General features: G+C 50.4%; 1 long non-coding RNA gene across 3 annotated transcripts; it reads right to left on the bottom strand.

Moving 5' to 3' along the window:
* Window positions 1–182,084: 182,084 nt before the first annotated feature.
* On the bottom strand, window positions 182,085–286,925 carry LOC137374030 (uncharacterized). Of its 3 annotated transcripts, XR_010975754.1 has the most exons (7): window positions 286,881–286,925; window positions 286,242–286,328; window positions 253,024–253,163; window positions 252,403–252,534; window positions 237,425–237,507; window positions 235,090–235,273; window positions 182,085–182,674 (listed from the first exon to the last, which is right to left on the bottom strand). It is a non-coding gene; the product is annotated as an uncharacterized lncRNA (long non-coding RNA). The 3 variants fall into 3 exon arrangements; XR_010975753.1 differs by lacking the exon at window positions 182,085–182,674 and having other exon boundaries at window positions 234,739–235,273; XR_010975755.1 differs by lacking the exons at window positions 182,085–182,674; window positions 253,024–253,163 and having other exon boundaries at window positions 234,739–235,273.
* Window positions 286,926–288,358: the final 1,433 nt, after the last annotated feature.

The raw sequence follows: 288,358 nt of genomic DNA, 5'->3' as shown, positions 1-288,358 counted from the left end.
TCTCTGAGACCCCCTGTGGGGGTCTGTACTGACCTCACTCTGAGGCCCCCGGTGATAGACTGTACTGATTTCACTCTGAGACCCCCGGTGTTGGTCTCCACTGATCTCACTCTGAGAACCCCGGTGATGATCTGTACTGATCTCACTCTGAGACCCCCGCTGGTGGTCTGTACCGATCTCACTCTGAGACCCCCGGTGGTGGTCTGTACTGATCTCACGCTGAGACCCACGGTGATGATATCTACTGATGAAACTCTTAGACCGGTGGTGATGGTCTGTACTGATATCACTCTTAGACACCCTGTGGTGGTCTGTACTGATCTCTCTCCGTGTCCCCCGGTGGTGGTCTGTACTGACCTCACTCTGAGGCCCCCGGTGATAGACTGTACTGATCTCACTCTGAGACCCCCGGTGATGGTCTCCACTGATCTCACTCTGAGAACCCCGGTGATGATCTGTACTGATCTCACTTTTAGACACCCGGTAATGGTCTCTACTGATCTCACTCTCAGACCCCTGGTGATGGTCTGTACTGATCTCACTCTGAGACCGCCAGTGGTCGTCAGTACTGATCTCACTCTCAGTACCCCGATGATGGTCTGAACTGATCTCACTCTGAGACCCCCTGTGATGGTCTGTACTGATCTCACTGTTAGACCCATGGTGATGGTCTGTACTGATCTCACTCTCAGACCCCCGGTGGTGGTCTGTACTGATCTCACTCTGAGACACCCAGTGATGGTCTGTACTGATCTCGCTCTTAGACCCATGGTGATGGTCTGTACTGATCTCACTCTGAGACCCCCGGTGGTCGTCAGTACTGATCTCACTCCGAGACGCCCGGTGGTGGTCTGTACTGATCTCAATCTGAGACCCCCTGTGATGGTCTGCACTGATCTCACTCTTAGACCCATGGTGATGGTCTGTACTGATCTCACTCTGAGACCCCCGGTGATGGTCTGTACTGATCTCACTCTTAGATACAAGGTGATGGTCTGTACTGATCTCACTCTGAGACCCCCGGTGATGTTCTGTACTGATCTCACTCTGAGACGCCCGGTGATGATCTGTACCCCACGGTGAATGATCTGTACTGATCCCACTGTGAGACCGCGGTGATGGTCTGCACTGATCTCACTCTCTGACCCACGGTGATGATCTGTACCCCACGGTGATGATCTGTACTTATCTCACTCTGAGACCCCCGGTGGTGGGCTGTACTGATCTCACTGTGAGACCCCGGTGATGGTCTGCACTGATCTCACTGTGTGACCCCGGTGATGGTCTGTACTGATCTCACTCCGAGACCCCAAGTCGTGGTCTGTACGGATCTCACTCTGAGACCCCCGGTGATGGTCTGTACTGATCTCACTCGGAGACCCCCGGTGGTGGTCTGTACTGATCTCATTCTGAGACCCCGTCATTGTACGTACTGATCTCACGCTGAGTCCACCGGAATTTCTCTGTACTGTTCTCACTCTGAGACACCCGGTGGTGGTCTGTACTGATCTCACTCTGAGAACCCCGGTGGTGGTCTGTACTGATCTCACTCTGAGTCCATCGGTATTGCTCTGTACTGATCTTACTCTGAGACCCCCGGTGGTGGTCTGTACTGATCTCAATCTGAGACGCCCAGTGCTGGTCTGTACTGATCTCACTCTGAGATCCCCGGTGATGGTCTGTTCTGATCTCACTCTGAGACCCCCAGTGGTGGTCTGTACTGATCTCACTCTGAGACCCCCGGTGGTGGGCTGTACTGATCTCACTCTGAGACCCCTGGTGATGGTGTGCACTGATCTCACTCTGTGACCGCGGTGGTGGTCTGCACTGATCTCACTCCGAGTCCCCCGGTGGTGGTCTGTACTGATCTCACTCTGAGACCCATGGCGATGGTCTGTGCTGATCTCACTCTGAGACCCCCGGAGGTGGTCTGTACTGATCTCACTCCGAGTCCCCCGGTGATGGTCTGTACTGATCTCACTCCGAGACCCCAAGTGTATCTGTACTGATCTCATGCTGAGACCCCCGCTGGTGGTCTGTACCGATCTCACTCTGAGACCGCGGTGATGGTCTGCACTGATCTCACTCTCTGACCCACGGTGATGATCTGTACCCCACGGTGAGTGATCTGTACTGATCTCACTCTGAGACCCCCTGTGGTGGGCTGTACTGATCTCAATGTGAGACCCCGGTGATGGTCTGCACTGATCTCACTGTGTGACCCCGGTAATGGTCTGTACTGATCTCACTCCGAGACCCCAAGTGGTGGTCTGTACGGATCTCACTCTGAGACCCCCGGTGATGGTCTGTACTGATCTCACTCGGAGACCCCCGGTGGTGGTCTGTACTGATCTCCTTCTGAGACCCCGTCATTGTACGTACTGATCTCACGCTGAGTCCACCGGTATTTCTCTGTACTGATCTCACTCTGAGACCCCCGGTGGTGGTCTGTACTGATCTCACTCTGAGAACCCCGGTGGTGGTCTGTACTGATCTCACTCTGAGGCCATCGGTATTGCTCTGTACTGATCTTACTCTGAGACCCCCGGTGGTGGTATGTACTGATCTCAATCTGAGATGCCCAGTGCTGGTCTGTACTGATCTCACTCCCAGTCCCCCGGTGATGGTCTGTTCTGATCTCACTCTGAGACCCCCGGTGATGGTCTGTACTGATCTCACTCTGAGACCCCCGGTGATGTTCTGTACTGATCTCACTCTGAGACGCCCGGTGATGATCTGTACCCCACGGTGAATGATCTGTACTGATCCCACTGTGAGACCGCGGTGATGGTCTGCACTGATCTCACTCTCTGACCCACGGTGATGATCTGTACCCCACGGTGATGATCTGTACTTATCTCACTCTGAGACCCCCGGTGGTGGGCTGAACTGATCTCACTGTGAGACCCCGGTGATGGTCTGCACTGATCTCACTGTGTGACCCCGGTGATGGTCTGTACTGATCTCACTCCGAGACCCCAAGTCGTGGTCTGTACGGATCTCACTCTGAGACCCCCGGTGATGGTCTGTACTGATCTCACTCGGAGACCCCCGGTGGTGGTCTGTACTGATCTCATTCTGAGACCCCGTCATTGTACGTACTGATCTCACGCTGAGTCCACCGGAATTTCTCTGTACTGTTCTCACTCTGAGACACCCGGTGGTGGTCTGTACTGATCTCACTCTGAGAACCCCGGTGGTGGTCTGTACTGATCTCACTCTGAGTCCATCGGTATTGCTCTGTACTGATCTTACTCTGAGACCCCCGGTGGTGGTCTGTACTGATCTCAATCTGAGACGCCCAGTGCTGGTCTGTACTGATCTCACTCTGAGATCCCCGGTGATGGTCTGTTCTGATCTCACTCTGAGACCCCCAGTGGTGGTCTGTACTGATCTCACTCTGAGACCCCCGGTGGTGGGCTGTACTGATCTCACTCTGAGACCCCTGGTGATGGTGTGCACTGATCTCACTCTGTGACCGCGGTGGTGGTCTGCACTGATCTCACTCCGAGTCCCCCGGTGGTGGTCTGTACTGATCTCACTCTGAGACCCATGGCGATGGTCTGTGCTGATCTCACTCTGAGACCCCCGGAGGTGGTCTGTACTGATCTCACTCCGAGTCCCCCGGTGATGGTCTGTACTGATCTCACTCCGAGACCCCAAGTGTATCTGTACTGATCTCATGCTGAGACCCCCGCTGGTGGTCTGTACCGATCTCACTCTGAGACCGCGGTGATGGTCTGCACTGATCTCACTCTCTGACCCACGGTGATGATCTGTACCCCACGGTGAGTGATCTGTACTGATCTCACTCTGAGACCCCCTGTGGTGGGCTGTACTGATCTCAATGTGAGACCCCGGTGATGGTCTGCACTGATCTCACTGTGTGACCCCGGTGATGGTCTGTACTGATCTCACTCCGAGACCCCAAGTGGTGGTCTGTACGGATCTCACTCTGAGACCCCCGGTGATGGTCTGTACTGATCTCACTCGGAGACCCCCGGTGGTGGTCTGTACTGATCTCCTTCTGAGACCCCGTCATTGTACGTACTGATCTCACGCTGAGTCCACCGGTATTTCTCTGTACTGATCTCACTCTGAGACCCCCGGTGGTGGTCTGTACTGATCTCACTCTGAGAACCCCGGTGGTGGTCTGTACTGATCTCACTCTGAGGCCATCGGTATTGCTCTGTACTGATCTTACTCTGAGACCCCCGGTGGTGGTATGTACTGATCTCAATCTGAGATGCCCAGTGCTGGTCTGTACTGATCTCACTCCCAGTCCCCCGGTGATGGTCTGTTCTGATCTCACTCTGAGACCCCCGGTGATGGTCTGTTCTGATCTCACTCTGAGACCCCCGGTGATGGTCTGTACTGATCACACTCTGAGACCCCCGGTGAAGGGCTGTACTGATCTCACTCTGAGACCCCTGGTGATGGTGTGCACTGATCTCACTCTGAGATCCCCGGTGATGGTCTGTTCTGATCTCACTCTGAGACCCCCGGTGATGGTCTGTTCTGATCTCACTCTGAGACCCCCGGTGAAGTGCTGTACTGATCTCACTCTGAGACCCCTGGTGATGGTGTGCACTGATCTCACTCTGAGACCCCGGTGGTGTTCTGCACTGATCTCACTCTGTGACCCATGTTGATGGTCTGTACTGATCTCACTCCGAGACCCCAAGTGTATCTGTACTGATCTCACTCTGAGACCCCCGCTGGTGGTCTGTACCGATCTCACTCTGAGACCCCCGGTGGTGGTCTGTACTGATCTCACGCTGAGACCCCCGGTGATGATATCTCTTGATTAAACTCTTAGACCCCTGGTGATGGTCTGTACTGATATCATTCTTAGACACCCGGTGGTGGTCTGTACTGATCTCTCTCCGAGTCCCCGGTGGTGGTCTGTACTGACCTCACTCTGAGGCCCGCGGTGATAGACTGTACTGATCTCTCTCTGAGACCCCCGGTGATGGTCTCTACTGATCTCACTCTGAGAACCCCGGTGATGATCTGTACTGATCTCACTTTTAGACACCCTGTAATGGTCTGTACTGATCTCACTCTGAGACCCCCTGTGATGGTCTGTACTGATCTCACTCTTAGACCCATGGTGATGGTCTATACTGATCTCACTCTCAGACACCCAGTGATGGTCTGTACTGATCTCACTCTGAGGCCCATGGTGATGGTCTGTATTGATCTCACTCTGAGACCCCCGGTGGTCGTCAGTACTGATCTCACTCCGAGACGCCCGGTGGTGGTCTGTACTGATCTCACTCTGAGACCCCCTTTGATGGTCTGTACTGATCTCGCTCTGAGACCCGCGGTGATGGTCTGTACTGATCTCACTCTGAGACCCCCTGTGATGGTCTGTACTGATCTCACTCTTAGACCCAGGGTGATGGTCTGTACTGATCTCACTCTGAGACCCCCGGTGATGGTCTGTACTGATCTCACTCTGAGACGACCGGTGATGATCTGTACCCCACGGTGAATGATCTGTACTGATCCCACTGTGAGACCGCGATGATGGTCTGCACTGATCTCACTCTCTGACCCACGGTGATGATCTGTACCCCACGGTGAGTGATCTGTACTGATCTCACACTGAGACCCCCGGTGGTGGTCTGTACTGATCTCACTCTTAGACCCAGGGTGATGGTCTGTACTCATCTCACTCTGAGACCCCCGGTGATGGTCTGTACTGATCTCACTCTGTGACCCCAAGTGTATCTGTACTGATCTCACTCTGAGACCCCCAGTGGTGGGCTGTACTGATCTCAATGTGAGACCCCGGTGATGGTCTGCACTGATCTCACTGTGTGACCCCGATGATGGTCTGTACTGATCTCTCTCCGAGTCCCCGGTGGTGGTCTGTACTGACCTCACTCTGAGGCCCGCGGTGATAGACTGTACTGATCTCTCTCTGAGACCCCCGGTGATGGTCTCTACTGATCTCACTCTGAGAACCCCGGTGATGATCTGTACTGATCTCACTTTTAGACACCCTGTAATGGTCTGTACTGATCTCACTCTGAGACCCCCTGTGATGGTCTGTACTGATCTCACTCTTAGACCCATGGTGATGGTCTATACTGATCTCACTCTCAGACACCCAGTGATGGTCTGTACTGATCTCACTCTGAGGCCCATGGTGATGGTCTGTATTGATCTCACTCTGAGACCCCCGGTGGTCGTCTGTACTGATCTCACTCCGAGACGCCCGGTGGTGGTCTGTACTGATCTCACTCTGAGACCCCCTTTGATGGTCTGTACTGATCTCGCTCTGAGACCCCCGGTGATGGTCTGTACTGATCTCACTCTGAGACCCCCTGTGATGGTCTGTACTGATCTCACTCTTAGACCCAGGGTGATGGTCTGTACTGATCTCACTCTGAGACCCCCGGTGATGGTCTGTACTGATCTCACTCTGAGACGACCGGTGATGATCTGGACCCCACGGTGAATGATCTGTACTGATCCCACTGTGAGACCGCGGTGATGGTCTGCACTGATCTCACTCTCTGACCCACGGTGATGATCTGTACCCCACAGTGAGTGATCTGTACTGATCTCACACTGAGACCCCCGGTGGTGGTCTGTACTGATCTCACTCTTAGACCCAGGGTGATGGTCTGTACTCATCTCACTCTGAGACCCCCGGTGATGGTCTGTACTGATCTCACTCTGTGACCCCAAGTGTATCTGTACTGATCTCACTCTGAGACCCCCAGTGGTGGGCTGTACTGATCTCAATGTGAGACCCCGGTGATGGTCTGCACTGATCTCACTGTGTGACCCCGATGATGGTCTGTACTGATCTCACTCCGTGACCCCAAGTGGTGGTCTGTACGGATCTCACTCTGAGAACCCCGGTGATGGTCTGTACTGATCTCACTCGGAGACCCCCGGTGGTGGTCTGTACTGATCTCCTTCTGAGACCCCGTCATTGTACGTACTGATCTCACGCTGAGTCCACCGGTATTTCTCTGTACTGTTCTCACTCTGAGACCCCCGGTGGTGGTCTGTACTGATCTCACTCTGAGAACCCCGGTGGTGGTCTGTACTGATCTCACTCTGAGTCCATCGGTATTGCTCTGTACTGATCTTACTCTGAGAACCCCGCTGGTGGTCTGTACTGATCTCAATCTGAGATGCCCAGTGCTGGTCTGTACTGATCTCACTCTGAGAACCCCGGTGATGGTCTGTTCTGATCTCACTCTGAGACCCCCGGTGGTGGTCTGTACTGATCTCACTCTGAGACCCCCGGTGAAGGGCTGTACTAATCTCACTCTGAGACCCCTGGTGATGGTGTGCACTGATCTCACTCTGAGACCCCGGTGGTGGTCTGCACTGATCTCACTCCGAGTCCCCCGGTGGTGGTCTGTACTGATCTCACTCCGAGACCCCAAGTGTATCTGTACTGATCTCATTCTGAGACCCCCGCTGGTGGTCTGTACCGATCTCACTCTGAGACCCCCGGTGGTGGTCTGTACTGATCTCACTCCGAGACCCCAAGTGTATCTGTACTGATCTCATTCTGAGACCCACGCTGGTGGTCTGTACCGATCTCACTCTGAGACCCCCGGTGGTTGTCTGTACTGATCTCACGCTGAGAACCCCGGTGGTGGTCTGTACTGATCTCACTCTGAGAACCCCGGTGGTGGTCTGTACTGATCTCACTCTGAGTCCCCCGGTATTGCTCTGTACTGATCTTACTCTGAGATCCCCGGTGATGGTCTGTTCTGACCTCACTCTGAGACCCCCGGTGGTTGTCTGTACTGATCTCACTCTGAGACCCCCGGTGGTGGTCTGTACAGATCTCACTCTGAGATCCCCGGTGATGGTCTGTACTGATCTCACTCTGAGACCCCCGGTGGTGGGCTGTACTGATCTCACTCTGAGACCCCTGGTGATGGTCTGCACTGATCTCACTCTGAGTCCCCGGTGGTGGTCTGCACTGATCTCACTCCGAGTCCCCCTGTGGTGGTCTGTCCTGATCTCACTCCGACTCCCCCGGTGATGGTCTCTACTGATCTCACTCTGAGAACCCCGGTGATGATCTGTACTGATCTCACTTTTAGACACCCGGTAATGGTCTGTACTGATCTCACTCTGAGACCCCCTGTGATGGTCTGTACTGATCTCACTCTTAGACCCATGGTGATGGTCTATACTGATCTCACTCTCTGACACCCAGTGATGGTCTGTACTGATCTCACTCTTAGGCCCATGGTGATGGTCTGTATTGATCTCACTCTGAGACCCCCGGTGGTCGTCAGTACTGATCTCACTCCGAGACGCCCGGTGGTGGTCTGTACTGATCTCACTCTGAGACCCCCTTTGATGGTCTGTACTGATCTCGCTCTGAGACCCCCGGTGATGGTCTGTACTGATCTCACTCTGAGACCCCCTGTGATGGTCTGTACTGATCTCACTCTTAGACCCAGGGTGATGGTCTGTACTGATCTCACTCTGAGACCCCCGGTGATGGTCTGTACTGATCTCACTCTGAGACGACCGGTGATGATCTGTACCCCACGGTGAATGATCTGTACTGATCCCACTGTGAGACCGCGGTGATGGTCTGCACTGATCTCACTCTCTGACCCACGGTGATGATCTGTACCCCACGGTGAGTGATCTGTACTGATCTCACACTGAGACCCCCGGTGGTGGTCTGTACTGATCTCACTGTGAGATGCCGGTGATGGTCTGCACTGATCTCACTCCGAGACCCCAAGTGATGGTCTGTACGGATCTCACTCTGAGACCCCCGGTGATGGTCTGTACTGATCTCACTCTGAGACCCCCGGTGGTGGTCTGTACTGATCTCATTCTGAGAACCTGTCATTGTACATACTGATCTCATGCTGAGTCCACCGGTATTTCTCTGTACTGATCTCACTCTGAGACCCCCGGTGGTGGTCTGTACTGATCTCACTCTGAGAACCCCGGTGGTGGTCTGTACTGATCTCACTCTGAGAACCCCGGTGGTGGTCTGTACTGATCTCACTCTGAGTCCCCCGGTATTGCTCTGTACTGATCTTACTCTGAGATCCCCGGTGATGGTCTGTTCTGACCTCACTCTGAGACCCCCGGTGGTTGTCTGTACTGATCTCACTCTGAGACCCCCGGTGGTGGTCTGTACAGATCTCACTCTGAGATCCCCGGTGATGGTCTGTACTGATCTTACTCTGAGACCCCCTGTGGTTGTCTGTACTGATCTCACTCTGAGACCCCCGGTGGTGGGCTGTACTGATCTCACTCTGATACCCCTGGTGATGGTCTGCACTGATCTCACTCTGAGTCCCCGGTGGGGGTCTGCACTGATCTCACTCCGAGTCCCCCTGTGGTGGTCTGTCCTGATCTCACTCCGACTCCCCCGGTGATGGTCTCTACTGATCTCACTCTGAGAACCCCGGTGATGATCTGTACTGATCTCACTTTTAGACACCCGGTAATGGTCTGTACTGATCTCACTCTGAGACCCCCTGTGATGGTCTGTACTGATCTCACTCTTAGACCCATGGTGATGGTCTATACTGATCTCACTCTCTGACACCCAGTGATGGTCTGTACTGATCTCACTCTTAGGCCCATGGTGATGGTCTGTATTGATCTCACTCTGAGACCCCCGGTGGTCGTCAGTACTGATCTCACTCCGAGACGCCCGGTGGTGGTCTGTACTGATCTCACTCTGAGACCCCCGGTGGTGGTCTGTACTAATCTCACTGTGAGATGCCGGTGATGGTCTGCACTGATCTCACTCCGAGACCCCAAGTGGTGGTCTGTACGGATCTCACTCTGAGACCCCCGGTGATGGTCTGTACTGATCTCACTCTGAGACCCCCGGTGGTGGTCTGTACTGATCTCATTCTGAGAACCTGTCATTGTACATACTGATCTCATGCTGAGTCCACCGGTATTTCTCTGAACTGATCTCACTCTGAGACCTCCGGTGGTGGTCTGTACTGATCTCACTCTGAGAACCCCGGTGGTGGTCTGTACTGATCTTACTCTGAGAACCCCGGTGGTGGTCTGTACTGATCTCACTCTGAGTCCCCCGGTATTGCTCTGTACTGATCTTACTCTGAGATCCCCGGTGATGGTCTGTTCTGATCTCACTCTGAGACCCCCGGTGGTTGTCTGTACTGATCTCACTCTGAGACCCCCGGTGGTGGTCTGTACAGATCTCACTCTGAGATCCCCGGTGATGGTCTGTACTGATCTTACTCTGAGACCCCCTGTGGTTGTCTGTACTGATCTCACTCTGAGACCCCCGGTGGTGGGCTGTACTGATCTCACTCTGAGACCCCTGGTGATGGTCTGCACTGATCTCACTCTGAGTCCCCGGTGGGGGTCTGCACTGATCTCACTCCGAGTCCCCCGGTGGTGGTCTGTCCTGATCTCACTCCGACTCCCCCGGTGATGGTCTCTACTGATCTCACTCTGTGACCCAAGGTGATGTTCTGTACTGATCTCACTCTGAGACCCCCGATGGTGGTCTGTACTGATCTCAGTCTCAGACCTCCGGTGATGGCCTGTACTGATCTCAGTCCGAGACCCCAAGTGTATCAGTACTGATCTCATTCTGAGACCCCCGCTGGTGGTCTGTACCGATCTCACTCTGAGACCCCCGGTGGTGGTCTGTACTGATCTCATGCTGAGACCCCCGGTGATGATATCTACTGATTAAACTCTTAGACCCCTGGTGATGGTCTGTACTGATATCATTCTTAGACACCCTGTTGTGGTCTGTACTGATCTCACTCCGAGTCCCCCGGTGGTCGTCTGTACTGACCTCACTCTGAGGCCCGCGGTGATAGACTGTACTGATCTCACTCTGAGACCCCCGGTAATGGTCTGTACTGATCTCACTCTCAGACCCCTGGTGATGGTCTGTACTGATCTCACTCTGAGACCCCCGGTGGTCGTCTGTACTGAACTCACTCGGAGACCCCCTGTGATGGTCTGTACTGATCTCACTCTGAGACCCCCGGTGGTGGTCTCTACTGATCTCACTCTGTCACCCACGGTGATGATCGGTACCCCACGGTGAATGATCTGTACTGATCTCACTGTGAGACCGCGGTGATGGTCTGTACTGATCTCAATCTGTGACCCACGGTGATGATCTGTACCCCACGGTGAATGATCTGCACTGATCTCACTCTGAGACGCCCGGTGGTGGTCTGTACTGATCTCACTCTGAGACCCCGGTGATTGTCTGCACTGGTCTCACTGTGAGACCCCGGTGATGGTCTGTACTGAACTCACTCTGAGACCCCCGGTGATGGTCTGTACTTATCTCACTCTGAGACCCCTGGTGATGGTCTGTACTGATCTCACTCTGAGACCCCTGGTGATGGTATGTACTGATTAAACTCTTAGACCCCTGCTGATGTTCTGTACTGATATCACTCTTCGACCCCCGGTGGTGGTCTGTACTGATCTCACTCTGAGACCCCCAGTGATGGTCTGTACTGATCTCACTGTTAGACCCATGGTGATGGTCTGTACTGATCTCACTCTGAGACCCCTGGTGATGGTCTGTACTGATCTCACTCTTGGACCCATGGTGATGGTCTCTACTGATCTCACTCTGAGACCCCTGGTGATGGTATGTACTGATTAAACTCTTAGACCACTGCTGATGTTCTGTACTGATATCACTCTTCGACCCCCGGTGGTGGTCTGTACTGATCTCACTCTGAGACACCCGGTGGTGGTCTGTACTGATCTCACTCTGAGATCCCCGGTGGTGGTCTAAACTGATCTCACTCTGAGAAACCCGGAGGTGGTCTGTACTGATCTCACTCTGAGACGACCGGTGGTGCTCTGTACTGATCTCACTCTGAGACCCCCGTCATTGTCTGCATTGATCTCACTCTGAGACCCCCGGTGGTGGTCTGTACTGATCTTACTCTGAGACCCACGGTGGTGGTCTGTACTGATCTCACTCTGAGACCCCAGGTGGTGGTCTGTACTGATCTCACTCTGAGAACCACGGTGGTGGTCTGTACTGATCTCACTGTGAGACCCCCGGTGGTGGTCTGTACTGATCTCACTGTGAGACTCCCGGTGGTGGTCTGTACTGATCTCACTCCGAGTCCCCCTCTGGTGGTCTGTACAGATCTCACTCTGAGACCCACGGTGATGGTCTGTACTGATCTCACTCTGAGACCCCATGTGATCGTCTGTACTGATCTTACTATGAGACCCCCGGTGGTGGTCTGTCCTGATCTCACTCTGAGACCTCCGGTGATGGTCTCTACTGATCTCACTCTGTGACCCACGGTGATGGTCTGTACTGATCTCACTCTGAGACCCCCGGTGATGGTCTCTACTGATCTCACTCTCAGACCCCCGGTGATGGTCTCTACTGATCTCACTCTCAGACCCCCGGTGATGGTCTGTACTGATCTCACTCTGAGACCCCCAGTGATGGTCTGTACTGATCTCACTCTGAGACACCCGGTGATGGTCTGTACTGATCTCACTCTTAGACCCATGGTGATGGTCTCTACTGATCTCACAGAGACCCTTGGTGATCATCTGTACTGATCTCACTCCGAGACCCCAAGTGGTGGTCTGTACTGATCTTACTCTGACACCCCCGGTGATGGTCTGCTCTGACCTCACTCTGAGACCACCGGTGATGGTCTGTACTGTTCTCACACTGAGACCCTTGGAGATCATCTGTACTGATCTCACTCCGAGACCCCCGGCGGTGGTCTGTACTAATCTCATTCTGAGACCCCCGGTGATGGTCTGTACTGATCTCACTCTGAGACGACTGGTGCTGGTCTGTACTGATCTCACTCTGAGAACCCCGTAATTGTCTGCATTGATCTCACTTCGAGAACCCCGGTGGTGGTCTGTATTGATCTTACTCTGAGACCCACGGTGGTGGTCTGTTCTGATCTCACTCTGAGACCCCCGGTGATGGTCAGTACTGATCTCACTCTTAGACCCCTGGTGATGTTCTGTACTGATATCACTCTTCGACCCCCGGTGGTGGTCTGTACTGATCTCACTCTGAGACCCCCAGTGATGGTCTGTACTGATCTCACTGTTAGACCCATGGTGATGGTCTGTACTGATCTCACTCTGAGACCCCTGGTGATGGTCTGTACTGATCTCACTCTTGGACCCATGGTGATGGTCTCTACTGATCTCACTCTGAGACACCCGGTGGTGGTCTGTACTGATCTCACTCTGAGATCCCCGGTGGTGGTCTGTACTGATCTCACTCTGAGAGACCCGGTGGTGGTCTGTACTGATCTCACTCTGAGACACCCGGTGGTCCTCTGTACTGATCTCACTCTGAGACCCCCGTCATTGTCTGCATTGATCTCACTCTGAGACCCCCGGTGGTGGTCTGTACTGATCTTACTCTGAGACCCCAGGTGGTGGTCTGTACTGATCTCACTCTGAGAACCACGGTGGTGGTCTGTACTGATCTCACTGTGAGACCCCCGGTGGTGGTCTGTACTGATCTCACTGTGAGACTCCCGGTGGTGGTCTGTACTGATCTCACTCCGAGTCCCCCTCTGGTGGTCTGTACAGATCTCACTCTGAGACCCACGGTGATGGTCTGTACTGATCTCACTCTGAGACCCCATGTGGTCGTCTGTACTGATCATACTATGAGACCCCCGGTGGTGGTCTGTCCTGATCTCACTCTGAGACCTCCGGTGATGGTCTCTACTGATCTCACTCTGTGACCCACGGTGATGGTCTGTACTGATCTCACTCTGAGACCCCCGGTGATGGTCTCTACTGATCTCACTCTCAGACCCCCGGTGATGGTCTCTACTGATCTCACTCTCAGACCCCCGGTGATGGTCTGTACTGATCTCACTCTGAGACCCCCAGTGATGGTCTGTACTGATCTCACTCTGAGACACCCGGTGATGGTCTGTACTGATCTCACTCTTAGACCCATGGTGATGGTCTCTACTGATCTCACAGAGACCCTTGGTGATCATCTGTACTGATCTCACTCCGAGACCCCAAGTGGTGGTCTGTACTGATCTTACTCTGACACCCCCGGTGATGGTCTGCTCTGATCTCACTCTGAGACCACCGGTGATGGTCTGTACTGTTCTCACACTGAGACCCTTGGAGATCATCTGTACTGATCTCACTCCGAGACCCCCGGCGGTGGTCTGTACTAATCTCATTCTGAGACCCCCGGTGATGGTCTGTACTGATCTCACTCTGAGACGACTGGTGCTGGTCTGTACTGATCTCACTCTGAGAACCCCGTAATTGTCTGCATTGATCTCACTTCGAGAACCCCGGTGGTGGTCTGTATTGATCTTACTCTGAGACCCACGGTGGTGGTCTGTTCTGATCTCACTCTGAGACCCCCGGTGATGGTCAGTACTGATCTCACTCTTAGACCCCTGGTGATGTTCTGTACTGATATCACTCTTCGACCCCCGGTGGTGGTCTGTACTGATCTCACTCTGAGACCCCCAGTGATGGTCTGTACTGATCTCACTGTTAGACCCATGGTGATGGTCTGTACTGATCTCACTCTGAGACCCCTGGTGATGGTCTGTACTGATCTCACTCTTGGACCCATGGTGATGGTCTCTACTGATCTCACTCTGAGACACCCGGTGGTGGTCTGTACTGATCTCACTCTGAGATCCCCGGTGGTGGTCTGTACTGATCTCACTCTGAGAGACCCGGTGGTGGTCTGTACTGATCTCACTCTGAGACACCCGGTGGTCCTCTGTACTGATCTCACTCTGAGACCCCCGTCATTGTCTGCATTGATCTCACTCTGAGACCCCCGGTGGTGGTCTGTACTGATCTTACTCTGAGACCCCAGGTGGTGGTCTGTACTGATCTCACTCTGAGAACCACGGTGGTGGTCTGTACTGATCTCACTGTGAGACCCCCGGTGGTGGTCTGTACTGATCTCACTGTGAGACCCCCGGTGGTGGTCTGTACTGATCTCACTCCGAGTCCCCCTCTGGTGGTCTGTACAGATCTCACTCTGAGACCCACGGTGATAGTCTGTACTGATCTCACTCTGAGACCCCATGTGGTCGTCTGTACTGATCTTACTATGAGAACCACGGTGGTGGTCTGTCCTGATCTCACTCTGAGACCTCCGGTGATGGTCTGTACTGATCTCACTCTGAGACCCCTGGTGATGGTATGTACTGATTAAACTCTTAGACCCCTGCTGATGTTCTGTACTGATATCACTCTTCGACCCCCGGTGGTGGTCTGTACTGATCTCACTCTGAGTCCCCCAGTGATGGTCAGCACTGATCTTACTCTGAAACCCCTTGGTGGTGGTCTGTACTGATCTCACTCTGAGACACCCGGTGGTGGTCTGTTCTGATCTCACTCTGATTCCCCCGATGATGGTCTGGACTGATCTCACTCTGAGATCCCCGGTTGTGGTCTATACTGATCTCACTCTGAGAGACCCGGTGGTGGTCTGTACTGATCTCACTCTGAGACGACCGGTGGTGCTCTGTACTGATCTCACTCTGAGACCTCCGTCATTGTCTGCATTGATCTCACTCTGAGACCCCCGGTGGTGGTCTGTACTGATCTTACTCTGAGACCCACGGTGGTGATCTGTACTGATCTCACTCTGAGACGCCCGGTCGTGGTCTGTCCTGATCTCACTCTGAGACCCCAGGTGGTGTTCTGTACTGATCTCACTGAGAGATCCCCGGTGGTGGTCTGTACTGATCTCACTCTGAGACCCCCGTTGGTGTTCTGTACTGATCTCACTCTGAGACCCACGGTGGTGGTCTGTACTGATCTCACTGTGAGATCCCCGGTGGTGGTCTCTACTGATCTCACTGTGAGACCCCCGGTGGTGGTCTGTCCTGATCTCACTCCGAATCCCCCGGTGATGGTCTGTACAGATCTCACTCTGAGACCCACGGTGATGGTCTGTACTGATCTCACTCTGAGACACCATGTGGTCGTCTGTACTGATCTTACTATGAGACCCCCGGTGGTGGTCAGTCCTGATCTCACTCTGAGACCTCCGGTGATGGTCTCTATTGATCTCACTCTGTGACCTACTGTGATGGTCTGTACTGATCTCACTCTGAGACCCCCGGTGATGGTCTCTACTGATCTCACTCTGAGACCCCCGGTGATGGTCTGTACTGATCTCACTCTCAGACCCCCGGTGATGGTCTGTACTGATCTCACTCTGAGACCCCCAGTGATGGTCTGTACTGATCTCACTCTTGGACCCATGGTGATGGTCTGTACTGATCTCACTCTGAGACCCCCGGTGATGGTCTGTACTGATCTCACTCTTAGACCCATGGTGATGGTCTCTACTGATCTCACACTGAGACCCTTGTTGATCATCTGTACTGATCTCACTCCGAGACCCCAAGTGGTGGTCTGTACTGATCTCACTCTGAGACCCCCGGTGATGGTCTGCTCTGATCTCACTCTGAGACCACCGGTGATGGTCTGTACTGTTCTCACACTGAGACCCTTGGTGATCATCTGTACTGATCTCACTCCAAGACACCCGGCGGTGGTCTGTACTAATCTCACTCTGAGACCCCCGGTGATGGTCTGTACTGATCTCACTCTGAGACGACCGGTGGTGGTCTGTACTGATCTCACTCTGAGACCATCGGTGGTGGTCAGTACTGATCTCACTCTGAGACCCCCGGTGGTGGTCTGTACTGATCTCACTCTGAGACCCCCGTTGGTGTTCTGTACTGATCTCACTCTGAGACCACTGCTGGTGGTCTGTACTGATCTCACTCTGAGACGCATGGTGATGGTCTGTACTGATCTCACTCCGAGTCCCCCGGTAGTGGTCTGTACAGATCTCACTCTGAGACCCACGGTGATGGTCTGCACTGATCTCACTCTCAGACCCCCGGTGATGGTCTGTTCTGATCTCACTCTAAAACCCCCGGTAGATGCCTGTACTGATCTCACTCTGAGACCCCCGGGGGTGGTCTGTACTGATCTCACTCTGAGACGCCTGGGGATGGTCTGTACTGGTCTCACTCCGAGTCCCCCGGTGGTGGTCTGTACAGATCTCACCCTGAGACCCACGGTGATCATCTGTACTGATCTCACTCTGAGACCCCCGGAGGTGGTCTGTACTAATCTCACTCTGAGACCCCCGGTGATGGTCTGTACTGATCTCACTCTCATAACCCGGTGTTGGTCTGTACTTATCTCACTCTGAGACCCCTGGTGATGGTCTGTACTGATCTCACTCTGAGTCCCCTGGTGATGGTCTGTACTGATTAAACTCTTAGACCCCTGCTGATGTTTTGTACTGATATCACTCTTCGACCCCCGGTGGTGGTCTGTACTGATCTCACTCTGAGACCCCCAGTGATGGTCTCTACTGATCTCACACTGAGACCATTGGTGATCATCTGTACTGATCTCACTCTGAGACCCCAAGTGGTGTTCTGTACTGATCTCACTCTGAGACCCCCGGTGATGGTCTGCTCTGATCTCACTCTGAGACCACCGGTGATGGTCTGTACTGTTCTCACACTGAGACCATTGGTGATCATCTGTACTGATCTCATTCCGAGACCCCCGGCGGTGATCTGTACTAATCTCACTCTGAGACCCCCGGTGATGGTCTGTACTGATCTCACTTGAGACGACCGGTGCTGGTCTGTACTGATCTCACTGTGAGACCCCGGTGATTGTCTGCACTGGTCTCACTGTGAGACCCCGGTGATGGTCTGTACTGAACTCACTCTGAGACCCCCGGTGATGGTCTGTACTGATCTCACTCTCAGACCCCCGATGTTGGTCTGTACTTATCTCACTCTGAGACCCCTGGTGATGGTCTGTACTGATCTCGCTCTGAGACCCCTGGTGATGTTCTGTACTGATATCACTCTTCGACCCCCGGTGGTGGTCTGTACTGATCTCACTCTGAGACCCCCAGTGATGGTCTGTACTGATCTCACTGTTAGACCCATGGTGATGGTCTGTACTGATCTCACTCTGAGACCCCCGGTGATGGTCTGTACTGATCTCACTCTTGGACCCATGGTGATGGTCTCTACTGATCTCACACTGAGACCCCTGGTGATGGTCTGTACTGATCTCACTCTGAGACCCCTGGTGATGGTATGTACTGATTAAACTCTTAGACCCCTGCTGATGTTCTGTACTGATATCACTCTTCGACCCCCGGTGGTGGTCTGTACTGATCTCACTCTGAGACACCCGGTGGTGGTCTGTACTGATCTCACTCTGATTCCCCCGATGATGGTCTGTACTGATCTCACTCTGAGATCCCCGGTGGTGGTCTATACTGATCTCACTCTGAGAGACCCGGTGGTGGTCTGTACTGATCTCACTCTAAGACGACCGGTGGTGCTCTGTACTGATCTCACTCTGAGACCCCCGTCATTGTCTGCATTGATCTCACTCTGAGATCCACGGTGGTGGTCTGTACTGATCTCACTCTGAGAAGCCCGGTGGTGGTCTGTACTGGTCTCACTCCGAGTCCCCCAGTGGTGGTCTGTACAGATCTCACTCTGAGACCCACGGTGATCATCTGTACTGATCTCACTCTGAGACCCCCGGAGGTGGTCTGTACTAATCTCACTCTGAGACCCCCGGTGATGGTCTGTACTGATCTCACTCTCAAAACCCGGTGTTGGTCTATACTTATCTCACTCTGAGACCCCTGGTGATGGTCTGTACTGATCTCACTCTGAGACCCCTGGTGATGGTCTGTACTGACTAAACTCTTAGACCCCTGCTGATGTTCTGTACTGATCTCACTGTGAGACCCCCGGTGGTGATCTGTACTGATCTCACTCTGAGACCCCCAGTGATGGTCTCTACAGATCTCACACTGAGACCCTTGGTGATCATCTGTACTGATCTCACTCCGAGACCCCAAGTGGTGTTCTGTACTGATCTCACTCTGAGACCCCCGGTGATGGTCTGCTCAGATCTCACTCTGAGACCACCGGTGATGGTCTGTACTGATCTCACTCTGAGACGACCGGTGCTGGTATGTACTGATTAAACTCTTAGACCCCTGCTGATGTTCTGTACTGATATCACTCTTCGACCCCCGGTGGTGGTCTGTACTGATCTCACTCTGAGACACCCGGTGGTGGTCTGTACTGATCTCACTCTGATTCCCCCGATGATGGTCTGTACTAGTTCCAGAGATGTAGAGGAAAGGATAGCGAAGATGATTCTCGACAGGGGTGAGAGTAACAGGGTAGTTGTTATGGGGGACTTTAACTTTCCAAATATCGACTGGAAATACTATAGTTCGAGTACTTTAGATGGGTCAGTTTTTGTCCAGTGTGTGCAGGAGGGTTTTCTGACACAGTATGTAGACAGGCCAACCAGGGGCGATGCCACATTGGATTTGGTACTGGGAAATGAACCCGGCCAGGTGTTAGATTTAGATGTAGGTGAGCACTTTGGTGACAGTGATCACAATTCGGTTAGGTTTACCTTAGCGATGGGCAGGGACAGGTATATACCGCAGGGCAAGAATTATAACTGGGGGAAAGGAAATTATGATGCGATTAGGCAAGATTTAGGATGCATAGGATGGGGAAGGAAACTGCAGGGGATGGGAACAATCGAAATGTGGAGCTTATTCAAGGAGCAGCTACTGCGTGTCCTTGATAAGTATGTACCTGTGAGGCAGGGAGGAAGTTGTCGTGCGAGGGAGCCGTGGTTTACTAAAGAAGTTGAAGCACTTGTCAAGAGGAAGAAGAAGGCTTATGTTAGGATGAGACGTGAAGGCTCAGTTAGGGCGCTTGAGAGCTACAAGCTAGCCAGGAAGGATCTAAAGGGAGAGCTAAGAAGAGCAAGGAGAGGACACGAGAAGTCATTGGTGGATCGGATCAGGGAAAACCCTAAGGCTTTCTATAGGTATATCAGGAATAAAAGAATGACTAGAGTTAGATTAGGGCCAATCAAGGATAGTAGTGGGAAGTTGTGTGTGGAATCAGAGGAGATAGGGGAAGTGTTAAATGAATATTTTGCGTCAGTATTTACAGTAGAGAAAGAAAATGTTGTTGAGAATACTGAGATTCAGGCTACAAGGCTAGATGGGATTGAGGTTCACAAGGAGGAGGTGTTAGCAATTTTGGAAAGTGTGAAAATAGATAAGTCCCCTGGGCCAGATGGGATTTATCCTAGGATTCTCTGGGAAGCTAGGGAGGAGATTGCAGAGCCTTTGTCCTTGATCTTTATGTCGTCATTGTCGACAGGAATAGTGCCGGAAGACTGGAGGATTGCAAATGTTGTCCCCTTGTTCAAGAAGGGGAGTAGAGACAGCCCTGGTAATTATAGACCTGTGAGCCTCACTTCGGTTGTGGGTAAAATGTTGGAAAAGGTTATAAGAGACAGGATTTATAATCATCTTGAAAAGAATAAGTACATTAGAGATAGTCAGCACGGTTTTGTGACGGGTAGGTCGTGCCTCACAAACCTTATTGAGTTTTTCGAGAAGGTGACCAAACAGGTGGATGAGGGTAAAGCAGTGGATGTGGTGTATATGGATTTCAGTAAGGCGTTTGATAAGGTTCCCCACGGTAGACTATTGCAGAAAATACGGAAGTATGGGGTTGAAGGTGATTTAGAGCTTTGGATCAGAAACTGGCTAGCTGAAAGAAGACAGAGGGTGGTGGTTGATGGCTAATGTTCATCCTGGAGTTTATTTACTAGTGGTGTACCGCAAGGATCTGTTTTGGGGCCATTGCTGTTTGTCATTTTTATAAATGACCTGGAAGAGGGTGTAGAAGGGTGGGTTAGTAAATTTGCAGATGACACTAAGGTCGGTGGAGTTGTGGATAGTGCCGAAGGATGTTGTAGGGTACAGAGAGACATAGATAGGCTGCAGAGCTGGGCTGAGAGATGGCAAATGGAGTTTAATGCGGAAAAGTGCGAGGTGATTCACTTTGGAAGGAGTAACAGGAATGCAGAGTACTGGGCTAATGGGAAGATTCTTGTTAGTGTAGATGAGCAGAGAGATCTTGGTGTCCAGGTGCATAAATCCCTGAAGGTTGCTAACCAGGTTAATAGGGCTGTCAAGAAGGCATATGGTGTGTTAGCTTTTATTAGTAGGGGGGTCGAGTTTCGGAGCCACGAGGTCATGCTGCAGCTGTACAAGACTCTGGTGAGACCGCACCTGGAGTATTGCGTGCAGTTCTGGTCACCGCATTATAGGAAGGATGTGGAAGCTATGGAAAGGGTGCAGAGGAGATTTACTAGGATGTTGCCTGGTATGGAGTGAAGGTCTTACGAGGAAAGGCTGAGGGACTTGAGGTTGTTTTCGTTGGAGAGAAGGAGGAGGAGAGGTGACTTAATAGAGACATATAAGATAATCAGAGGGTTAGATAGGGTGGATAGTGAGCGTCTTTTTCCTCGGATGGTGATGGCAAACACGAGGGGACATAGCTTCAAGTTGAGGGGTGATAGATATAGGACAGATGTGAGAGGTAGTTTCTTTACTCAGAGAGTAGTAAGGGCGTGGAATGCCCTGCCTGCAGCAGTAGTAGATTCGCCAACATTAAGGGCATTTAAGTGGACATTGGATAGACACATGGATGAAATTGGAATAGTGTAGGTCAGATGGTTTCACAGCTCGGCGCAACATCGAGGGCCGAAGGGCCTGTACTGCGCTGTAATATTCTAATTCTAATCTCACTCTGAGACCCCCGGTGACGGTCTGTACTGATCTCACTCTGAGACCCCTGTAATTGTCTGCATTGATCTCACTTCGAGACACCCGGTGGTGGTCTGTATTGATCTTACTCTGAGACCCACGGTGGTGGTCTGTACTGATCTCACTCTGAGACCCCGGTGATTGTCTGCACTGGTCTCACTGTGAGACCCCGGTGATGGTCTGTACTGAACTCACTCTGAGACCCCCGGTGATGGTCTGTACTGATCTCACTCTCAGACCCCCGATGTTGGTCTGTACTTATCTCACTCTGAGACCCCTGGTGATGGTCTGTACTGATCTCACTCTGAGACCCCTGGTGATGTTCTGTACTGATATCACTCTGAGACCCCCGGTGGTGGTCTGTACTGATCTCACTCTGAGACCCCCAGTGATGGTCTGTACTGATCTCACTGTTAGACCCATGGTGATGGTCTGTACTGATCTCACTCTGAGACCCCCGGTGATGGTCTGTACTGATCTCACTCTTGGACCCATGGTGATGGACTCTACTGATCTCACACTGAGACCCCTGGTGATGGTCTGTACTGATCTCACTCTGAGACCCCTGGTGATGGTATGTACTGATTAAACTCTTAGACCCCTGCTGATGTTCTGTACTGATATCACTCTTCGACCCCCGGTGGTGGTCTGTACTGATCTCACTCTGAGACACCCGGTGGTGGTCTGTTCTGATCTCACTCTGATTCCCCCGATGATGGTCTGTACTGATCTCACTCTGAGATCCCCGGTGGTGGTCTATACTGATCTCACTCTGAGAGACCCGGTGGTGGTCTGTACTGATCTCACTCTAAGACGACCGGTGGTGCTCTGTACTGATCTCACTCTGAGACCCCCGTCATTGTCTGCATTGATCTCACTCTGAGACCCACGGTGGTGGTCTGTACTGATCTCACTCTGAGACGCCCGGTGGTGGTCTGTACTGATCTCACTCTGAGACCCCAGGTGGTGGTCTGTACTGATCTCACTCTGAGAACCACGGTAGTGTTCTGTACTGATCTCACTCTGAGACCCCAGGTGGTGGTCCGTACTGATCTCACTCTGAGACCATCGGTGGTGGTCTGTACTGATCTCACTGTGAGACCCCCGGTGGTGGTCTGTACTGATCTCACTCTGAGACCCCCGTTGGTGTTCTGTACTGTTCTCACTCTGAGACCACCGGTGGTGGTCTGTACTGATCTCACTGTGAGACCCCCGGTGGTGGTCTGTACTGATCTCACTGTGAGACCCCCGGTGGTGGTCTGTACTGATCTCACTCCGTGTCCCCCTCTGGTGGTCTGTACAGATCTCACTCTGAGACCCACGGTGATGGTCTGTACTGATCTCACTCTGAGACCCCATGTGGTCGTCTGTATTGATCTTACTCTGAGACCCCCGGTGGTGGTCTGTCCTGATCTCACTCTGAGACCTCCGGTGATGGTCTCTACTGATCTCACTCTGTGACCCACGGTGATGGTCTGTACTGATCTCACTCTGAGACCCCCGGTTGATGGTCTCTACTGATCTCACTCTCAGACCCCCGGTGATGGTCTCTACTGATCTCACTCTCAGACCCCCGGTGATGGTCTGTTCTGATCTCACTCTGAGACCCCCAGTGATGGTCTGTACTGATCTCACTCTGAGACCCCCGGTGATGGTCTGTACTGATCTCACTCTTAGACCTATGGTGATGGTCTCTACTGATCTCACAGAGACCCTTGGTGATCATCTGTACTGATCTCACTCCGAGACCCCAAGTGGTGGTCTGTACTGATCTTACTCTGAGACCCCCGGTGATGGTCTGCTCTGATCTCACTCTGAGAGCAACCCTGATGGTCTGTACTGTTCTCACACTGAGACCCTTGGTGATCATCTGTACTGATCTCACTGCGAGACCCCCGGCGGTGGTCTGTACTAATCTCATTCTGAGACCCCCGGTGATGGTCTGTACTGATCTCACTCTGAGACGACCGGTGGTGGTCTGTACTGATCTCACTCTGAGACCATCGTGGTGGTCTGTACTGATCTCACTCTGAGACCCCCGGTGGTGGTCTGTACTGATCTCACTCTGAGACCCCCGTTGGTGTTCTGTACTGATCTCACTCTGAGACGCATGGTGATGGTCTGTACTGATCTCACTCCGAGTCCCCCGGTAGTGGTCTGTACAGATCTCACTCTGAGACCCACGGTGATGGTCTGCACTGATCTCACTCTCAGACCCCCGGTGATGGTCTGTTCTGATCTCACTCTAAAACCCCCGGTAGATGCCTGTACTGATCTCACTCTGAGACCCCCGGGGGTGGTCTGTACTGATCTCACTCTGAGACGCCTGGGGATGGTCTGTACAGGTCTCACTCCGAGTCCCCCGGTGGTGGTCTGTACAGATCTCACCCTGAGACCCACGGTGATCATCTGTACTGATCTCACTCTGAGACCCCCGGAGGTGGTCTGTACTAATCTCACTCTGAGACCCCCGGTGATGGTCTGTACTGATCTCACTCTCATAACCCGGTGTTGGTCTGTACTTATCTCACTCTGAGACCCCTGGTGATGGTCTGTACTGATCTCACTCTGAGTCCCCTGGTGATGGTCTGTACTGATTAAACTCTTAGACCCCTGCTGATGTTCTGTACTGATATCACTCTTCGACCCCCGGTGGTGGTCTGCACTGATCTCACTCTGAGACCCCCAGTGATGGTCTCTACTGATCTCACACTGAGACCATTGGTGATCATCTGTACTGATCTCACTCTGAGACCCCAAGTGGTGTTCTGTACTGATCTCACTCTGAGACCACCGGTGATGGTCTGTACTGTTCTCACACTGAGACCCTTGGTGATCATCTGTACTGATCTCATTCCGAGACCCCCGGCGGTGGTCTGTACTAATCTCACTCTGAGACCCCCGGTGATGGTCTGTACTGATCTCACTCTGAGACCCCTGTAATTGTCTGCATTGATCTCACTTCGAGACACCCGGTGGTGGTCTGTATTGATCTTATTCTGAGACCCACGGTGGTGGTCTGTACTGATCTCACTCTGAGACCCCGGTGATTGTCTGCACTGGTCTCACTGTGAGACCCCGGTGATGGTCTGTACTGAACTCACTCTGAGACCCCCGGTGATGGTCTGTACTGATCTCACTCTCAGACCCCCGATGTTGGTCTGTACTTATCTCACTCTGAGACCCCTGGTGATGGTCTGTACTGATCTCACTCTGAGACCCTTGGTGATGTTCTGTACTGATATCACTCTTCGACCCCCGGTGGTGGTCTGTACTGATCTCACTCTGAGACCCCCAGTGATGGTCTGTACTGATCTCACTGTTAGACCCATGGTGATGGTCTGTATTGATCTCACTCTGAGACCCCCGGTGATGGTCTGTACTGATCTCACTCTTGGACCCATGGTGATGGTCTCTACTGATCTCACACTGAGACCCCTGGTGATGGTCTGTACTGATCTCACTCTGAGACCCCTGGTGATGGTATGTACTGATTAAACTCTTAGACCCCTGCTGATGTTCTGTACTGATATCACTCTTCGACCCCCGGTGGTGGTCTGTACTGATCTCACTCTGAGACACCCGGTGGTGGTCTGTTCTGATCTCACTCTGATTCCCCCGATGATGGTCTGTACTGATCTCACTCTGAGATCCCCGGTGGTGGTCTATACTGATCTCACTCTGAGAGACCCGGTGGTGGTCTGTACTGATCTCACTCTAAGACGACCGGTGGTGCTCTGTACTGATCTCACTCTGAGACCACAGTCATTGTCTGCATTGATCTCACTCTGAGATCCACGGTGGTGGTCTGTACTGATCTCACTCTGAGAAGCCCGGTGGTGGTCTGTACTGGTCTCACTCCGAGTCCCCCAGTGGTGGTCTGTACAGATCTCACCCTGAGACCCACGGTGATCATCTGTACTGATCTCACTCTGAGACCCCCGGAGGTGGTCTGTACTTATCTCACTCTGAGACCCCTGGTGATGGTCTGTACTGATCTCACTCTGAGACCCCTGGTGATGGTCTGTACTGATTAAACTCTTAGACCCCTGCTGATGTTCTGTACTGATCTCACTGTGAGACCCCCGGTGGTGATCTGTACTGATCTCACTCTGAGACCCCCAGTGATGGTCTCTACTGATCTCACACTGAGACCCTTGGTGATCATCTGTACTGATCTCACACTGAGACCCCAAGTGGTGTTCTGTACTGATCTCACTCTGAGACCCCCGGTGATGGTCTGCTCAGATCTCACTCTGAGACCACCGGTGATGGTCTGTACTGTTCTCACACTGAGACCCTTGGTGATCATCTGTACTGATCTCACTCTGAGACCCCCGGTGATGGTCTGTACTGATCTCACTCTGATTCCCCCGATGATGGTCTGTACTGATCTCACTCTGAGATCCCCGGTGGTGGTCTATACTGATCTCACTCTGAGAGACCCGGTGGTGGTCTGTACTGATCTCACTCTAAGACGACCGGTGGTGCTCTGTACTGATCTCACTCTGAGACCCCCGTCATTGTCTGCATTGATCTCACTCTGAGACCCACGGTGGTGGTCTGTACTGATCTCACTCTGAGACGCCCGGTGGTGGTCTGTACTGATCTCACTCTGAGACCCCAGGTGGTGGTCTGTACTGATCTCACTCTGAGAACCATGGTAGTGTTCTGTACTGATCTCACTCTGAGACCCCAGGTGGTGGTCCGTACTGATCTCACTCTGAGACCATCGGTGGTGGTCTGTACTGATCTCACTGTGAGACCCCCGGTGGTGGTCTGTACTGATCTCACTGTGAGACCCCCGGTGGTGGTCTGTACTGATCTCACTCCGTGTCCCCCTCTGGTGGTCTGTACAGATCTCACTCTGAGACCCACGGTGATGGTCTGTACTGATCTCACTCTGAGACCCCATGTGGTCGTCTGTATTGATCTTACTCTGAGACCCCCGGTGGTGGTCTGTCCTGATCTCACTCTGAGACCTCCGGTGATGGTCTCTACTGATCTCACTCTGTGACCCACGGTGATGGTCTGTACTGATCTCACTCTGAGACCCCCGGTGATGGTCTCTACTGCTCTCACTCTCAGACCCCCGGTGATGGTCTCTACTGATCTCACTCTCAGACCCCCGGTGATGGTCTGTTCTGATCTCACTCTGAGACCCCCAGTGATGGTCTGTACTGATCTCACTCTGAGACCCCCGGTGATGGTCTGTACTGATCTCACTCTTAGACCTATGGTGATGGTCTCTACTGATCTCACAGAGACCCTTGGTGATCATCTGTACTGATCTCACTCCGAGACCCCAAGTGGTGGTCTGCTCTGATCTCACTCTGAGAGCACCCCTGATGGTCTGTACTGTTCTCACACTGAGACCCTTGGTGATCATCTGTACTGATCTCACTCCGAGACCCCCGGCGGTGGTCTGCACTAATCTCATTCTGAGACCCCCGGTGATGGTCTGTACTGATCTCACTCTGAGACGACTGGTGCTGGTCTGTACGGATCTCACTCTGAGAACCCTGTAATTGTCTGCATTGATCTCACTTCGAGACCCCCGGTGGTGGTCTGTATTGATCTTACTCTGAGACCCACGGTGGTGGTCTGTTCTGATCTCACTCTGAGACCCCCGGTGATGGTCTGTACTGATCTCACTCTGAGACCCCTGGTGATGGTATGTACTGATTAAACTCTAAGACCCCTGCTGATGTTCTGTACTGATATCACTCTTCGACGCCCGGTGGTGGTCTGTACTGATCTCACTCTGAGACCCCCAGTGATGGTCAGCACTGATCTTACTCTGAAACCCCTTGGTGGTGGTCTGTACTGATCTCACTCTGAGACCCCTGGTGATGGTATGTACTGATTAAACTCTTAGACCCCTGCTGATGTTCTGTACTGATATCACTCTTCGACGCCCGGTGGTGGTCTGTATTGATCTTACTCTGAGACCCACGGTGGTGGTCTGTTCTGATCTCACTCTGATTCCCCCGATGATGGTCTGCACTGATCTCACTCTGAGATCCCCGGTTGTGGTCTATACTGATCTCACTCTGAGAGACCCGGTGGTGGTCTGTACTGATCTCACTCTGAGACGACCGGTGGTGCTCTGTACTGATCTCACTCTGAAACCGCTGTCATTGTCTGCATTGATCTCACTCTGAGACCCCCGGTGGTGGTCTGTACTGATCTCACTCTGAGACGCCCGGTGGTGGTCTGTACTGATCTCACTCTGAGACCCCAGGTTGTGGTCTGTACTGATCTCACTCTGAGACCCCCGTTGGTGGTCTGTACTGATCTCACTCTGAGACCACTGCTGGTGGTCTGTACTGATCTCACTGTGAGACCCCCGGTGGTGGTCTGTACTGATCTCACTCCGAGTCCGCCGGTGATGGTCTGTACAGATCTCACTCTGAGACCCACGGTGATGGTCTGTACTGATCTCACTCTGAGACAGCATGTGGTCGTCTGTAATGATCTTACTATGAGACCCCCGGTGGTGGTCAGTCCTGATCTCACTCTGAGACCTCCGGTGATGGTCTCTACTGATCTCACTCTGTGACCCACGGTGATGGTCTGTACTGATCTCACTCTGAGACCCCCGGAGATGGTCTCTACTGATCTCACTCTGAGACCCCCGGTGATGGTCTGTACTGATCTCACTCTCAGAACCCCGGAGATGCTCTGTACTGATCTCACTCTGAGACCCCCAGTGATGGTCTGTACTGATCTCACTGTTAGACCCATGGTGATGGTCTGTACTGATCTCACTCTGAGACCCCCGGTGATGGTCTGTACTGATCTCACTCTTAGACCCATGGTGATGGTCTCTACTGATCTCACACTGAGGCCCTTGGTGATCATCTGTACTGATCTCACTCCGAGACCCCAAGTGGTGGTCTGTACTGATCTCACTCTGAGACCCCCGGTGATGGTCTGCTCTGATCTCACTCTGAGATCACCGGTGATGGTCTGTACTGTTCTCACACTGAGACCCTTGGTGATCATCTGTACTGATCTCACTCCGAGACCCCCGGCGGTGGTCTGTACTATTCTCACTCTGAGACCCCCGGTGATGGTCTGTACTGATCTCACTCTGAGACGACCGGTGCTGGTCTGTACTGATCTCACTCTGAGACCATCGGTGGTGGTCTGTACTGATCTCACTCTGAGTCCCCCGTTGGTGTTCTGTACTGATCTCACTCTGAGACGCATGGTGATGGTCTGTACTGATCTCACTCCGAGTCCCCCGGTAGTGGTCTGTACAGATCTCACTCTGAGACCCACGGTGATGGTCTGCACTGATCTCACTCTCAGACCCCCAGTGATGGTTTGTGCTGATCTCTCTCTTAGACCCATGGTGATGGTCTGTCCTGATCTCACTCTAAAACCCCCGGTAGATGTCTGTACTGATCTCACTCTGAGACCCCCGGGGGTGGTCTGTACTGATCTCACTCTGAGACGCCTGGGGATGGTCTGTACTGGTCTCACTCCGAGTCCCCCGGTGGTGGTCTGTACAGATTTCACCCTGAGACCCACGGTGATCATCTGTACTGATCTCACTCTGAGACCCCCGGAGGTGGTCTGTACTAATCTCACTCTGAGACCCCCGGTGATGGTCTGTACTGATCTCACTCTCATAACCCGGTGTTGGTCTGTACTTATCTCACTCTGAGACCCCTGGTGATGGTCTGTACTGATCTCACTCTGAGACCCCTGGTGATGGTCTGTACGGATTAAACTCTTAGACCTCTGCTGATGTTCTGTACTGACATCACTCTTCGACCCCCGGTGGTGGTCTGTACTGATCTCACTCTGAGACCCCCAGTGATGGTCTGTACTTATCTCACTCTGAGACCCCCGGTGATGGTCTGTGCTGATCTCACTCTTCGACCCATGGTGATGGTCTCTACTGATCTCACACTGAGACCCTTGGTGATCTTCTGTACTGATCTCACTCCAAGACCCCAAGTGGTGGTCTGTACTGATCTCACTCTGAGACCCCCGGTGATGGTCTGCTCTGATCTCACTCTGAGACCACCGGTGATGGTATGTACTGTTCTCACACTGAGACCCTTGGAGATCATCTGTACTGATCTCACTCCGAGACCCCATGCGGTGGTCTGTACTAATCTCACTCTGAGACCCCCGGTGATGGTCTGTACTGATCTCACTCTGAGACGAACGGTGCTGGTCTGTACTGATCTCACTCTGAGACCCCCGTAATTGTCTGCATTGATCTCACTTCGAGACACCCGGTGGTGGTCTGTATTGATCTTACTCTGAGACCCACGGTGGTGGTCTGTACTGATCTCACCCTGAGACCCCGGTGATTGTCTGCACTGGTCTCACTGTGAGACCCCGGTGATGGTCTATACTGAACTCACTCTGAGACCCCCGGTGATGGTCTGTACTGATCTCACTCTCAGACCCCCGGTGTTGGTCTGTACTTATCTCACTCTGAGACCCCTGGTGATGGTCTGTACTGATCTCACTCTCAGACCCCTGGTGATGGTATGTACTGATTAAACTCTTAGACCTCTGCTGATGTTCTGTACTGATATCACTCTTCGACCCCCGGTGGTGGTCTGTACTGATCTCACTCTGAGACCCCCAGTGATGGTCTGTACTGATCTCACTGGTAGACCCATGGTGATGGTCTGTACTGATCTCACACTGAGACCCCTGGTGATGGTCTGTACTGATCTCACTCTGAGACCCCTGGTGATGGTATGTACTGATTTAACTCTTAGACCCCTGCTGATGTTATGTACTGATATCACACTTCGACCCCCGGTGGTGGTCTGTACTGATCTCACTGTTAGACCCATGGTGATGGTCTGTACTGATCTCACTCTGAGACCCCCGTTGATGGTCTGTACTGATCTCACTCTTGGACCCCTGGTGCTGGTCTCTACTGATCTCACACTGAGACCCCCGGTGGTGGTCTGTACTGATCTCACTCTGAGACACCCGGTGGTGGTCTGTTCTGATCTCATTCTGATTCCCCCGGTGGTGGTCTATACTGATCTCACTCTGAGAGACCCGGTGGTGGTCTGGACTGATCTCACTCTGAGACGACCGGTGGTGCTCTGTACTGATCTCACTTTGAGACCCCAGGTGGTTGTCTGTACTGATCTCACTCTGAGAACCACGGTAGTGTTCTGCACTGATCTCACTCTGAGACCCCAGGTGGTGGTCCGTACTGATCTCACTCTGAGACCATCGGTGGTGGTCTGTACTGATCTCACTGTGAGACCCCCGGTGGTGGTCTGTACTGATCTCACTCCGAGACCCCCGGCGGTGGTCTGTACTAATCTCACTCTGAGACCCCCGGTGGTGGTCTGTACTGATCTCACTCTGAGACAACCGGTGATGGTCTGTACTGTTCTCACACTGAGACCCTTGGTGATCATCTGTACTGATCTCACTCCGAGACCCCCGGCGGAGGTCTGTACTAATCTCACTCTGAGACCCCCGGTGAAGGTCTGTACTGATCTCACTCTGAGACGACCGGTGGTGGTCTGTACTGATCTCACTCTGAGACCATCGGTGGTGGTCTGTACTGATCTCACTCTCAGACCCCCGATGTTGGTCTGTACTTATCTCACTCTGAGACCCCTGGTGATGATCTGTACTGATCTCACTCTGAGACCCCTGGTGATGTTCTGTACTGATATCACTCTTCGACCCCCGGTGGTGGTCTGTACTGATCTCACTCTGAGACCCCCAGTGATGGTCTGTACTGATCTCACTGTTAGACCCATGGTGATGGTCTGTACTGATCTCACTCTGAGACCCCCGGTGATGGTCTGTACTGATCTCACTCTTGGACCCATGGTGATGGTCTCTACTGATCTCACACTGAGACCCCTGGTGATGGTCTGTACTGATCTCACTCTGAGACCCCTGGTGATGGTATGTACTGATTAAACTCTTAGACCCCTGCTGATGTTCTGTACTGATATCACTATTCGACCCCCGGTGGTGGTCTGTACTGATCTCACTCTGAGACACCCGGTGGTGGTCTGTTCTGATCTCACTCTGATTCCCCCGATGATGGTCTGTACTGATCTCACTCTGAGATCCCCGGTGGTGGTCTATACTGATCTCACTCTGAGAGACCCGGTGGTGGTCTGTACTGATCTCACTCTAAGACGACCGGTGGTGCTCTGTACTGATCTCACTCTGAGACCCCCGTCATTGTCTGCATTGATCTCACTCTGAGACCCACGGTGGTGGTCTGTACTGATCTCACTCTGAGACGCCCGGTGGTGGTCTGTACTGATCTCACTCTGAGACCCCAGGTGGTGGTCTGTACTGATCTCACTCTGAGAACCATGGTAGTGTTCTGTACTGATCTCACTCTGAGACCCCAGGTGGTGGTCCGTACTGATCTCACTCTGAGACCATCGGTGGTGGTCTGTACTGATCTCACTGTGAGACCCCCGGTGGTGGTCTGTACTGATCTCACTGTGAGACCCCCGGTGGTGGTCTGTACTGATCTCACTCCGTGTCCCCCTCTGGTGGTCTGTACAGATCTCACTCTGAGACCCACGGTGATGGTCTGTACTGATCTCACTCTGAGACCCCATGTGGTCGTCTGTATTGATCTTACTCTGAGACCCCCGGTGGTGGTCTGTCCTGATCTCACTCTGAGACCTCCGGTGATGGTCTCTACTGATCTCACTCTGTGACCCACGGTGATGGTCTGTACTGATCTCACTCTGAGACCCCCGGTGATGGTCTCTACTGATCTCACTCTCAGACCCCCGGTGATGGTCTCTACTGATCTCACTCTCAGACCCCCGGTGATGGTCTGTTCTGATCTCACTCTGAGACCCCCAGTGATGGTCTGTACTGATCTCACTCTGAGACCCCCGGTGATGGTCTGTACTGATCTCACTCTTAGACCTATGGTGATGGTCTCTACTGATCTCACAGAGACCCTTGGTGATCATCTGTACTGATCTCACTCCGAGACCCCAAGTGGTGGTCTGCTCTGATCTCACTCTGAGAGCACCCCTGATGGTCTGTACTGTTCTCACACTGAGACCCTTGGTGATCATCTGTACTGATCTCACTCCGAGACCCCCGGCGGTGGTCTGCACTAATCTCATTCTGAGACCCCCGGTGATGGTCTGTACTGATCTCACTCTGAGACGACTGGTGCTGGTCTGTACGGATCTCACTCTGAGAACCCTGTAATTGTCTGCATTGATCTCACTTCGAGACCCCCGGTGGTGGTCTGTATTGATCTTACTCTGAGACCCACGGTGGTGGTCTGTTCTGATCTCACTCTGAGACCCCCGGTGATGGTCTGTACTGATCTCACTCTGAGACCCCTGGTGATGGTATGTACTGATTAAACTCTAAGACCCCTGCTGATGTTCTGTACTGATATCACTCTTCGACGCCCGGTGGTGGTCTGTACTGATCTCACTCTGAGACCCCCAGTGATGGTCAGCACTGATCTTACTCTGAAACCCCTTGGTGGTGGTCTGTACTGATCTCACTCTGAGACCCCTGGTGATGGTATGTACTGATTAAACTCTTAGACCCCTGCTGATGTTCTGTACTGATATCACTCTTCGACGCCCGGTGGTGGTCTGTATTAATCTTACTCTGAGACCCACGGTGGTGGTCTGTTCTGATCTCACTCTGATTCCCCCGATGATGGTCTGCACTGATCTCACTCTGAGATCCCCGGTTGTGGTCTATACTGATCTCACTCTGAGAGACCCGGTGGTGGTCTGTACTGATCTCACTCTGAGACGACCGGTGGTGCTCTGTACTGATCTCACTCTGAAACCGCTGTCATTGTCTGCATTGATCTCACTCTGAGACCCCCGGTGGTGGTCTGTACTGATCTCACTCTGAGACGCCCGGTGGTGGTCTGTACTGATCTCACTCTGAGACCCCAGGTTGTGGTCTGTACTGATCTCACTCTGAGACCCCCGTTGGTGGTCTGTACTGATCTCACTCTGAGACCACTGCTGGTGGTCTGTACTGATCTCACTGTGAGACCCCCGGTGGTGGTCTGTACTGATCTCACTCCGAGTCCGCCGGTGATGGTCTGTACAGATCTCACTCTGAGACCCACGGTGATGGTCTGTACTGATCTCACTCTGAGACAGCATGTGGTCGTCTGTAATGATCTTACTATGAGACCCCCGGTGGTGGTCAGTCCTGATCTCACTCTGAGACCTCCGGTGATGGTCTCTACTGATCTCACTCTGTGACCCACGGTGATGGTCTGTACTGATCTCACTCTGAGACCCCCGGAGATGGTCTCTACTGATCTCACTCTGAGACCCCCGGTGATGGTCTGAACTGATCTCACTCTCAGAACCCCGGAGATGCTCTGTACTGATCTCACTCTGAGACCCCCAGTGATGGTCTGTACTGATCTCACTGTTAGACCCATGGTGATGGTCTGTACTGATCTCACTCTGAGACCCCCGGTGATGGTCTGTACTGATCTCACTCTTAGACCCATGGTGATGGTCTCTACTGATCTCACACTGAGGCCCTTGGTGATCATCTGTACTGATCTCACTCTGAGACCCCAAGTGGTGGTCTGTACTGATCTCACTCTGAGACCCCCGGTGATGGTCTGCTCTGATCTCACTCTGAGATCACCGGTGATGGTCTGTACTGTTCTCACACTGAGACCCTTGGTGATCATCTGTACTGATCTCACTCCGAGACCCCCGGCGGTGGTCTGTACTATTCTCACTCTGAGACCCCCGGTGATGGTCTGTACTGATCTCACTCTGAGACGACCGGTGCTGGTCTGTACTGATCTCACTCTGAGACCATCGGTGGTGGTCTGTACTGATCTCACTCTGAGTCCCCCGTTGGTGTTCTGTACTGATCTCACTCTGAGACGCATGGTGATGGTCTGTACTGATCTCACTCCGAGTCCCCCGGTAGTGGTCTGTACAGATCTCACTCTGAGACCCACGGTGATGGTCTGCACTGATCTCACTCTCAGACCCCCAGTGATGGTTTGTGCTGATCTCTCTCTTAGACCCATGGTGATGGTCTGTCCTGATCTCACTCTAAAACCCCCGGTAGATGTCTGTACTGATCTCACTCTGAGACCCCCGGGGGTGGTCTGTACTGATCTCACTCTGAGACGCCTGGGGATGGTCTGTACTGGTCTCACTCCGAGTCCCCCGGTGGTGGTCTGTACAGATTTCACCCTGAGACCCACGGTGATCATCTGTACTGATCTCACTCTGAGACCCCCGGAGGTGGTCTGTACTAATCTCACTCTGAGACCCCCGGTGATGGTCTGTACTGATCTCACTCTCATAACCCGGTGTTGGTCTGTACTTATCTCACTCTGAGACCCCTGGTGATGGTCTGTACTGATCTCACTCTGAGACCCCTGGTGATGGTCTGTACGGATTAAACTCTTAGACCTCTGCTGATGTTCTGTACTGACATCACTCTTCGACCCCCGGTGGTGGTCTGTACTGATCTCACTCTGAGACCCCCAGTGATGGTCTGTACTTATCTCACTCTGAGACCCCCGGTGATGGTCTGTGCTGATCTCACTCTTCGACCCATGGTGATGGTCTCTACTGATCTCACACTGAGACCCTTGGTGATCTTCTGTACTGATCTCACTCCAAGACCCCAAGTGGTGGTCTGTACTGATCTCACTCTGAGACCCCCGGTGATGGTCTGCTCTGATCTCACTCTGAGACCACCGGTGATGGTATGTACTGTTCTCACACTGAGACCCTTGGAGATCATCTGTACTGATCTCACTCCGAGACCCCATGCGGTGGTCTGTACTAATCTCACTCTGAGACCCCCGGTGATGGTCTGTACTGATCTCACTCTGAGACGAACGGTGCTGGTCTGTACTGATCTCACTCTGAGACCCCCGTAATTGTCTGCATTGATCTCACTTCGAGACACCCGGTGGTGGTCTGTATTGATCTTACTCTGAGACCCACGGTGGTGGTCTGTACTGATCTCACCCTGAGACCCCGGTGATTGTCTGCACTGGTCTCACTGTGAGACCCCGGTGATGGTCTATACTGAACTCACTCTGAGACCCCCGGTGATGGTCTGTACTGATCTCACTCTCAGACCCCCGGTGTTGGTCTGTACTTATCTCACTCTGAGACCCCTGGTGATGGTCTGTACTGATCTCACTCTCAGACCCCTGGTGATGGTATGTACTGATTAAACTCTTAGACCTCTGCTGATGTTCTGTACTGATATCACTCTTCGACCCCCGGTGGTGGTCTGTACTGATCTCACTCTGAGACCCCCAGTGATGGTCTGTACTGATCTCACTGTTAGACCCATGGTGATGGTCTGTACTGATCTCACACTGAGACCCCTGGTGATGGTCTGTACTGATCTCACTCTGAGACCCCTGGTGATGGTATGTACTGATTTAACTCTTAGACCCCTGCTGATGTTATGTACTGATATCACACTTCGACCCCCGGTGGTGGTCTGTACTGATCTCACTGTTAGACCCATGGTGATGGTCTGTACTGATCTCACTCTGAGACCCCCGTTGATGGTCTGTACTGATCTCACTCTTGGACCCCTGGTGCTGGTCTCTACTGATCTCACACTGAGACCCCCGGTGGTGGTCTGTACTGATCTCACTCTGAGACACCCGGTGGTGGTCTGTTCTGATCTCATTCTGATTCCCCCGGTGGTGGTCTATACTGATCTCACTCTGAGAGACCCGGTGGTGGTCTGGACTGATCTCACTCTGAGACGACCGGTGGTGCTCTGTACTGATCTCACTTTGAGACCCCAGGTGGTTGTCTGTACTGATCTCACTCTGAGAACCACGGTAGTGTTCTGCACTGATCTCACTCTGAGACCCCAGGTGGTGGTCCGTACTGATCTCACTCTGAGACCATCGGTGGTGGTCTGTACTGATCTCACTGTGAGACCCCCGGTGGTGGTCTGTACTGATCTCACTCCGAGACCCCCGGCGGTGGTCTGTACTAATCTCACTCTGAGACCCCCGGTGGTGGTCTGTACTGATCTCACTCTGAGACAACCGGTGATGGTCTGTACTGTTCTCACACTGAGACCCTTGGTGATCATCTGTACTGATCTCACTCCGAGACCCCCGGCGGAGGTCTGTACTAATCTCACTCTGAGACCCCCGGTGAAGGTCTGTACTGATCTCACTCTGAGACGACCGGTGGTGGTCTGTACTGATCTCACTCTGAGACCATCGGTGGTGGTCTGTACTGATCTCACTCTGAGACCCCCGGTGATGGTCTGTACTGATCTCACTCTGAGACCCCCGTTGGTGTTCTGCACTGATCTCACTCTGAGACGCATGGTGATGGTCTGTACTGATCTCACTCCGAGTCCCCCGGTGGTGGTCTGTACAGATCTCACTCTGAGACCCACGGTGATGGTCTGCACTGATCTCACTCTCAGACCCCCAGTGATGGTTTGTGCTGATCTCTCTCTTAGACCCATGGTGATGGTCTGTACTGATCTCACTCTCAGACCCCCGGTGATGGTCTGTCCTGATCTCACTCTAAAACCCCCGGTAGATGTCTGTACTGATCTCACTCTGAGACCCCCGGGGGTGGTCTGTACTGATCTCACTCTGAGACGCCTGGGGATGGTCTGTGCTGGTCTCACTCTGAGTCCCCCGGTGGTGGTCTGTACTTATCTCACTCTGAGACCCCTGGTGATGGTCTGTACTGATCTCACTCTGAGACCCCTGGTGATGGTCTGTACTGATTAAACTCTTAGACCCCTGCTGATGTTCTGTACTGATATCACTCTTCAACCCCCGGTGGTGGTCTGTACTGATCTCACTCTGTGACCCCCAGTGATGGTCTGTACTTATCTCACTCTGAGACCCCCGGTGATGGTCTGTACTGATCTCACTCTTCGACCCCCAGTGATGGTCTGTACTTATCTCACTCTGAGACCCGTGGTGATGGTCTCTACTGATCTCACACTTAGACCCTTGGTATTCATCTGTAATGATCGCACTCCGAGACCCCAAGTGGTGGTCTGTACTGATCTCACTCTGAGACCCCCGGTGATGGTCTGCTCTGATCTCACTCTGAGACCACCGGTGATGGTCTGTACTGTTCTCACACTGAGACCCTTGGTGATCATCTGTACTGATCTCACTCCGAGACCCCCGGCGGTGGTCTGTACTAATCTCACTCTGAGACCCCCGGTGATGGTCTGTTCTGATCTCACTCTGATTCCCCCGATGATGATCTGTACTGACCTCACTCTGAGATACCCGTCATGGTCTGTACTGATCTCACTCTGAGACCCCCGGTGGTGGCCTGTACTGAACTCAATCTGAGTCCCCAGATGGTGGTCTGTACTGATCTCACTCCGAATCCCCCAGTGGTGGTCTGTTCTGATCTCACTCTGAGACCCCCGGTGATGGTCTGTATTGATCTCACTCTGAGACCCACAGTGGTGGTCTGTACTGATCTTAATCTGAGACTCCCGGTGATGGTCTGTATTGATCTCACTCCGAGTCCCCCGGTGGTGGTCTGTACTGATCTCACTCTGAGACCCCCGGTGATGATCTGTACTGATCTCACTCTGTGAACCTCGGTGGTGGTCTGTACTGATCTCACATTGAGACCCCCCGGTGGTTGTCTGTACTGATCTGACTCTTAGACCCCCGGTGTTGTTCTATGTTGATCTCTCTCTGAGACCCCCGGTGATGGTCTCTACTAATCTCACTCCGAGTCCCCCGGTGATGGTCTGTCCTGATCTCACTCCGAGGCCCCCGGTGGTGGCCTGTACTGATCTCACTCTGAGACCCCCGGTGATGGTCTGTACTGATCTCACTCTGAGACCCCAGGTGGTGGTCTGTACTGATCTTACTCTGAGACCCTCGGTGATGGTCTGCACTGATCTCACTCAAAGTCCCCTTGAGGTGCTCTGTACTGATCTCACTGTGAGACTCCCGCTGGTGGTCTGTACTGATCTCAATCTGAGACCCCCGATGATGGTCTGCACTGATCTCACTCTGTGACCACCGCAGATGGTCTGTACTGATCTCACTCTGAGTCCCCCGTTGGTGTTCTGTACTGATCTCACTCTGAGACGCATGGTGATGGTCTGTACTGATCTCACTCCGAGTCCCCCGGTAGTGGTCTGTACAGATCTCACTCTGAGACCCACGGTGATGGTCTGCACTGATCTCACTCTCAGACCCCCAGTGATGGTTTGTGCTGATCTCTCTCTTAGACCCATGGTGATGGTCTGTCCTGATCTCACTCTAAAACCCCCGGTAGATGTCTGTACTGATCTCACTCTGAGACCCCCGGGGGTGGTCTGTACTGATCTCACTCTGAGACGCCTGGGGATGGTCTGTACTGGTCTCACTCCGAGTCCCCCGGTGGTGGTCTGTACAGATTTCACCCTGAGACCCACGGTGATCATCTGTACTGATCTCACTCTGAGACCCCCGGAGGTGGTCTGTACTAATCTCACTCTGAGACCCCCGGTGATGGTCTGTACTGATCTCACTCTCATAACCCGGTGTTGGTCTGTACTTATCTCACTCTGAGACCCCTGGTGATGGTCTGTACTGATCTCACTCTGAGACCCCTGGTGATGGTCTGTACGGATTAAACTCTTAGACCTCTGCTGATGTTCTGTACTGACATCACTCTTCGACCCCCGGTGGTGGTCTGTACTGATCTCACTCTGAGACCCCCAGTGATGGTCTGTACTTATCTCACTCTGAGACCCCCGGTGATGGTCTGTGCTGATCTCACTCTTCGACCCATGGTGATGGTCTCTACTGATCTCACACTGAGACCCTTGGTGATCTTCTGTACTGATCTCACTCCAAGACCCCAAGTGGTGGTCTGTACTGATCTCACTCTGAGACCCCCGGTGATGGTCTGCTCTGATCTCACTCTGAGACCACCGGTGATGGTATGTACTGTTCTCACACTGAGACCCTTGGAGATCATCTGTACTGATCTCACTCCGAGACCCCATGCGGTGGTCTGTACTAATCTCACTCTGAGACCCCCGGTGATGGTCTGTACTGATCTCACTCTGAGACGAACGGTGCTGGTCTGTACTGATCTCACTCTGAGACCCCCGTAATTGTCTGCATTGATCTCACTTCGAGACACCCGGTGGTGGTCTGTATTGATCTTACTCTGAGACCCACGGTGGTGGTCTGTACTGATCTCACCCTGAGACCCCGGTGATTGTCTGCACTGGTCTCACTGTGAGACCCCGGTGATGGTCTATACTGAACTCACTCTGAGACCCCCGGTGATGGTCTGTACTGATCTCACTCTCAGACCCCCGGTGTTGGTCTGTACTTATCTCACTCTGAGACCCCTGGTGATGGTCTGTACTGATCTCACTCTCAGACCCCTGGTGATGGTATGTACTGATTAAACTCTTAGACCTCTGCTGATGTTCTGTACTGATATCACTCTTCGACCCCCGGTGGTGGTCTGTACTGATCTCACTCTGAGACCCCCAGTGATGGTCTGTACTGATCTCACTGTTAGACCCATGGTGATGGTCTGTACTGATCTCACACTGAGACCCCTGGTGATGGTCTGTACTGATCTCACTCTGAGACCCCTGGTGATGGTATGTACTGATTTAACTCTTAGACCCCTGCTGATGTTATGTACTGATATCACACTTCGACCCCCGGTGGTGGTCTGTACTGATCTCACTGTTAGACCCATGGTGATGGTCTGTACTGATCTCACTCTGAGACCCCCGTTGATGGTCTGTACTGATCTCACTCTTGGACCCCTGGTGCTGGTCTCTACTGATCTCACACTGAGACCCCCGGTGGTGGTCTGTACTGATCTCACTCTGAGACACCCGGTGGTGGTCTGTTCTGATCTCATTCTGATTCCCCCGGTGGTGGTCTATACTGATCTCACTCTGAGAGACCCGGTGGTGGTCTGGACTGATCTCACTCTGAGACGACCGGTGGTGCTCTGTACTGATCTCACTTTGAGACCCCAGGTGGTTGTCTGTACTGATCTCACTCTGAGAACCACGGTAGTGTTCTGCACTGATCTCACTCTGAGACCCCAGGTGGTGGTCCGTACTGATCTCACTCTGAGACCATCGGTGGTGGTCTGTACTGATCTCACTGTGAGACCCCCGGTGGTGGTCTGTACTGATCTCACTCCGAGACCCCCGGCGGTGGTCTGTACTAATCTCACTCTGAGACCCCCGGTGGTGGTCTGTACTGATCTCACTCTGAGACAACCGGTGATGGTCTGTACTGTTCTCACACTGAGACCCTTGGTGATCATCTGTACTGATCTCACTCCGAGACCCCCGGCGGAGGTCTGTACTAATCTCACTCTGAGACCCCCGGTGAAGGTCTGTACTGATCTCACTCTGAGACGACTGGTGGTGGTCTGTACTGATCTCACTCTGAGACCATCGGTGGTGGTCTGTACTGATCTCACTCTGAGACCCACGGTGATGGTCTGTACTGATCTCACTCTGAGACCCCCGTTGGTGTTCTGCACTGATCTCACTCTGAGACGCATGGTGATGGTCTGTACTGATCTCACTCCGAGTCCCCCGGTGGTGGTCTGTACAGATCTCACTCTCAGACCCCCAGTGATGGTTTGTGCTGATCTCTCTCTTAGACCCATGGTGATGGTCTGTACTGATCTCACTCTCAGACCCCCGGTGATGGTCTGTCCTGATCTCACTCTAAAACCCCCGGTGGTGGTCTGTACTTATCTCACTCTGAGACCCCTGGTGATGGTCTGTACTGATCTCACTCTGAGACCCCTGGTGATGGTCTGTACTGATTAAACTCTTAGACCCCTGCTGATGTTCTGTACTGATATCACTCTTCAACCCCCGGTGGTGGTCTGTACTGATCTCACTCTGTGACCCCCAGTGATGGTCTGTACTTATCTCACTCTGAGACCCCCGGTGATGGTCTGTACTGATCTCACTCTTCGACCCCCAGTGATGGTCTGTACTTATCTCACACTGAGACCAGTGGTGATGGTCTCTACTGATCTCACACTTAGACCCTTGGTATTCATCTGTAATGATCGCACTCCGAGACCCCAAGTGGTGGTCTGTACTGATCTCACTCTGAGACCCCCGGTGATGGTCTGCTCTGATCTCACTCTGAGACCACCGGTGATGGTCTGTACTGTTCTCACACTGAGACCCTTGGTGATCATCTGTACTGATCTCACTCCGAGACCCCCGGCGGTGGTCTGTACTAATCTCACTCTGAGACCCCCGGTGATGGTCTGTTCTGATCTCACTCTGATTCCCCCGATGATGATCTGTACTGACCTCACTCTGAGATACCCGTCATGGTCTGTACTGATCTCACTCTGAGACCCCCGGTGGTGGCCTGTACTGAACTCAATCTGAGTCCCCAGATGGTGGTCTGTACTGATCTCACTCCGAATCCCCCAGTGGTGGTCTGTTCTGATCTCACTCTGAGACCCCCGGTGATGGTCTGTATTGATCTCACTCTGAGACCCACAGTGGTGGTCTGTACTGATCTTAATCTGAGACTCCCGGTGATGGTCTGTATTGATCTCACTCCGAGTCCCCCGGTGGTGGTCTGTACTGATCTCACTCTGAGACCCCCGGTGATGATCTGTACTGATCTCACTCTGGGAACCTCGGTGGTGGTCTGTACTGATCTCACATTGAGACCCCCCGGTGGTTGTCTGTACTGATCTGACTCTTAGACCCCCGGTGTTGTTCTATGTTGATCTCACTCTGAGACCCCCGGTGATGGTCTCTACTAATCTCACTCCGAGTCCCCCGGTGATGGTCTGTCCTGATCTCACTCCGAGGCCCCCGGTGGTGGCCTGTACTGATCTCACTCTGAGACCCCCGGTGATGGTCTGTACTGATCTCACTCTGAGACCCCAGGTGGTGGTCTGTACTGATCTTACTCTGAGACCCTCGGTGATGGTCTGCACTGATCTCACTCAAAGTCCCCTTGAGGTGCTCTGTACTGATCTCACTGTGAGACTCCCGCTGGTGGTCTGTACTGATCTCAATCTGAGACCCCCGATGATGGTCTGCACTGATCTCACTCTGTGACCACCGCAGATGGTCTGTACTGATCTCACACTGAGACCCCCGGTGATCATCTATACTGATTTCACTCTGAGACCCCAGGTGGTGGTCTGTACTGATCTCACTCTCAGACCCCCGGTGATGGTCTGTACTTATCTCACTCTGAGACCCCTGGTGATGGTCTGTACTGATCGCACTCTGAGACCCCAGGTGATGCTATGTACTGATTAATCTCTTAGACCCCTGTTGATGGTCTGCACTGATCTCACTCTGAGACCCCCGGTGATGGTCTGCACTGATCTTACTCTGAAACCCCCGGTGGTGGTCTGTTCTGATCTCACTCTGATTCCCCCGATGATGATCTGTACTGATCTCACTCTGAAACCCCCGGTGGTGGCCTGTACTGATCTCAATCTGAGTCCCCAGACGGTGGTCTGTACTGATCTCACTCCGAGTCCCCCAGTGGTGGTCTGTTCTGATCTCACTCTGAGACCCCCGGTGATGGTCTGTATTGATCTCACTCTGAGACCCCCGGTGATGGTCTCTACTGATCTCACTCTGTGACCCACGGTGATGGTCTGCACTGATCTCACTCTGTGACCCACGGTGATGGTCTGCACTGATCTTACTCTGAAACCCCCGGTGGTGGTCTGTACTGATCTCAATCTGAGACCCCCGGTGATGGTCTGCACTGATCTTACTCTGAAACCCCCGGTGGTGGTCTCTTCTGATCTCACTCTGATTCACCCGATGATGGCCTGCACTGATCTCACTGTGAGACCCCCGCTGGGGGTCTGTACTGATCTCAATCTGAGACCCCCGGTGATGGTCTGTACTGATCTCACTCTTCGACCCATGGTGATGGTCTGTACTGATCTCACTCTAAGACCCCCGGTAGTTGTCTGTACTGATCTCACTCTGAGAACCCCGGTGATCATCTGTACTGATCTCGCTCTGAGACCCACGGTGGTAGTCTGCACAGATTTCACTCTGAGACCCCCGGTGATGGTCTGTACTGATCTCACTCTCAGACCCCCGTTAATGGTCTGTACGTATCTCACTCTGTGACCCCTGGCGATGGTCTGTACTGATCTCACTCTCAGACCCCCGTTGATGGTCTGTACTGATCTCACTCTGAGACCCCCGGTGATGGGTTGTACTGATTTCACTCTCAATCCCCCGGTGATGGTCTGTACTGATCTCACTCTTAGACCCCCGGTGATGGTCTGGACTGATCTCACTCTGAGACCCCCGGTGATGGGTTGTACTGATTTCACTCTCAATCCCCCGGTGATGGTCTGTACTGATCTCACTCTGAGACCCCCGGTGAAGGTCTGCACTGATCCTACTCTGAAACCCCCGGTGGTGGTCTGCACTGATCTTACTCTGAAACCCCCGGTGGTGGTCTGTTCTGATCTCACTCTGATTCCCCCGATGATGATCTGTACTGATCTCACTCTCAGATACCCGTCATGGTCTGTACTGATCTCACTCTGAGACCCCCGGTGGTGGCCTGTACTGATCTCAATCTGATTCCCCCGATTGTGGTCTGTACTGATCTCACTCCGAGTCCCCCAGTGGTGGTCTGTTCTGATCTCACTCTGTGACCCCAGGTGATGGTCTGTACTGATCTCACTCTGGGAACCTCGGTGGTGGTCTGTACTGATCTGACTCTGAGACCCCCCGGTGGTTGTCTGTACTGATCTGACTCTGAGACCCCCGGTTTTGTTCTGTGCTGATCTCACTCTGAGACCCCCGGTGATGGTCTGTACTGACCTCACTCCGAGACCCCCGGTGATGGTCTGTACTGATCTCACGCTGAGACCCCCGGTGATGGTCTGTACTGATCTCACTCTTCGACCCATGGTGATGGTCTGTACTGATCTCACTCTAAGACCCCCGGTAGTTGTCTGTACTGATCTCACATTGAGACCCACGGTGGTGGTCTGTACTGATCTCACTCTCAGACCCCCGTTAATGGTCTGTACTTATCTCACTCTGTGACCCTTGGTGATGGTCTGTACTGATCTCACTCTGAGACACCCGTTGATGGTCTGTACTGATCTCACTCTGAGACCCCCGGTGATGGTCAGTACTGATCTCACTCTCAGACCCCCGCTGGTGGTCTGTACTGATCTCACTCTGATACCCCGGGTGATGGTCTGTTCTGATCTCACTCTGATTCCCCCGATGATGATCTGTACTGATCTCACTCTGAGATACCCGTCATTGTCTGTACTGATCTCACTCTGAGACCCCCGGTGGTGGCCTGTACTGATCTCAATCTGAGTCCCCAGATGGTGGTCTGTACTGATCTCACTCCGAATCCCCCAGTGGTGGTCTGTTCTGATCTCACTCTGAGAGCCCCGGTGATGGTCTGTATTGATCTCACTCTGAGACCCACAGTGGTGGTCTGTACTGATCTTAATCTGAGACCCCCGGTGATGGTCTGTATTGATCTCACTCCGAGTCCCCCGGTGGTGGTCTGTACTGATCTCACTCTGAGACCCCCGGTGATGATCTGTACTGATCTCACTCTGGGAACCTCGGTGGTGGTCTGTACTGATCTCACATTGAGACCCCCCGGAGGTTGTCTGTACTGATCTGACTCTTAGACCCCCGGTGTTGTTCTATGTTGATCTCACTCTGAGACCCCCGGTGATGGTCTCTACTAATCTCACTCCGAGTCCCCCGGTGATGGTCTGTCCTGATCTCACTCCGAGGCCCCCGGTGGTGGTCTGTACTGATCTCACTCTGAGACCCCCGGTGATGGTCTGTACTGATCTCACTCTGAGACCCCAGGTGGTGGTCTGTACTGATCTTACTCTGAGACCCTCGGTGATGGTCTGCACTGATCTCACTCAAAGTCCCCTTGAGGTGCTCTGTACTGATCTCACTGTGAGACCCCCGCTGGTGGTCTGTACAGATCTCAATCTGAGACCCCCCGGTGATGGTCTGCACAGATCTCACTCTGTGACCCCAGGTGGTGGTCTGTACTGATCTCACTCTCAGACCCCCGGTGATGGTCTGTACTTATCTCACTCTGAGACCCCTGGTGATGGTCTGTACTGATCGCACTCTGAGACCCCAGGTGATGCTATGTACTGATTAATCTCTTAGACCCCTGTTGATGGTCTGTACTGATCTCACTCTGAGACCCCCGGTGATGGTCTGCACTGATCTTACTCTGAAACCCCCGGTGGTGGTCTGTTCTGATCTCACTCTGATTCCCCCGATGATGATCTGTACTGATCTCACTCTGAGATACCCGTCATGGTCTGTACTGATCTCACTCTGAGACCCCCGGTGGTGGCCTGTACTGATCTCAATCTGAGTCCCCAGATGGTGGTCTGTACTGATCTCACTCCGAGTCCCCCAGTGGTGGTCTGTTCTGATCTCACTCTGAGACCCCCGGTGATGGTCTGTATTGATCTCACTCTGAGACCCCCGGTGATGGTCTCTACTGATCTCACTCTGTGACCCACGGTGATGGTCTGCACTGATCTCACTCTGTGACCCACGGTGATGGTCTGCACTGATCTTACTCTGAAACCCCCGGTGGTGGTCTGTACTGATCTCAATCTGAGACCCCCGGTGATGGTCTGCACTGATCTTACTCTGAAACCCCCGGTGGTGGTCTCTTCTGATCTCACTCTGATTCACCCGATGATGGCCTGCACTGATCTCACTGTGAGACCCCCGCTGGTGGTCTGTACTGATCTCAATCTGAGACTCCCGGTGATGGTCTGTACTGATCTCACTCTTCGACCCATGGTGATGGTCTGTACTGATCTCACTCTAAGACCCCCGGTAGTTGTCTGTACTGATCTCACTCTGAGAACCCCGGTGATCATCTGTACTGATCTCGCTCTGAGACCCACGGTGGTGGTCTGCACAGATTTCACTGAGACCCCCGGTGATGGTCTGTACTGATCTCACTCTCAGACCCCCGTTAATGGTCTGTACGTATCTCACTCTGAGACCCCCGTTGATGGTCTGTACTGATCTCACTCTGAGACCCCCGGTGATGGGTTGTACTGATTTCACTCTCAATCCCCCGGTGATGGTCTGTACTGATCTCACTCTGAGACCCCCGGTGAAGGTCTGCACTGATCCTACTCTGAAACCCCCGGTGGTGGTCTGCACTGATCTTACTCTGAAACCCCCGGTGGTGGTCTGTTCTGATCTCACTCTGATTCCCCCGATGATGATCTGTACTGATCTCACTCTCAGATACCCGTCATGGTCTGTACTGATCTCACTCTGAGACCCCGGGTGGTGGCCTGTACTGATCTCAATCTGAGTCCCCCGATGGTGGTCTGTACTGATCTCACTCCGAGTCCCCCAGTGGTGGTCTGTTCTGATCTCACTCTGTGACCCCAGGTGATGGTCTGTACTGATCTCACTCTGGGAACCTCGGTGGTGGTCTGTACTGATCTGACTCTGAGACCCCCCGGTGGTTGTCTGTACTGATCTGACTCTGAGACCCCCGGTTTTGTTCTGTGCTGATCTCACTCTGAGACCCCCGGTGATGGTCTCTGCTAATCTCACTCCGAGGCCCCCGGTGATGGTCTGTACTGATCTCACTCCGAGGCCCCCGGTGGTGGTCTGTACTGATCTTACTCTGAGACCCCAGGTGGTGGTCTGTACTGATCTTACTCTGAGACCCTCGGTGATGTTCTGTACTGATCTCACTCAAAGTCCCCTTGAGGTGCTCTGTACTGATCTCACTGTGAGACCCCCGCTGGTGGTCTGTACTGATCTCAATCTGAGACCCCCGGTGATGGTATGCACTGATCTCAATCTGTGACCACCGGAGATGGTCTGTACTGATCTCACACTGAGACCCCGGTGATCATCTGTACTGATTTCACTCTGAGACCCCCGGTGGTGGTCTGTACTGATCTCACTCTGAGAACCCCGGTGATGGTCTGTACTGATCTCACTCTGAGATCCCTTGTGATGGTCTGTACTGATCTTACTCTGAGACACCCGGTGGTGGTCTGTACTGATCTCAATCTGAGACTCCCAGTGCTGGTCTGTACTGATCTCACTCTGAGATCCCCGGTGGTGGGCTGTACTGATCTCACTCTGAGACCCCTGGTGATGGTCTGCACTGATCTCACTCTGAGTCCCAGGTGGTGGTCTGCACTGATCTCACTCCGAGTCCCCCGGTGGTGGTCTGCACTGATCTCACTCCGACTCCCCCGGTGATGGTCTGTACTGATCTCACTCTTTGACCCATGGTGATGGTCTGCACTGATCTCACTCTGAGTCCCAGGTGCTGGTCTGCACTGATCTCACTCTGAGTCCCAGGTGGTGGTCTGCACTGATCTCACTCCGAGTCCCCCGGTGGTGGTCTGCACTGATCTCACTCCGACTCCCCCGGTGATGGTCTGCACTGATCTCACTCTGAGTCCCCGGTGGTGTTCTGCACTGATCTCACTCCGAGTCCCCCGGTGGTGGTCTGCACTGATCTCACTCTGTGACCCATGGTGATGGTCTGCACTGATCTCACTCTGAGTCCCCGGTGGTGGTCTGTACTGATCTCAGTCTCAGACCTCCGGTGATGGTCTGTACTGATCTCACTCCAAGACCCCAAGTGTATCTGTACTGATCTCATTCTGAGTCCCCCGCTGGTGGTCTGTACTGATCTCACTCTGAGACCCCCGGTGGTGGTCTGTACTGATCTCATGCTGAGACCCCCGGTGATGATATCTACTGATTAAACTCTTAGACCCCTGGTGATGGTCTGTACTGATATCATTCTTAGACACCCTGTGGTGGTCTGTACTGATCTCTCTCCGAGTCCCCCAGTGGTGGGCTGTTCTGATCTCACTCTGTGACCCCAGGTGATGGTCTGTACTGATCTTACTCTGGGAACTTCGGTGGTGGTCTGTACTGATCTGACTCTGAGACCCCCCGGTGGTTGTCTGTACTGATCTGACTCTGAGACCCCCGGTTTTGTTCTGTGCTGATCTCACTCTGAGACCCCCGGTGATGGTCTCTGCTAATCTCACTCCGAGGCCCCCAGTGATGGTCTGTACTGATCTCACTCCGAGGCCCCCGGTGGTGGTCTGCACTGATCTCACTCTGAGACCCCCAGTGATGTTCTGTACTGATCTCACTCTGAGACCCCAGGTGGTGGTCTGTACTGATCTTACTCTGAGACCCTCGGTGATGTTCTGTACTGATCTCACTCAATGTCCCCTTGAGGTGCTCTGTACTGATCTCACTGTGAGACCCCCGCTGGTGGTCTGTACTGATCTCAATCTGAGACCCCCGGTGATGGTCTGCACTGATCTCAATCTGTGACCACCGGAGATGGTCTGTACTGATCTCACACTGAGACCCCGGTGATCATCTGTACTGATTTCACTCTGAGACCCCCGGTGGTGGTCTGTACTGATCTCACTCTGAGACCCCCGGTGATGGTCTGTACTGATCTCACTCTGAGATCCCTTGTGATGGTCTGTACTGATCTTACTCTGAGACACCCGGTGGTGGTCTGTACTGATCTCAATCTGAGACTCCCAGTGCTGGTCTGTACTGATCTCACTCTGAGACCCCCGGTGGTTGTCTGTACTGATCTCACTCTGAGACCCCCGGTGGTGGGCTGTACTGATCTCACTCTGAGACCCCTGGTGATGGTCTGCACTGATCTCACTCTGAGTCCCAGGTGGTGGTCTGCACTGATCTCACTCTGAGTCCCAGGTGGTGGTCTGCACTGATCTCTCTCCGAGTCCCCCGGTGGTGGTCTGCACTGATCTCACTCCGACTCCCCCGGTGATGGTCTGTACTGATCTCACTCTGTGACCCATGGTGATGGTCTGCACTGATCTCACTCTGAGTTCCAGGTGGTGGTCTGCACTGATCTCACTCTGAGTCCCAGGTGGTGGTCTGCACTGATCTCACTCCGAGTTCCCCGGTGGTGGTCTGCTCTGATCTCACTCCGACTCCCCCGGTGATGGTCTGCACTGATCTCACTCTGAGTCCCCGGTGGTGGTCTGCACTGATCTCACTCCGAGTCCCCCGGTGGTGGTCTGCACTGATCTCACTCTGTGACCCATGGTGATGGTCTGCACTGATCTCACTCTGAGTCCCCGGTGGTGGTCTGTACTGATCTCACTCTCAGACCTCCGGTGATGGTCTGTACTGATCTCACTCCAAGACCCCAAGTGTATCTGTACTGATCTCATTCTGAGACCCCCGGTGGTGGTCTGTACTGATCTCATGCTGAGACCCCCGGTGATGATATCTACTGATTAAACTCTTAGACCCCTGGTGATGGTCTGTACTGATATCATTCTTAGACACCCTGTGGTGGTCTGTACTGATCTCTCTCCGAGTACCCCGGTGGTGGTCTGTACTGACCTCACTCTGAGGCCCGTGGTGATAGACTGTACTGATCTCACTCTGAGACCCCCGGTAATGGTCTGTACTGATCTCACTCCAAGACCCCAGGTGTATCTGTACTGATCTCATTCTGAGACCCCCGCTGGTGGTCTGTACTGATCTCACTCTGAGACCCCCGGTGGTGGTCTGTACTGATCTCATGCTGAGACTCCCGGTGATGATATCTACTGATTAAACTCTTAGACCCCTGGTGATGGTCTGTACTGATATCATTCTTAGACACCCGGTGGTGGTCTGTACTGATCTCACTCTGAGACCCCCGGTAATGGTCTGTACTGATCTCACTCTCAGACCCCTGGTGATGGTCTGTACTGATCTCACTCTGAGACCCCCGGTGGTCGTCTGTACTGAGCTCACTCGGAGACCCACTGTGATGGTCTCTACTGATCTCACTCTGAGACCCCCGGTGGTGGTCTCTACTGATCTCACTCTGAGATCCCAGGTGATGGTCTGTACTGATCTCACTCTGAGACCCCTTTGATGGTATGTACTGATTAAACTCTTAGACCCCCGCTGATGTTCTGTACTGATATCACTCTTCGACCCCCGGTGGTGGTCTGTACTGATCTCACTCTGAGACCCCCAGTGATGGTCAGCACTGATCTTACTCTGAAACCCCTTGGTGGTGGTCTGTACTGATCTCACTCTGAGACACCCGGTGGTGGTCTGTTCTGATCTCACTCTGATTCCCCCGATGATGGTCTGTACTGATCTCACTCTGAGATCCCCGGTGGTGGTCCATACTGATCTCACTCTGAGAGACCCGGTGGTGGTCTGTGCTGATCTCACTCTGAGACGACCGGTGGTGCTCTGTACTGATCTCACTCTGAGACCCCCGTCATTGTCTGCATTGATCTAACTCTGAGACCCCCGGTGGTGGTCTGTACTGATCTTACACTGAGACCCACGGTGGTGGTCTGTACTGATCTCACTCTGAGACGCCCGGTGGTGGTCTGTACTGATCTCACTCTGAGACCCCAGGTGGTGGTCTGTACTGATCTCACTCTGAGACTCCCGTTGGTGTTCTGTACTGATCTCACTCTGAGACCCACGGTGGTGGTCTGTACTGATCTCACTGTGAGACCGCTGGTGGTGGTCTGTACTGATCTCACTGTGAGACCCCCGGTGGTGGTCTGTACTGATCTCACTCCGAGTCCCCCGGTAATGGTCTGTACAGATCTCACTCTGAGACCCACGGTGATGGTCTGTACTGATCTCACTCTGAGACACCATGTGGTCGTCTGTACTGATCTTACTATGAGACCCCCGGTGGTGGTCAGTCCTGATCTCACTCTGAGACCTCCGGTGATGGTCTCTACTCATCTCACTCAGTGACCCACGGTGATGGTCTGTACTGATCTCAATCTGAGACTCCCAGTGCTGGTCTGTACTGATCTCACTCTGAGATCCCCGGTGGTGGGCTGTACTGATCTCACTCTGAGACCCCTGGTGATGGTCTGCACTGATCTCACTCTGAGTCCCCCGGTGGTGGTCTGCACTGATCTCACTCCGACTCCCCCGGTGATGGTCTGTACTGATCTCACTCTTTGACCCATGGTGATGGTCTGCACTGATCTCACTCTGAGTCCCCCGGTGGTGGTCTGCACTGATCTCACTCCGACTCCCCCGGTGATGGTCTGCACTGATCTCACTCTGAGTCCCCGGTGGTGTTCTGCACTGATCTCACTCCGAGTCCCCCGGTGGTGGTCTGCACTGATCTCACTCTGTGACCCATGGTGATGGTCTGCACTGATCTCACTCTGAGTCCCCGGTGGTGGTCTGTACTGATCTCAGTCTCAGACCTCCGGTGATGGTCTGTACTGATCTCACTCCAAGACCCCAAGTGTATCTGTACTGATCTCATTCTGAGTCCCCCGCTGGTGGTCTGTACTGATCTCACTCTGAGTCCCAGATGGTGGTCTGCACTGATCTCACTCCGAGTCCCCCGGTGGTGGTCTGCACTGATCTCACTCCGACTTCCCCGGTGATGGTCTGCACTGATCTCACTCTGAGTCCCCGGTGGAGTTCTGCACTGATCTCACTCCGAGTCCCCCGGTGGTGGTCTGCACTGATCTCACTCTGTGACCCATGGTGATGGTCTGCACTGATCTCACTCTGAGTCCCCGGTGGTGGTCTGTACTGATCTCAGTCTCAGACCTCCGGTGATGGTCTGTACTGATCTCACTCCAAGACCCCAAGTGTATCTGTACTGATCTCATTCTGAGTCCCCCGCTGGTGGTCTGTACTGATCTCACTCTGAGACCCCCGGTGGTGGTCTGTACTGATCTCATGCTGAGACCCCCGGTGATGATATCTACTGATTAAACTCTTAGACCCCTGGTGATGGTCTGTACTGATATCATTCTTAGACACCCTGTGGTGGTCTGTACTGATCTCTCTCCGAGTCCCCCAGTGGTGGTCTGTTCTGATCTCACTCTGTGACCCCAGGTGATGGTCTGTACTGATCTCACTCTGGGAACCTCGGTGGTGGTCTGTACTGATCTGACTCTGAGACCCCCCGGTGGTTGTCTGTACTGATCTGACTCTGAGACCCCCGGTTTTGTTCTGTGCTGATCTCACTCTGAGACCCCCGGTGATGGTCTCTGCTAATCTCACTCCGAGGCCCCCGGTGATGGTCTGTACTGATCTCACTCCGAGGCCCCCGGTGGTGGTCTGCACTGATCTCACTCTGAGACCCCCAGTGATGTTCTGTACTGGTCTCACTCTGAGACCCCAGGTGGTGGTCTGTACTGATCTTACTCTGAGACCCTCGGTGATGTTCTGTACTGATCTCACTCAATGTCCCCTTGAGGTGCTCTGTACTGATCTCACTGTGAGACCCCCGCTGGTGGTCTGTACTGATCTCAATCTGAGACCCCCGGTGATGGTCTGCACTGATCTCAATCTGTGACCACCGGAGATGGTCTGTACTGATCTCACTCTGAGATCCCTTGTGATGGTCTGTACTGATCTTACTCTGAGACACCCGGTGGTGGTCTGTACTGATCTCAATCTGAGACTCCCAGTGCTGGTCTGTACTGATCTCACTCTGAGATCCCCGGTGATGGTCTGTTCTGATCTCACTCTGAGACCCCCGGTGGTTGTCTGTACTGATCTCACTCTGAGACCCCCGGTGGTGGGCTGTACTGATCTCACTCTGAGACCCCTGGTGATGGTCTGCACTGATCTCACTCTGAGTCCCAGGTGGTGGTCTGCACTGATCTCACTCTGAGTCCCAGGTGGTGGTCTGCACTGATCTCACTCCGAGTCCCCCGGTGGTGGTCTGCACTGATCTCACTCCGACTTCCCCGGCGATGGTCTGTACTGATCTCACTCTGTGACCCATGGTGATGGTCTGCACTGATCTCACTCTGAGTCCCAGGTGGTGGTCTGCACTGATCTCACTCTGAGTCCCAGGTGGTGGTCTGCACTGATCTCACTCCGAGTCCCCCGGTGGTGGTCTGCTCTGATCTCACTCCGACTCCCCCGGTGGTGGTCTGCACTGATCTCACTCTGAGTCCCCGGTGGTGGTCTGCACTGATCTCACTCCGAGTCCCCCGGTGGTGGTCTGCACTGATCTCACTCTGTGACCCATGGTGATGGTCTGCACTGATCTCACTCTGAGTCCCCGGTGGTGGTCTGTACTGATCTCAGTCTCAGACCTCCGGTGATGGTCTGTACTGATCTCACTCCAAGACCCCAAGTGTATCTGTACTGATCTCATTCTGAGACCCCCGGTGGTGGTCTGTACTGATCTCATGCTGAGACCCCCGGTGATAATATCTACTGATTAAACTCTTAGACCCCTGGTGATGGTCTGTACTGATATCATTCTTAGACACCCTGTGGTGGTCTGTACTGATCTCTCTCCGAGTCCCCCGGTGGTGGTCTGTACTGACCTCACTCTGAGGCCCGTGGTGATAGACTGTACTGATCTCACTCTGAGACCCCCGGTAATGGTCTGTACTGATCTCACTCTCAGACCCCTGGTGATGGTCTGTACTGATCTCACTCTGAGACCCCCGGTGGTCGTCTGTACTGAGCTCACTCGGAGACCCACTGTGATGGTCTCTACTGATCTCACTCTGAGACCCCCGGTGGTGGTCTCTACTGATCTCACTCTGAGACCCCAGGTGATGGTCTGTACTGATCTCACTCTGAGACCCCTTTGATGGTATGTACTGATTAAACTCTTAGACCCCTGCTGATGTTCTGTACTGATATCACTCTTCGACCCCCGGTGGTGGTCTGTACTGATCTCACTCTGAGACCCCCAGTGATGGTCAGCACTGATCTTACTCTGAAACCCCTTGGTGGTGGTCTGTACTGATCTCACTCTGAGACACCCGGTGGTGGTCTGTTCTGATCTCACTCTGATTCCCCCGATGATGGTCTGTACTGATCTCACTCTGAGACCCCAGGTGGTGGTCTGTACTGATCTTACTCTGAGACCCTCGGTGATGTTCTGTACTGATCTCACTCAATGTCCCCTTGAGGTGCTCTGTACTGATCTCACTGTGAGACCCCCGCTGGTGGTCTGTACTGATCTCAATCTGAGACCCCCGGTGATGGTCTGCACTGATCTCAATCTGTGACCACCGGAGATGGTCTGTACTGATCTCACACTGAGACCCCGGTGATCATCTGTACTGATTTCACTCTGAGACCCCCGGTGATGGTCTGTACTGATCTCACTCTGAGATCCCTTGTGATGGTCTGTACTGATCTTACTCTGAGACACCCGGTGGTGGTCTGTACTGATCTCAATCAGAGACTCCCAGTGCTGGTCTGTACTGATCTCACTCTGAGATCCCCGGTGATGGTCTGTTCTGATCTCACTCTGAGACCCCCGGTGGTTGTCTGTACTGATCTCACTCTGAGACCCCCGGTGGTGGGCTGTACTGATCTCACTCTGAGACCCCTGGTGATGGTCTGCACTGATCTCACTCTGAGTCCCAGGTGGTGGTCTGCACTGATCTCACTCTGAGTCCCAGGTGGTGGTCTGCACTGATCTCACTCCGAGTCCCCCGGTGGTGGTCTGCACTGATCTCACTCCGACTTCCCCGGCGATGGTCTGTACTGATCTCACTCTGTGACCCATGGTGATGGTCTGCACTGATCTCACTCTGAGTCCCAGGTGGTGGTCTGCACTGATCTCACTCTGAGTCCCAGGTGGTGGTCTGCACTGATCTCACTCCGAGTCCCCCGGTGGTGGTCTGCTCTGATCTCACTCCGACTCCCCCGGTGATGGTCTGCACTGATCTCACTCTGAGTCCCCGGTGGTGGTCTGCACTGATCTCACTCCGAGTCCCCCGGTGGTGGTCTGCACTGATCTCACTCTGTGACCCATGGTGATGGTCTGCACTGATCTCACTCTGAGTCCCCGGTGGTGGTCTGTACTGATCTCAGTCTCAGACCTCCGGTGATGGTCTGTACTGATCTCACTCCAAGACCCCAAGTGTATCTGTACTGATCTCATTCTGAGACCCCCGGTGGTGGTCTGTACTGATCTCATGCTGAGACCCCCGGTGATGATATCTACTGATTAAACTCTTAGACCCCTGGTGATGGTCTGTACTGATATCACTCTGAGACACCCGGTGGTGGTCTGTTCTGATCTCACTCTGATTCCCCCGATGATGGTCTGTACTGATCTCACTCTGAGATCCCCGGTGGTGGTCCATACTGATCTCACTCTGAGAGACCCGGTGGTGGTCTGTACTGATCTCACTCTGAGACGACCGGTGGTGCTCTGTACTGATCTCACTCTGAGACCCCCGTCATTGTCTGCATTGATCTCACTCTGAGACCCCCGGTGGTGGTCTGTACTGATCTTACACTGAGACCCACGGTGGTGGTCTGTACTGATCTCACTCTGAGACGCCCGGTGGTGGTCTGTACTGATCTCACTCTGAGACCCCAGGTGGTGGTCTGTACTGATCTCACTCTGAGACCCCCGTTGGTGTTCTGTACTGATCTCACTCTGAGACCCACGGTGGTGGTCTGTACTGATCTCACTCTGAGACCGCTGGTGGTGGTCTGTACTGATCTCACTGTGAGACCCCCGGTGGTGGTCTGTACTGATCTCACTCCGAGTCCCCCGGTGATGGTCTGTACAGATCTCACTCTGAGACCCACGGTGATGGTCTGTACTGATCTCACTCTGAGACACCATGTGATCGTCTGTACTGATCTTACTATGAGACCCCCGGTGGTGGTCAGTCCTGATCTCACTCTGAGACCTCCGGTGATGGTCTCTACTGATCTCACTCTGTGACCCACGGTGATGGTCTGTACTGATCTCACTCTGAGACCCCCGGTGATGGTCTCTACTGATCTCACTCTGAGGCCCCCGGTGATGGTCTGTACTGATCTCACTCTCAGACACCCGGTGATGCTCTGTACTGATCTCACTCTGAGACCCCCAGTGATGGTCTTTACTGATCTCATTCTTAGACCCATGGTGATGGTCTGTACTGATCTCACTCTGAGACCCCCGGTGATGGTCTGTACTGATCTCACTCTTAGACCCATGGTGATCATCTGTACTGATCTCACTCCGAGACCCCAAGTGGTGGTCTGTACTGATCTCACTCTGAGACCACCGGTGATGGTCTGTACTGTTCTCACACTGAGACCCTTGGTGATCATCTGTACTGATCTCACTCCGAGACCCCAAGTGGTGGTCTGCTCTGATCTCACTCTGAGACCACCGGTGATGGTCTGTACTGTTCTCACACTGAGACCCTTGGTGATCATCTGTACTGATCTCACTCCGAGACCCCCGGCGGAGGTCTGTACTAATCTCACTCTGAGACCCCCGGTGATGGTCTGTACTGATCTCACTCTGAGACGACCGGTGGTGGTCTGTACTGATCTCACTCTGAATCCCCCGGTGATGGTCTGTACTGACCTCACTCTGAGTCCCCCGGTGATGGTCTGTACTGACCTCACTCCGAGACCCCCGGTGATGGTCTGTACTGATCTCACTCTGAGTCCCCCGGTGATGGTCTGTACTGATCTCACTCTTCGACCCATGTATATGGTCTGTACTGATCTCACTCTAAGACCCCCGGTAGTTGTCTGTACTGATCTCACATTGAGACCCACGGTGGTGGACTGTACCGATCTCACTCTCGGACCCCCGTTAATGGTCTGTACTTATCTCACTCTGTGACCCTTGGTGATGGTCTGTACTGATCGCACTCTGAGACACCCGGTGATGGTCTGTACTGATCTCACTCTGAGACCCCCCGTGATGGTCAGTACTGATCTCACTCTCAGACCCCCGCTGGTGGTCTGTACTGATCTCACTCTGAGACCCCGGGTGATGGGTTGTACTGATCTCACTCTGAGACCCCCGGTGATGGGTTGTACTGATTTCACTCTCAAACCCCCGGTGATGGTCTGCACTGATCTTACTCTGAAACCCCCGGTGGTGGTCTGTTCTGATCTCACTCTGATTCCCCCGATGATGATCTGTACTGACCTCACTCTGAGACACCCGTCATGGTCTGTACTGATCTCACTCTGAGACCCCCGGTGGTGGCCTGTACTGATCTCAATCTGAGTCCCCAGATGGTGGTCTGTACTGATCTCACTCCGAGTCCCCCAGTGGTGGTCTGTTCTGATCTCACTCTGAGACCCCCGGTGATGGTCTGTATTGATCTCACTCTGAGACCCACAGTGGTGGTCTGTACTGATCTTAATCTGAGACCCCCGGTGATGGTCTGTATTGATCTCACTCCGAGTTCCCCGGTGGTGGTCTGTACTGATCTCACTCTGAGACCCCCGGTGATGATCTGTACTGATCTCACTCTGGGAACCTCGGTGGTGGTCTGTACTGATCTCACATTGAGACCCCCCGGTGGTTGACTGTACTGATCTGACTCTGAGACCCCCGGTGTTGTTCTATGTTGATCTCACTCTGAGACCCCCGGTGATGGTCTCTACTAATCTCACTCCGAGTCCCCCGGTGATGGTCTGTCCTGATCTCACTCCGAGGCCCCCGGTGGTGGTCTGTACTGATCTCACTCTGAGACCCCCGGTGATGGTCTGTACTGATCCCACTCAGAGACCCCAGGTGGTGGTCTGTCCTGATCTTACTCTGAGACCCTCGGTGATGGTCTGCACTGATCTCACTCAAAGTCCCCTTGAGGTGCTCTGTACTGATCTCACTGTGAGACCCCCGCTGGTGGTCTGTACTGATTTCAATCTGAGACCCCCGGTGATGGTCTGCACTGATCTCACTCTGTGACCACCGGAGATGGTCTGTACTGATCTCACACTGAGACCCCCGGTGATCATCTATACTGATTTCACTCTGAGACCCCAGGTGGTGGTCTGTACTGATCTCACTCTCAGACCCCCGGTGATGGTCTGTACTTATCTCACTCTGAGACCCCTGGTGATGGTCTGTACTGATCTTACTCTGAAACCCCCGGTGGTGGTCTGTTCTGATCTCACTCTGATTCCCCCGATGATGATCTGTACTGATCTCACTCTGAGATACCCGTCATGGTCTGTACTGATCTCACTCTGAGACCCCCGGTGGTGGCCTGTACTGATCTCAATCTGAGTCCCCAGATGGTGGTCTGTACTGATCTCACTCCGAGTCCCCCAGTGGTGGTCTGTTCTGATCTCACTCTGAGACCCCCGGTGATGGTCTGTATTGATCTCACTCTGAGACCCCCCGTGATGGTCGCTACTGATCTCACTCTGTGACCCACGGTGATGGTCTGCACTGATCTCACTCTGTGACCCACGGTGATGGTCTGCACTGATCTTACTCTGAAACCCCCGGTGGTGGTCTGTACTGATCTCAATCTGAGACCCCCGGTGATGGTCTGCACTGATCTTACTCTGAAACCCCCGGTGGTGGTCTCTTCTGATCTCACTCTGATTCACCCGATGATGGTCTGCACTGATCTCACTGTGAGACCCCCGCTGGTGGTCTGTACTGATCTCAATCTGAGACCCCCGGTGATGGTCTGTACTGATCTCACTCTTCGACCCATGGCGATGGTCTGTACTGATCTCACTCTAAGACCCCCGGTAGTTGTCTGTACTGATCTCACTCTGAGAACCCCGGTGATCATCTGTACTGATCTCGCTCGGAGACCCACTGTGGTGGTCTGCACAGATTTCACTCTGAGACCCCCGGTGATGGTCTGTACTGATCTCACTCTCAGACCCCCGTTAATGGTCTGTACTTATCTCACTCTGTGACCCCTGGCGATGGTCTGTACTGATCTCACTCTGAGACCCCCGTTGATGGTCTGTACTGATCTCACTCTGAGACCCCCGGTGATGGGTTGTACTGATTTCACTCTCAATCCCCCGGTGCTGGTCTGTACTGATCTAACTCTGAGACCCCCGTTGATGGTCTGTACTGATCTCACTCTGAGACCCCCGGTGATGGGTTGTACTGATTTCACTCTCAATCCCCCGGTGATGGTCTGTACTGATCTCACTCTGAGACCCCCGGTGAAGGTCTGCACTGATCCTACTCTGAAACCCCCGGTGGTGGTCTGCACTGATCTTACTCTGAAACCCCCGGTGGTGGTCTGTTCTGATCTCACTCTGATTCCCCCGATGATGATCTGTACTGATCTCACTCTCAGATACCCGTCATGGTCTGTACTGATCTCACTCTTAGACCCCCGGTGGTGGCCTGTACTGATCTCAATCTGAGTCCCCCGATGGTGGTCTGTACTGATCTCACTCCGAGTCCCCCAGTGGTGGTCTGTTCTGATCTCACTCTGGGAACCTCGGTGGTGGTCTGTACTGATCTGACTCTGAGACCCCCCGGTGGTTGTCTGTACTGATCTGACTCTGAGACCCCCGGTGTTGTTCTGTGCTGATCTCACTCTGAGACCCCCGGTGATGGTCTCTGCTAATCTCACTCCGAGTCCCCCGGTGATGGTCTGTACTGATCTCACTCCGAGGCCCCCGGTGGTGGTCTGCACTGATGTCACTCAAAGTCCCCTTGAGGTGCTCTGTACTGATCTCACTGTGAGACCCCCGCTGGTGGTCTGTACTGATCTCAATCTGAGACCCCCGGCGATGGTCTGCACTGATCTCAATCTGTGACCACCGGAGATGGTCTGTACTGATCTCACACTGAGACCCCGGTGATCATCTGTACTGATTTCACTCTGAGACCCCCGGTGGTGGTCTGTACTGATCTCACTCTGAGACCCCCGGTGATGGTCTGTACTGATCTCACTCTGAGATCCCTTGTGATGGTCTGTACTGATCTTACTCTGAGACACCCGGTGGTGGTCTGTACTGATCTCAATCTGAGACTCCCAGTGCTGGTCTGTACTGATCTCACTCTGAGATCCCCGGTGATGGTCTGTTCTGATCTCACTCTGAGACCCCCGGTGGTTGTCTGTACTGATCTCACTCTGAGACCCCCGGTGGTGGGCTGTACTGATCTCACTCTGAGACCCCTGGTGATGGTCTGCACTGATCTCACTCTGAGTCCCAGGTGGTGGTCTGCACTGATCTCACTCTGAGTCCCAGGTGGTGGTCTGCACTGATCTCACTCCGAGTCCCCCGGTGGTGGTCTGCACTGATCTCACTCCGACTCCCCCGGTGATGGTCTGTACTGATCTCACTCTGTGACCCATGGTGATGGTCTGCACTGATCTCACTCTGAGTCCCAGGTGGTGGTCTGCACTGATCTCACTCTGTGACCCATGGTGATGGTCTGCACTGATCTCACTCTGAGTCCCCGGTGGTGGTCTGTACTGATCTCAGTCTCAGACCTCCGGTGATGGTCTGTACTGATCTCACTCCAAGACCCCAGGTGTATCTGTACTGATCTCATTCTGAGACCCCCGCTGGTGGTCTGTACTGATCTCACTCTGAGACCCCCGGTGGTGGTCTGTACTGATCTCATGCTGAGACCCCCGGTGATGATATCTACTGATTAAACTCTTAGACCCCTGGTGATGGTCTGTACTGATATCATTCTTAGACACCCTGTGGTGGTCTGTACTGATCTCTCTCCGAGTCCCCCGGTGGTGGTCTGTACTGACCTCACTCTGAGGCCCGTGGTGATAGACTGCACTGATCTCACTCTGAGACCCCCGGTAATGGTCTGTACTGATCTCACTCTCAGACCCCTGGTGATGGTCTGTACTGATCTCACTCTGAGACCCCCGGTGGTCGTCTGTACTGAGCTCACTCGGAGACCCCCTGTGATGGTCTCTACTGATCTCACTCTGAGACCCCCGGTGGTGGTCTCTACTGATCTCACTCTGTCACCCACGGTGATGATCTGTACCCCACGGTGAATGATCTGTACTGATCTCACTGTCAGACCGCGGTGATGGTCTGTACTGATCTCAATCTGTGACCCACGGTGATGATCTGTACCCCACGGTGAATGATCTGCACTGATCTCACTCTGAGACCCCCGGTGGTGGTCTGTACTGATCTCACTCTGAGACCCCGGTGATTGTCTGCACTGGTCTCACTGTGAGACCCCGGTGATGGTCTGTACTGAACTCACTCTGAGACCCCCGGTGGTTGTCTGTACTGATCTCACTCTGAGATCCCTTGTGATGGTCTGTACTGATCTCACTCTGAGACCCCCGTGATGGTCAGCACTGATCTCACTCTGAGACCCCCGGTGGTCTGCACTGATCTCACTCTGAGACCCCCGGTGATGGTCTGTACTGATCTCACTCTGAGTCCCCCAGTGGTGGTCTGTACTGATCTCACTCTAAGTCCCCCGGTGATGGTCTGCACTGATCTCTCAGCGAGAACCCCAGTGGTGGTCTGTGTTGATCTCACTCTGAGACACCCGATGGTGGTCTGTATTGATCTCAGTCGAAGACCCACGGTGGTGGTCTCTACTGAACTCACTCTGAGACGCCCGTTGATGGTCTGTACTGATCTCACTCTGAGGCCACCGGAGATGGACTGTGCTGATCTCACTCTGAGGCCCCAGGTGATGGTCTGTACTGATCTTACTCTGAGATCCCTGGTGGGGGTCTGTACTGATCTCAAACCAAGACCCACGTGATGGTCTCTACTGATCTCACTCTGAGTCCCCCGGTGGTGGTCTGTACTGATATCTCTCTGAGACCCCCGGTGGTGGTCTGTACTGATATCTCTCTGAGAGCCCCGGTGATGGTCTGCACTGATCTCACTCTGAGTCCCCCGGTGGTGGTCTGTACTGATCTCACTCTGAGTCCCCCGGTGGTGGTCCGTATTGATCTCATTCTGAGTCACCCGGTGGTGGTCTGCACTGATCTCACGCTGAGACCCCCGGTGATGGTCTGTAATTATCTCACACTGAGACGCCATGTGATTGTCTGTACTGATCTCACTCTGAGACCCCCGGTGATGGTCTGTAATGATGTCACACTCAGTTGCCCGCTGGTGGTCTCTACTGATCTCACTCTGAGACCCCGGTGGTGGTCTGCACTGATCTCACTCTGTGACCCATGTTGATGGTCTGTACTGATCTCACTCCGAGACCCCAAGTGTATCTGTACTGATCTCATTCTGAGACCCCCGCTGGTGGTCTGTACCGATCTCACTCTGAGACCCCCGGTGGTGGTCTGTACTGATCTCACTCTCAGACCCCCGTTAATGGTCTGTACTTATCTCACTCTGTGACCCTTGGTGATTGTCTGTACTGATCGCACACTGAGACACCCGTTGATGGTCTGTACTGATCTCACTCTCAGACCCCCGGTGATGGTCAGTACTGATCTCACTCTCAGACCCCCGCTGGTGGTCTGTACTGATCTCACTCTGAGACCCCGGGTGATGGGTTGTACTGATCTCACTCTGAGACCCCCGGTGATGGGTTGTACTGATTTCACTCTCAAACCCCCGGTGATGGTCTGCACTGATCTTACTCTGAAACCCCCGGTGGTGTTCTGTTCTGATCTCACTCTGATTCCCCCGATGATGATCTGTACTGATCTCACTCTGAGATACCCGTCATGGTCTGTACTGATCTCACTCTCAGACCCCCGGTGGTGGCCTGTACTGATCTCAATCTGAGTCCCCCGATGGTGGTCTGCACTGATCTCACTCCGAGTCCCCCAGTGGTGGTCTGTTCTGATCTCACTCTGAGACCCCCGGTGATGGTCTGTATTGATCTCACCCTGAGACCCACAGTGGTGGTCTGTACTGATCTTTATCTGAGACCCCCGGTGATGGTCTGTATTGATCTCACTCCGAGTTCCCCGGTGGTGGTCTGTACTGATCTCACTCTGAGACCCCCGGTGATGATCTGTACTGATCTCACTCTGGGAACCTCGGTGGTGGTCTGTATTGATCTCACATTGAGACCCCCCGGTGGTTGTCTGTACTGATCTGACTCTTAGACCCCCGGTGTTGTTCTATGTTGATCTCACTCTGAGACCCCCGGTGATGGTCTCTACTAATCTCACTCCGAGTCCCCCGGTGATGGTCTGTCCTGATCTCTCTCCGAGGCCCCCGGTGGTGGTCTGTACTGATCTCACTCTGAGACCCCCGGTGATGGTCTCTACTGATCTCACTCCTAGTCCCCCAGTGATGGTCTGTGCTGATCTCACTCCGAGTCCCCCGGTGATGGTCTGCACTGATCTCACTCTGAGACCCTCGGTGATGGTCTGTACTGATCTCACTCTCAGAACCCCGGTGATGGTCTGTACTGATCTCACTGTGAGTCCCCCGGTGATGGTCTGTACTGATCTCACTCCGAGTCCCCCGGTGGTGGTCTGCGCTGATCTCACTCTGACACCCCCGGTGATGGTCTGTACTGATCTCCCTCTGAGACCCTCGGTGATGGTCTGCACTGATCTCACTCTCAGAATCCCGGTGATGGTCTGTACTGATCTCACTCTCAGACCCCCGGTGATGGTCTCCACTGATCTCTTTCTGTGACCCACGGTGATGGTCTGCAGTGATCTCAATCTGTGACCCCCGGTGATGGTCTGTACTGTTCTCACTCTGAGACCCCCAGTGATGATCTGTACTGATCTCACTCTGAGATCCCCAGTGATGATCTGTACTGATCTCACTCTTAGACCCATGGTGATGGTCTGTACTGATCTCACTCTGAGACCCCCGGTGGTGGTCTGTACTGATCTCACTCTGAGACCCCCGGTGATGGTCTGTACTGATCTCACTCTGAGACCCCCGTCAAAGTCTGTATTGTTCTCTCTCTGAGACCTCCGGTGGTGGTCTGTACTGATCTCACTCTGATACCCCCGGTGATGGTCTGTACTGATCTCATTCTGAGACCCCAGGTGATGGTCTGTACTGATCTCACTCTGGGACCCTCGGTTGTGGTCTGTACTGATCTCACTCTGAGACCCCCGGTGGTGGTCTGTACTGATCTCACTCCGAGTCCCCCGGTGGTGGTCTGTACTGATCTCACTCTGGGACCCTCGGTGGTGGTCTGTACTGATCTCACTCTGAGACCCCCGGTGATGGTCTGTACTGATCTCACTCAAAGTCCCCCGGGGGTGGTCGTACTGATCTCACTCTGAGACCCCCGGTGATGGTCTGTACTGATCTCACTCAAAGTCCCCCGGGGGTGGTCTGTACTGATCTCACTCTGAGACCCTCGGTGATGGTCTGCACTGATCTCACTCTCAGACCTCCGGTGATGGTCTGCACTGATCTCAATCTGTGTCCCCCGGTGATGGTCTGTACTGATCTCAATCTGTGTCCCCCGGTGATGGTCTGTACTGATCTCACTCAAAGTCCCCCGGGGGTGGTCTGTACTGATCTCACTCTGAGACCCTCGGTGATGGTCTGTACTGATCTCACTCTCAGACCCCCGGTGATGGTCTGCACTGATCTCACTCTGTGTCCCCCGGTGAAGGTCTGCACTGATCTCAATCTTTGTCCCCCGGTGAAGGTCTGCACTGATCTTACTTTGAAACCCTCGGTGGTGGTCTGTACTGATCTCAATGTGAGTACCCGGTGTTGGTCTGTACTGATCTCACTCTGAGACCCCCGTCATTCACTGTCCTGATCTCACTCAGAGTCCAGCAGTGATGGTCTGTACTGATCTCACACTGAATCACCCGGTGATGGTCTGTACTGATCTCACTCAGAGACACCCAGTGATGGTCTGTACTGATCTCACTCTAAGTCCCCCGGTGATGGTCTGTACTGATCTCAATCTAAGTCCCCCGGTGATGGTCTGTACTGATCTCACTCTGAGTCCCCCGGTGGTGGTCTGTACTGATCTCACTCTGAGACCGCCTTCATTGTCTGTATTGATCTCATTCTGAGACCCTCTGGGACTGTGAGACCAGGGAGAAATAAATCCAGACCAGGGTTGGGACTGGGAGACCAGAGAGAGGATATAAATACAGACCAGGGCTTGTGACTGGGAGACCAGGGAGATATAAATCCAGCCCAGGGTTTGGGACTGGGAGACCAGAGAGATATAAATCCAGCACAGGGCTTCGGACTGGGAGACCAGAGAGATCTAAATCCAGCCCAGGGCTTGCGACTGTGAGACCAGAGAGAGGACAAAAATCCAACTCAGGGTTTGGGACTGGGAGACCAGAGAGAGGATACAAATCCAGCCCAGGGTTTGGGACTGGGAGACCAGAGAGATATAAATCCAGACCAGGGTTTGCGACAGGGAGACCAGAGAGATATAAATCCAGACCAGGGTTTGGGAATGGGAGAGCAGAGAGATATAAATGCAGCACAGGGTTTGGTACTGGGAGACCAGAGAGATATAAATCCAGCCCAGCGTTTGGGGCTGGGAGACCAGAGAGATATAAATCCAGACCAGGGCTAGGGACCGGGAGACCAGGGAGAGGATATAATCCAGCCCAGGGCTTGGGACTGGGAGACCAGGGAGATATAAATCCAGACCAGGGCTAGGATGGGAAACCAGAGAGAGGATAAAAATCCAGCCCAGGGTTTGGGACTGGGAGACCAGGGAGATATAAATCCAGCCCAGGGTTTGGGACAGGTAGACGAGAGAGATATAAATCCAGCCCAGGGTTTGGGACTGGGAGACTAGGGAGATATAAATCCAGACCAGGGCTTGGGACTGTGAGACCAGAGAGATATAAATCCAGCCCAGGGCTTGGGACTGGGAGAACAGGGAGAGGATAACTCCAGCACAGGGTTTGGGACTGGGAGACCAGGGAGATATAAATCCAGCCCAGGGTTTGGGACAGGTAGACGAGAGAGATATAAATCCAGCCCAGGGTTTGGGACTGGGAGACTAGGGAGATATAAATCCAGACCAGGGCTTGGGACTGTGAGACCAGAGAGATATAAATCCAGCCCAGAGCTAGGGACTGGAAGACCAGGGAGAGGATATAAATCCTGCCCAGTGTTTGGGACTGGGAGACCAGGGAGATATAAATCCAGCCCAGGGCTAGAGACTGGAAGACCAGGGAGAGGATATAAATCCTGCCCAGTGTTTGGGACTGGGAGACCAGGGAGAGGATACAAATCCAGCCCAGGGTTTGGGACTGGGAGACCAGAGATATATAAATCCAGCCCAGGGCGAGGGACTGGGAGACCAGGGAGCGGATATAAATCCAGCCAGGGCTAAGGTCTGGGAGACCAGAGAGAGGATATAAATCCAGCCCAGGGTTTGGGACTGGGAGACAAGAGAGAGGATATAAATCCAGACCAGTTTTTGGGACTGGGTGACCAGGGAGATATAAATCCATAGCAGGGTTTGTGACTAGGAGATCAGGGAGATATAAATCCAGCCCAGGGCTTGGGACTGGGAGACCAGGGAGATATAAATACAGACCAGGGCTAGGGACTGGGAGACGAGAGAGAGGATATAAATCCAGACCCAGGTTTGTGACTGGGAGACCAGGGAGATATAAATCCAGACCAAGGAAAAGTGACTTGGAGACCAGGGAGATATAAATCCAGACAAGGGTTTGGGACAGGGAGACCAGGGAGATATAAATCCAGCCCAGGGTTTGGGACTGGGAGAACAGGGAGATAGAAATCCAGACCAGGGCTTGGGACTGGGAGACCAGAGAGATATAAATCCAGACAAGGGCTAGGAAATGGGAGACCAGAGAGCGGATATAAATCCAGCCCCGGGTTTGGGACTGGGAGAACAGAGAGATATAAATCCAGCCCAGGGCTTGGGAATGGGAGAACAGGGGGAGGATATAAATCCAGCACAGGGTTTGGGACTGGGAGACCAGAGAGATATAAATCCAGCCCAGGGTTTGCGACTGGGAGACCAGAGAGATATAAATCCCGCCCAGGGTTTGGGGCTGGGAGACCAGAGAGATATAAATCCAGACCAGGATTTGGGGCTGGGAGACCAGAGAGATATAAATCAAGCCCAGGGTTTGGTACTGGGAGACCAGAGAGATATAAATCCAGACCAGGGTTAGGTACTGGTAGACCAGGGAGATATAAATCCAGCCCAGGGCTTGGGACTGGGAGACCAGAGAGAGGATATAAATCCAGACAAGGGCTAGGAAATGGGAGACCAGAGAGCGGATATAAATGCAGCCCAGGGTTTGGGACTGGGAGACCAGAGAGAGGATACAAATCCAGCCCCGGGTTTGGGACTGGGAGACCAGAGAGAGGATATAAATCCAGCTGAGGGCTAGGGACTGGGAGACCAGGGAGATATAAATCCAGACCAGGGCTAGGGACTGGGAGACCAGAGAGAGGATATAAATCCAGACCAGGGTTTGGGACTGGGAGACCAGAGAGAGGATAAAAATCTAGCCAAGGGCTTGGGACTGGGAGACCAGGGAGAGGATACAAATCCAGCCCCGGGTTTGGAACTGGGAGCACAGGGAGATATAAATCCAGAGCAGGGTTTGGGACTGGGAGACATAAATCCAGACCAGGGTTTGGGACTGGGAGACGAGAGAAGATATAAATCCAGACCAGGGTTTGGGACTGGGAGACCAGACAGAATTAAATCCAGACCAGGGCTTGGGACTGGGAGACCAGAGAGAGGATATAAATCCAGACAAGGGCTAGGAAATGGGAGACCAGAGAGAGGATATAAATGCAGCCCAGGGCTAGGGACTGGGAGACCAGGGAGAGGATATAATTCCAGCCCAAGGTTTGGGACTGGGATACCAGAGAGATATAAATCCAGCCCAGGGCTAGGGACTGGGAGACCAGAGAGAGGATACAAATCCAGCCCCGGGTTTGGGACTGGGAGACCAGAGAGATATAAATCCATACCAGGGCAAGGGACTGGGACACCAGGGAGAGGATATAAATCCAGCCGAGGGCTAGGGACTGGGAGACCAGGGAGATATAAATCCAGACCAGGGCTAGGGACTGGGAGACCAGAGAGAGGATATAAATCCAGCCCAGGGTTTGGGACTGGGAGACCAGAGAGAGGATAAAAATCCAGCCAAGGGCTTGGGACTGGGAGACCAGGGAGATATAAATCCAGAGCAGGGTTTGGGATTGGGAGACATAAATCCAGACCAGGGTTTGGGACTGGGAGACGAGAGAGGATATAAATCCAGACCAGGGTTTGGGACTGGGAGACCAGACAGAATTAAATCCAGACCAGGGCTTGGGACTGGGAGACCAGAGAGAGGATATAAATCCAGACAAGGGCTAGGAAATGGGAGACCAGAGAGAGGATATAAATGCAGCCCAGTGCTAGGGACTGGGAGACCAGGGAGAGGATATAATTCCAGCCCAAGATTTGGGACTCGGATACCAGAGAGATATAAATCCAGCCCAGGGCTAGGGACTGGGAGACCAGGGAGAGGATATAAATGCAGACCAGGGTTTGGGACTGGGAGACCAGAGAGATATAAATCCAGCCCAGGGCTCGGGACTGGGAGACCAGAGAGAGGATATAAATCCAGCCCAGTGCTTGGGAATGGGAGACCAGAGAGAGGATATAAATCCAGCCCAGGAATAGGGACTCGGAGACCTGGGAGATATAATTGAAGCCCAGGGCTTGGGACTGGGTGACCAGGGAGAGGATATAAATCCAGCAGAGGGTTTGGGACTAGGAGACCAGGGAGAGGATATAACTCCTGCCCAGTGTTTGGGACTGGTAGACCAGGGAGAGGATATATATCCAGCCCAGGGTTTGGGACTGGGAGACCAGAGCGATATAAATCCAGCCCAGGGCGAGGGACTGGGAGACCAGGGAGATATAAATCCAGACCAGGGCTTGGGACTGGGAGACAAGAGAGATATAAATCCAGCCCAGGGCTTGGGACTGGGAGACCAGGGAGATATAAATCCAGCCCAGGGCTTCGGACTGGGAGACCAGAGAGATATAAATCCAGCCCAGGGATTGCGACTGTGAGACCAGAGAGAGGACACAAATCTAGCGCAGGGTTTGGGACTGGGAGACCAGAGAGAGGATACAAATCCAGCCCAGGGTTTGGGACTGGGAGACCAGAGAGATATAAATCCAGCCCAGGGTTTGCGACTGGGAGTCCAGAGAGATATAAATCCAGACCAGGGTTTGGGAATGGGAGACCAGAGAGATATAAATCCAGCCCAGGGTTTGGGGCTGGGAGACCAGAGAGATATAAATCCAGACCAGGGTTTGGGGCTGGGAGACCAGAGAGATATAAATCCAGCCCAGGGTTTGGGACTGGAGACCAGAGAGATATAAATCCAGCCCAGGGTTTGGGGCTGGGAGACCAGAGAGATATAAATCCCGACCAGGGCTAGGGACCGGGAGACCAGGGAGAGGATATAAATCCAGCCCAGGGCTTCGGACTGGGAGACCAGGGAGATATAAATCCAGACCAGGGCTAGGGAGTGGGAGACCTGAGAGATATAAATGCAGCCCAGGGCTTGGGAATGGGAGAACAGGGGGAGGATATAAATCCAGCACAGGGTTTGGGACTGGGAGACCAGAGAGATATAAATCCAGCCCAGGGTTTGCGACTGGGAGACGAGAGAGGATATAAATCCAGACCAGGGTTTGGGACAGGGAGACCAGGGAGATATAAATCCAGACCAGGGCTTGGGAATGGCAGACCAGAGAGATATAAATGCAGCCCAGGGCTTGGGAATGGGAGAACAGGGGGAGGATATAAATCCAGCACAGGGTTTGGGACTGGGAGACCAGAGAGATATAAATCCAGCCCAGGGTTTGCGACTGGGAGACCAGAGAGATATAAATCCCGCCCAGGGTTTGGGGCTGGGAGACCAGAGAGATATAAATCCAGACCAGGGTTTGGGGCTGGGAGACCAGAGAGATATAAATCAAGCCCAGGGTTTGGTACTGGGAGACCAGAGAGATATAAATCCAGACCAGGGTTAGGTACTGGTAGACCAGGGAGATATAAATCCAGCCCAGGGCTTGGGACTGGGAGACCAGAGAGAGGATATAAATCCAGACAAGGGCTAGGAAATGGGAGACCAGAGAGCGGATATAAATGCAGCCCAGGGTTTGGGACTGGGAGACCAGAGAGAGGATACAAATCCAGCCCCGGGTTTGGGACTGGGAGACCAGAGAGATATAAATCCATACCAGGGCAAGGGACTGGGAGACCAGGGAGAGGATATAAATCCAGCCGAGGGCTAGGGACTGGGAGACCAGGGAGATATAAATCCAGACCAGGGCGAGGGACTGGGAGACCAGAGAGAGGATATAAATCCAGCCCAGGGTTTGGGACTGGGAGACGAGAGAGGATATAAATCCAGACCAGCGTTTGGGACTGGGAGACCAGACAGAATTAAATCCAGCCCAGGGTGTGGGACTGGGAGACCAGGGAGATATAAATCCAGACCAGGGCTTGGGACTGGGAGACCAGAGAGAGGATATAAATCCAGACAAGTGCTAGGAAATGGGAGACCCGAGAGAGGATATAAATGCAGCCCAGGGCTAGGGACTGGGAGACCAGGGAGAGGATATAATTCCAGCCCAAGGTTTGGGACTGGGATACCAGAGAGATATAAATCCAGCCCAGGGCTAGGGACTGGGAGACCAGGGAGAGGATATAAATGCAGACCAGGTTTTGGGACTGGGAGACCAGAGAGATATAAATCCAGCCCAGGGCTCGGGACTGGGAGACCAGCGAGAGGATATAAATCCAGCCCAGTGCTTGGGAATGGGAGACCAGAGAGAGGATATAAATCAGGCCCAGGAATACGGACTCGGAAACCTGGGAGATATAATTCCAGCCCAGGGCTTGGGACTGGGTGACCAGGGAGAGGATATAAATCCAGCAGAGGGTTTGGGACTAGGAGACCAGGGAGAGGATATAACTCCTGCTCAGGGTTTGGGACTGGTAGACCAGGGAGAGGATATATATCCAGCCCAGGGTTTGGGACTGGGAGACCAGAGAGATATAAATCCAGCCCAGGGCGAGGGACTGGGAGACCAGGGAGATATAAATCCAGCCCAGGGCTTGGGACTGGGAGACAAGAGAGATATAAATCCAGCCCAGGGCTTGGGACTGGTAGACCAGGGAGAGGATATAAATCCAGCCAAGGGATTGGGACTGGGAGACCAGGGAGATATAAATCCAGCCCAGGGCTACGGACTGGGAGACCAGAGAGATATAAATCCAGCCCAGGGATTGCGACTGTGAGACCAGAGAGAGGACACAAATCTAGCGCAGGGTTTGGGACTGGGAGACCAGAGAGAGGATACAAATCCAGCCCAGGGTTTGGGACTGGGAGACCAGAGAGATATAAATCCAGCCCAGGGTTTGCGACTGGGAGTCCAGAGAGATATAAATCCAGACCAGGGTTTGGGAATGGGAGACCAGAGAGATATAAATCCAGCCCAGGGTTTGGGGCTGGGAGACCAGAGAGATATAAATCCAGACCAGGGTTTGGGGCTGGGAGACCAGAGATATAAATCAAGCCCAGGGTTTGGGACTGGAGACCAGAGAGATATAAATCCAGCCCAGGGTTTGGGGCTGGGAGACCAGAGAGATATAAATCCCGACCAGGGCTAGGGACCGGGAGACCAGGGAGAGGATATAAATCCAGCCCAGGGCTTCGGACTGGGAGACCAGGGAGATACAAATCCAGACCAGGGCTAGGGACTGGGAGACCTGAGAGAGGATATAAATCCAGCCCAGGGCTTGGGACTGGGAGACCTGAGAGAGGATATAAATCCAGACCAGGGTTTGGGACTGGGAGACCAGGGAGATATAAATCCAGACCAGGGTTTGGGACAGGGAGACCAGGGAGATATAAATCCAGACCAGGGCTTGGGAATGGCAGACCAGAGAGATATAAATGCAGCCCAGGGCTTGGGAATGGGAGAACAGGGGGAGGATATAAATCCAGCACAGGGTTTGGGACTGGGAGACCAGAGAGATATAAATCCAGCCCAGGGTTTGCGACTGGGAGACCAGAGAGAAATAAATCCCGCCCAGGGTTTGGGGCTGGGAGACCAGAGAGATATAAATCCAGACCAGGGTTTGGGGCTGGGAGACCAGAGAGATATAAATCCAGACCAGGGTTTGGTACTGGGAGACCAGAGAGATATAAATCCAGACCAGGGTTAGGTACTGGTAGACCAGGGAGATATAAATCCAGCCCAGGGCTTGGGACTGGGAGACCAGAGAGAGGATATAAATCCAGACAAGGGCTAGGAAATGGGAGACCAGAGAGCGGATATAAATGCAGCCCAGGGTTTGGGACTGGGAGACCAGAGAGAGGATACAAATCCAGCCCCGGGTTTGGGACTGGGAGACCAGAGAGATATAAATCCAAACCAGGGCAAGGGACTGGGAGACCAGGGAGAGGATATAAATCCAGCCGAGGGCTAGGGACTGGGAGACCAGGGAGATATAAATCCAGACCTATGCTAGGGACTGGGAGACCAGAGAGAGGATATAAATCCAGCCCAGGGTTTGGGACTGGGAGACCACAGAGAGGATAAAAATCCAGCCAAGGGCTTGGGACTGGGAGACCAGGGAGAGGATACAAATCCAGCCCCGGGTTTGGGACTGGGAGCACAGGGAGATATAAATCCAGAGCAGGGTTTGGGACAGGGAGACATAAATCCAGACCAGGGTTTGGGACTGGGACACCAGAGAGAGGATATAAATCCAGACAAGGGCTAGGAAATGGGAGACAAGAGAGAGGATATAAATGCAGCCCAGGGCTAGGGACTGGGAGACCAGGGAGAGGATATAATTCCAGCCCAAGGTTTGGGACTCGGATACCAGAGAGATATAAATCCAGCCCAGGGCTAGGGACTGGGAGACCAGGGAGAGGATATAAATCCAGCCAAGGGTTTGGGACTGGGAGACCAGAGAGATATAAATCCAGACCAGGGTTTGGGGCTGGGAGACCAGAGAGATATAAATCAAGCCCAGGGTTTGGTACTGGGAGACCAGAGAGATATAAATCCAGACCAGGGTTAGGTACTGGTAGACCAGGGAGATATAAATCCAGCCCAGGGCTTGGGACTGGGAGACCAGAGAGAGGATATAAATCCAGACAAGGGCTAGGAAATGGGAGACCAGAGAGCGGATATAAATGCAGCCCAGGGTTTGGGACTGGGAGACCAGAGAGAGGATACAAATCCAGCCCCGGGTTTGGGACTGGGAGACCAGAGAGATATAAATCCATACCAGGGCAAGGGACTGGGAGACCAGGGAGAGGATATAAATCCAGCCGAGGGCTAGGGACTGGGAGACCAGGGAGATATAAATCCAGACCAGGGCTAGGGACTGGGAGACCAGAGAGAGGATATAAATCCAGCCCAGGGTTTGGGACTGGGAGACCAGAGAGAGGATAAAAATCCAGACCAGGGCTTGGGACTGGGAGACGAGAGAGAGGATATAAATCCAGCCCAGGGTTTGGGACTGGGAGACCAGAGAGAGGATATAAATCCAGACCAGGGTTTGGGACTGGGAGACCAGGGAGATATAAATCCAGACCAGGGTTTGGGACAGGGTGACCAGGGAGATATAAATCCAGACCAGGGCTTGGGAATGGCAGAACAGGGGGAGGATATAAATCCAGCACAGGGTTTGGGACTGGGAGACCAGAGAGATATAAATCCAGCCCAGGGTTTGCGACTGGGAGACCAGAGAGAAATAAATCCCGCCCAGGGTTTGGGGCTGGGAGACCAGAGAGATATAAATCCAGACCAGGGTTTGGGGCTGGGAGACCAGAGAGATATAAATCAAGCCCAGGGTTTGGTACTGGGAGACCAGAGAGATATAAATCCAGACCAGGGTTAGGTACTGGTAGACCAGGGAGATATAAATCCAGCCCAGGGCTTGGGACTGGGAGACCAGAGAGAGGATATAAATCCAGACAAGGGCTAGGAAATGGGAGACCAGAGAGCGGATATAAATGCAGCCCAGGGTTTGGGACTGGGAGACCAGAGAGAGGATACAAATCCAGCCCCGGGTTTGGGACTGGGAGACCAGAGAGATATAAATCCAAACCAGGGCAAGGGACTGGGAGACCAGGGAGAGGATATAAATCCAGCCGAGGGCTAGGGACTGGGAGACCAGGGAGATATAAATCCAGACCAGGGCTAGGGACTGGGAGACCAGAGAGAGGATATAAATCCAGCCCAGGGTTTGGGACTGGGAGACCAGAGAGAGGATAAAAATCCAGCCAAGGGCTTGGGACTGGGAGACCAGGGAGAGGATACAAATCCAGCCCCGGGTTTGGGACTGGGAGCACAGGGAGATATAAATCCAGAGCAGGGTTTGGGACTGGGAGACATAAATCCAGACCAGGGTTTGGGACCGGGGGACGAGAGAGGATATAAATCCAGACCAGGGTTTGGGACTGGGAGACCAGACAGAATTAAATCCAGCCCAGGGTGTGGGACTGGGAGACCAGGGAGATATAAATCCAGACCAGGGCTTGGGACTGGGAGACCAGAGAGAGGATATAAATCCACACAAGGGCTAGGAAATGGGAGACCAGAGAGAGGATATAAATGCAGCCCAGGGCTAGGGACTGGGAGACCAGGGAGAGGATATAATTCCAGCCCAAGGTTTGGGACTCGGATACCAGAGAGATATAAATCCAGCCCAGGGCTAGGGACTGGGAGACCAGGGAGAGGATATAAATCCAGCCAAGGGTTTGGGACTGGGAGACCAGAGAGATATAAATCCAGACCAGGGTTTGGGGCTGGGAGACCAGAGAGATATAAATCAAGCCCAGGGTTTGGTACTGGGAGACCAGAGAGATATAAATCCAGACCAGGGCTTGGGACTGGGAGACCAGAGAGAGGATATAAATCCAGACAAGGGCTAGGAAATGGGAGACCAGAGAGAGGATATAAATGCAGCCCAGGGCTAGGGACTGGGAGACCAGGGAGAGGATATAAATCCAGCCCAGGGCTTGGGACTGGGAGACCAGAGAGAGGATATAAATCCAGACAAGGGCTAGGAAATGGGAGACCAGAGAGCGGATATAAATGCAGCCCAGGGTTTGGGACTGGGAGACCAGAGAGAGGATACAAATCCAGCCCCGGGTTTGGGACTGGGAGACCAGAGAGATATAAATCCATACCAGGGCAAGGGACTGGGAGACCAGGGAGAGGATATAAATCCAGCCGAGGGCTAGGGACTGGGAGACCAGGGAGATATAAATCCAGACCAGGGCTAGGGACTGGGAGACCAGAGAGAGGATATAAATCCAGCCCAGGGTTTGGGACTGGGAGACCAGAGAGAGGATAAAAATCCAGCCAAGGGCTTGGGACTGGGAGACCAGGGAGAGGATACAAATCCAGCCCCGGGTTTGGGACTGGGAGCACAGGGAGATATAAATCCAGAGCAGGGTTTGGGACTGGGAGACATAAATCCAGACCAGGGTTTGGGACTGGGGGACGAGAGAGGATATAAATCCAGACCAGGGTTTGGGACTGGGAGACCAGACAGAATTAAATCCAGCCCAGGGTGTGGGACTGGGAGACCAGGGAGATATAAATCCAGACTAGGGCTTGGGACTGGGAGACCAGAGAGAGGATATAAATCCAGACAAGGGCTAGGAAATGGGAGACCAGAGAGAGGATACAAATGCAGCCCAGGGCTAGGGACTGGGAGACCAGGGAGAGGATATAATTCCAGCCCAAGGTTTGGGACTGGGATACCAGAGAGATATAAATCCAGCCCAGGGCTAGGGACTGGGAGACCAGGGAGAGGATATAAATCCAGCCAAGGGTTTGGGACTGGGAGACCAGGGAGATATAAATCCAGCCCAGGGCTTCAGACTGGGAGACCAGAGAGATATAAATCCAGCCCAGGGATTGCGACTGTGAGACCAGAGAGAGGACACAAATCTAGCGCAGGGTTTGGGACTGGGAGAGCAGAGAGAGGATACAAATCCAGCCCAGGGTTTGGGACTGGGAGACCAGAGAGATATAAATCCAGCCCAGGGTTTGCGACTGGGAGTCCAGAGAGATATAAATCCAGACCAGGGTTTGGGAATGGGAGACCAGAGAGATATAAATCCAGCCCAGGGTTTGGGGCTGGGAGAACAGAGAGATATAAATCCAGACCAAGGTTTGGGGCTGGGAGACCAGAGAGATATAAATCAAGCCCAGGGTTTGGGACTGGGAGACCAGAGAGATATAAATCCAGCCCAGGGTTTGGGGCTGGGAGACCAGAGAGATATAAATCCCGACCAGGGCTAGGGACCGGGAGACCAGGGAGAGGATATAAATCCAGCCCAGGGCTTCGGACTGGGAGACCAGGGATATATAAATCCAGACCAGGGCTAGGGACTGGGAGACCAGAGAGAGGATATAAATCCAGCCCAGGGTTTGGGACTGGGAGACCAGAGAGAGGATAAAAATCCAGCCCAGGGCTTCAGACTGGGAGACCAGAGAGATATAAATCCAGCCCAGGGATTGCGACTGTGAGACCAGAGAGAGGACACAAATCTAGCGCAGGGTTTGGGACTGGGAGACCAGAGAGAGGATACAAATCCAGCCCAGGGTTTGGGACTGGGAGACCAGAGAGATATAAATCCAGCCCAGGGTTTGCGACTGGGAGTCCAGAGAGATATAAATCCAGACCAGGGTTTGGGAATGGGAGACCAGAGAGATATAAATCCAGCCCAGGGTTTGGGGCTGGGAGACCAGAGAGATATAAATCCAGACCAGGGTTTGGGGCTGGGAGACCAGAGAGATATAAATCAAGCCCAGGGTTTGGGACTGGGAGACCAGAGAGATATAAATCCAGCCCAGGGTTTGGGGCTGGGAGACCAGAGAGATATAAATCCCGACCAGGGCTAGGGACCGGGAGACCAGGGAGAGGATATAAATCCAGCCCAGGGCTTCGGACTGGGAGACCAGGGAGATATAAATCCAGACCAGGGCTAGGGACTGGGAGACCAGAGAGAGGATATAAATCCAGCCCAGGGTTTGGGACTGGGAGACCAGAGAGAGGATAAAAATCCAGCCAAGGGCTTGGGACTGGGAGACCAGGGAGAGGATACAAATCCAGCCCCGGGTTTGGGACTGGGAGCACAGGGAGATATAAATCCAGAGCAGGGTTTGGGACTGGGAGACATAAATCCAGACCAGGGTTTGGGACTGGGGGACGAGAGAGGATATAAATCCAGACCAGGGTTTGGGACTGGGAGGCCAGACAGAATTAAATCCAGCCCAGGGTGTGGGACTGGGAGACCAGGGAGATATAAATCCAGACCAGGGCTTGGGACTGGGAGACCAGAGAGAGGATATAAATCCAGACAAGGGCTAGGAAATGGGAGATCAGAGAGAGGATATAAATGCAGCCCAGGGCTAGGGACTGGGAGACCAGGGAGAGGATATAATTCCAGCCCAAGGTTTGGGACTGGGATACCAGAGAGATATAAATCCAGCCCAGGGCTAGGGACTGGGAGACCAGGGAGAGGATATAAATCCAGCCAAGGGTTTGGGACTGGGAGACCAGGGAGATTTAAATCCAGCCCAGGGCTTCAGACTGGGAGACCAGAGAGATATAAATCCAGCCCAGGGATTGCAACTGTGAGACCAGAGAGAGGACACAAATCTAGCGCAGGGTTTGGGACTGGGAGACCAGAGAGAGGATACAAATCCAGCCCAGGGTTTGGGACTGGGAGACCAGAGAGATATAAATCCAGCCCAGGGTTTGCGACTGGGAGTCCAGAGAGATATAAATCCAGACCAGGGTTTGGGAATGGGAGACCAGAGAGATATAAATCCAGCCCAGGGTTTGGGGCTGGGAGACCAGAGAGATATAAATCCAGACCGGGGTTTGGGGCTGGGAGACCAGAGAGATATAAATCAAGCCCAGGGTTTGGGACTGGGAGACCAGAGAGATATAAATCCAGCCCAGGGTTTGGGGCTGGGAGACCAGAGAGATATAAATCCAGACCAGGGCTTGGGACTGGGAGACCTGAGAGAGGATATAAATCCAGCCCAGGGCTTGGGACTGGGAGACGAGAGAGGATATAAATCCAGCCCAGGGTTTGGGACTGGGAGACCAGGGAGATATAAATCCAGACCAGGGTTTGGGACAGGGAGACCAGGGAGATATAAATCCAGACCAGGGCTTGGGACTGGCAGACCAGAGAGATATAAATGCAGCCCAGGGCTTGGGAATGGGAGAACAGGGGGAGGATATAAATCCAGCACAGGGTTTGGGACTGGGAGACCATAGAGATATAAATCCAGACCAGGGTTTGGTACTGGGAGACCAGAGAGATATAAATCCAGACCAGGGTTAGGTACTGGTAGACCAGGGAGATATAAATCCAGCCCAGGGCTTGGGACTGGGAGACCAGAGAGAGGATATAAATCCAGACAAGGGCTAGGAAATGGGAGACCAGAGAGCGGATATAAATGCAGCCCAGGATTTGGGACTGGGAGACCAGAGAGAGGATACAAATCCAGCCCCGGGTTTGGGACTGGGAGACCAGAGAGATATAAATCCATACCAGGGCAAGGGACTGGGAGACCAGGGAGAGGATATAAATCCAGCCGAGGGATAGGGACTGGGAGACCAGGGAGATATAAATCCAGACCAGGGCTAGGGACTGGGAGACCAGAGAGAGGATATAAATCCAGCCCAGGGTTTGGGACTGGGAGACCAGAGAGAGGATAAAAATCCAGCCAAGGGCTTGGGACTGGGAGACCAGGGAGAGGATACAAATCCAGCCCCGGGTTTGGGACTGGGAGCACAGGGAGATATAAATCCAGAGCAGGTTTTGGGACTGGGAGACATAAATCCAGACCAGGGTTTGGGACTGGGGGACGAGAGAAGATATAAATCCAGACCAGGGTTTGGGACTGGGAGACCAGACAGAATTAAATCCAGCCCAGGGTGTGGGACTGGGAGACCAGGGAGATATAAATCCAGACCAGGGCTTGGGACTGGGAGACCAGAGAGAGGATATAAATCCAGACAAGGGCTAGGAAATGGGAGACCAGAGAGAGGATATAAATGCAGCCCAGGGCTAGGGACTGGGAGACCAGGGAGAGGATATAATTCCAGCCCAAGGTTTGGGACTGGGATACCAGAGAGATATAAATCCAGCCCAGGGCTAGGGACTGGGAGACCAGGGAGAGGATATAAATCCAGCCCAGGGTTTGGGACTGGGAGACCAGGGAGATATAAATCCAGCCCAGGGCTTCAGACTGGGAGACCAGAGAGATGTAAATCCAGCCCAGGGATTGCGACTGTGAGACCAGAGAGATGACACAAATCTAGCGCAGGGTTTGGGACTGGGAGACCAGAGAGAGGATACAAATCCAGCCCAGGGTTTGGGACTGGGAGACCAGGGAGATATAAATCCAGCCCAGGGTTTGCGACTGGGAGTCCAGAGAGATATAAATCCAGACCAGGGTTTGGGAATGGGAGACCAGAGAGATATAAATCCAGCCCAGGGCTCGGGACTGGGAGACCAGAGAGAGGATATAAATCCAGCCCAGTGCTTGGGAATGGGAGACCAGAGAGAGGATATAAATCCAGCCCAGGACTAGGGACTCGGAGACCTGGGAGATATAATTCCAGCCCAAGGCTTGGGACTGGATGACCAGGGAGAGGATATAAATCCAGCAAAGGGTTTGGGACTAGGAGACCAGGGAGAGGATATAACTCCTGCCCAGGGTTTGGGACTGGTAGACCAGAGCATATAAATCCAGCCCAGGGCTAGGGACTGGGAGACCAGGGAGATATAAATCCAGCCCAGGGCTTGGGACTGGGAGACCAGAGAGATATAAATCCAGCCCAGGGCTTGGGACTGGTAGACCAGGGAGAGGATATAAATCCAGCCAAGGGTTTGGGACAGGGAGACCAGGGAATTATAAATCCAGCCCAGGGCTTCGGACTGGGAGACCAGAGAGATATAAATCCAGCCCAGGCATTGCGACTGTGAGACCAGAGAGAGGACACAAATCTAGCGCAGGGTTTGGGACTGGGAGTCCAGAGAGATATAAATCCAGACCAGGGTTTGGGAATGGGAGACCAGAGAGATATAAATCCAGCCCAGGGTTTGGGGCTGGGAGACCAGAGAGATATAAATCCAGACCAGGGTTTGGGGCTGGGAGACCAGAGAGATATAAATCCAGACCAGGGTTTGGGAATGGGAGACCAGAGAGATATAAATCCAGCCCAGGGTTTGGGGCTGGGAGACCAGAGAGATATAAATCCCGACCAGGGCTAGGGACCGGGAGACCAGGGAGAGGATATAAATCCAGCCCTGGCTTCGGACTGGGAGACCAGGGAGATATAAATCCAGACCAGGGCATGGGACTGGTAGACCTGAGAGAGTATATAAATCCAGCCCAGGGTTTGGGACTGGGAGACGAGAGAGGATATAAATCCAGACCAGGGATTGGGACAGGGAGACCAGCGAGATATAAATCCAGACCAGGGTTTGGGACAGGGAGACCAGGGAGATATAAATCCAGACCAGGGCTTGGGACTGGCAGACCAGAGAGATATAAATGCAGCCCAGGGCTTGGGAATGGGAGAACAGGGGGAGGATATAAATCCAGCACAGGATTTGGGACTGGTAGACCAGAGAGATATAAATCCAGACCAGGGTTTGCGACTGGGAGACCAGAGAGATATAAATCCCGCCCAGGGTTTGGGGCTGGGAGACCAGAGAGATATAAATCCAGACCAGGGTTTGGGGCTGGGAGACCAGAGAGATATAAATCAAGCCCAGGGTTTGGTACTGGGAGACCAGAGAGATATAAATCCAGCCCAGGGTTTGGGGCTGGGAGACCAGAGAGATATAAATCCCGACCAGGGCTAGGGACCGGGCGACCAGGGAGAGGATATAAATCCAGCCCAGGGTTTGGGACAGGGAGACCAGAGAGATATAATTCCAGCCCAGGGTTTGGGATTGGGAACCAGGGAGATATAAATCCAGACCAGGGCTTGGGACTGGGAGAACAGGGGGAGGATATAAATCCAGCACAGGGTTTGGGACTGGGAGACCGGAGAGAATTAAATCCAGCCCAGGGCTAGGGACTGGAAGACCAGGGAGAGGATATAAATCCTGCCCAGTGTTTGGGACTGGGAGACCAGGGAGAGGATACAAATCCAGCCCAGGGTTTGGGACCGGGAGACCAGAGAGATATAAATCCAGCCCAGGGCGAGGGAGTGGGAGACCAGGGAGAGGAAATAAATCCAGCCAGGGCTAAGGTCTGGGAGACCAGAGAGAGGATATAAATCCAGCCCAGGGTTTGGGACTGGGAGACAAGAGAGAGGATATAAATCCAGCCCAGGGCTTGGGACTGGGAGACCAGGGAGATATAAATCCAGACCAGGGCTAGCGACTGGGAGACGAGAGAGAGGATATAAATCCAACCCAGTGTTTGGCACTGGGAGACAAGAGAGAGGATATAAATCCAGCCCAGGGCTTGGGACTGGGAGACCAGGGAGAGGATACAAATCCAGCCCCAGGTTTGGGACTGGGAGACCAGAGAGATATAAATCCAGACCAGGGTTTGGGACTGGGAGACCAGGGAGATCTAAATCCAGACCAGGGTAAAGTGACTGGGAGACCAGGGAGATATAAATCCAGACCAGGGTTTGGGACTGGGAGACCAGGGAGATATAAATCCAGACCAGGGTAAAGTGACTGGGAGACCAGGGAGATATAAATCCAGACCAGGGTTTGGGACTGGGAGACCAGGGAGATCTAAATCCAGCCCAGGGTTTGGGACTGGGAGACCAGAGAGATATAAATCCAGCCCAAGGCTTGGGACTGGGAGACCAGGGAGATATAAATCCAGACCAGGGCTAGCGACTGGGAGACGAGAGAGAGGAAATAAATCCAACCCAGTGTTTGGCACTGGGAGACAAGAGAGAGGATATAAATCCAGCCCAGGGCTTGGGACTGGGAGACCAGGGAGAGGATACAAATCCAGCCCCAGGTTTGGGACTGGGAGACCAGAGAGATATAAATCCAGACCAGGGTTTGGGACTGGGAGTCCAGGGAGATCTAAATCCAGACCAGGGTAAAGTGACTGGGAGACCAGGGAGATATAAATCCAGACCAGGGTTTGGGACTGGGAGACCAGGGAGATATAAATCCAGCCCAGGGTTTGGGACTGGGAGACCAGGGAGATATAAATCCAGCCCAGGGCTTGGGACTGGGAGTCCAGAGAGAGGATATAAATACAGAGCAGGGTTAGGGACTGGGAGTCCAGAGAGATATAAATCCAGCCCAGAGCTAGGGACTGGAAGACCAGGGAGAGGATATAAATCCAGACCAGGGCTTGGGACTGGGAGATCAGAGAGATATAAATCCAGCACAGGGTTTGGGACTGGGAGACCAGAGAGATATAAATCCAGCACAGAGATTGGGACTGGGAGACCAGAGAGATATAAATCCAGAACAGGGTGTGGGACTGGGAGAACAGGGAGATATAAATCCAGACAAGGGCTTGGGACTGGGAGACCAGAGAGAGGATATAAATCCAGACAAGGGTTAGGAAATGGGAGACCAGAGAGAGGATATAAATCCAGACAAGGGCTAGGAAATGGGAGACCAGAGAGAGGATATAAATGCAGCACAGGGTTTGGGACTGGGAGACCAAAGAGAGGATACAAATCCATCCCCGGGTTTGGGACTGGGAGACCAGTGAGATAGAAATCCAGACCAGGGCAAGGGACTGGGAGACAAGAGAGAGGAAATAAATCCAGACTAGGGTTTGGGACTGGGAGACCAGAGAGAATTAAATCCAGCCCAGGGTGTGGGACTGGGAGACCAGGGATATATAAATCCAGACCAGGGCTTGGGACTGGGAGACCAGAGAGAGGATATAAATCCAGACAAGGGTTAGGAAATGGGAGTCCAGAGAGAGGATTTAAATGCAGCACAGGGTTTGGGACTGGGAGACCAGAGAGAGGATAAAAGTCCAGCCCCCGGTTTGGGACTGGGAGACCAGAGAGATATAAATCCAGCCCAGGGCATGCGGCTGGGAGACCAGAGAGATATAAATCCAGCCCAGGGCTAGGGACTAGGAGACCAGGGAGAGGATATAAATGCAGAACAGGGTTTGGGACAGGGAGACCAGGGAGATATAAATCCAGACCAGGGCTAGGGACTGGGAGACCTGAGAGAGGATATAAATCCAGACCAGGGTTTGGGACAGGGAGACCAGGGAGATATAAATCCAGCCCAGGGTTTGGGACTGGGAGACGAGAGAGGATATAAATCCAGACCATGGTTTGGGACTGGGAGACCAGAGAGATATAAATCCAGACCAGGGTTTGGGGCTGGGAGAACAGAGAGATATAAATCAAGCCCAGGGTTTGGGACTGGGAGACCAGAGAGATATAAATCCAGCACAGGGTTTGGTACTGGGAGACCAGAGAGATATAAATCCAGCCCAGGGTTTGGGGCTGGGAGACCAGAGAGATATAAATCCCGACCAGGGTTTGGGGCTGGGAGACCAGAGAGATATAAATCCCGACCAGGGCTAGGGACCGGGCGACCAGGGAGAGGATATAAATCCAGCCCAGGGCTTGGGACTGGGAGACCAGAGAGATATAAATCCAGACCAGGGCTTGGGACTGGGAGACCAGGGAGATATAAATCCAGACCAGGGCTTGGAACTGGGAGACCAGGGAGATATAAATCCAGACCAGGGTTTGGGACAGGGAGACCAGAGAGATATAAATCCAGCCCAGGGTTTGGGATTGGGAACCAGGGAGATATAAATCCAGACCAGGGCTTGGGACTGGGAGACCAGAGAGATATAAATCCAGCCCAGGGCTTGGGAATGGGAGAACAGGGGGAGGATATAAATCCAGCACAGGGTTTGGGACTGGGAGACCAGAGAGAATTAAATCCAGCCCAGGGCGAGGGACTGGAAGATCAGGGAGAGGATATAAATCCTGCCCAGTGTTTGGGACTGGGAGACCAGGGAGAGGATACAAATCCAGCCCAGGGTATGGGACTGGGAGACCAGAGAGATATAAATCCAGCCCAGGGTTTGGGACTGGGAGACAAGAGAGAGGATATAAATCCAGACCAGTGTTTGGGACTGGGAGACCAGAGAGATATAAATCCAGACCAGGGTTTGTGACTAGCAGATCAGAGAGATATAAATCCATACCAGGGCAAGGGACTGGGAGACCAGGGAGAGGATATAAATCCAGCCCAAGGCTTGGGACTGGGAGACCAGGGAGATATAAATCCAGACCAGGGCTAGCGACTGGGAGATGAGAGAGAGGATATAAATCCAACCCAGTGTTCGGCACTGGGAGACAAGAGAGAGGATATAAATCCAGCCCAGGGCTTGGGACTGGGAGACCAGGGAGAATTAAATCCAGCCCAGGGCTAGGGACTGGAAGACCAGGGAGAGGATATAAATCCTGCCCAGTGTTTGGGACTGGGAGACCAGGGAGAGGATACAAATCCAGCCCAGGATTTGGGACCGGGAGACCAGAGAGATATAAATCCAGCCCAGGGCGAGGGAGTGGGAGAGCAGGGAGAGGAAATAAATCCAGCCAGGGCTAAGGTCTGGGAGACCAGAGAGAGGATATAAATCCAGCCCAGGGTTTGGGACTGGGAGACAAGAGAGAGGATAGAAATCCAGACCAGTGTTTGGGACTGGGAGACCAGGGAGATATAAATCCAGACCAGGGTTTGTGACTAGCAGATCAGAGAGATATAAATCCAGCCCAGGGCTTGGGACTGGGAGACGAGAGAGAGGATATAAATCCAGCCCAGGGCTTGGGACTGGGAGACCAGGGAGAGGATACAAATCCAGCCCCAGGTTTGGGACTGGGAGACCAGAGAGATATAAATCCAGACCAGGGTTTGGGACTGGGAGACCAGGGAGATATAAATCCAGACCAGGGTTTGGGACTGGGAGACCAGGGAGATATAAATCCAGCCCAGGGTTTGGGACTGGGAGACCAGGGAGATCTAAATCCAGCCCAGGGTTTGGGACTGGGAGACCAGAGAGATATAAATCCAGCCCAGGGCTTGGGACTGGGAGACCAGGGAGATATAAATCCAGACCAGGGCTAGCGACTGGGAGACGAGAGAGAGGAAATAAATCCAACCCAGTGTTTGGCACTGGGAGACAAGAGAGAGGATATAAATCCAGCCCAGGGCTTGGGACTGGGAGACCAGGGAGAGGATACAAATCCAGCCCCAGGTTTGGGACTGGGAGACCAGAGAGATATAAATCCAGACCAGTGTTTCGGACTGGGAGACCAGAGAGATCTAAATCCAGACCAGGGTAAAGTGACTGGGAGACCAGGGAGATATAAATCCAGACCAGGGTTTGGGACTGGGAGACCAGGGAGATATAAATCCAGCCCAGGGTTTGGGACTGGGAGACCAGGGAGATATAAATCCAGCCCAGGGCTTGGGACTGGGAGTCCAGAGAGAGGATATAAATACAGAGCAGGGTTAGGGACTGGGAGTCCAGAGAGATATAAATCCAGCCCAGAGCTAGGGACTGGAAGACCAGGGAGAGGATATAAATCCTGCCCAGTGTTTGGGACTGGGAGACCAGGGAGATATAAATCCAGCCCAGGGCTAGGGACTGGCAGACCAGGGAGAGGATATAAATCCAGACCAGGGCTTGGGACTGGGAGATCAGAGAGATATAAATCCAGCACAGGGTTTGGGACTGGGAGACCAGAGAGATATAAATCCAGCACAGAGATTGGGACTGGGAGACCAGAGAGATATAAATCCAGAACAGGGTGTGGGACTGGGAGAACAGGGAGATATAAATCCAGACAAGGGCTTGGGACTGGGAGACCAGAGAGAGGATATAAATCCAGACAAGGGTTAGGAAATGGGAGACCAGAGAGAGGATATAAATCCAGACAAGGGCTAGGAAATGGGAGACCAGAGAGAGGATATAAATGCAGCACAGGGTTTGGGACTGGGAGACCAAAGAGAGGATACAAATCCATCCCCGGGTTTGGGACTGGGAGACCAGAGAGATATAAATCCAGACCAGGGCAAGGGACTGGGAGACAAGAGAGAGGAAATAAATCAAGACCAGGGTTTGGGACTGGGAGACCAGAGAGAATTAAATCCAGCCCAGGGTGTGGGACTGGGAGACCAGGGATATATAAATCCAGACCAGGGCTTGGGACTGGGAGACCAGAGAGAGGATATAAATCCAGACAAGGGTTAGGAAATGGGAGTCCAGAGAGAGGATTTAAATGCAGCACAGGGTTTGGGACTGGGAGACCAGAGAGAGGATAAAAGTCCAGCCCCCGGTTTGGGACTGGGAGACCAGAGAGATATAAATCCAGCCCAGGGCATGCGGCTGGGAGACCAGAGAGATATAAATCCAGCCCAGGGCTAGGGACTAGGAGACCAGGGAGAGGATATAAATGCAGAACAGGGTTTGGGACAGGGAGACCAGGGAGATATAAATCCAGACCAGGGCTAGGGACTGGGAGACCTGAGAGAGGATATAAATCCAGACCAGGGTTTGGGACAGGGAGACCAGGGAGATATAAATCCAGACCAGGGTTGGGGACAGGGAGACCAGGGAGATATAAATCCAGCCCAGGGTTTGGGACTGGGAGACGAGAGAGGATATAAATCCAGACCATGGTTTGGGACAGGGAGACCAGGGAGATATAAATCCAGACCAGGGTTTGGGGCTGGGAGACCAGAGAGATATAAATCCAGACCAGGGTTTGGGGCTGGGAGACCAGAGAGATATAAATCAAGCCCAGGGTTTGGGACTGGGAGACCAGAGAGATATAAATCCAGCACAGGGTTTGGTACTGGGAGACCAGAGAGATATAAATCCAGCCCAGGGTTTGGGGCTGGGAGACCAGAGAGATATAAATCCCGACCAGGGCTAGGGACCGGGCGACCAGGGAGAGGATATAAATCCAGCCCAGGGCTTGGGACTGGGAGACCAGGGAGATATAAATACAGACCAGGGCTTGGGACTGGGAGACCAGAGAGATATAAATCCAGACCAGGGCTTGGGACTGGGAGACCAGGGAGATATAAATCCAGACCAGGGCTTGGAACTGGGAGACCAGGGAGATATAAATCCAGACCAGGGTTTGGGACAGGGAGACCAGAGAGATATAAATCCAGCCCAGGGTTTGGGATTGGGAACCAGGGAGATATAAATCCAGACCAGGGCTTGGGACTGGGAGACCAGAGAGATATAAATCCAGCCCAGGGCTTGGGAATGGGAGAACAGGGGGAGGATATAAATCCAGCACTGGGTTTGGGACTGGGAGACCAGAGAGAATTAAATCCAGCCCAGGGCGAGGGACTGGAAGATCAGGGAGAGGATATAAATCCTGCCCAGTGTTCGGCACTGGGAGACAAGAGAGAGGATATAAATCCAGCCCAGGGCTTGGGACTGGGAGACCAGGGAGAATTAAATCCAGCCCAGGGCTAGGGACTGGAAGACCAGGGAGAGGATATAAATCCTGCCCAGTGTTTGGGACTGGGAGACCAGGGAGAGGATACAAATCCAGCCCAGGGTTTGGGACCGGGAGACCAGAGAGATATAAATCCAGCCCAGGGCGAGGGAGTGGGAGAGCAGGGAGAGGAAATAAATCCAGCCAGGGCTAAGGTCTGGGAGACCAGAGAGAGGATATAAATCCAGCCCAGGGTTTGGGACTGGGAGACAAGAGAGAGGATAGAAATCCAGACCAGTGTTTGGGACTGGGAGACCAGGGAGATATAAATCCAGACCAGGGTTTGTGACTAGCAGATCAGAGAGATATAAATCCAGCCCAGGTCTTGGGACTGGGAGACGAGAGAGAGGATATAAATCCAACCCAGTGTTTGGCACTGGGAGACAAGAGAGAGGATATAAATCCAGCCCAGGGCTTGGGACTGGGAGACCAGGGAGAGGATACAAATCCAGCCCCAGGTTTGGGACTGGGAGACCAGAGAGATATAAATCCAGACCAGGGTTTCGGACTGGGAGACCAGGGAGATCTAAATCCAGACCAGGGTAAAGTGACTGGGAGACCAGGGAGATATAAATCCAGACCAGGGTTTGGGACTGGGAGACCAGGGAGATATAAATCCAGCCCAGGGTTTGGGACTGGGAGACCAGAGAGATATAAATCCAGCCGAGGGCTTGGGACTGGGTGACCAGGGAGATATAAATCCAGACCAGGGCTAGCGACTGGGAGACGAGAGAGAGGATATAAATCCAACCCAGTGTTTGGCACTGGGAGACAAGAGAGAGGATATAAATCCAGACCAGGGCTTGGGACTGGGAGACCAGGGAGAGGATACAAATCCAGCCCCAGGTTTGGGACTGGGAGACCAGAGAGATATAAATCCAGCCCAGGGTTTGGGACAGGGAGACCAGAGAGAGGATATAAATCCAGCCCAGGGCTTGGGACTGGGAGAACAGAGAGATATAAATCCAGACCAGGGTTTGGGACTGGGAGACCAGGGAGATATAAATCCAGCCCAGGGTTTGGGACTGGGAGACCAGGGAGATATAAATCCAGCCCAGGGCTTGGGACTGGGAGTCCAGAGAGAGGATATAAATACAGAGCAGGGTTAGGGACTGGGAGTCCAGAGAGATATAAATCCAGCCCAGAGCTAGGGACTGGAAGACCAGGGAGAGGATATAAATCCTGCCCAGTGTTTGGGACTGGGAGACCAGGGAGATATAAATCCAGCCCAGGGCTAGGGACTAGCAGACCAGGGAGAGGATATAAATCCAGACCAGGGCTTGGGACTGGGAGATCAGAGAGATATAAATCCAGCACAGGGTTTGGGACTGGGAGACCAGAGAGATATAAATCCAGCACAGAGATTGGGACTGGGAGACCAGAGAGATATAAATCCAGAACAGGGTGTGGGACTGGGAGACCAGGGAGATATAAATCCAGACAAGGGCTTGGGACTGGGAGACCAGAGAGAGGATATAAATCCAGACAAGGGTTAGGAAATGGGAGACCAGAGAGAGGATATAAATCCAGACAAGGGCTAGGAAATGGGAGACCAGAGAGAGGATATAAATGCAGCACAGGGTTTGGGACTGGGAGACCAAAGAGAGGATACAAATCCATCCCCGGGTTTGGGACTGGGAGACCAGAGAGATATAAATCCAGACCAGGGCAAGGGACTGGGAGACAAGAGAGAGGAAATAAATCCAGACCAGGGTTTGGGACTGGGAGACCAGAGAGAATTAAATCCAGCCCAGGGTGTGGGACTGGGAGACCAGGGAGATATAAATCCAGACAAGGGCTTGGGGCTGGGAGACCAGAGAGATATAAATCAAGCCCAGGGCTTGGGACTGGGAGACCAGAGAGATATAAATCCAGCACAGGGTTTGGTACTGGGAGACCAGAGAGATATAAATCCAGCCGAGGGTTTGGGGCTGGGAGACCAGAGAGATATAAATCCCGACCAGGGCTAGGGACCGGGCGACCAGGGAGAGGATATAAATCCAGCCCAGGGCTTGGGACTGGGAGACCAGGGAGATATAAATCCAGACCAGGGCTTGGGACTGGGAGACCAGAGAGATATAAATCCAGACCAGGGCTTGGGACTGGGAGACCAGGGAGATATAAATCCAGACCAGGGTTTGGGACAGGGAGACCAGAGAGATATAAATCCAGCCCAGGGTTTGGGATTGGGAACCAGGGAGATATAAATCCAGACCAGGGCTTGGGACTGGGAGACCAGAGAGATATAAATCCAGCCCAGGGCTTGGGAATGGGAGAACAGGGGGAGGATATAAATCCAGCACAGGGTTTGGGACTGGGAGACCAGAGAGAATTAAATCCAGCCCAGGGCTAGGGACTGGAAGATCAGGGAGAGGATATAAATCCTGCCCAGTGTTTGGGACTGGGAGACCAGGGAGAGGATACAAATCCAGCCCAGGGTATGGGACTGGGAGACCAGAGAGATATAAATCCAGCCCAGGGCGAGGGAGTGGGAGACCAGGGAGAGGAAATAAATCCAGCCAGGGCTAAGGTCTGGGAGACCAGAGAGAGGATATAAATCCAGCCCAGGGTTTGGGACTGGGAGACAAGAGAGAGGATATAAATCCAGACCAGTGTTTGGGACTGGGAGACCAGAGAGATATAAATCCAGACCAGGGTTTGTGACTAGCAGATCAGAGAGATATAAATCCAGCCCAAGGCTTGGGACTGGGAGACCAGGGAGATATAAATCCAGACCAGGGCTAGCGACTGGGAGATGAGAGAGAGGATATAAATCCAACCCAGTGTTTGGCACTGGGAGACAAGAGAGAGGATATAAATCCAGCCCAGGGCTTGGGACTGGGAGACCAGGGAGAGGATACAAATCCAGCCCCAGGTTTGGGACTGGGAGACCAGAGAGATATAAATCCAGACCAGGGTTTGGGACTGGGAGACCAGGGAGATCTAAATCCAGACCAGGGTAAAGTGACTGGGAGACCAGGGAGATATAAATCCAGACCAGGGTTTGGGACTGGGAGACCAGGGAGATATAAATCCAGCCCAAGGTTTGGGACTGGGAGTCCAGAGAGAGGATATAAATACAGAGCAGGGTTAGGGACTGGGAGTCCAGAGAGATATAAATCCAGCCCAGAGCTAGGGACTGGAAGACCAGGGAGAGGATATAAATCCTGCCCAGTGTTTGGGACTGGGAGACCAGGGAGATATAAATCCAGCCCAGGGCTAGGGACTGGCAGACCAGGGAGAGGATATAAATCCAGACCAGGGCTTGGGACTGGGAGATCAGAGAGATATAAATCCAGCACAGGGTTTGGGACTGGGAGACCAGGGAGATCTAAATCCAGACCAGGGTAAAGTGACTGGGAGACCAGGGAGATATAAATCCAGACCAGGGTTTGGGACTGGGAGACCAGGGAGATATAAATCCAGCCCAAGGTTTGGGACTGGGAGTCCAGAGAGAGGATATAAATACAGAGCAGGGTTAGGGACTGGGAGTCCAGAGAGATATAAATCCAGCCCAGAGCTAGGGACTGGAAGACCAGGGAGAGGATATAAATCCTGCCCAGTGTTTGGGACTGGGAGACCAGGGAGATATAAATCCAGCCCAGGGCTAGGGACTGGCAGACCAGGGAGAGGATATAAATCCAGACCAGGGCTTGGGACTGGGAGATCAGAGAGATATAAATCCAGCACAGGGTTTGGGACTGGGAGACCAGAGAGATATAAATCCAGAACAGGGTGTGGGACTGGGAGACCAGGGAGATATAAATCCAGACAAGGGTTTGGGACTGGGAGACCAGAGAGAGGATATAAATCCAGACAAGGGCTAGGAAATGGGAGACCAGAGAGAGGATATAAATGCAGCACAGGGTTTGGGACTGGGAGACCAAAGAGAGGATACAAATCCAGCCCCGGGTTTGGGACTGGGAGACCAGAGAGATATAAATCCAGACCAGGGCAAGGGACTGGGAGACAAGAGAGAGGATATAAATCCAGACCAGGGTTTGGGACTGGGAGACCAGAGAGAATTAAATCCAGCCCAGGGTGTGGGACTGGGAGACCAGGGAGATATAAATCCAGACCAGGGCTTGGGACTGGGAGACCAGAGAGAGGATATAAATCCAGACAAGGGTTAGGAAATGGGAGTCCAGAGAGAGGATATAAATGCAGCACAGGGTTTGGGACTGGGAGACCAGAGAGAGGATAAATGTCCAGCCCCCGGTTTGGGACTGGGAGACCAGAGAGATATAAATCCAGCCCAGGGCATGCGGCTGGGAGACCAGAGAGATATAAATCCAGCCCAGGGCTAGGGACTAGGAGACCAGGGAGAGGATATAAATGCAGAACAGGGTTTGGGACAGGGAGACCACGGAGATATAAATACATCCCAGGGTTTGGGACTGGGAGACCAGGGAAATTTGAATCCAGCCCAGGGTTTGGGACTGGGAGAACAGAGAGATATAAATCCAGCCCAGGGCTTCGGACTGGCAGAACAGGGAGATATAAATCCAGACCAGGGCTTGGGACTGGGAGACCAGAGATATATAAATCCAGCCCAGGGCTTCGGACTGGCAGAACAGGGAGATATAAATCCAGACCAGGGCTTGGGACTGGGAGACCAGAGAGAGGATGTAAATCCAGACAAGGGCTAGGAACTGGGAGACCAGAGAGAGGATATAAATCCAGCCCAGGGTTTGGAACTGGGAGACCTGAGAGAGGATATAAATCCAGCCCCGGGTTTGGGACTGGGAGACCAGAGAGATATAAATCCAGCCCAGGGCTAGGGACTGGGAGACCAGGGAGAGGAAACAAATCGAGACCAGGGTTTGGGACTGGGAGACCAGAGAGATATACATCCTGCCCAGGGCTAGGGACTTGGAGACCAGAGAGACATAAATCCAGACTAGGGTTTGGGACTGGGAGACCAGGGAGTTATAATTCCAGCGCAAGGCTTGGTACTGGGAGACCAGGGAGATATAAATCCAGACCAGGGTTTGGGACTGGGAGACAAGGGAGATAGAAATCCAGACCAGGGTTTGGGACTGGGAGACCAGGGAGATATAAATCCAGACCAGGGTTTGGGACTGGGAGAACAGGGAGATTTAAATCCAGCCCAGGGTTTGGGACCTGGAGAACAGAGAGAGAGGATATAAATCCACACCAGGGTTTGGGAATGGGAGACCAGAGAGATTTAAATCCAGCCCAGGGCTTCGGACTGGGAGACCAGGGGGAGGATATAAATCCAGCCCAGGGCTAGGGTCTGGGAGACCAGAGAGATATAAATCCAACCCAGGGCTAGGGACTGGGAGACCAGGGAGATATAAATCCAGCCCAGGGCTAGGGACTGGCAGACCAGGGAGAGGATATAAATCCAGACCAGGGCTTGGAACTGGGAGATCAGAGAGATATAAATCCAGCACAGGGTTTGGGACTGGGAGACCAGAGAGATATAAATCCAGAACAGGGTGTGGGACTGGGAGACCAGGGAGATATAAATCCAGACAAGGGTTTGGGACTGGGAGACCAGAGAGAGGATATAAATCCAGACAAGGGCTAGGAAATGGGAGACCAGAGAAAGGATATAAATGCAGCACAGGGTTTGGGACTGGGAGACCAAAGAGAGGATACAAATCCAGCCCCGGGTTTGGGACTGGGAGACCAGAGAGATATAAATCCAGACCAGGGCAAGGGACTGGGAGACAAGAGAGAGGATATAAATCCAGACCAGGGTTTGGGACTGGGAGACCAGAGAGAATTAAATCCAGCCCAGGGTGTGGGACTGGGAGACCAGGGAGATATAAATCCAGACCAGGGCTTGGGACTGGGAGACCAGAGAGAGGATATAAATCCAGACAAGGGTTAGGAAATGGGAGTCCAGAGAGAGGATATAAATGCAGCACAGGGTTTGGGACTGGGAGACCAGAGAGAGGATAAAAGTCCAGCCCCCGGTTTGGGACTGGGAGACCAGAGAGATATAAATCCAGCCCAGGGCATGCGGCTGGGAGACCAGAGAGATATAAATCCAGCCCAGGGCTAGGGACTAGGAGACCAGGGAGAGGATATAAATGCAGAACAGGGTTTGGGACAGGGAGACCACGGAGATATAAATACATCCCAGGGTTTGGGACTGGGAGACCAGGGAAATTTGAATCCAGCCCAGGGTTTGGGACTGGGAGAACAGAGAGATATAAATCCAGCCCAGGGCTTCGGACTGGCAGAACAGGGAGATATAAATCCAGACCAGGGCTTGGGACTGGGAGACCAGAGATATATAAATCCAGCCCAGGGCTTCGGACTGGCAGAACAGGGAGATATAAATCCAGACCAGGGCTTGGGACTGGGAGACCAGAGAGAGGATGTAAATCCAGACAAGGTCTAGGAACTGGGAGACCAGAGAGAGGATATAAATCCAGCCCAGGGTTTGGAACTGGGAGACCTGAGAGAGGATATAAATCCAGCCCCGGGTTTGGGACTGGGAGACCAGAGAGATATAAATCCAGCCCAGGGCTAGGGACTGGGAGACCAGGGAGAGGAAACAAATCGAGACCAGGGTTTGGGACTGGGAGACCAGAGAGATATACATCCTGCCCAGGGCTAGGGACTTGGAGACCAGAGAGACATAAATCCAGACTAGGGTTTGGGACTGGGAGACCAGGGAGTTATAATTCCAGCCCAAGGCTTGGTACTGGGAGACCAGGGAGATATAAATCCAGACCAGGGTTTGGGACTGGGAGACAAGGGAGATAGAAATCCAGACCAGGGTTTGGGACTGGGAGACCAGGGAGATATAAATCCAGACCAGGGTTTGGGACTGGGAGAACAGGGAGATTTAAATCCAGCCCAGGGTTTGGGACCTGGAGAACAGAGAGAGAGGATATAAATCCACACCAGGGTTTGGGAATGGGAGACCAGAGAGATTTAAATCCAGCCCAGGGCTTCGGACTGGGAGACCAGGGGGAGGATATAAATCCAGCCCAGGGCTAGGGTCTGGGAGACCAGAGAGATATAAATCCAACCCAGGGCTAGGGACTGGGAGACCAGGGAGAGGATATAAATCCAGCCCAGGGCTAGGGCCTGGGAGACCAGGGAGAGGATATAAATCCAGCCCAGGGGTTGGGACTGGGAGACCAGAGAGATATAACTCCTTCCCATGGTTTGGGACGGTAGACCAGGGAGAGGATATAAATCCAGCTCAGGGTTTGGGACTGGGAGACCAGAGAGATATAAATCCAACCCAGGGCTAGGGACTGGGAGACCAGGGAGAGGATATAAATCCAGCCCAGGGCTAGGGTCTGGGAGACCAGGGAGAGGATATAAATCCAGCCCAGGGGTTGGGACTGGGAGACCAGAGAGATATAAATCCAGCCCATGGTTTGGGACTGGGAGACCAGGGAGATATAAATCAAGACCAGGGTTTGGGGCTGGGAGACCTGAGAGAAAAAATCAAGCCCAGGGTTTGGGACTGGGAGACCAGAGAGATATATAAATACAGACCAGGGCTTGGGACTGGGAAACCAGGGAAATATAAATCCAGCACAGGGTTTGGGACTGGGAGACCAGGGATATATAAATCCAGCCCAGTGTTTGGGACTGGGAGAACAGAGAGATATAAATACAGACCAGGGCTTGGGACTGGGAGACCAGGCAGATATAAATCCCGCCCAGGGCTTGGGACAGGAGACCAGAAAGAGGATATAAATCCAGCCCAGGGCTTGGGACTGGGAGACCAGAGAGATATAAATCCAGCCCAGGTCTTGGAACTGGGAGACCAGAGAGAGGATATAATTCCTGCCCAGGGCTTGGGACTGGGAGACCAGAGATATATAAATACAGCACAGGGTTTGGGACTGGGAGACCAGAGAGATATAAATCCAGCCCAGGGCTAGGGACTGGGAGACCAGGGAGAGGAAACAAATCGAGACCAGGGTTTGGGACTGGGAGACCAGAGAGATATACATCCTGCCCAGGGCTAGGGACTTGGAGACCAGAGAGACATAAATCCAGACTAGGGTTTGGGACTGGGAGACCAGGGAGTTATAATTCCAGCGCAAGGCTTGGTACTGGGAGACCAGGGAGATATAAATCCAGACCAGGGTTTGGGACTGGGAGACAAGGGAGATAGAAATCCAGACCAGGGTTTGGGACTGGGAGACCAGGGAGATATAAATCCAGACCAGGGTTTGGGACTGGGAGAACAGGGAGATTTAAATCCAGCCCAGGGTTTGGGACCTGGAGAACAGAGAGAGAGGATATAAATCCACACCAGGGTTTGGGAATGGGAGACCAGAGAGATTTAAATCCAGCCCAGGGCTTCGGACTGGGAGACCAGGGGGAGGATATAAATCCAGCCCAGGGCTAGGGTCTGGGAGACCAGAGAGATATAAATCCAACCCAGGGCTAGGGACTGGGAGACCAGGGAGATATAAATCCAGCCCAGGGCTAGGGACTGGCAGACCAGGGAGAGGATATAAATCCAGACCAGGGCTTGGAACTGGGAGATCAGAGAGATATAAATCCAGCACAGGGTTTGGGACTGGGAGACCAGAGAGATATAAATCCAGAACAGGGTGTGGGACTGGGAGACCAGGGAGATATAAATCCAGACAAGGGTTTGGGACTGGGAGACCAGAGAGAGGATATAAATCCAGACAAGGGCTAGGAAATGGGAGACCAGAGAAAGGATATAAATGCAGCACAGGGTTTGGGACTGGGAGACCAAAGAGAGGATACAAATCCAGCCCCGGGTTTGGGACTGGGAGACCAGAGAGATATAAATCCAGACCAGGGCAAGGGACTGGGAGACAAGAGAGAGGATATAAATCCAGACCAGGGTTTGGGACTGGGAGACCAGAGAGAATTAAATCCAGCCCAGGGTGTGGGACTGGGAGACCAGGGAGATATAAATCCAGACCAGGGCTTGGGACTGGGAGACCAGAGAGAGGATATAAATCCAGACAAGGGTTAGGAAATGGGAGTCCAGAGAGAGGATATAAATGCAGCACAGGGTTTGGGACTGGGAGACCAGAGAGAGGATAAAAGTCCAGCCCCCGGTTTGGGACTGGGAGACCAGAGAGATATAAATCCAGCCCAGGGCATGCGGCTGGGAGACCAGAGAGATATAAATCCAGCCCAGGGCTAGGGACTAGGAGACCAGGGAGAGGATATAAATGCAGAACAGGGTTTGGGACAGGGAGACCACGGAGATATAAATACATCCCAGGGTTTGGGACTGGGAGACCAGGGAAATTTGAATCCAGCCCAGGGTTTGGGACTGGGAGAACAGAGAGATATAAATCCAGCCCAGGGCTTCGGACTGGCAGAACAGGGAGATATAAATCCAGACCAGGGCTTGGGACTGGGAGACCAGAGATATATAAATCCAGCCCAGGGCTTCGGACTGGCAGAACAGGGAGATATAAATCCAGACCAGGGCTTGGGACTGGGAGACCAGAGAGAGGATGTAAATCCAGACAAGGGCTAGGAACTGGGAGACCAGAGAGAGGATATAAATCCAGCCCAGGGTTTGGAACTGGGAGACCTGAGAGAGGATATAAATCCAGCCCCGGGTTTGGGACTGGGAGACCAGAGAGATATAAATCCAGCCCAGGGCTAGGGACTGGGAGACCAGGGAGAGGAAACAAATCGAGACCAGGGTTTGGGACTGGGAGACCAGAGAGATATACATCCTGCCCAGGGCTAGGGACTTGGAGACCAGAGAGACATAAATCCAGACTAGGGTTTGGGACTGGGAGACCAGGGAGTTATAATTCCAGCCCAAGGCTTGGTACTGGGAGACCAGGGAGATATAAATCCAGACCAGGGTTTGGGACTGGGAGACAAGGGAGATAGAAATCCAGACCAGGGTTTGGGACTGGGAGACCAGGGAGATATAAATCCAGACCAGGGTTTGGGACTGGGAGAACAGGGAGATTTAAATCCAGCCCAGGGTTTGGGACCTGGAGAACAGAGAGAGAGGATATAAATCCACACCAGGGTTTGGGAATGGGAGACCAGAGAGATTTAAATCCAGCCCAGGGCTTCGGACTGGGAGACCAGGGGGAGGATATAAATCCAGCCCAGGGCTAGGGTCTGGGAGACCAGAGAGATATAAATCCAACCCAGGGCTAGGGACTGGGAGACCAGGGAGAGGATATAAATCCAGCCCAGGGCTAGGGCCTGGGAGACCAGGGAGAGGATATAAATCCAGCCCAGGGGTTGGGACTGGGAGACCAGAGAGATATAACTCCTTCCCATGGTTTGGGACGGTAGACCAGGGAGAGGATATAAATCCAGCTCAGGGTTTGGGACTGGGAGACCAGAGAGATATAAATCCAACCCAGGGCTAGGGACTGGGAGACCAGGGAGAGGATATAAATCCAGCCCAGGGCTAGGGTCTGGGAGACCAGGGAGAGGATATAAATCCAGCCCAGGGGTTGGGACTGGGAGACCAGAGAGATATAAATCCAGCCCATGGTTTGGGACTGGGAGACCAGGGAGATATAAATCAAGACCAGGGTTTGGGGCTGGGAGACCTGAGAGAAAAAATCAAGCCCAGGGTTTGGGACTGGGAGACCAGAGAGATATATAAATACAGACCAGGGCTTGGGACTGGGAAACCAGGGAAATATAAATCCAGCACAGGGTTTGGGACTGGGAGACCAGGGATATATAAATCCAGCCCAGTGTTTGGGACTGGGAGAACAGAGAGATATAAATACAGACCAGGGCTTGGGACTGGGAGACCAGGCAGATATAAATCCCGCCCAGGGCTTGGGACAGGAGACCAGAAAGAGGATATAAATCCAGCCCAGGGCTTGGGACTGGGAGACCAGAGAGATATAAATCCAGCCCAGGTCTTGGAACTGGGAGACCAGAGAGAGGATATAATTCCTGCCCAGGGCTTGGGACTGGGAGACCAGAGATATATAAATACAGCACAGGGTTTGGGACTGGGAGACCAGAGAGATATAAATCCAGCCCAGGGCTTGGGACTGGGAGACCAGAGATATATAAATCTAGCCCAGGGTTTGGGACTGGGAGACCAGAGAGATATAAATCCGGCCCAGGGCTTGGGACTGGGAGACCAGAGAGATATAAATCCAGCCCACGGCTTGGGACTGTGAGACCAGAGAGATATAAATCCAGATCAGTGTCTGGGACTGGGAGACAAGGGAGATGTAAATCCAACCCAGGGCTTGGGCCTGGGAGACCAGGGAGATAGAAATCCAGCACAGGCTTGGGACTGGGAGTCCAGGGAGATATAAATCCAGCCCAGGGCTTGGGGCTGGGAGACCGGGTAGATATAAATCCAGCCCAGGGCTTGGAGCTGGGAGAACAGGGAGATATAAATCCAGCCCAGAGCTTGGAGCTGGGAGACCAGAGAGAGGATATAAATCCAGCCCAGGGCTTGCGGCTGGGAGACCAGAGAGATGCAAATCCAGTCCAGGGTTTGGGACTGGGAGACCAGGGAGATATAAATACAGACCAGGTCGTGGGACTGGGAGACCTGGGATATATATATTCAGATCAGGGCTTGGGACTGGGAGGCCAGACCAGATATAAAACCAGCCCAGTGCTTGGGGCTGGGAGACCAGAGATATATAAATCCAGCGCAGGGCTTGGGACTGGGAGACCAGAGAGGTATAAATCCAGCCCAGGGCTTGGGACTGGGAGACAAGGGAGAGGTTATAAATCCAGCCCAGGGCTTGGGACTGGGAGACCAGAGAGATTTCAATCCAGCCCAGGGCTTGGGACTGGGAGACCAGAGAGAGGATATAAATCCACCAATGATTGCGGCTCGGAGACCAGAGTTATAAATCCAGACCAGGATTTGGGACTGGGAGACCAGAGAGATATAAATCCAGCCCAGGGCTTGGGACTGGGAGACCAGAGAGAGGATATAATTCCTGCCCAGGGCTTGGGACTGGGAGACCAGAGATATATAAATCCAGCACAGCGTTTGGGATTGGGAGACCAGAGAGAGGATAGAAATCCAGCCCAGTGCTTGGGACTGGGATACCAGGGAGATATAAATCCAGCCCAGGGTTTGGGACTGGGAGACCAGGGAGATATAAATGCAGACCAGTGCTTGGGACTGGGAGACCAGGGATATATAAATCCAGCCCAGGGCTTGGGACTGGGAGACCAGGGTGAGATAAATCCAGACCAGTGCTTGGGATTGGGAGACCAGAGAGATATAAATCCAGCCCAGGATTTGGGACTGGGAGACCAGAGAGATATAAATCCAGCCCAGGGCTTGGGACTGGGAGACCAGAGAGAGGATATAAATCCAGCCCAGGGCGTGTGGCTGGGAGACAAGAGAGTTATAAATCTAGACCAGGGCTTGGGACTGGAAGACCAGAGAGAGGATATAAATCCAGACCAGGGCTTGGGTCTGGGAGACAAGGGAGAGGAAATAAATCCAGACCAGGGCTTGGGAATGGGAGACCAGAGAGAGGATATAAATCCAGCCCAGGGCTTGGGACTGGGAGACCAGGGATATATAAATCCAGCCCAGGGTTTGGGACTGGGAGACCAGAGAGAGGATATAAATCCAGCCCAGGGCTTGGGACTGGGAGAACAGAGAGATATAAATCCAGCCCAGGGCTTGGGACTGGGAGACCAGAGAGAGGATATAAATCCAGCCCAGGGCTTGGAGCTGGGAGACCAGGGAGATATAAATCCAGCCCAGAGCTTGGAGCTGGGAGACCAGAGAGAGGATATAAATCCAGCCCAGGGCTTGGGACTGGGAGACCAGAGAGAGGATATAAATCCAGCCCAGGGCTTGGGACTGGGAGAACAGAGAGATATAAATCGTGCCCAGGGCTTGGGACTGGGAGACCAGAGAGATATAAATCCAGCCCAGGGCTTGGAACTGGGAGACCAGAGACAGGATATAAATCCGGACCAGGGCTTGGGACTGGGAGACCAGAGAGATATAAATCCAGCCCAGGGCTTGGGACTGGGAGACAAGGGAGATGTAAATCCAGCCCAGGGCTTGGGACTGGGAGACAAGGGAGAGGATATATTTCCAGGCCAGGGCTTGGGACTGGGAGACCAGAGAGAGGATATACATCCAGCCCAGGGCTTGTGGCTGGGAGACCAGAGAGATGTAAATCCAGCCCATGCTTTGGGACTGGGAGACCAGGGAGATATAAATCCAGCCCAGGGCATGGGGCTGGGAAAGGAGAGGATATAGATCCAGCCCAGGGTTTGGGTCAGGGAGACCAGGGAGATATAAATCTAGACCAGGGCTTGGGACTGGGAGACCAGGGAGATATAAATCCAGCCCAGGGTTTGGGACTGGGAGACGAGAGATATATAAATACAGACCAGGGCTTGGGACTGGGAAACCAGGGAAATATAAATCCAGCACAGGGTTTGGGATTGGGAGGCCAGGGATATATAAATCCAGCCCAGTGTTTGGGACTGGGCGAACAGAGAGATATAAATACAGACCAGGGCTTGGGACTGGGAGACCAGGCAGATATAAATCCAGCCCAGGGCTTGGGACAGGAGACCAGAAAGAGGATATAAATCCAGCCCAGGTCTTGGGACTGGGAGACCAGAGAGAGGATATAATTCCTGCCCAGGGCTTGGGACTGGGAGACCAGAGATATATAAATCCAGCACAGGGTTTGGGACTGGGAACCAGAGAGATATAAATCCAGCCCAGGATTTGGGACTGGGAGACCAGAGAGATATAAATCCAGCCCAGGGCTTGGGACTGGGAGACCAGAGATATATAAATCTAGCCCAGGGTTTGGGACTGGGAGATCAGAGAGATATAAATCCAGACACGGATTTGGGACTGGGAGACCAGAGAGATATAAATCCAGCCCAGGGCTTGGGACTGGGAGACCAGAGAGATATAAATCCAGCCCAGGGCTTGGGACTGGGAGACCAGAGAGATATAAATCCAGCCCAGGGCTTGGGACTGGGAGACCAGAGAGATATAAATCCAGCCCAGGGCTTGGGGCTGGGAGACCAGAGAGAGGATAGAAATCCAGACCAGTGCTTGGGACTGGGATACCAGGGATATATAAATCCAGCCCAGGGCTTGGGACTGGGAGACCAGGGTGAGATAAATCCAGACCAGTGCTTGGGATTGGGAGACCAGAGAGATATAAATCCAGCCCAGGGCGTGTGGCTGGGAGACAAGAGAGTTATAAATCTAGACCAGGGCTTGGGACTGGAAGACCAGGGTGATATAAATCCAGACCAGGGCTTGGGTCTGGGAGACAAGGGAGAGGAAATAAATCCAGCCCAGGGCTTGGGAATGGGAGACCAGAGAGAGGATATAAATCCAGCCCAGGGCTTGGGACTGGGAGACCAGGGATATATAAATCCAGCCCAGGGTTTGGGACAGGGAGACCAGAGAGAGGATATAAATCCAGCCCAGGGCTTGGGACTGGGAGACCAGGGAGATATAAATCCAGCCCAAAGTTTGGGGCTGGGAGATCAGAGAGTTATAAATCCAGCCCAGGGCTTGGGACTGGGAGACCAGGGAGATATAAATCCAGCCCAGGGCTTGGGACTGGGAGAACAGAGAGAGGATATAAATCCAGCCCAGGGCTTGGGACTGGGAGACCAGAGAGAGGATATAAATCCAGCCCAGGGCTTGGGACTGGGAGAACAGAGAGATATAAATCGTGCCCAGGGCTTGGGACTGGGAGACCAGAGAGATATAAATCCAGCCCAGGGCTTGGAACTGGGAGACCAGAGACAGGATATAAATCCGGACCAGGGCTTGGGACTGGGAGACCAGAGAGATATAAATCCAGCCCAGGGCTTGGGACTGGGAGACAAGGGAGATGTAAATCCAGCCCAGGGCTTGGGACTGGGAGACCAGAGAGAGGATATATTTCCAGGCCAGGGCTTGGGACTGGGAGACCAGAGAGAGGATATACATCCAGCCCAGGGCTTGTGGCTGGGAGACCAGAGAGATGTAAATCCAGCCCATGCTTTGGGACTGGGAGACCAGGGAGATATAAATCCAGCCCAGGGCATGGGGCTGGGAAAGGAGAGGATATAGATCCAGCCCAGGTTTTGGGTCAGGGAGACCAGGGAGATATAAATCTAGTCCAGGGCTTGGGACTGGGAGACCAGGGAGATATAAATCCAGCCCAGGGTTTGGGACTGGGAGACGAGAGATATATAAATACAGACCAGGGCTTGGGACTGGGAAACCAGGGAAATATAAATCCAGCACAGGGTTTGGGATTGGGAGGCCAGGGATATATAAATCCAGCCCAGTGTTTGGGACTGGGCGAACAGAGAGATATAAATACAGACCAGGGCTTGGGACTGGGAGACCAGGCAGATATAAATCCCGCCCAGGGCTTGGGACAGGAGACCAGAAAGAGGATATAAATCCAGCCCAGGGCTTGGGACAGGAGACCAGAAAGAGGATATAAATCCAGCCCAGGTCTTGGGACTGGGAGACCAGAGAGAGGATATAATTCCTGCCCAGGGCTTGGGACTGGGAGACCAGAGATATATAAATCCAGCACAGGGTTTGGGACTGGGAACCAGAGAGATATAAATCCAGCCCAGGATTTGGGACTGGGAGACCAGACAGATATAAATCCAGCCCAGGGCTTGGGACTGGGAGACCAGAGATATATAAATCTAGCCCAGGGTTTGGGACTGGGAGATCAGAGAGATATAAATCCAGACACGGATTTGGGACTGGGAGACCAGAGAGATATAAATCCAGCCCAGGGCTTGGGACTGGGAGACCAGAGAGATATAAATCCAGCCCAGGGCTTGGGACTGGGAGACCAGAGAGATATAAATCCAGCCCAGGGCTTGGGACTGGGAGACCAGAGAGATATAAATCCAGCCCAGGGCTTGGGGCTGGGAGACCAGGGAGATATAAATCCAGATCAGTGTCTGGGACTGGGAGACCAGGGAGATGTAAATCCAGCCCAGGGCTTGGGCCTGGGAGACCAGGGAGATAGAAATCCAGCACAGGGCTTGGGACTGGGAGACCAGAGAGAGGATATAAATCCAGCCCAGGGCTTGCGGCTGGGAGACCAGAGAGATGCAAATCCAGTCCAGGGTTTGGGACTGGGAGACCAGGGAGATATAAATACAGGCCAGGTCTTGGGACTGGGAGACCTGGGATATATATATCCAGATCAGGGCTTTGGACTGGGAGGCCAGAGAGATATAAAACCAGCCCAGTGCTTGGGACTGGGAGACCAGAGAGATATAAATCCAGCCCAGGGCTTGGGACTGGGAGACCAGAGAGTTATAAATCCAGCCCAGGGCTTGGGACTGGGAGATAAGGGAGAGGTTATAAATCCAGCCCAGGGCTTGGGACTGGGAGACCAGAGAGATTTCAATCCAGCCCAGGGCTTGGGACTGGGAGACCAGGGAGATATAAATCCAGCCCTGGGCTTGCGGCTGGGAGACCAGGGAGATATAAATCCAGCCCTGAGCCTGGGGCTGGGAGACCAGAGAGAAACAAATCCAGCCCAGGGTTTGGGACTGGGAGACCAGGGAGATATAAATCCCGCCCAGGGCTAGGGACTCGGAGACCATGGAGAGGATATAAATCCAACCAAGGGAAAGGGACTGGGAGAACAGGGAGATTATATAAATCCAGCCCATGTTTTGGGACTGGGAGACCAGGGAGATTATATAAATCCAGCCCACGGTTTGGGACTGGGAGACCAGAGAGATATAAATCCAGCCCAGGGCTAGGGTCTGGGAGACCAGGGAGAGAATATACATCCAGCCCAGGGTTTGGGACTGGGAGACCAGAGAGATATAAATCCAGCCCATGGCTTGGGGCTGGGAGACCAGAGAGATATAAATCCAGCCCTGGGTTTGGGACTGGGATACCAGGGAGATATAAATCCAGCCCAGGGTTTGGGACTGGGAGACATAAATGCAGACCAGGGCTTGGGACTGGAGACCAGGGATATATAAATCCAGCCCAGGGCTTGGGACTGGGAGACCAGGGTGAGATAGATCCAGACCAGGGCTTGGGACTGGGAGACCAGAGAGATATAAATCCAGCCCAGGGTTTGGGATTGGGAGACCAGAGAGTTATAAATCTAGACCAGGGCTTGGGACTGGAAGACCAGGGTGATATAAATCCAGACCAGGGCTTGGGTCTGGGAGACCAGAGAGGGGATATAAATCCAGCCCAGGGCTTGGGACTGGGAGACCAGGGATATATAAATCCAGCCCAGGGTTTGGGACAGGGAGACAAGGGAGAGGATATAAATCCAGCCCAGGGCCTGGGAATGGGAGACCAGCGAGATATAAATCCAGCCCAGGGCTTGGGACTGGGAGACAAGGGAGAGGATATAAATCCAGCACATAGCTTGGGTTTGGGAGAACAGAGGGATATAAATACAGCCCATTGCTTGGGACTGGGAGACCAGAGAGAGGATATAAATCCAGCCCAGGGCTTGGGACTGGGAGACCAGGGAGATATAAATCCAGCCCGAAGTTTGGGGCTGGGAGATCAGAGAGTTATAAATCCAGCCCAGGGCTTGGGACTGGGAGACCAGGGAGATATAAATCCAGCCCAGGGCTTGGGACTGGGAGAACAGAGGGATATAAATCCAGCCCAGGGCTTGGGACTGGGAGAACAGAGAGAGGATATAAATCCAGCCCAGGGCTTGGGACTGGGAGAACAGAGAGATATAAATCCAGACCAGGGCTTGGGACTGGGAGACCAGAGAGATATAAATCCAGCCCAAGGCTTGGAACTGGGAGACCAGAGAGAGGATATAAATCCGGACCAGGGCTTGGGACTGGGAGAACAGAGAGATATAAATCCAGCCCAGGGCTTGGGACTGGGAGACCAGAGAGAGGATATAAATCCAGCCCAGGGCTTGGGACTGGGAGACCAGAGATATATAAATCCAGCCCAGGGCTTGGGACTGGGAGACCAGAGAGATATAAATCCAGCCCAGGGCTTGGGACTGGGAGACAAGGGAGATGTAAATCCAGCCCAGGGCTTGGGACTGGGAGACCAGAGAGAGGATATATTTCCAGGCCAGGGCTTGGGACTGGGAGACCAGAGAGATATAAATCCAGCCCAGGGCATGGGGCTGGGAAAGGAGAGGATATAGATCCAGCCAAGGGTTTGGGTCTGGGAGACCAGGGAGATATAAATCCAGAACAGGGCTTGGGACTGGGAGACGAGAGATATATAAATACAGACCAGGGCTTGGGACTGGGAAACCAGGGAAATATAAATCCAGCACAGTGTTTGGGACTGGGAGACCAGGGATATATAAATCCAGCCAAGTGTTTGGGACTGGGAGAACAGAGAGATATAAATCCCGCCCAGGGCTTGGGACAGGAGACCAGAAAGAGGATATAAATCCAGCCCAGAGCTTGGGACTGGGAGACCAGAGAGATTTCAATCCAGCCCAGGGCTTGGGACTGGGAGACCAGAGAGAGGATATAAATCCACCAATGGCTTGCGGCTCGGAGACCAGAGAGTTATAAAACCAGCCCAGGGCTTGGGAGTGGGAGACCAGAGAGATATAAATCCAGCCCAGGGCTTGGGACTGGGAGACCAGAGAGATATAAATCCAGCGCAGGGCTTGGGACTGGGAGACCAGAGATACATAAATCCAGCCCAGCGTTTGGGTCTGGGAGACCAGAGAGATATAAATCCAGACCAGGATTTGGGACTGGGAGACCAGAGAGATATAAATCCAGCCCAGGGCTTGGGACTGGGAGACCAGAGAGAGGATATAATTCCTGCCCAGGGCTTGGGACTGGGAGACCAGAGATATATAAATCCAGCACAGGGTTTGGGACTGGGAGACAAGAGAGAGGATAGAAATCCAGCCCAGGGCTTGGGACTGGGATACCAGGGAGATATAAATCCAGCCCAGGGTTTGGGACTGGGAGACCAGGGAGATCTAAATGCAGACCAGGGCTTGGGACTGGGAGACCAGGGATATATAAATCCAGCCCAGGGCTTGGGACTGGGAGACCAGGGTGAGATAAATCCAGACCAGTGCTTGGGATTGGGAGACCAGAGAGATATAAATCCAGCCCAGGGCGTGTGGCTGGGAGACAAGAGAGTTATAAATCTCGACCAGGGCTTGGGACTGGAAGACCAGGGTGATATAAATCCAGACCAGGGCTTGGGTCTGGGAGACAAGGGAGAAGAAATAAATCCAGCCCAGGGCTTGGGAATGGGAGACCAGAGAGAGGATATAAATCCAGCCCAGGGCTTGGGACTGGGTGACCAGGGATATATAAATCCAGCCCAGGGTTTGGGACAGGGAGACAAGGGAGAGGATATAAATCCAGCCCAGGGCTTGGGAATGGGAGACCAGAGAGATATAAATCCAGCCCAGGGCTTGGGACTGGGAGACAACGGAGAGGATATAAATCCAGCACATAGCTTGGCTTTGGGAGAACAGAGGAATATAAATACAGCCCACTGCTTGGGACTGGGAGACCAGAGAGAGGATATAAATCCAGCCCAGGGCTTGGGACTGGGTGACCAGGGATATATAAATCCCGCCCAGGGCTTGGGACAGGAGACCAGAAAGAGGATATAAATCCAGCCCAGAGCTTGGGACTGGGAGACCAGAGAGATTTCAATCCAGCCCAGGGCTTGGGACTGGGAGACCAGAGAGAGGATATAAATCCACCAATGGCTTGCGGCTCGGAGACCAGAGAGTTATAAAACCAGCCCAGGGCTTGGGAGTGGGAGACCAGAGAGATATAAATCCAGCCCAGGGCTTGGGACTGGGAGACCAGAGAGATATAAATCCAGCGCAGGGCTTGGGACTGGGAGACCAGAGATACATAAATCCAGCCCAGCGTTTGGGACTGGGAGACCAGAGAGATATAAATCCAGACCAGGATTTGGGACTGGGAGACCAGAGAGATATAAATCCAGCCCAGGGCTTGGGACTGGGAGACCAGAGAGAGGATATAATTCCTGCCCAGGGCTTGGGACTGGGAGACCAGAGATATATAAATCCAGCACAGGGTTTGGGACTGGGAGACAAGAGAGAGGATAGAAATCCAGCCCAGGGCTTGGGACTGGGATACCAGGGAGATATAAATCCAGCCCAGGGTTTGGGACTGGGAGACCAGGGAGATCTAAATGCAGACCAGGGCTTGGGACTGGGAGACCAGGGATATATAAATCCAGCCCAGGGCTTGGGACTGGGAGACCAGGGTGAGATAAATCCAGACCAGTGCTTGGGATTGGGAGACCAGAGAGATATAAATCCAGCCCAGGGCGTGTGGCTGGGAGACAAGAGAGTTATAAATCTCGACCAGGGCTTGGGACTGGAAGACCAGGGTGATATAAATCCAGACCAGGGCTTGGGTCTGGGAGACAAGGGAGAAGAAATAAATCCAGCCCAGGGCTTGGGAATGGGAGACCAGAGAGAGGATATAAATCCAGCCCAGGGCTTGGGACTGGGTGACCAGGGATATATAAATCCAGCCCAGGGTTTGGGACAGGGAGACAAGGGAGAGGATATAAATCCAGCCCAGGGCTTGGGAATGGGAGACCAGAGAGATATAAATCCAGCCCAGGGCTTGGGACTGGGAGACAACGGAGAGGATATAAATCCAGCACATAGCTTGGCTTTGGGAGAACAGAGGAATATAAATACAGCCCACTGCTTGGGACTGGGAGACCAGAGAGAGGATATAAATCCAGCCCAGGGCTTGGGACTGGGTGACCAGGGATATATAAATCCAGCCCAGGGTTTGGGACAGGGAGACAAGGGAGAGGATATAAATCCAGCCCAGGGCTTGGGAATGGGAGACCAGAGAGATATAAATCCAGCCCAGGGCTTGGGACTGGGAGACAACGGAGAGGATATAAATACAGCACATAGCTTGGCTTTGGGAGAACAGAGGAATATAAATACAGCCCATTGCTTGGGACTGGGAGACCAGAGAGAGGATATAAATCCAGCCCAGAGCTTGGGACTGGGTGACCAGGGATATATAAATCCAGCCCAGGGTTTGGGACAGGGAGACAAGGGAGAGGATATAAATCCAGCCCAGGGCTTGGGAATGGGAGACCAGAGAGATATAAATCCAGCCCAGGGCTTGGGACTGGGAGACAACGGAGAGGATATAAATCCAGCACATAGCTTGGCTTTGGGAGAACAGAGGAATATAAATACAGCCCATTGCTTGGGACTGGGAGACCAGAGAGAGGATATAAATCCAGCCCAGGGCTTGGGACTGGGAGAACAGAGAGATATAAATCCTGCCCAGGGCTTGGGACTGGGAGACCAGGGAGATATAAATCCATCCCAAAGTTTGGGGCTGGGAGATCAGAGAGTTATAAATCCAGCCCAGGGCTTGGGACTGGGAGACCAGGGAGATATAAATCCAGCCCAGGGCTTGGGACTGGGAGAAAAGAGGGATATAAATCCAGCCCAGGGCTTGGGACTGGGAGAACAGACAGAGGAAATAAATCCAGCCCAGGGCTTGGGACTGGGAGACCAGAGAGAGGATATAAATCCAGCCCAGGGCTTGGGACTGAGAGAACAGAGAGATATAAATCCTGCCCAGGGCTTGGGACTGGGAGACCAGAGAGATATAAATCCAGCCCAGGGCTTGGGACTGGGAGACCAGAGAGTTATAAATCCAGCCCAGGGCTTGGGACTGGGAGACAAGGGAGAGGTTATAAATCCAGCCCAGGGCTTGGGACTGGGAGACCAGAGAGATTTCAATCCAGCCCAGGGCTTGGGATTGGGAGACCAGAGAGAGGATATAAATCCACCAATGGCTTGCGGCTCGGAGACCAGAGAGTTATAAAACCAGCCCAGGGCTTGGGAGTGGGAGACCAGAGAGATATAAATCCAGCCCAGGGCTTGGGACTGGGAGACCAGAGAGATATAAATCCAGCGCAGGGCTTGGGACTGGGAGACCAGAGATACATAAATCCAGCCCAGCGTTTGGGACTGGGAGACCAGAGAGGTATAAATCCAGACCAGGATTTGGGTCTGGGAGACCAGAGAGATATAAATCCAGCCCAGGGCTTGGGACTGGGAGACCAGAGAGAGGATATAATTCCTGCCCAGGGCTTGGGACTGGGATACCAGGGAGATATAAATCCAGCCCAGGGCTTGGGGCTGGGAGACCGGGTAGATATAAATCCAGCCCAGGGCTTGGAGCTGGGAGACCAGGGAGATATAAATCCAGCCCAGGGCTTGGGGCTCGGAGACCAGAGAGAGGATATAAATCCAGCCCAGGGCTTGCGGCTGGGAGACCAGAGAGATGCAAATCCAGTCCAGGGTTTGGGACTGGGTGACCAGGGAGATATAAATACAGACCAGGTCTTGGGACTGGGAGACCTGGGATATATATATCCAGATCAGGGCTTGGGACTGGGAGGCCAGAGAGATATAAAACCAGCCCAGTGCTTGGGACTGGGAGACCAGAGAGATATAAATCCAGCCCAGGGCTTGGGACTGGGAGACCAGGGAGAGGATATAATTCCTGCCCAGGGCTTGGGACTGGGAGACCAGAGATATATAAATCCAGCACAGGGTTTGGGACTGGGAGACCAGAGAGAGGATAGAAATCCAGCCCAGGGCTTGGGACTGGGATACCAGGGAGATATAAATCCAGCCCAGGGCTTGGGGCTGGGAGACCGGGTAGATATAAATCCAGCCCAGGGCTTGGAGCTGGGAGACCAGGGAGATATAAATCCAGCCCAGGGCTTGGGGCTCGGAGACCAGAGAGAGGATATAAATCCAGCCCAGGGCTTGCGGCTGGGAGACCAGAGAGATGCAAATCCAGTCCAGGGTTTGGGACTGGGTGACCAGGGAGATATAAATACAGACCAGGTCTTGGGACTGGGAGACCTGGGATATATATATCCAGATCAGGGCTTGGGACTGGGAGGCCAGAGAGATATAAAACCAGCCCAGTGCTTGGGACAGGGAGACCAGAGAGATATAAATCCAGCCCAGGGCTTGGGACTGGGAGACCAGAGAGTTATAAATCCAGCCCAGGGCTTGGGACTGGGAGACAAGGGAGAGGTAATAAATCCAGCCCAGGGCTTGGGACTGGGAGACCAGAGAGATTTCAATCCAGCCCAGGGCTTGGGATTGGGAGACCAGAGAGAGGATATAAATCCACCAATGGCTTGCGGCTCGGAGACCAGAGAGTTATAAATCCAGCCCAGGGCTTGGGACTGGGAGACCAGAGAGATATAAATCCAGCGCAGGGCTTGGGACTGGGAGACCAGAGATACATAAATCCAGCCCAGCGTTTGGGACTGGGAGACCAGAGAGATATAAATCCAGACCAGGATTTGGGTCTGGGAGACCAGAGAGATATAAATCCAGCCCAGGGCTTGGGACTGGGAGACCAGAGAGAGGATATAATTCCTGCCCAGGGCTTGGGACTGGGAGACCAGAGATATATAAATCCAGCACAGGGTTTGGGACTGGGAGACCAGAGAGAGGATAGAAATCCAGCCCAGGGCTTGGGACTGGGATACCAGGGAGATATAAATCCAGCCCAGGGATTGGGACTGGGAGACCAGAGAGATATAAATCCAGCCCAGGGCTTGGGACTGGGAGACCAGAGAGATATAAATCCAGCCCAGGGCTTCGGACTGGGAGACCAGAGAGATATAAATCCAGACCCGGATTTGGGACTGGGAGACCAGAGTGATATAAATCCAGCCCAGGGCTTGGGACTGGGAGACCAGAGAGATATAAATCTAGCCCAGGGCTTGGGACTGGGAGACCAGAGAGATATAAATCCAGCCCAGGGCTTGGGACTGAGAGACCCGAGATATAAATCCAGCCCAGGGCTTTGGACTGGGAGACCAGAGAGATATAAATCCAGCCCAGGGCTTGGGGCTGGGAGACCAGAGAGAGGATATAAATCCAGCCCAGGGCTTGCGGCTGGGAGACCAGAGAGATGCAAATCCAGTCCAGGGTTTGGGACTGGGAGACCAGGGAGATATAAATACAGACCAGGTCTTGGGACTGGGAGACCTGGGATATATATATCCAGATCAGGGCTTGGGACTGGGAGGCCAGACCAGATATAAAACCAGCCCAGTGCTTGGGGCTGGGAGACCAGAGAGATATAAATCCAGCCCAGGGCTTGGGACTGGGAGACCAGAGAGTTATAAATCCAGCGCAGGGCTTGGGACTGGGAGACATGGGAGAGGTTAAAAATCCAGCCCAGGGCTTGGGACTGGGAGACCAGAGAGATATAAATCCAGACCAGGTCTTGGGACTGGGAGACCTGGGATATATATATCCAGATCAGGGCTTGGGACTGGGAGGCCAGAGAGATATAAAACCAGCCCAGTGCTTGGGACTGGGAGACCAGAGAGATATAAATCCAGCCCAGGGCTTGGGACTGGGAGACCAGAGAGTTATAAATCCAGCCCAGGGCTTGGGACTGGGAGACAAGGGAGAGGTTATAAATCCAGCCCAGGGCTTGGGACTGGGAGACCAGAGAGATTTCAATCCAGCCCAGGGCTTGGGACTGGGAGACCAGAGAGAGGATATAAATCCACCAATGGCTTGCGGCTGGGAGACCAGAGAGATTTCAATCCAGCCCAGTGCTTGGGACTGGGAGACCAGAGAGATATAAATCCAGCCCAGGGCTTGGGACTGGGAGACCAGAGAGATATAAATCCAGCGCAGGGCTTGGGACTGGGAGACCAGAGAGATATAAATCCAGCGCAGGGCTTGGGACTGGGAGACCAAAGAGATATAAATCCAGCCCAGGGCTTGGGACTGGGAGACCAGAGAGAGGATATAATTCCTGCCCAGGGCTTGGGACTGGGAGACCAGAGATATATAAATCCAGCACAGGGTTTGGGACTGGGAGACAAGAGAGAGGATAGAAATCCAGCCCAGGGCTTGGGACTGGGATACCAGGGAGATATAAATCCAGCCCAGGGTTTGGGACTGGGAGACCAGGGAGATCTAAATGCAGACCAGGGCTTGGGACTGGGAGACCAGGGATATATAAATCCAGCCCAGGGCTTGGGACTGGGAGACCAGGGTGAGATAAATCCAGACCAGTGCTTGGGATTGGGAGACCAGAGAGATATAAATCCAGCCCAGGGCGTGTGGCTGGGAGACAAGAGAGTTATAAATCTCGACCAGGGCTTGGGACTGGAAGACCAGGGTGATATAAATCCAGACCAGGGCTTGGGTCTGGGAGACAAGGGAGAAGAAATAAATCCAGCCCAGGGCTTGGGAATGGGAGACCAGAGAGAGGATATAAATCCAGCCCAGGGCTTGGGACTGGGTGACCAGGGATATATAAATCCAGCCCAGGGTTTGGGACAGGGAGACAAGGGAGAGGATATAAATCCAGCCCAGGGCTTGGGAATGGGAGACCAGAGAGATATAAATCCAGCCCAGGGCTTGGGACTGGGAGACAACGGAGAGGATATAAATACAGCACATAGCTTGGCTTTGGGAGAACAGAGGAATATAAATACCGCCCATTGCTTGGGACTGGGAGACCAGAGAGAGGATATAAATCCAGCCCAGGGCTTGGGACTGGGAGAACAGAGAGATATAAATCCTGCCCAGGGCTTGGGACTGGCAGACCAGGGAGATATAAATCCATCCCAAAGTTTGGGGCTGGGAGATCAGAGAGTTATAAATCCAGCCCAGGGCTTGGGACTGGGAGACCAGGGAGATATAAATCCAGCCCATTGCTTGGGACTGGGAAACCAGAGAGAGGATATAAATCCAGCCCAGGGCTTGGGACTGGGAGAACAGAGAGATATAAATCCTGCCCAGGGCTTGGGACTGGGAGACCAGGGAGATATAAATCCATCCCAAAGTTTGGGGCTGGGAGATCAGAGAGTTATAAATCCAGCCCAGGGCTTGGGACTGGGAGACCAGGGAGATATAAATCCAGCCCAGGGCTTGGGACTGGGAGAAAAGAGGGATATAAATCCAGCCCAGGGCATGGGACTGGGAGAACAGAGAGAGGATATAAATCCAGCCCAGGGCTTGGGACTGGGAGACCAGAGAGAGGATATAAATCCAGCCCAGGGCTTGCGGCTGGGAGACCAGAGAGATGCAAATCCAGTCCAGGGTTTGGGACTGGGTGACCAGGGAGATATAAATACAGACCAGGTCTTGGGACTGGGAGACCTGGGATATATATATCCAAATCAGGGCTTGGGACTGGGAGGCCAGAGAGATATAAAACCAGCCCAGTGCTTGGGACTGGGAGACCAGAGAGATATAAATCCAGCCCAGGGCTTGGGACTGGGAGACCAGGGAGAGGATATAATTCCTGCCCAGGGCTTGGGACTGGGAGACCGGAGATATATAAATCCAGCACAGGGTTTGGGACTGGGAGACCAGAGAGAGGATAGAAATCCAGCCCAGGGCTTGGGACTGGGATACCAGGGAGATATAAATCCAGCCCAGGGCTTGGAGCTGGGAGACCAGGGAGATATAAATCCAGCCCAGGGCTTGGGGCTCGGAGACCAGAGAGAGGATATAAATCCAGCCCAGGGCTTGCAGCTGGGAGACCAGAGAGATGCAAATCCAGTCCAGGGTTTGGGACTGGGTGACCAGGGAGATATAAATACAGACCAGGTCTTGGGACTGGGAGACCTGGGATATATATATCCAGATCAGGGCTTGGGACTGGGAGGCCAGAGAGATATAAAACCAGCCCAGTGCTTGGGACTGGGAGACCAGAGATATATAAATCCAGCCCAGGGCTTGGGACTGGGAGACCAGAGAGTTATAAATCCAGCCCAGGGCTTGGGACTGGGAGACAAGGGAGAGGTTATAAATCCAGCCCAGGGCTTGGGACTGGGAGACCAGAGAGATTTCAATCCAGCCCAGGGCTTGGGATTGGGAGACCAGAGAGAGGATATAAATCCACCAATGGCTTGCGGCTCGGAGACCAGAGAGTTATAAATCCAGCCCAGGGCTTGGGACTGGGAGATCAGAGAGATATAAATCCAGCGCAGGGCTTGGGACTGGGAGACCAGAGATACATAAATCCAGCCCAGCGTTTGGGACTGGGAGACCAGAGAGATATAAATCCAGACCAGGATTTGGGTCTGGGAGACCAGAGAGATATAAATCCAGCCCAGGGCTTGGGACTGGGAGACCAGAGAGAGGATATAATTCCTGCCCAGGGCTTGGGACTGGGAGACCAGAGATATATAAATCCAGCACAGGGTTTGGGACTGGGAGACCAGAGAGAGGATAGAAATCCAGCCCAGGGCTTGGGACTGGGATACCAGGGAGATATAAATCCAGCCCAGGGATTGGGACTGGGAGACCAGAGAGATATAAATCCAGCCCAGGGCTTGGGACTGGGGGACCAGAGAGATATAAATCCAGCCCAGGGCTTCGGACTGGGAGACCAGAGAGATATAAATCCAGACCCGGATTTGGGACTGGGAGACCAGAGAGATATAAATCCAGCCCAGGGCTTGGGACTGGGAGACCAGAGAGATATTAATCTAGCCCAGGGCTTGGGACTGGGAGACCAGAGAGATATAAATCCAGCCCAGGGCTTGGGACTGGGAGACCAGGGAGATATAAATCCAGCCCAGGGCTTTGGACTGGGAGACCAGCAGATATAAATCCAGCCCAGGGCTTGGGGCTGGGAGACCAGAGAGAGGATATAAATCCAGCCCAGGGCTTGCGGCTGGGAGACCAGAGAGATGCAAATCCAGTCCAGGGTTTGGGACTGGGAGACCAGGGAGATATAAATACAGACCAGGTCTTGGGACTGGGAGACCTGGGATATATATATCCAGATCAGGGCTTGGGACTGGGAGGCCAGGGAGATATAAAACCAGCCCAGTGCTTGGGACTGGGAGACCAGAGAGATATAAATCCAGCGCAGGGCTTGGGACTGGGAGACCAGAGAGTTATAAATCCAGCCCAGGGCTTGGGACTGGGAGACAAGGGAGAGGTTATAAATCCAGCCCAGGGCTTGGGACTGGGAGACCAGAGAGATTTCAATCCAGCCCAGGGCTTGGGACTGGGAGACCAGAGAGAGGATATAAATCCACCAATGGCAAGCGGCTGGGAGACCAGAGAGATTTCAATCCAGCCCAGTGCTTGGGACTGGGAGACCAGAGAGATATAAATCCAGCCCAGGGCTTGGGACTGGGAGACCAGAGAGATATAAATCCAGCGCAGGGCTTGGGACTGGGAGACCAGAGAGATATAAATCCAGCGCAGGGCTTGGGACTGGGAGACCAGAGATACATAAATCCAGCCCAGCGTTTGGGACTGGGAGACCAGAGAGATATAAATCCAGACCAGGATTTGGAACTGGGAGACCAGAGAGATATAAATCCAGCCCAGGGCTTCGGACTGGGAGACCAGAGAGATATAAATCCAGCCCAGGGCTTGGGACTGGGAGACCAGAGAGATATAAATCCAGCCCAGGGCTTGGGACTGGGAGACCAGAGAGATAAATCCAGCCCAGGGTTTGGGACTGGGAGACCAGAGAGATATAAATCCAGCCCAGGGTTTGTGACTGGGAGACCGGAGAGAGGATATAAATCCAGCCCAGGGCTTGGCACTGGGAGACCAGGGAGATATAAATCCAGACCAGGGAGATATAAATCCAGCCCAGGGCGTGGGACTGGGAGACCAGGGTGATATAAATCCAGACCAGGGCTGGGAATGGGAGACCAGAGAGAGGATATAAATCCAGCCCAGGGCTTGGGACTGGGATACCAGGGAGATATAAATCCAGACCTCGGCTTGGGACTGGGAGACCAGGGAGATATAAATCCAGCCCAGGGATTTGGACTGGGAAAAGAGAGGACATAAATTGAGCCCAGGGTTTGGGTCTGGGAGACCAGGGAGATATAAATCCAGACCAGGGCGGGACTGGGAGACCAAGGAGATATAAATACAGACCAGGGCTTGGGACTGGGAGACCAGAGAGATATAAATCCAGCCCAGGGTTTGGGACTGGGAGACCAGGGATATATAAATCCAGCCCAGGGCTTGGGACTGGGAGACCAGAGAGATATAAATCCAGCCCAGGGTTTGGGACTGGCAGACCAGGGAGATATAAATCCAGCCCATGGTTTGGGACTGGGAGACCAGGGAGATGATATAAATCCAGCCCAGGGCTTGGGACTGGGAGACCAGGGAGATATAAATCCAGCCCAGGGTTTGGGACTGGGAGACCAGGGAGATGATATAAATCCAGACCAGGGCTTGGGACTGGGAGACCAGGGAGAGGATATAAATCCAGCCCCAGGCTTGGGACTGGGAGACCAGGGAGAGGATATAAATCCAGCCCAGGGTTTTGGACTGGGAGACCTGGGAGATATAAATCCAGCCCAGGGTTTGTGACTGGGAGACCGGAGAGCGGATATAAATCCAGCCCAGGGCTTGGCACTGGGAGACCAGGGAGATATAAATCCAGACCAGGGAGATATAAATCCAGACCAGGGCTTGGGAATGGGAGACCAGAGAGATATAAATCCAGCCCAGGGCGTGGGACTAGGAGACCAGGGTGATATAAATCCAGACCAGGGCTGGGAATGGGAGACCAGAGAGAGGATATAAATCCAGCCCAGGGCTTGGGACTGGGAGACCAGGGAGATATAAATCCAGACCTCGGCTTGGGACTGGGAGACCAGGGAGATATAAATCCAGCCCAGGGTTTTGGACTGGGAAAAGAGAGGACATAAATCCAGCGCAGGGTTTGGGTCTGGGAGACCAGGGAGATATAAATCCAGACCAGGGCGGGACTGGGAGACCAAGGAGATATAAATACAGACCAGGGCTTGGGACTGGGAGACCAGGGATATATAAATCCAGCCCAGGGCTTGGAACTGGGAGACCAGAGAGATATAAATCCAGCCCAGGGTTCGGGACTGGGAGACCAGGGAGATATAAATCCAGCCCAGGGTTTGGGACTGGGAGACCAGGGAGATGATATAAATCCAGCCCAGGGCTTGGGACTGGGAGACCAGGGAGAGGATACAAATCCAGCCCAGGGCTTGGGACTGGGAGACCAGGGAGATATAAATCCAGCCCAGGGCTTGGGACTGGCAGACCAGGGAGATATAAATCCAGCCCATGGTTTGGGACTGGGAGACCAGGGAGATATAAATCCAGCCCAGGGCTTGTGACTGGGAGACTAGGGAGATGATACAAATCCAGCCCAGGGCTTGGGACTGGGAGACCAGGGAGATATAAATCCAGCCCAGTGTTTGGGACTGGGAGACCAGGGAGATATAAATCCAGCCCAGGGTTTGGGACTGGGAGACCAGGGAGATGATATAAATCCAGCCCAGGGCTTGGGACTGGGAGACCAGGGAGAGGATATAAATCCAGCCCCAGGCTTGGGACTGGGAGACCAGGGAGAGGATATAAATCCAGCCCAGGGTTTTGGACTGGGAGACCTGGGAGATATAAATCCAGCCCAGGGTCTTGGACTGGGAGACCTGGGAGATATAAATCCAGCCCAGGGCTTGGGACTGGGAGACCAGGCAGATATAAATCCCGCCCAGGGCTTGGGACAGCAAACCAGAAAGAGGATATAAATCCAGCCCAGGGTTTGGGACTGGGAGACCAGAGAGAGGATATAAATCAGGCCCAGGTCTTGGGACTGGGAGACCAGAGAGAGGATATAATTCCTGCCCAGGGCTTGGGACTGGGAGACCAGAGATATATAAATCCAGCGCAGGGCTTGGGACTGGGAGACCAGAGAGATATAAATCCAGCCCAGGGCTTGGGACTGGGAGACCAGAGAGATATAAATCCAGCCCAGGGCTTGGGGCTGGGAGACCAGAGAGAGGATATAAATCCAGCCCAGGGCTTGCGGCTGGGAGACCAGAGAGATGCAAATCCAGTCCAGGGTTTGGGACTGGGAGACCAGGGAGATATAAATACAGACCAGGTCTTGGGACTGGGAGACCAGAGAGAGGATATAAATCCACCAATGGCTTGCGGCTGGGAGACCAGAGAGATTTCAATCCAGCCCTGTGCTTGGGACTGGGAGACCGGAGAGATATAAATCCAGCCCAGGGCTTGGGACAGGGAGACCAGAGAGATATAAATCCAGCGCAGGGCTTGGGACTGGGAGACCAGAGAGATATAAATCCAGTGCAGGGCTTGGGACTGGGAGACCAGAGATACATAAATCCAGCCCAGCGTTTGGGGCTGGGAGACCAGAGAGATATAAATCCAGCCCAGGGCTTCGGACTGGGAGACCAGAGAGATATAAATCCAGCCCAGGGCTTGGGACTGGGAGACCAGAGAGATATAAATCCAGCCCAGGGCTTGGGACTGGGAGACCAGAGAGATATAAATCCAGCCCAGGGTTTGTGACTGGGAGACCGGAGAGAGGATATAAATCCAGCCCAGGGCTTGGCACTGGGAGACCTGGGAGATATAAATCCAGACCAGGATTTGGAACTGGGAGACCAGAGAGATATAAATCCAGCCCAGGGCTTCGGACTGGGAGACCAGAGAGATATAAATCCAGCCCAGGGCTTGGGACTGGGAGACCAGAGAGATATAAATCCAGCCCAGGGTTTGTGACTGGGAGACCGGAGAGAGGATATAAATCCAGCCCAGGGCTTGGCACTGGGAGACCTGGGAGATATAAATCCAGACCAGGGCTTGGGACTCGGAGACAAGGGAGAGGTTATAAATCCAGCCCAGGGCTTGGGACTGGGAGAACAGAGAGATTTCAATCCAGCCCAGGGCTTGGGACTGGGAGACCAGAGAGAGGATATAAATCCACCAATGGCTTGCGGCTGGGAGACCAGAGAGATTTCAATCCAGCCCTGTGCTTGGGACTGGGAGACCGGAGTGATATAAATCCAGCGCAGGGCTTGGGACTGGGAGACCAGAGAGATATAAATCCAGCGCAGGGCTTGGGACTGGGAGACCAGAGAGATATAAATCCAGCGCAGGGCTTGGGACTGGGAGACCAGAGAGATATAAATCCAGCGCAGGGCTTGGGACTGGGAGACCAGAGATACATAAATCCAGCCCAGCGTTTGGGACTGGGAGACCAGAGAGATATAAATCCAGCCCAGGGCTTCGGACTGGGAGACCAGAGAGATATAAATCCAGCCCAGGGCTTGGGACTGGGAGACCAGAGAGATATAAATCCAGCCCAGGGCTTGGGACTGGGAGACCAGAGAGATAAGTCCAGCCCAGGGTTTGGGACTGGGAGACCAGAGAGATATAAATCCAGCCCAGGGTTTGTGACTGGGAGACCGGAGAGAGGATATAAATCCAGCCCAGGGCTTGGCACTGGGAGACCAGGGAGATATAAATCCAGACCAGGGAGATATAAATCCAGACCAGGGCTTGGGAATGGAAGACCAGAGAGATATAAATCCAGCCCAGGGCTTGGAACTGGGAGACCAGGGAGAGGATATAAATCCAGCCCCAGGCTTGGGACTGGGAGACCAGGGAGAGGATATAAATCCAGCCCAGGGTTTTGGACTGGGAGACCTGGGAGATATAAATCCAGACCAGGGTTTGGGACTGGGAGACCAGGGAGATATAAATCCAGCCCAGGGCTTGGGACTGGGAGACCAGGCAGATATAAATCCCGCCCAGGGCTGGGGACAGGAAACCAGAAAGAGGATATAAATCCAGCCCAGGGTTTGGGACTGGGAGACCAGAGAGAGGATATAAATCAGGCCCAGGTCTTGGGACTGGGAGACCAGAGAGAGGATATAATTACTGCCCAGAGCTTGGGACTGGGAGACCAGAGATATATAAATCCAGACCCGGATTTGGGACTGGGAGACCAGAGAGATATAAATCCAGCCCAGGGCTTGGGACTGGGAGACCAGAGAGATATAAATCTAGCCCAGGGCTTGGGACTGGGAGACCAGAGAGATACAAATCCAGCCCAGGGCTTGGGACTGGGAGACCAGAGAGATATAAATCTAGCCCAGGGCTTGGGACTGGGAGACCAGAGATATATAAATCCAGCTCAGGGTTTGGGACTGGGAGACCAGAGAGATATAAATCCAGCCCAGGGCTTGGGACTGGGAGACCAGAGAGATATAAATCTAGCCCAGGGCTTGGGACTGGGAGACCAGAGAGATATAAATCCAGCCCAGGGCTTGGGACTGGGAGACCAGAGAGATATAAATCCAGCCCAGGGCTTGGGACTGGGAGACCAGAGAGATATAAATCCAGCCCAGGGCTTGGGGCTGGGAGACCAGAGAGAGGATATAAATCCAGCCCAGGGCTTGCGGCTGGGAGACCAGAGAGATGCAAATCCTGTCCAGTGTTTGGGACTGGGAGACCAGGGAGATATAAATACAGACCAGGTCTTGGGACTGGGAGACCTGGGATATATATATCCAGATCAGGGCTTGGGACTGGGAGGCCAGAGAGATATAAAACCAGCCCAGTGCTTGGGACTGGGAGACCAGAGAGATATAAATCCAGCGCAGGGCTTGGGACTGGGAGTCCAGAGAGTTATAAATCCAGCCCAGGGCTTGGGACTGGGAGACAAGGGAGAGGTTATAAATCCAGCCCAGGGCTTGGGACTGGGAGACCAGAGAGATTTCAATCCAGCCCAGGGCTTGGGACTGGGAGACCAGAGAGAGGATATAAATCCACCAATGGCTTGCGGCTGGGAGACCAGAGAGATTTCAATCCAGCCCAGTGCTTGGGACTGCGAGACCAGAGAGATATAAATCCAGCCCAGGGCTTGGGACTGGGAGACCAGAGAGATATAAATCCAGCGCAGGGCTTGGGACTGGGAGACCAGAGATATATAAATCCAGCGCAGGGCTTGGGACTGGGAGACCAGAGATACATAAATCCAGCCCAGCGTTTGGGACTGGGAGACCAGAGAGATATAAATCCAGACCAGGATTTGGAACTGGGAGACCAGAGAGATATAAATCCAGCCCAGGGCTTCGGACTGGGAGACCAGAGAGATATAAATCCAGCCCAGGGCTTGGGACTGGGAGACCAGAGAGATATAAATCCAGCCCAGGGCTTGGGACTGGGAGACCAGAGAGATATAAATCCAGCCCAGGGCTTGGGACTGGGAGACCAGAGAGATATAAATCTAGCCCAGGGCTTGGGACTGGGAGACCAGAGAGATATAAATCCAGCCCAGGGCTTGGGACTGGGAGACCAGAGAGATATAAATCCAGCCCAGGGCTTGGGACTGCGAGACCAGAGAGATATAAATCCAGCCCAGGGCTTGCGGCTGGGAGACCAGAGAGATGCAAATCCAGTCCAGTGTTTGGGACTGGGAGACCAGGGAGATATAAATACAGACCAGGTCTTGGGACTGGGAGACCTGGGATATATATATCCAGATCAGGGCTTGGGACTGGGAGGCCAGAGAGATATAAAACCAGCCCAGTGCTTGGGACTGGGAGACCAGAGAGATATAAATCCAGCGCAGGGCTTGGGACTGGGAGTCCAGAGAGTTATAAATCCAGCCCAGGGCTTGGGACTGGGAGACAAGGGAGAGGTTATAAATCCAGCCCAGGGCTTGGGACTGGGAGACCAGAGAGATTTCAATCCAGCCCAGGGCTTGGGACTGGGAGACCAGAGAGAGGATATAAATCCACCAATGGCTTGCGGCTGGGAGACCAGAGAGATTTCAATCCAGCCCAGTGCTTGGGACTGCGAGACCAGAGAGATATAAATCCAGCCCAGGGCTTGGGACTGGGAGACCAGAGAGATATAAATCCAGCGCAGGGCTTGGGACTGGGAGACCAGAGAGATATAAATCCAGCCCAGGGCTTGGGACTGGGAGTCCAGAGAGTTATAAATCCAGCCCAGGGCTTGGGACTGGGAGACAAGGGAGAGGTTATAAATCCAGCCCAGGGCTTGGGACTGGGAGACCAGAGAGATGCAAATCCAGTCCAGTGTTTGGGACTGGGAGACCAGGGAGATATAAATACAGACCAGGTCTTGGGACTGGGAGACCTGGGATATATATATCCAGATCAGGGCTTGGGACTGGGAGGCCAGAGAGATATAAAACCAGCCCAGTGCTTGGGACTGGGAGACCAGAGAGATATAAATCCAGCGCAGGGCTTGGGACTGGGAGTCCAGAGAGTTATAAATCCAGCCCAGGGCTTGGGACTGGGAGACAAGGGAGAGGTTATAAATCCAGCCCAGGGCTTGGGACTGGGAGACCAGAGAGATTTCAATCCAGCCCAGGGCTTGGGACTGGGAGACCAGAGAGAGGATATAAATCCACCAATGGCTTGCGGCTGGGAGACCAGAGAGATTTCAATCCAGCCCAGTGCTTGGGACTGCGAGACCAGAGAGATATAAATCCAGCCCAGGGCTTGGGACTGGGAGACCAGAGAGATATAAATCCAGCGCAGGGCTTGGGACTGGGAGACCAGAGAGATATAAATCCAGCGCAGGGCTTGGGACTGGGAGACCAGAGATACATAAATCCAGCCCAGCGTTTGGGACTGGGAGACCAGAGAGATATAAATCCAGACCAGGATTTGGAACTGGGAGACCAGAGAGATATAAATCCAGCCCAGGGCTTCGGACTGGGAGACCAGAGAGATATAAATCCAGCCCAGGGCTTGGGACTGGGAGACCAGAGAGATATAAAGCCAGCCCAGGGCTTGGGACTGGGAGACCAGAGAGATATAAATCCAGCCCAGGGCTTGGGACTGGGAGACCAGAGAGATATAAATCTAGCCCAGGGCTTGGGACTGGGAGACCAGAGAGATACAAATCCAGCCCAGGGCTTGGGACTGGGAGACCAGAGAGATATAAATCTAGCCCAGGGCTTGGGACTGGGAGACCAGAGATATATAAATCCAGCTCAGGGTTTGGGACTGGGAGACCAGAGAGATATAAATCCAGCCCAGGGCTTGGGACTGGGAGACCAGAGAGATATAAATCTAGCCCAGGGCTTGGGACTGGGAGACCAGAGAGATATAAATCCAGCCCAGGGCTTGGGACTGGGAGACCAGAGAGATATAAATCCAGCCCAGGGCTTGGGACTGGGAGACCAGAGAGATATAAATCCAGCCCAGGGCTTGGGGCTGGGAGACCAGAGAGAGGATATAAATCCAGCCCAGGGCTTGCGGCTGGGAGACCAGAGAGATGCAAATCCAGTCCAGTGTTTGGGACTGGGAGACCAGGGAGATATAAATACAGACCAGGTCTTGGGACTGGGAGACCTGGGATATATATATCCAGATCAGGGCTTGGGACTGGGAGGCCAGAGAGATATAAAACCAGCCCAGTGCTTGGGACTGGGAGACCAGAGAGATATAAATCCAGCGCAGGGCTTGGGACTGGGAGTCCAGAGAGTTATAAATCCAGCCCAGGGCTTGGGACTGGGAGACAAGGGAGAGGATATAAATCCACCAATGGCTTGCGGTTGGGAGACCAGAGAGATTTCAATCCAGCCCAGTGCTTGGGACTGCGAGACCAGAGAGATATAAATCCAGCCCAGGGCTTGGGACTGGGAGACCAGAGAGATATAAATCCAGCGCAGGGCTTGGGACTGGGAGACCAGAGATACATAAATCCAGCCCAGCGTTTGGGACTGGGAGACCAGAGAGATATAAATCCAGACCAGGATTTGGAACTGGGAGACCAGAGAGATATAAATCCAGCCCAGGGCTTCGGACTGGGAGACCAGAGAGATATAAATCCAGCCCAGGGCTTGGGACTGGGAGACCAGAGAGATATAAAGCCAGCCCAGGGCTTGGGACTGGGAGACCAGAGAGATATAAATCCAGCCCAGGGCTTGGGACTGGGAGACCAGAGAGATATAAATCTAGCCCAGGGCTTGGGACTGGGAGACCAGAGAGATATAAATCTAGCCCAGGGCTTGGGACTGGGAGACCAGAGAGATATAAATCCAGCCCAGGGCTTGGGACTGGGAGACCAGAGAGATATAAATCCAGCCCAGGGCTTGGGACTGGGAGACCAGAGAGATATAAATCCAGCCCAGGGCTTGGGACTGGGAGACCAGAGAGATATAAATCTAGCCCAGGGCTTGGGACTGGGAGACCAGAGAGATATAAATCCAGCCCAGGGCTTGGGGCTGGGAGACCAGAGAGAGGATATAAATCCAGCCCAGGGCTTGCGGCTGGGAGACCAGAGAGATGCAAATCCAGTCCAGTGTTTGGGACTGGGAGACCAGGGAGATATAAATACAGACCAGGTCTTGGGACTGGGAGACCTGGGATATATATATCCAGATCAGGGCTTGGGACTGGGAGGCCAGAGAGATATAAAACCAGCCCAGTGCTTGGGACTGGGAGACCAGAGAGATATAAATCCAGCGCAGGGCTTGGGACTGGGAGTCCAGAGAGTTATAAATCCAGCCCAGGGCTTGGGACTGGGAGACAAGGGAGAGGTTATAAATCCAGCCCAGGGCTTGGGACTGGGAGACCAGAGAGATTTCAATCCAGCCCAGGGCTTGGGACTGGGAGACCAGAGAGAGGATATAAATCCACCAATGGCTTGCGGCTGGGAGACCAGAGAGATTTCAATCCAGCCCAGTGCTTGGGACTGCGAGACCAGAGAGATATAAATCCAGCCCAGGGCTTGGGACTGGGAGACCAGAGAGATATAAATCCAGCGCAGGGCTTGGGACTGGGAGACCAGAGAGATATAAATCCAGCGCAGGGCTTGGGACAGGGAGACCAGAGATACATAAATCCAGCCCAGCGTTTGGGACTGGGAGACCAGAGAGATATAAATCCAGACCAGGATTTGGAACTGGGAGACCAGAGAGATATAAATCCAGCCCAGGGCTTCGGACTGGGAGACCAGAGAGATATAAATCCAGCCCAGGGCTTGGGACTGGGAGACCAGAGAGATATAAAGCCAGCCCAGGGCTTGGGACTGGGAGACCAGAGAGATATAAATCCAGCCCAGGGCTTGGGACTGGGAGACCAGAGAGATATAAATCTAGCCCAGGGCTTGGGACTGGGAGACCAGAGAGATACAAATCCAGCCCAGGGCTTGGGACTGGGAGACCAGAGAGATATAAATCTAGCCCAGGGCTTGGGACTGGGAGACCAGAGATATATAAATCCAGCTCAGGGTTTGGGACTGGGAGACCAGAGAGATATAAATCCAGCCCAGGGCTTGGGACTGGGAGACCAGAGAGATATAAATCTAGCCCAGGGCTTGGGACTGGGAGACCAGAGAGATATAAATCCAGCCCAGGGCTTGGGACTGGGAGACCAGAGAGATATAAATCCAGCCCAGGGCTTGGGACTGGGAGACCAGAGAGATATAAATCCAGCCCAGGGCTTGGGGCTGGGAGACCAGAGAGAGGATATAAATCCAGCCCAGGGCTTGCGGCTGGGAGACCAGAGAGATGCAAATCCAGTCCAGTGTTTGGGACTGGGAGACCAGGGAGATATAAATACAGACCAGGTCTTGGGATATATATATCCAGATCAGGGCTTGGGACTGGGAGGCCAGAGAGATATAAAACCAGCCCAGTGCTTGGGACTGGGAGACCAGAGAGATATAAATCCAGCGCAGGGCTTGGGACTGGGAGTCCAGAGAGTTATAAATCCAGCCCAGGGCTTGGGACTGGGAGACAAGGGAGAGGTTATAAATCCAGCCCAGGGCTTGGGACTGGGAGACCAGAGAGATTTCAATCCAGCCCAGGGCTTGGGACTGGGAGACCAGAGAGAGGATATAAATCCACCAATGGCTTGCGGTTGGGAGACCAGAGAGATTTCAATCCAGCCCAGTGCTTGGGACTGCGAGACCAGAGAGATATAAATCCAGCCCAGGGCTTGGGACTGGGAGACCAGAGAGATATAAATCCAGCGCAGGGCTTGGGACTGGGAGACCAGAGATACATAAATCCAGCCCAGCGTTTGGGACTGGGAGACCAGAGAGATATAAATCCAGACCAGGATTTGGAACTGGGAGACCAGAGAGATATAAATCCAGCCCAGGGCTTCGGACTGGGAGACCAGAGAGATATAAATCCAGCCCAGGGCTTGGGACTGGGAGACCAGAGAGATATAAAGCCAGCCCAGGGCTTGGGACTGGGAGACCAGAGAGATATAAATCCAGCCCAGGGCTTGGGACTGGGAGACCAGAGAGATATAAATCTAGCCCAGGGCTTGGGACTGGGAGACCAGAGAGATATAAATCCAGCCCAGGGCTTGGGACTGGGAGACCAGAGAGATATAAATCCAGCCCAGGGCTTGGGACTGCGAGACCAGAGAGATATAAATCCAGCCAAGGGCTTGGGGCTGGGAGACCAGAGAGAGGATATAAATCCAGCCCAGGGCTTGCGGCTGGGAGACCAGAGAGATGCAAATCCAGTCCAGTGTTTGGGACTGGGAGACCAGGGAGATATAAATACAGACCAGGTCTTGGGACTGGGAGACCTGGGATATATATATCCAGATCAGGGCTTGGGACTGGGAGGCCAGAGAGATATAAAACCAGCCCAGTGCTTGGGACTGGGAGACCAGAGAGATATAAATCCAGTGCAGGGCTTGGGACTGGGAGTCCAGAGAGTTATAAATCCAGCCCAGGGCTTGGGACTGGGAGACAAGGGAGAGGTTATAAATCCAGCCCAGGGCTTGGGACTGGGAGACCAGAGAGATTTCAATCCAGCCCAGGGCTTGGGACTGGGAGACCAGAGAGAGGATATAAATCCATCAATGGCTTGCGGCTGGGAGACCAGAGAGATTTCAATCCAGCCCAGTGCTTGAGACTGCGAGACCAGAGGGATATAAATCCAGCCCAGGGCTTGGGACTGGGAGACCAGAGAGATATAAATCCAGCGCAGGGCTTGGGACTGGGAGACCAGAGAGATATAAATCCAGCGCAGGGCTTGGGACTGGGAGACCAGAGATACATAAATCCAGCCCAGCATTTGGGACTGGGAGACAAGAGAGATATAAATCCAGCCCAGGGCTTCGGACTGGGAGACCAGAGAGATATAAATCCAGCCCAGGGCTTGGGACTGGGAGACCAGAGAGATATAAAGCCAGCCCAGGGCTTGGGACTGGGAGACCAGAGAGATATAAATCCAGCCCAGGGCTTCGGACTGGGAGACCAGAGAGATATAAATCCAGCCCAGGGCTTGGGACTGGGAGACCAGAGAGATATTAAGCCAGCCCAGGGCTTGGGACTGGGAGACCAGAGAGATATAAATCCAGCCCAGGGCTTGGGACTGGGAGACCAGAGAGATATAAATCTAGCCCAGGGCTTGGGACTGGGAGACCAGAGAGATATAAATCCAGCCCAGGGCTTGGGACTGGGAGACCAGAGAGATATAAATCCAGCCCAGGGCTTGGGACTGGGAGACCAGAGAGATATAAATCCAGCCCAGGGCTTGGGGCTGGGAGACCAGAGAGAGGATATAAATCCAGCCCAGGGCTTGCGGCTGGGAGACCAGAGAGATGCAAATCCAGTCCAGTGTTTGGGACTGGGAGACCAGGGAGATATAAATACAGACCAGGTCTTGGGACTGCGAGACCTGGGATATATATATCCAGATCAGGGCTTGGGACTGGGAGGCCAGAGAGATATAAAACCAGCCCAGTGCTTGGGACTGGGAGACCAGAGAGATATAAATCCAGCGCAGGGCTTGGGACTGGGAGTCCAGAGAGTTATAAATCCAGCCCAGGGCTTGGGACTGGGAGACAAGGGAGAGGTTATAAATCCAGCCCAGGGCTTGGGACTGGGAGACCAGAGAGATTTCAATCCAGCCCAGGGCTTGGGACTGGGAGACCAGAGAGAGGATATAAATCCACCAATGGCTTGCGGCTGGGAGACCAGAGAGATTTCAATCCAGCCCAGTGCTTGGGACTGCGAGACCAGAGAGATATAAATCCAGCCCAGGGCTTGGGACTGGGAGACCAGAGAGATATAAATCCAGCGCAGGGCTTGGGACTGGGAGACCAGAGAGATATAAATCCAGCGCAGGGCTTGGGACTGGGAGACCAGAGATACATAAATCCAGCCCAGCGTTTGGGACTGGGAGACCAGAGAGATATAAATCCAGCCCAGGGCTTGGGACTGGGAGACCAGAGAGATATAAAGCCAGCCCAGGGCTTGGGACTGGGAGACCAGAGAGATAAATCCAGCCCAGGGTTTGGGACTGGGAGACCAGAGAGATATAAATCCAGACCAGGGTTTGTGACTGGGAGACCGGAGAGAGGATATAAATCCAGCCCAGGGCTTGGCACTGGGAGACCAGGGAGATATAAATCCAGACCAGGGAGATATAAATCCAGACCAGGGCTTGGGGATGGGAGACCAGAGAGATATAAATCCAGCCCAGGGCGTGGGACTGGGAGACCAGGGTGATATAAATCCAGACCAGGGCTGGGAATGGGAGACCAGAGAGAGGATATAAATCCAGCCCAGGGCTTGGGACTGGGAGACCAGGGAGATATAAATCCAGACCTCGGCTTGGGACAGGGAGACCAGAGAGATATAAATCCAGACCAGGATTTGGAACTGGGAGACCAGAGAGATATAAATCCAGCCCAGGGCTTCGGACTGGGAGACCAGAGAGATATAAATCCAGCCCAGGGCTTGGGACTGGGAGACCAGAGAGATATAAAGCCAGCCCAGGGCTTGGGACTGGGAGACCAGAGAGATAAATCCAGCCCAGGGTTTGGGACTGGGAGACCAGAGAGATATAAATCCAGACCAGGGTTTGTGACTGGGAGACCGGAGAGAGGATATAAATCCAGCCCAGGGCTTGGCACTGGGAGACCAGGGAGATATAAATCCAGACCAGGGAGATATAAATCCAGACCAGGGCTTGGGGATGGGAGACCAGAGAGATATAAATCCAGCCCAGGGCGTGGGACTGGGAGACCAGGGTGATATAAATCCAGACCAGGGCTGGGAATGGGAGACCAGAGAGAGGATATAAATCCAGCCCAGGGCTTGGGACTGGGAGACCAGGGAGATATAAATCCAGACCTCGGCTTGGGACAGGGAGACCAGGGAGATATAAATCCAGCCCAGGGTTTTGGACTGGGAAAAGAGAGGACATAAATCCAGCCCAGGGTTTGGGTCTGGGAGACCAGGGAGATATAAATCCAGACCAGGGCGGGACTGGGAGACCAAGGAGATATAAATCCAGACCAGGGCTTGGGACTGGGAGACCAGGGATATATAAATCCAGCCCAGGGCTTGGAACTGGGAGACCAGAGAGATATAAATCCAGCCCAGGGTTTGGGACTGGGAGACCAGGGAGATATAAATCCAGCCCAGGGCTTGGGACTGGCAGACCAGGGAGATATAAATCCAGCCCATGGTTTGGGACTGGGAGACCAGGGAGAGGATATAAATCCAGCCCAGGGCTTGGGACTGGGAGACCAGGGAGATATAAATCCAGCCCAGTGTTTGGGACTGGGAGACCAGGGAGATATAAATCCAGCCCAGGGTTTGGGACTGGGAGACCAGGGAGATGATATAAATCCAGCCAAGGGCTTGGGACTGGGAGACCAGGGAGAGGATATAAATCCAGCCCCAGGCTTGGGACTGGGAGACCAGGGAGAGGATATAAATCCAGCCCAGGGTTTTGGACTGGGAGACCTGGGAGATATAAATCCAGACCAGGGTTTGGGACTGGGAGACCAGGGAGATATAAATCCAGCCCAGGGCTTGGGACTGGGAGACCAGGCAGATATAAGTCCAGCCCAGGGCTTGGGACTGGGAGACCAGGGAGATATAAATCCAGACCAGGGTTTGGGACTGGGAGACCAGGGAGAGGATATAAATCCAGACCAGGGCTTGGGACTGGGAGACCAGGGAGAGGATATAAATCCAGACCAGGGCTTGGGACTGGGAGACCAGGGAGCTATAAATCCAGACCAGGTTTTGGGACTGGGATGCCAGGGAGATATCAATCCAGCCCAGGGTTTGAGACTGGGAGACCAGAGAGAGGATATAAATCCAGCCCAGGGCTTGGGACTGGGAGACGAGAGAGAGGATATAAATCCTGCCCAGGGCTTAGGACTGGGAGACCAGAGAGAGGATATAAATCCAGCCCAGGGCTTGGGACTGGGAGACCAGAGAGATATAAATCCAGCCCAGGGCTTGGGACTGGGAGACCAGAGAGATAAATCCAGCCCAGGGTTTGGGACTGGGAGACCAGAGAGATATAAATCCAGCCCCAGGCTTGGGACTGGGTGACCAGGGAGAGGATATAAATCCAGCCCAGGGTTTTGGACTGGGAGACCTGGGAGATATAAATCCAGACCAGGGTTTGGGACTGGGAGACCAGGGAGATATAAATCCAGCCCAGGGCTTGGGACTGGGAGACCAGGCAGATATAAATCCCGCCCAGGGCTTGGGACAGGAAACCAGAAAGAGGATATAAATCCAGCCCAGGGTTTGGGACTGGGAGACCAGAGAGAGGATATAAATCAGGCCCAGGTCTTGGGACTGGGAGACCAGAGAGAGGATATAATTCCTGCCCAGGGCTTGGGACTGGGAGACCAGAGATATATAAATCCAGCGCAGGGCTTGGGACTGGGAGACCAGAGAGATATAAATCCAGCGCAGGGCTTGGGACTGGGAGACCAGAGAGATATAAATCCAGCCCAGGGCTTGGGACTGGGAGACCAGAGAGATATAAATCCAGCCCAGGGCTTGGGGCTGGGAGACCAGAGAGAGGATATAAATCCAGCCCAGGGCTTGCGGCTGGGAGACCAGAGAGATGCAAATCCAGTCCAGGGTTTGGGACTGGGAGACCAGGGAGATATAAATACAGACCAGGTCTTGGGACTGGGAGACCTGGGATATATATATCCAGATCAGGGCTTGGGACTGGGAGGCCAGAGAGATATAAAACCAGCCCAGTGGTTGGGACTGGGAGACCAGAGAGATATAAATCCAGCGCAGGGCTTGGGACTGGGAGACCAGAGAGTTATAAATCCAGCCCAGGGCTTGGGACTGGGAGACAAGGGAGAGGTTATAAATCCAGCCCAGGGCTTGGGACTGGGAGACCAGAGAGATTTCAATCCAGCCCAGGGCTTGGGACTGGGAGACCAGAGAGAGGATATAAATCCACCAATGGCTTGCGGCTGGGAGACCAGAGAGATTTCAACCCAGCCCAGTGCTTGGGACTGGGAGACCAGAGAGATATAAATCCAGCCCAGGGCTTGGGACTGGGAGACCAGAGAGATATAAATCCAGCGCAGGGCTTGGGACTGGGAGACCAGAGAGATATAAATCCAGCGCAGGGCTTGGGACTGGGAAACCAGAGATACATAAATCCAGCCCAGCGTTTGGGACTGGGAGACCAGAGAGATATAAATCCAGACCAGGATTTGGAACTGGGAGACCAGAGAGAAATCCAGCCCAGGGCTTCGGACTGGGAGACCAGAGAGATATAAATCCAGCCGAGGGCTTGGGACTGGGAGACCAGAGAGATATAAATCCAGCCCAGGGCTTGGGACTGGGAGACCAGAGAGATAAATCCAGCCCAGGGTTTGGGACTGGGAGACCAGAGAGATATAAATCCAGACCAGGGAGATATAAATCCAGACCAGGGCTTGGGAATGGGAGACCAGAGAGATATAAATCCAGCCCAGGGCTTGGGACTGGGAGACCAGGGAGAGGATATAAATCCAGCCCCAGGCTTGGGACTGGGAGACCTGGGAGATATAAATCCAGACCAGGGTTTGGGACTGGGAGACCAGGGAGATATAAATCCAGCCCAGGGCTTGGGACTGGGAGACCAGGCAGATAAATCCAGCCCAGGGTTTGGGACTGGGAGACCAGAGAGATATAAATCCAGCCCAGGGTTTGTGACTGGGAGACCGGAGAGAGGATATAAATCCAGCCCAGGGCTTGGCACTGGGAGACCAGGGAGATATAAATCCAGACCAGGGAGATATAAATCCAGACCAGGGCTTGGGAATGGGAGACCAGAGAGATATAAATCCAGCCCAGGGCGTGGGACTGGGAGACCAGGGTGATATAAATCCAGACCAGGGCTGGGAATGGGAGACCAGAGAGAGGATATAAATCCAGCCCAGGGCTTGGGACTGGGAGACCAGGGAGATATAAATCCAGACCTCGGCTTGGGACTGGGAGACCAGGGAGATATAAATCCAGCCCTGGGTTTTGGACTGGGAAAAGAGAGGACATAAATCCAGCCCAGGGTTTGGGTCTGGGAGACCAGGGAGATATAAATCCAGACCAGGGCTTTGGACTGGGAGACCAGGGATATATAAATCCAGCCCAGGGCTTGGGACTGGCAGACCAGGAAGATATAAATCCAGCCCATGGTTTGGGACTGGGAGACCAGGGAGATATAAATCCAGCCCAGGGTTTGGGACTGGGAGACCAGGGAGATGATATAAATCCAGCCCAGGGCTTGGGACTGGGAGACCAGGGAGAGGATATAAATCCAGCCCCAGGCTTGGGACTGGGAGACCAGGGAGAGGATATAAATCCAGCCCAGGGTTTTGGACTGGGAGACCTGGGAGATATAAATCCAGACCAGGGTTTGGGACTGGGAGACCAGGGAGATATAAATCCAGACCAGGGTTTGGGACTGGGAGACCAGGGAGAGGATATAAATCCAGACCAGGGCTTGGGACTGGGAGACCAGGGAGAGGATATAAATCCAGACCAGGGCTTGGGACTGGGAGACCAGGTAGCTATAAATCCAGACCAGGTTTTGGGACTGGGATGCCAGGGAGATATCAATCCAGCCCAGGGTTTGAGACTGGGAGACCAGAGAGAGGATATAAATCCAGCCCAGGACTTGGGACTGGGAGACGAGAGAGAGGATATAAATCCTGCCCAGGGCTTAGGACTGGGAGACCAGAGAGAGGATATAAATCCAGCCCAGGGCTTGGGACTGGGAGACCAGAGAGAGGATATAAATCCAGACCAGGGCTTGGGACTGGGAGACCAGAGAGAGGATATAAATCCAGCCCAGGGCTTGGGACTGGGAGACCAGGGAGATATAAATCCAGCTCAGGGTTTGGAACTGGGAGACCAGGGAGATATAAATCCTGCCCAGTGCTTGGGACTGGGAGACCAGAGAGATATAAATCCAGCCCAGTGCTTGGGACTGGGAGACCAGAGAGATATAAATCCAGCTCAGGGTTTGGAACTGGGAGACCAGGGAGATATAAATCCAGCCCAGTGCTTGGGACTGGGAGACCAGAGAGATATAAATCCAGCCCAGTGCTTGGGACTGGGAGACCAGAGAGATATAAATCCAGCCCAGGGCTTGGGACTGGGAGACCAGGGAGAGGATATAAATCCAGCCCAGGGCTTGGGACTGGGAGACCAGAGAGATAATTCCAGCCCAGGGTTTGGGACTGGGAGACCAGAGAGATATAAATCCAGCCCAGGGTTTGTGACTGGGAGACCGGAGAGAGGATATAAATCCAGCCCAGGGCTTGGCACTGGGAGACCAGGGAGATATAAATCCAGACCAGGGAGATATAAATCCAGACCAGGGCTTGGGACTGGGAGACCAGAGAGTTATAAATCCAGCCCAGGGCTTGGGACTGGGAGACAAGGGAGAGGTTATAAATCCAGCCCAGGGCTTGGGACTGGGAGACCAGAGAGATTTCAATCCAGCCCAGGGCTTGGGACTGGGAGACCAGAGAGAGGATATAAATCCACCAATGGCTTGCGGCTGGGAGACCAGAGAGATTTCAATCCAGCCCAGTGCTTGGGACTGGGAGACCAGAGAGATATAAATCCAGCCCAGGGCTTGGGACTGGGAGACCAGAGAGATATAAATCCAGCGCAGGGCTTGGGACTGGGAGACCAGAGAGATATAAATCCAGCGCAGGGCTTGGGACTGGGAAACCAGAGATACATAAATCCAGCCCAGCGTTTGGGACTGGGAGACCAGAGAGATATAAATCCAGACCAGGATTTGGAACTGGGAGACCAGAGAGAAATCCAGCCCAGGGCTTCGGACTGGGAGACCAGAGAGATATAAATCCAGCCGAGGGCTTGGGACTGGGAGACCAGAGAGATATAAATCCAGCCCAGGGCTAGGGACTGGGAGACCAGAGAGATAAATCCAGCCCAGGGTTTGGGACTGGGAGACCAGGGAGATATAAATCCAGACCAGGGAGATATAAATCCAGACCAGGGCTTGGGAATGGGAGACCAGAGAGATATAAATCCAGCCCAGGGCTTGGGACTGGGAGACCAGGGAGAGGATATAAATCCAGCCCCAGGCTTGGGACTGGGAGACCAGGGAGAGGATATAAATCCAGCCCAGGGTTATGGTCAGGGAGACCTGGGAGATATAAATCCAGACCAGGGTTTGGGACTGGGAGACCAGGGAGATATAAATCCAGCCCAGGGCTTGGGACTGGGAGACCAGGCAGATAAATCCAGCCCAGGGTTTGGGACTGGGAGACCAGAGAGATATAAATCCAGCCCAGGGTTTGTGACTGGGAGACCGGAGAGAGGATATAAATCCAGCCCAGGGCTTGGCACTGGGAGACCAGGGAGATATAAATCCAGACCAGGGAGATATAAATCCAGACCAGGGCTTGGGAATGGGAGACCAGAGAGATATAAATCCAGCCCAGGGCGTGGGACTGGGAGACCAGGGTGATATAAATCCAGACCAGGGCTGGGAATGGGAGACCAGAGAGAGGATATAAATCCAGCCCAGGGCTTGGGACTGGGAGACCAGGGAGATATAAATCCAGACCTCGGCTTGGGACTGGGAGACCAGGGAGATATAAATCCAGCCCTGGGTTTTGGACTGGGAAAAGAGAGGACATAAATCCAGCCCAGGGTTTGGGTCTGGGAGACCAGGGAGATATAAATCCAGACCAGGGCGGGACTGGGAGACCAGAGAGATATAAATACAGACCAGGGCTTGGGACTGGGAGACCAGGGATATATAAATCCAGCCCAGGGTTTGGGTCTGGGAGACCAGGGAGATATAAATCCAGACCAGGGCGGGACTGGGAGACCAGAGAGATATAAATCCAGCCCATGGTTTGGGACTGGGAGACCAGGGAGAGGATATAAATCCAGCCCAGGGCTTGGGACTGGGAGACCAGGGAGATATAAATCCAGCCCATTGTTTGGGACTGGGAGACCAGGGAGATATAAATCCAGCCCAGGGTTTGGGACTGGGAGACCAGGGAGATGATATAAATCCAGCCCAGGGCTTGGGACTGGGAGACCAGGGAGAGGATATAAATCCAGCCCCAGGCTTGGGACTGGGAGACCAGGGAGAGGATATAAATCCAGCCCAGGGTTTTGGACTGGGAGACCTGGGAGATATAAATCCAGACCAGGGTTTGGGACTGGGAGACCAGGGAGATATAAATCCAGACCAGGGTTTGGGACTGGGAGACCAGGGAGAGGATATAAATCCAGACCAGGGCTTGGGACTGGGAGACCAGGGAGAGGATATAAATCCAGACCAGGGCTTGGGACTGGGAGACCAGGTAGCTATAAATCCAGACCAGGTTTTGGGACTGGGATGCCAGGGAGATATCAATCCAGCCCAGGGTTTGAGACTGGGAGACCAGAGAGAGGATATAAATCCAGCCCAGGACTTGGGACTGGGAGACGAGAGAGAGGATATAAATCCTGCCCAGGGCTTAGGACTGGGAGACCAGAGAGAGGATATAAATCCAGCCCAGGGCTTGGGACTGGGAGACCAGAGAGAGGATATAAATCCAGACCAGGGCTTGGGACTGGGAGACCAGAGAGAGGATATAAATCCAGCCCAGGGCTTGGGACTGGGAGACCAGGGAGATATAAATCCAGCTCAGGGTTTGGAACTGGGAGACCAGGGAGATATAAATCCAGCCCAGGGCTTGGGACTGGGAGACCAGAGAGATATAAATCCAGCCCAGTGCTTGGGACTGGGAGACCAGAGAGATATAAATCCAGCCCAGTGCTTGGGACTGGGAGACCAGAGAGATATAAATCCAGCCCAGGGCTTGGGACTGGGAGACCAGGGAGAGGATATAAATCCAGCCCAGGGCTTGGGACTGGGAGACCAGAGAGATAAATCCAGCCCAGGGTTTGGGACTGGGAGACCAGAGAGATATAAATCCAGCCCAGGGCTTGGCACTGGGAGACCAGGGAGATATAAATCCAGACCAGGGAGATATAAATCCAGACCAGGGCTTGGGAATGGGAGACCAGAGAGATATAAATCCAGCCCAGGGCTTGGGACTGGGAGACCAGGGAGAGGATATAAATCCAGCCCCAGGCTTGGGACTGGGAGACCAGGGAGAGGATATAAATCCAGCCCAGGGTTTTGGACTGGGAGACCAGGGAGATATAAATCCAGACCTCGGCTTGGGACTGGGAGACCAGGGAGATATAAATCCAGCCCAGGGTTTTGGACTGGGAAAAGAGAGGACATAAATCCAGCCCAGGGTTTGTGTCTGGGAGACCAGGGAGATATAAATCCAGACCAGGGCGGGACTGGGAGACCAAGGAGATATAAATACAGACCAGGGCTTGGGACTGGGAGACCAGGGATATATAAATCCAGCCCAGGGCTTGGGACTGGCAGACCAGGGAGATATAAATCCAGCCCATGGTTTGGGACTGGGAGACCAGGGAGAGGATATAAATCCAGCCCATGGTTTGGGACTGGGAGACCAGGGAGAGGATATAAATCCAGCCCAGTGTTTGGGACTGGGAGACCAGGGAGATATAAATCCAGCCCAGGGTTTGGGACTGGGAGACCAGGGAGATGATATAAATCCAGCCCAGGGCTTGGGACTGGGAGACCAGGGAGAGGATATAAATCCAGCCCCAGGCTTGGGACTGGGAGACCAGGGAGAGGATATAAATCCAGCCCAGGGTTTTGGACTGGGAGACCTGGGAGATATAAATCCAGCCCAGGGCTTGGGACTGGGAGACCAGGGAGATATAAATCCAGACCAGGGTTTGGGACTGGGAGACCAGGGAGAGGATATAAATCCAGACCAGGGCTTGGGACTGGGAGACCAGGGAGAGGATATAAATCCAGACCAGGGCTTGGGACTGGGAGACCAGCTAGCTATAAATCCAGACCAGGTTTTGGGACTGGGATGCCAGGGAGATATCAATCCAGCCCAGGGTTTGAGACTGGGAGACCAGAGAGAGGATATAAATCCAGCCCAGGGCTTGGGACTGGGAGACGAGAGAGAGGATATAAATCCTGCCCAGGGCTTAGGACTGGGAGACCAGAGAGAGGATATAAATCCAGCCCAGGGTTTGGGACTGGGAGACCAGAGAGAGGATATAAATCCAGACCAGGGCTTGGGACTGGGAGACCAGAGAGAGGATATAAATCCAGCCCAGGGCTTGGGACTGGGAGACCAGGGAGATATAATTCCAGCTCAGGGTTTGGAACTGGGAGACCAGGGAGATATAAATCCTGCCCAGTGCTTGGGACTGGGAGACCAGAGAGATATAAATCCAGCCCAGTGCTTGGGACTGGGAGACCAGAGAGATATAAATCCAGCCCAGGGCTTGGGACTGGGAGACCAGGGAGAGGATATAAATCCAGCCTAGGGTTTGGGACTGGGAGACCAGGGAGATATAAATCCAGCCCCGGGTTTGGGACTGGGAGACCAGGGAGATATAAATCCAGCCCAGGGCTTGGGACTGGGAGACCAGGGAGAGGATATAAATCCAGCCCAGGGCTTGGGACTGGGAGACCAGGGAGAGGATATAAATCCATCCGAGGGTTTGGGACTGGGAGACCAGAGAGAGGATTAAATCCAGCCCAGGGCTTGGGACTGGGAGACCAGGGAGATATAAATCCAGACCAGGGTTTGGAACTGGGAGACCAGGGAGAGGATATAAATCCAGACCAGGGCTTGGGACTGGGAGACCAGGGAGAGGATATAAATCCAGACCAGGGCTTGGGACTGGGAGACCAGGGAGCTATAAATCCAGACCAGGTTTTGGGACTGGGATGCCAGGGAGATATCAATCCAGCCCAGGGTTTGAGACTGGGAGACCAGAGAGAGGATATAAATCCAGCCCAGGGCTTGGGACTGGGAGACGAGAGAGAGGATATAAATCCTGCCCAGGGCTTAGGACTGGGAGACCAGAGAGAGGATATAAATCCAGCCCAGGGCTTGGGACTGGGAGACCAGAGAGAGGATATAAATCCAGACCAGGGCTTGGGACTGGGAGACCAGAGAGAGGATATAAATCCAGCCCAGGGCTTGGGACTGGGAGACCAGAGAGATATAAATCCAGCTCAGGGTTTGGAACTGGGAGACCAGGGAGATATAAATCCAGCCCAGGGTTTGGAACTGGGAGACCAGGGAGATATAAATCCAGCCCAGTGCTTGGGACTGGGAGACCAGAGAGATGTAAATCCAGCCCAGTGCTTGGGACTGGGAGACCAGAGAGATATAAATCCAGCCCAGGGCTTGGGACTGGGAGACCAGGGAGAGGATATAAATCCAGCCCAGGGTTTGGGACTGGGAGACCAGGGAGATATAAATCCAGCCCCGGGTTTGGGACTGGGAGACCAGGGAGATATAAATCCAGCCCAGGGTTTGGGACTGGGAGACCAGGGAGAGGATATAAATCCAGCCCAGGGCTTGGGACTGGGAGACCAGGGAGAGGATATAAATCCAGCCCAGGGTTTGGGACTGGGAGACCAGGGAGAGGATATAAATCCAGCCCCGGGTTTGGGACTGGGAGACCAGGGAGATATAAATCCAGCCCAGGGTTTGGGACTGGGAGACCAGGGAGAGGATATAAATCCAGCCCAGGGCTTGGGACTGGGAGACCAGGGAGAGGATATAAATCCAGCCCAGGGTTTGGGACTGGGAGACCAGAGAGAGGATTAAATCCAGCCCAGGGCTTGTGACTGGGAGACCAGGGAGATATAAATCCAGCCCAGCGTTTTGGACTGGGAGACCAGGGAGAGGATATAAATCCAGCCCAGAGCTTGGGACTGGGAGACCAGAGAGACAGCATATGTCCATTGCTGTTGCTGGAAGTTAGCATGCACGGTGTCTGAAGAAAGTGAAAAAAAATCTAACAGTGACATTGCAGGAAAGCTATGAGTTGTTTGGTTGGTGAGTAACTGCTTTTAGAATTTGTGTGTAAATAGCTGGAAAATTAGAAAAACATAAAATTTTCTATTTTCAAATAATCCTCAAGTAGCTACTGTATACACGACAAGATTTATTATTACTGAGGTTTAAATTAGTAACATAGGTGAGTTCAAAAATTAAAAATTATTTTCAGCATAGATAAATGAATGAGTTAATCAAATAGTTAATTAAACACAATAAGGTTAGCAGGACAGGTGTTGTGGCTGCAGTGTGTGGGAGTTCATAGACACCAATGTGATCCACGGCAAACCACATCTGCTGTAAGTGTCTGCAGCTCGAGGAGCTTCAGCTCAGAGTAGATATGCTGGAGGCTGAGCTTCAGACACTGCGATGCACCAGGGAGGGGGAGAGATACCTGGACACTTTCTTCCAGAAGGCAGTCACATCTCTTATGATCGAGTCGTCTGATTTGGTCAGTGGTCAGGGACAGGAGTCTGTAACTGTGAGAGAGGCAGGTAAGGGGATCGATAAGGAAGAAGTAGATTAGCAATTGTCCCTTGCAAGTGTCCAACAGGTTTGAGGTTCCTTCAGTTTGTATGGATGAGAGCAAGGGCTGCAGCGTGCATGGGCAAACTGATTATGGCACCATGGTACAGGAAGCCATTCGAGTGGGGCTAGTAAATGGGAATGTGGTGGTAGTATGGGACTATAGGGGGACAGACACAGTTCTGCACAGCCAACAGCATGTGTCCAGAAGGCTGTGTTGCCTGCCTAGTGCCAGGATTCAGGACATCTGCTCAGGGCTGGAGCGGAACTTGGAGTTGGAGAGGGAGGATCCAGTAGTTGTGACCCACGTGGGTACCAATGACATAGATAGGACTAAGAAAGAGTATGAGCAGCCAGAGGCTAAATTAAAAGCAGAACCTCAAAGGTAATAAGGTAATAATTGAAATAAAAGCAAAATACTGCAGATGCTGGAAATCTGACATAAAAACAAGAAATGCTGGAAATACTCAGCAGGTCCGGCAGCATCTGTGGAGAGAGAAGCAGAGTTAACGTTTCGGGTCAGTGACCCTTCTTCGGAACTGGTAATAATTGAGTTCTGAAGAAGAGTCACTGACCCGAAACGTTAACTCTGCTTCTCTTTCCACAGATGCTGCCAGACCTGCTGAGTGATTCCAGCATTTCTTGTTTTTATTTCAGATTTCCAGCATTCGCAGTATTTTGTTTTTATGCAAAAGTAATAAACTCTGCATTATTACCTGATTCATGAGCAAATTTGGAGTAGGATAAATAAGGTTAGAGAAATAAATGTGTGGTTCAAAGATTGGTGGAGGAGAAATGGGTTTTGATTGATGGGGCACTGGTAACAGTATTGGGGAAAGTGGGAGCTGCACCATTGGGATGATCTTCACTGAATAGTGCTGGCACCAGTGTTCAGGCGAGTCATATAACGAGGGCGGTAGAGAGGGCTTTAAACAAAATACTGGGGGCGAGGGATCAAGTGAGAGAAGATCTGATAATTTAAAGAGAGCGAAGAATGCAAGAGAGCAAGGTAGCAAGAAGGAATTGATAATCTGAGTGTGGCAGGAAGGGAAGATTGGAAGGTTGGTAAAACTGGCAACAGGAAGTAGAAAAGTAGTAAAGTGAAGGCAAGCATCATTTCAGATCCGAATACAGAATAATGTTAAAAAGACAAAATTAAGGTCACACAGTCTGAATGCACGCAGCATTCTCAACAAGGTAGATGATCTGAAGGCACAAATAGAGGTAAATGGATATGATTTAATTGCCATTACAGAGACGTGGTTACAGGATGGCCTAGACTGGGAACTGAATATTCAAGGTTATTTAGGAAGGATAGGCAAAAAGAAAAAGAAGGTGGGGAAGCACTCTTAATGAGGAATGAGATCAGTATATTAGTGAGATAGGATCTTAGATCAAAGGATCGAGATGTTGAATCAATTTGGGGGAAGCAAAGAAACAGCAAGGACAGAAAACATTGGTGGGAGTTGTTTATAGGCCACCAGATAGCAGTAATTATGTTGAACACAGTATAAATCAGGAAATTAGAGGTACCTGTAACCTGGGTAATACAGTAATAATGGGCAACTTCAATTTAAATGTAGATTGGTTGGACCGAATCAACATTAATCTTGTGGAGGATAAATTCCTGGAATATGTACGAGATGGCTTTATTTATTTAGAGATACAGCACTGAAACAGGCCCTTCGGCCCACCGAGTCTGTGCCGACCAACAACCACCCATTTATACTAACCCTACAGTAATCCCATATTCCCTATCACCTCCCTCAAACTCATGCAGCCCCTCAAACTCATGCAGCCCCTCAAACCAATGCAGCCCCTCAAACCAATGCAGCCCCTCAAACCAATGCAGCCCCTCAAACTATTAACGTCAGTCAAATTAATGCTTTCCCTCAAACTAATACAGACCCTCAAACTAATGCAGCTCAAACCCACGCGGCCCCTCAAACGAATAACGTCACTCAGACTGATGCAGCTTCGCAAACTAATGCAGCCCCTCCAACTAATACAGCCCCCACACTAATGCAAACAAAGAACAAAGAACAGCGCAGCACAGGAACAGGCCATTCGGCCCTACAAGCTTGCGCCGAACTTGATGCCTGCCGAAACTAGCATCTTCTGCGCTTCCGGGGCCCATATCCCTCTATTCCCTTCCTATTCATGTATTTGTCAAGATGCCTCTTAAACGTCGCTATCGTATCTGCTTCCACCACCTCCCCTGGCAGCATGTTCCAGGCACTCACCACCCTCTGTAAAAAAAACTTGCCTCGCACATCCCCTCTAAACATTGCCCCTCGCACCTTAAACCTATGTCCCCTAGTAACTGACTCTTCCACCCTGGGAAAAAGCTTCTGACTATCCACTCTGTCCATGCCGCTCATAACTTTGTAAACCTCTATCATGTCGTCCCTCCACCTCCATCGTTCCAATGAAAACAATCCGAGTTTTTCCAACCTCTCCTCATAGCTAATGCCCTCCAGACCAGGCAACATCCTGGTAAACCTCTTCTGTACCCTCTCCAAAGCCTCCACGTCCTTCTGGTAGTTTGGCGACCAGAATTGCACGCAATATTCTAAGTGTGGCCTAACTAAGGTTTTGTGCAGCTGCAACATGAATTGCCAATTTTTATACTCTATGCCCCGACCGATGAAGGCAAGCATGCTATATGCCTTCTTGACTACCTTATCCACCTGCGTTGCCACTTTCAGTGACCTGTGGACCTGTACGCCCAGATCTCTCTGCCTGTCAATACTCCTAAGGGTTCTGCCATTTACTGTATACCTCCCACCTGCATTAGACTTCCAAAATGCATTACCTCACATTTGTCCGGCTTAAACTCCATCTGCCATTTCTCCGCCCAAGTCTCCAACCGATCTATATCCTGCTGTATCCTCTGACAATCCTCATCACTGTCCGCAACTCCACCAACCTTTGTGTCGTCCGCAAACTTACGAATCAGACCAGGACATTTTCCTCCAAATCATTTATATATACGACAAACAGCAAAGGTCCCAGCACTGATCCCTGTGGAATACCACTAGTCACATCCCTCCATTCAGAAAAACACCCATCCACTGATACCCTCTGTCTTTTATGACCAAGCCAGTTCTGTATCCATCTTGCCAGCTCACCTCTGATGCTGTGTGACTTCACCTTTTGTACCAGTCTGCCATGCGGGACCTTGTCAAAGGCTTTACTGAAGTCCATATAGATAACATACACTGCCCTTCCTTCATCAATCATCTTCGTCACTTCCTCAAAAAACTCAATCAAATTAGTAAGACACGACCTCCCCTTCACAAAACCATGCTGTCTCTCGCTAATAAGTTCGTTTGTTTCCAAATGGGAGTAAATCCTGTCCCGAAGAATCCTCTCTAACAATTTCCCTACCACTGACGTAAGACTCACCGGCCTATAATTTCCTGGATTATCCTTGCCACCCTTCTTAAACAAAGGAACAACATTGGCTCAAACAAAAACAAGAAATGCTGGATTCACTCAGCAGGTCTGGCAGCATCTGTGGAAAGAGAAGCAGAGTTAACGTTTCGGGTCAGTGACCCTTCTTCGGAACTGACAAATATTAGAAAAGTCACAGATTATAAACAAGTGAGGTGGGGGTTGGGCAAGAGATGAACAAGGTAAAACAACATTGGCTGTTCTCCAGTCCTCTGGGACCTCACCTGTAGCCAATGAGGATGCAAAGATTTCTGTCAAGGCCCCAGCAATTTCTTCCCTTGCCTCCCTCAGTATTCTAGGGTAGATCCCATCAGGCCCTGGGGACTTATCTACCTTAATGCTTTGCAAGACACCCAACACCTCCTCCTTTTTGATAATGAGATGACTGAGACTATCTACACTCCCTTCCTTCGGCTCATCATCCACCAAGTCCTTCTCTTTGGTGAATACTGATGCAAAGTACTCATGTAGCACCTCGCCCATTTCCTCTGGCTCCACACATAGATTCCTATCTCTGTCCTTGAGTGGGCCAACCCTTTCCCTGGTTATCCTCTTGCTCTTTAAATATGTATAAAATGCCTTGGGATTTTCCTTAATCCTGTTTGCCAATGACTTTTCATGACCCCTTTTAGCCCTCCTAACTCCTTGCTTAAGTTCCTTCCTACTGTCTTTATATTCCTCAAGTGCTTCGTCTGTTCCTAGCCTTCCAGCCCTTACAAATGCTTCCTTTTTCTTTTTGACTAAGCTCACAATATCCTGCGTTATCCAAGCTTCCCGAAACTTGCCAAACTTGTCTTTCTTCCTCACAGGAACATGATGGTCCTGGATTCTAATCAGCTGACATTTGAAAGACTCCCACATGTCAGATGTTGATTTACCCTCAAACAGCCGCCCCCAATCTAAATTCTTCAGTTCCTGCCTAATATTGTTATAATTAGCCTTCCCCCAAGGACCACTCTTATCCTCATCCAGAAGTACCTTGAAACTTATGGAATTATGGTCACTGCTCCCGAAATGCTCCCCCACTGAAACTACAACCCCCTGGCCGGGCTCATTCTCCAACACCAGATCCAGTACTGCCCCATCCCTAGTTGGACTATCTTCTTGTTTCAAGAAGCCCTCCTGGACACTCCTTACAAATTCTGCCCCATCTCAGCCCCTAGCACTTAGTGAGTCCCAGTCAATATAGGGGAAGTTAAAATCATCCACCACTACAACCCTGTTTCCTTTACATCTTTCCAAAATCTGTCTACATATCTGCTCCTCTACCTCCCGCTGGCTGTTGGGAGGCCTGTAGAAAACCCCCAACATCGTGACTGCACCCTTCCTCTTCCGGAGCTCCACCCATATTGCCTCGCTGCATGACCCCTCTGAGGTGTCCTCCCGCAGTACAGCTGTGATATTCTCCTTAGCCAGTCATGCAACTCCCCCACCCCTTTTACATCCCCCTCTATCCCGCCTGAAGCTTCTAAAGCCTGGAACATTTAGCTGCCAATCCTGCCCTTCCCTCAACCAAGTCTCTGTAATAGCAACAACATCTTTTTTCCAAATACTAATCCAAGCTCTCAAACCAATTCAGCCCCTCAGACTCACGCAGCCCCTCAGACTCACGCAGCCCCTCAGACTCACGCAGCCCCTCAGACTCACGCAGCCCCTCAGACTCACGCAGCCCCTCAGACTCACGCAGCCCCTCAGACTCACGCAGCCCCTCAGACTCACGCAGACCCTCAGACTCACGCAGACCCTCAGACTCACGCAGACCCTCAGACTCACGCAGACCCTCAGACTCACGCAGACCCTCAGACTCACGCAGACCCTCAGACTCACGCAGACCCTCAGACTCACGCAGACCCTCAGACTCACGCAGACCCTCAGACTCACGCAGACCCTCAGACTCACGCAGACCCTCAGACTCACGCAGCCCCTCAAACTCACGCAGCCCCTCAAACTCACGCAGCCCCTCAAACTCACACAGCCCCTCAAACTCACACAGCCCCTCAAACTCACACAGCCCCTCAAACTCACACAGCCCCTCAAACTCACACAGCCCCTCAAACTCACACAGCCCCTCAAACTCACACAGCCCCTCAAACTCACACAGCCCCTCAAACTCACACAGCCCCTCAAACTCACACAGCCCCTCAAACTCACACAGCTCCTCAAACTCACACAGCTCCTCAAACTCACACAGCTCCTCAAACTCACACAGCTCCTCAAACTCACACAGCTCCTCAAACTCACACAGCTCCTCAAACTCACACAGCTCCTCAAACTAATACTGCCCCTCAAACTAATACAGTTCCTCAAACTCTCACTGCCCCTCAAACTAATACAGCCCCTCAAACTAACACAGCCCCTCAAACTAACACAGCCCCTCAAACGAATACAGTTCCTGAAACTCACACAGCTCCTCAAACTAATACTGCCCCTCAAACTAATACAGTTCCTCAAACTCTCACTGCCCCTCAAACTAATACAGCTCCTCAAACTAACACAGCCCCTCAAACTAACACAGCCCCTCAAACTAACACAGCCCCTCAAACGAATACAGTTCCTGAAACTCACACAGCTCCTCAAACTAATACAGTTCCTCAAACTCACACTGCCCCTCAAACTCACACAGCCCCTCAAACGAATACAGTTCCTGAAACTCACACAGCTCCTCAAACTAATACTGCCCCTCAAACTAATACAGTTCCTCAAACTCTCACTGCCCCTCAAACTAATACAGCTCCTCAAACTAACACAGCCCCTCAAACTAACACAGCCCCTCAAACTAACACAGCCCCTCAAACTAACACAGCCCCTCAAACGAATACAGTTCCTGAAACTCACACAGCTCCTCAAACTAATACAGTTCCTCAAACTCACACTGCCCCTCAAACTCACACAGCTCCTCAAACTCACACAGCTCCTCAAACTCACACAGCTCCTCAAACTCACACAGCTCCTCAAACTAACACAGCCCCTCAAACTCACACAGCTCCTCAAACTAATACTTCTCCACAAACTAATACAGCCCTTCAAACTCACACAGCTCCTCAAACTAATTCAGCTCCTCAAACTCACACAGCTCCTCAAACTCACACAGCTCCTCAAACTAACACAGCCCCTCAAACTAACACAGCCCCTCAAACTAACACAGCCCCTCAAACTAACACAGCCCCTCAAACTAACACAGCCCCTCAAACTAACACAGCCCCTCAAACTAACACAGCCCCTCAAACTCACACAGCCCCTCAAACTAACACAGCCCCTCAAACTAACACAGCCCCTCAAACTAACACAGCCCCTCAAACTCACACAGCTCCTCAAACTCACACAGCTCCTCAAACTCACACAGCTCCTCAAACTCACACAGCTCCTCAAACTCACACAGCTCCTCAAACTCACACAGCTCCTCAAACTCACACAGCTCCTCAAACTCACACAGCTCCTCAAACTCACACAGCTCCTCAAACTCACACAGCTCCTCAAACTAACACAGCTCCTCAAACTAACACAGCTCCTCAAACTCACACAGCTCCTCAAACTCACACAGCTCCTCAAACTCACACAGCTCCTCAAACTCACACAGCTCCTCAAACTCACACAGCTCCTCAAACTCACACAGCTCCTCAAACTCACACAGCTCCTCAAACTCACACAGCTCCTCAAACTCACACAGCTCCTCAAACTCACACAGCTCCTCAAACTCACACAGCTCCTCAAACTCACACAGCTCCTCAAACTCACACAGCTCCTCAAACTCACACAGCTCCTCAAACTCACACAGCTCCTCAAACTCACACAGCTCCTCAAACTCACACAGCTCCTCAAACTCACACAGCTCCTCAAACTCACACAGCTCCTCAAACTCACACAGCTCCTCAAACTCACACAGCTCCTCAAACTCACACAGCTCCTCAAACTCACACAGCTCCTCAAACTCACACAGCTCCTCAAACTCACACAGCTCCTCAAACTCACACAGCTCCTCAAACTCACACAGCTCCTCAAACTCACACAGCTCCTCAAACTCACACAGCTCCTCAAACTCACACAGCTCCTCAAACTCACACAGCTCCTCAAACTCACACAGCTCCTCAAACTCACACAGCTCCTCAAACTCACACAGCTCCTCAAACTCACACAGCTCCTCAAACTCACACAGCTCCTCAAACTCACACAGCCCCTCAAACTAACACAGCCCCTCAAACTAATACAGCTCCTCAAACTAACACAGCTCCTCAAACTAACACAGCTCCTCAAACTAACACAGCTCCTCAAACTAACACAGCCCCTCAAACTCACACAGCTCCTCAAACTCACACAGCTCCTCAAACTCACACAGCTCCTCAAACTCACACAGCTCCTCAAACTCACACAGCTCCTCAAACTCACACAGCTCCTCAAACTCACACAGCTCCTCAAACTCACACAGCTCCTCAAACTCACACAGCTCCTCAAACTAATACTGCCCCTCAAACTAATACAGTTCCTCAAACTCTCACTGCCCCTCAAACTAATACAGCCCCTCAAACTAACACAGCCCCTCAAACTCACACAGCTCCTCAAACTCACACAGCTCCTCAAACTCACACAGCTCCTCAAACTCACACAGCTCCTCAAACTCACACAGCTCCTCAAACTCACACAGCTCCTCAAACTCACACAGCTCCTCAAACTCACACAGCTCCTCAAACTCACACAGCTCCTCAAACTCACACAGCTCCTCAAACTCACACAGCTCCTCAAACTCACACAGCTCCTCAAACTCACACAGCTCCTCAAACTCACACAGCTCCTCAAACTCACACAGCTCCTCAAACTCACACAGCTCCTCAAACTCACACAGCTCCTCAAACTCACACAGCTCCTCAAACTCACACAGCTCCTCAAACTCACACAGCTCCTCAAACTCACACAGCTCCTCAAACTCACACAGCTCCTCAAACTCACACAGCTCCTCAAACTCACACAGCTCCTCAAACTCACACAGCTCCTCAAACTCACACAGCTCCTCAAACTAATACAGCTCCTCAAACTAAAACAGCTCCTCAAACTCACAGCCCCTCAAACTCACACAGCCCCTCAAACTCACACAGCCCCTCAAACTCACACAGCCCCTCAAACTCACACAGCCCCTCAAACTCACACAGCTCCTCAAACTCACACAGCTCCTCAAACTCACACAGCTCCTCAAACTCACACAGCTCCTCAAACTCACACAGCTCCTCAAACTCACACAGCTCCTCAAACTCACACAGCTCCTCAAACTCACACAGCTCCTCAAACTCACACAGCCCCTCAAACTAACACAGCCCCTCAAACTAATACAGCTCCTCAAACTAACACAGCTCCTCAAACTAACACAGCTCCTCAAACTAACACAGCTCCTCAAACTAACACAGCTCCTCAAACTAACACAGCTCCTCAAACTAACACAGCCCCTCAAACTCACACAGCTCCTCAAACTCACACAGCTCCTCAAACTCACACAGCTCCTCAAACTCACACAGCTCCTCAAACTCACACAGCTCCTCAAACTAATACAGTTCCTCAAACTCACACAGCTCCTCAAACTAATACTGCCCCTCAAACTAATACAGTTCCTCAAACTCTCACTGCCCCTCAAACTAATACAGCTCCTCAAACTAACACAGCCCCTCAAACTCACACAGCTCCTCAAACTCACACAGCTCCTCAAACTCACACAGCTCCTCAAACTCACACAGCTCCTCAAACTCACACAGCTCCTCAAACTCACACAGCTCCTCAAACTCACACAGCTCCTCAAACTCACACAGCTCCTCAAACTCACACAGCTCCTCAAACTCACACAGCTCCTCAAACTCACACAGCTCCTCAAACTCACACAGCTCCTCAAACTCACACAGCTCCTCAAACTAAAACAGCTCCTCAAACTCACACAGCCCCTCAAACTCACACAGCCCCTCAAACTCACACAGCCCCTCAAACTCACACAGCTCCTCAAACTCACACAGCTCCTCAAACTCACACAGCTCCTCAAACTCACACAGCTCCTCAAACTCACACAGCTCCTCAAACTAATACAGCTCCTCAAACTCACACAGCTCCTCAAACTCACACAGCTCCTCAAACTCACACAGCTCCTCAAACTCACACAGCTCCTCAAACTCACACAGCCCCTCAAACTAATACAGCTCCTCAAACTCACACAGCCCCTCAAACTCACACAGCCCCTCAAACTCACACAGCCCCTCAAACTCACACAGCCCCTCAAACTAACACAACTCCTCAAACTCACACAGCCCCTCAAACTAATACAGCTCCTCAAACTCACACAGCCCCTCAAACTCACACAGCCCCTCAAACTAACACAACTCCTCAAACTAACACAACTCCTCAAACTAACACAGCCCCTCAAACTCACACAGCTCCTCAAACTCACACAGCTCCTCAAACTAACACAGCCCCTCAAACTCACACAGCTCCTCAAACTAATACTTCTCCACAAACTAATACAGCCCCTCAAACTCACACAGCTCCTCAAACTAATTCAGCTCCTCAAACTCACACAGCTCCTCAAACTAACACAGCTCCTGAAACTAATACAGCTCCTCAAACTCACACAGCTCCTCAAACTAATACAGCCCCTCAAACTAATACAGCTCCTCAAACTCACACAGCTCCTCAAACTCACACAGCTCCTCAAACTCACACAGCTCCTCAAACTCACACAGCTCCTCAAACTCACACAGCTCCTCAAACTCACACAGCTCCTCAAACTCACACAGCTCCTCAAACTCACACAGCTCCTCAAACTCACACAGCTCCTCAAACTCACACAGCTCCTCAAACTCACACAGCTCCTCAAACTCACACAGCTCCTCAAACTCACACAGCTCCTCAAACTAATACTTCTCCACAAACTAATACAGCCCTTCAAACTCACACAGCTCCTCAAACTAATTCAGCTCCTCAAACTCACACAGCTCCTCAAACTCACACAGCTCCTGAAACTAATACAGCCCCTCAAACTCACACAGCTCCTCAAACTAATACAGCCCCTCAAACTCACACAGCCCCTCAAACTCACACAGCCCCTCAAACTAACACAGCTCCTCAAACTAACACAGCTCCTCAAACTAACACAGCTCCTCAAACTAACACAGCTCCTCAAACTAACACAGCCCCTCAAACTAACACAGCCCCTCAAACTAACACAGCCCCTCAAACTAACACAGCCCCTCAAACTAACACAGCCCCTCAAACTAACACAGCCCCTCAAACTCACACAGCTCCTCAAACTCACACAGCTCCTCAAACTCACACAGCTCCTCAAACTAATACAGCTCCTCAAACTCACACAGCTCCTCAAACTCACACAGCTCCTCAAACTAATACAGCTCCTCAAACTCACACAGCTCCTCAAACTCACACAGCTCCTCAAACTCACACAGCTCCTCAAACTCACACAGCTCCTCAAACTCACACAGCTCCTCAAACTCACACAGCTCCTCAAACTCACACAGCTCCTCAAACTCACACAGCTCCTCAAACTCACACAGCTCCTCAAACTCACACAGCTCCTCAAACTCACACAGCTCCTCAAACTCACACAGCTCCTCAAACTCACACAGCTCCTCAAACTAACACAGCTCCTCAAACTAACACAGCTCCTCAAACTAACACAGCTCCTCAAACTCACACAGCTCCTCAAACTCACACAGCTCCTCAAACTCACACAGCTCCTCAAACTCACACAGCTCCTCAAACTCACACAGCTCCTCAAACTCACACAGCTCCTCAAACTCACACAGCTCCTCAAACTCACACAGCTCCTCAAACTCACACAGCTCCTCAAACTCACACAGCTCCTCAAACTCACACAGCTCCTCAAACTCACACAGCTCCTCAAACTCACACAGCTCCTCAAACTCACACAGCTCCTCAAACTCACACAGCTCCTCAAACTCACACAGCTCCTCAAACTCACACAGCTCCTCAAACTCACACAGCTCCTCAAACTCACACAGCTCCTCAAACTCACACAGCTCCTCAAACTCACACAGCTCCTCAAACTCACACAGCCCCTCAAACTAATACAGCCCCTCAAACTAATACAGCTCCTCAAACTAACACAGCTCCTCAAACTAACACAGCTCCTCAAACTAACACAGCCCCTCAAACTAACACAGCCCCTCAAACTCACACAGCTCCTCAAACTCACACAGCTCCTCAAACTCACACAGCTCCTCAAACTCACACAGCTCCTCAAACTCACACAGCTCCTCAAACTCACACAGCTCCTCAAACTCACACAGCTCCTCAAACTCACACAGCTCCTCAAACTCACACAGCTCCTCAAACTAATACAGTTCCTCAAACTCACACAGCTCCTCAAACTAATACTGCCCCTCAAACTAATACAGTTCCTCAAACTCTCACTGCCCCTCAAACTAATACAGCTCCTCAAACTAACACAGCCCCTCAAACTCACACAGCTCCTCAAACTCACACAGCTCCTCAAACTCACACAGCTCCTCAAACTCACACAGCTCCTCAAACTCACACAGCTCCTCAAACTCACACAGCTCCTCAAACTCACACAGCTCCTCAAACTCACACAGCTCCTCAAACTAATACAGCTCCTCAAACTAATACAGCTCCTCAAACTAATACAGCTCCTCAAACTAAAACAGCTCCTCAAACTAAAACAGCTCCTCAAACTCACAGCCCCTCAAACTCACACAGCCCCTCAAACTCACACAGCCCCTCAAACTCACACAGCCCCTCAAACTCACACAGCTCCTCAAACTCACACAGCTCCTCAAACTCACACAGCTCCTCAAACTCACACAGCTCCTCAAACTCACACAGCTCCTCAAACTCACACAGCTCCTCAAACTAATACAGCTCCTCAAACTAATACAGCTCCTCAAACTCACACAGCTCCTCAAACTCACACAGCTCCTCAAACTCACACAGCTCCTCAAACTCACACAGCCCCTCAAACTAATACAGCTCCTCAAACTCACACAGCCCCTCAAACTAACACAACTCCTCAAACTCACACAGCCCCTCAAACTAATACAGCTCCTCAAACTCACACAGCCCCTCAAACTCACACAGCCCCTCAAACTAACACAACTCCTCAAACTAACACAACTCCTCAAACTAACACAGCCCCTCAAACTCACACAGCTCCTCAAACTCACACAGCTCCTCAAACTCACACAGCTCCTCAAACTAATACAGCTCCTCAAACTAATACAGCTCCTCAAACTCACACAGCTCCTCAAACTCACACAGCTCCTCAAACTCACACAGCTCCTCAAACTCACACAGCTCCTCAAACTCACACAGCTCCTCAAACTCACACAGCTCCTCAAACTCACACAGCTCCTCAAACTCACACAGCTCCTCAAACTCACACAGCTCCTCAAACTAATACAGCCCCTCAAACTAAGACAGCCCCTCAAACTAAGACAGCCCCTCAAACTAAGACAGCCCCTCAAACTCACACAGCTCCTCAAACTAATACAGCCCCTCAAACTAATTCAGCTCCTCAAACTCACACAGCTCCTCAAACTGACACAGCTCCTCAAACTCACACAGCTCCTCAAACTCACACAGCTCCTCAAACTCACACAGCTCCTCAAACTCACACAGCTCCTCAAACTCATACAGCTCCTCAAACTCATACAGCCCCTTAAACTAATACAGTTCCTCAAACTCACACAGCTCCTCAAACTAATACTGCCCCTCAAACTAATACAGTTCCTCAAACTCTCACTGCCCCTCAAACTAATACAGCTCCTCAAGCTAACACAGCCCCTCAAACTCACACAGCTCCTCAAACTCACACAGCTCCTCAAACTCACACAGCTCCTCAAACTAATACAGCTCCTCAAACTAATACAGCCCCTCAAACTAATACAGTTCCTGAAACTCACACAGCTCCTCAAACTCACACAGCTCCTCAAACTCACACAGCTCCTCAAACTAACACAGCCCCTCAAACTCACACAGCTCCTCAAACTAATACTTCTCCACAAACTAATACAGCCCCTCAAACTCACACAGCTCCTCAAACTAATTCAGCTCCTCAAACTCACACAGCTCCTCAAACTAACACAGCTCCTGAAACTAATACAGCTCCTCAAACTCACACAGCTCCTCAAACTAATACAGCCCCTCAAACTAATACAGCCCCTCAAACTAATACAGCTCCTCAAACTCACACAGCCCCTCAAACTCACACAGCTCCTCAAACTCACACAGCTCCTCAAACTCACACAGCTCCTCAAACTCACACAGCTCCTCAAACTCACACAGCTCCTCAAACTCACACAGCTCCTCAAACTCACACAGCTCCTCAAACTCACACAGCTCCTCAAACTCACACAGCTCCTCAAACTAATACAGTTCCTCAAACTAATACAGTTCCTCAAACTCACACAGCTCCTCAAACTAATACAGCTCCTCAAACTAATACAGCTCCTCAAACTAACACAGCCCCTCAAACTCACACAGCCCCTCAAACTCACACAGCCCCTCAAACTCACACAGCTCCTCAAACTCACACAGCTCCTCAAACTCACACAGCTCCTCAAACTCACACAGCTCCTCAAACTCACACAGCTACTCAAACTAATATTTCTCCTCAAACTAATACAGCCCCTCAAACTAATACAGTTCCTCAAACTCACACTGCCCCTCAAACTAACACAGCCCCTCAAACTCACACAGCCCCTCAAACTAACACAGCCCCTCAAACTAACACAGCCCCTCAAACTAACACAGCCCCTCAAACTAACACAGCCCCTCAAACTCACACAGCTCCTCAAACTCACACAGCTCCTCAAACTCACACAGCTCCTCAAACTCATACAGCCCCTTAAACTAATACAGTTCCTCAAACTCACACAGCTCCTCAAACTAATACTGCCCCTCAAACTAATACAGTTCCTCAAACTCTCACTGCCCCTCAAACTAATACAGCTCCTCAAGCTAACACAGCCCCTCAAACTCACACAGCTCCTCAAACTCACACAGCTCCTCAAACTCACACAGCTCCTCAAACTAATACAGCTCCTCAAACTAATACAGCCCCTCAAACTAATACAGTTCCTGAAACTAATACTTCTCCACAAACTAACACAGCCCCTCAAACTCACACAGCCCCTCAAACTAACACAGCCCCTCAAACTAACACAGCCCCTCAAACTAACACAGCCCCTCAAACTAACACAGCCCCTCAAACTAACACAGCTCCTCAAACTCACACAGCTCCTCAAACTAACACAGCCCCTCAAACTCACACAGCTCCTCAAACTAATACTTCTCCACAAACTAATACAGCCCCTCAAACTCACACAGCTCCTCAAACTAATTCAGCTCCTCAAACTCACACAGCTCCTCAAACTAACACAGCTCCTGAAACTAATACAGCTCCTCAAACTCACACAGCTCCTCAAACTAATACAGCCCCTCAAACTAACACAGCCCCTCAAACTAATACAGCTCCTCAAACTCACACAGCCCCTCAAACTCACACAGCTCCTCAAACTCACACAGCTCCTCAAACTCACACAGCTCCTCAAACTCACACAGCTCCTCAAACTCACACAGCTCCTCAAACTCACACAGCTCCTCAAACTCACACAGCTCCTCAAACTCACACAGCTCCTCAAACTAATACAGTTCCTCAAACTAATACAGTTCCTCAAACTCACACAGCTCCTCAAACTAATACAGCTCCTCAAACTCACACTGCCCCTCAAACTAATACAGCTCCTCAAACTAACACAGCCCCTCAAACTCACACAGCCCCTCAAACTCACACAGCTCCTCAAACTCACACAGCTCCTCAAACTCACACAGCTCCTCAAACTCACACAGCTCCTCAAACTCACACAGCTACTCAAACTAATATTTCTCCTCAAACTAATACAGCCCCTCAAACTAATACAGTTCCTCAAACTCACACTGCCCCTCAAACTAACACAGCCCCTCAAACTCACACAGCCCCTCAAACTAACACAGCCCCTCAAACTAACACAGCCCCTCAAACTAACACAGCCCCTCAAACTAACACAGCTCCTCAAACTCACAGCTCCTCAAACTCACACAGCCCCTCAAACTCACACAGCCCCTCAAACTCACACAGCTCCTCAAACTCACACAGCTCCTCAAACTCACACAGCTCCTCAAACTAATACAGCTCCTCAAACTCACACAGCTACTCAAACTAATGCAGCTCCTCAAACGCACACAGCTCCTCAAACTCACACAGCTCCTCAAACTCACACAGCTCCTCAAACTCACACAGCTCCTCAAACTCACACAGCCCCTCAAACTAATACAGCTCCTCAAACTCACACATCTCCTCAAACTAATACAGCTCCTCAAACTCACACAGCCCCTCAAACTCACACAGCCCCTCAAACTCACACAGCTCCTCAAACTCACACAGCTCCTCAAACTCACACAGCTCCTCAAACTCACACAGCTCCTCAAACTCACACAGCTCCTCAAACTCACACAGCTCCTCAAACTCACACAGCTCCTCAAACTAATACAGCCCCTCAACCTCACACAGCTCCTCAAACTCACAGCCCCTCAAACTCACACAGCCCCTCAAACTAATACAGCCCCTCAAACTAATACAGCCCCTCAAACTCACACAGCTCCTCAAACTCACACAGCTCCTCAAACTCACACAGCTCCTCAAACTCACACAGCTCCTCAAACTCACACAGCTCCTCAAACTAATACAGCTCCTCAAACTAACACAGCCCCTCAAACTCACACAGCTCCTCAAACTCACACAGCTCCTCAAACTCACACAGCTCCTCAAACTCACACAGCTCCTCAAACTCACACAGCTCCTCAAACTCACACAGCCCCTCAAACTCACACAGCTCCTCAAACTAATACAGCTCCTCAAACTAATACAGCTCCTCAAACTAACACAGCCCCTCAAACTAACACAGCTCCTCAAACTAATACAGCTCCTCAAACTCACACAGCCCCTCAAACTAATAGAGCTCCTCAAACTCACACAGCTCCTCAAACTCACACAGCTCCTCAAACTCACACAGCCCCTCAAACTAATTCAGCTCCTCAAACTGACACAGCCCCTCAAACTCACACAGCTCCTCAAACTAATACAGTTCCTCAAACTCACACAGCTCCTCAAACTAATACTGCCCCTCAAACTAATACAGTTCCTCAAACTCTCACTGCCCCTCAAACTAATACAGCTCCTCAAACTAACACAGCCCCTCAAACTCACACAGCTCCTCAAACTCACACAGCTCCTCAAACTCACACAGCTCCTCAAACTCACACAGCTCCTCAAACTCACACAGCTCCTCAAACTAATACAGCCCCTCAAACTAATACAGTTCCTGAAACTCACACAGCTCCTCAAACTCACACAGCTCCTCAAACTCACACAGCTCCTCAAACTAACACAGCCCCTCAAACTCACACAGCTCCTCAAACTAATACTTCTCCACAAACTAATACAGCCCCTCAAACTCACACAGCTCCTCAAACTAATTCAGCTCCTCAAACTCACACAGCTCCTCAAACTAATACAGCTCCTCAAACTCACACAGCTCCTCAAACTAATACAGCCCCTCAAACTAATACAGCCCCTCAAACTAATACAGCTCCTCAAACTCACACAGCCCCTCAAACTCACACAGCTCCTCAAACTCACACAGCTCCTCAAACTCACACAGCTCCTCAAACTCACACAGCTCCTCAAACTCACACAGCTCCTCAAACTCACACAGCTCCTCAAACTCACACAGCTCCTCAAACTCACACAGCTCCTCAAACTAATACAGCTCCTCAAACTCACACAGCTCCTCAAACTAATACTTCTCCACAAACTAATACAGCCCCTCAAACTCACACAGCTCCTCAAACTAATTCAGCTCCTCAAACTCACACAGCTCCTCAAACTCACACAGCTCCTCAAACTAATACAGCCCCTCAAACTAATACAGCCCCTCAAACTAATACAGCTCCTCAAACTCACACAGCCCCTCAAACTCACACAGCTCCTCAAACTCACACAGCTCCTCAAACTCACACAGCTCCTCAAACTCACACAGCTCCTCAAACTCACACAGCTCCTCAAACTCACACAGCTCCTCAAACTCACACAGCTCCTCAAACTAATACAGTTCCTCAAACTCACACAGCTCCTCAAACTCACACAGCCCCTCAAACTCACACAGCTCCTCAAACTCACACAGCTCCTCAAACTCACACAGCTACTCAAACTAATATTTCTCCTCAAACTAATACAGCCCCTCAAACTAATACAGTTCCTCAAACTCACACTGCCCCTCAAACTAACACAGCCCCTCAAACTAACACAGCCCCTCAAACTAACACAGCCCCTCAAACTCACACAGCCCCTCAAACTCACACAGCCCCTCAAACTCACACAGCCCCTCAAACTCACACAGCTCCTCAAACTCACACAGCTCCTCAAACTCACACAGCCCCTCAAACTCACACAGCTCCTCAAACTCACACAGCTCCTCAAACTCACACAGCTCCTCAAACTCACACAGCTCCTCAAACTAATACAGCTCCTCAAACTAATGCAGCTCCTCAAACGCACACAGCTCCTCAAACTCACACAGCTCCTCAAACTCACACAGCCCCTCAAACTAATACAGCTCCTCAAACTCACACAGCTCCTCAAACTAATACAGCTCCTCAAACTCACACAGCCCCTCAAACTCACACAGCCCCTCAAACTCACACAGCTCCTCAAACTCACACAGCTCCTCAAACTAATACAGCTCCTCAAACTAATACAGCCCCTCAACCTCACACAGCTCCTCAAACTCACAGCCCCTCAAACTCACACAGCCCCTCAAACTAATACAGCCCCTCAAACTAATACAGCCCCTCAAACTCACACAGCTCCTCAAACTCACACAGCTCCTCAAACTCACACAGCTCCTCAAACTAATACAGCTCCTCAAACTAACACAGCCCCTCAAACTCACACAGCTCCTCAAACTCACACAGCTCCTCAAACTCACACAGCTCCTCAAACTCAGACAGCCCCTCAAACTCACACAGCTCCTCAAACTAATACAGCTCCTCAAACTAACACAGCCCCTCAAACTAATACAGCTCCTCAAACTAATACAGCTCCTCAAACTCACACAGCCCCTCAAACTAATAGAGCTCCTCAAACTCACACAGCTCCTCAAACTCACACAGCCCCTCAAACTCACACAGCCCCTCAAACTCACACAGCCCCTCAAACTAATTCAGCTCCTCAAACTGACACAGCCCCTCAAACTCACACAGCTCCTCAAACTCACACAGCTCCTCAAACTCACACAGCTACTCAAACTAATATTTCTCCTCAAACTAATACAGCTCCTCAAACTCACACAGCTCCTCAAACTAATACTTCTCCTCAAACTAATACAGCTCCTCAAACTAATACAGCTCCTCAAACTAATACAGCTCCTCAAACTAATACAGCCCCTCAAACTCACACAGCTCCGCAAACTAATACAGCCCCCCAAACTCACACAGCTCCTCAAACTCACACAGCTCCTCAAACTAATACAGCCCCTCAAACTCACACAGCTCCTCAAACTAATACAGCCCCTCAAACTAATTCAGCTCCTCAAACTCACACAGCTCCTCAAACTGATACAGCCCCTCAAACTAATACAGTTCCTCAAACTCACACTGCCCCTCAAACTAATACAGCTTCTCAAACTAACACAGCCCCTCAAACTAACACAGCTCCTCAAACTGACACAGCCCCTCAAACTCACACAGCTCCTCAAACTAATACAGCCCGTCAAACTAATTCAGCTCCTCAAACTCACACAGCTCCTCAAACTCACACAGCCCCTCAAACTCACACAGCTCCTCAAACTAATACAGCACCTCAAACTCACACAGCTCCTCAAACTAATACAGCCCCTCAAACTCACACAGCTCCTCAAACTAATACAGCCCCTCTAACTAATTCAGCTCCTCAAACTCACACAGCTCCTCAAACTGACACAGCTCCTCAAACTGACACAGCTCCTCAAACTCACACAGCTCCTCAAATTCACACAGCTCCTCAAACTCACACAGCTCCTCAAACTCACACAGCTCCTCAAACTCACACAGCTCCTCAAACTCACACAGCTCCTCAAACTCATACAGCCCCTCAAACTAATACAGTTCCTCAAACTCACACAGCTCCTCAAACTAATACTGCCCCTCAAACTAATACAGTTCCTCAAACTCTCACTGCCCCTCAAACTAATACAGCTCCTCAAACTAACACAGCCCCTCAAACTAACACAGCCCCTCAAACTCACACAGCTCCTCAAACTCACACAGCTCCTCAAACGAATACAGCCCCTCAAACTAATACAGTTCCTGAAACTCACACAGCTCCTCAAACTAATACAGTTCCTCAAACTCACTCTGCCCCTCAAACTCACACAGCTCCTCAAACTCACACAGCTCCTCAAACTAACACAGCTCCTCAAACTCACACAGCTCCTCAAACTAATACTTCTCCACAAACTAATACAGCCCCTCAAACTCACACAGCTCCTCAAATTCACACAGCTCCTCAAACTAACACAGCTCCTGAAACTAATACAGCCCCTCAAACTAATTCAGCTCCTCAAACTCACACAGCTCCTCAAACTCACACAGCTCCTCAAACTAATACAGCTCCTCAAACTCACACAGCTCCTCAAACTAACAAAGCCCCTCAAACTCACACAGCTCCTCAAACTAATACTTCTCCACAAACTAATACAGCCCCTCAAACTCACACAGCTCCTCAAACTCACACAGCTCCTCAAACTAACACAGCTCCTGAAACTAATACAGCTCCTCAAACTCACACAGCTCCTCAAACTAATACAGCTCCTCAAACTCACACAGCCCCTCAAACTCACACAGCCCCTCAAACTCACACAGCTCCTCAAACTAACACAGCCCCTCAAACTCACACAGCTCCTCAAACTAATACTTCTCCACAAACTAATACAGCCCCTCAAACTCACACAGCTCCTCAAACTCACACAGCTCCTGAAACTAACACAGCTCCTGAAACTAATACAGCCCCTCAAACTAATTCAGCTCCTCAAACTCACACAGCCCCTCAAACTCACACAGCCCCTCAAACTCACACAGCCCCTCAAACTCACACAGCCCCTCAAACTCACACAGCCCCTCAAACTCACACAGCTCCTCAAACTAATACAGCTCCTCAAACTCACACAGCTCCTCAAACTCACACAGCTCCTCAAACTAACACAGCCCCTCAAACTAATACTTCTCCACAAACTAATACAGCCCCTCAAACTCACACAGCTCCTCAAACTAATTCAGCTCCTCAAACTCACACAGCTCCTCAAACTAACACAGCTCCTGAAACTAATACAGCTCCTCAAACTCACACAGCTCCTCAAACTCACACAGCCCCTCAAACTAATACAGCTCCTCAAACTCACACAGCCCCTCAAACTAATACAGCTCCTCAAACTAACACAGCTCCTCAAACTAACACAGCTCCTCAAACTAACACAGCCCCTCAAACTCACACAGCTCCTCAAACTCACACAGCTCCTCAAACTCATACAGCTCCTCAAACTCACACAGCTCCTCAAACTAATACAGCTCCTCAAACTAATACAGCTCCTCAAACTCACACAGCTCCTCAAACTAATACAGCTCCTCAAACTCACACAGCTCCTCAAACTAATACAGCTCCTCAAACTCACACAGCTCCTCAAACTAATACAGCTCCTCAAACTCACACAGCTCCTCAAACTAATACAGCTCCTCAAACTCACACAGCTCCTCAAACTCACACAGCTCCTCAAACTAATACAGCTCCTCAAACTCACACAGCTCCTCAAACTAATACAGCTCCTCAAACTCACACAGCTCCTCAAACTAGTACAGCTCCTCAAACTCACACAGCCCCTCAAACTCACACAGCTCCTCAAACTCACACAGCTCCTCAAACTAATACAGCTCCTCAAACTCACACAGCTCCTCAAACTAATTCAGCTCCTCAAACTCACACAGCTCCTCAAACTAACACAGCTCCTCAAACTAATACAGCTCCTCAAACTCACACAGCTCCTCAAACTCACACAGCCCCTCAAACTAATACAGCTCCTCAAACTCACACAGCCCCTCAAACTAATACAGCTCCTCAAACTAACACAGCTCCTCAAACTCACACAGCCCCTCAAACTCACACAGCTCCTCAAACTCACACAGCTCCTCAAACTCACACAGCTCCTCAAACTAATACAGCTCCTCAAACTAATACAGCTCCTCAAACTAATGCAGACCCTCAAACTAATTCAGACCCTCAAACTATTGCAGACCCTCAATCTATTGCAGTTTCTCAAACTAATGCAGACCCTCAAACTAATGACGTCAGTCAAATCAATGCAGCCCCTCAAACTAATGCAGACCCTCAATCTATTGCAGCCCCTCAAACTAATGCAGACCCTCAAACTAATGCAGTTACTCAAACACTGAGCAGTACATTGAAGAACCAACTAGGGATTGGGCTATGTTAGATTTAGTGTTATGTAATGAGGTTGGGGTAATTAATAACCTTGCTGTAAAGGAGCGTTTGGGAAATAATGACCATAATATGAAAGCATTTTACATTAAGTTTGAAAGTGATATTGTTCATTCTGAAATTAGGGTCTTAAATCTGAACAATCTATGACTCTAAAGGAAACTATGAATTTATGAGGGAAGGTTGGCTAAGGTGGATTGAGAAAATACCCTAAAGGATTTGACAGTAGACAGGTAATGACTAATATTTAAAGAACACTGCCTGGTCTACAACTAATATTCATTCTTTGAAGATACAAAAACTCAATAGGAAAGATGAATCCACCATGGCTAATAAAAGAAGTTAAAGGCTGCATTAGATCAAAGGAAGTGGTTTATAAGGTTGACAGAAAAAGTGGTAAACCGGAGGATTGGGAGCAATTAGAATCCAGCAAAGGATGATCAAGAAACTGATAAAAAGAAAAGAGAATATGAATTCCAGCTAGTGAGAAACATAAAGGCAGACTGTAAAAGCTTCTTTAGGTATGTGAAAAGGAAAAGATTAGCAAGGACAAATGTGTGTCCATGACAGGTGGAGACAGGAGAATTTTTAATGGAGCAAGGGGAAATGGCGGAGAAACTAAACAATTACTTTGTGTCTGTCTTCACAGAGGACGATACAGAAACTCTACCAGAAATACAAGGGAACCAAGAAACTTGTGAAAATGAGGAACTGAAAGAAATTAATGTTAATAAAGAGGTAGTATCTCGAAAAATTAACTGAATTGAAGGTTGATAAATCCCCTGGACCAGATGAGCTACATCCAAGAGTATTGACGGAGGTGACTGTAGAGATAGCAGATACATTGGTGGTTATCTTACAAATTCTATAGATTCTGAAAAAGTTCCTGCAGACTCAAAAGTAGCAAATGTGACCCCAAAGGATCAAGAGAGAAATGGGGAACTACAGATCTGTTAGTTTGATGTCAATAGTAGGGGAAAAGTCAGAATTTATTATAAAGGATGTGATAACCCGAGACACAGAAAATAATGATATAATTAGGCAGAGTCAACATGCATTTATGAAAGGGAAATCATGTTTGACAAACCTGGTGGAGTTTTTTTGAGAACATTACTTGTAGCATAGATAAAGGAGAACCAGTGGATGTGATGTATTTGAATTTTCAGAATACTTTTAATAAGGTCCCACAAAGGAGGTTAGTAAACAAAATTAGAGCACATGGGATTGAGGATATTATACTGGTATGGATTGAGAATTGGTTAACAGACAGAAAGCAAAGAGTAAGAATAAATGGGTCATTGTCGGGATGGCAGGCTGTTACTAATGGGGTACCATAAGGATCAGTGCTTGGGCCACAGATGTTCACAATTTAAATAAATGATTTGGATGTGGGGACCGAATGTAATATTTCCAAAATTGCTGAAGACACAAAACTAGGTGGGAATGTGAGTTGCACGGATGATGCAAGGAGGGTTAAAGGGGTCTTGGACAGACTAAGTGAATGGGCAAGAACATGGCAGATGGAATACAATGTGAATAAATGTGGTTATCTACTTTGGGAGGAAAATCAGAAAGACAGAGTATTTCTTAAATGGTGAGTGGTTGGGAAGTGTTGATGTCCAATGAAACCTGGGTGTCCTTTTTCATGAGTCACTAAAAACTAGCACTTAGGTGCAGCAACCAATTAGGAAGGCAAATGGTATGTTGGCCTTCATTGCAAGGGGTTTTGAGTATAGGAGTAAAGAATTATTGCTGCATTAGTATAGAGCCTTGGTGAGAACTCACCTGGAGTATTGTGTACAGTTTTGGTCTCCTTATCTAAGGAAGCATATACTTGCCATAAAGAGAGTACAATGGAGGTTCACCAGACTAATCCCTGGGATGGCAGGATTGTGCTATAAGGAGAGACTGAGGAAACTGGGCCTGTATTCTCTAGAGTTTCGAAGAATGAGAGATGATCTCATTGAAACTTACAAAATTCTTACAGGATGTGACAGGATGGATGTAGATAGGATGTTTGCCCTGGCTGGTGAGTCTAAATCCAGGAACATAGTCTCAGAATAAGGGGTAGGCCATTTAAGACTGAGATGAGGAGGAATTTCTTTACGCAGTGGGTGCTGAATCTGTGGAATTCTCTATCCAAGAGGATTGAAATCTTAATCATTGAGCATGCTTAAGACAGAAATTGATAGATATCTGGATACTAATGACATCAAGGGATATGGAGATAGTGCAGGAAAGTGGTGTTAAGGTAGATGATCAGCCATGATCTAATTGAAAGGTGGAGGAGGCTCAATGGGCTGAATGGTCTACTCCTGCTCCTATGTTTCTCACTCCACAGATACTGTCAGAAGTGCTGAGCATTTTCTGCTTTCATTCTGCAAATAAGGTGTGTTGGTTATGAATGTCTGCACAGAAGTGAGAATTTTTCATTTTCTGACCAGGCTGTGGTAGTGAATGTGCCAAATCCTAACCACTAGGCCACCGGGGAAGCTCTGCAATGTCCCTTCAGGTTAGCTGCTTTTCCCATTTCACTTTCAGCAGGAAATTTCAGTGATTTGATTTCATGTTGTAAATTCCTATGATTCTGTGAAGATTCAAGTTCTGCCGCAGTCATTTTACACACAGAAATCTGGTTCAAATTAATGAAATTTGCGGAAAATGTCATTTTCCTTCCAAACATTGCTAGGGTCTTTATTAAAATACATTTCCTTGCGTTTTCAGTGTTTATTTTTCAGTCATTTTACATTTTATTTCGTTTCTAACAAGTCCACAATTTCTAATTGATGGCAATACATTTTAATGTTTCCAATTTAGAAAAAGGAACTTAGCATCAATCGTTTTAATACAATACAGCCGATGTTAATCTGATTCGTTTGCAAGTCAGCCAACTAAAATAAAACACCTTCCCCGGAGCAGGGTTTGAAACTGTATCCAAAATGCCATTACATATCAGGTCCAACACCTTAGTCACTCAACCAACACAACTAAGCAAAAACCCCTGTGCTCCCGCTGCTTAAATTGCCTCCTGGCTCCGCACTCGGTGCGTCTGCAGCCTGCAATCCCCAGGCTTTATTAACCCGCCTCTCTCTCACCAGCCGGAACCATGCTCTCTCCCTCAGCCCCATCCGACCACGCATGCTCAGCTCACACGGCCCGCTCGCCCAGCTGATTGACGGCGGCTGCGGCCCAATAGGGAGAGCGGGGGCGGGACTGGAGGACCAGGCGGTCCGTGCATCGTCCACCCAATCGGAGCGAGTGAGGGGCGGGGCTTGCGGCTCGGAGCCGGAGGAGATGCCCCCTCTTACTATTGGTCCCGACCTTCCGTCAATCAACAGGACATTGTGAGCTGTCAGTGAGAGGCCGCCAGATTAAAGCCCTTTTGGAGGAACTCAGGATTAATAAACTGAAACATCAAAGGACAAAACTTTAAAGGAAACTGAGCTCAGTTATAAAGGAGCCTGGGGGGAGGGGAGGGAGGAACCATTTGGGACACAGCACAGGGCAGGAGGTTCCCCACTCCCTGGTTCCACAAAGACTCCCCTTGGACTGGGCCACACCTGGGCAGGGCTGGCTCAAGGTGCAGGAAGCTGCTAGGCTGAGCTGTGGACTGGGAGGAGTGGGGGGTTTGACTGACAGGCCTGGGGAGGGGGATATCTGGGCAGGTATACACACTGCTCCCCCTTTTCCTCCTGGAATGTTTTACTGGAGTCGTGTTGCTGAGTGTTTCTGAACTCTTTTTCCCTATCCCGGTAATGTCGGTGGATTGGAGGTTACAAACATCCGAATTAGGAGCAGGAGTAGGCCACTCGGCCTTTGGAGCCTGCTCCACCATTCAATAAGTTCATGGCTGAACTGATTACTCCACATTTCCATCTACCCCCGATAACCTTTCACCCCTTGCTTATCAAGAAGCTATCTACCTCTACCTTAAAAATATTCAAAGACTCTGCCTTTTGAGGAAGGGAATTCCAAAGACTCACAACCCTCTGAGAGAAAAGAATTCTCCTAATTTCTGTCCAAATGGGTGACCCCTTATTTTTAAACAGTGACCCCTAGTTCTAGATTCTCCCACAAGGAGAAACATCCTTTCCACATCCACCCTGTCAAGACCCCTCAGGATCTCATATGTTTCAATCAAGTTGCCTCTTACACTTCTAAATTCCAGCAGATACAAGCCTAGTCTATCCAATCTTTCCTTGTAAGACATCCCACCCATTCCAGGTATTAGTCTAGTAAATCTTCTCTGGACTGCCTCCAACACACTTACATCCTTCCTTAAGTAAGGAGATAAATATTGTACACAGTACTCCAGATGTGGTCTCACCAATGCCCTGTATAGCTAAAGCATAACCTCCCTACTTTTGTACTCAATTCCCCTCGCGATAAACAATGACATTCTATTAGCTTTCCTAATTACATGCTGTACCTGCATACTAACCTTTTGTGATTCATGCACTAGGACACCCAGATCCCTCTGCATCTCAGAGCTCTGCAATCTCTCACCATTTAGATAATATGCTTCTTTTTTATTCTTGCTGCCAAAGGGGACAATTTCCCACTTTCCCACATTATACTCCATTTGTCAGGTCTTTGCCCACTCTCTTAACCTATCTATATTCCTTTGCAGCCCCCTTATGTCCTCTTCACAAGTTACGTTTCTACCTATCTTTCTATCATCAGCAAATTTAGCAACCAAACCTTCGGTCACTTCATCTAAGTCATTTATATAAATTGTGAAAAGTTGACGCCCCAACACAGTTCCCTGTGAGACACTACTCATTACATTTTGCCAACCCAAAATTGACCCATTTAAGCCTACTGTCTGGTTCCTGTTAGCTAGCCAATCTTCTATCCATGCCAATATGTTACCCCCTTACACCATTAGCTTTTATTTTCTGCAATAACCTTTGATGTGGCACCTTATCAAATGCCTTCTGGAAATCTAAGTACAATACATCCACCAGTTCCCTTTATCCACAGCACATGTAACTCCCTCAAAGAACTCCAATAAATTGGTAAAACATGATTTCCCTTTCACAAAACCATGTTGACTCTGCCTGATTACCTTGAATTTTTCTAAATGCCCTGTTATAATATCTTTAATAGTTTCTAACATTTTCCCTAAGACAGATATTAAGCTAACTGGCATGTAGTTTCCTTCTTTCTGTCTCCCTCACTTTTTGAATAAAGGAGTTGCTTTGAGTGTTGGACTATTTTGCCTCTCCTCAATCTTCTTCCTTCTCCCACTCTGAGTTCCAGGCTGCAGGCTCCGGTGTCTCGATGCGCCTTAAATGTTAACTCTCTTTCTCTCTCCATAGATGTTGCCTGACCTGCTGAGTATTTCCAGCATTTTCTCATTTTATCTCTGATTTTCCAGCATCCGTGGTATTTTGGTTTTGTTTTATTGCAGGCGTTGCTCACAGAACTGAGTCGAGACATACAAATGGACCAATTAAGAGCCGTTTTTCATCAGGGTGGGTGTTGGATGTGGAAATCGGTCCCTGACCTGTGTAGGTCATTTTTGTTGCATCAGTAACTTAAAGGGAGGGGCACCGGTAATATGCTGTCACAAAAGGGGAAAAAATGAGGAAGGATCCAGTTGTCGTGGTCCACGTTGGTACCAACGATATAGGTGGAGCAAGGTTAGAGGTTCTGCTGAGGGAATATGAGCAGCTAGGGGCTAAATTAAAAAGCAGAACCAAAAAGGTAATAATCTCCGGATTACTACCTGAGCCACAAGCAAATTGGCAAAGGGTCAATAAGATTAAAGAGGTAAATGCGTGGCTCAAAGATTAGTGTGGGAGAAATGGGTTCGGATTTGTGGGACATTGGCACCAGCACTGGGGAAGGAGGGAGCTGTTCCAAAGGGACAGGCACCATCTGTATCATGCTGGGACCAGAGTCCTGGCGAATCATATAACTAGGGCTGTAGATAGGGCTTTAAACTAAATAGTGGGGGGAGGGTTCAGTTGCATGGAAAAGCAGGAAGTTAAAGGAGAAGGTAGGAGTGCAGGTTAGTGGTGAGGCTGATTGTTACCAAACTGCAAGAAGTATACTGGTTAAACCAGAAGAGAGAAATAATAAACAGGCGAATAAAGCATCAGTGCTGAGGGACAGGTTAAGGGGTATAGCCCAAATAAGAGTTCTATATACAAATGCACGGAGTGTAAGGAATAAACTAGATGAGCTGCAGGCGCAAATTCAAATGGAAAATTATGAAGGTTTTAGTTTCGGCAGGCATCAAGATCGGCGCAGGCTTGGAGGGCTGAATGGCCTGTTCCTGTGCTGTACTGTTCTTTGTTCTTTGTGGCCATTGCGGAGACGTGGCTGCAGGATGGTCAGGACTGGGAACTAAATATACCTGGTTATAAAGTTTACAGGAGGGACAGGGAAAATGGCAGAGGGGGTGGAGTAACCTTACTGATTAGAAATAATATCACCTCATTGGTGAGGGAGGATATAATGAGGGGAAAGCATCCAGTGAAGACCTTATGGGTGGAATTGAGAAACAGAAAAGGATCTAAAACTGTAATGGGTGTTGTGTATAGACCCCCTGGTAGCAGTTCTGAGGTGTTAGATTGTATAAATGCACAAATTAGGCAAGTGTGTAACAAAGGCAGAGTAGTATTAATGGGGGATTTTAATTTACACATAGATTGGGAGAGGCAGACTAGCACCTGTCAGAAAGGTAGTGAATTTCTGGAATGTGTCCGGGATAGTTTCCTACAGCAATATGCCCTAGGTGTAACAAGGGGACAGACAATGTTAGATTTAGTTATGAGTAATGAGCCAAATTAATTAGGAGCCTAACTGTGCGTGAACATTTATCAAATAGTGATCACAACATGATTGAATTCAAGGTAACGTTTGAAAGTGAAAAGCACGAATCAGCTACTAGAATTTTAGACTTGGGTAAGGCTGACTTTACTGGGATGAGACAGAGACTGTCCACGGTAAACTGGGTAGATCTGTTAATGGGTCGAACAACTGAAGAACAGTGGAGAATATTTAAAGAAACATTTAATGAAATACAGAGCGAGTATATACCCCTGAGAGGAAAAAGCTCCACTTCACAGAAAAAACAGCCATGGACAACTAAAGAGATTAGGGATAGCACGAAACAAAAAGAAATGGCTTACAAAAATGCAAAACGCAGCACAGATCCGGCCGAATGGGATCGATACAAAGACCAGCAAAGGGTCACAAAACAGCTTATATGAGTTACTAAAAGAGATTATGAAAGGAAACTTGCAAGGGACATGAAAATCAATAAGAAATGTTATAGTTACATAAAGGGAAAACAGGTGGTCAAGAGCAATGTCGGCCCACTAAAAGCTGAAACTGGAGATATTGTCATTGATAATGGGGAAATGGCAGACATGTTGAACAATTACTTTGCCTCAGTATTTACAGTTGAAATGGAGGATAACTTGCCAAAAGTCCCGAAAAAATTAATAGCCGATAGGGGACAGGGACTTAATACAATTAACGTAAGTAAATCATCAATAACAAGGAAATTAATGGAACTAAAGAGTGAGAAATCCCCAGGACCTGACGGTTTCCATCCGAGGGTGTTAAAGGAAGTAGGGGAGCACATTGTAGATGCCCTAACTATAGTCCTTCAGAGTTCCCTAGATTCAGGAGTGGTCCCTCTGGATTGGAAAGTTGCACATGTCACTCCACTTTTTAAGAAGGGTGAAAGGGGGAACCAAGGAAATTACAGAGCAGTTAGCCTGACATCTGTGGTGGGCAAGTTGCTGGAGTCTATAATCAAGGATAGGGTGACTGAACACCTAGAAAATTTTCAGTTAATCAGGGACAGCCAGCATGGATTCATGATGGGAAGGTCATGCCTGACAAATCTCATTTAATTATTTGAAGAGGTGACTAAGGTAGTGGACAGGGGAGTGTCCATGGATGTTACTTATATGGATTTCCAGAAGGCATTTGATAAAGTCTCACATAAGAGACTGTTAACTAAGGTAGAAGCCCATAGAGTTGAGGGAAAATTATTGACATGGTTAGAAAGTTGGTTGAGTGGTAGGTGACAGAGAGTGGGGATAATGGGTAAGTACTCCGATTGGCAGGATGTGACTAGTGGTGTCCCGCAGGGATCTGTGTTGGGGCCTCAATTATTCACATTATTCATTAATGACTTGTATGATGGCATACTAAGTCATATATCCAAATTTGCTGATGACACAAAGTTAGGCGGCATTGTAGACAATCTAGATGATAGCATAAAATTGCAAAGAGATATTGACAGACTAGGTGAGTGGGCAAAATTGTGGCAGATGGATTTCAATGCGGGCAAATGTGAGGTTATCCATTCTGGACCAAAAAAAGAATAGAGCAGGGTACTTTCTAAATGGGAAGAGGTTAAGTACAGTGGATGTCCAAAGAGACTTGGGGGTTCAGGTGCATAGATCTTTAACATGCCATGAGCAAGTGCAGAAAATAATCAAAAAGGCTAATGGAATGCTAGCCTTTATATCTAGAGGATTGGAGTATAAAGACACAGAGGTTATGCTGCAGCTGTACAAAACCCTGGTTAGACCCCACTTGGAGTACTGTGACCAGTTCTGGGGACCATACCTTAGGAAGGAAATATTGGCCTTGGAGGGAGTGCCTTGGAGGGAGTGCAACGTATGTCTACAAGAATGATACCTGGACTACAGGGGTTAAGTTACGAGGAGAGATTACACAAATTAGGCCTGTTTTCACTAGAATTTAGAAGCTTAAGGGGTGATCTGATCGGTCTTCAAGATATTAACAGGAAAAGACAGGCTAGATAAAGATAAACTATTTCCACTGGTTGGAGATTCTAAAACTAGGAGGCATAGTCTAAATATTAGGGCCAGACCGTTCAGGAGAGATGTTAGGAAGCACTTCTTCACGCAAAGGGTGGTAGAGGTTTGGAACTCTCTCCCACAAACAGCAGTTGAAGCTAGAACAGTTGTTAATTTTAAATCTGAGATATAGATTTTTGTTAAGCAAAGATATTAAGGGATATGGGCCAAAGGCAGGTATATGCAGTTAGGCCACAGATCAGCCATGATCTCATTGAATGGCGGGATCGGCTCGAGCGGCTGAATGCCTACTCCTGTTCCTATCTTTCTGTGTTCTTCCTATGTTCCTAAAAACTACAAACAAAACTTAAACAAATCAAAGTAAAATGTCATTCCAAACAGTGGCGATGTTTCTCTTCTGAATTTCTGGCCTGGACTGACAGTGACGGCTTTGTAAACTCCTTTTACAGGTCTTTAGAAGGGCAAGTTTTACACACAACAAACTCAAACCAAACTCAAACTCACTAGTGGTGTCTCAGTATCTTTCCATGTGGTGTAATACAGACGGGGGATAGAATTAGGCTTTCAACGTTCTATGTATCTCAGTTTCTCCCTGTGTTGTTTAATACAGACTGGGGATAGAATTAAGCATTTTCTGCTCTGTTTATGTGTTTCAGTATCACTATGTGTGGGTTAATCCAGGCTGGGGATAGAATTAGGCCTTTTCTATCTGCTTGTGTGTCTCAGTATTCTCACTGGGTATAATTCCTATTGGGGAGAGCTTTAGGCCTTTCCTGCTCTGTTTGTGTGCCTAAATAGCTCTCTGTCATTTACTATAGACTGGGGATAGTATTAGACCTTTCCTGCTGTGTTGGCGTGTCTCATTATCTCTCTCTGTGGTTTACTCGAGTGGGGATAGAATAAGGCCTTTCTTGCTCTGTGTATCTCAGTATCTCTCCGTGTGGTTTAATACAGACCGGGGATGGAATTTATCCTTTTCTGCTCAGCTTGTGTATCTCATTATCTCTATGTGTGGTTTAATGCAGACACGGGATAGAATTAGGCCTTTCCAGCTCTGTTTGTGTATCTCAGTGTCTCTCTGTGTGGTTTAATACAGACCAGGCATAGTATTAAACCTTTCCTGCTCTGTTTGTATGTCTCAGTATCTTACCATGTGGTTTAATACAGACTGGATAGAATTAGGCCTTTTCTATCTGTTTGTGTCTCTCGGTATCTCCTGATGTTTTTTTTTATTCGTTCATGGGATGTGGGCGTCGCTGGCCAGGCCAGCATTTATTGCCCATCCCTAATTGCCCTTGAGAAGGTGGTGGTACAACTGAGTGGCTTGCTAGGCCATTTTAGAGGGCATGTAAGAGTCAACCACATTGCTGTGGGTCTGGAGTCACATGTAGGCCAGACCAGGTAAGGACAGCAGATTTCCTTTCCTAAAGGACATTAGTGAACCAGATGGGCTTTTACAACAATCAACAATGGTTGCATGGCCATCATTAGACTAGCTTTTAGTTCCAGATTTATTATTAGTTGAATTCAAATTCCACCTTCTGCTGTGGTGGGATTTGGAGCAATGTCCTCAGAGCAATACCCTGGGTCTCTGGGTTATTAGTCCAGTGACAATACCACTACGCCACCACCTCCCACTGTGGTTGATTACAGCCAGGGGATAGAAATAGGCCTTTTCTGCTCTGTTTGTGTGTTTCAGTATTTCTCAGTGTGGTATAATATGTATTGTGGAGAGATTTAGACCTTTCCTGGTCTGTGTCTCAGTATCTCTCAGTGCAGTATAATACATATTGGGGATAGAATCAGGCCTTTCCTGCTATCTCTCTGTATTGTTTAAGATAGACTAGGGATAGCATTCGGCCTTTCCTGCTCTGTTTAATGGTCTCAGTATCTCTCAGTATGGTGTACTGGAGATAGAATTATGCCTTTCATGCTCTGTGTTTGTTAGTTTCTCTCTGTGGTGTTTAATACAGACCGGGGATAGAACTAAACTTTCCTGCTTCATCTGTGGGTCTCAGTATCTCTCTGCGTTGCTTAATATAGACTGTGGATCAAATTAGATCTCTCCTGCTCTGTTAGTTTGTCTCAGTATCTCATGAGTTGTTTAATACTAACCAGGGATAGAATTCATCCGTTCCTGCTCTGCTTGTGTGTCTCAGGAACTCTCTGTCTTGTTTAATACAGAACAGGGTTAGAATTGTAGAATCATAGAACGTTTAAGGCACAGAAAGAGGCCACTCAGCCTATCGTGTCTGTGCTAGACGATAAATCATCCACCCAGTCTAATCCCACCTTTGAGCATTTGGTCCATAGCCCTGCAGATTATGGCACTTGAGGTGCATATCCAGACTCTTTTTGAATGAGTTGAGGGTTTCTGCCTCAACTACCCTTTCAGGCAGTGAGTTCCAGACCCCACCACCCTGTGGGTGAAAACATTTTTCCTCATCTCCTCTTCAGTCTTTCTACCAATCACTTTAAATCTATGCCTCCTCATCACTGACCTCTCTGCTAAGGTGAATAGACATCCACTCTATGCAGGCCGCTCAAAATTTTGTACATTTCAATCAGATCTCCCCTCAGCCTTCTCTGTTCCAAGGAGAACAACTCCAGACTATCCAATCTTTCCTCATAGCTGCATTTTTCCAGTCCTGGTAACATCCTCGTAATTCTCCTCTGTACCCTCTCTCGTGCAATTACATGCTTTTTGTAATGAGGTGACCAGAACTGCACACAGTATTCAAGTTGTGGCCTAACCAATGAGTTATACAGTTCCAGCATAACCTCCCTGCTCTTGTATTCTATACCTCGGCTAATAAAGGAAAGGATTCCATAGGCCTTCTTAACTACCTGATCGACGTGTCCTGCTACCTTCAGGGATCTGTGCACATTCACTCCAAGGTCCCTCACTTCCTCTACACTTCTCAGTATTTTCCCATTAATCGTGTATTCCTTTGCCTTGTCTGACCTCCCCAAATGCATCACCTCACACTTCTCCAGGTTGAACTCCATTTGCCACTTTTCTGCCCATCTGACCAGACCATCAATATCTTCCTGCAGCTATCCTCCTTGCTATCCACCACATGGCCAATCTTTGTGTCATCTGCAAACTTCTTGATCATGCCCCCCTACATTTATGTCCAAATCGTTAATATACATCACAAAAAGCAGGGGACCCAGTACTGAGCCCTGTGGAACGCCACTGGAAACAGCCCTCCAGTCGCAAAAACATCTTGTCTGGTTTCAAAAAGACCAAGGATAGAATTAGGCCTTTCCTGCTCTCTTTGTCTGTCTCAGTATCTCCTTTGGTGGTTTAATACAGACCAGCAATAGAATTAGCCATTTCCTGCTCTGTTTATGTCTCTCAGCATCTTTCTGTGTGGTTTAATGCAGACTGGGGTTATAATCATACCTTTCCTGCTCTCTTTCTCTGTCTCAGTATCTCTCTGAGTAGTTCAATACAGACTGGGGTAGAATTTGACCTTTCCTGCTATGTTTGTGTGTCTCAGTGTGTCTGTTTGTGGTTTAATGCATACTGACAATAAAATTAGTCCTTTCCTGCTCTGTTTGTGTGTCTCAATTTTTAACTGTCTGGTTTAATACAGACTGGCAATAGAATGTGGCCGTTCCTGCTCAGCGTGTGCTTTTTTTTATTCATTCATGGGATGTGGGCATAGCTGGCCAGGCCAGCATTTATTGCCCATCCCTAATTGCCCTTGAGAAGTTGGTGGTGAGATGCCTTCTTGAACCACTGCAGTCCATGTGGGGTAGGTACACCCACAGTGCTGTTAGGAAGGGAGTTCCAGGATTTTGACCCAGCGACAGTGAAGGAACGGCGATATAGTTCTGAGACAGGATGGTGTGTGACTTGGAGGGGAAATTGCAGGTGGTGGTGTTCCCATGCATTTGCTGCCCTTGTCCTTCTAGTTGGTAGAGGTCGCGGGTTTGGAAGGTGCTGTCTAAGGAGCCTTGGTGCATTGCTGCAGTTGTAGATGGTGCACACTGCTGCCACTGAGCATTGGTGGTGGAGGGAGTGAATGTTTGTAGATGGGGTGCCAATCCAGCGGGCTGCTTTGTCCTGGATGGTGTCGAGCTTCTTGAATGTTGTTGGAGCTGCACCCATCCAGGCAAGTGGAGAGTGTTCCATCACAGTCCTGACTTGTGCCTTGTAGATGGTGGACAGGCTCTGGGGAGTCAGGAGGTGAGTTACTCACCGCAGGATTCCTAGCCTCTGACCTGCACTTATAGCCAAGGTATTTATATGTCTACTCCAGTTCAGTTTCTGGTCAATGGTAGCCCCTAGGATGTTGATAGTTGGGGATTCAGCGAATGTAATGCCATTGAATGTCAGGGGGGAGATGGTTAGATTCAATCTGTTGGAGATGGTCATTGCCTGGCAATTGTGTGGCGCGAATGTTACTTGCCACTTATCAGCCCAAGCCTGGATATTGTCCAGGTCTTGCTGCATTTCTACACGGACTGCTTCAGTATCTGAGGAGTCGTGAATGGTGCTGAACATTGTGCAATCATCAGCGAACATCCCCACTTCTGACCTTATGATTGAAGGAAGGTCATTGATGAAGCAGCTGAAGATGGTTGGGTCTAGAACACTACCCTGAGGAACTCCTGCAGTGATGTCCTGGATCTCAGATGATTGACCTCCAAAAACCACAACTATCTTCCTTTGCACTAGGTATGACTCCAACCAGCAGAGAGTTTTCCCCCTGATTCCCATTGACTTCAGTTTTTGTGAGGGCTCCTTGATGCCATATTTGGTCAAATGCTGCCTTGATGTCAAGGGCAGTCACGCTCACCTCACCTCACCTCACCTGTGTGTCTCCATATCTCTCTGTGCGTTTTAATACAGACCGGGGATAGAATGAGTCTTTTCATGCTCTGTTCGTGGGCCTCAGTATATCTCTGCGTGTTTGACAACATATTGGGGATAGAGTTAGGCCCCCCGCACCCCCCCCCCCGGCTCTGTTCGTATGTTTCAGCACCTCTCTGTCTGGTTTAGTGCAGACTGGGGATGGAATTAGGCCTTTCCTGCTCTGTTTGTGTTTCTCAGTATTCCCTCGGAGTGTTGTAATAAATATTGGGGATAGAAATAGGCATTATCTTCTCCATTTCTTTATGTCAGTCTTTCCCTGTGTGGTTTAATAAAATCTGTGGTTAGAATTAGGGCTTTCCTGCTCTGATTGTGTGTCTCTGTATCTTTCTGCATTGTTTAATATAGGCTGAGGATAGAAGTAGACCTTTTGTGCCCTCTGTGTGATTTATTAATGAGTGGGGATTGTATTTGTACTTCCAAGCTCTGCTTGTGGGCCTCAGTATATCTCTGTGTTTTATGACCTATTGGGGATAGAATTTGGCCTTTCCTGCTCTGTTTGTGTGTCTCAGCATCTCTGTGTTTTTTAATAGAAAGCGGGGATAGAACTAGTCCTTTCCTGCTCTGTTTGTGTGCCTCGGTATCTCTCAGTGTGGTTTAATACAGACTGACAGTAGAATTAGCAGTTTCCTGCTCTGTTTCTGTGTGTCTCAGTATCTTACTGTGTGGTTTCATACCGACCAGTGATGGCATTAGACCTTTCCTGCTCTGTTAGTGGTGTGTGATATCTCTCTGCTTTTAATGCAAACCAGGGGGAAAATTAGGCCTTTCCTCCTCTTTGATTTTTTGTCTCAGTATCTCTCTGGTTTAATACAGAAAGGGAATGCAATTAGACCCTTCCTGCTCTGTTTGTGTGCCTCAGTATTCCCTCAGTGTGTTTTTATAAATATTGGGGATAGAATAGGCATTATCTTCTCCATTTGTGTATCTCAGCATCTCTCTCTCTGTGGTTTAATAAAGTCTGTGGATAGATTTAGGTTTTTCCTGCTCTGTTTCTCAGTATCTCTCTGTGTGGTTTAATACAGACAGGGAGAGAAATAGGCCTTTACTGCTCTGTTTGTGTTTCCCAGTATCTCTCTGTGTGATTTAATACAGACCGTAGGTAGAATTAGGCCTTTCATGCTCTGTTTGTGTATCTCTGTATCATTCTGTGTGATTTAATACAGACCAGGGTTAGAATTGGGTCATTCCTACTCTGTTTGTGTCTCAGTATCTGTATGGTATAGTATGTATTGGGGATAGAATTGGGCCTTTCCTGCTCCATTTGTGTGTCTCAGTATCTCTCTACATTGTTTAATATAGACTGGGGATAGAATTAGGACTTTGCTCTGTTTGTGTTTCCCAGTATCTCTCTGTGCTGTTTAATAAAGACCAGAGATAGAATTAGGCCTTTCCTGCTCTGTTGTGTGTCTCAATATCTCTCTGCGTGGTTTAATATAGACCGATGATTGACATAGGCCTTTCCTGCTGTATGGGTCTCAGTATCTCTCTGCATTGTTTAATATAAACCAGGGATAGACTAGGCCTTTCCTGATCTGTTTGTGTGCCTCAGTATCTCTCCATGTGCTTTAATGCAAACTGGCATTAGAATTAAACATTTCCTGCTCCGTTTGTGTGTCTCAGTATCAGTGTGTATAGCTTAATACAGTCCAGGGACGGATTTTGTCCTTTCCTGCTCTGGTTGAGGGTCTCAGTATCTCTCTGTATGGTTTAATAGAGTCTGGCAATAGAATTAAAAACAAAATACTGCAGATACTGGAAATCTGAAATAAAAACATGAAATGCTGGAAATACTCAGCAGGTCTGGCAGCATCTGTGGAGAGAGAAGCAGAGTTAACGTTTCAGGTCAGTGACCCTTCATCAGAACTGGCAAATGTCAGAAATGTAATAGGTTTTAAGCACATAAAGTGGGGATGGGGCAAGAGATAACAAAGGGCAAGGTGTTGACAGGTCACAGAGAATAACTGATCCAGGAGGTCATGGAGAAAAGACAAACGGTATGTTAATGGTATGTTGAAAGACAAAGCATTAGTGCAGAGAGGGTATTCATGGACAAAAAAATGAACAGCCCTGGCCCAAAGCACACACATGAAAAAAAGCAGTGGGTAGGCACTGGTTAAAAAAAAAAGAATGATGCAACAAACTAAATAAAATAAACCAATAAAAATAATAAAAAAGAAAAAATAACTAAAAAAAAAAAGGGGAGCCCCGTCATGCTGTGAAATTATTGAACTCAATGTTCAGTCCGGCAGGCTGTAGTGTGCCTAATCGGTAAATGGGATGCTGTTCCTTGAGCTTGCGTTGATGTTCAGTGGAACACTGCAGTAAGCCCCGCACAGAAATGTGGGCATGAGAGTGGAGGGGGTGGGTGGTGTTGAAATGGCAAGCAACAGGAAGCTTGGAGTCATGCTTTTGGACTGAACGGAGGTGTTCGCGAAGCGGTCACCCAATCTGTGTTTGGTCTCCCCTGTAGAGAGATTGGACATCCATAGTGAAGAGGAGGCAGTTGGGGCCAGGAAACTGGAAACTGGCAAAATGACATAGGGTATTGGAAGAGTAACAGATGTAGGTGGGAAGAGATTGGACCAGGGGAGAATCTCTCTACACCTTCATCCCCCACCAGGACGGTTTGAGGGCCAAACAGTTCCCATCCACCACCACTCCAGAAGAACTCTGGGAACACATCAAAGCTGCAGTACTGGATACCTCCAACGAGGTCACTGGACCCAGCACCAAGAAGAATAGGGACTGGCTCGATGAAAATGACAAGGAAATTCAAGTTCTGTTAAAAATAAAAAGGTCAATTCATCAGGCTCATCCGGTCAGCCAAGAGAAAAAGACAGCCGACCATCAAGCATGCAGCATCCTTCAATGTAAACTGAGGAACATCCAAAATGACTGATGGATCTCACTTGCAGAAAAAACTCAACTGTACGCTGATACTGGTGACATGAGTTTCTATGAAGCACTAAAATCTGTCTATGGACCAACTTATCAGACCCAAAACCCCCGGAGGAGCACCGATGGCAAGACCCTACACACCAACAAGGAGTCAGTCCTGAATCGCTGGTCGGAGCACTTTGAGACTCTCTTCAGCACCGAGTGCACAGTGCATGATACTGCCATCAATCACATCCAACAACAGCCCGTCAGAGAAGAACTGGATGAGAGTCCAACTCTGGAGGAAACTGTGACCGCCATCAACCAGATGAAGAAGAACAAAGCCCCCGGAGCCGATGGAATTCCACCCGAAGCTTTGAAGCATGGTGGCCCTGCACTATAGACCAAGCTCCATGAGTTTTCCACGGCCTGCTGGGAACAGGGCAGGATTCCGTGGGATCTTCGTGATGCAGTTATCATCACCTTGTACAAAAACAAAGGAGAAAAATCAGACTGCTCCAACTACTGTGGAATCACCCTCCTTTCTATTGCTGGGAAGATCCTGGCTGGAATACTTCTGAACAGGCTTGTGTCTACCATTGCAGAAGAAAACCTCCCAGAGAGCCAGTGTGGTTTCAGAGCAAACAGAGGCACCACAGACATGGTATTTGCACTCAGACAATTACAAGAAAAGTGTTTTGAGCAAAACAAAGGCCTGTACGTCACTTTCGTAGACCTCACCAAGGCATTCGACGCTGAGCAGAGATGGACTTTGGAAAATCCTTGAAAATCTTGGATGCCCACCCAGGTTCCCAGTCATGGTGAAGCAATTTCACGAAAATCAGGACGGACAAGCCAAGCAAAACAGCGACCTGTCGAGTCCCTTCTGAATCCCCAGTGGCGTGAAGCAGGGATGTGTGCTTGCCCCAACCTTATTCACCATCTTTTTCAGCATGATGCTGCAGCAGGCAACAGAAGACCTTAAGGAGGGAGTTTACGTACACTTCCGGACTGAGGGAGGTCTTTCCAACCTCAGGTGTCTTCAGGGTCACACAAAGACACAAGAAAAACTCATCCATGAACTTCTTTTCGCTGATGACTGTGCTCTCCTGGCCCACAGTCAGTCAAACCTGCAACGTATAACAACACATTTTTCCCAGACAGCACAACTCTTCAGACTAAAAATTAGTTCAAAGAAAACTTCGGCATCAGCCTGCACCCCAAGAAGAATATAGACCACCAAGCATTGTCATTGAGAGAACCAAGCTGAATGCCGTCAAGCAATTTACTTATTTGGGGAGCATCATCCCTTTTGATGCCACCATAGACAAGGAAAAGCAAACAGTACATTCGGCAGACTCTACAAACGTGTGTGGAGCAGCCACGGCCTCAGAGCACAGACCAAACTCCAAGTGTACAAAGCCATAGTCCTCACCACCCTTCTGTATGGCACTGAGTCATGGGCCCTATACCTCCATCATGTACGCTTTCTAGAACCCTTTATCAGTGCTGCCTCCACAGCATCCTCATGATCCGATGGCAGCACTGCATCTCAGCTTTTGAGGGTTGCAAATCTGAAGGCACGTGACTGCCACACGCCAGCCACAAAATTACGCACCATTCATAGAATTCTAAATAATTACATTCAACAGCCAACATCACCGGCACCGAGGCCATCCTCCTGCAAAGCTAACTGCATTGGGTGGATCACGTTGTCTGGATGTACGACAGTCACCTGCCCAAGATCATGTTGTGTGGAGAGCTGACCAGGGGTAAAAGGACCAGAGGGTCCACTTGCAAACGTTTCAAGGACTCCCTGAAGAAGTCCCTCTCTGTGTGCCACTTCGACCATTGCCAGTGGGAGGCGCAGGCCATAGATCGTGATGCCTGGAGATGCTACATCAGGAGAGCTACAGACACCTTTGAGACTGGGGAACGGGCTCTGCCCCCACACCCCGTTGTCATGGAGAACAGGCCCCGCCCCCACACCCCATCACCATGGGGAACATGCCCCACCCCTCACACCCCGTCGACACGGGGAACAGGCCCCGGCCCCACATCCCATCGCCATGAGGAACAGGCCCTGCCCCCCCAACACCCCATCGCCATGGGGAACAGGCCCCTCCCCAACACCCCGCCGCAATGGACAACAGGTCCTGCCCCCCCGCTCTGTCACCAAACAGGCTCTGCCCACCACCCCCCCCCCCCCCCCCCGCACCCCCTCCCACCTCACTCTCTCATTAAAGTGACAGGCCCAACCTCCCGGCTGTTGGAAATAGTCACTTCCTCTCAGCATTGAATGAATTTAACAATTGCAGTGAAGGGATATTTCAGCACGTTCTTCAACTGCTCTCTGAACTGGCCTAAAGCGCAGTGTTTGTGCATCAATACAGGAGCTGCAGCATGAAGCCCGCTTCCCGCAGAAACCCTGACCCTACTCCCACGCCAACCTGGGAACAGGCTTCAGCCCCACTCCCCCTTCAGCATGGAGAACAGGATCCACGCCCACTCCCCTGTCATCATTGGAAAAGGCCACAACACTCCCCAGTCACCATGAGGAACAGGCCATGACCCCGCACCCTGTCGCCATGGGGAACAGGTCCTGGCCCCACACCCCGTCACCATGGGGAACGGGCCCCGCCCCCACACCCCATTGCCATGAGGAACAGGCCCTGGCCCCACAGCCCATCACCATGGGGAACAGGCCCAGGCCCCAGACTCCGTCACCATGGGGCACCAAGTACATCTGGAACCATATTGAATTCATCATAAACACTGCCCATAACAGGATAAAATCGGCCGAGATAACAGTAAAATGATGGATTTCCTTCAGCTCTCCATTTCTGGGTCTCTGCGCCACTCCCCACTGCGGTGATCCCAGAGTGTCCTGCGTCCTCTGCTGCTCACTAAAATGTGTCTGATGGTGAGAGCATTGAGCAACAAAATCAGCACAAATGGGATGCTTGGGGTTAGAATGTGATGGAGGAACTCGATTTATTGCCCAGACCAGAGATTGCTGAACCTGCCACATTACAGGACAAAACCAGGGGAGGTTCATGAGTTCATACAGACCTGTTAATATAAAATACCAGAAGATGTTCTTTAAACAGCTCAGCACAGTCACTGTTCCCAGAACCACAGCTGCTGTCTTCTCAGTGCAATATTTACTTTTCAGCTTCTGGCAACAAATGGCCACAAATCGATCAAAGGTGAAAGTGACAGTGAACCAAACAGAACAGTCTGTGGCTGCGTAAAGCAGGACGGCGTAGATATTACACACACGGATGGACTGCAGGAACTGAAACTGTTCCTCATAAACAATGGGAATCTGCCTCAAGATCAGGTCGAGGATAATGACCAGTAGACCTGCCGCTGACATGGCCACCATGTAGCGAGTGAAACATTTGGAGAGACCGCATTTCCTTCGAGACAGGATCCCAACTGTCAGCAAGTTAACTGTGAGGAGGGGAAATAAACAGGGAAATTATACATCAGGCTGGGAGCAAAGTTACCAATTTGATTGAGGACTTATTGAGATTTACAAATGTGTTCCTGTATCCAGTGGTGTATTGAAATGATTGGACCTGAAAGAACAAACGGAAAGATTAGTGATACGGTGGAAGGCAACAGAGATTAAAAGAGACAAAAATGAGACTGAAATTGTTAAACTCAATGTTGATAATAATTCTCCCCCTCCCTCCTTTCCCTGTATGGTTTAAAAACTGTTCCATCTCTAATCTCTCCCAGTTCTGATGAAGGGTCACCACCCTGAAACATTAACTCTGTTTCTCTCTCCACAGATGCTGCCAGACCTGCTGAGTATTTCCAGCATTTTCTGTTTTTATTTCGGATTTGCAGCATCTGCAGCACTTTTCTCTTGTACAGAAAGTTAAACGTTGGACTAACTGAGAGATTCCCTCACCTGTGACAGGCAGCACGGAATTCAAATATTTCAAAGCAATAATTGTAAATGAGTCCACTGAAAAATCCAGAAAACATTCTCAATCGTCGCTAAGTTAACTGTAAACAAGGGAAATTATCAGGAAATGATACATCAAGTTGGGAGTAAAAACAACAGTTTGAAGAAGTTTGTGGTGACATTTGTACATTTGTTACCGTATTCAGTATGTATCAGATTATTGTACCAGTGACAGTGATTTCTGCTGGAGACAGGGAGCTGAATTTTGTGGAGCCAGTGGGTTCCTGACGGCAGGCTGAAAATATGAGGGGAACCCCGTCTTGGCAATTCGGAGCCCACACCCGGTGTAATTCAGTGGTGCTCGGGCAATCAACTGCCCTGCGCCATGGCCCACGTCTCTTTAAGGATGGGGATCCTGCCTGCCAAAGCTGCTGAACAATCAGACGGCCAGCAGCTCAGTTTTATTGACCACCAGGAGCAGTGGAACTGCCAGTACTACACCAGGCCTGGGACCAGGGCCATTGCTGGAGCCCCTGGACCCCAGGTAAGTGTGACGAGGACATCAGGGCCAGGGATTAGGACCATTGCTGAAGACCCCAGCACCAAAGATGTGTGGCGGAGTTGCTGGGCCCAGTTACAGAATGGGGGACAGTGGCAGCACTACTAGTGATGGACCAGCAACATCACTGGAGCCCCGAGCCTAAAGCCCCAGGTAAGTGCGGGGGGGACATCGAAGCCAGTCGACGAGAGTGGGGGCCACTGCCAGTAATACACCAGGCCTGGGGCCAGGACCATTGCTGGAGAGCCTGGACCCCAGGTAAGTGTTTTGGGGTCTCCGGAACTTGTTAGGCAGTGGGTGCCACTTCTGGAACGACTCCAGTCCAGGGACCTGGAAAATCTCTGGAGTGCCAGACCCCAGGTAAGCGTGGGGGGCAGGTGGGGGGCAGTCATGGGCTGTGGGACACTGCCGGTACTACACCAGATCTGAGACCATGCCCATTACAGGTGATCTAGGCCCCAGGTAAGTGTGGTGGTGTTGCCGTGGCCTGTCCGGTAGCGGTGGCACTGCTGGTACTACATCAGGCCCAAGTCCACGCCCACTGCTGCACAGCTTGGATCCCAGGTAAGTGTTTTCGGGTCACTAGGGATGGTCAAGGATCGAGGCTGATGCTGGATCTGCTGTAATTCTGGGACCTGGACCATCGCTAGAGTCCCAGACCCCAGCTAAGTGTGGGGGTTTCGCGGGGGCCAGTCAGAGAGTGGGGCCCGCTGCTGGTACTGCACCAGGCCTGGAACCAGATGCATTGCTGGAGTCCCACACTCCAGGTAAGTGTGGTGGATTTTCAGGACCAGTCAGCAAAGGTAATTGACATTGCCACCTAGTCTTTTAAGGAATTGGGGGCACTGCCAGTATAAGATGAGGTGTGGATGATGTCTATCCTGGAGACCCAGATCCCAGGTATGTGTGGCAGGATAGCTGGGGCTAGCCACGGAGGAGGGTCAACTGCTGGAAATGCACCAGTCCTGGGAGCAGGACCCTTGCTGAAGCCTTGGACCCCAGGTAAGTGAGGTGGGGTAGCCGGGGCTAGTCAGGGAGTGGGGTCCACTGCTGGTAGTACACCAGGCCTGGGCCAGGAGCAGCCTTGGATTCCCAGACCCCAGGTAAGTGAGGTGGGGTAGCCAGTGCTAGTCAGGGAGCGGGGGCCACTGCTGAGACTACACCAGGCCTGAGACAAGGAGCAGCCTTGGACTCCCAGAACCCGGGGAAGTGTGGTGGGGTTAATAAAAACAAGAAATGCTGGAACCACTCAGCAGGTCTGGCAGTATCTGTGGAAAGAGAAGCAGAGTTAACGTTTCGGGTCAGTGACCCTTCTTCGGAACTGGATGGTTTGAGGGCTCTCCGCTTCTTCCAGGAACAGAGGCCCAACCAGTTCCCATCCACCACCACCCTCCTCCGCCTGGCTGAACTTGTTCTCACGTTGAACAACTTCTCCTTCAACTCCACGCACTTCCTTCAAGTAAAAGGTGTCGCTATGGGTACCCACATGGGTCCTAATTATGCCTGTCTTTTTGTGGGATATGTCGAGCATTCTTTGTTCCAGTCCTACTCAGGCCCCCTCCCCCAACTCATTTTCCGGTACATTGATGACTGTATCAGTGCCGTTTCCTGCTCCCGCCCCGAACTGGAAAACTTTATCAACTTTGCTTCCAATTTCCACCCTTCTCTCACCTTTACATGGTCCATCTCTGACACTTCTCTTCCCTTCCTCGACTTCTCTGTCTCCATATCTGGGGATAGGTTGTCTACTAATATCCATTATAAGCCCACCGACTCCCACAGCTACCTCGACGACATTTCTTCACACCCTACCTCCTGTAAGGACTCCAATCCATTCTCCCAGTTCCTCCGTCTTCCAGTTCCTAAGAAGGGTCACTGACCCAAAACATTAACTCTGCTTCTCTTTCCACAGATGCTGCCAGACCTGCTGAGTGGTTCCAGCATTTCTGGTTTTTATTTCAGATTTCCAGCATCCGCAGTATTTTGCTTTTATTTAAGTGTGGTGGGGTTGCTGGGGTCTGTCCTGCAGCCCCTGGAAGGTGGGTGAGGGTGCTCGTTGAGTGCAGGGGTGCTTAATGGAGAAGCAGTCTTTGCTGCCATCCATGGGCCACAGATTACCCACGGAGGAGGCCTCCCCCAATCCCGCAGGGAGGCTGTTTGTTTTACTGGGCAGCCTGCACAGTGGCAGGGCTTCCACCAACCGCTCGTGTAATTCCACTTAAAGACCTCAGTTGATCTGTGGGTGGGAAGGTCATCTCAGTCAGCATTCTATGGGCCCCTGCACCTCCTATCCTGTCTCCCAGGCCCATTAAATTCCAGGCAGGATTAAGTTAAATAATCGTGATTGGATTGGGAAATAGAATTTGAAAAGAAAACAGGGATTTCAGCTGGAATCAGGAATGGATCGAGAAGTTAATAAAATAAAGGATTATACTAAACATGAGTAATAACAGGTTTATTTAAAATCAGCCACCCAGTAAATATCGATGAGGATAGGAACAGATTTCTGGAGGTCTTTTATCAACACTGTGGTGAATGGCTGTTTTTCAGACTGGAGGGAGGTATACAGTGCTGTTCCCCAGGGTTCAGTACTGGGACCACTGCTGTTTTTCAGACTGGAGGGAGATATACAGTGCTGTTCCCCAGGGTTCAGTACTGGGACCACTGCTGTTTTTCAGACTGGAGGGAGGTATACAGTGCTGTTCCCCAGGGTTCACTACTAGGACCACTGCTGTTTTTCAGACTGGAGGGTGATATACAGTGCTGTTCCCCAGGGTTCAGTACTGGGACCACTGCTGTTTTTCAGACTGGAGGGAGGTATACAGTGCTGTTCCCCAGGGTTCACTACTAGGACCACTGCTGTTTTTCAGACTGGAGGGTGATATACAGTGCTGTTCCCCAGGGTTCAGTACTGGGACCACTGCTGTTTTTCAGACTGGAGGGAGGTATACAGTGCTGTTCCCCAGGGTTCACTACTAGGACCACTGCTGTTTTTCAGACTGGAGGGAGGTATACAGTGCTGTTCCCCAGGGTTCAGTACTGGGACCACTGCTGTTTTTCAGACTGGAGGGAGGTATACAGTGCTGTTCCCCAGGGTTCAGTACCGGGATCACTGCTGTTTTTCAGACTGGAGGGTGATATACAGTGCTGTTCCCCAGGGTTCAGAACTGGGACCACTGCTGTTTTTCAGACTGGAGGGAGGGAGACAGTGCTGTTCCCCAGGGTTCAGTACTGGGACCACTGCTGTTTTTCAGATTGGAGGGAGGTATACAGTGCTGTTCCCCAGGGTTCAGTACTAGGATCACTGCTGTTTTTCAGATTGGAGGGAGGTATACAGTGCTGTTCCCCAGGGTACAGTACTATGACCACTGCTGTTTTTCAGACCGGAGGGAGGTATATAGCGCTGTTCCCCAGGGTTCAGTACTGGGATCACTGCTGTTTTTCAGACTGGAGGGTATACAGTGCTGTTCCCCAGTGTTCAGTACTGGGATCACTGCTGTTTTTCAGACTGGAGGGAGGTATACAGTGCTGTTCCCCAGGATTCAGTACTGGGATCACTGCTGTTTTTCAGACCGGAGGGAGGTATACAGTGCTGTTCCCCAGGGTTCAGTACTGGGATCACTGCTGTTTTTCAGACTGGAGGGAGGTATACAGTGCTGTTCCCCAGGGTTCAGTACTGGGACCACTGCTGTTTTTCAGACTGGAGGGAGGTATACAGTGCTGTTCCCCAGGGTTCAGTACCGGGATCACTGCTGTTTTTCAGACTGGAGGGTGATATACAGTGCTGTTCCCCAGGGTTCAGAACTGGGACCACTGCTGTTTTTCAGACTGGAGGGAGGGAGACAGTGCTGTTCCCCAGGGTTCAGTACTGGGACCACTGCTGTTTTTCAGATTGGAGGGAGGTATACAGTGCTGTTCCCCAGGGTTCAGTACTAGGATCACTGCTGTTTTTCAGACTGGAGGGAGGGAGACAGTGCTGTTCCCCAGGGTACAGTACTATGACCACTGCTGTTTTTCAGACCGGAGGGAGGTATATAGCGCTGTTCCCCAGGGTTCAGTACTGGGATCACTGCTGTTTTTCAGACTGGAGGGTATACAGTGCTGTTCCCCAGGGTTCAGTACTGGGATCACTGCTGTTTTTCAGACTGGAGGGAGGTATACAGTGCTGTTCCCCAGGATTCAGTACTGGGATCACTGCTGTTTTTCAGACTGGAGGGAGGTATACAGTGCTGTTCCCCAGGGTTCAGTACTGGGATCACTGCTGTTTTTCAGACTGGAGGGAGGTATACAGTGCTGTTCCCCAGGGTTCAGTACTAGGACCACTGCTGTTTTTCAGACTGGAGGGAGGTATACAGTGCTGTTCCCCAGGGTTCAGTACTGGGATCACTGCTGTTTTTCAGACTGGAGGGAGGTATACAGTGCTGTTCCCCAGGGTTCAGTACTGGGATCACTGCTGTTTTTCAGACTGGAGGGAGGTATACAGTGCTGTTCCCCAGGGTTCAGTACTGGGATCACTGCTGTTTTTCAGACTGGAGGGAGGTATACAGTGCTGTTCCCCAGGGTTCAGTACTGGGATCACTGCTGTTTTTCAGACTGGAGGGAGGTATACAGTGCTGTTCCCCAGGGTACAGTACTATGACCACTGCTGTTTTTCAGACCGGAGGGAGGTATACAGTGCTGTTCCCCAGGGTTCAGTACTGGGATCACTGCTGTTTTTCAGACTGGAGGGTATACAGTGCTGTTCCCCAGTGTTCAGTACTGGGATCACTGCTGTTTTTCAGACTGGAGGGAGGTATACAGTGCTGTTCCCCAGGATTCAGTACTGGGATCACTGCTGTTTTTCAGACCGGAGGGAGGTATACAGTGCTGTTCCCCAGGGTTCAGTACTGGGATCACTGCTGTTTTTCAGACTGGAGGGAGGTATACAGTGCTGTTCCCCAGGGTTCAGTACTGGGACCACTGCTGTTTTTCAGACTGGAGGGAGGTATACAGTGCTGTTCCCCAGGGTTCAGTACCGGGATCACTGCTGTTTTTCAGACTGGAGGGTGATATACAGTGCTGTTCCCCAGGGTTCAGAACTGGGACCACTGCTGTTTTTCAGACTGGAGGGAGGGAGACAGTGCTGTTCCCCAGGGTTCAGTACTGGGACCACTGCTGTTTTTCAGATTGGAGGGAGGTATACAGTGCTGTTCCCCAGGGTTCAGTACTAGGATCACTGCTGTTTTTCAGACTGGAGGGAGGGAGACAGTGCTGTTCCCCAGGGTACAGTACTATGACCACTGCTGTTTTTCAGACCGGAGGGAGGTATATAGCGCTGTTCCCCAGGGTTCAGTACTGGGATCACTGCTGTTTTTCAGACTGGAGGGTATACAGTGCTGTTCCCCAGGGTTCAGTACTGGGATCACTGCTGTTTTTCAGACTGGAGGGAGGTATACAGTGCTGTTCCCCAGGGTTCAGTACTGGGACCACTGCTGTTTTTCAGACTGGAGGGAGGTATACAGTGCTGTTCCCCAGGGTTCAGTACTGGGATCACTGCTGTTTTTCAGACCGGAGGGAGGTATACAGTGCTGTTCCCCAGGGTTCAGTACTGGGATCACTGCTGTTTTTCAGACCGGAGGGAGGTATACAGTGCTGTTCCCCAGGGTTCAGTACTGGGATCACTGCTGTTTTTCAGACCGGAGGGAGGTATACAGTGCTGTTCCCCAGGATTCAGTACTGGGATCACTGCTGTTTTTCAGACCGGAGGGAGGTATACAGTGCTGTTCCCCAGGGTTCAGTACTGGGATCACTGCTGTTTTTCAGACCGGAGGGAGGTATACATTGCTGTTCCCCAGGGTTCAGTACTAGGACCACTGCTGTTTTTCAGACTGGAGGGAGGTATACAGTGCTGTTCCCCAGGGTTCAGTACTGGGATCACTGCTGTTTTTCAGACCGGAGGGAGGTATACATTGCTGTTCCCCAGGGTTCAGTACTAGGACCACTGCTGTTTTTCAGACTGGAGGGAGGTATACAGTGCTGTTCCCCAGGGTTCAGTACTGGGATCACTGCTGTTTTTCAGACCGGAGGGAGGTATACATTGCTGTTCCCCAGGGTTCAGTACTAGGACCACTGCTGTTTTTCAGACTGGAGGGAGGTATACAGTGCTGTTCCCCAGGGTTCAGTACTGGGATCACTGCTGTTTTTCAGACCGGAGGGAGGTATACATTGCTGTTCCCCAGGGTTCAGTACTAGGACCACTGCTGTTTTTCAGACTGGAGGGAGGTATACAGTGCTGTTCCCCAGGGTTCAGTACTGGGATCACTGCTGTTTTTCAGACTGGAGGGAGGTATACAGTGCTGTTCCCCAGGGTTCAGTACTGGGATCACTGCTGTTTTTCAGACTGGAGGGAGGTATACAGTGCTGTTCCCCAGGGTTCAGTACTGGGATCACTGCTGTTTTTCAGACTGGAGGGAGGTATACAGTGCTGTTCCCCAGGGTTCAGTACTGGGATCACTGCTGTTTTTCAGACTGGAGGGAGGTATACAGTGCTGTTCCCCAGGGTTCAGTACTGGGATCACTGCTGTTTTTCAGACCGGAGGGAGGTATACAGTGCTGTTCCCCAGGGTTCAGTACTGGGATCACTGCTGTTTTTCAGACTGGAGGGTGGTATACAGTGCTGTTCCCCAGGGTTCAGTACTAGGACCACTGCTGCTTTTCAGACCGGAGGGAGGTATACAGTGCTGTTCCCCAGGGTTCAGTACTGGGATCACTGCTGTTTTTCAGACTGGAGGGTGGTATACAGTGCTGTTCCCCAGGGTTCAGTACTAGGACCACTGCTGCTTTTCAGACCGGAGGGTGGTATACAGTGCTGTTCCCCAGGGTTCAGAACTGGGATCACTGCTGTTTTTCAGACTGGAGGGAGGTATACAGTGCTGTTCCCCAGGGTTCAGTACTGGGATCACTGCTGTTTTTCAGACTGGAGGGAGGTATACAGTGCTGTTCCCCAGGGTTCAGTACTGGGATCACTGCTGTTTTTCAGACTGGAGGGAGGTATACAGTGCTGTTCCCCAGGGTTCAGTACTGGGATCACTGCTGTTTTTCAGACTGGAGGGAGGTATACAGTGCTGTTCCCCAGGGTTCAGTACTGGGATCACTGCTGTTTTTCAGACTGGAGGGAGGTATACAGTGCTGTTCCCCAGGGTTCAGTACTGGGATCACTGCTGTTTTTCAGACTGGAGGGAGGTATACAGTGCTGTTCCCCAGGGTTCAGTACTGGGATCACTGCTGTTTTTCAGACTGGAGGGAGGTATACAGTGCTGTTCCCCAGGGTTCAGTACTGGGATCACTGCTGTTTTTCAGACTGGAGGGTATACAGTGCTGTTCCCCAGGGTTCAGTACTATGACCACTGCTGTTTCTGATATACATTAATGACTTAGACTTCGGGTACAGGCCACAATTTCAAAATCTGCAGAACTCATGAAGCGTGGAAGTTCAGTGAAGAGTGAGCAAGATGGTAACAGAATTCAAGAGAGCATAGATAGAGTGGTGGAATGGGCATAAATAACAATAACTTGTATTTCTATAGCGCCTTTAATGTATAAAAAAACATCCCAAGATGCTTCACAGGTGCATTAAATAACAAAATATGACACCGAGTCACATAAGGAGATTGTAGGTAAGATGGCCAAAATCTGGATTAAAGAGGTATGTTTCAGGAGTGTTTGAAAAGCAGAAAGTGAGGTGGAGAGGTACGGAGAGGGTATTACAGAGCTTGGGGCCCAGGCAACTGAAGGTACGACCACCAGTAGTGAAGAGATTAAAATCAGGGAGGCTCAAGAGACCAGTATTCGCTGAACACAGATATCAAAGAACAAAGAACAAAGAAAATTACAGCACAGGAACAGGCCCTTCAGCCCTCCAGGCCTGCCCCGATCCAGATCCTCTATCTAAACATGTTGCCTATTTTCTAAGGGTCTGTATCTCTTTGCTTCCTGCCGTTTCATGTATCTGTCTAGATATATCTTAAAAGACGCTATCGTGCCCGCGTCTACCACCTCCGCTGGCAACGCGTTCCAGGCACCCACCACCCTCTGCGTAAAGAACTTTCCACGCATATCCCCCCTAAACTTTACCCCTCTCACTTTGAACTCGTGACCCCTAGTAATTGAATCCCCCACTCTGGGAAAAAGCTTCTTGCTATCCACCCTGTCTATACCTCTCATGATTTTGTACACCTCAATCAAGTCCCCCCTCAACCTCCGTCTTTCTAATGAAAATAATCCTAATCTACTCAACCTCTCTTCATAGCTAGCGCCCTCCATACCAGGCAACATCCTGGTGAACCTCCTCTGCACCCTCTCCAAAGCATCTACATCCTTGTGGTAATGTGGCGACCAGAACTACACGCAGTATTCCAAATGTGGCCGAACCAAAGTCTTATACAACTGTAACATAACCTGCCAACTCTTGTACTCAATACCCCGTCCGATGAAGGAAAGCATGCCGTATGCCTTCTTGACCACTCTATTGACCTGCGTTGCCACCTTCAGGGAACAATGGACCTGAACACCCAAATCTCTCTGGACATCAATTTTCCCCAGGACTTTTCCATTTACTGTATAGTTCACTCTTGAATTGGATCTTCCAAAATGCATCACCTCGCATTTGCCCTGATTGAACTCCATCTGCCATTTCTCTGCCCAACTCTCCAATCTATCTATATTCTGCTGTATTCTCTGACAGTCCCCTTCACTATCTGCTACTCCACCAATCTTAGTGTCGTCTGCAAACTTGCTAATCAGCCCACCTATACTTTCCTCCAAATCATTTATGTATATCACAAACAACAGTGGTCCCAGCACGGATCCCTGTGGAACACCACTGGTCACACGTCTCCATTTTGAGAAACTCCCTTCCACTGCTACTCTCTGTCTCCTGTTGCCCAGCCAGTTCTTTATCCATCTAGCTAGTACACCCTGGACCCCATGCGACTTCACTTTCTCCATCAGCCTACCATGGGGAACCTTATCAAACGCCTTACTGAAGTCCATGTATATGACATCTACAGCCCTTTCCTCATCAATCAACTTTGTCACTTCCTCAAAGAATTCTATTAAGTTGGTAAGACATGACCTTCCCTGCACAAAACCATGTTGCCTATCACTGATAAGCCCATTTTCTTCCAAATGGGAATAGATCCTATCCCTCAGTATCTTCTCCAGCAGCTTCCCTACCACTGACGTCAGGCTCACTGGTCTATAATTACCTGGATTATCCCTGCTACCCTTCTTAAACAAGGGGACAACATTAGCAATTCTCTAGTCCTCCGGGACCTCACCCGTGTTTAAGGATGCTGCAAAGATATCTGTTAAGGCCCCAGCTATTTCCTCTCTCGCTTCCCTCAATAACCTGGGATAGATCCCATCCGGACCTGGGGACTTGTCCACCTTAATGCCTTTTAGAATACCCAACACTTCCTCCCTCCTTATGCCGACTTGACCTAGAGCAATCAAACATCTGTCCCTAACCTAAACATCCGTCATGGCCCTCTCCTCGGTGAATGCCGATGCAAAGTACTCGTTTAGAATCTCACCCATTTTCTCTGACTCCACGCATAACTTTCCTCCTTTGTCCTTGAGTGGGCCAATCCTTTCTCTAGTTACCCTCTTGCTCCTTATATATGAATAAAAGGCTTTGGGATTTTCTTTAACCCTGTTTGCTAAAGATATTTCATGACCCCTTTTAGCCCTCTTAATTCCTCGTTTCAGATTGGTCTTACATTCCCGATATTCTTTCAAAGCTTCGTCTTTCTTCAGCCTCCTAGACCTTATGTATGCTTCCTTTTTCCTCTTAGCTAGTCTCACAATTTCACCTGTCATCCATGGTTCCCTAATCTTGCCATTTCTATCCCTCATTTTCACAGGAACATGTCTCTCCTGCACGCTAATCAACCTCTCTTTAAAAGCCTCCCACATATCAAATGTGGATTTACCTTCAAACAGCTGCTCCCAATCTACATTCCCCAGCTCCTGCCGAATTTTGGTATAGTTGGCCTTCCCCCAATTTAGCACTCTTCCTTTAGGACCACTCTCGTCTTTGTCCATGAGTATTCTAAAACTTACGGAATTGTGATCACTATTCCCAAAGTAGTCCCCTACTGAAACTTCAAACACCTGGCCGGGCTCATTCCCCAACACCAGGTCCAGTATGGCCCCTTCCCGAGTTGGAATATTTACATACTGTTCTAGAAAACCCTCCAGGATGCTCCTTACAAATTCTGCTCCATCTAGACATCGAACACTAAGTGAATCCCAGTCAATGTTGGGAAAATTAAAATCTCCTATCACCACCACCCTGTTGCTCCTACATCTTTCCATAATCTGTTTACATATTTGTACCTCTATCTCACGCTCGCTGTTGGGAGGCCTGTAGTACAGCCCCAACATTGTTACCGCACCCTTCCTATTTCTGAGTTCTGCCCATATTGCCTCACTGCTCGAGTCCTCCATACTGCCCTCCTTCAGCACAGCTGTGATATCCTCTTTGACCAGTAATGCAACTCCTCCACCCCTTTTACCTCCCTCTCTATCCCGCCTGAAGCATCGATATCCTGGGATATTTAGTTGCCAATCATGCCCTTCCCTCAACCAAGTCTCAGTAATAGCAATAACATCATACTCCCAGGTACTAATCCAAGCCCTAAGTTCATCTGCCTTACCTACTACACTTCTTGCATTAAAACAAATACACCTCAGACCACCAGTCCCTTTGCGTTCATCATCTGCTCCCTGTCTACTCTTTCCCTTAGTCACGCTGACTTCATTATCTAGTTCCTTACAGGCTTTAGTTACTACCTCCTTACTGTCCACTGACCTCCTCTTTTGGTTCCCATCCCCCTGCCACATTAGTTTAAACCCTCCCCAACAGCGTTAGCAAAAGCACCCCCAAGGACATTGGTTCCAGTCCGGCCCAGGTGTAGACCGTCCAATTTGTAATAGTCTCACCTCCCCCAGAACCGGTCCCAATGTCCCAAAAATCTGAACCCCTCCCTCCTGCACCATCTCTCAAGCCACGCATTCATCCTGACTATTCTTTCATTTCTACTCTATCACGTGGCACTGGTAGCAATCCTGAGATTACTACCTTTGAGGTCCTATTTTTTAAATTGGCTCCTAACTCCCTAAATTCTGCTTGTAGGACCTCATCCCGTTTTTTACCTATATCATTGGTGCCTATGTGCACAACGACAACTGGCTGTTCACCCTCCCCTTTCAGAATGTTCTGCAGCCGATCTGAGACTTCCCTGACCCGTGCACCTGGGAGGCAACATACCATTCGGGAGTCTCGTTTTCGACCACAGAACCGCCTATCTACTCCCCTTACAATCGAATCCCCTATGACTATAGCCCTTCCACTCTTTTTCCCGCCCTTCTGAACAGCAGAGCCAGCCACGGTGCCATGAACCTGCTACTGCTGCCTTCCCCTGGTGAGCCATCTCCCTCAACAGTATCCAAAACGGTATACCTGTTGTGGAGGGAGATGACCGCAGGGGACACCTGCGCTGCCTTCCTGCTCTTTCTCTGCCTTTTGGTCACCCATTCCCTTTCTCCCTCAGCAATCCTAATCTGCGGTGTGACCAATTCGCTAAACGTGCTATCCACGACCTCCTCAGCATCGCGGATGCTCCAAAGTGAGTGAGTATCTTAGTGTGTTGTGGGGCAGGAGGAGATTACAGAGATAGGGGGTTGGAAACGTGTAGGAGGCGGGGCTTACAGCGCTAGGCCAGAAAGGTGACGGTAACACTCGCTCGGTTTTATCGTGTCACCCCCCTGCCCCAGAGCAATCCTATGTTTTTTTTTGTCTAAGTGGCCTGCACCGGGATCCAAGTCCCTTTAAAGGTGGAGATCCCGCCTCCAAGAGCTTCTGGCCAATCAGAGGGCTGGCAGTTCAGCAGGATTGGGACTGTCACCGGGAATGGTGGCCACTGTTGGAACTGCAGAGGTCTTGGATTCAGGCTCAGTCCTGGAACCTGGACCCAAGGTGAGTGAGGCGGAGTCACTAGGCCCAGTCTGGAAGGCCCTGGTGAGCATGATTGGAGTGTGGGCATAAACCCTGTGGGAGTGCTGTCCTGGGAAAGTCATTGTTTCCTGACTGGGGCCCTCCATGGGCCACAGATTGGCCGTGGAGGAGGGAGACCACCACCCCCCCCCACCCCCATAGGGAGAGTGCCCAGTTTTACAAAGCACTTTCTCCACATGGCAGAGGTACCCCCACCGCGAGTTAGATCCCAGCAGTGGCAGGAAGAGGCCCTTATGTCACTTAATGGTGTCAATTGACCTCTGGACAGGAAGGTCATCATCGGCCAAGCCCACCCCCGGCAAGATCACTTGGTGATGGGGTGACAATGGGCCCTCCGCCCCTGCACTCATTGCGATTCCATGGGCCCCCACCTCCATCTTCAGCTCATGGGGGCCCATAAAATCCAGCCCAGGGAGCGGTGAGGCCCTGGAGGAATTTGAAAACAAGGATGAGAATTCAAAAATCAAGACATTTCTTAATTGACAGCCAATGTAGGTCAGCGAGCAGAGGAGTGATAGGTGAGTGGGAGTTGCTGTGAGGTAACACGTCAGAGTTTTAGATAACCTGCACATTCAACAGGGTCTCGGACTATATGAGCCTGGTTTGTAACATCCAGCATCACTGAGAAAATTCAAGATGATGCTATGTTCCTGCCTTAAGCCCCTTCATAACACCCATTTCCCCTCATCCTGCTGTGTGGGATGATGTGCAAGCTGCAGATGGTGGGTTTATAGACCTCCTGCTTTCCATCCCATCCCCAGTCTCTCACCCCAATCCTCCTCTTCTGATTTTATACTTTCCAATGATAACCCAAAACTGCCAGCTTCCCAGTCACAGCGTCTCCAGGAGACAGAGAGAGAGCAGCAGCACAGCACTGATGGTGAAGCCCCATCACTTGGTCTGATTACTTGCAGCCATCAGCTCAAATACTTACACTGCGTGTACCTTCGAGTCTGGTATAGAGTTGGAATCTGCATGTGGTGAGTTACCGAGCATGAGTGGACTGCAGTCAGGCCATGGGGTAATTCTAGTTCATGTGCCAGCTCACCGGCGGTCAAGATCACAAACAAGTTATGATACACAGGGCTCAGATGAGAACATGTTGGAGCAGCACACAGGACAACGCTGAAGGACCTGTGCATTGAGATACTTTGTCCATTGACAGGCCTGTCAGACAGTCTGTTGTCACTGTCAGGCAGCATGGAGGAGTCTGGCTACAATGTGGCACAACATTGCACAGAGCTTGAAGTCCACTCTTTCCCTTGTGGAAGTGGTCACTAACTCCATGACTGTACTAGTGCACCAAGCCATGATACAGCTAGTGACCATTGTCTCAGCTTCCACTGCAGCACAGACGGCAGACACCCAACATCTCAGTGCTGCAGTGGAAGCTCAGACTGAGGTAATTAGATCCATGCTTGCTGCCATGCAGGATCAGACTGCTGCCATCATGGCTGTGGATCTCAGTGTTCAAAGGGGTTTGCAGGCTCTCACAGCAGTCCAGCAATCTGTGATCCAGTAGATTACTAGGATTGCTGAGGTATCGCTCCATGGGAGTGGCAATTAAAGGTCTGCTCGGGTATACAATTTAACCCCAACCCGGGCCCGACCCGACCACATCTAACCCAAACCCGACCCGGGCCCTCAGTCCTTTGGTTTTTTTCCCACGCCCGACCCGACCCGACCTGACTACCGGAAATTAATGACACTTATTCTTACTTCCCTTTCCCTCCCTGACCAAAAGGCAGCACTGCCACAGTGTCCGACCTGGCACAACCCGAGCCGAGCCTGAATGCCGGACCCGGAAGAGCAACCCGACCCCAACCCAACACGTCATCAGGCCCGGTAGCTATGCTCTGGTGGCAGTGGCTCTGCAGAACACAAACCTGCTGTCCTCTCAGGATGACAGTATTTGTTCTCCCTTCACTGTCAGTCCGCCAGTATCCTTGCTGTTGCCCATCAGTCAGCCCAGCTTGCTGCTGCCCATGTTGAGGTGGTGCAGTCTGAATCCGAGCCCTCAAGGCTCAGAGCTGCTCGAAGGCATCCTGCAAGGCCATCTGCCGTCTCCCCCAGTGAAAGTCAACAGCCTTCCACCAGCCAGGCTGCAGCCACTGGGCAAACACTGTGTAGGAGCACTAGGCAAGTCGAGGGGACCCACAAGACAGGCACTAAGGGAATACACCAGGGTGAATAGTTCTGTTTTGTTTGTATAACTGGATGCATTGTTGGATAAAGTTGTTAATGAAAAGTTTTTGTTGGTGGAGTTTTTACAGAGAGATGCAAGAATTATAGAGTAGTTATAATGGATGACTTTAATTATCTGAATATAGACTGGAATGCAGTAGTGTAAAGGGCAGAGAGGGGCAAGGGTTCCTAGCATGTGTTCAGGAAACTTTTCTGAAGCAGAATGTTTCCAGTCCAAAGAGAGGGGAGGTACTGCTGGTCGTAGTGCTTCAGAATGAGGTGGGCCAACTGGATCGAATATCAGCAGGAGAACATTTAGGAGACAGTGATTATTATATCATTAGGTTTGGGTTGGTTGTGGTTTGGTGGGAAAAACAGAAGCTGAACAAAAGGCTACCTTCAAAGAAGAAATAATTCTGGCACAGTCAAGGTATATTCCCTCGAAGGGAAAAGGTAGGACAAACAAATGCAGAACTTCATGGATGACAAAAGAGGTAAAGATTAAGCTGAAGAAGAAAGAGTGCTTATGACAGATATCAGTTAGATAATTCGATGGATTATATTTATATATATATATAAGCTGAATATATAAGGTTGAGTGGAACTGAAAAAGCAAGAAAGAGAAATAAAGAGGGAGAATGAAAAGAGACTGGCAGCTAACATAAAAGGGAATTTCAATGTTTTCAAGAGGCAAATAAATAGTGAAAGGATGGTAAAAGGTGGATTTGGGCCAATTAGGGATCAAAGGGAAAATTTACACTTGGAAGCAGAGGTAATAGCTGAGATATTAAATGACTACATTACATCTGTTTTTACCAAGGAAGAAGATGCTACCCAGGCCACGGTGAAAGAGGAGGTAATTAATACACTGGAATGATTTAAAATTGATAAGGAGGAGGTATGAGATAGGCTGTCTATATTCCAAATTGATAAAGACTGGGGCCGGATGAGATGCATCCATGGATACTGGGGGATGTGAGAGTGAAATTTGCTGAGGCACTGAGCATAATTTTCCAGTCTTTCTTTGACTCGGGGGTGGGGCCAGAGGACTGGAGAACTACAGGCCAGTCAGTTTAACTTCAGTGCTGGTGAAACTTCTAGAAAGAATAATTAAGGACAAAGTTAATAGTCACATGGACAAATGCGGATTAATTAAGTTAAGCCAGCACAGATTTGTTAAGGGAAAATCATGCTTGCTGGATTTATTAAGAGGTAACAGAGGGTTGATCAGGATAATGCTGTTGATGTGGTGCACATGGACTTTCAAAAGTATTTAATACAGTGCCACACAACAGACTTGTGAGCAAGGTTATAGTTCATGGAATAAAAGGGACAGTAGCAACATGGAAACAGAATTGTCTGAGTGACAGAAACACAGAGCAGTGGTTAATGGATGTTTTTAGAGCTGGAAGAAGGTTTGTAGTGGAGTTCCCCAGGGATCAGTGTTAGGACCCTTGCTTTTCCTGATAAAAATTAATGACCTAGAATTTGGTGTACAGGGCACAATTCCAAAATTTCCAGATGATATGAAACTTGGAAGCATTGTGAACTGTGAGGACGATAGTGTAGAACTTCAAAAGGACATTGAAAAGTTGGTGAAATGGGCAGGCAGGTGGCAGATGAAGTTCAATGAGGAGAAATGCGAAGTGATTTGGTAGGAAGAACATGGAGAGACAGTATAGAATAAAGGATTCAATTCTAAAGTGGGTGCAAGAGCAGCGGGACCGACGTGTATATGTGCATAAGTCACTGAAGGCGCCAGGACAGATAGAGAGAGCGGTTAATAAAGCATACAGTATCCTGGGCTTTATTAATAGGGGCATGGAGTACAAGAGCAAGGAAGTTATGTTGAATTTGTCTTAGACACTAGTTCGGCCTTAACTGGAGTAATGCAATTCAGGAAAGATGTGAAGTCATTGGAGAGAATACAGAAAGATTCACGAGAACAGTTCTAGGGAAGATAAACTGGAGAAGTTAGGACTGTTTTCCTTGGAGAAGAGAAGGCTGAGAAGAGATTTGATAAAGGTGTCCAAAATCATGAGGGGTCTGGACAGAGTAGATAAGGATAAACTGTTCCCACTCGTGAAAGGATCAAGAATGAGAGGGCACAGATTTAAACTGATTGGCAGATTAACTAAAAGCAACTTGAGGAAAAATATTTTCACACAGTGAGTGATTAAGGTCTGGAATGCGCTGCCTGAGAGTGTGGTGGAGGCAAATTCAACTGAGGCATGCAAAAGGGAATTAGTCAGTTATATGAAAAGGAAGAATGTGCAGTGTCACAGGGAGAAGGCAGGTGAATGGCACCAGGTGAATTGCTCAGTTGGAAAGCCAGTGTGGCCACGATGGGCAGAATGGCCTCTTTCTGTGCTATCATCATTCTGTGGTTCTGTGATTCTTTTATTGCAGAATTGTGGGAAAGGGGATGTTGTGATGGGGCATCACAGATGGGTGTAAGAGTGGAGAATGGGAGATCCTTGATGGTAAAGGGAAGTTCTCCTATGGAAACCAGGGACTTCGCAGACACTGTCCGACAGCCTGTCTGGATCAAAGGTATCCAGGAAATACCCTCCCTCCTCCTGCTCCTCCTGAGGTGACCTCCGGATTCCTGGTTGCAATGCCTGTGTCCACATGATGATGATGATATGAAGGGTGCAGCAGAAAACCATGAACTTGGACACCTGCTCCAGGGTGTACTGGGGGGGGGGGGGGGGGGCTCCCCCCGAGCGGTTCAGGCATCAGAATCATTGCTTCATCAAACTGATGGTCTATTGCACGATGTTCCTGGTGACTCAATTGCTCAGGTTATACATGTGTTATTTTCATGTGGTTGGTTGGTGTTTGGGCTGCAGGTGTAGGGGAATGTGTGGAGTTTAGAGGTCATGAGCTGTGTATAAAGGGGGTAGCCTTTTCCTCTAAGAAGTCAAACTCCAGTTCTCCGTAGGGGCCAGAAGATGGTGGGAACAGCTGACTGCTTCAGAATGAAGGTATCATGGCTGCTGCCAGGATGGTGGGCATTCACTAACATGATGTACTGGGCATGGTCACACACCAACTGCACATTGATAAGAACATAAACATAAATATGAGTAAGTGTAGGCCATTCGGCCTCTCGAGCCCTCTCCACCAGTAAATAGCTGATCTGATTGTGGCCGTAATTCCACTTTCCTGCCTGCCCTCCATAACCCTTGTCAATCGCTAGAGTGAGAGTTCTTTCAGTTCCTGTAGCTCTCCCCATTGACATGGGGGCCCTGCAGAGCCACCTACACCATCGGGAATCCTGCTATCCCGACAAAGCCATGGGACCTTCTCCAGCGTCTCCCTGCTGAGGGAGAAAATAATGGCCTCTATCACTAAGTGGATACATCAATGGACAGCATACAAGGAGATGAAGAATATGTTACCTTCTCTAGCCTGGAAAGATCTAGTTCAATAAAATGATTTGAAGGAAAATGTAGCTGGTCTGATTAGTAAGTTTGCGGACGACACAAAGGTTGGAAGAGTTACGAATAGTGATGAGGATTGTCAGAGGATACAGCAGGATATAGATCGGGTGAAGACCTGGGCGGAGAAATGGCAGATGGAGTTTAATCCAGACAAATGTGAGGTAATGCATTTTGGAAGGTCTAATGCAGGTGGGAGGTATACAGTAAATGGCAGAACCCTTACGAGTATTGATAGGCAGAGAGATCTGGGCGTACAGGTCCACAGATCACTGAAAGTGGCAGCAACGCAGGTGGATAAGGTAGTCAAGAAGGCATATGGCATGCTTGCCTTCATCAGTCGGGGCATTGAGTATAAAAATTGGCAAGTCATGCTGCAGCTGTACAGAACCTTAGTTAGGCCACACTTAGAATATTGCGTGCAATTCTGGTCGCCACGCCACCAGAAGGATGTGGAGGCTTTGGCGAGGGTACAGAAGAGGTTTACCAGGATGTTGCCTGGTCTGGAGGGCATTAGCTATGAGGAGAGGTTGGATAAACTCGGGTTGTTTTTACTGGAACGACGGAGGTTGAGGGGCGGCCTGATAGAGGTTTACAAAGTTATGAGTGGCATGGATAGAGTGGATAGTCAGAAGATTTTTTCCAGGGTGTAAGAGTCAGTTACTCGGGGACATAGGTTTAAGGTGCGAGGGGCAAAGTTTAGAGGGGATGTGCGAGGCACGTTTTTTACACAGAGGGTGGTGAGTGCCTGGAACCTGCTGCCGGGGGAGGTGGTGGAAGCAGGTACGATAGCGATGTTTAAGAGACATCTTGACAAATACATGAATAGGGCGGCACAGTGGCGCAGTGGTTAGCACCGCAGCCTCCAGCAACCCGGGTTCGATTCTGGGTACTGCCTGTGTGGAATTTGCAAGTTCTTCCTGTGACAGTGTGGGTTTTCGCCGGATGCTCCAGTTTCCTCCCACAGTCAAAGACTTGATAGGTAAATAGGTTGATAGGTAAATTGGCCATTGTAAATTGCCCCGAGTATAGGTAGGGGGAAGGTGGGGATGTGGTAGGAACATGGGATTAACGCAGGATTAGTATAAATGGGTGGTTGATGGTCGGCACAGACGCGGTGGGCCGAAGGGCCTGTTTCAGTGCTGTATCCCTTTAAAAAAAAGGATGGAATAGAGGGATACAGACCCTGGAAGTGCAGGTTTTAGTTTAGACAGGCATCATGATCGGCGCAGACTTGGAGGGCTGAATGGCCTGTTCCTGTGCTGTACTGTTCTTTGTTCTTTTGAAATTGTGGCCTTAACGACCACTGGCAGCACTGTCCTCACCCTGGTGTGAGGCTCCAGGTCATGTTGCAGGAGGTAGCACAGCTCTGTGATAACATCTCATTGAATCAGAATCGCAAAACAGATTGCTCCTGGGTATGGTGTAGGTAGGAAAAGTGCTCTTGGAAAAACCTGGGGTGGGTAGGGCAGTGCCTCCTCCTCCCACGTTGCAGAGATGCCCTTCTCTGCAGCCTCTGCTCCATTTATTGGTCATGTTGCAAACCCAGATGCACTGCAACTACAGTCCTCATACTTCATCCAGAGTTGGGTCACCACATCCTCTGATCTCCCTGAATGTCGACAGCAGCTCACTACACAACCTCCAGAAAACCATCCACAGCACCTCCACTAACTTTACAATGGAAGACACAAGTCAAAAGCCCCTCGCCTACAAGTTGGATGCCTGGTGCTTGTAAATAAAACTAGAGGGAGTTCCTCGTGCTGCTGAACACATGTTCAGCGAAGAGCGACTAACACAAGATAGTCAGTGGACATGCGCAGACCAAGTTTCAAAGACGTATGTCAAAGATGCCAGATGTCCTGCCCAACATGAAACAAAACACGGGACATGGTGCACGTGGCCGGCAGCATATCCCGCACCATTTTACGGTTCCTGGGTTTGTTGCACCAGCATCATTGTCTCTGCGGAGCCCTAACTGGTGGCCAGGGAGAGATAGAGAAATAAATTTACATCAATTAGAGAATTGGATAAATACTTGAAGGTGAACATATTGTAGGAATATGGGAATGGACAGGGGAATGGGACTAATTGGAGGGTAAGGCCATGAAGGGATTCAAACACAAGAATGAGAATATTAACATTAAGGTGCTGCCAGACCAGGAGTCAATGTAGATCAGTGAGCACAGGGGTGATGGGTGATAGGGATTTCGAGTGAGTTAGGATATGGGCAGAAGAGATTTGGATGGACTGTGATTTATGAAAGTACGTAGCTGGCCGCATGGCCAGGGAAGCATTGAGAATCCAGATTTAACAAATTTATGGATGAGGGTTCATGCAGCAGATGGCCTTAGCCAGAGGTGGAAATATTACGGAAGAGGTAGAACACAGGGTTGGTACTGGAGATGATATGGTGTCGAAACACAGCTCAGGGTCAAAGGGGATTGCTGAGGTCTGGTTCAACCTCAGCCATTGGCCTGGTAGGGGATGGAGTCAGTAGACAGCGAATGGACTTCGTGACTGGTTTTGGTCTACATGAGGCTTAAATGAGAAGAACAGTAATCCAGTGAAATGTTGTTTACGAATATAATGAATCAAGGTTTACAGATCCCATAGCTGTATATAGAGACTTACCAGGGACACCGATAGCAACAAAGATAAGAGAGTATATTAGAAGAGTATATTACAAGAATAGTAATAAAGTTTGCACTGATTTGTCGAGTTAACAGCCAGATGCAGAGATTCACTAGAGATAACAACAGCAGCAAGGAGGGCAGATTAAATGGCAAGTACAGTTATGCAGTTAAACATGCTTTATAGAATTAATAGCTGGATAAAGAGACTTACCAGGGACACCAACAATAGCAAGAATACGACAGTAAATGTACTGAATAATCAGATCTGCACAATAGATCCGATAGTCTAATGATAGCTGATCATAATATGTAGAAAGACCATCAAACCAATAGGATAAACTCCTACATAATAAAAGCAAAATACTGCAGGTGCTGGAAATCTGAAATAAAAACAAGAAATGCTGGAAATACTCAGCAGGTCTGGCAGCATCTGTGGAGCGAGATGGAGAGTTAATGTTTCAGGTCAGTGACCCTTCATCAGAACTGGCAAAGGTTATAAATGTAATAGGTTTTAAGCAAATAAAGCGGGGGTGGGACAAAAGACAACAAAAGTAAAGATGTTGATAGGACAGGGTCACACAGAATAACTGACCAGAAAGTCATGGAGCAAAGGCAAACGGTATGTTAATGGTGTATTGAAAGACAAAACGTTAGTGCAGAGAGGGTGTTAATGGACAGAAAAATGAGCAGCCCTGGCCCAAAGCACAAACATGAAAAAAACAGTGGTCAGGCACATGGTAAGAAAAATGAATGATGAAACAAACTAAAATAAAATAAAAAGAAAAAAGAAAAAAAAAAAAACAGAAAATAAAAAGGGGGGCTCATCATGCTCTGAAATTATTGAACTCAATGTTCAGTCCGGCAGGCTGTAGGGTGCCTAATCAGTAAATGAGATGCTGTTCCTCGAGCTTGTGTTGATGTTCACTGGAACACTGCAGCAATCCCAGGACAGATATGTGGCCATGAAAGCAGGGGGGAGTGTTGAAATGGCAAGCAACCGGAAACTCGGTGTCATGGTTTCGGACTGAGCGGAGGTATTCTGCAAAGCGGTCACCCAATCTATGTTTGGTCTCCCCAATGTAGAGGAGACCACACATTGTGAGAAGCGAATTCAGTATACTAAATTGAAAGAAGTACAAGTAAATCACTGCCTCACCTGAAAGGAGTGTTTGGGGCCTTGGATAGTGAGGAGAGAGAAGGTAAAAGTGCAGGTATTACACCTCCTGCAATTGCACGGGAAGGTGCCGTGGGAAGGGGACAAGGTGTTGGGGGTTATGGAGGAGTGGACCAGGGTGTCACGGAGGGAACGATCCCTTCGGAATGCTGACAAGGGAAGGGAGAGGAGGATGCATTTGGTAGCGGCATAACGGTGGAAGTGGCAGAAATGGCAGAGGATGATCCTTCACATGTGGAGTCTGGTGGGGTGGAAAGTGAGGACAAGGGGAACCCTGTCGCAGTTCTGGGCGGGAGGGGAAGGGGTGAAGGTAGAGATGCGGGAAATGGGCCGGATACAGTTGAGGGCCTTGTCAACCACAGTAGGGGGTATCCTCAGTTGAGGAAAAAGGAAGACATATCAGAAGCGCTATCATGGAAGGTAGCATCATCAGAGCAGATGCGTCAGAGACGGAGAAACTGGGAGAATGGAATGAAGTCCTTACAGGAGGCAGGATGTGAAGAAGTGTAGTCGAGGTAGCTGTGGGAGTTGGTGGGCTTATAATGAATATTAATAGACGGCCTATCCCCAGAAATGGAAACAGAGAAGTCGAGGAACGGAAGGGAGTGTCAGAGATGGACCACATAAAGGTGAGCAAAGGGTGGAAATTGGAAGCAAAGTTGATAAAGTTTTCCAGTTCGGGGTGGGAGCAGGAAACGGCACCGATACAGTCATCAATGTACTGGAAAAAAAGTTGGGGGAGAGTGCCTGAGTAGGACTGGAACAAGGAATGTTCAACATATCCCACAAAAATCAGGCATAACTAGGACCTATGCGGGTACCCACAGCAACACCTTTTACTTGAAGGAAGTGAGTGGAGTTGAAGGAGAAGTTGTTCAATGTGAGAACAGATTCAGCCAGGCGGAGGAGGGTGGTGGTGGTAGACGGGGACTGGTTGGGCCTCTGTTCAAGGAAGAAGCAGAGAGCCTTCAGACCATCTTAGTGGGGGATGGAGGTGTAGAGCGATTGGACGTCCATAGTGAAAGGGAGAAGGTTGGGACCAGGAAACTGGAAATTGTCAAAATGACATAGGGTGTCAGAAGAGTCACGGATGTAGGTGGGAAGAGACTGGATCAGCGGAGAAAAGATAGAGTCAAGATAGGAAGAAATAAGTTCAGTGGGGCAGGAGCAGGCTGACACAATGGGTCTGCCGGGACAGTCCTGTTTGTGGATTTTGGGAAGGAGGTGGAAGCGGGCTGTCCAGGGTTGTGGGACTATGAGGTTGGAAACTGTAGAGGGAAGATCTCCAGAGGAGATGAGGTCAGTGACAGTCCTTTGGACAGTGGCTTGATGTTTGGTGGTGGGGTCATGGTCCAGGAGAGGTAGGAAGAAGTGTCTGAGAGTTGGTGCTGAGCCTCTGCAAGGTAGAGATCAGTACCCCAGACAACAGCAGCACCACTCTTGTCTGCAGGTTTGATGACAATGTCGGAGTTAGACCTGAGAGAACGGAGTGCAGCAAGTTCAGAGGGAAACAGGCTAGAGTGAGTGAGGCGGGAGGGGGCAGAGAAATTGAGATGGCCAATGTCTTGTCGACAGTTTTCAATGACAAGATCAAGAGTGGGTAATTGGCCAGGGGAGGGGTCCAGGTAGAGGGAGAATGCTGGAGGCGGGTGAATGGGTCTGCTGGTCGGGGCGAGGACACCTGGTCAAAGAAGTGAGCCTGGAGGTGTCGGCAACGGAAGAAGAGCTCAACGTCATACCGAATGCAAAATTTATTGAGGTGGGGATAAACTCCTGTCCATTGTTGTAATATTCCAGTTTATTGTTCTCAGATTCTGATCTATCCTATCTCTTTCTCTCCAGACCTGCTGATTCCTGTTAGTGCCGGGTGAATGCTCCTGCTGACACTATGGGATATCACATCGAAAGGAGTCCCTTATTAATAGAAGAGGGAAACTCTCCACTGACACAGTTAGGGTCCACGGAGACTGGAATTAACTGCAGTCACTGAACAAACAGGTTCAGTTAACTCCTTTCAGTCCAACACTTTCTGTTCCACAATAAAGTAGAACATTTACCTGGTCTGGATGGGCTGCATGAGGGGAGGAAAGGTGGAAATAGTGGAGGCACTGGACAGAACCATTCAATCCTCTTTGGATATGGGAGTGATGACAGAGGACTGGAGGGTTGTAAATGTTAAACCCTGTTTAAAACAGTACATATAGGATAAACAGTGTAACTACAGGCCCCTCAGTCTAACCTCTGTGAAATGTCAGAGAAATGTTTAGAGTGTATAATCTGGGACAAGATAATTGTGATTTGGAAAAACATGGAGTTTATAAATGACATGCAGCAGAAATGTGTTAATGGCAGGTCATGTCTGACAAACTTGATCCAATCCTTTGATGAAGTAATGGAGAGAGTTACTGAGGATAGCATGATTGCTGCTTTGTATATGGATTATCAAAAGTCATGGAATCAAGTGCCATTTAATAGACTTGTTAGGAAGTCTAGACCTCATGGATTAAAGAGGCAGTGACAGAGTGGATATATTAGCTGAGGGACAGAATACAGAAAGAAGTGGTGAAAGTTGTTGTTCAGAAACTCGTAAATGTAAAAAAATGAGGATGATATTAGAAGGCTTCAGGAGGACTCATGAAATAAGGAAATGAGGCTGATGAAATTTAATGCAGACATAAGTGAAGGAGACATTTGGAGGAAGAATGAGGAGAGGCAATGTAAACTAAATGGTACAATTTTAAAGGGATGCAGGAACAGAATGGGTATACATACACAAGACTTTGAATGTGACAGGATAAGTTTGTACGATTGTTAAAAATACATCTGTGATATTTAGCTTTATAAATAGAGGCATAGTGTGCAAAAGCAAGGACGCTAACTGAAACTTTATAACTCACTTGTTAGGTCTCAGCAGAGGAATTGTGTCCAATTCTGGCAATTACCTATTAGAAAGGATGTCAGGACCTTGGAGAAGGTGCAGAGGAGATTTACTGGAATGGTCCAGGAATGAGGGAGTTCAGCTACATGGGGAGATTAGAGAAACTGGAATTGTTCTCCTTAGAGCAGGTAAGGTAAAGGGGAAATTGAATAGAGGCGTTCACAATTGTATGGGGTTTTCATAGAGTAAGGATAAACTGTTTCCTCTGGAAAAAGGGCTAATAACAAGACATAAAATAATTTGAAAAAGAACCAGAGGTAGCAAAAGGAAAACTTTTTTTTATATACAGCGAGTTGTTACAATTTGGAATACACTGTCTGAAAACGAGATGGAAGCAGTTTCAATAGGGAATTGGATAAATGCTGGCAGTGGAGATTTTCAGGGCTTTGGGGAAAGAACAAGAGTCACAAAATAAATAACTCTTTCAAAGATGGCACAGGGACGATGGGCCAAATGGACTGCTTCCATTCTGTGTGATTCTCTGATTCTGTGCTGACAGAATTCTTTGTCTTCTTATCGCGTGTATACAGTTTGCATCCAGCAGTTTTTGAGCCACTGGCTCATTACTACTTGCACCCTGATACAGGTAACAGCAGAACAGCAAACACAAAGGGCTGGTGAGGCAAACTGAGTTGATAATTTGTTTATTGGGGAATGACGTCTCACTCTGAACACAGACCTCATCTGGTTTCAATCAGTCAATTACAAACTCATTGATTGTATTCCTATTCAATTTCATGTCTATTCGTTCTCAGGATATAGGTGACACTGGCAAGGCTGGCATTACTTGCCCATCCCTGGTTACCATGAGAAAATGGTGGGCCTTCATCTTGAACCGCTGCAGTCCGTGTGGTGAAGGTGCTCCCACAATACTGTTACAGAAAGGATTTCAGGCTTTTGACCCAGTGACGATGAAAGAACGGTGATATATGTCCAGGTCTCGATGGTGTGTGGCTTGGAGGAGGGGAATGTGGAGGTGATGGTGTTTTGTATCAGAGTCTAAGCTGAATTCCACCCTCTCCCCTGTGTCTCCTGGTCCCTTGATCCCAAACTGGTATCGTTCTCTTTAGAGCAGACAATTCACTGCCAGAAGCGGTGGCGGAGGCAGAAACCCTCAACTCATTTAAAAGCTACCTGGACCTGCACCTGAAGTGCTGTAACCGGCAAGGCGATGGACCAGGTGCTGGAAGGTGGGATTAGATTGGGCGGCTAGTTTTTTCAGCCGGCACGGACATGACGGGCTGAATGGTTTCCTTCTGTGCCGTAATTTTTCTTTGGTTCTAAAAGATTAAGGGGAGATTTAGTAGAGATATGAAAAATCCTGAACAGTTTTTGATGAGAATTTGGTTGCAGTGGAAGAGTCAGTAACCAGAGGACACAGTTTTAAGGTGATTGATCAACAAGGGGGAGATGAGGAGATTTTATTTTTATGCAGTGATTTATTATAATCTGGACTTCACAGCCTGAATGTGTGGTGCAAGCAGATTCAATAACAACTTTCAAAAATGGAATTGGATCAGTAGTGTCAGAGGAGATTTTCAGGGCTATTGCAAAAGTGAAGAGGAATGGAACAAATGGGAATGCTCCTTCAATAAGCCGGCACAGACACGATGGACCAAATGATCACCGTCCATGACTCTGTGATAACAGAAACAGGGAGACCTTACCTGATGTGTACAATAGACATTCAGCAATTTTTGAGCCAGAGGCTTATCATTACTTGTACTTTGTTAAGGCTCAGTCACACATCTTGTTAGATTAACAGAGGCCAGGGAGTGAAATGGAGATTTCCTGCTCTTGGTGTGGGCTCAATACTACACCAGGTGGGATTAGCACAGGCCGGGGATAGAATGGGTCTTTACTGCTCTGTATATCGGGCTCAGTAGCACACCAGGTGGGATTAACACAGACTTGGTGTTCTCCCTGGAGAAGAGCCGATTAGGAGGAGGTTTGATAGAGATGTTCAAAATCACGAGGGGGTCTCGACAGAGAAGATAGGAAGGAACTCTTCTATTTGGCCAAGTGTCGAGAACCAGAGGACATAAATTTAAGGGGATCGGCAAAAGAACTAATGGTGACATGAGGAAAAAAGTCTTTGCTAAGCGAGTGATTAGGATCCAGGTACTGCCTTGAAATATGGTGCAGGCAAATTCAATCGAAACTTCAAAAAGGGAATTGCAGCATTATCTGAAGTGAAAATGCAGGGGAGTGGGCTGAGGTGAGTTTCACTTGCAGACAGCTGCACAGACACAATGGGCCGAATGGCCTCTTTCTGTGCTGTAACTATTCTGTGATGCCAATGATTCTATAATTTGAATCCAAGAGTCAACAGTAAATAACAAATATGTGAATAAATAATCAGAGCAATTAGTTAGGTCTCAGGTGATAAAACTAATATATATGCTTATGCATGGGACAGCTGAGACCTGTAGTGTGTTGCCGATAATGTCCTATTTTACAATTAACTGTAACTTTATTCCACACGTAATGTTTATCATTCCCAAATAATACTGATTAGTCCCTTCAATTGCCTGTGTACTAGCTAACATGTCAAATTTAACAATTAATCGCAATTTTCTACACTTGAGTTATTGTGTCCTATTTAATAACTTTCTTTCTTTTGGGCCTCCTTATCTCGAGAGACAATGGATACGCGCCTGGAGGTGGTCAGTGGTTTGTGAAGCAGCGCCTGGAGTGGCTATAAAGGCCAATTCTGGAGTGACAGGCTCTTCCACAGGTGCTGCAGAGAAATTTGTTTGTTGGGGCTGTTGCACAGTTGGCTCTCCCCTTGCGCCTCTGTCTTTTTTCCTGCCAACTACTAAGTCTCTTCGACTCGCCACAATTTAGCCCTGTCTTTATGGCTGCCCGCCAGCTCTGGCGAATGCTGGCAACTGACTCCCACGACTTGTGATCAATGTCACACGATTTCATGTCGCGTTTGCAGACGTTTAATAACTAATATTTAATAACTAATCCCAAATAAATTATACATTAGATGTAATATAGAAATATAACGATTAACAGGAACATTATCCTGCATTCTGGTTATCAAGGCAAATTTAACAATTAACTGTAATTTGCTTAATAGTGTATTAGCTATAAAGTCAAATTTAAAAGTTCATTGTACATTTACTCCCTTGTGCTGTGGTTATCATGTCAAATTTAACAATTAACTGTAACTTTATTCTTTTCTGCATTGATTATAAAGCCCAATTTTACAATTAACTTCAACTTTTTCATCCTGTCAGTTACTGAGCACAATTTAATATTTAACTGTAAATTCAGCATCCACTGTAGTGATTGTCAAAACATAATGTAGCAATTAACTGTTACTTATCCCCACTGTGCATTAGTTATAATGCCTAATTTAAGAAAAAAAAAAGAGTATGATGCACATCAGATGAATTCTTCAAGCGAGGGCTAGGCCAATTACAATAAGGGAAGAGGGAAAATAAAGAGGAAAATACAACTGGAAAAGACAGACTATTAGAATAGTATGGCAGATAACATAAAAGGAACTCAGAAATCCACTACTTGCATGCACTCAGTATGCGGGCAGTGAGGGGCTGGGTGGTACACCCACAGTGCTGTTAGGAAGGGAGTTCCAGGATTTTAACCCAGCGACAGTGAAGGAACGGCGATATAGTTCCAAGTAAGGATGGTGTGTGACTTGGAGGGGAACTTGCAGATGATGGTGTTCCCATGTATTTGCTGCCCTTGTCCTTCTAGTTGGTAGAGGTGGCGGGTTTGGAAGGTGCTGTCCAAGGAACCTTGGTGCGTTGCTGCAGTGCATCTTGTAGATGGTACACACTACTGCAACTGTGCGCCGGTGGTGGAGGGAGTGAATGTTTGTGGATGGGGTGCCAATCAAGTGGGCTGCTTTGCCCTGGATGGTGTCGAGCTTCTCGAGTGTTGTTGGAACTGCACCCATCCAGGCAAGTGGAGAGTATTCCATCACACTCCTGACTTGTGCCTTGCAGATTGTGGACAGGCTTTGGGGAGTCAGGAGGTAAGTTACTCGCCTCAGGATGCCTAGCCTCTGACCTGCTCTTGTAGCCACGGTATTTATATGGCTACTCCAGTTCAGTTTTCGGTCAATGGTAGCCCCTAGGATGTAGATAGTGGGGGATTCAGCGATGGTAATGCCGTTGAATGTCAAGGGGAGATGGTTAGATTCTCTCTTGTTGGAGATGGTCATTGCCTGGCACTTGTGTGGCGCGAATGTTACTTGCCACTTATCAGCCCAAGCCTGGATATTGTCCAGGTCTTGCTGCATTTCTACACAGATTGCTTCAGTATCTGAGGAATCGCGAATGGTGCTGAACATTGTGCAATCATCAGCAAACATCCCCACTTCTGACCTTATGATTGAAGGAAGGTCATTGATGAAGCAGCTGAAGATGGTTGGGCCTAGGAAACTACCCTGAGGAACTCCTGCAGCGATGTCCTGGAGCTCCGATGATTGACATCCAACAACCACAACCATCTTCCTTTGCGCTAGGTATGACTCCAGCCAGCGGAGGGTTCCCCCCTAATTCCCATTGACCTCAGTTTTGCTATGGCTCCTTGATGCCATACTCAGTCAAATGCTTCCTTGATGTCAAGGGCAGTCACTCTCACCTCACCTCTTGAGTTCAGCTCTTTTGTCCATGTTTGAACCAAGGCTGTAATGAGGTCAGGAGCTGAGTGGCCATGGCGGAATCCAAACTGAGCATCACTGAGCAGGTTATTGCTAAGCAAGTGCCACTTAATGGCACCGTTGATGACACCTTCCATCACTTTACTGAAGATTGAGAGTAGGCTAATGGGGCGGTAGTTGGCCGGGTTGGATTTGTCCTGCTTTTTGTGTACAGGACATACCTGGGCAATTTTCCACATTGCAGGACAGATGCCAGTTTTGTAGCTGTACTGGAACAGCTTGGCTAGGGGCGCGGCAAGTTCTGGAGCACAGGTCTTCAGTACTATTGCCGGAATATTGTCAGGCCCCATAGCTTTTGCAGTATCCAGTGCCTTCAGTCGTTTCTTGATATCGCGTGGAGTGAATCGAATTGGCTGAGGTTTGGCATCTGCGATGCTGGGGACTTCAGGAGGAGGCCGAGATGGATCATCAACTCGGTACTTCTGGCTGAAGATTGTTGCAAATGCTTCAGCCTTATCTTTCACACTGATGTGCTGAGCTCCTCCATCATTGAGGATGGGGATATTTGTGAAGCCACCTCCTCCAGTTTGTTGTTTAATTGTCCACCACCATTCACGGCTGAATGTGGCAGGACTGCAGAGCTTATATCTGATCCGTTGGTTATGGGATCACTTAGCTCTGTCTATCGCATGCTGCTTACGCAGTTTGGCATGCAAGTAGTCCTGGGTTGTAGCTTCACCAGGTTGACACCTTATGCTCCTAGCATGCCCTTCTGCACTCTTCATTGCACCAGGGTTGGTCTCCTAGCTTGATGGTAATGGTCGAGTGGGGGATATGCTGCTGCTGATGGCCCACAGCGCCTCATGGATGCCTAGTTTTGCATTGCTCGATCCATTCGAAATCTATCCCATTCAGCACTGTGATAGTGCCACACAACACGATGGACGGTATCCTCAATGTGAAGCAAGCCCAAATTAATTATTAACTATCATTGTGTACTCCTGTTCGCTTGTCATAACCAATATGACAATTAATTGATTTTATTAGCCAGTATATTCATGATCCAATGTAGTTACTAAGTGTAAATATATCCCTTTGTGTTTCATTCCCCTGTGTAACCGTCATCATTTTTCAATTGAGTGTTGTAGACCAAGCACTCATTGTCAAAACAAATTTAACAATGAATTATATTAATGTATTCAACATATTTCATTGCACAACTAGAACTTTATTCTCCTTAATTTGCATAATTATGAAAAATGTCAACCATTATCAACCAACTTTATTCCCTTGTGTATTGGTTGTGGACCTCTATTTAGAAATTAAATGGAAAGTTTTCCTCTGTATACCAGTTATGAAGCTCAAGTTAACAATTAAATGCCACTCGATTCCCATGTGCATTGACTACAAAGCTCAATTTAACAATTAAATGTGAAGTCATGCTCTTTTCATTGGTTACCAAGCACAATTTCACAACTAACTCGACCTTTATTTCCGTGTATTGGATATCATGTCGACATTAACAATGAACTGGATCTTTACAGCCCTGTGCACTCATTCTCATGACCAATTTGCAAACTAATTTTATTTGCAAACGTATTCGCCTCATTCAATTGAACAACTAACTGTAACTTTATTCCCCTGTGCATTCCTTACCACATCTGGTGGAACAACCAACTACAATGTTAATTACCAATGTATTGTTATCAAGCACAATTTAATGATTTAATGTAACTGTATGCGCCGTCTATTGGTCAGTCGGCTCAATTTAACATTAATTGTAAATTTTTATTCCCCTTTGCATTGTTAACAATCCCAATTTAACAATTAACTTTATCTTAATAACCCTGTTTATTCATCATCAAGACCATTTTTATAATTCCCAATAAATGTATTCCCTTTGCTGTCAAGAGTGAGAAATCCAGACACAGTAAAGACAGATAGGGTCAGGGGGAGATAAATGTTTTTATACATACCAGTTTTTAAACCATAAAGAAAAGATAAGTATCCATCTTGGTTTGTAATTTGTTTCGGTGCAGCGTGTGTTTTGTCAATGTGCAGAGAGAAAGTATGTAACAATTCTCCCAGTGCTGTGTGCACATCAAAGAGTGGCCTTGTCCTATCAAATACACTCCAACCATCTCTCCACTGCATCATCAAACATTCAGACAAGTACAGAACAGAGTTCTCTCTGCACTGCCCCAAACACTGCAAAAACACGTAGAGCACTGGTTAGATAAGGAGTGAAGCTCCCTCTACACTGTCCTATCAAATACTCCCAGGACAGGTACAGCACAGAGTTATATACAGAGTAAAGCTCCCCTGTCCACCTTCCCCATCAAACAGTCCCAGGGCATGTATAGCATGGGGTTAGAAGAAAAAAAGCACGGTTAGATACAGAGTAAAGCTCCTTCTGCTCTGTCCCCAAACACTCCCAGGACAGGTACAGCACTGGGATTGGCTGGTCAATTTGGAGCACTTCCTGCCAGCAATCAGGGGGAGCAGCTGCACCTGTGTTGCAGCAATTGCAGAGTGGAGAGTGGAGACTGCAGCAACTGGAGAAAGGTGAATACAGAGTGGAGACTGCAGCAACTGGAGAAAGGTGAATACAGAGTGGAGGGAAACCATCAAGGAAGGCTGCAATTTTTCTGGAGAGGTGGGTGTCAGGGCACCTGAAAGACTATTAAGTTTAAACTGTTTGGGGGAGGGAGAAGAGGCCTGAAGACTCAGGGGTGGGGCAGCCAAATCCAGTAGGGGCCCCTGTGTTTGTATTGGTGTTTGCACACAGGGAGCTCCCTCCCCACCTCAACTGCCTGCTCGGGACAGCTGGAGTTGCCCGGGTGAAGACTGTCTTGTTAAAATCAGAAGAGGAGAGTACCGGGCGGCTCCAGCTGTCCCGGGCAAAGAAGCCTCCCCCAACTGGAAGACAACAAACAAGTTTGGACTAATTGTGATAAAGGTGCTCCAACTGGCAGTTGGAACAAACATCCTTTTCAGCCTTTCTCTCCCTTCCTCCACTCAGTCGCCTCAATCACCTATCCTCCCCTTTTCCTTTACCATCCTACGCCATCCTCCTCAACTCCCACTCCACCTTGTTTAAAGTTTGCTTTTTTAAAAAATTGTGTAAATTTGTTTTGTTTCTTGGGGGTGGACGTAGCTCTTGGACCCCATGGCAAGCCCCTCTTCGCCGGTGGCGGGGCCTTCCCGTTCATATGTTGCTGCGGCTGCTGCAGCTGCACCTGTTGCCCCGTCACCGTTTGCTTTATTAACAACGAAGCATGGGGTCAAGAGCTACGTCCACCCGAACATGACTATAGAGGCATGCGTGAAAGCAATGGCTGAGGTTGTCGGCCCTTTGGCCATTGTTGCAGCCTCTAAAATGTACGGGAAGGCAGTGTTTTTCCTGAAGACCGGGCGGGCGGTGTCCCTGGCTCTGAGCAAGGGGCTCACCGTGGGCGGGACCTTTCTGCCAGTGGACCCCCTGGAGGCCACTGCGCAAAGGCTCATTTTATCCAATGTCCCACCCTTCATCCCTGGTGAGCTCCTCCTTCCCCACCTGCACCATCTGGGGGAGGTAAAGACGGGGCTCACCCCAGTCCCGCTCGGTCTTCGGGAGAACAGCCTCCGACACGTCTACTCCTTCCGCCGCCAGTTATTCATGCAGCTGGCGCGGGAGGAGGTGACAGAGGGCCACTTCAATGTAGAATTCCAGGGGACGGCCTACCGCGTCTTCTGGACCTTGGACGGGGTGCGGTGCCATGTCTGTAAGGGGGTGGGGCATGTTCGTAAGAACTGCCCCAACCTCCCGGCTGCCAACTCCAACTCAGCGGCCCAGGGTGGCGACGCTGCACCTCCTCCCACCCCCACTACACCACCACCAGATACCATTCAGTCGGTACCGGAGGCTGTGGTTTTCACGGCCTCCGGCAGGGAGGGGGGTGACCGTCCAAGTGGAAGGAAGGCGCGGAGGAGAAATAAACATCGAGAGGCGCGTCCCCTGGATATCGTGACACTACCCGAGCCTGAGCTCAGCCCAAGGCCCGAACTCGGGAAGTCAACTTGCCCCAGGGCTGGGCTCAGGCCCAGGGTGAATAAAAAAAAGGAGAGTGTGGAGGTGGAGGCCTCTGATGATATGGAGGTCTCTGAGCCTCCGCACACAACTGGGAAAAAGAGGAGAAGGCACCCCTCCACAGAGGTAACAAGGGGCCCTGAGGCGCAGGGCCCATCTGTTGGAGGGGAGCTGTCTCCTGTTTCGGGTCCCCAGGTTTCCCCTACCGCCACCACCAAGGCTGCAAAGTCCGGGCAGGTGCTCCCTATTCCTCAGGATGGAGGGGAGGGGATGGCCCCGGTACATGAGGCCCCTACTGAAGGAGTAAGTGCGGCCCTTGCTTGTGGTGGGGGAGCCTGGGGAAGCCGCCCATTCTGCCACTGCTACTGGGTCGGGTGTCCTGAATGAAGCGGAGGGCGAGGCCCCAGAGGGTCGGGCCTCCCAGCCGGAGTCCACCACCAACCAGGAGACACCCGACCCAGTTATAACTGAGAATGCTGCCCCACCTGCTGGGCCTGTGGGTGCTGGCGGAGCGGGAGATAGCCTCCTCCCTCCGCCTCCAATCTCGGCTCCGGCTGGTTTCCCGGAGTCGGGAACTTCTGTCTCCCCTGGACCACTCATTGCCCTGGGGACGGAGGTGGAGGGGGGTCCTGAGCCGCTGGTGCCTACAGGCTCCAGTTTCACAATAGAACCCAGAGAGGACTCCTCCGCCATCGATCCTGGGGGTGGGATCGTGACGGAGGCGGGACCAGCTGGCGTGGCCGGGACGTCCGCCCCACAGTGTGTGGTGGATGTGTCGGCCGCTGGCGGTGACGACCCGGAGGAGGATGGGGAGTCGGTGCGGGGCACGGAGGATGATCTTGATTCCATCGCCAGTGAGGTGGTGGAGTCCCTCGTGCCTCCCACCGAATCTCCTCTCATCCCCACGGCGGAACTCCGGGATTTCCTCGCGGCTTGCAGGGGTTGCCGCAATAAAGTTCAGCTGGCCCTCGACTGTTGGTCGAATCTGGCGCTGATCATCCAGTCCGTCCGTGCCGCCCTTAAGATAGCGGGCAAGCGCGCGGACGTGAAACTGGTTGAGAGGCGCCGTTTTAATGTGTTCCTCAATGGGTTGCTGGGGGAGTGGAGGGCCAGGTGCACTTCCACTCCCTCCTCACAGTGAGCTGTTGGTGACGGGTTTTAAGTACCTTTGACATGAAGATAACCATAGCCAGCCTCAACATCAACGGCAGCAGAGGGGCTCACCGCAGATTTCACAATCTCTCAGTCCTTAGGGAAGGGAGATACGCGGTGAGCTTTCTGCAGGAAACCCACACCGTTCCAGGAGACGAAGCCACCTGGCTCCTGGAGTGGCAGGGTGGGGTCTACATGAGTCACCTCACCCCTATTTCTAGTGGGGTGGCTATCTTGTTGGCCCCGACTTTTCAGCCGGAGATCTTGGGGGTCAAGGAGCTAGTGCCGGGCCGCTTGCTCCACCTCGCCATTCGCCTGGGTAGCGTGCCGCTCCACTTTGTGAACGTGTACGCGCCCAGGCCCGGCGCTTTGCAAGCGCGCTTCTTTGAAGAAGTGTCCGCTCTCTTGAGCTCCATCGATAGCGGCGAGTGCATCATCCTCGGGGGGGATTTTAACTGCACCCTCGAGGTGGGGGATCGCTCCGGTCCCCAGCGCGGCCAAGCGTCGGTGGAGAAGTTGAGGGGACTGATCAGCTCCCTTAACTTGGTGGACGTCTGGCGGAATCTCCATCCCGACTCCAGCGCCTTCACGTGGAGGTCTGGAGGAGGGGGGTCGCGAATCGACCGCCTCTACATTTCGCAGGCGTACGTCTCCCGCGTTTCGGCGGCCTCCATGCGGCTGGTGCCGTGCTCGGACCACCGCCTGGTGTGGGCGGAGTTCACTCCGCTCCGCACGCGGGCGGGGTCCGCGTACTGGCACTTTAACAACCGGCTGCTGGAGGACGTGCGATTTCGGGACTCGTTCTGTCGATTCTGGGCCGACTGGAGAAGGAAGCAGGGGGGCTTCCCCTCCTTGAGGCTATGGTGGGATGTGGGCAAGACTCACATCCGCGTCTTCTGTCAGGAGTACGCGAAGGGGTCGACCAAAAGGCGGGAAGCCGAGATCGGGCGCCTTGAGAGGGAGGTGCTCGACTTGGAATCCCGCCTCGGTCATGCCGTCGCGGACCCGGCCCTGTGGCAGGCGTACAAAGAGAAGAAGGGCGCGCTGAGGAACCTGCAGCTCATAGGGTCCCGAGGCGCGTACGTGAGGTCGCGGATCCAGATCCTGCAAGATTTGGACCGCGCCTCACCCTTCTTCGACTCGCTGGAAAAATGGCGGGGGGTCCGTAAGCAGCTCGTTGAGCTGCAAGCCGACGACGGATCCTCCATCACGGATCCGGAGGGAATGGGCCTCCTGGTCCGGACGTATTACAGTGCGTTGTTCTCTCCGGATCCGTCCAGTGAGGATGCGCGCAGAGTTTTGTGGGAGGACCTGCCGCAGGTCAGCCCGGAGGGCGCCGAAGGATTGGAGGCTCCGCTCACGTTGGCGGAGCTGACTGGCGCCCTCCACCAGCTCTCGAGGGGCAAATCCCCAGGGCTGGATGGGTTGACCGTGGAGTTCCTCAGGGCGTTCTGGGACGTCCTGGGGGACGATTACGCGCGGGTCCTGGGGGAAAGCCTGGCGACCGGGGAGATGCCCCTCTCGTGGCGCAGGGCGGTCATCGTCCTGCTGCCGAAGAGGGGCGATCTCCGCCTGCTTAAAAACTGGCGTCCGGTCTCCCTCCTCAGCACGGATTATAAGATCTTTGCCCGGGCTATGTCTACCCGCCTGGGCTCCGTGCTGGCCCACATGATCCACCCCGACCAGTCCTACACGGTCCCGGGCCGGTCCATCCAGGACAACATCCACCTGGTCCGGGACCTGATCCATCTTTCCCAGAGGACTGGTCAGTCGGTCGCCTTTCTCTCCCTCGATCAGGAGAAGGCGTTCGACAGGGTGGATCACGATTACCTTTTCGGGACTCTGCGCGCTTTCGGACTCGGGCCGCATTTCGTGGCCCGGGTCCGACTTTTATACGCCGCCGCTGAGTGTCTAGTCAAAGTTAACGGGTCCTTGACGGCGCCCCTTCGATTTGGGAGAGGAGTGCGTCAGGGGTGCCCCATGTCCGGCCAATTGTATACCATCTGCGTGGAGCCCTTCCTGTGCCTGCTTCGCAGGAGGTTGACGGGATTGGCTCTGCGCGAGCCGGCCATGCAGGTCGTCCTCTCGGCTTACGCCGACGACGTGCTCCTCGCAATCACAGATCCCGTTGACTTGCGGAGGATGCGCGACTGCCAGCAGACCTTTTCTGCCGCGTCCTCCGCGAGGATCAATTGGGAGAAATGTTCCGGACTCCTGGTTGGTCAGTGGCGGGTGGACTCCCTGCCGGAGGAGATGACACCTTTTGCGTGGAGCACCACGCACCTCCTCTATCTGGGAGTCCACCTTAGCCCCGCTGAGGAAGCCTGGCCGGCAAACTGGCAGGAGTTGGAGGCGAAAGTCACCGCTCGGCTGGGGCGCTGGACAGGACTGCTCCGAGTGCTTTCCTACAGGGGCCGAGCGTTGGTCATAAACCAACTGGTGGCCTCCATGCTGTGGTACCGGTTGGTCACTTTGGCCCCGCCCCCTGTATTTGCCACCAAGATCCAGAAGAAACTCGTCGATTTCTTCTGGGGCAAGAGGAAACACTGGGTCTCTGCCGCGGTCCCGAGTCTCCCGATCGAGGAGGGCGGTCAGTCGCTGGTGTGCGTCCGCACCCAGGCTGCGACTCTCCGCCTTCGGACCCTGCAGAGATACCTGTACGTCGAGCGTCCTCCCAGATGGTGTGCGCTGGCGACGTATTTTTTCCGCCAGTGTCACTGCCTTCAAGACGACACGCAGCTCCCGGTGGAGTCCGTTAGCCGCGCCTCTGAGGGAGTTGCCTGTCTTTTACCGGGATCTTTTCCGAGTCTGGAACATGGTCGCCTCCAGTCAGGGCGCTCCCCCGCCGGCGGAGGAGAGCGCCTCGGCTGTCCGGGCGGCCGACTCCGGGGACGGTCCGGCGGGCGGAGGAGTAGCCGAAACCCCCGGGACGCCCCTCACTGCGGGAGGCGAGGGGGCTCGGGAGTGCGGAGCGATCCCGGCCGAGCTGACCCCCGCTCGGCCGGAACTGCTCATCGGACCCAGGCCCCGAAACCCTCCTCGGGAGCCGGTCCCGCACAACCCGAGCCGCCTCTCGGAAATGCCTTCCGTGCCATTCCAATCGGCGCGGAGGGGTTTCCTGTACGGGCTGCTCCTGCACACTCTCCACTTCCTCGCCCTCGTCAGCCGGCCGGACACGCCCTGGCGGTCCGCGTTGCCATCTGGTGGCGAGGGGAAACCCCGATGGAGGTCTCTCTACGCGGGAGTCTTCCCCCTTTACATCGGGGACCTGGGGTGGAGGGTGCTGCACAGAGCAGTCCCGTGCAATAGGTTTTTAAGTCGGTTCACGGACTCCCAGGCCACCTGTACTTTCTGCGGCCTGGACGAGTCCGTGTTCCACATTTATATGGAGTGTGCGAGGTTGCAGCCCCTATTTGAGTATCTGAAGGGGCTGCTCCTCAAATTCTGGCTGCACTTCAGTCCCACGCTCCTGATCTTTGGGCACCCGGTGCGGAGGGGCTTGGGCCGGGAGGAGGATCTCCTCGTCGGTCTGCTCCTGGGCCTGGCCAAGGTGGCAATTCACAGGTCCAGGCTGCGGGCCGTCGGGGGGTCCGTCCTCCCCGATTGCCTGCCCCTCTTCCGCGGTTACGTTCGCGCCCGGGTGTCCCTGGAAAAGGAGCATGCGGTGTCCGCCGGTACGCTTGAGGCCTTCCGCGACCGGTGGGCACCGCAGGGACTGGAGTGCATCGTCGACGCCGAGAATGGCATTTTAATTTGAGTTTTTTGTTTATTTATCTGTTTTAATAAAGTTATTTTAAAACTGTAAATATGTACATAAAGGGGGCCTGAGGAATAAAGGCCCCCTCGACATAAAAAAAAACTGGGATTGGCTGCTCTCTGATTTGGGAGCCCGAGTGTTGAGAGCCTCAACGAGGTGCAGCTGAGAGTGCTGGTGGCAGTTGGAGGTTGCAGAGGTGGAGAGAGGAGCTGCACTGAGCAAGGGAGAGCAGCTACCAACAAGCAGAGGAAAACTCCAACAACAGTCTCCATTGAAGAGAAGAAAGAGACATTTTTTGGAAACAAGGCTTTGTCTGGAGGTGGGTGCTGAACACCAGTAATTTACTTTGGACTGTTGGGGGAGGAACAAGTGGCTGGAACAACAAGGGAAAGGGGCTGCCAATTCAACAGGAGTCTGTGCTGCTGCACGAGCACACAGGGAAGCTCCCTCCCCACCCCAATTGCCAAGCCTGGGTCAGCTGAAGCTGCCCAGCTAAACAGACGGAAGGGGATAGATAGTGCCTGGGCAGCTTCAGCTGACCCAGGTGAAGACGACTCCCCCAACCAGAAGACCGGAAGACCAACTTCAAAGACTGTTTGTTTTAAGTGTACTGTGAGCACCACCTCCAGAAAGCAAGTCATCCCTTACAGCCTGTCTTTACCTCTCCTCTCTTACCTCAGCCTCTCCACTAACCTGTTTGTTTGTTTGTCTTTTCAAATTTTTCTGTGAATCGCTGTTATTTAGTGTGCAAGTCCACAATTTGGGGTGGGTTTAGCTCTTAGACCCATGGCAAGCCCTTCATCACCGGTGGCGGGGCCCTCTACTACCTACGCAGCTGCAGCTTCTGTGGCTGCCCACGTGGCCCCGTCACCCTTGAAATTATTGACATGCAGCCATGGGGTGAAGAGCTATCCCCACCCCAACATGTCTATTGAGGCCTGCGTTAAGGCAATGGCCGTGGTTGTCGGCCCCTCGGCCATTGTTGCGGCCTCAAAGATGTATGGGAAGGCTGTGTTCTTTTTGAAGACCGAGCGGGCGGTGTCCCTGGCCCTGAGTAAAGGGCTCACTGTGGGGGGGAAATTCCTGCCAGTGGACCCTCTGGGGGCCACTGCGCATCGGACAATGTTGTCCAACGTCCCACCCTTCATTCCCAGTGAGCTCCTCCTCCCCCACCTGCACCATCTGGGGGAGGTGAGGTCGGGGATCACCCCAGTCCGGCTTGGTCTTCGGGAGCACAGCCTCCAACATGTCTACTCCTTCCGCCGCCAGTTAATTATGCAGCTGGCGCGGGAGGAGGACACGGAGGGCCAATTTTATGTGGAGTTCCAGGGGACGGCCTACCGCGTCTTCTGGACCTCGGATGGGGCGCGGTGCCACGTCTGCAAGGGGGTGGGGCATGTTCGTAAGAACTGCCCCAACCTCCCGGCCGCCAGCTCCACCTCGGCGGCCCAGAGTGGTTCCACAGCACCTCCTCCCACTCCCCCCGCAGATCCAACAGACACCGCTCAGTCAGTTCCGGAGGCTGTGGTTTTCACAGCCTCCGGCGGGGAGGGGAGCGTCCGTCCGAGCGGAAGGAAGACGCGGGGAAAAAAAGAAACATCGTGAGGCGCGTCCCCTGGACACTTTGACTCAACCCGAGCCTGAGCTCAGCCCAAAGCCCATTCCCATGGAATCCACCTGTCCCAGGGCTGGGCTCAGGCCCAGGGTGACTAAAAAGGGAAAAAAGGGTGCGGAGGTGGAGGCCTCTGATGACATGGAGGTCTCTGAGTCTCCGCGCCCAAGTGCGAAAAAGAGGAGAGGGCACCCCTCCACAGAAATAACACAGGGCCCTGAGGTGCAGGGCCCATCTGTTGGAGGGGAGCTGCCTCCTGTTTCTGGTCCTCAGGTTCCCCCTACCGCCACCACCAAGGCTGCAAAGTCCGGGCAGGAGCACTCTATTCCTCAGGATGGAGGGGAGGGGATGGCCCCGGTACTTGAGGCCCCTCCTGAAGGAGTAAGTGGGGCCCTGCTTGTGGTGGGGGAGCCTGGGGAAACCGCCCATTCCGCCACTGCTACTGGGTCGGGTGCCCTGAATGAAGGGGAGGGCGAGGCCCCAGAGGGTCGGGCCTCCCAGCCGGAGTCCACCACCAACCAGGAGACACCCGACCCAGTTATAACTGAGAATGCTGCCCCATCTGCTGGGCCTGTGGGTGCTGGCAGAGCGGGAGATGGCCTCCTTTTGCCGCCTCCAGTCTCGGCTCCGGCTGGTTTCCCGGAGTCTGGAACTTCTGTCTCCCCTGGACCACTCATTGGCCTGGGGATGGAGGTGGAGGGGGGTCCTGAACCGCTGGTGCCTACAGGCTCCAGTTTCACAATAGAACCCAGAGAGGACTCCTCCGCCATCGACCCTGGGGGTGGGATCGTGACGGAGGCGGGACCAGCTGGCGCGGCCGGGACGTCCGCCCCACAGTGTGTGGTGGATGTGTCGACCGCTGGCGGTGACGACCCGGAGGAGGATGGGGATTCGGTGCGGGGCACGGAGGATGATCTTGATTCCATCGCCAGTGAGGTGGTGGAGTCCCTCGTGCCTCCCACCGAATCTCCTCTCATCCCCACGGCGGAACTCCGGGATTTCCTCGCGGCTTGCAGAGGTTGCCGCAATAAAGTTCAGCTGGCCCTCGACCGTTGGTCGAATCTGGCGCTGATCATACAGTCCGTCCGTGCCGCCCTTAAGATAGCGGGCAAGCGCGTGGACGTGAAACTGGTTGAGAGGCGCCGTTTTAATGTGTTCCTCAATGGGTTGCTGGGGGAGTGGAGGGCCAGGTGCACTTCCACTCCCTCCTCACAGTGAGGTGTTTGTGACGGGTTTTAATTACCTTTGACATGAAGATAACCATAGCCAGCCTCAACATCAACGGCAGCAGAGGGGCTCACCGCAGATTTCACAATCTCTCAGTCCTTAGGGAAGGGAGATACGCGGTGAGCTTTCTGCAGGAAACCCACACCGTTCCGGGAGACGAAGCCACCTGGCTCCTGGAGTGGCAGGGTGGGGTCTACATGAGTCACCTCACCCCTATTTCTAGTGGGGTGGCTATCTTGTTGGCCCCGACTTTTCAGCCGGAGATCTTGGGGGTCAAGGAGCTAGTGCCGGGCCGCTTGCTCCACCTCGCCGTTCGCCTGGGTAGCGTGCCGCTCCACTTTGTGAACGTGTACGCGCCCAGGCCCGGCGCGTTGCAAGCGCGCTTCTTTGAAGAAGTGTCCGCTCTCTTGAGCTCCATCGATAGCGGCGAGTGCATCATCCTCGGGGGGGATTTTAACTGCACCCTCGAGGTGGGGGAATCGCTCTGGTCCCCAGCGCGGCCAAGCGTCGGTGGAGAAGTTGAGGGGACTGATCAGCTCCCTTGACTTGGTGGACGTCTGGCGGAATCTCCATCCCGACTCCAGCGCCTTCACGTGGAGGTCTGGAGGAGGGGGGTCGCGAATCGACCGCCTCTACATTTCGCAGGCGTACGTCTCCCGCGTTTCGGCGGCCTCCATGCGGCTGGTGCCGTGCTCGGACCACCGCCTGGTGTGGGCGGAGTTCACTCCGCTCCGCACGCGGGCGGGGTCCGCGTACTGGCACTTTAACAACCGGCTGCTGGAGGACGTGCGATTTCGGGACTCGTTCTGTCGATTCTGGGCCGACTGGAGAAGGAAGCAGGGGGGCTTCCCCTCGAGGCTATGGTGGGATGTGGGCAAGACTCACATCCGCGTCTTCTGTCAGGAGTACGCGAAGGGGTCGACCAAGAGGCGGGAAGCAGAGATCGGGCACCTTGAGAGGGAGGTGCTCGACTTGGAGTCCCGCCTCGGTCATGCCGTCGTGGACCCGGCTCTGTGGCAGGCGGACAAAGAGAAGAAGGTCGCGCTGAGGGACCTGCAGCTCATAGGGTCCCGAGGCGCGTACGTGAGGTCGCGGATCCAGAACCTGGAAGATTTGGACCGTGCCTCTCCCTTTTTCTACTCGCTGGAAAAATGGCGGGGGATTCGTAAGCAGCTCGTCGAGCTGCAGGCCGACGACGGATCCTCCATCACGGATCCGGAGGGAATGGGCCTCCTGGTCCGGACTTATTACAGTGCGTTGTTCTCTCCGGATCCGTCCAGCGAGGATGCGCGCAGAGTTTTGTGGGAAGACCTGCCGCAGGTCAGCCCAGAGGGCGCCGAAGGATTGGAGGCTCCGTTCACGTTGGCGGGGCTGACTGGCGCCCTCCACCAGCTCTCAAGGGGCAAATCCCCAGGGCTGGATGGGTTGACCGTGGAGTTCCTCAGGGCGTTCTGGGACGTCCTGGGGGACGATTACGCGCGGGTCCTGGGGGAAAGCCTGGCGACCGGGGAGATGCCCCTCTCGTGGCGCAGGGCGGTCATCGTCCTGCTGCCGAAGAGGGGCGATCTCCGCCTGCTTAAAAACTGGCGTCCGGTCTCCCTCCTCAGCACGGATTATAAGATCTTTGCCCGGGCTATGTCTACCCGCCTGGGCTCCGTGCTGGCCCACATGATCCACCCCGACCAGTCCTTCACGGTCCCGGGCCGGTCCATCCAGGACAACATCCACCTGGTCCGGGACCTGATCCATCTTTCCCAGAGGACTGGTCAGTCGGTCGCCTTTCTCTCCCTCGATCAGGAGAAGGCGTTCGACAGGGTGGATCACGATTACCTTTGAGACTCTGCGCGCTTTCGGACTCGGGCCGCATTTTGTGGCCCGGGTCCGACTTTTATATGCCGCTGCAGAGTGTCTAGTCAAAGTTAACGGGTCCTTGACGGCGCCCCTTCGCTTTGGGAGAGGAGTGAGTCAGGGGTGCCCCATGTCCGGCCAATTGTATACCATCTGCGTGGAGCCCTTCCTGTGCCTGCTTCGCAGGAGGTTGACGGGATTGGCTCTGCACGAGCCGGCCTTGCGGGTCGTCCTCTCGGCTTACGCCGACGACGTGCTCCTCGCAATCACAGATCCCGTTGACTTGCGGAGGATGCGCGACTGCCAGCAGACCTTTTCTGCCGCGTCCTCCGCGAGGATCAATTGGGAGAAATGTTCCGGACTCCTGGTTGGTCAGTGGCGGGTATGACTCCCTGCCGGAGGACATGACACCTTTTGCGTGGACCACCACGCACCTCCTCTATCTGGGAGTCCACCTTAGCCCCGCTGAGGAAGCCTGGCCGGCAAACTGGCAGGAGTTGGAGGCGAAAGTCACCGCTCGGCTGGGGCGCTGGACAGGACTGCTCCGAGTGCTTTCCTACAGGGGCCGAGCGTTGGTCATAAACCAACTGGTGGCCTCCATGCTGTGGTACCGGTTGGTCACTTTGGCCCCGCCCCCTGTATTTGCCACCAAGATCCAGAAGAAACTCGTCGATTTCTTCTGGGGCAAGAGGAAACACTGGGTCTCTGCCACGGTCCTGAGTCTCCCGATCGAGGAGGGCGGTCAGTCGCTGGTGTGCGTCCGCACCCAGGCTGCGACTCTCCGCCTTCGGACCCTACAGAGATACCTGTACGTTGAGCGTCCTCCCAGATGGTGTGCGCTGGCGACGTATTTTTTCCGCCAGTGTCACTGCCTTCAAGACGACACGCAGCTCCCGGTGGAGTCCGTTAGCCGCGCCTCTCTGAGGGAGTTGCCTGTCTTTTACCGGGATCTTTTCCGAGTCTGGAACATGGTCGCCTCCAGTCAGGGCGCTCCCCCGCCGGCGGAGGAGAGCGCCTCGGCTGTCCGGGCGGACGACTCCGGGGACGGTCCGGCGGGCGGAGGAGTAGCCGAAACCCCCGGGACGCCCCTCACTCCGGGTGGCGAGGGGGCTCGGGAGTGCGGAGCGATCCCGGCCGAGCTGACCCCCGCTCGGCCGGAACTGCTCATCGGACCCAGGCCCCGAAACCCTCCTCGGGAGCCGGTCCCGCACAACCCGAGCCGCCTCTCGGAAATGCCCTCCGTGCCATTCCAATCGGCGCGGAGGGGTTTCCTGTACGGGCTGCTCCTGCACACTCTCCACTTCCTCGCCCTAGTCAGCCAGCCGGACACGCCCTGGCGGTCCGCGTTGCCATCTGGCGGCGAGGGGAAACCCCGATGGAGGTCTCTCTACTGGGGAGTCTTCCCCCTTTACATCGGGGACCTGGGGTGGAGGGTGCTGCACAGAGCAGTCCCGTGCAATAGGTTTTTAAGTAGGTTCACTGACTCCCAGGCCACCTGTACTTTCTGCGGCCTGGACGAGTCCGTGTTCCACATTTATACGGAGCGTGCGAGGTTGCAGCCCCTATTTGAGTATCTGAAGGGGCTGCTCCTCAAATTCTGGCTGCACTTCAGTCCCACGCTCCTGATCTTTGGGCACCCGGTGCGGAGGGGCTTGGGCCGGGAGGAGGATCTCCTCGTCGGTCTGCTCCTGGGCCTGGCCAAGGTGGCAATTCACAGGTCCAGGTTGCGGGCTGTCGGGGGGGGGTCAGTCCTCCCCGATTGCCTGCCCCTCTTCCGCGGTTACGTTCGCGCCCGGGTGTCCCTGGAAAAGGAGCATGCGGTGTCCGCCGGTACGCTTGAGGCCTTCCGCGACCGGTGGGCACCGCAGGGACTGGAGTGCATTGTCAACGCCGAGAATGGCATTTTAATTTGAGTTTTTTGTTTATTTATCTGGTTTTAATAAAGTTATTTTAAAAATATATGTATATAAAGGGGGCCTGAGGAATAAAGGCCCCCTCGACATATAAAAAAAAACGGGGATTGGCTCCTCTCTGATTGGGAATACTGAGTGCCTCAACGAGGTGCAGCTGACAGTGCTGCAGTCAGTTGCTGGAGGTGCTGCTGGAGAGGGAGAGCTGAGGAGGGAACTGCAAAAACCTTTCAACAACTTTTGCTGCAGAGGAGGAAAGACTTTGAAAAAGGCTGTATTTCGAGGTGGGTGTCGAGCACCAAACTTTCATTTCATTTGGACTGTTGTGGGAGGTGAAAGAGGCCAGAAGAACAAGGGGTGGGGGCTATACAATTCTGTAGGGAGCTGTGCAGTTGCACTAAAGTTGCAGGGAAGCTCCCTCCCCACCCCAATTGCCCAGCCTGAGTCAGCTGAAGCTGCCTGGCTAATAGAGACATAAGGATCGAACTAGAGCCTGGGCAGCTTTCGGCTGACCCAGGTGAAGACCCCTCCCACAACCAGAAGACCGGAAGACCAGAAGTGTTACAGTGCTCCGAGTACCACCCTTTAAGGGGAAAAAAAGCAGTCATCGCTTGCAGCCTGTCTTTCCCATTTCCTGTGTACCCTCAGCCTCTCCCCAAACCTCCTAGTTGGTTTCTTCGTTTGTTTGTTTGTTTGCTTACCTGTAAATTGGGGGTGTGTTTGGCTCGAGCCATGGCAAGCCCATCATCACCGGTGGCGGGGCCTTCTCATACCTATGCGGCTGTAGCCTCTGTGGCCACCCGTGTGACCCCGTCACCTTTTAAATTCATTACTTCAAGCCATGGGGTAAAGAGCTATCCCCACCCCAACATGTCTATAGAGGCCTGCGTAAAGGCAATGGCCGAGGTTGTCGGCCCCTCGGCCATTGTGGCAGCCTCAAAAATGTACGGGAAGGCTGTGTTCTTCCTGAAGACCGAGCGGGCGGTGTCTCTGGCCCTGAGTAAAGGGCTCACTGTGGGTGGGACTTTCCTGCTGGTGGACTCTCTAGGGGCCACTGCGCAGCGGATAATCTTATCAAACGTCCCGCCCTTTATTCCCAGTGAGCTCCTCTTTCCCCACCTGCACCACATGGGGGAGGTGAGGTCGGGGATCACCCCAGTCCGGCTTGGTCTTCGGGAGCACAGCCTCCAACATGTCTACTCCTTCCGCCGCCAGGTATTTATGCAGCTGGCGCGGGAGGAGGACGCGGATGGCCAATTTAATTTGGAGTTCCAGGGGACGGCCTACCGCATCTTTTGGACCTCGGACGGGGCGCGGTGCCACGTCTGCAAGGGGGTGGGGCATGTTCGTAAAAACTGCCCCAACCTCCCGGCTGCCAGCTCCACCTCGGCGGCCCAGGGTCCTCCCACTCCCCCCACACATCCAACAGACGGTTCGGAGGCTGTGGTTTTCACAGCCTCCAGCGGGGAGGGGAGTGCCCGTCCGAGTGGAAGGAAGACGCGGAGGCAAAAGAAACATCAAGAGGCGCGTCCCCTGGACACATTGAAACAACCAGAGCCTGAGCTCAGCCCAAAGCCCGTTCTCACGGAATCCACCTGTCCCAGGGCTGGGCTCAGGCCCAGGGTGACCAAAAAAAAGGAGGGTGCGGAGGCGGAGGCCTCTGATGACATGGAGGTCTCTGAGCCTCTGCACCCTAGTGCGAAAAAGAGGAGAAGGCACCCCTCCACTGAAATAACAGGGCCCTGAGGCGCAGGGCCCATCTGTTGGAGGAGAGCTGTCTCCTGTTTCAGGTCCTCAGGTTCCCCCTAGCGCCACCACCAAGGCTACAAAGTCCGGGCAGGAGCTCTCTATTCCTCAGGATGGAGGGGAGGGGAAGGCCCCGGTACATGAGGCCCCTCCTGAAGGAGTAAGTGGGGCCCTGCTTGTGGTGGGGGAGCCTGGGGACGCCACCCATTCTGCCACTACTACTGGGTCGGGTGCCCTGAATGAAGGGGAGGGTGAGGCCCCAGAGGGTCGGCCCTCCCAGCCGGAGTCCACCACCAATCTAGAGACACCCGACCCGGTTATAACAGAGAATGCTGCCCCATCTGCTGGGCCTGTGGGTGCTGGCAGAGCGGGAGATGGCCTCCTCTCTCCGCCTCCAGTCTCGGCTCCGGCTGGTTTTCCGGAGTCGGGAACTTCTGTCTCCCCTGGACCACTCATTGGCCTGGGGACGGAGGTGGAGGGGGGTCCTGATCCGCTGGTGCCTACAGGCTCCAGTTTCACAATAGAACCCAGAGAGGACTCCTCCGCCATCGAACCTGGGGGTGGGATCGTGACGGAGGCTGGACCAGCTGGCACGGCCGGGACGTCCGCCCCACAGTGTGTGGTGGATGTGTTGGCCGCTGGCGGTGACGACCCGGAGGAGGATGGGGATTCGGTGCGGGGCACGGAGGATGATCTTGATTCCATCGCCAGTGAGGTGGTGGAGTCCCTCGTGCCTCCCACCGAATCTCCTCTCATCCCCACGGCGGAACTCCGGGATTTCCTCGCGGCTTGCAGGGGTTGCCGCAATAAAGTTCAGCTGGCCCTCGACCGTTGGTCGAATCTGGCGCTGATCATACAGTCCGTCCGTGCCGCCCTTAAGATAGCGGGCAAGCGCGCGGACGTGAAACTGGTTGAGAGGCGCCGTTTTCATGTGTTCCTCAATGGGTTGCTGGGGGAGTGGAGGGCCAGGTGCACTTCCACTCCTTCCTCAGTGAGGTGTTTGTGACGGGTTTTAAGTACCTTTGACATGAAGATAACCATAGCCAGCCTCAACATCAACGGCAGCAGAGGGGCTCACCGCAGATTTCACAATCTCTCAGTCCTTAGGGAAGGGAGATACGCGGTGAGCTTTCTGCAGGAAACCCACACCGTTCCGGGAGACGAAGCCACCTGGCTCCTGGAGTGGCAGGGTGGGGTCCACATGAGTCACCTCACCCCTATTTCTAGTGGGGTGGCTATCTTGTTGGCCCCGACTTTTCAGCCGGAGATCTTGGGGGTCAAGGAGCTAGTGCCAGGCCGCTTGCTCCACCTCGCCGTTCGCCTGGGTAGCCTGCCGCTCTACTTTGTGAACGTGTACGCACCCAGGCCCGGCGCGTTGCAAGCGCGCTTCTTTGAAGAAGTGTCCGCTCTCTTGAGCTCCATCGATAGCGGCGAGTGCATCATCCTCGGGGGGGATTTTAACTGCACCCTCGAGGTGGGGGATCGCTCCGGTCCCCAGCGCGGTCAAGCGTCGGTGGAGAAGTTGAGGGGACTGATCAGCTCCCTTAACTTGGTGGACGTCTGGCGGAATCTCCATCCTGACTCCAGCGCCTTCACGTGGAGGTCTGGAGGAGGGGGGTCGCGAATCGACCGCCTCTACTTTTCGCAGGCGTACGTCTCCCGCGTCTCGGCGGCCTCCATGCGGCTGGTGCCGTGCTCGGACCACCGCCTGGTGTGGGCAGAGTTCACTCCGCTCCGCACGCGGGCGGGGTCCGCGTACTGGCACTTTAACAACCGGCTGCTGGAGGACGTGCGATTTCGGGACTCGTTCTGTTGATTCTGGGCCGCCTGGAGAAGGAAGCAGGGGGGCTTCCCCTCCTTGAGGCTATGGTGGGATGTGGGCAAGACTCACATTCGCGTCTTCTGTGAGGAGTACTCGAAGAGGTCGACCAAGAGGCGGGAAGCCGAGATCGGGCGCCTTGAGAGGGAGGTGCTCAACTTGGAGTCCCGCCTCGGTTATGCCGTCGTGGACCCGGCCCTGTGGCAGGCGTACAAAGAGAAGAAGGGCGCGCTGAGGGACCTGCAGCTCATAGGGTCCCGAGGCGCGTACGTGAGGTCGCGGATCCAGATCCTGGAAAATTTGCACCGCGCCTCACCCTTCTTCTACTCGCTGGAAAAATGGCGGGGGGGGGGGGGGGGGTCCGTAAGCAGCTCGTCGAGCAGCTGGCCGACGACGGATCCTCCATCACGGATCCGGAGGGAATGGGCCTCCTGGTCCGTACTTATTACAGTGCGTTGTTCTCTCCGGATCCATCCAGTGAGGATGCGCGCAAACTTTTGCAGGAGGACCTGCCGCAGGTCAGCCCGGATGGCGCCGAAGGATTGGAGGCTCCGCTCACGTTGGCGGAGCTGACTGGCGCCCTCCACCAGCTCTCAAGGGGCAAGTCCCCAGGGCTGGATGGGTCGACCGTGGAGTTCCTCAGGGTGTTCTGGGACGTCCTGGGGGACGATTACGCGCGGGTCCTGGGGGAAAGCCTGGCGACCGGGGCGATGCCCCTCTCGTGGCGCAGGGCGGTCATCGTCCTGCTGCCGAAGAGGGGCAATCTCCGCCTGCTTAAAAACAGGTGTCCGGTCTCCTTCCGCAGCACGGATTATAAGATCTTTGCCCGGGCTCTGTCTCCCCGCCTGGGCTCCGTGCTGACCCACATGATCCACCCCGACCAGTCCTACATGGCGTTCGACAGGGTGGATCACGATTACCTTTTCGGGACTCTGCGTGCTTTTGGACTCGGGCCGCATTTTGTGGCCCGGGTCCGACTTTTATACGCCGCCGCAGAGCGTCTAGTCAAAGTTAACGGGTCCTTGGCAGCGCCCCTTCGCTTTGGGAGAGGAGTGCGTCAGGGATGCCCCATGTCCGGCCAATTGTGTACCATCTGCGTGGAGCCCTTCCTGTGCCTGCTTTGCAGGAGGTTGACGGGATTGGCTCTGCGCGAGCCGGCCATGCGGGTCGTCCTCTCGGCTTACGCCGGCGTGCTCCTCGCGGTCACAGATCCCGTTGACTTGCGGAGGATGCGCGACTGCCAGCAGACCTTTTCTGCCGCGTCCTCCGCGACGATCAATTGGGAGAAATGTTCCGGACTCCTGATGGGTCAGTGGCGGGTGGACTCCCTGCCGGAGGAGTGGACATCTTTTGCGTGGAGCACCACGCACCTCCTCTATCTGGGAGTACACTTTAGCCCCGCTGAGGAAGCCTGGCCGGCAAACTGGCAGGAGTTGGAGGCGAATGTCACCGCTCGGCTGGGGCGCTGGACAGGACTGCACCGAGTGCTTTCCTACAGGGGCCGAGCGTTGGTCATAAACCAACTGGTGGCCTCCATGTTGTGGTACCGGTTGGTCACTTTGGCCCCGCCCCCTTCATTTGCCACCAAGATCCAGAAGAAACTCGTCGATTTCTTCTGGGGCAGGAGGAAACACTGGGTCTCTGCAGAGGTCTTGAGTCTCCCGATTGAGGGCGGCCAGTCGCTGGTGGGCGTCCGCACCCAGGCTGCGACTCTCCGCCTTCGGACCCTGCAGAGATACCTGTACGTCAAGCGTCCTCCCAGATGGTGTGCGCAGGCGACGTATTTTTTCCGCCAGTGTCAATGCCTTCAAGACGACACGCAGCTCCCGGTGGAGTCAGTTAGCCGCGCCTCTGAGGGAGTTGCCTGTCTTTTACCGGGATCTATTCAGAGTCTGGAACATGGTCGCCTCCAGTCAGGGCGCTCCGCCGGCGGCGAAGAGCGCCTCGGCTGTCCAGGCGGCCGACTCTGGGGACGGACGAGTAGCCGAAGCCCCCGGGACGCCCCTCACTCCGGGTGGCGAGGGGGCTCGGGAGCGCAGAGCGCTCCCGGCCGAGCTGACCCCCGCTTGGCCAGAACTGCTCATCGGACCCAGGCCCTGAAACCCTCCCCGGTAGCCAGTCCCGCACAACCCGAGCTGCCTCTCGGAAATGCCCTCCGTGCCATTGCAATCGGCGTGGAGGGGTTTCCTGTACGGGCTGCTCCTGCACACTCCACTTCCTCGCCCTCATCAGCCGGCCAGACACGCCCTGGCGGTCCGCGTTGCCATCTGGCAGCGAAGGGAAACCCCGATGGAGGTCTCTCTATGCGGGAGTCTTCCCCCTTTACATCGGGGACCTGGGGTGGAGGGTGTTGCACAGTGCAGTCTCGTGCAACAGACTTTTAAGTAGGTTCACAGACTCCCAGGCCACCTGTACTTTCTGCGGCCTGGACGAGTCCGTGTTCCACGTTTATACGGAGTGTGCGAGGTTGCAGCCCCTATTTGAGTATTTGAAGGGGCTGCTCCTCAAGTTCTGGCTGCACTTCAGTCCCATGCTCCTGATCTTTGGGCACCCGGTGCGGAGGGGCGTTGACCGGGAGGAGGATCTCCTCGTCGGTCTGCTCCTGGCCAAGGTGGCAATTCACAGGTCCAGGCTGCGGGCCGTCCTCCCCGATTGCCAGCCCCTCTTCCGCGGTTACGTTTGTGCCCAGGTGTCCCCGGAGAAGGAGCATGCGGCGTCCGCCGGTACGCTTGAGGCCTTCCACGACCAGTGGACACGGCAGGGACTGGAGTGCATAACTGATGCCACGAATGGCATTTTAATTTGAGTTGTTGTTTTATCTGTTTTTAATAAAGTTATTTTAAAATGTATATAAATGGGGCATGGAGAATAAAGGCCCCTTGACATAAAATTTTTAAAAATGGGGTTAGATACAGATTAAGGCGTCCTCTATACTGTCTCATTAAAGACTCCCAGAGCAGATACAGCATATGTTAGAGAGAGAGCAAAGATTCCACTAATATGATTCATCAGGCACTACTAGTCGATACAGCGTGTGCTCAATGCAGCATACATCTCCCCCAACATTGCCCAATGTATCATAACCAACACAGATACAGCGTGTTGTCATTACAGAATAAAAATACCTCTACATTTGTCCTCCATTCCGACTTGAGTCATGAGCAGTGTTTATAAACATGTTCAGCTCCATTAAACTTGCCACATCTTAGGCCAAGCCTGCTGGCAGATGTTGAAATGCTCCCAGACTCTGGTTACACTCTGACCTCAGCAATATCCTGGACTGATGGGATTCTCAGGAAAGTTCCTCACCTTTCCAATCATTGTTGAAGCTTCCTGTTTTATCCCGTCTCTGACGCAGAGGATCTTGATCCCAGCAGATCTGCTCAGTAAACCCAGTGACATTTCTCCAGACCCGTTAGTGTGATCAAATCATCTTCTCTCTCTCTCTCTCTCTCTCTCTCCACCTTCCTGAGATATTGCTCACTGCAAGAAACTATCAATAGAAAATGATTCATATTCATACCAGCATCCCGAACTGGAGACTGCATTCCCTCAGTATTGAACTGGAGCGTCAGCCTGGATTTTTATGTTTAAATCCTGGAGTGGGAGTTGAACCTGGTGATTAATCCCAGAATCTGTAACTGGAATACAGTGGGACTGTTTCTGTCACTGTCACTATGGAGTCAGAGTCATACAGCATAGAAACATGCCCTTCGGCCCACCGTGTCCATGCCGACCATAATGCCCATCTATACTAATCCCACCTGCCTGCATTAATTCCATATCCCTCTATGTCTTGCTCATTCAAGTACCTGTCCAGATGCCTCTTAAATGTTGCTACTGTTCCTGCCTCCACCACCTCCTCTGGCAGCTCATTCCAGATACCCACTATTCTTTGTGTGAAAAATTTACCCCTTTGATCCCCTTTAAACCTCCTCCCTCTCACCTTAAATCTATGCCCTCTAGTTGTCACCCCTACTATGAGAAACAGACTCTGGCTATCTACCCTATCTATGCCTCTCGTAATTTTATATACCTCTATCATGTCCCCTCTCAGCCTCCTTCGCTCCAGGGAAAACAGACCCAGCCTATCCAATCTCTCTTTATAACTCAAGCCCTCCAAACCAGGCAACATCCTTGTGAATCTTTTCTGCACCCTCTCCAGCTTAATAACATCTTTCCTGTAGTGCGGCGACCAGAACTGCACACAGTACTCCAAATGCAGCCTAACCAACGTTATGTACAACTGTAACATGACGTCCCAACTCTTGTACTCAGGGCCTCGGCCAATGAAGGCAAGCATGCCATACGCCTTCTTCACCACCCTGTCTACCTGTGTTGCCACTTTCAGGGAACTATGTACTTGCACCCCAAGGTCTCTCTGCTCAACAACACTCCCCAGGGCCCTGCCATTCACTGTCTCTGTCCAGCCCTGGTTTAACTTCTCAAAATGCATCACTTTGCACTTGTCTGCGTTAAATTCCATTTGCCAATCCCTTGCCCATTTTCCCAGTTGATCTATATCCTGTTGTAACCTTAAACAACCTTCTTCACTGTCCACTATACCACCAATTTTGGTGTCATCTGAAAACTTACTAATCATGCCCCCTACATTCACATCCAAGTCATTAATATATATGACAAACAGAGGGCCCAGCACCGATCCCTGCGGCACACCACTGGTCACCGGCCTCCAATCTGAAAAACAACCCTCCATTACCACCCTCTGCCTCCCATCACCAAGCCAATTTTGTATCCTGTTTGCTAGCTCACCCTGTATCCCATGTGTTCGAACCTTCCGGAACAGCCTACCATGCGGGACCTTGTCAAAGGCCTTGCTAAAGTCCACGTAGACAACGTCCATTGCCCTGCCCTCGTCAATCCTCTTGGTCACCTCCTCGAAAAACTCAGTCAAATTCGTGAGACATGATTTCCCATGCACAAAGCCATGCTGACTATCCCTAATCAGACCTTGCCTTTCCACATGCATATAAATCCGGTCTCTCAGAATCCCTTCCAATAACTTTCCCACCACTGATGTAAGGCTCACCGGCCTGTAGTTCCCTGGCTTGTCCCTGCTGCCCTTCTTAAATAAAGGCACAACATTAGCTATCCTCCAGTCTTCCGGTACCTCACCCGTAGCTAACGATGATACAAAAATCTCTGCCAGGGCCCCAGCAATCTCCTCCCTTGCTTCCCAGAGGATCCTAGGATACACCTAGTCAGGCCCTGGGGATTTATCCACCTTAATGCACTTCAAAACCTCCAACACCTCCTCCTTTGTAATGTTGATATCACTGTTCCCTCCCTTGAACTCACTAGCTTCCATGACATTCTCCACAGTAAATACGGACGAGAAATATTCATTTAAGACCTCGCCCATTTCCCGTGGCTCCATACATAGGTTGCCACGCTGATCCTTAAGGGGACCTACTCTCTCCCGAGCTACCCTTTTACTCTTCATATACTTATAGAATCTTTTACGATTCTCCTTTATCTTATCTGCCAAAGAAATCTCATGGCCCCTTTTCGCCCTCCTAATTTCCTTCTTAAGGTGAATTATAATTATATTTAATGTGAATATATTTGCAGTTAATTGGTTTGATTCAATTATTTTTCTGACGTTTGCCAGGACTGAACTCACCCCCAGTGTCAGCTGTCACTCCATCTCCTGCACACTGACATCCCACTGATGGAGTGTAACCAGGGCAGAAACTTCTCTCCAGTCTGAAAGAGAGAAGGGAGAGTCCAAGACTAGTATTTTAAACTTAAATAAGGGCAAATATGTGAGCATGAAAGCTGAGCTAGCTGAAGTGAATGAGTTACTAGGCTTGGAGATAGATCAATAGAGCAGCAGTGACAGACATCCAAGGCGATATTTCAGAATACTCAGGATAAGAATATTCCTAATATTTAAAAAAATTCTCAGAGGAGGACCCACCAGCTGTAGTTAACTAAAAAAGTTAAGGAAAGCATCAAACTTAATGAAAAGGCATATAATCGTGCAAAGTTGAGTGGCAGGTCAGATGATTGGTCAGAATATAAAGAACAGCAGAGAATGACTAAAAGGTCAATCAGGAGATGGAAATTAGAGTTGAGAGGAAGCCAGGTATTTAAAAAGGAAAAGAGTAAGTAAAGTGAGTGTTATGGGGAGTTAATAGTAGATAATAAGGAAATGGCTGATGAAATAAACAAATATTTTGCTTCTATCTTCACTATAGAGGATACAAAAAACATTCCAGTAATAGCTGTAAATCAGGAGGTGGAAGCGGTGCTGAGCAAACTGATGGAGCTGCGGGCTGACAAGTCCCCGGGTCCTGATGGACTTCGTCCGAGGGTCTTAAAAGAGGTGGCTAATGAGGTAGATGTGTTGGTGTTAATCTCTCAAAATTCACGGGATTCTGGAAAGGTTCCATCAGACTGGAAAATAGCAAATATAACCCCTTTATTCAAGAAGGGGTGGGGGGGAAAAAAAGAGGCAGAAAACAGGTAACTATAGGTCAGTTGGCTTGACAACTGTTGTGGGGAAAGTATTAGAATCGATTAAGGAGGCATTGGCTGGGCACTTAGAAAAACTCAAGGTAATTAGGAATAGTCAGCATGATTTTGCGAAAGGGAGATCATGTTTACTGGAGTTCATTGAAGGAGTAACATGTGCCATTGGATAAAGGGGAGCCCGTTAACGTACTGTACTTGGATTTCCAGAAGGCATTTGACAACGTGCCACATAAATGGTTATTGCGCAAAGTAGGAGCTCATGGTGTAGGAGGTAACATATTAACATGAATAGAAGATTGACTGGCTGGTAGAAAACAGAGTATGCATAAATGGGTCCTTTTCTGATTGGCAGGTTGTGACGAGTGGAGTCCCACAGGGCTCTGTGCTGGGGCCTCAACTTTTTACAATTTATATCAAGGACTTAGATGAGGGGAGCGATGGCAAGGTAGCTAAATTTGCAGAGGACACAAAAATAGGTAGGAAAGTATGTTGTGAAGAGGACCCAAGGAGGTTTCAGACCGATAGAGGTAGGTTGGTGAGTGGGCAAAAATCTGGCAGATGATGTGTAGTGTGTAAAAATGTTAAGTTGTTCACTTTGGCAGGAAGAATAAAAAGGCAGAGTATTACCTCAATGGAGGACAACTGCAGAACTCCAAGGTGCAGAGGGATCTAGGTGTTCCAGCGCATGAGTCAGAAAAAGTTAGTATACTGGTACAGCAAGTAATAAAGAAGGCTAATGGAATGCTATCCTTTATTACAAGAGTAATTGAAAATAAAAGTAAGGGTGTTATGCTTCAGTTCTACAGGGCATTGGTGAGACCACATCTTGAATACTGTGTGCAGTTTTGGTTTCCTTATTTAAGGAAGGATGTGAATGCGTTGGAAGTGATTCAGAGGAGGTTTACTAGATTGATACCTGGAATGAATGGGTTGTCTTATGAGGAAAGGTTGGACAGACAGGGCTCGTTTTCACTGGAGTTTAGAAGAGTGAGGGGAGACGATTGAAATTGATAAAGCCTTGACAAGGTAGATGTGGAGAGAATGTTTCCTCTTGTGGGGAAGTCTAGAACTAGGGGTCACTGTTTTAAAATTAGGGGACGCCCTTTTAGGACAGAGATGAAGAGAATTTTTTTTCTCAGAGGGTTGTGCAACTTTGGAACTCTGCCTCAGAAGGTGGTGCAGGCGGGGTCACTGAATAATTTTAAGGCGGAGGTTGATAGATTGTTGTTCGGCAAGGGAATCAAAGGTTATCGGGGGTTGATGAGAGTGTGGAATTCGAGACACAAACATATCAGCCATGATCTTATTGAATGGCAGGGAAGGCTAGTGGGGCCAAATGGCCTACTTCTGCTCCTAATTTGTATGTCGTACCTATTTATGTATGTGATATCACAAAGGAGCCAACAGCCAATCACACAGCAGCCAGCAGCCCCTCCCCTCGAGTTGTCACTGGGTCACATGACCAGGCTCCACTGCTGGTGTGCAGTCTCACTGGGCATGAACATGGGTTGTACAGTCAGTTCCATGTTTATCATCCTCTTATTCATATTAGTGATGTCCTACATGGATCGGTGTTGGTGCCTCAACTATTGACTGTATCTAATAATAAACTAGATAATGCCACAGAGAGCTATATATCCAAGATTTCCATTGACACAAAGAGTGGTGGCATAATGAGTACTGCAGACAGGAGCACAGCATTACAAAGAGATATTGATAGATTGAGTGAGTGGGTAAAACTGTGGCTGATGGATTTCAACACTGGTAAGTGTGCGGCTGTCTATTTTAGATTAAAAATAATTAGATACGAGTATTTTTATAAATGATGACCAGCTAGGAATAATGGAAGTCCAAAGATTTAAAGGTCCAGGCACACAGATCACAAAAAGATATGTGTCAAATACAAATCTGAATCAAAAAAGCTAATGGAATGTTAGCCTTTCCATCTAGAGGACTGGAATATAAGAATCCTACAGCACAGAAGGAGTCCATTCAGTCCATCATGCCTGTTCTGGCTGTTTAAAAGAGCTGACCAATGTAATACCACACCATTGCCTTTTTCCTGATAACTCTATAAATGAGTCCTCTTCAAGTACATGTCCAATTGCCTGTTGAAATTCCTATGGAATCTGATTCCCCAACACCTTCAGCTACTAAATTCCAGAATTTAACAATCCACCATGTGAAGACATTTAGCATCCCCCCAGTAGTTCTTTTGTCAATTATTTCAAATCTACGGCCTCTTGATAGTGATCCATTGTCACGATGGAGGATATAGTTTCTCCCTACTTGTTCTATCAAACCCCTCATCATTTAAATACCTCCATTAGATCTAACTTCAATCTTCTCTGCTGTTCAGAGAACAATCCCAGCTTCTCTAATCTACATGGTTATAAATATTCCAGGGTAAATGATATTTTAAAAAGACAGACAGACAGAATAGTAGAGGGGGAAGTATAGTAAAGGATGACATAAGGACATTAGGAACCTGGCTCAAAAGATCAAGTAGAATCAGTATGGGTGAAGATGAGGAAAAGCAAGAGTCAGAAAACACTGGTGAGTCATTTATTTATAGGCCCCCTAAAAGTAGATACACTGCTACAGAGCATTAAACAGGAAATTATTGGAGTTTATAACAAAGGAAATGTAATAATTGTGGGGGACTTTAATCTTCATACAGATTTGAAAGGGTGGCCTAAAAGATGAGTTTGTGGAATGTTTTCGTGACAGTTTCCTGGAGCAATATTTTGTGGAACTAACTCAAGATAAAGCTATTTTAGATCTAGTATTGTTGAATGAGACAGGTTAATTAGAAATCTCTTAGTAAACGATCCGCTGGGAAATAGTGATCTTAATACAATTGAATTCAGTGGTCAGTTTGAAAGGGACATACTCCAATCAAAAAAAAAACAAAGCCAATTACATAGGTATAAGGAGGGAGTTGGCTGATGTTGATTGGGTAGGTAGACTAAAAGCTACAGCAGTAAATAAACAGTGGGAAACATTTAAAGAAACAATTCAACATGTTGAACAAAAATACACTTAATTGAAAAACAAAAACTCAAGAAAGATCCATTGATGGCTCACTCAGGACATTAAGCAAAGTATTAGCCTAAAAGAGGCTTATAAAGTTGCGAAGACTAGAAGCAGGCCTGAGGGTTAGGAGTGTTTCCGAAATCAAAAGGCAACCAAAAAGTTGATAAAAAGGGAAAAAATATAAGAGTAAGCAGCTAGGAATATTAAAACAGATTGCAAGAGTTTTTACAAGTACATCAAAAGGAAGAGCGAGTAAACGCTGGTCCCTTAAAAGCAGAGACAGCAGGAATTATTATGGGGAATGAGGAAATGACAGAGACATCGGCACAAAGTGTTTGTTCAGTCTACACAACAGAAGACAAGTTGCATTTCAGAAATAGAGGGTAACCTCGGGGCTGAAGAGAGAAAATTAAGGGAATTAATATCAGTAGGGAAACTTAAGGGACTAAAATCGAACACATCTCCAGGACCTGATGGCCAACATCCTATGGTTCTAAGAGAAATAGTTGCAGAGATATTCCAAAATTCCCTGGATTCTGGAACGGTCCCAGCAGATTGGAAGTCAGCAAATGTAAAATCTCTATTCAAGAAATGAGGGAGAGAGAAAACAGGGAAGTACAGGCCGGTTAGCCTAACATCAGTCGTTGGGGAAATGCTGGAATTCATTATTAAGGAAGTCTTTAGTAAAGCATAGTATGATTAGAACAAGTCAACATGGTTTTACTAAAGGAAAATCCTGTGACAAATTTATTAGAGGTTTTTCTGAGGATATAACTGGTAGGGTTGTTAAAGGGAAACCAATAGGTTTAGTTTCCCTGGATTTCCAAAAGGCATTCGATATGGTTCCAAACAAAAGGTTAGTAGACAGGATAAGGGCTAATGGAGTTGGGGCCAATATATTAGAGGATTGGCTAATTCACAGGATGTCATGAGTAGGCATTTTCAAGTTGGCAGGCAGTGAATACTGGAGTGCCACAAGGATCAGTGCTGGGGCCTCAACTATTTACAATCTATTACTGACTTAGACGAAGAGACAGAGAACAACATATCTAAGTTTGCTAATGATACAAAGGTCATTGGAAATGCATGCTGTGAGAAGAACACAGAGGCTGCAAACAGATAAAGGCAGATTAAGTGAGTGGGCAGCAATTGGTAGATAATGGAGTATAATGTGGAGATTGTGAGGTTATACAGTTTGGTCGTAAGTATAGAAGAGAAGAACATTTTTAAACGTTGTGAATCTTCTAAATGTTGATGTTCAGAGAGACTTTGGTTTGCTCATACAAGGAACACAGAAAGATAGCATGCTGGTACAGGAAATAATTAGGAAGGTAAATGACATGTTTGCCTTTATTGCAAAGGGATAGGAGTACAAGAATAAAGAAGTCTTGCTACAATTGTGCAGGGCTTTGGTGAGACCACACCTGGAATACTGTGTGCTGTTTTGATCTCCATACTTAAGTCATTGAAGGCAAAGGTTCACTAGATTGGTCCCTGGGATGAGAGGGTTGTCCTGTGATGAGAGGCTGAGTAAATTGGGTTTATATTCTCTGTAGTTTAGAAGAATGAGAGGTGATCTCATTAAAACATACAAGATTCTGGAGGGGCTTGACAGGGTAGATACTGAAAATATACAGACTGGGTGGTTTTATTTTAATAAAAGGTTGTTTCCCCTGGCTGGGATAAGGGCAGGATCATTTAGGACTGAGATGAGAAGAAAAATTTAAACTCAAAGCTTTGTGAATCCTTTGAATTCTTTCCCTCAGAGAATAGTGGATGCCCCATCATTGAATATATTTAAAACTGAGATGGACAGATTTTGGTCTCTCAGGGAATCAAGGGATATGGGCAGCAGGCAGGAAAGTGAAGACCAAGATCAGCCATGATCATATTGAATGGTGGAACAGGCTTGACGTGTTGTACGGTCTATTCCTGCTTCTATTTCTCATCTTCTTCATGCCTAATATCATCCTGTGAACCTCCTGTTAATCCTCCGACGCCGTGACATCCTTCTGAAAATGCGGTGCCCAGAATTATTCCCAATACTCAGCTGAGGCCGGACCAGTAATGTGCAAAGGTTTAGAATGAGTTGCTTGGTTTTTTGTTTTAAATATATGGATGGCCTGTATTTACAAACCCAAATCACCCTCACACTTTAACTGCTTCATCAACTTGCCCTGTCATTGGCCTTTCATTGCAGCAGCTTTTTCGAGAGCAGAGTGTGAGCGAGTGAGCAGCTGGGAAGGTCAGTTTGAAAGTAAATTTAATTTCCTTTTGTTTTTCGGCGGAGGCCAAGGGGCTGCTGGGTAAGTAAAACACTATATATTTGGGCGGTTTCTGAACCCGAGACACCACACTTGTCGTGTCTCCCACCCGCCCTCCTCCTCTAACCAAAAAAAAAAAAAAGGACTCGGTGGGGTGTTTATAAGGTAAGGCTTTTTCGATTTCTCTGGTTTTATTGTGATTGGTAAAAACTTTTCGTTCCTTTTTCATTTAACTAAGTTAAGCTTAAGATTAAAAATGGCAGGAGATCTCAGACCCGTGTCATGCTCCTCTTGCTCAATGTGGGAGCTCAGGGACATGGCTGATGTCCCCGACTCCTTCACGTGCAGGAAGTGTGTTCAACTGCAGCTCTTGTTAGACCGCATGACGGCTCTCGAGCTGCGGATGGACTCACTTTGGAGCATGCGCGATGCTGAGGAGGTCGTGGATAGCACGTTTAGTGAATTGGTCACACCGCAGATTAGGATTGCTGAGGGAGAAAGGGAATGGGTGACCAAAAGGCAGAGAAAGAGCAGGAAGGCAGCGCAGGAGTCCCCTGCGGTCATCTCCCTCCAAAACAAGTATACCGTTTTGGATACTGTTGAGGGAGATGGCTCACCAGGGGAAGGCAGCAGTAGCCAGGTCCATGGCACCGTGGATGGCTCTGCTGTTCAGAAGGGCGGGAAAAAGAGTGGAAGGGCTATAGTCGTAGGGGATTCGATTGTAAGGGGAGTAGATAGGCGGTTCTGTGGTCGAAAACGAGGCTCCCGAATGGTATGTTGCCTCCCAGGTGCACGGGTCAGGGATGTCTCAGATCGGCTGCAGAACATTCTAAAGGGGGAGGGTGAACAGCCAGTTGTCATTGTGCACATAGGCACTAATGATATAGGTAAAAAACGGGATGAGGTCCTACAAGCAGAGTTTAGGGAGTTAGGAGCCAAGTTAAAAAGTAGGACCTCAGAGGTAGTAATCTCAGGATTGATACCAGTGCCACGTGATAGTCAGAGTAAAAATGAAAGAATAGTCAGGATGAATGCGTGGCTTGAGAGATGGTGCAGGAAGGAGGGGTTCAGATTTTTGGGACATTGGGACCGGTTCTGGGGGAGGTGGGACTATTACAAATTGGACGGTCTACACCTGGGCCGGACTGGAACCAATGTCCTTGGAGGTGCTTTTGCTAACGCTGTTGGGGAGGGTTTAAACTAATGTGGCAGGGGGATGGGAACCAATTGAGGTCAGTTGACAGTAAGGAGGTAGTAACAAAAGCCTGTAAGGAACTAGATATTGAAGTCAGTGTGACGAAGGGGAAGAGCAGGCAGGGAGCAGATGATGAATATAAAGGGACTGGTGGTCTGAGGTGCATTTGTTTTAATGCAAGAAGTGTAGTAGGTAAGGCAGATGAACTTTGGGCTTGGATTAGTACCTGGGAGTATGATGTTATTGCTATTACTGAGACTTGGTTGAGGGAAGGGCATGATTGGCAACTAAATATCCCAGGATATCGATGCTTCAGGCGGGATAGAGGAGGAGGTAAAAGGGGTGGAGGAGTTGCATTACTGGTCAAAGAGGATATCACAGCTGTGCTGAAGGAGGGCACTATGGAGGACTCGAGCAGTGAGGCAATATGGACAGAACTCAGAAATAGGAAGGGTGCGGTAACAATGTTGGGGCTGCACTACAGGCCTCCCAACAGCGAGCGTGAGATAGAGGTACAAATATGTAAACAGATTATGGAAAGATGTAGGAGCAACAGGGTGGTGGTGATAGGAGATTTTAATTTTCCCAACATTGACTGGGATTCGCTTAGTGTTAGAGGTCCAGATGGAGCAGAATTTGTAAGGAGCATCCAGGAGGGTTTTCTAGAGCAGTATGTAAATAGTCCAACTCGGGAAGGGGCCATACTGGACCTGGTGTTGGGGAATGAGCCCGGCCAGGTTGTTGAAGTTTCAGTAGGGGACTGCTTTGGGAATAGTGATCACAATTCCGTAAGCTTTAAAATACTCATGGACAAAGACGAGAGTGGTCCTAAAGGAAGAGTGCTAAATTGGGGGAAGGCCAACTATACCAAAATTCGGCAGGAGCTGGGAAATGTAGATTGGGAGCAGCTGTTTGAAGGTAAATCCACATGTGATATGTGGGAGGCTTTGAAAGAGAGGTTGATTAGCGTGCAGGAGAGACATGTTCCTGTGAAAATGAGGGATAGAAATGGCAAGATTAGGGAACCATGGATGACAGGTGAAATTGTGAGACTAGCTAAGAGGAAAAAGGAAGCATACATAAGGTCTAGGCGGCTGATGAAAGACGAAGCTTTGAAGGAATATCGGGAATGTAGGACCAATCTGAAACGAGGAATTAAGAGGGCTAAAAGGGGTCATGAAATATCTTTAGCAAACAGGGTTAAGGAAAATCCCAAAGCCTTTTATTCATATATAAGGAGAAAGAGGGTAACTAGAGAAAGGATTGGCCCACTAAAGGACAAAGGAGGAATGTTATGCTTGGACTCAGAGAAAATGGGTGAGATTCTAAACGAGTACTTTGCATCGGTATTCACCGAGGAGAGGGACATGACGGATGTTGCGGTTAGGAACAGATGTTTGATTACTCTAGGTCAAGTCGGCATAAGGAGGGAGGAAGTGTTGGGTATTCTAAAGGGCATTAAGGTGGACAAGTCCCCAGGTCCGGATGGGATCTATCCCAGGTTACTGAGGGAAGCGAGAGAGGAAATAGCTGGGGCCTTAACAGATATCTTTGCAGCATCCTTAAACACGGGTGAGGTCCCGGAGGACTGGAGAATTGCTAATGTTGTCCCCTTGTTTAAGAAGGGTAGCAGGGATAATCCAGGTAATTATAGACCGGTGAGCCTGACGTCAGTGGTAGGGAAGCTGCTGGAGAAGATACTGAGGGATAGGATCTATTCCCATTTGGAAGAAAATGGGCTCATCAGTGATAGGCAACATGGTTTTGTGCAGGGAAGGTCATGTCTTACCAACTTAATAGAATTCTTTGAGGAAGTGACAAAGTTGATAGATGAGGAAAGGGCTGTCGATGTCATATACATGGACTTCAGTAAGGCGTTTGATAAGGTTCCCCATGGCAGGCTGATGGAGAAAGTGAAGGCGCTTGGGGTCCAAGGTGTACTAGCTAGATGGATAAAGAACTGGCTGGGCAACAGGAGACAGAGAGTAGCAGTAGAAGGGAGTTTCTCAAAATGGAGACGTGTGACCAGTGGTGTTCCACAGGGATCCGTGCTGGGACCACTGTTGTTTGTGATATACATTAATGATTTGGAGGAAAGTATAGGTGGACTGATTAGCAAGTTTGCAGACGACACTAAGATTGGTGGAGTGGCAGATACTGAAGGGGACTGTCAGAGAATACAGCAGAATACAGATAGATTGGAGAGTTGGGCAGAGAAATGGCAGATGGAGTTCAATCAGGGCAAATGCGAGGTGACGCATTTTGGAAGATCCAATTCAAGAGTGAACTATACAGTAAATGGAAAAGTCCTGGGGAAAATTGATGTCCAGAGAGATTTGGGTGTTCAGGTCCACTGTTCCCTGAAGGTGGCAACGCAGGTAAATAGAGTGGTCAAGAAGGCATACGGCATGCTTTCCTTCATCGGACGGGGCATTGAGTACAAGAGTTGGCAGGTCATGTTACAGTTGTATAGGACTTTGGTTCGGCCACATTTGGAATACTGCGTACAGTTCTGGTCGCCACATTATCAAAAGGATGTGGATGCTTTGGAGAGGGTGCAGAGGAGGTTCACCAGGATGTTGCCTGGTATGGAGGGCGCTAGCTATGAAGAGAGGTTGAGTAGATTAGGATTATTTTCATTAGAAAGACGGAGGTTGAGGGGGGACCTGATTGAGGTGTACAAAATCATGAGAGGTATAGACAGGGTGGATAGCAAGAGGCTTTTTCCCCAGAGTGGGGGTTTCAATTACTAGAGGACACGAGTTCAAAGTGAAAGGGGAAAAGTTTAGGGGGGATATGCGTGGAAAGTTCTTTACGCAGAGGGTGGTGGGCACCTGGAACGCATTGCCAGCGGAGGTGGTAGATGCGGACACGATGGAGTCTTTTAAGATGTATCTAGACAGATACATGAATGGGCAGGAAGAAAAGAGATACAGAACCTTAGAAAATAGGCGACATGCTTAGAGAGAGGATCTGGATCGGCGCAGGCTTGGAGGGCCGAAGGGCCTGTTCCTGTGCTGTAATTATCTTTGTTCTTTTCTTATCTTTGTCACATTCAAAGATTTGTGTCTATGTTCCCTAGGTACCTCCAACTCTTGCACCCCACTCATAATAGCACCATTCTACTGCCTCTCCATGTGTTTTTTTTTAATTAATTCATGGGAATGTAAGCAACACTGAAAAGACCAGCATTTATTGCCAATCCCTCATTATCCTTGAGAAGGTAGTGTTGAGCTGCCTTCTTGAACCGCTGCAGTAGGTGTGGTGTAGGGACACCCACAATGCTATTTTCCTGTAGCAGTTTGACACAACTGAGTGGATTGCTCGGCTATTTTAGAGGGCAGGTAAGAGTCAACCAATTGGCTGTGGGTCTGGAATCGCATGTAGGCCAGACCGGGTAAGGACTGATTTCCTCCACTAAAAGGCATTAGTGAACCAGATTGGAGTTTACAACAATCTGGCTGTTGCCTGATCATTATTAATGAGTCAAGCATTTGCCATTTCGGATTTATTTAATTGAATTTAATTTCCTCCAGCTGCAACAGTGGGATTTGAACTGATATCTCCAGAGCATTAGTCCAGGCCTCTGGATTACCAGCCCAGTAACATTAGCACTATGCTGCCATCCCCATATTGTTTCCACAAATGATTCACTTCACACTGATCCAAATTCAATTATATCCACCACGTTCCTGCCCATTTCACCAGTCTGTCTCTTGGTCACATTTAAGTTTCTACTGTCCTGTTCACCATATTATCAAATGTTGTATTACCCGCAGACTTCAACGTTATATTCCATATACCCAAGTCAGTCATAGAGTTATACAGCACAGAAACAGGCCCTTCGGCCCATCATGTCTGTGCCAGCCATCAAGCACCTAACTATTCTGATCTCATTTTCCAGCACCTGGCCCGTAGCCTTATATGCTATGGCGTTTCAAGTGCTCATCTAAATACTACTTAACTATTGTGAGCATTCCTGCCTCTACCACCCCTTCAGGCAGTGCGTTCCAGATTCCAACCACCCTCAGGTGAAAAAATGTTTCCTCAAATCCCCTCTAAACCTCCTGCCCCTTACCTTAAATCTATACCCCCTGGTTATTGACACCTCCGCTAAGGGAAAAAGTTTCTTCCTATCTAACCTATCAATGCCCCTCATAATTTTGTATACCTCAATCAGGTCCCCCCTCAGCCTTCCCAGCTCCAAGGAAAACAACCCCAGCCTATCCAGTCTCTCCTCATAGCTGAAATGCTCCAGCCCAGGCAATGTCCTGGTGGATCTCCTCTGCACTCTCTCCAGTACAATCACATCCTTCCTATAGTGTGGCGACCAGAACTGTACATAGTACTCCAGCTGTGGCCTAACTGGCATTTTATACAGCTCCATCATAACCTCCCTGCTCTTATATTCTATGCCTCAGCCAATAAAGGCAAGTATCCCATGTACCTTCGTAACTACCTTATCTACTTGTGCTGCTGCCTTCAGTGATCAATGGACAAGTACACCAAGGTCCCTCTGACCCTCTGTACTTCCTAGGGTCCGACCATCCATTGTATATTCCCTTGCCTTGTTAGTCCTCCCAAAATGCATCACCTCACTTCTCAGGATTAAATTCCATTTGCCTCTGCTCTGCCCATCTATAGCGTCCTGTAATCTAAGGCTTTCCTCCTCACAATTTACAACACCAATTTTCATGTCATCTGCAAACTTACTGATCAAACCTCCTATATTCATGTCTATACCATTAATGTAACTACAAACAGCAAGGGTCCCAGCATCCATCTCTGCGGACATCACTGGTCACACTCGCAAAAACAACCCTCGACCATTACCCTCTGCCTCCTGCCACTAAGCCAATTTTGGATCCAATTTGCGAAATTGCCCTGGATTCCATGGGCTCTTACCTTCTCAACCAATCCCTCATGTGGGACCTTGATGATGCTTCATGTGGGGAGGGGAACAGAACAGGACATTCTGCTCAGTCAGGAATTCCCAGACTAACTGAGAGCGAGAGCGAGTAATTAGACTCACACAATGACAGGTACATAGCCAGTGTGATACTGGGCCACACATACAGAGCAGGAAGATCCCAGGCACCATTCCCACCTGGAATGATAACACCATAGAATGGTGTAAGGACAGGAGGCCATTCAGCCCCTCACGTCTGTGCCATCTCGGTATGAGCCATACAGATAGACCCACTCCCCAGTCCTTTCTCCATAGTCTTCGAACTTTTTTTAAACTTCAGATAATTATCCAATTCCCTTTAGAAAGCCAAGACTGAATCTGCCTCCACCACACTCTCAGGTAGTTCCTTACAGATTCTAACTACTCACTGCATAAACAAACAGTTTTTCCTCGTCGCCATTGGTTCTTTTGCCATTCATCTTAACTCCATATCCTCTGGTTCTCGGCTCTTCCTCTTTCTCTCTATATCCTCTGCCAAGACAGCCTCATGACTTTGAACGCTTCTATCAAATCTCCTCTCAACCATCTCTTCTCTAAAGAAATCTGTCCCAGATTTTCCAGTCTAGCTACATAACTGAAGTCCCTCTTCCCTGGAACCATTCTTGTAAATCTGTTCTGCAGCCTGCTCATTCTTCCTAAAGTGCAGTGCCCAGAACTGGACACAGTTGAGCTGAAACAGTGTTCTATAAATGTTCACCATAGCTTCATTGGTTCTGTACTCTACGCTCTTACTTATAAAGCCCTGGATCCCATATGCCTTTTTAACCACTTTCCCAACCTGCTGTGTCACCTCCAATGATGTGTGCAGATATACCCCGTGTACCCTCAGCTCCTGCACCCCCTTTAGAATTGCATCTTTTATCTTATATTGCCTCTCCGTGTTCTTCCTAACTAAATGGATCACCTCACACTTCTCTGCATTAAATATCATCTGTCATGTGTCTGCCCATCCCACCAGCCTGTCTATGCCCTCTTGAAGTCTATCACTATCTTCCTCACAGTTCACTGTAATTCCAAGTTTTGTGTCATCTGCAAATCTTAATGTGTCCTGTCTAGGTCATTAGTAAGTGGTCCCAACATCAGTACCTGGGAACCTCCACTACACATCATCCAGTCTAAATAACAGTTCATCATGACACTGTTTCCTGTCACTCAGCCAATTTTGTATCCTTGCTGCTACTGTCCTTTTTATTCCATGGGTTTCACTTTTGCAAGCTTGTCTTTCACATGGCACTGAACCAAATTGAAATGTGTAAATGTTCCAGTGGGGCCACATTTACGGCTACACTGGAGAGTCATGTGACATGCAACAGGAAACTAGTCCCGAGCAGTCCGACACAAGGCAGAGGGTGGTGGTTGATGGCAAATGTTCATCCTGGAGTTTAGTTACTAGTGGTGTACCGCAAGGTTCTGTTTTGGGGCCACTGCTGTTTGTCATTTTTATAAACGACCTGGATGAGGGTGTAGAAGGGTGGGTTAGTAAATTTGCGGATGACACGAAGGTCGGTGGAGTTGTGGATAGTGTCGAAGGGTGTTGTAGGGTACAGAGGGACATAGATAGGCTGCAGAGCTGGGCTGAGAGATGGCAAATGGAGTTTAATGCGGAGAAGTGTGAGGTGATTCACTTTGGAAGGAGTAACAGCAATGCAGAGTACTGGGCTAATGGGAAGATTCTTGGTAGTGTAGATGAGCAGAGAGATCTTGGTATCCAGGTACATAAATCCCTGAAAGTTGCTACCCAGGTTAATAGGGCTGTTAAGAAGGCATATGGTGTGTTAGCCTTTATTAGTAGGGGGATCGAGTTTCAGAGCCACGGGGTCATGATGCAGCTGTACAAAACTCTGGTGAGGCCGCACCTGGAGTATTGCGTGCAGTTCTGGTCACCGCATTATAGGAAGGATGTCGAAGCTTTGGAAAGGGTGCAGAGGAGATTTACTAGGATGTTGCCTGGTATGGAAGGAAGGTCTTACGAGGAAAGGCTGAGGGACTTGGGGTTGTTTTCGTTAGAGAGAAGGAGGAGGAGAGGTGACTTAATAGAGACATACAAGATAATCAGAGGGTTAGATAGGGTGGATAGTGAGAGTCTTTTTCCTCGGATGAGGATGGCAAACACGAGGGGACATAGCTTTAAGTTGAGGGGTGAAAGATATAGGACAGATGTCAGAGGTAGTTTCTTTACGCAGAGAGTAGTAGGGGCGTGGAACGCCCTGCCTGCAACAGTAGTAGACTCGCCAACTTTAAGGGCATTTAAGTGGTCATTGGATAGACATATGGATGTAAATGGAATAGTGTAGGTCAGATGATCGGCGCAACATCGAGGGCCGAAGGGCCTGTACTGCGCTGTAATATTCTAATTCTAAAAAAAAAGGCAGCATGTTGGTTGCTGATCAAACCAAGAGCTCAAGCCTTTCCAAGTTTAAAAACTATGATTATTTCCAACATCTAGGAACCAGTAAACAACCAGAAGACATAACAGTACTGATCCCCACTCTCAGAGCAGGAAGATCCCAGGCCCCATTCCCAGCCTCTACTGAGTGAGCTGCGCTTACCCGGTGTGGTACTGATACCCATTCCCAGAACAGGAAGATCCCAGGCTCCATTCCTGGCCAATGCCGAGTTAACACCTTGTTGTACCCATTGTTATCAGGGTGTGACCTTACCTCACTGTGGAGTGGATGGAAGGCTCGAGTTCTCCATCTCCTGCATCACCACCAGCAGCTTATCCAACTTGAGTGTGTGTGATGTGCGGACAGGATCAGGACATTCTGATCAGTCAGGAACTCCTAGACCCACTGCGAGAGAGAGAGAGGCAGCAATTAGACCCACACAATGAGGGGCTAACCACACGGTACATACTGAACCCAGCACAGAAAGATCCCATACTTCAACCCCAGCCTGTGTCGAGTGAGCTGTTCTCAGCCAGTCTAGTACTGAGCCCCACAGAGCACAGGAAGATCCCAGGCTCCATCGCAGCATGTGCTGTCAGCTCCAAACCCAACACAGTGCGCCCCTTGAAACCCCGTCCACTGTGATCGCACCAGAATACCGCGCATGCGCTGTCCCTGTACCAAGCTGGCGGACATTGTTGCCTCCTGCTTCCTTTATAAAGATGGCCGTCGTTAACCGGAGCCTGTTGCCGGGGGAAACCTCCGGAGCGGTCACCGTGGGACCGGGACCTTACTATTCGGGGCTTGCGGCCTACAGCAGGTGTTTTTGAAGTCTCCCCCCCCCCTCCCCCTCCCCCCAAAACCCACCCGCTGCAATAGCGCGAATCCACCCACCTCTCAGCTCCAAAGTCTCACAGAGGCACTGCGCATGCTCCAGAGACAGGCCACCATTGCGACTGCGCGGTCGCCTCCTGTAGGTTGAATAGGGCATTCACTCCCGCGGGGAATGCTGGGTGACATGGCCGCCATTGACACTATCGATCAGGAAATAGCAAATTACGTTTTGTTTTGCAATTGAGTTCAAATTATTCAATAATTCATGCTAACCCCAGAGTAAACGCATCATCTGTCATGATTCAGTCCTTGATTTGATTAATTACAGCTTTGTCCAAAGCTTTGGTCTCCTTACCTAATGAAGGATATACTTGCCATCGAAAGTTCGCTAGACTGATTGCTGGATGGGGGTATTGTCCTATCAGGAGAGACTGAGTAGACTAGACTTCAGAAGAATGGAGAGGTGATCTCAACAAACTCAAACACTCCCAGGGCAGTTACAACACGGGTTAGATACAAAGTAAATTTCCCTCAACACTGCCCCATCTAACAATCCCAGGGAAGGTACAACATGGGTTCGATACAGATTAGAGCTCCTTCTAGACATTCCCATCACACACTCCCAGGGCACATACAGCACCATTTAGATAGAGAGTAAAGCTCTCTCTACCCTGCCCCATAAAACACTCGCAGGACAGGTACAGCATGGTTACATACAGAGTAAAGCTCCCTCTACACATCAGCCAATGTGGATCAGGGCTCAGGGAGTTTGGTTACTAGGCACTGTATCGATGTCATAAAGCAATGTCATTCAGCCCAGTTGGTCCTCTCCTTGTCCCTTTACAGGTGGCGAGCTGGGACATCCAAGTTTTGTGTTATACATAAATTTCAAAATTGTGCTCTGGACACCAAAGTCAAGGTCATGACTATATACCAAGAAAAGCAGGGGTACTAACTCCAAACCCTGGGGAGCCCCACTATGAACTTTTCTCCAGACTGAAAAAAAAAGTTCACAACTAGTCTGTTTCAAAAATTTGGAGTATAATGTGGGAAAATGTGAACTTGTCCACATTGGCAGGAAGAATAGTAAAACAGTATATCATGTAAATGGGAGTTTGCAGAACATTGCCGTACAGAGGGATCTGGATGTCCTGGTAAATGATTCACAAAAAGTTAGTATGCAGGTACAGCAATGATTTGGAATGCAAATGGAAATGTTGTCATTTATTGCAAGGGGAATGGAATATAAAAGTAAGGAAGTTTTGCTGCAGTTGTACAGGGCATTGGCGAGAACACATCTGGAGCACTGCAAAGAGTTTTGGTCTCCTTACTTAAGAAAGGATAGAATTGCATTTGAAGCAGTTCAGAGAAGGTTCATTGAAATGATTCCTGGGATAAAGGAGTTATCTTACGAGGAAGTTTTGGACAGGTTGGGCCTGTATCCATGATAGTTTAGAAGAATGAGAGATGATCTTTTTGAAAGATGCAAGACCCTGAGGTGGCTTGACAGGGTGGATGCTGAGAGGATACTTCCCTTATGGGGAGACTAGAACAAGGTGTACCCATTTTAAAAATGGAGTCTACCATTTAAGACAGAGATGAGGAGATATTTTTTTCTCAGAGGGTTGTTGGTCTGTGGAATTCTCTTCCCCAGAAGCAGTACTGGCAGGGTTATTGTATATTTTTAAGGCTGAGTTATATAGATTGATTGGCAAGGGAGTCAAAGATTATAGCAGGTAGCCAGATAAGTAGAGTTGAGGCCACAATGAAATCAGCCCTGATCAAATGCTGGAACAGGATTGAGGGGCCGAATAGTCAACTGCTGCTCAGAATTCGTATATTCGTATGTTTCCTGTCACAATTTCCTATCCATGCTGCTACTGTCCCTCTTATCCCATGGCTCCAACTTTGCTGACAAGCCTGTTATCTGGCACTTTAACAAATACCTTTTGAAAGTCCATTTCCACACTTCAACAGGCATTACCCTTATCAACCCTCTCTGTTCCCTAATCAAGCTCAAACAAGTTAGTTAAACATGATTTGCTCTTAAATCCGCGCTGGCTTTCCTAACTTAATCCACATTTACCTTCTGGGAGAGCAGCGGAGAGGACTGGACCTGCAGGAAGAACACGGAGCGAGGAGCGGATAAATAGAACCCGACAATCGTGGCCTAGAGCACTTACCTTCTGGGAGAGGAGTCCAGGCGCACGAGTTTGAAAACAAAGCAAACAGTGAAGTCACAGGAAAGCTGCAAGCTGCAACCATTGGTTCGTGAGTAACTGCTATAAGGGAATAATTCAAAATAGCTGAGTTAGCACACACTGTTAGGATGTGTGTGTAAATAGCATAATAATAGGGAACAAGTGAGTAGCTGGTATTTATTTTTGAGAAAGGTTTATTTTAACGAGTAAACTGTATTGATTTTTAGGAGGATTTATCAGTACCAGTAAGGTTTTATTAGTAATTTTAAGCTGTTGTAGTATTGGTAAGGTTTTTTTTCAAGCAGTCTATTTTAGCATCTATTTTAACGCAAGGAGTCTTACTAGTAAGGCAGATGAATTGAGGGCATTGATTAGCACATGAGATTATGATATTATTGCTATCACAGAGACATGGTTGAGGGAGGAACAGGACTGGCAGCTCAATATTCCAGGGTATAGAATCTTCAGGCGTGACAGGGGAGGGGATAAAAGAGGAGGTGACATTGCACTGTTGATCAAGGAGTCAACTACTGCAGTAAGGAGGGATGATATCTTAGATGGTTCCTTAAAGGAGGCCATATGGGTAGAACGTAAAAACAAAAAGGGGGCAACACATGGCTGGGTGTGTACTATAGGCCTCCAAACAGTCAGGGAGAGATAGAAGAGCAGATATGTAGGCAAATCTCAGAGGTGTAAAAATTCTTTTGGGCCTCCTTATCTCGAGAGACAATGGATACGCGCCTGGAGGTGGTCAGTGGTTTGTGAAGCAGCGCCTGGAGTGGCTATAAAGGCCAATTCTGGAGTGACAGGCTCTTCCACAGGTGCTGCAAAGAAATTTGTTTGTCGGGGCTGTTGCACAGTTGGCTCTCCCCTTGCGCCTCTGTCTTTTTTCCTGCCAACTACTAAGTCTCTTCGACTCGGTGTAAAAATAACAGGATAATAATAGTAGGGGATTTCAACTTCCCTAATATCAACTGGGATAGTCTTAGTGCAAAAGGCTTAAAGGGGACGGAATTCTTAAAGTGCATACAGGAGAGCTTTTTGAGCCAGCACGCAGAAAGTCCTAAAAGAGAAGGGACGGTATTGGACCTAATCCTAGGGAATGAAGCTGGACAAGTGGTAGAAGTGTCAGTGGGGGACCATTTCAGGGATAGTAACCACACCTCTAAGATTTAAAGGGTGTAATGGAAAAGGACAAAGAGGGAAATAAAAGTACTGAATTGGGGGAAGGCCAATTTCAATATGATCAAACAGAATCTGACCAAAGTAGACTGGGAGCAGCTACTTGTAGGAAAGTCGACATCAGATCAGTGGGATGATTCAAAAAGGAAATAGTGAGAGTCCAGGGTCAACATGTTCCTGTAAAGGTGAACTGCAGGACCAACAAGTCCAGGGAACCCTGGATGTCAAGAGATATAGAGGATTGGATAAGGGAAGAAAAAAAAAAAAGAGGCTTATAGCAGATTCAGAGTGCTGAAAACAGCAGAGGACCTAGAGGAGTATAGAAAGTGTAGGGGCGGTACTTAAAAAAGTAATTAGGACAGCAAAGAGGGGACATGAAAAAACACTGCTGGGCAAGATAAAGGAAAATCCCAAGGCATTTTATAAGTATATTAAGGGCAAGAGGATAACCAAGAGAGCCCATTCGGGACCAAAGTAGCAATCGGTGTGTGGAGCCGTAGGACATGGGTGAGGTTTTAAATGATTACTTTCCATCTGAGTTCAGTATGGAGAAGGACAATGTAGGTGTAGAGATCAGGGAGGGGGGGATTGTGATATACTTGAACATATTAGTATTGAAAGGGAGGAAGTATTAGCTGTTTTAGCAGGCTTAAAAGTGGATAAATCCCCAGGCCCAGATGAGATGTATCCCAGGCTGTTGTGTGAGGCAAGAGAGGTGATAACAGAAGCTCTGACACAAATTTTCAAATGCTCTCTGGCCACAGGAGAGATACCAGAGGATTGGAGGACAGCGAACGTGGTACCATTATTCAAGAAGGGTAGTAGGGATAGACCAGGTAATTACAGGCCAGTGAGTCTAACATCAGTGGTAGGGAAACTATTGGAAAAAATTCTGAGGGACTGGATTAATCTCCACTTGGAAAGGCAGGGATTAATCACAGATAGTCAGCATGGCTTTGTCAGGGGCAGATCGTGTCTAACTAACTTGATTGAATTTTGCGAGGAGGTGACAAGATGTGTAGATGAGGGTAAAGCAGTTGATGTAGTCTACATGGACTTCAGTAAGGCTATTGATAAGGTGCCACATGGGAGATTGGTTAAGAAGGTAAGAGCCCATGGGATCCAGGGCTATTTGGATCCAAAATTAGCTCACTGGCAGGAAGCAGAGGGTGATGGTCAAAGGTTGTTTTTGCGAGTGGAGGCCTGTGACTAGTGGTGTACCGCAGGGATCGGTGCTGGGACCCTTGCTGTTTATAGTGTACATTAATGATTTAGTTGTGGCCGTAGGAGGCATGATCAGTAAGTTCGCAGATGACATGAAAATTGACGTCGTAAATAATGAGGGGGAATGCCTTAGATTACAGGACGATATAGGTGGGCTAGTAAGATGGGCAGAGAAGTGGCAAATGGAATTTAATCCTGAGAAGTGTGAGGTGATGCATTTTGGGAGGACTAACAGGGCAAGGAAATATACAATGGATGGCAGGACCCTAGGAAGTACAGAGGGTCAGAGGGACCTTGGTGTACTTGTCTATAGATCACTGAAGGCAGCAGCACAGGTAGCTAAGGTGGTTAGGAAGGCATATGGGATACTTGCCTGTATTAGTCGAGGCACAGACGAGAAGAACAGGGAGGTTATGATGGAGCTGTATACAACGCTAGTTAGACCACAGCTGGAGTGCTGTGTACAATTCTGGGCGCCATACTATAGGAAGGATGTGACTGCACTGGAGAGAGTGCAGAGGAGATTCATTGTTTTTAAGACATTGTTTAGTTTAGTTTAGAGATACAGCACTGAAACAGGCCCTTCGGCCCACCGAGTCTGTGCCGACCATCAACCACCCATTTATACTAATTCCATATTCCTACCACATCCCCACCTGTCCCTATATTTCCCTACCACCTACCTATACTAGGGACAATTTATAACGGCCAATTAACCTATCAACCTGCAAGTCTTTGGCATGTGGGAGGAAACCGGAGCACCCTGAGGAAACCCACGCAGACACGGAGAACTTGCAAACTCCACACAGGCAGTACCCAAAATTGAACCCGGGTCGCTGGAGCTGTGAGGCTGCGGTGCTAACCACTGCGCCACTGTGCCTGGACTGGAGAGTTTCTGCTGTGAAGAGAGACTGCATAGGGCAAGGTTGTTTTCCTTAAAGCAGAGAAGACTGAGGGGGGAACCTGATTGAGGTATACAAAATTATGCAGGGCATTGACAGCATAGATAGGAGGAAACTTATTCCCTTAGTGGAGGGGTCAATAACCAGGAGGCATAGATTTAATGTGAGGGCAAGAGGTATAAAGGGGATTTGAGGAAAAATGTTTTCAGAGGGTGGTTGCAACCTGAAGCACACTGCCTGAATGGGTGGTAGAGGTAGGAACCCTCACAATAGTTAAGTAGTATTTAGATGAGCACTTGAAACGCTATAGCATACAAGGCTACGGGCCAAGTGCTGGAAAATGGGATTAGAATAGATAGGTGCTTGATGGCTGGCACAGACACGATGGGCCGAAGGGCCTGTTTCTGTGCTGTATAACTCCATGACTAATAAATAAAGGAATGTCGGGGTGCTTCAACCTCGAGAGAGCACCTCCTGTGCTATGTGGGAGCTCCAGTATGCTTCCCGTATTCTGGAGAACCATTTGTGCAGGAAGTGACGTCAATTGAAGCAGCTCGAGCTCCGGGTTTAGGAACTCGAGTGGCAGCTGGTGACACTGCATGCATTCATGAGGATGAGAGATAGGCAGATAGCACGTGTAGAGATGTGGTCACCCCACAGCTTAAGAGTATGCAGGGAGAGAGGGATTGGGTGACCACCAGTCAAAAAGAATCAGGCAGGTAGTGCAGGAGACCCCCAAGTGCATCTCACTCTGCAACCAGTATTCAGTTCTGAATACTGAGGTAAGTGATGCTTCACCTGGGGAAGTGCAGCCAGAGCCAAGTTCACAGCACCATAGGTGGCTCAGCTGCACAGGGGGCTACAGGGAAGACTGGAAGAGCCATAGTGATAGGTGATTCAATAGTCAGGGGAACAGACAGGCATTTCTATGGTCACAGACATGAATCCAAGATGGCATGTTGCCTCCCTAGTGCCAGTCAAGGACGCCCCCGAGTAGCTGCAGAGCATCCTGAAGGGGAAGGGTGAACAGCCAGCAGTCGTGGTCCACATTGGAACCATCGACATAGGAAGAAAAAGGAATGTGGTCTTGCAGTCAGAATTTAGGGAGCTAGGTAAGAAATGGGCAAGCAGGACCTCAAAAGTAGTAATCTCTGGATTACTCCTAGTGCCACGCACAAGTCAGCATATGAATAGAAGGATAAGATAGATAAATGCATGGCTGGAAATATGGTGCAGGAGTGAGGGCTTCAGATTCCTGTGACATTGGGACTGGCTCTGGTTGGGGGGGGTGGAGACGGGGGTGTGGAGATGGGACCTGTACAGGCCAGATGGGTTGCACCTGAACAGATCCGGGACTGAGCACCTTGCAGGACGTTTTGCTAGTACTGTTGGGGAGGGTTTAAACTAGTTTGGCAGGGGGATGGGGACCTGAGGGTAGACTCAGCTGGGACAAAATCAGAAATGAAAATGGAAGGCAGAAAATTAATGGATGAGTCTGGAAGACAGAGGAAACGAGGGTTAGAAATTTTTTTTTTAAGTTTGGCGGTGCTCAAGGGTATCTATTTCAATGCAATGAGTATAGAAAATAAAGCAGATGAGCTGAGGGCACAGTGGCAGTATGATATCATAGCTATTATAGAAACATGACTTGAGGAGGGACAGGAATGGCAGCTCAATGTTCCTGGTTACAGGGTTTTCAGACATGATAGGGAGGGGGATAAGGAGGGGGAGTGGCAATTTTGGTCAAGGAAACCATTACAGCTGTGAGGAGGGATGATATGTTGGAAGGTTCATCAAATGAGGCCATATGGATTGAGTTAAGGAACAAAAAAGGGGCAATCACACTATAGACCCCCAAACAGTCAGAGGGAGATAGAAGAGCAGATATGGAGGCAAATCTCTGAGAAGTGCAAGAACAATAGGGCAGTGATAGCAGGGGATTTAAAATACCCCAATATTAACTGTTATAGTGTGAAAGGAATTGAGGGAGCAGAATTCTTGAGGTGCATTCAGGAGAACTTTTTGGCCAGTATGTAGCAAGTACAACAAGAGAGGGTGCAGTCAGTGGCAGTGGGAGCGCATTTAGGTGATAGTGATCATAATTCAGTCAGTTTTAACAAAATTATGGGAAAGGACAGAGATAGAACAGGAGTTAGAGTTCTCAATTGGGGCAAGTCCAATTTTACTAAACTTAGGAGTGATTTAGCAAACGTGGACTGAAAACAGCTACTTGAAGGTAAATCAGTGTCAGAACAGTGGGAGGCATTCAAAGGGGAAATTCAAGGGTTTCAGGCTAAACATGTTCCCACAAAGAAAAAAGAGTGAGGCAGCCAAATCTAGAACCCCATGGATATCGAGGAGTCTACAGGGTAAGATAAGGCAAAAAAAGGAAAGCTTATGTCCGACACTGTGGACTCAATACTACAGAAAGCCAAGAGGAGTATAGAAAGTGGAGGGGTGAAATAAAAAAGGAAATTAGGAAAACAAAGAGAGGGCATGAAAGAATGTTGGCAAGCAAAATCAAGGTGAACCCAAAGATCTTTTATCAATACATTAAGAGGAAGAGGATAACCAAGGAGAGAGTACTGCCCATGAAAGACCAAAAAGGTAACCGATGTGTAGGAAAAGAAGATATTGGTATGGCTCTTAATGAGTACTTTGTGTCTGTCTTCACAAAAGAGGGGGATGATGCAGATATCGTAGTTAAGGAGGAAGAGTGTGAAGTATTGGATGTGATAAACATAGGGAGAGAGGAAATATTAATGGGATTAGCATCCTTGAAACTTGATAAATCACCAGGGCCTGATGAAATGTATCCTAGACTGTTAAAAGAAGCAAGACAGGAATTAGCAGAGGGTCTGACCATCATGTTCTAGTCCTCACTGGATACAGGTGTGGTGACGGAGGATTGGAGAACTGTTAACGTTGTACCTCTGTTTAAAAAGGGAGTGAAGGATAGACCAAATAATTACAAGCCAGTCAGTCTAACCTCAATAATGGGCAAATTACTGGAATCTATTCTGAGAGACGGGATAAACTGTCAGTTAGAAAGGCTCAGGTTAATCAAGGATCATCAGCATGGATTTGTTAAGGGAAGATCTTGTTTGACAAACTTGATCGAATTTCTTGAAGTAACAAGGAAGAACGATGAGGGTAGTGCAGTTGATGTGGTCTACATGGATTTTAGCAAGGCTTTTGACAAGGTCCCACATGGCAGACTAGTTAAAAAAAAAAAAATCCCATGGGATCCAGGGAAATGCAGCAAGGTGGATACAAGATTGGCTCAGTGGCAGGAAACCAAGGGTAATTGTTGATGGCTGTTTAACCGACTGGAGGGCTGTTCCCAGTGACATTCCGCAGGGCTCAGTATTGGGTCCCCTGCTTTTTGTGGTATATATAAACGATTTGGATGTAAATGTGGGGGCATGATCAAGAAGTTTGCGGACGACACAAAGATTGGCCATGTGACAGATAGCGAGGAGGACAGCCATAGGCTGCAGGATGATATTGATGGTCTGGTCAGATGGGCAGCAAAGTGGCAAATGGAATTCAACTTGGAGAAGTGTGAGGTGATGCATTTGGGGAGGTCAAACAAGGCAAAGGAATACATGATTAATGGAAAAACACTGAAAGGTGTAGAGGAAGCGAGGGACCTTGGATTGAATGTCCACAGATTCCTGAAGGTAGAAGGACAGGTCGATAAGGTGGTTAAGAAGGCATATGGAATCCTTTCCTTTATTAGCCAAGGTATAGAATATAAAAGAGCAGGGAAGTTATGCTGGAACTGTATAACTCATTGGTTAGGCCACAACTTGAGTACTGTGTGCAGTTCTGGTCACCTCATTACAGAAAGGATGTAATTGCACTTTGGAGGGCAGAGAAGAGATTTACAAGGATTTGCCCGGGCTGGAAAAATGCAGCTATGAGGAAAGATTGATAGGCTGGGGTTGTTCTCCTTGGAACAGAAAAGGCTGAGGGGAGATCTGACTGAGGGGCCTTGATAGAGTGTAGGTGAAGGGTCTATTCACCTCAGCAGAGAGGTCAATGATGAGGGGGCATAGATTTAAAGGGATTGGTAGAAATATTAGAGGGGAGATGAGGAAAAACCTTTTCACTCACAGGGTAGTGGTGATCTGGAACTCACTGCCTGAAAGGGTAGTTGAGGCAGAGACCCTCAACTCATTCAAAAGGAGTCTGGATATGCACCTCAGGTGCCGTAAGCTGCAGGGCTACGGACCAAATGCTAGAAGGTGGGATGAGAATAGGTGGATCGTTTTTCAGCCAGCACAGATATGATGGGCTAAGTGGCCTCTTTCTGTACCTTAAACTTTGTACGATTCTATGATTTGTCCAAGTGACTATGAATTTTGTCCTGAATTAACGTTTCAAAAAACTTTCATACCACCGAGGTTAAACTGGCTAACCTGTAGTTTCTGGGCTTGTCCCTACATCCTTTTTGAGTAAGGGTGTAACATTTGCAATTCTCCAGTCCTCTGGCATCACCCCTGTATCTAAGGAGAATGGGAAGATTCTTGCCACTACATCTGTAATTTCCACTCTTACTTTCATCAGTAACACTGCACGCAGCTCATCGGTTACTGGTGATCTATCAGCTTTCAGTACAGCCAGCCTATCTAATGCATCCTCATCAATTTTCACCCCACCTTGGAGTACCTGCTATACTGAGTCTGAAGATTCAATATTAGCGTAATAGAGACAAAGTGAAAGACAAACAGAAATAGACAGAAACAGTAAATGACAATAGTGACAGAAAGATATGCCACAGTTGGATAAAGCTCTGGTTAGACTCCATCTGGAGTATTGTGTTCAATTCTGGGCACTGCATCTCAAAGAACAAAGAACAGTACAGCACAGGAACAGGCCATTCAGCCCTCCAAGCCTGCACTGATCTGGATGCCTGTCTAAACTAAAACCTTCTGCACTTCCGGGGCCCATATCCCTCTATTCCCTTCCTATTCATGTATTTGTCAAGATGCCTCTTAAGCGTCATTATCGTACCTGCTTCCACCACCTCCGCCAGCAGCAGGTTCCAGGCACTCAACACCCTCTGTGTAAAGAGCTTGCCTCGCACATCTCCTCTAAACTTTGCCCCTCGCACCTTAAACCCATGTCCCCTAGTAACTGACTCTTCCACCCTGGGAAAAAGCTTCTGACTATCCACTCTGTCCATGCCACTCATAACTTTGTAAACCTCTATCTTGTCACCCCTCCACCTCCGTCGTTCCACTGAAAACAATTCGGGTTTATCCAACCTCTCCTCAGAGCCAATACCCTCCAGGCCAGGCAACATCCTAGTAAACCTCTTCTGTACCCTCGCCAAAGCCTCCACATCCTTCTGGTAGTGTGGCGACCAGAATTGCACGCAATATTCTAAGTGTGGCCTAACTAGGGTTCTGTACAGCTGCAGCATGACTTGCCAATTTTTATACTCTATGCCCCGACCGATGAAGGCAAGCATGCCGTATGCCTTCTTGACTACCTTATCCACCTGCGTTGCCACTTTCAGTGACCTGTGGACCTGTACGCCCAGATCTCTCTGCCTGTCAATACTCCTCAGGGTTCTGCCATTTACTGTATACCTCCCACCTGCATTAGACCTTCCAAAATGCATTACCTCACATTTGTCCGGATTAAACTCCATCTGCCATTTCTCCGCCCAAGTCTCCAACCGATCTATATCCTGCTGTATCCTCTGACAATCCTCATCATTATCCGCAACTCCACCAACCTTTGTCGTCCGCAAACTTAATCAGACCAGCTACATTTTCCTCCAAATCATTTATATATACTACAAACAGCAAAGGTCCCAGCACTGATCCCTGCGCAACACCACTAGTCACATCCCTCCATTCAGAAAAACACCCATCCACTGTTACCCTCTGGCTTCTGTGACCGAGCCAGTTCTGTATCCATCTTGCCAGCTCACCTCTGATCCCGTGTGACTTACCCTTTTGTACCAGTCTGCCATGCGGGACCTTGTCAAAGGCTTTACTGAAGTCCATATAGACAACATCCACTGCCCTTCCTTCATCAATCATCTTCGTCACTTCCTCAAAAAACTCAATCAAATTAGTAAGACACGACCTCCCCTTCACAAAACCATGCTGTCTCTCGCTAATAAGTTTGTTTGTTTCCAAATGGGTGTCAATCCTGTCCCGAAGAATCCTCTCTAATAGTTTCCCTACCACTGACGTAAGGCTCACCGGCCTGTAATTTCCTGGATTATCCTTGCTACCCTTCTTAAACAAAGGAACAACATTGGCTATTCTCCAGTCTTCTGGGACCTCACCTGTAGCCAATGAGGATGCAAAGATTTCTGTCAAGGCCCCAGCAATTACTTCCCTTGCTTTCCTCAGTATTCTAGGGTAGATCCCATCAGGCCCTGGGGACTTATCTACCTAAATGATTTGCAAGACACCCAACACCTCCTCCTTTTTGATAATGAGATGACTGAGACTATCTGCTCATCATCCACCAAGTCCTTCTCCTTGGTGAATACTGATGCAAAGTACTCATTTAGCACCTCGCCCATTTCCTCTGGCTCCATGCTTAGATTCCCATCTCTGTCCTTGAGTGGGCCAACTCTTTCCCTGGTTACCCACTTGCTCTTTATAGATGTATAAAAAGCCTTGGGATTTTCCTTAATCCTGTTTGCCAATGACTTTTCATGACCCCTTTTAGCCCTCCTAACTCCTTGCTTAAGTTCCTTCCCACTTTCTTTATATTCCTCAAGTGCTTCATCTGTTCCTCGCCTTCCAGCCCTTACAAATGCTTCCTTTTTCTTTTTGACTAGGCTCACAATATCCCGTGTTATCCAAGCTTCCCGAAACTTGCCAAACTTGTCTTTCTTCCTCACAGGAACATGCTGCTCCTGGATTCTAATCAGCTGACGTTTGAAAGACTCCCACATGTCAGTTGTTGATTTACCCTCAAACAGCCACCCCCCCAATCTAAATTATTCAGTCCCTGCCTAATACTGTTATAATTAGCCTGCCCCCAATTTAGCACCTTCACCCGAGGACTACTCTTATCCTTATCCACAAGTACCTTAAAACTTACGGAATTATGGTCACTACTCCCGAAATGCTCCCCCACTGAAACCTCGACCACCTGGCCAGGCTCATTCCCCAATACCAGGTCCAGTACGGCCCCATCCCTAGTTGGACTATCTACGTATTGTTTCAAGAAGCCCTCCTGGATGCTCCTTTCAAATTCTGCCCCATCCAAGCCCCTAGCACTAAGTAAGTCACAGTCAATATGGGGGACATTAAAATCACCCACCACTACAACCATTACCTTTACATCTTTCCAAAATCTGTCTACATATCTGCTCCTCTACCTCCCGCTGGCTGTTAGGAGGCCTGTAGTAAACCCCCAACATCGTGACTGCACCCTTCCTATTCCTGAGCTCCACCCATATTGCCTCGCTACATGACCCCTCTGAGGTGTCCTCCCGCAGTACAGCTGTGATATTCTCCTTAACAAGTAATGCAACACCCCCACCCCTTTTACACCCCCCTCTATCCCGCTTGAAGCTTCTAAATCCTGGAACATTTAGCTGCCAATCCTGCCCTTCCCTCAATCAAGTCTCTGTAATAGCAACAGTATCATATTTCCAAGTAGTAATCCAAGCTCATCTGCCTTACCGGTTATACTTCTCGCATTGAAACAAATGCACTTCAGACCACCAGTCCCGCTGTGCTCAGCAACATCTCCCTGTCTGCTCTTCCTCTTAGTCCTACTGGCCTTATTTACTATGTCCTCCTCATTTACTTCACTAGCTGTCCTACTGCTCTGGTTCCCACCCCCCTGCCACACTAGTTTAAACCCTCCCAAGTGACGCTTGGATATTACTGCCCTTCCAGTTTAGATGCAACCCGTCCTTCTTGTACAGGTCCCAGCTGTCCCTGAAGAGAGCCCAATGGTCCAGATATCTGAAACCCTCCCTTCTACACCAGCTGTTTAGCCACGTGTTTAGCTGCACTATCTTCCTATTTCTAGCCTCACTGGCACGTGGCACAGGGAGTAATCCCAAGATTACAACCCTAGAGGTCCTGTTTTTTTGTTAAACTTACTACCTAACTCCCTAAACTCCCCGTGCAGGACCTCATCACTGTTCCTGCCTAGGTCATTGGTACCGATGTGTACCACAACCTCTGGCTGTTCACCCTCCCCTTTCAGAATGCCCTCTGTCCGTTCAGAGGATGCAAAGAAGCTACGGAGGGATATAGACAGCTTGGGTAAACGGGCAAGAACATTGCAAATGGAACACAATGAGGTGAAGTGAGAAGTAATCCACAAAAAAAAAAATCAGAGTCTTTGTTGATTGGTGAGAAACATGGAAATGATTACATTCAGAGGCTGTCCTTGTACATAAAATCACAAAGTTAAGGTGCAGGTACAGCAAGCAAATATGGAGGGAAATGACATGTTAGCATTTATTACAAAGTAGTGGGAGTATAAGAGTAAAGAAATCGGACGACAATTATACAGGGCATTGGTGAGGTTATACCTGGAGTACTGTGTACAGTGTTGGTCTCCTTACCTAAGGAAGGACATACTTGCCCTAGAAGGAGTGCAAGGAAGACCGGTTCATGGGATGAGAGGATTGTCCAATGAGGAGAGTCTGACTAGACTAGGTCTATAATCCCTGGAGTTTAGGAGAATGAAGGTGACCTATTTAAAATAGATCGAAGTCTTAAGGGGTTTAACAGTGTAGATGCTGAGAAAATGTTTCGCCTGGCTGGTGAATCTAGAACACGTGATCACAGTCTCAGAATAAGGGATTAATCATTTAGGACTGAGATGGAGTAATTTCTTCACCCAGGGAGCTCAGTACTGTTGTTACCTTCAGGTATTTATTCAATTTACTTTTGAAAGTTGCTACTGAATGTGCTTCCAGTGCCCTTTCAGACAGTGTAGTCCAGATCACAATAACTCACTGTGTAAAACAATGTCTCCTCTTTGCAACAATGGTCTTTTGCCAATCACCTTAAATCTGTGGCCTCTCGTTGCAGACCCTTCTACACTGGAAAAAAAGTCTCTTTATTTAATCTGTAAAAATTACTCAAGATTTTGAACCTCTCTATCAAGACTCATCTTAACTATCTCTCCTGTAAGGGGAACGACCTCAAGTTCTCCAGTCTGTCTGCATAACTGAACTCTCTTACCCTGGAACCATTCTAGTAAATCCGCTCTGCACCCTCTCCAGGGCCTTGACATCCTCTGTAAAGCTCAGAATTGAACACAGTATTCCAGCTGAGCTGGAATCAGTGTCTTATTGAGGTTTGGCGTAACTTCCTTGCTGTTGTACTCTGTCTCTATTAATAAAGCTAAGGATCCTGTATAATTTTTTAAACAGCCTTCACAGCTTGTTCTGGACTTTCAAAGATTTGTGTAGATACATACATTTGAGTCTCTGTTCCTGTACCACTTTAACATTTAATTTATATTGCCCCTCCTCATTCTTTCTACCAAAATGTATCACCTCACACTTCACTGTTAATTTTCATCGACCATGCCTTTGTCCATTTGACCAGTCAGTCTGGGTTGTCCTGAGGTCTGTTACTATCTGCCTCACTGCTTACTAGATCTTTGAGTGCCGTATCATCTGCAAACATTATGCCCTGAATACCCAAGTCCAGATCATGAATATATATCACAAATGTGGTTATAGGGATTTCTAGTGGAATATTTGACTGAAATGTGAGTGAAACATGTTAGGGTTAGATGTTCTGGGATGCTCCGTATATCGGGTGCATGTTGATGTAATTTCTATCTGTACTGAATTTGAAAATAAAACATTGATAAAAATTGATTAAAACCCTAATTAATAAGTAGGAGTAACTAAACCAGAGGGAGGAGCTTACTGTATTTAGTTAGCATTTAATATCTATAGTAGAAATCTAGCACGAGGGACCATATAGTTAATTGTAACATAATTTAGTAAGGATTGAATAAGTATTTATTTATTTAAAATTAATTAGTGTTAGAAATGTCAGTTAGAGGGGTGAAGTGCTTCACCTGTGAGATGTGGGAGGTCCGTGACGCTTCCAGCGTTCCAGACGACGACATCTGCAGGAAGTGTACCCAGTTGCAGCTCCTCACAGACCACATGGATCGGTTGGAGCAGCTACTGGATGCACTTAGGAGCATGCAGGTGGCAGAAAGGGTCATAGACAGGAGTTTTAGAGAAGTGGTTACACCCAAGGTGCAGGCAGATAGATGGGTGACCGCTAGAAGGGGAAGGCAGTCAGTGCAGGAATCCCCTGTGGCTATCCCCCTCTCTAACAAAGTATACAGTTTTGGATACTGTTGCAGGGGGGTGGGGGGCGGGCAGAGGGGGATGGCCTATCAGGAGAAAATAACAGCAGCAGCCAGAGCAGTGGCACCACGACTGGCTCTGTTGTTCAGCAGGGAGGGACAAAGCGCAGAAGAGCAATAGTTATAGGGGACTTATTGTCAGGGGCACAGATAGGCGCTTCTGTGGATGTGAAAGAGACTCCAGGATGGTATGTTGCCTCCCTGGTGCTAGGGTCAAGGATGTCTCTGAACGGAAAGGGGGCATTCTGAAGGGGGAGGGTGAACAGCCAGATGTTGTGGGGCACATCAGTACCAATGACATAGGCAGGAAGAGTGGCGAGGTCCTGTAGGGGGAGTTCAGGGAATTAAGTAGAAAAAGTTAAAAGACAGGACCTCTAGGGTTGTAATCTCGGGATTACTCCCTATGCCACGTGCCAGTGAGGCTAGAAATAGGAAGATAGTGCAGCTAAACACGTGGCCGAACAGCTGGTGCAGGAGGGAGGATTTCAGATATCTGGATCATTGCGATCTCTTCAGGGACGGGTGGGACCTGTAGGAGGAGGACGGGTTGCATCTAAACTGGAGGGGTACAAATATCCTGGCTGCGAGGTTTGCTAGCATCACTCGGGAGGGTTTAAAATAGTGTGGCGGGGGGTGGGAACCAGAGCAGTAGGTCAGCAGGTGAAATAAATGAGGGGGAACTAGTAAATAAGGCTAGTAAGACGAAGAGGAAGAGCAGGCAGGGAGAGCGGGACTGGTAGTCAGAAGTGCATTTGTTTCAATGCGAGAAGTATTACAGGTAAGGCAGATGAACTTAGAGCTTGGATTAGTACTTGGAACTATGATGTTGTTGCTATTACAGAGACGTGGTTGAGGGAAGGGCAGGATTGGCAGCTAAATGTTCCGGGGTTTAGCAGCTTCAGGTGGGATAGAGGGGGACGCAAAAGGGGTGGGGGGAGTTGCATTACTGGTTAAGGAGAATATCACAGCTGTACTGCGGGAGGACACCTCGGAGGGGTCATGCAGCTAGGCAATATGGGGAGAGCTCAGGAATAGGAAGGGTGCAGTCACAATGTTTGGGGTTTACTACAGGCCTCCCAACAGCCAGCGGGAGGTAGAGGAGCAGATATGTAGACAGATTTTGGAAAGATGTAAAGGTAACAGGGTTGTAGTGGTGGGTGATTTTAACTTCCCCTATATTGACTGGGACTCACTTAGTGCTAGGGGCTTGGATGGGGCAGAATTTGTAAGGAGCATCCAGGAGGGCTTCTTGAAACAGTATGTAGATAGTCCAACTAGGGATGGGGCCGTACTGGACCTGATATTGGGGAATGAGCCCGGCCAGGTGGTCGAAGTTTCAGTAGGGGAGCATTTCGGGAACAGTGACCATAATTCCATAAGTTTTAAGGTACTTGTGGATAAGGATAAGAGTAGTCCTCGGGTGAAGGTGCTAAACTGGGGGAAGGCTAATTATAACAATATTAGGCAGGAACTGAAGAATTTAGATTGGGGGCGGCTGTTTGAGGGTAAATCGACATCTGACATGTGGGAGTCTTTCAAATGTCAGTTGGTTGGAATCCAGGACCGGCATGTTCCTGTGAGGAAGAAGGATAAGTTTGGCAAGTTTCGGGCACCTTGGATAACGAGGGATATTGTGAGCCTAGTCAAAAAGAAAAAGGAAACATTCCTAATGGCTAGAAGGCTGGGAACGGACGAATCCCTTGAGGAATATAAAGACAGTAGGAAGGAACTTAAGCAAGGAATCAGGAGGGCTAAAAGCGGTCATGAAAAGTCATTGGCAAACAGGATTAAGGAGAATCCCAAGGCTTTTTATACATATATAAAGAGCAAGAGGGTAACCAGGGAAAGGGTTGGCCCACTCAAGGACAGAGGAGGGAATCTATGTGTGGAGCCAGAGAAAATGGGCGAGGTACTAAATGAGTACTTTGCATCAGTATTCACCAAGGAGAAGGACTTGGAGGATGATGAGTCTAGGGAAGGGAGTGTAGATAGTCTGGGTCATGTCGTTATCAAAAAGGAGATGGTGTTGGGAATCTTGCAAAGCATTAAGGTAGTTAAGTCACCAGGGCCTGATGGGATCTACCCTAGAATACTGAGGGAGGCAAGGGAAGAAATTGCTGGGGCCTTGACAGAAATCTTTGTATCCACATTGGCTACAGGGGAGGTACCAGAGGACTGGAGAATAGCCAATGTTGTTCCTTTGTTTAAGAAGGGTAGCAAGGATAATCCAGGAAATTAACCGGCCGGTGAGCCTCACGTCAGTGGTAGGGAAATTATTAGAGAGGATTCTTCGGGACAGGATTTACTCCCATTTGGAAACAAATGAACTTATTAGCGAGAGGCAGCATGGTTTTGTGAAGGGGAGGTCGTGTCTCACCAACTTGATCGAGTTTTTTGAGGAAGTGATGAAGATGATTGATGAAGGAAGGGCAGTGGATGTTATCTATATGGACTTCAGTAAAGCCTTTGACAAGGTCCCTCATGGTAGACTGGTACAAAAGGTGAAGTCACACGGGATCAGAGGTGGGCTGGCAAGATGGATACAGAACTGGCTCAGTCATAGAAGACAGAGGGTAGCAGTGGAAGGGTGCTTTTCTGAATGGAGGGCTGTGACTAGTCGTATTCCGCAGGGATCAGTGCTGGGACGTTTGCTGTATGTAGTATAATATATATATATATATATATATATATATATATATATATATATATATATATATATATATAAAAAATGATTTGGAAGAAAATGTAGCTGGTCTGATTAGTAAGTTTGCGGACGACACAAAGGTTGGTGGAGTTGTGGATCGTGATGAGGATTGTCAGAGGATACAGCAGGATATAGATCGGTTGGAGACTTGGGCGGAGAAATGGCAGATGGAGTTTAACCCAGACAAATGTGAGGTAATGCATTTTGAAAGATCTAATACAGGTGGGAAGTATACAGTAAATGGCAGAACCCTTAGGAGTATTGACAGGCAGAGAGATCTGGGCGTAGAGGTCCACAAATCACTGAAAGTGGCAACGCAGGTGGACAAGGTAGTTCAGAAGGTATAAGGCATGCTTGCCTTCATCGGTCGGGGCATAGAGTATAAAAATTGGCAAGTCATGCCGCAGCTGTACAGAACCCTAGTTAGGCCACACTTGGAATATTGCGTGCAATTCTGGTCGCCACGCCACCAGAAGGATGTGGAGGCTTTGGCGAGGGTACAGAAGAGGTTTACCAGGATGTTGCCTGGTCTGGCGGACAATAGCTATGAGGAGAGGTTGGATAAACCCGAGTGGCATGGACAGAGTGGATAGTCAGAAGCTTTTTCCCAGGGTGGAAGAGTCAGTTACTGGGGCACGTAGGTTTAAGGTGCGAGGGGCAAAGTTTAGAGGGGATGTGCGAGGCAAGTTCTTTACAGAGGGTGGTGAGTGCCTGGAACTTGCTGCCGGGGGAGGTGGTCGAAGCAGTTATGATAGCGATGTTTAAAGAGGCATCTTGACAAATACATGGATGGGAATAGAAGGATAAGGACCCCAGAAGTGCAGAAGGTTTTAGTTTAGACAGGAATCACGATTGGTGCAGGATTGGCGGGCCGAATGGCCTGTTCCTGTGCTGTATTGTTCTTTGTTCATATATGACTAGTTGATATTCACGTGGGGATTCAGCCGTGTGTCATCTTGGTGATGGAGGTTGATTTATAATAGGAACATAGGAATAGGAGGAGGCCATTTACCCCTGTTCTGCCATTCAATGACATCATGACCTAACTCCATGCACCCACCTTTGTCCCATTTGTTTACAGAAATCTATGAATCTCAGATTTAAAATTTCCAATTGATCTAGCATCAATTGCTGTTTGTGGAAGAGAGTTCTAAACTTACACCACAGTGTGTACAGGTGTTTTCTAATTTCACTGCTGAAAAGGTCTGGTTCTCATTTCTAGACTATGGCTCCTAATCCTAGATTCCCCAACCAGTGGAAATAGTTTTTCTCCATCTACCCGAATTTACGAGTCGACATTGGTCTCTTGATGGCAGTGATTAAACTTTATTCTGCATGAGTTGGATACATAAGCAATAGCTGAGAAGTAGTTTACAAGGTGTTAGTGAGTGTTATGTGGCCCTGTATCTGCCTTGGGTAAAAGTCAGTGACAAATGCCTGCAGCCCTGGTGAGAACACTTGCCTCATCCTCCGATTGTCTCTTGTAGTCTTCTACACCTTTTGGCTGTTGGACCCCCTTTGTATAGCTCTTCCTAGAATACAAAAATACTAAATTTCACTGGACCAATCACTGACTTACCACCATCACCTTGGGCTGGATTTTACCGTGCCCCCGACATCGGGCTCCGTTGTGGGGGGGGTGGGGCTAGAAAATGGTTCCAGCAGAGGCCCACCATGGAGGCCGACACCAGGAGGGCCAGGCCCGATCCTCCCGGCACCAGTGAGGCTCTGTGGCCACCCGCACGCCGCTGGTCAACGGGAACAGCATTTCAATATTCCAATTAAGGGGATGAATAAATTTAAACCAACTTCCCCGCAATCCTCGCGGCCCACTGGGATTCTCAGTGCAGTGGCTGGCATTCCAGGACTTCAATTCCCCATCTGGGGAAAGCCGGCATGACACTGCTGGGGTGGGGGGGGGGGGGGGGGGGGGGGGAAAAAAAAAAAAAAAAGAGAAAAAGGGGTTGGGGAGGAGTGGAGTTAAGATTTTCAGTGCGGGGTACGGAGTCAAATGAATGGAATGGGTGTAAAAGGATGGTGGCAAGGGGTGAAATTTAAACTTTGGATAGTCTGGGGGTGGGGTGGTGGGGGGGGGTGGGGGTGGGGGTGGGGTGGTGGGGGGGGGGGGGGGGGTGGATGGATGGAGATGATGAGAATTCAAAAGGGGGAAAAGGGCAAATACCTAATGTAATTTTGATTGGGATTTTAACTGAGACTGGTTGGAAAGGGGCATTACAATTATTTTGAAAGTTTTGGGACGGGGTTCACTTTAAAAATTCAAATATGCTGGCAGGGTCGGCTGCCCTTTAAAAATGGTGCCAGCGCCTGCACAGAGGCAGCGGACACCATTGCTGGCGACAGACAGACTGCCACATCCACGTGATTGGGTATTTAAAGGAGCCGCCGCATGGGAGATCGCAGTGGCATGGTGCTGCGTGGTCCATGTGTGCCGGCCACCATTTTTTGAGCTCGCTGCCGAGATTGGCGGCACAGGAATAGGATGTGCACAAGGCCTTGTTTTCACTCATGTTTCGGTCCAATAACCCCTGAGATCACATGTTTTCCTACTGCTAAAATTATCAGTATAGCTGTGACAAAGCAAAGAGGAATCTGTTACACTGTAGACATGAAACATTCTTGATGGACTAATGGTTCTGGCTGGAGGTGCCTCCCAACACCACCCCCTGCCCCATTTTGAACCAGAACACCAGTCCTCCTTTACTCCTGATCACATTCCAAATAAGGTGCCTAGTCTACGTTCACATGGGAACAAAGCTGCCTCCATTTATGTTCTGTTCCTTTATTTCTGATGTTCTTTTAGTTTAATTGAATTACCCATATTACCATTATCTCTTTTTAAGTGTCCCACTTACCTTGCTATCAACACTTTCCTAATGTTATAGCACCTACAAGGCATAACACTCTTAGGTTAATACAAACCTGCAACAAAATATATACATGTGTATAGATGATATTGAGATTACATTGTAGCAGCATTCTAAAATATACATTTTCCAATTAAGCACTTAGAATCATTTATTAGTGAATATACTGGAGGACCAGCCACATTCTCCAACAGAGGCTCAGTTCCAGTAAACGAACCAGGTGGACATTATCTAATATAACATATGTAAACTGAACCAGCTACCAGAAATTAACCAAGTGATTATTAACTACCCCAACACACACAGTAACTCAGCACCTGGAAACTGACCAGGTGAGCATCACTTAACCCAGGACATGTTCACTGACCCAGCACCTGGAAACTAAACGATTAACCTTTACCGACCTCAACAAACGTAAACTGAACCTGCAGCCAGAAACTGCTCCAATAACAATTAACTGAACCCGAAACCGTAAAGTGAGCCTATGCCCAAAATGATGCCAATGCACAGCCTGAGTTAGAGATTGTAACAGATGTTAGAGAGTCAAAGAATATTCTAGACTGAATAAATCGTTCACATGGATTAAACAGTAAAAGTTTAGAGATCACTAAATAGATGCATGTTTAAAGATACAACTCTGAAAGAGGCTGAAGTGAAGCACTGATACAATGGGATACACAATTACACACTGTACAGACACTCTCACTGATTTGGTTCATGGGACAAGGTGGAAATCATCTTCACTCCACATATGGACCAAAACTACTCGCATTTTTTGAGAGAAATTATAGTTTACTTTTGTCTTCGAAAAGCGAATGATCAGCTCAGAGGTGGATTTCTGGAGCAATATGTTGAGGGATCAGACTATTTTAGATTTAGTACTATGTAATGAGCAAGGGCTAATTAATAACCTTGCTGCAAAGGAGCCATTAAGAAATAGTGACCACAATATGACAGAATTCTACATGAACTTTGAAAGAGATATAGTTTATTCTGAAACAAAAACAAGAAATGCTGGAATCACTCAGCAGGTCTGGCAGCATCTGTGGAAAGAGAAGCAGAGTTAACATTTCGGGTCAGTGACCCTTCTTCGGAATGGGTCACTGACCCGAAACGTTAACTCTGCTTCTCTTTCCACAGATGCTGCCAGACCTGCTGAGTGATTCCAGCATTTCTTGTTTTTGTTTCAGATTTCCAGCATCCGCAGTATTTTGCTTTTATTTTAGTTTATTCTGAAGCTAGGGTCTTAAATCTGAACAAAGGAAACCATGAAAGGTATGAGGGGCATAAAAACCAAAAAGTGCTGGAAATACTCCACAGGTCTGGCAGCATCTGTGGAGAGAGAAGCAGAGTTAATGTTTCAGGTCAGTGATCTTTCATCAGAACTGGCCAGTTCTGTTGAAAGGTTACTGACCTGAAATGTTAACTCCACTTCTCTCTCCACAGATGCTGCCAGACCTGCTGAGTATTTCCAGCACTTCTTGTTTTTGTTTCAGATTTCCAGGATCTGCAATATTTTGCTTTTATTTAAAGGTATGAGGGGCAAGTGGTTATGGCGGATTGGAAAAATACATTGAAATATTTGATGGTAGACAGGCAATGGTTAGTATTTAAAGTATTACATGGTTTACAACAAATATACATTCCTCCAAGACACAAAATCCCAACAGGAAAGGTGAATCAACCGTGGCAAATAAAAAAAAGATAAGGATTGCATGAGTTCAAAGGAAGTGGCTTATAACATTGCCAGAAAAAGTGATAAGCCCAAGGATTGGGAGCAATTTAGAGTCGAAAGGAGGACCAAAAAACTGATAAAGAAAGGGAAAAGAGATTATGAATCTAAGCTAGTTAGAAACATAAAGGAGGACTGTTAAAGCTCCTTTAGGCAAATGAAAAGGAAACAATCAGTAAGGACGAATGTGGGTCCATTGCAGGCAGAGCCAGGACAGTTTGTGGTGGAGAATGAGGAAATAGCAGAGAGATTGAACAATTACTTTGTGTCTGTCTTCATGGAGGAAGAAACAGAAAATATCCCAGAAATACTAGGGAAGAAAAGGACTTGTAAAAATGAGGAACTGAAAGTAATTAGTATCAATAAAGAGGTAGTACTGGAAAAAGTAATTGGATTGAAAGTTGATAAATCCCCTGGACCAGATGAGCTACATCCCGGAGTATTGAAGGAGGTGGCTATAGAGATAGCAGATGCATTGGTGGTTATCTTTCAAGATTCTGGAAGGTTTCCTGCAGACTGGGAAGTATCAAATGTAACCCCACTATTTAAGAATGCAGCGAGAGAGAAATCAGAACTACAGACCTGTTAGTTTGAGGTCAATAGTCAGAAAAATATTAAAATCGATTATAAAGGATGAGATAACTAGACCCTTGGAAAATAATGATATGATTGGGCAGGATCAACATGGATTTGTGAAAGGGAAATCATGTTTGACAAACCTGGTGAAGTTTTTTGAGAATGTTGCTTGTAGCATTGATAAAGGAAAACCAGTGAATGTGGTGTATTTGGATTTTCAGAATGCTTTTGATAAGGTCTCAAACAGGAGGATAGTAAACAAAATTAGACCACATGGGATTGGGAGTAAGATACTTCAATGGACTGAGAATTGTTTAACAGACAGAAAACAGAGAGCAAGAATAAATGGGTCATTCTCAATGGCAGACTGTTAAGAGTGGGGTACCGCAAGGATCAGTGCTGTTCAAATAATTTATATAGATTGTGGATATGGGGACCAATTGTAATATTTCCAAATTTGCAGATGACACAAAACTAGGAGGGAATATAAATTGTGAGGAGGATGCAAGGAGGCTTCAAGGAGATTTGGACAGGCTAAAGGAATGGGCAAGAACATGGCAGATGGAATATAATGTGAATAAGTGTGAAGGGATCCACTTTTGTAGAAAAAAAAACAGAAAAGCAGAGTATTTCTGAAATGGAGAGAGTTTGGGAAGTGTTGATGTCCAAAGAGACCTGGGTGTCCTTGTTCATGAGTCACTAAAAACTAGCACGCAGGTGCAGCAAGCAATCAGGGCGGCAAATGGTATGTTGGCCTTCATTGCAAGGGGATTGGAGTACAGGAGTAAAGATGTATCGCTTCAATTGAGACCGCATCTGGAGTATTGTGTACAGTTTTGGTCTCCTTATCTGCAGAAGGATATACTTGCTATAGAGGAAGTGCAACAGAGGTTCACCAGACTAATCTCTGGAATGGCAGGATTGTCTTAAGAGGAGAGATTGAGGAAACTGGGCCTGTATTCTCTAGAGTTTCAAAGAATGAGAGGTGATCTCATGAAAACTTAGAAAATTCTTACAGGGCCTGACAGGCCAGATGTGGATAGGATGTTTCCTCTGGCTGGTGAGTCTAGAACAAGGGGTCACATTCTCAGAATAAGGGGCAGACCATTTACAACTGAGATGGAGGAATTTCTTTACTCAGAGGGTGTTGAATCGGTGGAATTCTCTACCCCAGAGGGCTGTGGAAGCTCAATCATTGAGCATGTTCAAGACAGAAATGAATAGATTTCTGAATACTAACAACATCAAGGGATATGGGGATAGTGGGGGGAAATGGCGTAAAGGCAGATGATCAGCCATGATCTATTTTAATGGCGGAGCAGGCTCGACAGGCCGAATGGCCAACTCCGGCTCCTATTTCCTATGATCCCTCAGATGGCAGTCTCGCTCCTTGTGTTTACCAGGTCACCCTTGATAGGTTTATGAAGCTTCCCAGCCCACCCATGGCTCCAATTCCTCCCATGACTCCACCCTCTTCCTGAGCCGACTGTTCTGCCTCTGTCCCTCTCCACCACCCGCACAGAGCATGCTCAAAGCACAGTCGTCATTGTCACTGTAGTCATTTATAGGGATAGAAAATGAACCTTTTGTCATCCCATTGAGTGGGCTGTATGGCCTGTTTCTGTCCTGTAATCCTACACAGCAGGAGTGGATGAATACTCTGGTAATAGGGCTCTTGACCAGCCAGTGGATCATTGCTCAGGCCCACAAGACCTCCAGCATCAATTCCATTCCCTAAGCACCAACTCCTGACCTCAGTCTGAGGCTGAACCAGACTGTTTATGACCTTGGCTTCCGATTTGACTCTGAACTGAACCAACTACCACATAACCTCAACAATATATTGTATTTATATAGCACCTTTAACTTAGTAAAATGTCCCAAGAAGCTTTACAGGAGCATTATCAAACAAAATCTGACACAGCCACATAAGGAGATATCAGGAGACATGGTGAAAGGCTTGGTAAAATGGGTGGGTATTATGGAGTTTGTTCCAGGAGAACAGATAGATAGAGAAGTGCAGAGGTTCAGGGAGGGGATTCCAGAGCCCAGGGTCCTGGTGGCTGAAGGCACAGCTACCAATTGTGGAGCAATTCAAATCGGGGATGCTCAAGAGGCCAGAATTGGAGGAGCACAGAGATCGTAATGATAGACTCTAGTAATTACCCGACACTCTGCAGTTTAAAGGTGAGACAATGAAATCAGTTAAACTAACAACTGCTGTCGGGAAATTACTCGAGTCTATAATTCAGGATAAGGTGATTGAACAGCTTGAAAATGTTCAGCTGATCAGAGAGAGCCTGCATGGATTTGTAAAGGATAGGTGATACCTGACAAACCTGATTAAATTTCTGGAACTGGTGACTAAAGTAGCAGACAGGAGACTGTCTGTGGGTGTTATTTAGATGAACTACAAGAAGACATTTGGTAAATTCCCTCAATTGAAACTGTTAGTTAAAGTTGAAGCTCATGGAATTGGAGTAGGGATAATGGGCAGGTAGTGTAATCGGCAGGATGTGACTAGTGATGTCCCGCAAGAGCTTCAACTATTCACCGTATTTATAAACAACTTAGATGAGATAGAAAGTCACATATCCAAGTTTGCTGATTGCATCAAGATAGGCAGAATTGTAAACAGTGGAGATGGAAGCATAAAATGACAAAAAGATATTGATAGATTAAATGAAGGGGAAAAACCGTAGCAAATGGATTTCAACGTTAGCAAATGTGAGGTCATCCACTTTCCACCTAAAAAGGATAGAACAGGATACTTTCAAAATGATGAAAAGCTCGAAACAGTGTTCAGAGGTTCAAAGACATTTGGGGTTCCAGGTACATAAATCATTAAAATGTTATGAATGAGTACAGAAAATAATCAAAAAGGCTAATGAAATGCTGGCCTTTATATCTCGAGGACTAGAACACAAGGGAGTTAGAAGTCATGCTTCAACTATACAAAGTCCTGGTTAGACCACACCTGTGTTCAGATCTGGACACCACACCATAGCAAGGATATAATGGCCTTGGAGGGTGTGCAGTGTAGATTTACCAGAAAGATACCTGGAATGCAAGGATTAAATTATGAGGAAAAATTACAAAAACTGCAGTTGTAGTCTTTAGAATTCAGAAGAATAAGAGGTGATTAGATCAAAGTTTGAGATATTAATTGGGACTGAGTTTCTCTCCATCTTCCCTATTTCCACTGCTTGGGAGTCTAGGACTAGGGGGGCATAGTCTAAAAACTAGAGCCAGACCTTCAGGAGTGAAATTCAGAAACACTTATACACACAAAAGAAGTTTGGAATTCTCTTCCACAAACTGCAATTGTTGCTCGATCAATCGTTAATGTTAAATCAGAGATTGATGGGTTTTTCTTAACCAAGGGGATTAAGGGATATGGGGTTAAGGTGGGTATATATAGTGTTAGGTCACAGATCAGTCATAATCTCATTGAGGGGCTAAATGGTCTATTCTGTTCCAATGTTAAACAGAGGACACAGATTTCAGGTGATTGGCTAAAGGACCAGAGGTGCCATAAGAAAACATTTTACACATCGAGTTATTGTGATCTGATCTGAACTGCACTGACTGAAAGGCTGGTGGAAACACATTCAGTAGCAACATTCAAAAGGGAACTGGTTAAATTCCCCTTGGAGGGGGAATATTACAGGGCTATGGGGAAAGAGGAGAGTGGGATTAATTGGATAGCTTTACCAAAGAGCTGACACAGGCACGATGGGCTGAATGGCCTCCTTCTGTTCTCTATCATTCCATGATTCTATACAGTTTTTTTCCAGGCAGCCTGTGGATTCCATGATAAGCTGCTAAATGACCGATGAAGCCAAAGTGTTTGGAAACATGGACACTCTCCGAGGGTTAGATTGGGAGGATAAACTAAACCTGTATTCTCTGGAATATTGAAGGTGACGGGGTAATCGCTCACTCTCTTAGTCATGGGAGGACTGTACTTAAAGTTGATAAGTCACCAGAACCAGATGAGATACATCCAAGGATACTGAGGGAAGTAAGGGTGGGAATTGCAGAGGCACTGACCATAATCTTCCAATCCTCCATAGATACAGGGTGGTGCCAGAGGACTGGAGAATTGCAAATGTTACACTGTTGCTCAAAAAAGTGTGTAAAGACAAGCTCAATAAATACAAACCAGTCAATTTAACCTTAGGGGTGGGAAAGCTTTTAGAAACAATAACCCGGGACAAAATTAAACAGTCATTTGGATAAATATGAATTAATTAAGAAAAGCCAGCATGGAATTGTTCAGGACAAGTCATGTTTAACTTGACCTTTCTTTGATGAGGTAATGGAAAGGGTTGATGAGGGTTATGTGGTGGATGTGGTTTACATGCACTTCCAAAAGACCTTTGATAAAGTGCCACATAACAGACTTGTCAGCAAAGTTAGAACCCATGGAATAAAAAGGGACAGTAGCAGCATGGATACGAAGTTGGCTAAGTGACAGGAGAGTAGTGGTGAACAGTCTGGAGGAAGGTATATAGTGGGGTGCCCCAGGGGTCAATATTAGGACCACTGCTTTTCCTTGATCTATATTAATGACCTGGACTTGGGTGTAAAGGGCACAATTTCAAAATTTGCAGATGGCACAAAACTTGGAAGTATTGTGATCTGTGAGGAGGATAGTGATAAACTTCAAGAGGACATAGACAGGACATGTGGCAGATAGAATTTAATGCAGAGAAGTGTGAAGTGATTCATTTTGGTAGGAAGGACGAGAAGAGGCAATATAAAATAAAGTGTACAATTCTAAAGGGGATGGAGGAGCAGAGAGACCTGGGGGATATCTGCGTAAATCATTGGAAGTTGCAGGGCAGGTTGAGAAAGCAGTTAATAAAGCATGTGGGATCCTGGGCTTTATAAATAGAGGGATAGAGTACAAAAGCAAGGAAGTTATGGTAATGCTTTATAAAACACTGGTTCTGCCTCAACTGGAGTGTTGTGTCCAGTTCTGGGCACCACACTTCAGGAAAATGTTTAGGAAGAATTTAGGAAGCATTAGAAAGGGTGCACAAAAGATTTACAAGAATAGTTCCAGGATGAGGGATTTCAGATAAATGGACAGGTTGGAGAAACTGGGGCCGATTTCCTTAGAGAAGCTTGAGAGGAGATTTGATAGAGGTGCTCAAAATCATGAGGGGCCTGGACAGAGTAGAGAGAGAGAAACTGTTCCTATTGGGGGAAGAGGCACAAACCAAACAACACGATTTAAGGCGATTGTCAGAGGACGCAAAGGCGACTTGAGGAAAACCTTTTTTCTGCAGCGAGTGGTTAGGATCTGGAATACACCGACTGAGTGTCGTGGAGGCAGATTCAATCATGACCTTCAAAAGGAAATGGGATAATTATCTGAAGAGAAAACATTGCAGGGTTATGGGGAGACTTGGTGAGTTGCTCTTGCAGAGAGCCAGCCCAGACACAAGGGGTTAAATGGTCTCCTTCTGTAATCATTCTATGATTCTATGAGAAACTATTTAAACCTTCTGACTGTGAGAAGAGCTTTAAAAGCAAAAATAATCTGATACACCAACACACTCAGACTGGGGAGAGACTGTTCATCTGCTCAGTTTGTGGGAAGGGGTTGAACTGATCATCCAACCTGTTGAGATAGCAACATGTTGACAATGACTGCAGGGATTGGATTCTACTGTTAATCACATTCAGAAGTGAACCACGTTCATTCTGACAGTAGTGTTTATATCCGTTCCGAAGAAGGGTCACTGATCTGAAACATTAACTCTGCTTCTCTCTCCACAGATGCTGCCAGACCTGCTGAGTATTTCCAGCATTTCTTGTTTTTATTTCAGATTTCCAGCATCCACAGTATTTTGCTTTTATTTTAGGGTTTGTATCTGTTGAGAATATTGTTTCTAGCTAGGCTGGAGTTTGATATTCTGGCAATCGGTTTGCTTTGCTTTATGACCTTTACTTTTTAAATAATGTAGCTCCCTTTGGGTTATTCTCAAGGTTTTGTGGGATGAAACTGAACAGTGATTTACTTGTACTTCTTGCAATTTAGTGTATTATAATCACTGCTCACAATGTGATCTGTTCTATATTGGGAAGACCAAACACAGATTGGGTGATCACTTTGAGGAACCTCCGTTCTGTCTGCAAGCATGGTCCTGAATTTCCGGTCACTTCCCATTTTAATTCTCCGTCCCACTCTGACCTCGGCCTCCCGCACTGTTCCAATGAAGCTCAATGGGAGCTCGAGGAACAGCAGTTCATCTTTCAATTAGATACTTTACAACCTTCCAGACTCAACACTGAGTTCAGCAGTTTCTGCACCAACAAAGAGTTGTCGGGATCGGGAACGCTCCACCTGAAAAGGTGGTGGAACCTGATTCTATCAATCAGTCATTTTAAAAGGGAGTTGACAGGTATTTGAGAATGAGGAACTTACAGACAACAAGTGGGACTAAGCACGGCTGCATTTTAAAGTGCTAGCACAAACTCAAAGGGATGAATGGCCTCCTTCTGTGCTGTAAGTTTCTATGATTCGAGGAGTTGGCAATTTAGCCCTAGGTCTGCCCCACCATGCAATGAGATTATGGCTGATCTGTGACCTAACTCCATAAACCCATCTTTGTCCCATATCCCTTAATACCATTGTTATCAACGTCAGATTTAAAATTAACATTGATCGAGCATCAACTGCTGTTTGTGGAAGAAAGTTCCAAACTTCTACCACCCTTTGTGTACAAAAGAGATTCCTATCTTCAGTCCTGAAAGGTCTGGTTCTAACGTTTACACCATGCCCCTGGTTCTAGATTCTCCAACCAGTGGAAATAGGGTAGATAGAGAGAAACCATCAGTTCCAATTAATATCAGTAAAATTTTGATCAAATCGCTCCTTTGTCTTCTAAATCTCAGGGAGTAGAACCTTCATAATGAGGTGATGCATTTTGACAGAAAGGATAAGGATAGGCAATACAGACTCAATGGCACACTTCGAAATAGTGTACAGGGACAGAGGGACCTGGAGGTGCATGTGCATCGATCTTTGAAGGTGGCAGGACATAATGAGAGAGTAGTTAGAAAGGCAGATGGGATCTTGGGCTTTGTAAATAGACGTATTGAGTTCAATAGCAGGGAGGTTCTGGTGAACCTTTATAAAGCTCTGGCTAGGCCACAAATAGAATATTGTGTCCAGTCGTGGTCACCACACTTTAGGAAGGATGCGAAGGTCCTTGAGGGTGCAGAGGAGATTTACCAGAATAGTTCCCCAGGGATGAGAGATTTTAGCTCAAAGGTAAGGTTGGAGAAGCTGGGATTGGTCTCCTTGGAGCAAAGGAGATTGAGGGGTAATCTGATCGAGGTGTTCAAAATAATTACAGGTTTAGAGAAGGTAGACAAAGAAAAGCTGTTCCCATTAGCTGATGGTACAAGGTCCAGGGGACACAGATTTAAGGTTCTGGGCAAAAAAACACAGCAGGGATGTGAGGAAGACTTTTTTTTTTAAATAGTGAGTAGTACACAGTGAGTGGAACTCTCTGCCTATGAGGGTGTTGAAAGCAGAGACAAATCAATGATTTCAAAATGAAATTGAATGGGCATTTGAGGGAAATAAACCTGCAGGACTACGGGGATAGAGCGGGGGAATGGGACTGACTGGATTACTCTACAGAGAGCTGGCATGGAATCAGGAAGCTGAATGTCCTCCTTCTGTACTGTAATGACTATGATTCATTTGTGTAAACTCTCCTCGTAATTTAACCCTTGGAGTCCTGGTATCATTCAGGTTAATCTACACTGCACACATTCCAAGGCCAATATATCCTTCCTAAGGTGTGGTGCCCAGACTGAACACAATACTCCAGGTGTGGTCTAATCAGGGCTTGGTATATCTCAGTACTGATACTGGACAACATTTCCCACAGATAGAACTAACCTTTTTCCTTCCACATTTAAAGGCGGTTGATATTCAGGTCCTCATGAATCAAGTGACTGTCAGATCTTGATGTGTTGTTTGAATTGAGTTTCCCATCTGTCAATCCTCCCCTTCTAAGCCCCTGTAAAAGGAGTTTACAAAAGCTATCACTGTCAGTCCAGGATAGAAATTAACAACATACTCTCCCCCTGGGCTGGCACAGGATGGCCACTCAGGTGTCCTGCTGCACATTGCCCCCTAGAAAGATGGCAGCAGTTAACCCGGGTCTGTCACCAGAAGAAGCCCCTGCAGCTGCCATCCTGCTTGGTACAAACATGGGACCAGGAGATTCTTATTGTGGGTTTGAGAGGGTGATTGGAAATTGGAAAACGTTCCCGGTTTTATACTGGGATTTGGGGCTGCGCTCAGTGTGCGAGAAGCTCACGTTGCCCCGGGGTTTACGAACCCACTCCCTCCAGCCTCCTCCTTCCATTTCCACTCCGTTTCCTGCACTTTTTCTCTAATTCCTTCCCAGATATGGTTCTCCTTGTCCTCATCTTCCACCCATCAGCCTCTACATTCAGTGCATCCTCCTCCATCATTTCCCCCACCTCCAGCGTGATGCCATCAAACACATCTTTCCTATCCCTTTCAGTGTTCCAAAGGGACCATTCCCTCTGCGACACCCTGGTCCAAATCTCTATCATATCCAACACCCTCTCTCCCTCCCATCCAAGCCCAGGAGATGTAACACCTGCCCTTTTACCTTCTCACTGTCCAAGACCCCAAACACTCCCTCAAGATGAAACAGTAATTTACTTGTACTTCTTTTAAGTTAGTATACTGTATTCACTGCTCATGATGCAGTCTCCTCTACAATGGGGAGATATAAACAGACTCGGTAACCGCTTTGCAGAACATTTCCGTTCAGATTGCAAGTATGCCCCTGAGCTTCTGATCGCCTGTCATTTTAATTTTCCACCTTGCTCCCATGCTGTCCTCTCTGTCCTCAGTCTCCTACACTGTTTTAATGAAGCTCAAGTGAAGCTCGAGGAAGAGCATCTCAGCTTTCAATTAGACACTTTACAGCCTTCCAGACTCAACATTGAGTTCAACAATTTCACATCACAATCACCACACCCAGTTTTCCAGAGAGCAGCTGTTGGGAATAGTTCTACTATTCCCATTTAAACCTCTTCTGGACCCATCTTCTTTTAACTAGTACCATTACCATCTGCTTTTGCCTCTGTACTATCCTCCCTTTGCCATTCTCTTTTGTTCTTTCCTCTCCCTCTTCCCCTGCCTCTGTATTTGGTTAAATCCTGTTACATCATCTCTAACATTTTCCCATTCTAATAAAAGGACAAAGACCTGGAATGTTAACTCTCTTTCTCTCCACAGCTGCTGTCTTGACCTGAATATTTCCAGCATTTTCTGTTTTATTTCAGATTTCCAGCATCTGGAGTATTCTGCTTTCAGTCTCAGTGATCAGTTCTGAGTTACAAGGGGTCTAAACCTATGTCCCTTCTGTTACAATTCAGTGAGATGTAAACACTTACCACCTCCAGGCACTTACCCATTGTATCTTGAGACAGGGAGGCCAAAGAAGAAGAAGCACTTACCAGCACCTTGAGGAGAGATGGTGAGAAATTCCTTGTGTACATAGTAAGAATATAATCAATGTCTGCAAATCCTCTCCTTCGAACACCCTGTAAAAGGAGTTTATAAAAGTCATCAGTGTCAGTCCAGGATAGAAATCCAGAACAAACAATTCTAGTCTCGATGGAACATTTTTGCCTCTGTCATTCCCCCAAAGCTGTAAATCCCTGTCCCACACACTTTCCCTCCTCCCTGTGCTGAAATGCAAACCCATGGCACCATCTGCACCATTTCTTTCCTCCATTGCCAGTTTTCTCCCTCCTTCTACTGTAGCTGGGTTCAGTTCTCCAGCCCCTGTTTGCAGACTGAGAATCAAATCGATCATTTTCTCTCCTGGTCACTGGGACCCTGAAACCCCGCCCAATCTCTGCGCCGTCACCAAAATAGCCGCGCATGCTCTCCGCTTTCCGCTGTACCAAGATGGCGACGCACTAAACCCTCCCGCCTTCATTGACAAAGACGCGGCCGTTAACCTCGGCCTGTTCGCGAAAACATCCTTGAGGTTGCAAACGCGCGGGACCAGAACTTCTTATTCGGGGCTTGCGACCTTACTCCAGGTGTTTCTGAAGCCTCCCCCGCCCACGCGCCGGCTGCACCCTCACCCGTTGCAAAAGCATCTCCAGCATTCACAGAGCTCTGATCACAGTGCCACTACGCATGCTCCAGATATAGGCCGGTAGTACGCCTGCGCACCGGACTCCTGTCGAGGAGGGAACATTCACTGTGGAACCTGATGATAACGTCAGCATGTTCTGTTTTTTTTATTAAAACGGAACACGTTAACATATTAAACATCTTGGTAAATATGTAATCCTCTTTAGTCAGTTTGTGCAATACTATCAATACTTACAGTCTGTACCTGAATATCTCATCTCTTTCTGATAAGTTTTGTATTAAGTCCATCTTCTGACCAAAAATAGAAACAAGAAATGCTGGAACCACTCAGCAGGTCTGGCAGCATCTGCGAAAAGAGAAGCAGAGTTAACGTTTTGGGTCAGTAACCCTTCTTGGGAACTAGCAAATATTAGAAATGTCAAAGGTTATAAGCAAGTGAGCGGGGGGTGGGGCAAGAGGTAACAAAGGAGAAGGTGTAGATTGGACCAGGCCACATAGCTGACCAAGAGGTCATGGAGCAAAGGCAAACAATATGTTAATGGTGTGTTGAAAGACAAAGCATTAGTACAAATAGGGTGTTAACGAACTGAATATTGAACAGCAGCCAGTACAAACTTGAAAAAAAAACAGTGGGTAAGCAAACTGAACAAACTAAGATGAAATGAAATAAACAATAGAGAAAAAATAAAATTGTAAAAAAAAAAGAACTAAAAATAAAAGTAAAATAGGGGGCCTGTCATGCTCTGAAATTATTGAACTCAATGTTCAGTCCGGCAGGCTGTAGTGTGCCTGATCGGAAAATGAGATGCTGTTCCTCCAGCTTGTGTTGATGTTCAGCGCAACACTGCAGCAAGCCTAGGATAGAGATGTGAGCATGAGAGCAGGGGAGAGTGTTGAAATGGCAAGCAACCGGAAGCTCAGTCCTGCTTGCGGACTGAGTGGAGGTATTCTGCAAAGCGGTCACCCAGTCTGCGCTTGGTCTGCCCAATGTAGAGGAGACCACACTGTGAGCAGCGAATACAGTATACTACATTGAAAGAAGTACAAGTAAATCGCTGCTTCACCTGAAAGGAGTGTTTGGGGCCTGGGATAGTGAGGAGAGAGGAGGTAAATGGGCAGGTATTACACCTGCGATTGCAGGGGAGGGTGCCATGGGACGGGGACGAGGTGGTGAGGGTAATGGAGGAGTGGACCAGGGTGTCGCGGAGGGAACGATCCCTTCAGAATGCTGACAGGGGAAGGGAGGGGAAGATGCGTTTGGTAGTGGCATCACGCTGGAGGTGGCGGAAATGGCGGAGGATGATCCTTTGGATATGGAGGCTGATGGGGTGGAAAGTGAGGACAAGGGGAACCCTATCACGGTTCTGGGAGGAAGGGGAAGGGGTGAGAGTAGAGGTGCGGGAAATGGGCCGGACACGGTTGAGGGCCCTGTCAACAACAGTGGGGGGCGAATCCTCGGTTGAGG

This window comes from Heterodontus francisci, chromosome 9 (genome assembly GCF_036365525.1).
Source record: "Heterodontus francisci isolate sHetFra1 chromosome 9, sHetFra1.hap1, whole genome shotgun sequence".
NCBI classification, from domain to species: Eukaryota; Metazoa; Chordata; class Chondrichthyes; order Heterodontiformes; family Heterodontidae; genus Heterodontus; species Heterodontus francisci.
The sequence above is the reverse complement of the archived record's forward strand: the minus strand, read 5'-3'. Positions and strand labels throughout refer to the sequence as shown.